Source organism: Tamandua tetradactyla, chromosome 8 (genome assembly GCF_023851605.1).
Source record: "Tamandua tetradactyla isolate mTamTet1 chromosome 8, mTamTet1.pri, whole genome shotgun sequence".
NCBI lineage: Eukaryota > Metazoa > Chordata > Mammalia > Pilosa > Myrmecophagidae > Tamandua > Tamandua tetradactyla.
Window position 1 is genome coordinate 112,053,438 of NC_135334.1, and position 288,358 is coordinate 112,341,795.

The window sequence follows — 288,358 nt, forward strand, 5'->3', positions numbered from 1 at the left end:
ATAAGCACACATCACCCATGGAGACAATTACATTAAACTTTTTTTTTTAATTCCCCAACCGCTGTTTTTTTTGTGTGGAAATCATCTGGTTATCTTAGCTCAAAATAATCTAAAGGTATCAATGGGTTCCTCAATCCATCATCCTCCATTCTTCTTAACCATACCTAGCTTCTTCCCTGACTAGATCAAAACGTCCTTTATCTTCTCCAGAATATGAAAACAAAACAAAACAACAACCCTCTATGAATGGAGGGGCATAGGTATGGGGTGGGATTTGTCGACACCGCCAATAGCCAGCCAAAAATGCCCTATGAGTTAAGAATATGTGAAAAACCTCCTTCTTAAGGGTCATTGTTAGCATTAAATATAATTTGTGCCAACAAAAATAACAGCTAAAATTTAGTGTCTACCTTTATAGGGCAGACACCTTTATTTCTAATCTGCAAAACAATCCCACGAGGTAGTATTAATTATCATTACCTCCACTTCACAGATGAAAAAATAAAGTGGAAAACAAAGTGATGAATTAATTTATCCATGGCCACAAAGCTAATAAGTACTGGCATCAGTGACTTTTCCATAGCCGGTTTTTGAATAGCCATATAAAACCCTAGGCCGATTCTTGGCACTTTAGAATTGTTCACTAAGTAACAGTCCCCTTTCTTTCTCTTGGAGCCAATCTGAACCCAGAGGAGTTCCTCACATAAAGGAAATGACATGCAAAATTGAACTCTTACTCGACATACACTGTGTCTTTCCCACTTGACTTCACCTAACATCTCAGAGTAAGTAACTTCAGGGCAGGTTCTCAGAAAAAAAAACCGCAAAGGTTACCACCCTAAAGTCCCTAGGAGACAGGAATGCAAACAGGCTTTACAAACAGACAAAGCATGCGTTGCTGTGGACCCGGGAGTGTTTGTTTGCTCAGCCTGACTGTGACATTCCCTGGGCCTAGAAGAACAAACCCAGCCCTTGCCGGAGCCCCCGCTTCGGTGTGGTAACACTGCGCCCTGGATCTCCGTAGGACATGCAGCAGCGGAGACTCTGACGGGTGGCGACAGATTAGAATGAGAGATACTGAAATACACCTGGACAGGGGTCTTAAAAAATCAGGCTGACACCTCCGGGGAGGCGGCGGGGGAGGCGGGGCCCAATTCCCGCCGCGGGAGGGAGTGGGGGCGTCATCCCTTCTCCTCCTTCTTCCCGGGTTGCTGAGTCCCGAGGGAAAAGCAGAAATGGGCCATTGCCACTTTAAATGACTCAGGAAGTGAAAGGAGCCCGCCTGCCCGTGAAAGGGAAAGTGGAACCGGGGCGGCGCGCGGGCCCGCGGCCACCACGATCTTGCTCCACCGGCGGGAAGCGGAGCAGGCCGCACAGCGCGGGCGCCTGGGCGCGCGGGGGCCGACGGAGGCGCGGAGCGCGCGCAGGGCCGCCGGGCGCCGCGCCGGAAGTACCGGGGACAGCAGAGGAAGCGCCGCGGTTGCGCGGACCGGGCGGGGCCCGAGCGGAGGCCGTTTGCTCCTGGTCCCGGCGGGGGTTGCCGGGTGTCGGCGGCCGAGGCCGCAGGCCCTACTGCGAGACACGGGCGGCGAGTCCCCGGGAAGGGACCGCAGAGGGAGGGAGGACGGGAAGGGGCCGCGCGAAGGCGGCGAGCTCGCAGGCTTTGAGGCCTTGGCCGCGTCACTGCATCCACATGGCCTCCGGAAAGGGCGCGGCCTTCGAGGAGCTGCCTCATGATGGCACGTGTGACGAGTGTGAGCCCGACGAGGCTCCGGGAGCGGAGGAAATGTGCCAAGAATGCGGATTCTGCTACTGCCGCCGCCACGCAGAGGTGCACAGGCAGAAGTTCCTCAGTCACCACCTGGCAGAATACATCCATGGAATTGAGGCCTGGAAATCGGGAGCCAAGGGGAAGGGGAACGAAGAAGTTGAGGCCAAGGTGGAGAATGAGACGGAGATAGAAAGCGAGGTGGGAGAAGAGAGCGAGTCCGAGGAAGAGAGCGGGTCAGAAGAAGGGAGCGAGACAGAGGAAGAGAGTGAGGATGATAGCGATGAAGAAAGTGAAGAAGACAGTGAGGAAGAAATGGAGGATGAACAAGAAAGTGAGGCTGACGATGACAACCAGGAAGAAGGAGAATCTGAGGCTGAGGGAGAAACTGAGGCAGAGAGCGAATTTGACCCAGAAATAGAAATGGAAGCAGAGAGAGTGGCCAAGAGGAAGTGTCCCGACCATGGGCTAGATCTGAGCACCTATTGCCAGGAAGACAGGCAGCTCATCTGTGTCTTGTGCCCTGTCATTGGGGCTCACCAGGGCCACCAACTCTCCACCCTAGATGAAGCGTTCGAAGAACTAAGAGTAAGTATCGGGTATTCAGAGCAAAGCCTAGGGGTCACGCCACCTGGACTTCAGCCTAGGTGGACTGGCTGTGGCCAGATTCACTTTTAGAGTGTCCCTAAAAAGCTAGCCTGTTCAACTTGTTGGGGAGCAGTGCTTATTCACCCTTTGTGGTTGAACCCCTTTGAGAATCAGGTGGAAGTTCTGTATTTTCACCCAAGAAAACTACAAGCACACGCAAAATCCAGTGATCTCTAGATCCCAGGTAAAGCATCCTTTGGGAGCTTTGGCCCCACTTAAACCAATTCCTACAGCTTCGCCATTGTTGAGACTAGTGCCTTTACATAGGGCTTCTTGGTGAGGCAATCTCTGCCTACTTGAAAGCATGGGAAACCACTGTTCTGCCAAATGAATCCGAGGAGGTTGCTCTTCTGTAGTAAAAAGGCTCCCTAAGATAGTGGTTTTGCTAATAACTTCTTGTGTACTTTGAGCTCCTTTTAGGTTCTTTGTATTTGGAAGTTGGTAGGAAAGGAAGCTGAGAAAGTGGAGGCCAAATTGAGGTGGGAATGGCAGTTCCAACATCCTTCATGCTTTGCAAGAGGGTAGAAACCTTTGTCTCTCTTCCAAAACAATGTTTCGCAAGTAGTACACAGTAAATATTTGTTGAATGAATGTGCAAATGACTTACCTTTTATTTAGAGTGTAGGTGTTTATAATCGGCGAGACAAGCTGCTGGAGTTAATCAGGGAGAAAAGTTTAAGTGGGGTGATCATTTCATTAAGTAATCAGTTCATTGGTGAATGTTGTCATATTGTGATGACTTTTGCTTCCGTAAGTGACCTTACCATTATTGGGATTACAAATACTTTGATAAGTATTTGTAAAATCCCCTGTATTAAAAATTTTCCTTTTTTAGCCTTAGTTTTTTACTGTAAAATACACATTCAGAAAGTGTGTTCAAACGTATGCACAATCCAACAAATAAATATAAATAAAATATTCATGTAGCCTCTACCCAGATAAAGAAATAGAGGATTATTGGAAATATTGAAGCCCCACAGCCCATGCCCCTCTTCAGTTATAACTATTTTCCTTTCTCATATTTTGACTTTTGTGGTGATAATTTCCTTGTTTATTTTTATACATTTGCCATATAGATACACATTCCTAAACTTTTCTGAAGTTTTCATGATTGATGTCATATCGTATGCAATATTTGTATCACTCCAGAAAAAGAAATAAAAAGAAAAATGAAAAAACTCATATGCTGTACCCCTTACCCCTCCCCCTCATTGACCGCTAGTACCACCATCAACCCAATTTATTTTAATCTTTGTCCCCCCTATTATTTGTTTATTGTCTAGTTGTTCTGGCTAGAACTTCCAGGACAATTTTGAGTAACAATGGTGACAGTAGGTATCCTTGTCTCGTTCCTGTTCTAAGAGGTTCCCCACTGAGGAAGATGTTAGCTGTGGGTTTTTCATATATTCCCGTTATCATGTTGAGGAAGTTCCCTTCTATTCCTATCCTTTGAAGTGTTTTCATCAAGAAAGGATGTTTTAATTTTATCAAATGCCTTTTCTGCATCAATTGAGATGATCATTTGTTTTTTCTGTCTTGATTTGTTGTTATAGTGTATTACATTAATCGATTTGCTTGTGTAGAACCATCCTGCATACCTGGAATAAATCTCACTTGGTCATGGTGTATAATTCTTTTAATGTGTTGCTGGATTCGATTTGCAAGTATTTTGTTGAGCATATTTGCATATGTAGTCTTTGAGGAGATTGGTCTGTAGTTTTCTTTTCTCGTATCTTTATCTGGCTTTGGTATTAGGATGATGTTGGCATCATAGAATGAGTTAAGTCGCTTTCCCTCCTCTTCAATTTTTTCTTTTTTTTTTGAAGCTTTTGAGCAAGATTGGCACTAATTCTTTCTTGACTGCTTAGTAGAATTCACATATGAAGCCATCTGGTCCTGGACTTTTCTTTTTTTGGGAGCTCTTGATTGATTAACAATCTCTACTTGTGATTGGTTTGTTGAAGTTGTATATTTCTTCTCAAGTCAGTGTTGGTTGTTCATACCTTTCTAGGAAGTTGTCCATTTCATCTACATTGTTTAGTTTATTAGCGTATAGTTGCTATAGTGTCCTCTCAGTACCTCCTTCATTTCTACATGGTCAGTGGTTATGTCTTCTCTTCCATTTCTGATTTTGTTTATTTGCATCCTCTCTCTCTCTCTCTTTTTTTTGTCAACCTAGGCTAAGGGTCCATCGATTTTATTAATGTTCTCAGAGAACCAATGTCTGGTTTTGTTGATTTTCTCAATTGTTTTCATGTTCTCAGTTTCATTTACTTCTGCTCTAATCTTTGTTATTTATTTCCTTTTGTTTGCTTTGGGATTAATTTGCTCTTCCTTCTCTAGTTCTTCCAAGTGAACAGTTAATTCCTTGATTTTTGCTCTTTCTTTTTTAATATAGGCATTTAAGGCAATACATTTCATTCTTAACACTGCCTTTGCTGCTTCCCGTAAATTTTGATGTGTTTTCATTTTCACTTGCCTCTATTTATTTACTGATTTCTCTTGTAATTTTCTTCCTTGGCCCACTGGTTGTTTAAGAGTATGTAGTTTAGCTTCTACACATTTGTGAATTTTCTTGCCCTCTCTGCCTGTTAATTGATTTTCAACTTCATTCCATCATGATCTGAGAAAGTGTCTTGTATGATTACAATCTCTTTAAATTTATTGAAACTTGTCTGTGAACTAGCATATGGTCTATTCTTGAGAATGATCCATGAGCACTTGAGAAAAATGTGTATCTAATGTTGTGGGATGTAATGTTCTGTAAATGTCTATTAAGTCTAGTTCATTTATCGTATTCAGATTCTCTGTATCTTTATTGATCCTCTGTCTAGGTGTTCTCTCCGTTGATGACAGCGGGGACTTGAAGTCTCCGACTATTATGTAGAAGTGTCTATTTCTCCCTTCAGTGTTGTTAGTGGTTGCCTTATGTACTTTGGAGCACTCTGGCTTGGGATATAAAAATTGTGATTGTTATATCTTCTTGCTGAATTGTTCCTTTTATTAATACATAGTGTCTTTCTTTGCCACTTTTAATTGTTTTACATTTGAAGTCTTATTTGTTGGATATTAATATAGCTTTTTTCTGATTATTGTTTGCATGAAATATCTTTTCCTAACCTTTTGCTTTCAGCCTATTTTTGTCCTTGGGTCTAAAATGAGTCTCCTCTGGAAGCATATAAATGGGTCCTGTTTTGTAATCCAATCTGCCAGTCTATATCTTTTGATTAAGTAGTTTAATCCATTAAAATTTAATGTTGTTACTGTAAAGGCAGTATCTTCTACCATTTTGTCTTTTGGATTTTTATATCGTATCTAATTTTTTTTTCTCCTTTTACCTTTACTGATAGTCTTCATTTCTACACTCTTCTCCAGACCTCTTTCTCCTGCCTTTTCCTTTCTGCCTTCAGTGCTCCCTTTAGTATTTCTTGAAGAGCTAGTCTTAGTCACCAATTCTCTTAGTGATTGTTCACCTGAAAATATTTTATTCCCCCCCTCCATTTCTGAAGGGTAACTTTGCCAGATATAGAATTCTTGGTTGGCATTTTTTTTCTCTTTTAGAACCTTAAATATGTGTACCACTGCCTTCTCACCCTCATCGTTTCTGCTGAGAAATCCACATATAGTCTTATTGGGCTTCCCTTGTATGTGATGGATTGCTTTTCTCTTACTGCTTTCAGTATTCTCTCTTTCTCTTTGACATTTGACATTCTGATTGGTAAGTGTCTTGAACTATGTCTGTTTAGATCTATTCTGTTTGGGGTATGCTGCAGTTCTTTGATCTGTAATTTCATGTCTTTCGTAAGAGATGGGAAATTTTCAGTGATTATTTCTTTCATTAGACTTTCTCCTCATTTTTCCTTCTCTTCTCTTTCTGGGACATGCACAACATGTATATTCATGCGCTTCATCTTGTAATTCAATTCCCTGAGACTCTGCTTATATTTTTCCATTCTTTTCCTTATATTTTCTTATGCGTTTTGGATTTCATATGTCCAGTCCTCTAGTTCACTAGGCCTTTCTTTTGCCTCTTCAAATCTGTTGTAGGTTTCCATTGTTTTTTTTTTTAATCTCTTTTATTGCATCTTTCATTCCCATAAATTCTGTGATTTGTTTTTTCAACTTTTCAAATTCATTTTGTTTACTCAGTCTCTTCTTTATACCCTCAATCAACTTGTTGAGTTGATTTTTGATGAGATTTTTTCATGTCTGTTCAAACATCCTGAATTAGCTGTTTCAAATCCTGTATCTCTTTTGAAGTGTTGGTTTATGCCTTTGACTGGGCCAAATCTTCAGTTTTCCTAGTATGAGTCATTATTTTTTACTGGCATCTAGGCATTTGATTTCCTTAATTAGTTTATTCTCGAGGTTGTTTTCACTCTTTGGCCTAAGATTTTCTTGCTGGATGGCTTTGTTGATTTTCTTGCTGAATGGCTTTGCTTTCTCTTTGTTCTTTGATATTCAGTTCAACTTATTCTAGACCTTTAGTATAGGTTCTGTTTAACTGATCAGAATTTTTTAGTCCTTGTTTTTCTGTTTCTTACCCTGCATATATGCAGCCTTTTTTTGAGCAGGATCTCCTCAGATATATAGACCCTAGCCAGATTTTCCCAGACCAGACAGGCTCATGTCTCGGGAAGAAAGAGTAGCCAGCATCAGTTTTCCCTTAGGGTGAGAATCAGCAGGTTGTGAGATTTTCCTATGAAGCCTCTAGGCTCTGTGCTTTTCCTGTCCTGCCCAGCATGTATTGCTTTTCTGCCCCTGGCTTCCCACCAGTTTAAAGTGATGTGGTGCTTTTAATTTTAACAGACTCTCCCTGCCAGGGAGTGGTTGAGATAGAGGCGAGATTTTAGGATGGCTTTAATTGCTTCAGTTTTCCAATCCCTGGGAACTGAATTCCTTGAAGGAGGAATTCCACTTAAGCTGGGCCCCACCTTTCTCTTGGGGAAGATACATCCTTTAGGGAATTAACTCCTTTCACCTGACTAATTACTTCTTCTGATAGGCAAGTTTAATTCTGCCCTCGCCTGGTGCAGTGCTGGAGTCTGAGAGTGCTTCCAGTTCTATCTAATGAGCGTTAAGGAGTAGAAAAGTTTCTCTTTTTTAAAAAAAAATTCTCTCCCTTAAGACTCTCATATTGTTCATTCACTGTCTTCCTGATATCCCTTAGTTCTCTCTTGTATTTTTCCTTTGTCTCTTTAAGTACTTTTAAGAAACCTTAAAGTGGAACCAGACAGAACCACTGGGGTTGAGGACACTGTGTTGGTCAGAGTTCTCTAGGCAAACAGAACCCACAGGTGAGATCTGTAAACACTGTGAGATTTCATCAAAGTGTATCACACAACTGGAAATGCATAAGTCTAAATTCCATGGGGCAGGTTGCAAGCTGAGAATGCTGATGAAGGTTTTCAGCAAATTCCCCAGGAGAGGCTGGCTAGCTGAAGCAGAGATGAAATTTCTCTCCTCTCACTGAAGTCATCAATTCTCCTTTTAAAGCCTTTAACTGAATGGATGAAACATCTCTCATTGCTGATGATGCTCTCCTTAGTTGATTGTAGAGGTAATCAATCATAGATGCAGTCAACTTACTGATGATTTAAGTCCATGAAATGTCCTCACAGTAGCAGGCCAGTGCTTGCTTGACCAGACAATTGGGTGCCATTACCTGGCCAGGTTGACACATGAACCCAACCATCACAAGCACAATAACTAAAATGAAAAATGCCCAGGAGGATTGGAGTTGACAGATGACAAGACAACTTGAGTCAGGCTGAGGAGCAGAAAGAAAAAAGAAAAGAGCCTAAGACAACTATGGGAGACCATCAAGTGCACCAATTAGAAAAAAAAAATCAGTAGAAAAGAAACAAAAAAAGCCTTTTCAGAGTGGAACCTGCTGCTTGAGTTTGTCAATCCAGAGCTTAAGTTGGTACTTGACTCTGTATATCTCCAGGCTCTATGTGTCCCCCTTTCTTGGGGTCCAGCCCTTTTCCATTATTTTGTGCTGTCCAACTCAAAGTCTCTTTTTTTTCCCCCATCAACCCTGCCCCCTCTCTGCTGGGGCAAAAACTCCTAGTACCTTTAGTGCTTATTACAGATTTATCTGTGCTGGGGCCTATTTTCAGTAGTCAGAATTTGTTAATTAATTGCAGAATTGGAGCTCCATTGAGCCAAGCCCTTGGTGCTAGTAAAGTCTGTTTCTTTTCTGGTGGTGGAACCAGCCTGCTGTGCCTGTTATGGAAGGGTGCTGGCCTCCAGGGCTTGGGGGACTTACAGTTCTGTGTGGGGTCTCAACCATTTCATCTGGTCCAGGTTGGTGTACACTGTGTTCCCTGATCAATTGATTTGTACTGTTGTTGGCTATTTACTAGCTGCTGTGGAGGACAAACTAAATTCCACACCTCACTATGCTGCCATCTTGCCCTGCTGCTTTAAGTGCAGTTAACAAGATGAAATTTAGCATTGATATATAGTTTACATCTGTTTTCACATTTTTTTCATATGTCTCAACAATGTCCCTTTGAACCTTTTATCTGCCTTTGTGGGAACTTATATACAACATAAACTGTCCCATCTCAACCACTACCAAGCATATCATTCAATGGAATGAATCACATTCATAATATTTTGGAACACTTAACACCCCTTCATTACTAAAATTTTTCCATCTCCCCAAACAGTAATGCTATACACATTATGCATTAAAACCCCATTCCCCTCAGCTCTCTAACTCATTCAGCCTGTATTCTAATTTCTGTCTCTATGAACTTGCAAATTCTCTGCTATTTTCTTGGTAGTTATTATGGGGCTTAAATGTAACATTCTAAACTATAATAATCTCATTTGCTTTGATACCAACTTACCTTCAATATTATGTGCAAACTGTGTTCCTATATCCTGCTGAACCCCAACCTTTATGTAGTTCTTGTAAAAAAATATATGTTTATATGTTTTGAGTCCAGTGCTACTGACTAATATCATTACATTATATGCATTTGTTTTTTAGATCATGAAGAATGTAAAAAGTGGAATTACAAATGAAAAATACAGTGCTACTGGCATTTGTATTTACCCATGTTGTTATTCTCGCTGGAGATCTTTATTTCTTTATGTGACTTTGATCTATTATCTGTTGTCCTGTCCTTTCAACCTGCAGAATTCTCTTTAGTATAGTCTGTAGGGACCGTCTAGTGATGATGAACTCCTTCAGCTTTTGTTTATCTAGAAATATCTTACTCTCTCCCTCAGTTTTTGAAAGATAATTTTGCTGGATATAGAGTTCTTGGTTGGCAGTTTTTTGCTTTCAGAACTTTAAATATGTCATTTCACTGCCTTCCTGCCTCCATGATTTCTGGTGAGATATTGACATACATCTTCCCATACATCTTATTGAGGCTCCCTCATACATGACACATTGTTTCTCATTACTGCTTTCAGAATTCTTGTTTATCCTTGGCGTTTGGCAGTTTAACTACAATATGCCACAGTGTTGTTCTATTTGGATTCACCCCATTTGGAGTTTTTGTAATGTCTTGGTTGTGTATATTCATGTCTTTTGTTAAATTTGGGAAGTTTTCAGCCATTATTTCTTTGAACATTCTCTCCTCGTCCCCCACCTTTCTCTCTTCTGCCTCCAGGACTTTCACGATATGTATATTTGTATGCTCGATCATTTCCCAGAAGTTTCTCATGCTGCATTTACTTTTCTTCATTCTTTCTTCTTTCTGCTTCTCAGATGGAATGATTTCAATGGTCTTATCTTCAAGTTTTCTGATTGTTTATTCTGCCAGGTCCAATTTACTGTTGAACTCCTCTAGCAAATTTTTAATTGCTGTTACCATAGTCTTTAGCTCTGGTTCCTTTTCATAATTTCCATTTCTCTATTAATATTTTTTTTGTTCATCTATTGTTTTCCTGATTTCCTTTAGTTCTTTGTCCATGCTCTCCTTTAGTAGAAAGTAAGATGGGGTATTCAATTATTTTATAGAATACTTTTCAAGTTGGGCTTTTCTTTTGTTTTCTTAAGATTGACATGGGGTTATACATTTTTTTTGGCAGGAATACTAGAGAAACAATGATGCCTTTCTTAGTGCTTCCTGTCAAATGATCTTATGTTGTTAATGTGTCTTATGAATGATGATGTTTACCTTGATCATTTGGTGAAGTTATTATCTGCTGAGGTTCTCCACTGTAAAGTTACTCTCTTTTTTGTTAATTAGTATCTAGGGGAAGATACTATAAGACTGTGCCAAGTCTCATAGTTTCTTTTTTATCAGACTTTGCCCACTAATTTTAGAATTTCATAGGGTATCTTGTCTACAGCAAGTTTTACTGGCAATTCTATATTTCGTGCTTTCCTTCTCTTATTTATTATTTGGAATTATATTGTAAGAAACAGCTACCTTTTCTCTGTAATTTATGTATTTATTTTATTATTTATCCCTATCATATGGATTCATGGGTATTTATTTTATTCTTTGGGTTAAAGTCCAGTACTGTATTTATTTTGTTGCTCAAATTATCATAGCTTTGGCCATTAGGAATTAATTCAGTTTGGTTCCTACGTTCTCACAACAAATACATATCTTTTTTTTTTTTTGATTAAAAAAATGTTTATAGAGAAGTTTTGGGTTTACAGAACAATCATGCATAAAATACAGGCTTCCCATACACCACCCCACCACCAACACTTTGCGTTGGTGTGGAATATTTGTTACAATTCATGATAGCACTTTTTAATAATTGTACTTTTTTTTTAGTAGTTGCCTTTGTTACAGTTGATGAATGATCACTAAAATAGCGTTATGAACTATCATCCACAGTTTACATTAGGTAAGTTTTTCCTCATATACTATCCTATAATTAAAACCTCATTTTATTATCATACATTTATTATAATTCATGAAAGAACATTCTCATGCTATTAGTATTTATTATAGTCCATTGTCTATAATAGGTTCACTGTGTTATACAGTCCTATCTTTTATCTTTTAATTATTATTCTAGTAACATACACGGCCTGAACTTCCCCTCTCAACCACATTCACCTATATAATTCTGTGCTGTTAATTACACTCACAATAATGTGTTACCATTACCACCATCCATTTCCAAACCTTTACCAACAACCTAAATAGAAATTCTGTACAAATTAAGCATCAACTCCGCATTTTCTAAACCCACTCTACCCCCTGGCAACAATAATCTAGATTCTAGCTCTAAGAATTTGCTTATTATAATAAGTTCATATCAGTGAGATCATATAATATTTGTTCTTTTGTATCTCTCTTATTTCACACAGCATAACATCCATAAGGTCCATGCATGTTGCATGTATTAGAACTTCATTCCTTTTTACAGATGAATAATATTCCATTGTATGTATGTACCAAATTTTGTTTATGCATTCATCAATTGATGAACACATAGGTTGCTTCCATCTTCTGGCAGTTGTGAATAATGCCACTACAAACATCGTTGTGCAAATATATGTTCAAGTCCCTACTTTAAATTCTTCTGGATATTCATCAGTAGTGGGATTGCTGGGTCATATGGTACCTCTAAACTTAGCTTTCTGAGGAGCTGTCAAACTATCTTCCACAGTGGCTGCACCATTCTACATTCCCGCCAACAAAGATGAGTGTTCCTGTTTCTCTACATCCTCTCCAACACTTGTAGTTTTCTGCTTTTTTTTTTTAAATAGTAGCCATTTTAGTAGATGTGAAATGATCTCTTGTTGTGGTTTCGATTTGCATTTCTCCAATAGCCAGTGATGTTGAGCATCTTTTTTGTGCTTTTAAGCCATTAGTGTATCTTCTTTGGAGAGATGCCTATTCAAGTCTTTTGCCCATTTTTAAATTGGGGTTTTTGCCTTTTTATTGTTGAATTGTAGGATTTCTTTATGTATCCTGACTATTAAACCCTAATAAGATAGGTGGTTTCCAAATATTTTCCCCTTTGAATAGGCTGTCTTTTCATTTGTGACAAAGTCCTGTATGCACAGAAGTTTTTAGTTCTGAGGAGATCCCATTTATGCATTTTTTTTCTTTTGTCCTTGTGCTTTGGGTGTAAAGTCTAAGAAACCATTACCAGCACCACAGATCCTGAAAATGTCTCCCTACCTTTTCCTCTAGGAGCTTTATGCTGGTTCCTATATTTAGGTCTTTGATCCATTTTGAGTTAATTTATATATATACAGTGTGAAATAGGGGTCCTCTTTCATTATTTTGGATTTGGATATCCAGTTCTCCCAGAAACATTGATTGAAAAGTCTATTTTTAACCTGTTAAGTGAACTTGGCAGCCTTATCAAATATCAATTGGCCATAGATATGAAGATCTATTTCTGAACTCTCGGTTCCATTCCATTGGTCAATAAATGTATCCTTGTGCCAGTACCATGTTGTTTTGACTACTGTAGCTTTGTGATATGCTTTAAAGACAGTAAGTGTGAGTCCTCTGACTTAGTTCTTTTTCAAGATGCTTTTGGCTATTTGGGGCCCTTTACCTTTCCAAATACTTTGGATAATTGGCTTTTGCATTATTTGGAAAGTAGGCTGTTGGAATTTTGATTCAGATTGCTTTGAATCTTTAAATCATCTTGAATTGGCTAATATATTAGTCATATCATACAGAATTGACATCTATATTAGTCAGGGTTCTCTAGAGAAACAGAACCAACAGGAGACATCTGTTAATATGAAATTCATAAAGGAGTCTTATGCAACCGTAGGAATGGAGGAGTCCAAAATTCCTAGGTCAGGCTGTGAAGCTGCCAGCTTCAATGAAAGGTCTCAGCAAATTCTGCAGGAGAAACTTGCTGACTGAAGAAAAAAGTGAAAAGTCTCTGTACCCATCTGTTTTGAAATTTCTTTACTTCTTGGCACCACAAGACTTTCCTTATCTTAGGTTTTCCTTGTCCCAGTTCTGGGAGAAACCACTTCTCCAAAGGATCTCTAGTTCCTTTTATAACAGGAAGGTATTTAGAAACCAAGATCTTGGCAGTAGGTATGTGGTTGCTACTGGCTGTCATTATTACTCTTAGTAGACAGAGTTAGGAAATACATGTATACATACTAAATCATGCATATATACAGTTTGTATTTCTGTATCTATCTGTCTTTGTGTGTATGTTTATACATACACACATATATACATATAAATATGTGTTAAAAACCATGATACCTCTTGATTCCAATCCAGAACCACAGGGTTCATTTTAGACTTCTTCCTTCATTTATAACTCATTTCTGTAACAGTGAGGCACCTGACTCTTACTATTCACAATATATTTACTTATTTAATTCCACTTATCTAAAATATATTTACTTATTCAGTTCCGGAATACACATAAAATACTTCCAGAATTGCTAGCCTGTGCCTATTCCTATAAGAAACACATTTATTAACTGGAGTACAGTATTTATGAGCAAATCTTTTAAAATTTAGTCTTAAACTATTCAGTGAATATATTTTCACTCTAACTTTGGTTTCCTTTTTTATTCCCCACTCTCTTAGTTACTATTATTCATTTATAATACACTTAGATTCAGTTGTTAATGTTTATATCCCATTTTGGATTTTTGAAGCATATGTGAACCTTACTGTGGTTCTGAGTTAGAGGTGAACAAGAAGATATACTCAGGGAGGTGTCACTCCCTCCTCATTTCCCTCTTCTTTCCAACTTTTCCGCATCCTTTTCCTGTAGACAGTCTTTTAAGTTTCTCATTTATCCATTTAATATTTGTTTTGCACTAATGAGCAGATACCTAAGTGTTTTCTTATATCCCCTTCTTTTTTACAAGAAGGGTAGCATACTATAGGTACTCATTTTGGGGGCCTTTTTATTAATAAGCTTTTGTGTGTATTTATGTTTGTATTTTTAAGTAAAGTTTGTAATCCAGTGGACACACAAAACAAAACTGCACTGAGAAAAATAGTTTCATAAATTAATGAGTGTTAGGAAGTTGGGGGGAGGTCCAGGTACCAGGAGAAGGGGCTTAGCCATACTTTTGTACAGGTGCTGTGTGACACTTGCACGTCACAGGGGCAGGACCCATGCTGTAATGAAGTACATGTATACAAATGAGTGACGATACAAAGTCTGAGCATGAAAATAATATTTTCTCTGAAAACGTGCTTTTGGCACAGATTAGAAAAAATGTATGTTGGAGGACTTTGATTTACGTCAGTATTATATATATATTTTCATATATTTAATTTTAGATTTACAGAAAAGTTGGGGAAGTTGTATGGAGAATTCCTGTCCTTCACCCAGTTTCCCCTGTTGTTAATTTCTTACATTACTATGAAACATTTGTCATAATTAAGGAATCAACTGGTATATTGTTATTTAACTAAACTTCATAACTTGTTCGAATTTTACTATTTTTTCTCCCTTTTCCCTTTTTCTTTTCCAGAGTCCTGTCTAAGATACCACTTACCAGTTAGTTTGCCATGTCTCCTTGGCCTCCTGTCATTGTGACAGTTTCTTAGACTTTACTTGTTTTTGATGACCTTGACATTTCGAAGAGTGCTGGTCAGGATTTTGTATGTCTTTTAGTTTGGATTTGTCTGATGTTTTTCTCATGGTGAAACTGGAGTTATTTTTTGGGGAGATACACTTTGTTATGCTTTGTTTTTTTCCCCCATAACTGTATGTCCTGAAAGTCACTCCATAGATCTATTTCTTTTTTTTTCCTTTTTTTTTTAATTTAAGAAAACAAACAATATACTTAGAACCACCAAAAATGGATATCAGCTAGCTTAACCATAGGTATATTTAAATAAAGCATCCACAGAATAATTTAAAGCTTGTGTTTGCACAGTAAGTTTTATAAACCAATTTAAAATTAAGGCAACAAGGAAAAATTCTACAAATTCAGATAGCAGAGTTCTTAAATTCTAAGTATTAAACACTTGGATACCATTTGATCAGCTGTCAAAACTGTGAATGTTCTTAAAATATCAATTAGGAAGTTCTTACAAATATCTGCATTGCTATATTAGTAACCTATGTTACTAAATAGTTTCCTGATTTCGGGAAAATATGAAGATAGAAATATTTTTACAATTAATGTATGGAAATATTAACCACCTAAAATAGATATCTTATTTAGCTTATCCATTGGCATATCAAAAAAACAAAGCAAAGCTGAGTAATCATCGTAAAGTGTGTTTGTACAATATGTTTCATAAACTGATTTAAAATTAAAGCAAGGATGGAAAAAAATCTATAGATACTTAAATTCTAAATATTAAACACTATCTTAAACACCTCATTCTTTTTTATTACATTTTTTAACATCTGCATTACCCCATTGCATGTCGTTTGTTAAATTCTTAGTTTATTATATTATCATTTTCAACTTTAGAATATCTACTGAATTATTTTTCAGAGATCCATTTTTCCAAGTTCTTTTGGGGTCTAATTCTATCTTGATTATATGTCACTTTTTCATGATTATTCTCATGTCTCATAATTTTCATTCAATGCCAAATAATAACCGTAGAGATTGGAGAAGTATTATCTTTTTTTCCTCAGAAAGGACATCCCATGTACTCTGTTAGGCAGCTAGGATTATGGCTGATCATTTTGATCCAGTGAAGATTTGAGCTTGATCAGAGCTTGGTTGCAGCTATAATTAATGTCAGTTCACCTCTAGTTCAAATGTTTTGAGGGCAGTGCACATTTGCTTATTTCAAAGAGAGTAAAACTCTTGGAATAGCAAAAGTAGATGAATGATGATGGGTCAGACAAGAGGGTCTTGGTTATGCTGCATTCGTTCATTCAGCAAGTATCTATTGAGAATTGGCTAGTTATGGGTACTTTCTAAGGATTGGAAATAGAGCAGTAAACAAAATTTGTAAAGTAGTATTGGATTATAATCCAAAGTATACAATAAATATTTTACTGGAGATTACATTGTATTAGAAGAAAATAGAGAAGAAACAAATAAATATGCAATAAGGATTATAAAGAAAAAAAACAATATGATATGGGATTAAGGAGTGACAGAAAGTATCCAGGCTCTGCCACTTAATTTTTGACCTTGGCAAGTTATATAGCAACTTGGTCTTGTTTCAATATCTGTAAAATGGGTTTAATAAAAGACGTAAAATAAAAGAGTGTTTTTGTGAGAATTAAATGACTTTGTATGTGATAAATGCTTTAATAATGCTTAACAGGTTATAAGTGCTCAATAAATTTTAGCTGTTTTTTTTTCATTATTATTAATATGAGGAGACTAGTTAAACATACAAGTTTAAACTTGAGAGAAGCTTGTACAATTTATGTTTTGGTACCTCAGTGCCAAACCAAGCTATGAGTGGCTGGTATTGGTGGTAGAAGGTCGAATTGTTGCCATGAGCTGCTGACACTTAGAGCAAAGCGAACATCACAGTAGGCCTGGGTGGGTAGAAAACCAGGGTGACAGTATAACAGGAGGAAAATGACAGAGTATTCTGAAGGCTAGGCCAAATGGACTGAGGCAGGTGAATTCTGTGAAGGGATAAGGTTAACACTTAGTCACTGAAACAGTGTTCCACCTTTTCTTCTGGTCTTTGCTGTAGTTCCAGTTTACTTTCAGGAGATTTGGTCTCCACAGAATTTTGTGCCAATTGAAGGTCCAGATTAGAACTGAGCTTGCACTCCAGCTTTGTCATAGAAACATATTTACATAGTTCAAATTATGACTTCTTATCCAGATTATAACCTCTCTTCTCAAATATGCGGTTCATTTTACTGTGACCATAATTTTTGGCACGGAAAATGAGTCATTGGGTCTGACAAAAAAGTTTGGTCTGGCTAATAAATTTATTCATATGAAAATTCTTATGTTGCTCAGTGAATCTGGATGCAGAGCTACATTTAATGAGGTATTTTTGTCAAACAATAAAAGTGCAATTATATATATATTCAGAAGTCTAGATGAGCAACTTTCATTCAAATTATTTTATATTGTGACTACACACATGCAGATATACCTTGAAATAACTCAACACTATGTATACTTTTCACCTCACTGCAATGATGTGTTCTGTTTCTATTTTATTCTGTTCCAAAAAAAAAAAAAAAAATTCAGGATAGTACCAGTAAATTAATTGTATGGAAAACTAAGGGGTCTGGAAAACCTTGTGGTTCAAACTCTGTGGTCTGAAAAACAGTTGCCTGAGAAATCTGGGTGGCAGATCACCCTAAGATCACTGAAGAAGAGGTGGAATCTTATATTGTAGCAAAGGGAGAAGTGATTGGCGGGATTCAGCAAGTAGTTACTGACCATCTTTTGAGTTCTTAACATGGCTTTGCTATGGACAGATCCAACCTCTCTACCCCTCACCACCACCACCACCACCACCACCCCCCAAAAAAAGAAAACCATGCTCCTTGACCCTCAGTTTGCCTTTAAGGATTGGTATTTGGGGAGACGAATGGTTAAGTGACATTGGAAACAGCTGCAGAGGTGATCCAGTAAGGGGATGCAGATAGCAGAGTTGTTGGAAGGGTATAAGCATATGCTCAGAACAGCTGTGACTCCAGAAGGACTGGAAGCACCCCATGCTGTAAAATGGCTCTGGTTCTCTCATAAGGAGACACTTTGGTGGAAAGGCAGACTGTTGAAGGTCTGTTGTAATGTATCTATTTATATTTTTTGTTTCTTATTCTTGCCTAAATAGGATTTAGGCAAGAATAAGAAAATCTAAAGAATAAAAAAATCTAAAAGGATTCACAACACCTTCTGATAAAAGCATGAAGTACTCTCTACACAGTGGTCCAACAGTGTCTTATTTGTTTTTACAGAATGAGATAGAAATTAAGATTAAGGTTAAGTGGTGGTTTGGTGTCATTAGTTAGAGCCATCCCTAACTGGTTTGAGGGAATGTTTATGTGAAGGTTGCGGTTCTGGGATTCTTCATCTCAGTCTACTTTCCAAAAAGTACTTTCCCAGCCTGTAATAAGTGCTGGAAGTATGCAATAAGACAGGGCTTTAGCAGGACAGCAAGATACAGTAATTTTGGATGGTGATATGTGAAGACACCAAATTATGGTAATGTAACAGTGAATGGTTTGGTAAGACAGGGGTACTTTCTGATAAAATCATTGTAGAAAGCATTTCTGAGCATATGATATTTGGGTGGAGACTGAATTATGAGCTCTTGCAAAGATCTACCGAAACCCTTTGTATAGCATTTAGTGCGGTCTGTGCAAAGTCCTGTGATTTTATTAATAGTAGAGACATTTGGTTTGACTCATAATTCTTTGTAGAATAGTGATTGTTTCAAAGTGAGAGAATGACATTGTTCCTGCATTTTTAGTATGCACAGGTGAACATACTCTTTGAAGGAAGTATGAACTTATCATTTTCACTTACACAATAGTTACATTTCTTAGGAGATTCAACATTCAGGGTAATGGTGCTTTATGAAGGAGAGTCTAGAAACCTTCTGAAGGTAAGTAGAGGGGGAAAGCCATTTAATCATGTCCTGATTAGGGTGTGGACTATTCTCACAATTTTCATTATAAATGTTACACTTCATTATCTAAGAATTTTAAAAAATATCTAGGAGAAGAATGCTTAAGGTAGAAAGAATGGTGAGTACAAAGGCTCTATGGTAGAGGTGAACTTAGGATATTGGAGGAAACAGCAGAAAGGCCATTATGGAGTGAAAGGGGAATGAAAAGTGAGGTCAGTAAAGAGACCTTGTTTTTTCTCAACCTTGGCTGCACATTTGAATCATCTGTGGAGAAGTGTTTGAAAACTACCTCTAATCAGCCCCATTTCCAAATCAAATAAAATCTCTGGGGATGGGGCCCAGGCATGCATATATATATATGTGTGTGTGTTTATATATATATGTGTATATATATATAGTGTTTGTGTGTTATATAAAAATAAATTTTTAATTGTAGAATTTTAAATTTATGGAAAAATTGTGAAAATTGTAGAGTTCCCATGTACTCACACCCTGTTTTCCTTATTATTAACATATCGTTATATATTTGTCACAATTAATCAACTAATATTGGTACATTTTTGATGAACTGAGATCCATAGTTTATTCAGATTTTCTTAGTTTTTTCTGATATATTTTTTCTGTTCCAGGATTTCTGCCAGGGATACAACCTTATGTTTGGTTGCCATTTCTCCTTAGGCTCCACTTGGCTTTCATTTTTTCTCAGACTTTCCTTATTTTGATGACCTTGACAGTTTTGAAAAGTACTGGTCAGGTATTTTATAGAATGCCCATCTATTGGGATTTTGATCTTATGTTTACCTCATGATTAGATTGGGGTTATGAATTTTTGGGAGAAAGACCACAGATGTAAGGTGCCATTTTCAATCATATGTCAAAGGTACATGCTGTCAACATGACTTATTGCTGTTAATGTTGACTTGATCAACTGTGGGGTTTTTCCACTGTAAAGTTACTCATTTTCCCCCAATTCCGTAGTAAACTCTTTGAAAGTATATCATTATACTTTAAAAATACATATATTTATTGGGTACTCTTCACACGCATGCAGTTCACCCACAATGTACAATCAGTGGCTCACAATATCATCACATGGTTGTGTATTCATTGCCATGATCATTTTTAGAAATTTACATCACTCCAGGAAAAGAAATAATAAGAAAAAAAGAAAAAACCCATACATCCCATAGCCCTTACTCCTCTCTCTAATTGACCACTAGTACTTCAGTCTACCCAATTTTTTTTTAAATCTCTTATCCCCCCCTATTTTTTATCTGTTTATTTTTCCTTACTTTTTGACTTGTCTGCTCACACCCTGGATAAAAGGAGCATCAGACACAAGATTTTCGCAATCACACAGTCATACCTTGAAAGTATATACTTATACAGTGTTCAAGGATCAAGACTACTGGAACACTGTACAACAGTTTCAGGTCCTTCCCTCTAGCCACTCCAGTGCACCATAAACTAAAAAGGGATATATGTATAATGCATAAGAATAACCTCTAAGATAACCTCTCAACTGGTTTGAATCTCTCAGCCACTGAAACTTTATTTTGACTCAATTCTCTCTTCTCCTTTTGGGTCAAGAAGGCTTTCTCAATCCCATGATACTGGGTTCTGTCTCATCCCAGAAGTCCTGTCCATGTTGTCAGGGAAATTTATACCCCTGGGAGTCATGTCCCATGGGGATGGGGCAGTGAGTCCATCTGCTGAATTGACTTAGAGAGAGAGGCCACATTAGAGCAACAAAAGAGGGTCTCTGGGGTGACTCTTAGGCATCATTGTAAGTAGGCTCAGCTCCTTTTGCAGGAAGAAGCTTCATAGGGGGTAAACCCCAAGATCGAGGGCTCAGCCTATTGAATTGGTTGTCCCCACTACTTGCGAGAATTCCCCAGATGGGGAATTTCTTTCTCCTCAGTCCCCCAAGGGGACTTTGTAAATACTTTTTTATTCTCTGCCCAAATTACTCTATAATATGTTGGGGCATTGCACTAACCTGTACAAACCAACAAGATCTCATGCTCCATTCAAGATTCCATACAATTATAGTGTTCAGATAAACTGACCATATAAGTTAAATTAGATGATGTGCTACCCAGAATATAAATTTTGCACCAAATAAATATCTCTGCCTTTGGTCTCACGTGGAAGTTGAAGTTTTAAAATATGAACCATATCACCCTTTACCCTGTATTCTGATATACCTTAGTCTTGTCCAGATCAGCTTCATTCATATCTCTATTCGAAGTCTAATCACTTTTTCAGAATTTTTAACAGTTGCTATATAGGGTGATGCTGACTTTCATAGCTTCAGAGCTCTAACTCTTGAGTCTCAGGTGTCACATAAATCCCCAAAGTTTCAAGGAACGACCAGATTATACACAAATAGCTCAGTACCTCAAAATGTAGAAATAACAGTTACAACTCCAGAATAGATGTGACTGCTATAAGAGCTTACAAGCTATGACCCTTTACAATAGGCCCCAACCTGATAACCCATGCTCTTGACTTCAGTTCTCTGAGGTTTTTTTTTTTTTAATATTTAGTGACTTTATGTACGCAAATGAAGAAAGCATAAATGATACAGAATTTAAAATATCAGAAATCTATATTTTTATGTTCATAAAAAATGAACATAAATTAGCCAACTTCATGGATATTTCTGGTTAAATATTCATACAAATATGTATTCACCTTTTAAAATTGTTTTAGGCATAGCACATACATACATGCCATGATGATTCTGGCAAAAAAGCTCAGAGATACTAAAAATATTCTTACGTTTTAAAAATGGTATGGAATAGATTTCACATATCAACATTCTGCATGGATGTAAGCCCCTGATTTAATTCCATGATTTTAGTGTGCCAGAATCATGGTTGGTTTTACAATTTTTAACAGATATTGGTATTACAACACATTGGTTTTTTAATAATGAAGGCATTTTGCAAACATAGTAAATCTCAGTGTGGACAAATAATGTTTAACACTGATTATTTGCTATGTTTTAATCTTGCAGTCTTTTCAGCATAAAATAGCTGCACACATTAAATGTTTTCTGATAAAATGCAATCTTACAGAATTAATGATGATTAGTCTTTGTGGTTCCGAGCAATAAGTCCTGTCTTATTTTTTTCACATAGTATAAATTATATTCATATGCAATATGCAGGATTGCATTAAGACCCAGTAGTTCTTAAACAATGTCAACAAATAATAATATAAATCCCAAATGCAGCAAAAGTGAACAATCTTCTTAGAGCACTTTCACCTCATTGAAGTTGGAGCTGCTCCTTTTGCATGTTTTCCACTTCAAATGTGGAGTAGATTGTTAAGAGTTTCATTAGTGGTTTCATTATGTGGCTTTTTAAAAGGAAAAAATGGTTTTGATTTCTTTTACAGTTCACAGTTCTCAGATGAGACTTTTTTTTTTTTGAAATTGTATAGTCCAGGGAAATCTTGAATAACCAAGCACTCTTTAGTAGATGAAACCTCTCAATGCAATTGTAATAAATAAGCTTCTAAATCCTTAAATGCAGAAGCCAGTAAATCCTGGAACCAAAGTAAGATGGTTTTCCTGTTCCCACAATCCACTTAATTGTTGTTTTAAAATCTGGTTATTTCTATCATTTATAATTTCTGTTTTGGATGCTAGTTCTGACCACCATCTTTTTATGACTGCTTGAAGCCAATTTAAACCAACTGTTACAGTCTTCAAATTTGCTTTCTAAGTGGTGACTTTACTAGAGGTACAAATCTCAGCAGCTAAGTGAGATGTATTGTTTTCCTTCTTGTAACTCCAATATCTTCTGTCCTCACTAAGTAGGCCACAAGTTCACTTATCCTTCTCTTCCTCCAGAAAGTTAAAGCTACATTCAATCTCAAATTCTGGCTGAACAGAACTTGTGCCATTGTTTCATGGTCCTGAGAAACCTCAGTAAAAAACCCACTGTATTTGGACGATGGGCTTTCTGTCTGTGGAGAACCAGAATCACTGGAGTTAACCAAATATGTTCTACCATCAAGGCATAATTTTTCAGGCACATGGCCGGTACAAGTCACTTCGTTTTCTTTATTTGCCGTGTCACAGCCCTAGCTTCTAGGGGACTGCTTTTTTTCTGTAACAAGGACTTGGAAAAGGATGATGAACTTTCTTTCTGCAATAAATCACCTTAGGTAGTTTGTCTGGGCTTTTCCAGCCTGTCCAACTGTTCGCTTTTTATAAGCAGCCAACTGTTTTGGAGATTTCTTTACCTCCTTCATGTTCTTATTAGTGAAATTAGAGATTCTTTTTCTAGGAAGATCAGTGGAATGATCCTGAATATTATTACAAAAGTTCCCTTTTTTAACATTGTGAATTTCAAATGCCATAATCTCTTAAATACTGGCGCCTCATGGTACCATGGCGCCTCAGTTCCGCTGATGGTGAACCATTCCCGGTGACCTAAAGTGTCCCTCTCTGAGTTTTTATATTATAGTTAGTCCAAATGAGTGAGGCATGATACTATTTATCATTATACTTTTTGATATACCTTCTCTGAGAGTAGAATATATACATAAATTATTTGTAATTCTTCTGCATGAGTGATTTGGTTATCTGTTTACTTACTCAATTGTTTGTTTATACCAATATGGACTTATAGACAGTAACTGTATACTTTGAGTTATAATACAGTACTGTTTTATTAATTTTGTTGCTCACATTGTTCCAGCTTGTGGTACTGGGAACTCTTTTATTTGGCTTTGGTGCCCTTTGATATAGTGCCATCATTGTGGGCTTTTTTTTTTTAGCTGTTAATTAAAGTACATGGTTTAATGGGGTCCACTGTGTAGTCTAGTTCCATGGATTCTTTTTTTTTTTATTTTTATTCTGTTACCATATAGACAATCTAGCATTTCCCCTTTTAATCATATTCATATATATATTTCAGGGTTGATAATTGTGTTCACAATGTTGTCTTACCATCACCACCATCTATTACCAAAACATTTCCATCATTCTAAATGGGAATGCTGTGTGTGTGTGTGTGTGTGTGTGTGTGTGTGTGTGTGTGTATAATTTTATTTTATTGTATTTTATTTTTTGCATGGGCAGGCACTGGGAATCGAACCCAGGTCTCTGGCATGGCAGGTGAGAGCTCTGCTTGCTGAGCCACCGTGGCCCGCCCAGAACACTATGTTGTAAGACTTTATTTCCATTCCCTATCCCTACCCCATCCTCTGATAACCTATAGTGTAGGTTCTGTGGCTGTGGTTATTCTCATGCTTTCAAATTGTGAGATCATACAGTATTTGTCCTTTTGTGTCTGCTTATTTCACTCAACATGATGTGTTCAAGTTTCGTCCATGTTGATTCATCTATCAGGACTTCATTCCTTTTTATGCCTGAATAATATTCCCTTGTGTGTGTGTGTGTGTGTGTGTGTGTGTGTGTGTGTGTGTGTGTGTGTGTATGCCACATTTTTTATCTATTCATCAGTTGATGGACACATGGGTTGCTTCCATCTTTTGGCAATTGTGAATAATGCTGCTATGATAATTAGTGTGCAAATATCTGTTCAAGGCCCTTCATTCAATTATTTTTTATATATACACAGTAGTGAGATTTCCAGGTCATATGGTAGGTTAATACTTAGCTTTTTGAGGAATTGTCCAACTGTCATCCACAGTGGCTGCACCATTTTACATTACCACTAGCAATGAATGAATGTTTCTCTTTCTGCACACACTCTCCAATACTTGTTATTTTCCATTTTTTTTGTATGCTGTGTGGTGGGGCACATTTCATTGTTTTCCATGTGACTACCCCATTATTGTAGCACCATTTGTTGAATTTTTGTTTGGTTGTTTTTTTGTTTATTTCCTTGTTTGTTTGTTTGGAAAGTGCATGGGACAGGAATTGAACCCAGGTCCTGCATGGCAGAAAATTCTACCACTGAACTATCCTTTCACCCCCGCACCAATGGGTTTGAAATGGTGTCTTATTGTGGTTGTGATTTGCTCTTCCCTAGTGGCTAATGATGTTGAGCACCTTTTCATGTGCTTTAGCGCCATTTGTACATCTTCTATGGAGAGATGTCTTTTTTTTTTGCATGGGCAGACACTGGAAAACGAACCTGGGTCTTCAGTGTGGCAGGCAAGAATTCTGCTACTGAGCCACCATTGCACCACCCCGGAGAGATGTCTTTTTAAGTCTTTGCCCATTTTAAAATTGATTGGTTTGTCCTTTTTGTTGTTAAATTGAAGGGCTTACATCTGCTGGATACTAAATCCTTTATCAGATATGTGGTTTCTAAATATTTTCTCCTATTGTGTAGGTTGTTTTTTTTTTTTTTGAGGGAAAATGTTTTTTTTCTTTATTCAAAAAGTTGTGCGTTTACAGGACCATCATGCATAAAATGCAGGATTCCCTTATATTATCCCACCACCAATATCTTGCTTTGCTGTGGAACATTTGTTATAATTGCTGATGGCACATTTTTATAATGGTCCTATTAACTAAAGTCTGTAGTTTAACTTAGGGTTAACTGTTTGTGTTGTGTAGTTCTATGGTTTTTTTTTTTTTTATTAATTAACGGAAAAAAAAGAAAAAAAGAATTAACCCAACATTTAGAAATCATACCATTCTACATATGCAATCAATAATTCTTAACATCATCACATAGATGCATGATCATTGTTTCTTAGTACATTTGCATCAGTTTAGAAGAACTAGCAACACAACAGAAAAAAATATAGAATGTTAATATAGAGAAAAAATAAAAGTAATAACAATAGTAAAAAAAAAAGACAAACTAATAACCAGAGAAAAACAAAAAAAACAAAAACAAACATACAAAAAAACCCAAAAACCTATAGCTCAGATGCAGGTTCATTCAGTGTTTTAACATGATTACTTTACAATTAGGTATTATTGTGCTGTCCATTTTTGAGTTTTTGTATCTAGTCCTGTTGCACAGTCTGTATCCCTTCAGCTCCAATTACCCATGATCTTACCCTGTTTCTAACTCCTGCTGAACTCTGTTACCATTGACATATTCCAAGTTTATTCTCGAATGTCGGTTCACATCAGTGGGACCATACAGTATTTGTCCTTTAGTTTTTGGCTAGACTCACTCAGCATAATGTTCTCTAGGTCCATCCATGTTATTGCATGCTTCATAAGTTTATCCTGTCTTAAAGCTGCATAATATTCCATCGTATGTATATACCACAGTTTGTTTAGCCACTCTTCTGTTGATGAACATTTTGGCTGTTTCCATCTCTTTGCAATTGTAAATAACGCTGCTATAAACATTGGTGTGCAAATGTCCGTTTGAGTTTTTGCCCTTAATTCCTTTGAGTAGATTCGCAGCAATGGTATTGCTGGGTCGTATGGCAATCCTATATTCAGCTTTTTGAGGAACCGCCAAACTGCCTTCCACAGTGGTTGCACCATTTGACTTTCCCACCAACAGTGGATAAGTGTGCCTCTTTCACCACATCCACTCCAGCACTTGTCATTTTCTGTTTTGTTGATAATGGCCATTCTGGTGGGTGTGAGACGGTATCTCATTGTGATTTTGATTTGCATTTCTCTAATGGCCAGGGACATTGAGCATCTCTTCATGTGCCTTTTGGCCATTTGTATTTCCTCTTCTGATAGGTGTCTGTTCAAGTCTTTTTCCCATTTTGTAACTGGGTTGGCTGTCTTTTTGTTGTTGAGTTGAACAATCTCTTTATAAATTCTGGATACTAGACCTTTATCTGATATGTCATTGCCAAATATTGTCTCCCATTGTGTAGGCTGTCTTTCTACTTTCTTGATGAAGTTCTTTGATGCACAAAAGTGTTTAATTTTGAGGAGCTCCCATTTATTTATTTCCTTCTTCAGTGCTCTTGCTTTAGGTTTAAGGTCCATAAAACCGCCTCCAATTGTAAGTTTCATAAGATATCTCCCAACATTTTCTTCTAACTGACACACAGCGTTCCCCAGTCTGGACTGGCTAGTCTGACTGCGAGACTCTGCTGCGGTGAGATCCACAAGCGGCGCGTGATTCCCCGAGCAGCGGCAGGGGTGGCGGCCGGAACTCCTCCCTCTCTCCTTCCCGGGCCAGCTGAGAGTCTCGGAGAGGCAAGTTTCCCAAGCTGTGGTGGCCGGTACCCTTCTTTTGCGGGCGGCTTCCTGGACCGGCCACGAGTCTCGGATTAGAGGGCTACCCAAGCCGCGGTGGCCCTCCACCGCGGGCGGCTTCCTGGTCCGGTGGTGCATTCCCCAGGCCGCGGCGGCCGGCGACCGACACCCCTTCCCCGCGGGCGGCTTCCTGGTCCGGTGGCGAATTCCCCAGGCCACAGTGGCCGGCGACCGACGCCCCTCCCCCGCGGGCGGCTTCCTGGTCTGGTGACGAATTCCCTGGGCCGCTGCGGCCAGCGACCAACGCCCCTCCCCTGTGGTCGGCTTCCTGGTCCGGTGGCGAGTTCCCCAGGCTGCGGAGGCCGGCGACCGACGCCTCTCCCCCGCAGGCGGCTTCCTGGTCCGGTGGCGAATTCCCCGGGCCGCTGCGGCCGGCAACCGATACCCCTCCAGGGAGAGGAGGGAATTTCCGACAGTGGCAGGGACTGGGTCCAACCAAACACCAATAGAAGAATTAATAAAGGAACCACAGGGTCCCCTCAAGCCGCGGCGGCTGTCGCCCCGGCCACGCGCTCCCCCCCGGACCAACTGAGAGAATTGGATCGGAAATCCCCAGGCCACGGAGAACGGTGACCGGGGGGAATCCCTTCCAATCACGTGAGACAAACGTGTGCCACGAGCGCCACCTACTGGGCAGGATAAGAAAAACAGAACCCAGAGATTTCACAGAAAAATCTTACAACCTTGTTGGGTCCGACACCCAGGGAAATCTGACTGAATGCCCAGACACCAGCAGAAGATAATGGTCCACGCTCAGAAGATTGAGAATATGGCCCAGTCAAAGGAACAAACCAATAGTTCAAATGAGATACAGGAGCTGAGACAACTAGTGCTGAATATACGAACAGAAATGGAAAACCTCTTCAAAAAAGAAATCGATAAATTGAGGGAGGACATGAAGAAGACATGGGCTGAACAAAAAGAAGAAATAGAAAAACTAAAAAAACAAATCACAGAACTTATGGAAGTGAAGGATAAAGTAGAAAAGATGGAAAAAACAATGGATACCTACAATGATAGATTTAAAGAGACAGAAGATAGAATTAGTGATTTGGAGGATGGAACATCTGAATTCCAAAAAGAAACAGAAACTATCGGGAAAAGAATGGAAAATTTTGAACAGGGTATCAGGGAACTCAAGGACAATATGAACCGCACAAATATACGTGTTGTGGGTGTCCCAGAAGGAGAAGAGAAGGGAAAAGGAGAAGAAAAACTAATGGAAGAAATTATCACTGAAAATTTCGCAACTCTTATGAAAGACCTAAAATTACAGATCCAAGAAGTGCAGCGCACCCCAAAGAGATTAGACCCAAATAGGCGTTCTCCAAGACACTTACTAGTTAGAATGTCAGAGGTCAAAGAGAAAGAGAGGATCTTGAAAGCAGCAAGAGAAAAACAATCTTTCACATACAAGGGAAACCCAATAAGACTATGTGTAGATTTCTCAGCAGAAACCATGGAAGCTAGAAGACAGTGGGATGATATATTTAAATTACTAAAAGAGAAAAACTGCCAACCAAGACTCCTATATCCAGCAAAATTGTCCTTCAAAAATGAAGGAGAAATTAAAACATTTATAGACAAAAAGTCACTGAGAGAATTTGTGACCAAGAGACCAGCTCTGCAAGAAATACTAAAGGGAGCACTAGAGTCAGATACAAAAAGACAGAAGAGAGAGGTATGGAGAAGAGTATAGAAAGAAGGAAAGTCAGATATGATATATATAATACAAAAGGCAAAATGTTAGAGGAAAATATTATCCAAACAGTAATAACACTAAATGTTAATGGACTGAATTCCCCAATCAAAAGACATAGATTGGCAGAATGGATTTAAAAACAGGATCCTTCTATATGCTGTCTACAGGAAACACATCTTAGACCCAAAGATAAACATAGGTTGAAAGTGAAAGGTTGGGAAAAGATATTTCATGCAAATAACAACCAGAAAAGAGCAGGAGTGGCTATACTAATATCCAACAAGTTAGACTTCAAATGTAAAACAGTTAAAAGAGACAAAAAAGGACACTATATACTAATAAAAGGAACAATTAAACAAGAAGACATAACAATCATAAATATTTATGCACCGAATCAGAATGCCCCAAAATACGTGAGGAATACACTGCAAACACTGAAAAGGGAAATATACTCATATACCATAATAGTTGGAGACTTCAATTCACCACTCTCATCAATGGACAGACCATCTAGACAGAGGATCAATAAAGAAATAGAGAATCTAAATATTGCTATAAATGAGCTAGACTTAACAGACATTTATAGGACATTACATCCCACAACAGCAGGATACACCTTTTTCTCAAGTGCTCATGTATCATTCTCAAAGATAGACCATATGCTGGGTCACAAAGCAAGTCTTAACAAATTTAAAATGATTGAAATTATACACAACACTTTCTCGGGTCATAAAAGAATGAAGTTGGAAATCAACAATAGGAGGAGTGCCAGAAAATTCACAAATACGTGGAGGCTCAACAGCACACTCTTAAACAACGAGTGGGTCAAAGAAAAAATTGCAAGAGAAATTAGCAAATACCTGGAGGCGAATGAAAATGAGAACACAACATATCAAAACTTATGGGACGCAGCAAAGGCAGTGCTTAGAGGGAAATTTATTGCCCTAAATGCCTATATCAGAAAAGAAGAAAAGGCAAAAATTGAGGAATTAACTGTCCACTTGGAAGAACTGGAGAAAGAACAGCAAACTAATCCCAAAGCAAGCAAAAGGAAAGAAATAACAAAGATTAGAGGAGAAATAAATGAAATTGAAAACATGAAAACAATAAAGAAAATCAGTAAGACCAGAAGTTGGTTCTATGAGAAAATCAATAAGATTGATGGGCCCTTAGCAAGATTGACAAAAAGAAGAAGAGAAAGGATGCCAATAAATAAGATCAGAAATGGAAGAGGAGACATAACTACTGACCTCACAGAAATAAAGGAGGTAATAACAGGATACTATGAACAACTTTACGCTAATAAATACAACAATTTAGATGAAATGGACGGGTTCCTGGAAAGACATGAACAACCAACTTTGACTCAAGAAGAAATAGATGACTTCAACAAACCAATCACAAGTAAAGAAATTGAATTAGTCATTCAAAGCTTCCTAAAAAGAAAAGTCCAGGACCAGACGGCTTCACATGTGAATTCTATCAAACATTCCAGAAAGAATTAGTACCAACCCTCCTCAAACTCCTCAAAAAAATTGAAGCAGAGGGAAAACTACCTAATTCATTCTATGAAGCCAACATCACCTTCAAACCAAAACCAGGCAAAGATATTACAAAAAAAGAAAACTACAGACCAATCTCTCTAATGAATATGGATGCAAAAATCCTCAATAAAATTCTAGCAAATCGTATCCAACAACACATTAAAAGAATTATACATCATGACCAAGTAGGATTCATCCCAGGTATGCAAGGATGGTTCAACATAAGAAAATCAATTAATGTAATACACCATATCAACAAATCAAAGCAGAAAAATCACATGATCATCTCAATTGATGCAGAGAAGGCATTTGACAAGATTCAACATCCTTTCCTGTTGAAAACACTTCAAAAGATAGGAATCCAAGGGAACTTCCTTAAAATGATAGAAGGAATATATGAAAAACCCACAGCTAATATCATCCTCAATGGGGAAAAATTGAAAACTTTCCCTCTAAGATCAGGAACAAGACAAGGATGTCCACTATCACCACTGTTATTCAACATTGTGTTGGAGGTTCTAGCCAGAGCAATTAGACAAGAAAAAGAAATACAAGGCATCAAAATTGGAAAGGAAGAAGTAAAACTATCACTGTTTGCAGACGATATGATACTATACGTCGAAAACCCGGGAAAATCCACAACAAAACTACTAGAGCTAATAAATGAGTACAGCAAAGTAGCAGGTTACAAGATCAACATTCAAAAATCTGTAGCATTTCTATACACTAGTAATGAACAAGCTGAGGGGGAAATCAAGAAACGAATCCCATTTACAATTGCAACTAAAAGAATAAAATACCTAGGAATAAATTTAACTAAAGAGACAAAAAACCTATATAAAGGAAACTGCAAAAACTGTTAAAAGAAATCACAGAAGACCTAAATAGATGGAAGGGCATACCGTGTTCATGGATTGGAAGACTAAATGTAGTTAAGATGTCAATCCTACCTAAATTGATTTACAGATTCAATGCAATACCAATCAAAATCCCAACAACTTATTTTTCAGAAATAGAAAAACCAATAAGCAAATTTATCTGGAAGGGCAGGGTGCCCCGAAGTGCTAACAACATCTTGAGGAAAAAAAACGAAGCTGGAGGTCTCGCACTGCCTGACTTTAAGGCATATTATGAAGCCACAGTGGTCAAAACAGCATGGTATTGGCATAAAGATAGATATATACACCAATGGAATCGAATAGAGTGCTCAGATATAGACCCTCTCATCTGTGGACATCTGATCTTTGATAAGGCAGTCAAGCCAAGTCACCTGCGACAGAACAGTCTCTTCAATAAATGGTGCCTAGAGAACTGGTTATCCATATGCAAAAGAATGAAAGAAGACCCGTGTCTCACACCCTATACAAAAGTTAACTCAAAATGGATCAAAGATCTAAACATTAGGTCTAAAACCATAAAACAGTTAGAGGAAAATGTAGGGAGATATCTTATGAAACTTACAATTGGAGGCGGTTTTATGGACCTTAAACCTAAAGCAAGAGCACTGAAGAAGGAAATAAATAAATGGGAGCTCCTCAAAATTAAACACTTTTGTGCATCAAAGAACTTCATCAAGAAAGTAGAAAGACAGCCTACACAATGGGAGACAATATTTGGCAATGACATATCAGATAAAGGTCTAGTATCCAGAATTTATAAAGAGATTGTTCATCTCAACAACAAAAAGACAGCCAACCCAGTTACAAAATGGGAAAAAGACTTGAACAGACACCTATCAGAAGAGGAAATACAAATGGCCAAAAGGCACATGAAGAGATGCTTAATGTCCCTGGCCATTAGAGAAATGCAAATCAAAACCACAATGAGATATCATCTCACACCCACCAGAATGGCCATTATCAACAAAACAGAAAATGACAAGTGCTGGAGAGGATGCGGAGAAAGAGGCACACTTATCCACTGTTGGTGGGAATGTCAAATGGTGCAACCACTGTGGAAGGCAGTTTGGCGGTTCCTCAAAAAGCTAAATATAGGATTGCCATACGACCCAGCAATACCATTGCTGGGAATCTACTCAAAGGACTTAAGGGCAAAGACAGAAACGGACATTTGCACACCAATGTTTATAGCAGCGTTATTTACAATTGCGAAGAGATGGAAACAGCCAAAATGTCCATCAACATCAAGTGGCTAAACAAACTGTGGTATATACATACGATGGAATATTATGCAGCTTTAAGACAGGATAAACTTATGAAGCATGCAATAACATGGATGGACCTAGAGAACATTATACTGAGTGAGTCTAGCCAAAAACTAAAAGACAAATACTGTATGGTCCCAATGATGTGAATCGACATTCGAGAATAAACTTGGAATATGTCATTGATAACAGTCCAGCAGGAATTAGAAACAGGGTAAGATAATGGGTAATTGGAGCCGAAGGGATACAGACTGTGCAACAGGACTAGATACAAAAACTCAAAAATGGACAGCACAATAATGCCTAATTGTAAATTAATCATGTTAAAACACTGAATTAAGCTGCATCCGAGCTATAGGTTTTTGTTTTGTTTTGTGTTTGCTATTATTACTTTTATTTTTTTCTCTATATTAACATTCTATATCTTTTTTGGTTGTGTTGCTAGTTCTTCTAAACCGATGCAAATGTACTAAGAAACGATGATCATGCATCTATGTGATGATGTTAAGAATTACTGATTGCATATGTAGAATGATATGATTTCTAAATGTTGGGTTAATTTCTTTTTTTCTGTTAATTAAAAAGAAAAAAAAAAGTTACCACCCACAACTGAGTGGGTCACATATCTATGGTAAGAATCAAAATGCTCCCAGCCAGCAATATTGAATGAGGATTAAAGGACATGGCTTTTGAGTTAGAAATAGGGTAAGATAATGGGTAATTGAAGCTGAAGGGATACAGACTGTGCAACAGGACTGGATACAAAAACTTAAAAATGGACAGCACCATACTACCTAATTGTAATGTAATTATGTTAAAACACTGAATGAAGCTGCATCTGAGCTATAGTTTTTTTTTTGTTTTTTTAGTGTATTTTTTGTATTTTTTATTTTTATTTTTTCTCTATATTATCATTTTATTTCTTTTTCTGTTGTCTTGCTATTTCTTTTTCTAAATCGATGCAAATGTACTAAGAAATGATGATCATACATCTATGTGATGATATTAAGAATTACTGATTGCATATGTAGAATGGAATGATTTCTAAATGTTGTGTTAGTTAATTTTTTTTTAATTAATAAAAAAAAAAGGACTTCTCAGTTAAGAAAAGCCTAGAAGTATCATATAGATGGGGTTGTGTTTTAGTTTGCTAGCTGCTGAAACACAAACCAGAAACAGAACAGCTTTCAAAACGGGGGATTTATTAAGTTGTAAGTTTATCGTTCTAGGGCCATGAAAAGGTCCCAATTAAGGCACCAACAAGAGGTTACCTTTACTCAGGAAAAGCTGATGAAGTTCAGGGTTTCTCTCTCAACTAGAAAAGCACATGGCAAACATGGCAGTGTCTTCTAGCTTTCTCTCCAGTCTTCTTGTTTCAGGAAGCTCCCCTAGGGGTGCATGCCTCTTCATCTCCAAGAGTCTCTGGCTGTGTGGGCTCTCGTGGTTTCATGGCTCTCTGGTGGTTCTATTTAAAAGAATCCTCTTTTAAAGGATTCCAGTAAAATAATCAAGACCTACCTGGAATGGATGGAGTCACATTTCCCTCTAACCAGAGGTTATTACTCATAATTGGGCAAGTCACATCTCTGTGGAGATAATCTAATCAAAATATTCCAACCTACATTATTGAATAGGGATTAAAAGAAAAGGTTGATCCCACAAGATTGGGTCAGGATTAAAATATGGCTTTTCCAGGACACATAATCCTTTCAGACCAGCACAGGGTGGCTTCCTAGACCATGCTCAGAGTATGAGCAGTGAAAAAAGAAATAGGTAAATGGGACATCCTCAAAATTAAACTTTTGTGCATCAGAGGATTTTGTTAGGAAAATAAAAAGGCAGTCTACACAATGGGAAACAATATTTGGAAACCACATATCAGATAAGGGTTTACTATCCAGAATATACAGAGAGATTATACAACACAACAACAAAAGTAATAACCCCATTAAAAAATAGCTAAAAAGCATATGAAAAGATGCTCAGCCTCACTGGCTATTAGGGAAATGCAAATGAAAACCACAATGAGATGTCACACCTACAAGAATCGCCATTATAAAAAAACAAGCTACAAGTGCTGGAGTGGATGTGGAGAAGGTGACATACTCATTCACTGTTGGTGGGAATGTTGAATAGTGTAACTGCTCTGGAAAATAGTTGGTGGTTCCTTAATGTGCTGGCTTGAAAGGAAGTATGCCCCCTAGAAAAGCCATGTTTTAATCAAAATATCATTTCGTAAAGGTAGAACAATCTCTATTCAATACTGTATGTTTGAAACTGTAGTCAGATCATCTCCCTGGCTGATGGGATTTAGTCAAGAGTGGTTGTTAAACTGGATTAGGAGATGACATGTCTCCACCCATTTGTGTGGATCTTGATTGGCTTATTGGAGTCCTATAAAAGAGGAAATATTTTGGAGAATGAGGGATTCAGAGAGAGCAGCACCACGAAGCAGAGTCCACAAGCCAGTGACCTTTGGAGATGAAAAAGGAAAACACCTCCCGGGGAGCTTCATGAAACAGGAAGCCAGGAGAAGAAGCTGGCAGATGATGCCATGTTCGCTACGTGCCCTTCCAGCCGAAAGAGAAGCCCTGACTGTGTTCGCCACGTGCCTTCTCACTTGAGAGAGAAACCCTGAACTTCATCGGCCTTCTTGAACCAAGGTATCTTTCCCTGGTTGGATGCCTTAAATTGGACATTTCTATAGACTTGTCTAATTGGGACGTCTCCTCAGCCTTGGAACTAAAAACTAGCAACTCATTAAATTACCCCTTTTAAAAGCCATTCTGGGTGGGCCACAGTGGCTCAGCACGTAAGAATGCTTGCCTGCCATGCCCAAGGACCCGGGTTCGATTCCCGGTACCTGCCCATGTTAAAAAAAAAAAAAAAGAAGGCCATTCCGTTTCTGGTATATTGCATTCCGGCAGCTAGCAAACTAGAATACTTAGGAAGCTAAGTATAGAATTGCCATATGATCCAGGAATCCCATAACTACGTATATACTTGGAGGAACTGAAGGCAAGGGCATGAATGGACATTTGCACACTGATGTTTATAGTGGCATTATTCATGATTGCCAAGAGATGGCAACAGCCAAAATGTCCATCATGCATGAGTGGCTAAACAAACTGTGGAATATACATACAATGGAATATTACATAGCTGTAAGACACAATAAAGTCATGACACATGCAGCAACATGGATGAATCTTGAAACATTAAGCTGAGTGAAATTAGCCACAAACAAAAGGACATGTATAGTCTTACTAATGTGAACTAACATTAATGAGCAAATTTTGACAGCTAAAGTTGAGAATGCAGGTTATCAGGAGATAGAAAGAGGGCAGAGATTGAGCATTTGATGCTGAGGAAGTACAGAGTAGTCAACAGGATTGATTGTAAAGATCCAGAAATGAACAGCGCAATACTGTCTGATGGTAGCACAATATTGTAAGTACACTGAACAAAGCTGAGTGTGAGTGGTTGAGGGAGGAGGGTTGGTCCTATGTGAAACCAGAAGGAAAGATAGAGGATGAAGACTGGGACAGTATAACTTAGCAAAACCTAGAGTGGACAATGATGATTAAATGTACAAATATAAGAATGTATTTGCATGAGGGAGAAAAAATGAATGTCAACATTTCAAGGCATTGAAAATGGGATGGTATACAATCAGTGCAAACTAGGATCTACAGTTCACAGAACATTGTAATATGCATCCTTTGAATGTAACAAAGGCAGTATGCCAAGGCTAAATGTCAGTAAGTGGGATATATGGGGGAGAGATATGGGATTCTTTGCAGAAGAAATGGAAATGTCCTCATATAAATTATAGTGTTGAAGGCATGGCTGTGTGATTATACTGGGAACCATAGTTTTTTACTTAGGTTGGATTTTGTGGTATCTGAATAATACTGTTTAAAAATGAAAAGAGAGATACAAGTGCTGGAGAAAATGTGAAGAGGGAGATCTGTCTATTCACAGTTGGTAGGGAAGTGGAGTGGTACAGCCTCTCTGGAGGGCAGTGTGGTGGCTCCACAGGAGTGTAGGCTTGGGTCTCTATCATTCTGCTACCCTGTAACTTGGTATTATTAGAGGAACTGAGAGCAGGGGCATGAATGGACATTTGTGCACTGTGTTTATGGCAGCAGTGTTTGCGATTTGAAATCAATGGAGGTGGCCTAAGGGCATTGAGGAATAGAAAGCGAACTGTGATGTATACATACACTGGAATATTGAGCAGCAGCAAGAAGGAATGAAGTTGTGAGGTGTACAGTAGGTGAATGAATCTTGAAGATGGTATATTGAGTGAAATAAGCCAGAAATGAAAAGACACATGACACCTCACTTGTATAGACTAACTATAATGTGAAAACTCTGAGAATTGAATTTGATAGTATAGGGTATTAGGAAAATGCCTATTGTAAAGGTTCCTAGATTGTAGGTTCTTACAGCAGTCACATCTATTCTGGATTGGTAACTATTATTTCTAAATTCTGAGATGCTGAGCTCATTTTGTAGAGGTCTGCAGCATTGAAAGTCAGATTACCCCATATAGCAATTGTTAAAAAATACTGAAAAAGTGATCAGACTTCACTTAGAGATGTGAATGAAGTTGATCTGGTTAGGACTTAAGTAAGCCAGACTAAAGGGTAAAGGATGATATTGACTGTATAATAAAAATTTCAACTTCTGTTTGAGACCAAGGAAAGAAATATTTGGTGCAAAATTTATATTTTTAGTGGCATACTGTCTAATTTAATTTGTATGGTCAGCTTATTCGAACACCATAATTACATGGAATCTTGAATAGGAAGTGAAGTCTTGTTGGTTTGTCCTGGTTAGTGTGATGCCCCAGTACATCCCAGAGTAATCTGAGCAGAAGACTGAAAAATATTTGTAAAATCCCCCTGAGGGACTGGGGGAAAAGGCAGAAATATTAAACTTCCCCATCTGGAGAAGACCTCATATTCTCAAGAATTTTTGGGGTCTGCCAGTTTGATGGGCTGGGCCTTGAATCTTCAGGCTTGCCATTTTGAAACTTACTCCTGCAAAGGAGAAGCTAAGGGAACATGTGATTATGCCTAAAAGTCATCCCAGAGAACTTCTTCTGTGGCTCAGTTGTGGCCTCTCTCTTTAAACCAACTCCACAGGTGAACTCACTGCCCTCTCCCATATGTGGGACATGACTCCAAGAGTTGTAAATCTCCCTGGCACCCTGCATCCTGATTCCTGGGAATGAGCCCAGCCATGGCATCATGGGCTTGAGAAAGCCTTCTGTGCAAGTTTGAAAATGTTTATGTACCCTAGAAAAGCCATATTTTAATCCTAATCCCATTTTGCAAAGGCAGCCATTTCTTCTAATCCCTGTTTAGTAATGTATGTTGGAAATTTTAATTAGATTATCTCCATGGAGATGTGACTCACTCAAGAGTGGATGTTAAATTGGATTAGATGGAATGTGGCTCCATCCGTTACAGGTGGGTCTTGATTACTGGAGTCCTATAAAAGAGGAAACATTTTGGAGAAAGCTGGAGATTCAGAGAGAGCAGAGAAAAACGACATAGCCACAAGAAGCAGAGAGTCTACCAGCCAGCGACCTTTGGAAATGAAGAAGGAAAATGCCTCCCAGGGAGCTTCATGAAACAGGAATCCAAGAGAGAAAGCTAACAGATGACCCTGTGTTCACCACATGTCTTTCCAGATGAGAGAGAAATCCTTACTGTGTTTGCCATGTACCTTCTCACTTGAGAGAGAAACCCTGAACTTCATCAGCCTTCTTGAATCAAGGTATCTTTCCCAATGCCTTAGATTGGACATTTCTATAGACTTGTTTTAATTGGGACATTTTCTCTGCCTTAGAATGTAAACTAGCAATGTAATAAATTCCCCTTTTTAAAAGCCATTCTGTTCCTGGTATATTGCATTCTGGCAGCTAGCAAACTAGAATACCTTCTTGCCCAAAAGGGGAAACAGAAATGAAACAAAGTTTCAGTAGCTGAGAGATTTCAGATAGTGTCAAGAGGTCCTTTTGGAGGTTATTCTTATGCACTATATGGATAACCTTTTTCAGCTTTTGGTATTATTGGAGTAGTTATAAGGAAATACCCGAAGCTGAACTGTAATCCAGTAACCTTGATTCTTGAAGAAAATTGTATAACTATATAGCTTTCAAAGTGTGACTGTGTGATTGTGAAAACCTTGTGATTGACATTCCCTTTATCCAATGTATGAACTGATGAGTAAGAAAATAAAGACAAAAAATAAATAAATAATAGAAGGGAATGTGGGGATGGGATGTTTTGGGTGTTCTTTTCATTTATTTTTATTTTTGAAGTAATGAAAATGTTCAAAAATCTATTGTTTTATTGAATGTACAACTATATGATGATACTGTTGACCATTGGTTTTACAGTTTGAATCATTATATGGTATGTGAGTATATGCATGTATCAATAAGATTGCATTTTTTAAAAAAAAGGAAAGGAAAAAAAAAGCCCAGGACCAAATGGCTTCACAGGTGAATTCTACTAATCATTCTAAGAAGAATTAATACCAGTCATGCTCAGACTCTTCCAAAATATTGAACAGGAGGGAGCATTACCTAACTTATTCTATGAATTCAACATTACTCTAATACCAAAGCCAGGTAAAGAATCTACAAGAAAAGAAATTACAGACCAGTCTTTCTTATGAATATAGGTGCCAAAGTCTTCTATATTCAGTATTTGTGTATTGAATCTAACAATACATCAAAAGAATTACATGCCATGATTAATAAGTGTCTTTTATCCCAGGCATGCTAGGGTAGTTCAGCACAAGACATATTGTAACACACCACATTAACAAACTGAAGGGAACATCACATGATCATCTTGATTGATGCAGAAAAGGCATTTGGCAAGATTTAGCATCGTTTCTTGAGAAAAACGTTTAGAAAGATAGGAATCGAAAGAAACTTCTTTAACATGATGAAGGCCGTATATGAAAAATCCATAACTAACATTGTACTCAATGGTGTAAGACTTAAAGCTTTTCCCCTAAGATCTGAATAAGAGATGGATGTTCACTATCACCATTGTTATTCAACATTATGATAGGAGTTTTAGCTAGAGCAGTTATGGAAGAAAAAGAAATAAAAGACATGCACATCAGAAAAGAAGAAGTAAAACCTTCAGTATTTGCAGATGACATGATCCTATAAATAGAAATTCCCAAGAAATCTATAATATACTGGAACAAATAAACAAGTTCAGCAAACTGATGGGATTAACATGAAAAAATCAGTAATGTTTCTATATTCTAGTAATGAACAATCTGAGGCAGAAATCAAGAATACAATTCCATGTACAGTAGCTACTCAAAGAATCAAATATCTAGGAATAAATTTATCCAAGTATATGAAGCTCCTGTACACAGGAAACTATAGAACATTGTTTGAAGAAATCAGTGAAGAACTAAATAAATGGAAGGACAATCTCTGTTCATGGGTTAGAATACTAAATATCATTAAGACGTCAATTCTACCAAAATTGATTTACATATTCAATACAATCCCAATCAAAATACAACAGCTTAGTTTGCAATTGGAAAAGGTAGTTTTCAAATTTATTTGAAACTAAATGGCCCTGAATAGCTAAAAACATCTTGAAAAAGAAGAATAAGATTGGAGGACTCACATTTCCTTACTTTAAAGAATATTACAAAGCTACAGTGGTCAAAATAGCATCGTACTGGTGTAAAGATAAATACACTGACCAATGAAATCGAATTGAGAGTGCAGAAATAGATCCATGCCTCTATGGCCAATTGATATTAAGAATATGTTTGTGAATTTTCCAGTTTTCTGCCTTGTTACTGATTTCCACTTTCATTCCAGTATGGGTAGAGAAAGTGGTTTGTATAATTTAAATCTTTTTAAATTTATTGAGCCCTATTTTGTGACCCAGTATGTGCTCTATCCTGGAGAGTGGTCCATGAGCCCTTGAGAAAAATGTATGGCCTACTGATTTGGGGCACAATGTTTTGTATTTGTCTATTAAATCTAGTTCATTTGTCATGTTATTCAGTGTTTCCATTCCTAAAACATCCTCTGTCTAGATGTTCTATCTAATGATTAGAGTGGTGTATTGAAGTCTCAAACTAATATTGTAGAGACATCTATTTCTTCCTTCAGGTCCGCCAGTTTTGCTTCAAGTATTTTGGGGCACCTTGATTAGATACAAAAATATTCATGATTGTTATTTCTTCTTGGTGGAGTACCCCTTTTGTTGATATATAGTGACCTTCTTGGTCCCTTATAGTAGTTTTACATTTAACGTCTATTTTGTCTGATACTAATTGTGCCAGTTTGGAAGGGTGTGTGTACCCTAGAAAAACCATGTTTTAATCCTAATCCCATTTTGTAAAGGCAACCATTTCTTCTATTCTCTATTCAGTACTGTATGTTTGAAACTTTAATTAGATTATATCCCTGAAGATGTGACTTAATCAAGAATGGTTGTTAAACTGGATTAGGTGGAGACTTGTCTCCCTCCATTCCAGGTGGGTCTTGATTACTTTACTGGAATCCTATAAAAGAAGAAACATTTTGGAGAAAGAGGAGATTCTTAAAGAGCATAGAATGACATAGCTACAAGAAGCAGAGAGTCCACCAGCCAGTGACCTTTGGAAATGAAGAAGGAAAATGCCTCCCAGGGAGCTTCATGAAACAGGAATCCAAGAGAGAAAGCTAACAGATGACCCTGTTTTTGCTATGTGCCTTTCCATATGAGAGAGAAACCCTGACTTTGTTTGCCATGTGCTTTCTCACTTGAGAGAGAAACCCTGAACTTCATCAGCTTTCTTGAACCAAGCTATCTTTCCCTGGATGCCTTAGATTGGACAGTTCTATAGACTTGTTGTAATTGGGACATTTTCTCCGCCTTAGAACTGTAAACTAGCAGCTTATTAAATTCCCCTTTTTAAAAGCCATTCTGTTTCTGGTATATTGCATTCTGGCAGCTAGCAAACTAAAACACTAATATAGCTACCCCAGCTCTTTTTTGGTTACTAGTTGCATGGAATGCCTTTTTCCCATCTTTCACTTTTAATCTATTTGTGTCTTTTGGTCTACGATGAGTCCTTTGTAGACACCACATAGATAGGTCATATTTTTAAATCCATTTTGCGAATCTGTGTCTTTTGATTGGGGAGTTTAATCCTTAACCTTCAGTATTACTGTAAAGACTGTCCTTACTTCAGCCATTTTATCTTTTGGCTTTTGTATGTCATATCATATTCTCATTTGTCTTTTTATGTTTTAGTTATCTGTTCTAGTTTGCAAGCTGCTGGGTTGCGATGCAACAGAAACAGAGTGGCTTTTAAAAAGGGGGAATTTGTTAAGTTGCAAATTTATGATTCTAAGCCCATGAAAATGTCCAAATTAAGGCACCAACAAGGGATGCCTCAACTCAAGAAAGGCCGATGAAGTTCAGGGTTTCTCTCTCAACTGTAAAGGTACATGGTGAACATGGCGATGTCTGCTAGACTTCTCTCCAGGCTTCTTGTTTCATGAAGCTCCCCTAGGGGTGTTTTCTTCTTCATCTTTAAAGGTCACTGGCTGTGTGGGTTCTGGTGGCTCTTTTCAAAATAGTTCCCTCTTGAAGGGCTCCACTAGCAACCCCACCTTGAATGGGTGGAGACACATCTCCATGCAAACCATCTAATCAGAAATTACCGCCCACAGTCAGATGGGTCATATCTTCATGGGAACGATCAAAAAGCTCCCACCCAGCAATAGTGAATGAGAATTAAAGAACTTGGCTTTTCTGGGGTTCACAACAAATTCCAACTGACACATTACCTTTACTGATAATCTGCATTTCTACAGTCTTCTTCAAGCCTCTCTCTCCTGTCTTCTCGTTTCAACCTGCAGAACTCCCTTTAGTTTTGTTGTAGGGAAGATCTCTTGTTCACAGACTTTCTCAGTTTCTGTTTAACTTGAATATTTTAAACTCTCCCTCATTTTGAAGGAGTGTTTTGCCAGAGAAAGAGTTCTTGGCTGGGAGTTTTTCTCTTTCAGAACTTTAGATATATCACCTACCTTTTCACCTCCATGGTTTCTGATGAGAAATTGTTGACTTAATTTTATGGAGCATCCTTTTTATGTGGTGAATCACTTTTCTTGCTGCTTTCAGTATTCTGTCTTTAACTTTGACATTTAACATTTTGATTAGTCTTGGAGTAGTCTATTAGGACTTATTCTATTTGAAGTGCATTGTGCTTCTTGACATGTATATTTAAGTCCTTCTTAAGAGTTGAAATTTTCAGCCATTGTTTCCTCAAAAAAATTTTTTGTCTTTTCCCTTCTCTTTTCCTTTGGGGATACCCATGATGTGTATGTTTGTTTGTTTTGTGCTGTTATTAAATTTCCTGAGACTCTGATAAATTTTTTTCATTCTTTTTCTTTGTTCTGCCTGTTCAATTTCAGATGTCCTATCTTCTGCTTTACTGATCCTTTCTCCTGCTTGTTCAGATCTGCTGTTTTATGCCTCCAGCGTTTAATCTCTTCTGTTGTGCCCTTCATTCCCTTAAGTTCTGTTATTTTTCTTTGCATGTTTTCAAATTCTTCTCCATGTTCACCTAGTGTCTTCTTAATATCCCTTATCTCTAGTCATGTTTTCCTTCGTTTCCTTGAATTGATTTAGATTTATTCAACGTCTTTGAGTAGTTGTTGCAAATTCTGTGTCTCTTCTGACTTTTTTATTTGTTCCTTTGACTGGGCCACATTTTCCTGTTTCTTAGTATGATTTGTAATTTGCTGAGCGTCTGATTATATTGATGAGTTTGCTCTGATAGTCATTTTCTCTTTCTTATCTGGGGTTTTAATACTGATTGTTTTTATGTTAGTTGTCTTTTTTGACACCAGGTTTAACTTATTCTAGATCTTTAGAAATGCCTGTATTTAAATTATCAAAACTGGGCCATGGGCCCACCAGGGGGATGCAGACCAGTTCAAAGGGCACTGAGGCGAGACTCAGGAAAGATGCCCTGCCTGTGCATTTTTCATATCCGTTATTATGGTCTTCAACTCCAGTAGTTCTGTTTGGTTCCTTTTTAAAAATTTTTCTCTTTGTTTAGACTCTGATATTGTTCATTCATTGTTTTCCTGATAGCCTGTAGTTCTTTCTCTGTTCTTTTCTTCATCTCTTTAATGATTTTTAAGATAATTTTTTAAAGGTTTTGTGTCATATGTCCACATTCCCATCTTCCTCATTGTTGTTTTCTGTATTTTTATCTTCTTTCTTTAGGTGGACCATCATTTCCTATTTCTAGTTTTGTACTTTTTTTGCATTTTAATATCTCAAAATATTAACTCTGGGAATTACTCCCTGAAATGTCTGTTTCTTGCTTTTGTAAGCAGCTGATGATAAGACAGATTTTCTTGACCTTCAGCCTCCTGTCAGGGAGGTGTGCCTAAGACGAATACAATGTGTAAGGTTCTCCCTCTCTTACTGGGCCTCTGTTGTGTCCTGAGTTTTAGCTTGTTAGTTGTTTTGGAGTTCCCCTGTTTTTCAGGAATTTGTCTCCTCTGTTTCCTAGGGGACAAACCTCCCTCTCCTGGGTTTCTGAGGCCCTCGGGCAGGGCTACCAGACCATCTGCTTCTGTAGTTTTTATGCTTCTTTCATTGTCTCATGTTCCTTTTGCTTGGAGGGCAAATTCTGGGAGGAGGTTTACCCCTTTGCCAATTCAGTCTTTCTCAGTAAAAACAGGTCCTGCAATCCACAAAGAAGGTGCTGAATAGCTCCAAGGTACCTGTGGAAGAGGTCAGGAAGGGTGACAAAACTTCTCCAATGGATTCCCAAAGCTGAGCTTTTCTGGCCTGCCAGGAAAATACAAACCTTCAGGTAACCATTCCCTATAGCTTTCAGGAAGTGCTTCATCTTATTTTTCTACCATCTCCACCCCTGTCTCAGAATGGTTGAAATAATGACTGCTGTCATCTTTGTCTGGGTTGGATTGAAACAGTAGCTGCCTTCAGAGCCAAGACCTAGTAATCTGAATTCCCTAAGCAAAGCTGCGGTCAGAGTTTGGCCGTGAACACCACTGTTCTTGGGGAGGAGGATTTTTATGTCCCTCTCTCTCACCAGCGACTAGCCAGGTACTGGACCCCATGGCAGCCTGCCTTGAGAGTGGCAGGTGGGTACTGGTAGCTGCTGTGCAGACAGCAGTTTACAGTTTTTTACTACAGTATATTAGCCTCTTCTGCTCTTCACTGGATGCTGTATAGCGCTCTTCTGGCCTCTTGAATTTCAAGATAGTTGTTTCAGACAGTTCCTTCCTGGTTGTGTAGTTGCTTTGCTGGATGAACTGAATTCTGGAGCAGCCTACTCCACCATCTTCCCCAGAATTACTGGCTTCTAAGAGCATTTCTGTACTTTCTGGCAGTGTGAGATACTCCAGGCTCACTTGGTGTATTTCCTTCCCCAGTCCTAGAATTCACCATTTCTCCAAGGAACGCTGTTCTTTCTGTTATTGGAGAAGATATTAGAAACCAAGATCATGGTGCTAGGTGTACTCATTGCTACTAGGATATAACTATCTTGTATCTCTCTTAAGCTAAACATAAATTCATAGTGATGCCTTAAATTCTAATCCATTACCACATTGGGTCATTCTAGCCTCCTCCCTTTGCTTATTGGTAACCTCCCACTCCAACAGTGAGAAACCTGACTCCCTCCATCTGCTGTCCATTTTCTTAATTGTTCAGTATACGTGTATGGTGACGTCAGAATTGTTAACCCTTAGCCTCGAGAGAAGCAGCTTTATCTTGCCTTTAATTTTATAGACTACAATCATTTCCAGAGTTACTTAAGTCAGCATCCTCACCACCCTTATCCGCTTCCATGAACTTGTTTCATACATTTGTAGTATAGTTAGATTTTTTTGTCACATTCTGCCTTCCATCCTGGGATTCCCTCACTTTCTAAATTACTTTTAAAATTTGCATACATTAAGGTCCACTCCTTTTTTTTTTAAATTTATTTATTAAATAAAAAAATTAACAAAAAACATTAACATATGATCATTCCATTCCACATATATAATCAGTAATTCTCAATATATCACATAGTTGCATATTCATCATTTCTTAGAACATTTGCATCAATTCAGAAAAAGAAATAAAAAGACAACAGAAAAAGAAATAAAACGAAAACAGAAAAAAAAAGATTATACATACCATACCCCTTACCCCTCGCTTTCATTGATCACTAGCATTTCAAACTAAATTTATTTTAACATTTGTTCCCCCTATTATTTATTTTTATTCCATGTGTTCTACTTGTCTGTTGCAAGGTAGATAAAAGGAGCATCAGGCACAAGGTTTTCACAATCACACAGTCACATTTGTTTCATTTCTTTTGGGTAAACATCTAGGAGTGAATTGCTGGGGCATAGGTAAGTGTAATTGTATATTGAATTTTATAAGAAACAGTGAAACTAATTTCTAAATTGGTTGTACCATAAGAAATATATGAGTGTTTCATTTGCTCTACGTCCTTGCCAACATTTGCTATTCTTAGTTTTTTTTGTTTTTATTTTAGCCATTCTAATGTATATGTAATGGCATCCCATTGTGGTTTAAATTTTGCCTTTCCCTGAGGTTGAGCAGCTTTTCATGTGTTTTAGGAAGTATCAGTTTAAATTTTTTGTCTGTTTTATTGGTTGCTTATCTTTTTATTATTGAGCTGTAGGACTTCTTTATATTCCGGATATGAGTCCTTTGTCAGATATATGTATTGTAAATATTTTCTCCCAGTTTGTGGCTTTTTATTTTACTTTTTGTATTTGTTTATTTTTCTTTTAGTATTTCTTTATCAGTGTGTGGCTTTTTACATTCAGTCCTGTTGCACAATCTGTATCCCTTCAGCTCCAATTACCCAATATCTTATCCTATTTCTATCTCCTGATGGTCTCTGTTACCAATGAAATTCTCCAAGTTTATTCACTAATGTCAGTTCATATCAGTGAGACCATACAGTATTTATCCTTTTGTTTCTGGCTAATCTCACTCAGCATAATGTCCTTAAGGTCCATCCATGTTGTTACATACTTCATAACTGGATTCTGTCTTACAGCTGCATAATATTCCATCGAATGTATATACCACAGTTTGTTTAGCCACCCATCTGTTGATGGACATTTGGCTGTTTCCATCTCTTGGTAATCGTAAATAATGCTGCTATAAACACTGGTGTGCAAATGTCCATTTGTGTCCTTGCCCTCATGTCCTTTGAGTAGAGACGGCATATAGATGGTCCCGTTTCCTAATCCGTTCTGCCAGTCCATGTCCCCCGATTGGAAAGCTTAATCCATCAACATCAGTGTTCTTACTGCCTGGGCTTTTTGCCTTTTGGCTTTTAATGTCCTTCTAATTTTCCTTCTTTTTACCTTTACTCATGGTCTTCCTTTCTACACTCTTCTCCACACCTCTCTCTTCTGCCTTCATATCTGTCTCTAGTGCTCTCTTTAGTATTTCTTGCAGAGCTGGTCTCTTGGTCACGAATTCTCTCAGTGATTTTTTGTCTGAAAATGTTTTAATTTCTCCCTCATTTTTGAAGGGCAATTTCACTGGATATAGAATTCTTGGTTGGCAGTTTTTCTCTTTTAATAATTTAAATATATCATCCCAGTGTCTTCTTGCCTCCATGGTTTCTGTTGAGAAATCTACAGATAGTCTTATTGGGCTTCCCTTATTGATGGATTGCTTTTCTCTTGCTGCTTTCAAGATTCTCTCTTTCTCTTTGACCTCTGACATTCTGATTAGTAAGTGTCTTGGAGTACATCTGTTTGGATCTATTCTCTTTGGGGTACGCTGCACTTCTTGGATCTGAAATTTTAAGTCCTTCATAAGAGTTGGGAAATTTTCAGTGATAATTTCCTCCATTAGTTTTTCTCCTCCTTTTCCCTTCTCTTCTCCTTCTGGGACACCCACAACATGTATATTCATGTGCTTCATATTGGCCTTCAATTCCCTGAGTCCCTGCTCATATTTTTCCATTTTTTCCCCTATATTTTCTTTTTCTTGCCAGATTTCAGATGTTCCATCCTCCAGTTCAGAAATCCTATGTTCTGTCTCTCGAAATCTACCATTGTAGGTTTCCATTGTTTTTTTCATCTCTTCTACCGTATCTTTCATTCCCATAAGTTCTGTGATTTGTTTTTTCAGACTTTCAATTTCTTCTTTTTGTTCATTCCTTGCCTTCTTTATATCCTCCTCCCTCAATTCATTGATTTGGTTTTTGATGAGGTTTTCCATGTCTGTTCGTATATTCTGAATTAATTGTTTCACCTCCTGTATCTCATTTGAGTTGCTGGTTTGTTCCTTTGACTGGGCCATATCTTCAATTTTCCTGGTGTGATTTGTTATTTTTTGCTGGCATCTAGGCACTTAATTACCTTAATTAGTTTATTCTGGAGATTGCTTTCACTTCTTTTACCTAGGGTTTTCTTGCTGGATGAATTTGTTCTATTTGTTCTTTGACATTCAGTTCAGGTTTTTCTGGACCTCTAGCTTAGGTTTTGTTTAACATAGCAGAATTTTTCAGTTCTTGTTTTCTTGTTTCTTGCCCTGCTTGTATGGTGCCTTTTCCCCCCCATGCTAAGGAGGGTCTACATAGGTATTATACACCCCAGCTGGATTTTCCCAGACCAAACTGGCCTCCTATGAGGAAGAAAGATTCACCTGCGTCGGTTTTCCCCGAGGGTGAGACCCAGCAGGTTGACAGACTTTCCTGTGAAGTCTCTGGGCTCTGTTTTTCTTATCCTGCCCAGTATGTGGTGCTAGTCTGTCCCACTAGCATAAGATGATGCGGTGCCTTTAACTTTGGCTGGGGGCGTGGTGGAGACAGAGGAGAGGTTCTAGGCTGGTTTTAGTGGCTTCAAATTACCAAGCCCTGGTGTCTGAATTCCTTGATGGAGGGATTCCACCTGGGTGGGGCTTCACCCCTCCCCTGGGGAAGGCACAAGCTCCAGATAAGCCCCCAAAAGAGCTCACTTCTGCCTATGCCTAGGGCAGTTGCAGCCTGAAAAGTCCTGCCGCTGTATCCAGAGGCAGTCAAGCCTTCGTAGATACACAGCCACAAAAACCTCTGTTTCCTTCTTTTTTTTCCCCCCTTTTTCTGTCAGTCCTGCCGCCTTGGCACCAGGGCAAAAATGAGCAACGTCTGCTTTGATCAGGTTCACCTAAGCTGGGGGCCTATTTTTAGTAGTCAGAATTTGTTAATTAGTTCCACAATTGGCGTTTGATTGTGCCCAGTCCCTGCTGCTGGTAAAGTCCTTTCCTTTCCCCTCTGGGAAGCGGCCTGTGGCAGAGGGGTGCTGGCTGCCACAGCTTTGGGAACTCACGATTCTGGGGGGTGATCACAGCTGGTCCAGCTGGTCCAGACTGGGGTACGCTGTGTGTGTGGTCACTATAGTGGCTCCAGGAGCTGTTCTGTATTGTTTCTGGTTATTTAGATATTGTTCTGGAGCACAAACTAAAATGTGCACGTTGTTAAGCCGCCATCTTGACCCAGAGGTCAAGGTCCACTCTTTGTGCTGAAATATTCTGTGAATTTTGACAAACGTATAATTTCATATCTGCCGTTACAGTATCATATAGTTTCCCCACACAGAAAATTTCCCCTGTTCTTCACTTCTTCAACCCTCAGTCTTTCCTCATGAGCCCCTGGCAACCACTGATACTTTAACTATTTCTAAAGTTTTAGCTCTCCAGAATGTCATATAATTGGAATCATGTAGAATGCAGACTTTTCAGACTGGCCTCTTTTACTTAGCCATTTGCATTTAAGGTTCATCTATGTATTTTCATGATTTGAAACTCATTTCTTTTTAGTACTGAATAATGCATTTTATAAATGTACTACAGTTTCTTATCCATTTATTTATTGAAGGACGTCTTGGGTACTTCCAGTTTTTGGTGGTATGAAGTTTAAAGCTGCTGCAAACATTCTCATGCTGGTTTTTGTGTACAAAAGTTTTTATTTTTTCATTTTTTATTGTGGAATATATATACAAAGAAGCAATAAATTTCAAAGTGTTTGTTAACAAGTTGTTTTAGAACAGATTTCGGAGTTTTATATGGGTTACAATTCCACAATTTTAGGTTTTTCCTTCTAGCTTCTCCAAGACACTGGAGCTTATAAGAAATATCAATATATGATTCAGCAATTATACACATTTGTTAAATCCTGTTTTCTCTGTTATAATTTCTCCTTGCCCTTTGATCTTTCTCCCAATCTTTAGAGGTATTTGGGCTATGCTCATTCTAACTTTTTCATGTTGGAAAGGGTTGTTGATAATATGGAATAAGGGGATGGAACTAGTTGATGTTCTGGAGAGGCTGGCCTCTCTGGATTTCAGGACTTACCTGGCTTGGGAACCTATCTGGAGGTTGTAGGTTTCTGGAAAGTAATCGTAATGCATGGAAGTTTTGTAGAATCTCAGATAGGGCCGAAGGTGTTCTTTAGGGCTGACAGAAATGGTTTTGGTTTGGCAAACCATGGAAGTAGCAATATCTAGATAAAGCTTGCACAAGAATAGCCTCCAGAATAGCCTCTTGACTCTATGTCAGCCACTGACACCTTATTTGTTACAATTCTTTTCCCCGATTTGGTCAGGCAGTCATTGTTGATTCCATGATGTTAGGGCCAGGCTCATCCCTGGGAGTCATATGCCACATTGCCAGGGTGATTTTCATCCCTAGATGTCATGTCCCATGCAGGGGGAAGATTAATAGTTGAACTTAGAGAGAGAGAGAAGTCACATATGAGCAACAAAAGAGGTCCTCTGGAAATAACTCTTAGGCATAACTATAGGTAGGCGTAGTTTTCTGCTACTTAAGTAAGCTTCACAAGAGCAAGCCTCAAGATCTAGGGCTTGGACTATTGACTTAGGAGTCCCTAATATTTGAGACAGTATCAGGGGTTTCCCTGGTGGTAAAACTTTATAGTTCCAGATTTTTTTTCCCATCCCACATGGAACTTTGCAAATACTTTTTAATTATCTGCTCAGTATACTCTGGAATATATCCTGGCATTACTTTAAGCTATACAGAATTACAAGCCCTCATTCCCATTCTGGGTTCCATGTGTTTGGGTTGTTTAAATTATCTATCCAAATAGGTTGAGTTAGATTATGTGTTACAGAAAATTTAGGTTTGGACAAAATAAACCTCTCTTCCTTTATTCTCATTGGGTAGGTGAAGTCCTAAAATACAGACAGTGTCCACCTAACCCCTGCATTCTCATTTACCTTAATCCTGACCTGATTGACTTTGTTATCTCTAATTGAAGGCTGATCTGTTTCTCATTTTCTTTAACTGTTGTTATATGTGGCAGAGCTCTTTCAGACCTGTGACATATGTTTTAAAATCAGTTGAGTAGACAACTAGGAGCACAGTTGCTGAGTTGTAAGACTGTTTGCCAAGCTGTCTTCCAAAGTGGCTGTATTATTTTGTATTTCCACCAGCAGTGAGTTCCTGCTCCATGTCCTGGCCACCAGTTGGTATTGTTAGCGTTTTGGATTTTAGCTCTTTTAATAGGTATGCAGATATATCTCCTTTTTTTAAATTTTCATTTCCTGAATCACACATTATGTTGGGCATCTTTTCATATGCTTATTTTTCATCTTTATATCTTCTTTAATGAAATGTCTGCATCCTTTGCATATGGGGTGTGTGTGTCTATGAGAGAGAGAGAAGAGGTGAGGAGAAAGGGAGAAATATCCACGTGCATCACTGTGAAAGGGATAAAGCCAACATGGTGTTGGAGAAGAAAGAGTATATTGATGCCCTTTTTAGAAATCAGAATACTAACCAGAAATGCAAACAAACAAGAACAAACAATAAACCCCCAATTTACTAAAGGTTCAGTCTATAATTTATGGCAAATAACCATATAGGCAGTGATTTTGAAGTATATTATAATGTGCTAGATTGTTCTCATTGTTTAGCTAGATTTTGATCAAGTAGCAGAGTAATCTTTCAACTTCAATAGAGTATTAGAGAAAACATTGGTTATAATATGTACAAACTATGATGTATAGTTAGCTTCAGTTTCAGAGACTAGCTTTTTATTTTATGATTATTTTATCTGAACAGTTCTTGTGCACTTATGATGAGCTAGATGGTGTATACTGAAAAGAATGAGGAAGGATTCCTGATATCAGGAAGCTTATGGTCTAATAACTTCCTGATGTCAGAATAGTCTTTTTACATGCTTATTTGTGTGTAAGTACTAAAGTAGAAGTCAAACAGTATGATATGGGGAACCAGAGAAAAGAAGAATTAATTTCAACTGGACCTACGGAACCAGGAAAATTTTCTTGGAGAAAGTGATATTTGGGGATGGATAGGATTCTAGTACGCAGAGAAATGGGCTATTAGATACCCCTCCCCTGTGTTCCCATAGCAACAACCTGTGCATATTTGCTATAGCACAAATGTAAGGTACTCTATTGATGTTAGCTCATTCCATGTGCAACCCCATGATTATAAATTCTTCAAGGGCTAGGACTTTCCTTGCTCAGTATCTAGCACATTACTTGCTGGATAGTAGATGTACATGAAATATTTCATAGATAAGTAAGATGAAGTGTCACAATCTCATCTAGTATAGGGTTTTTTTGAAGAATTGAAAGAGGCAGTATTGCTTAATGATTTAGTATATCAGTGTTTACATTAGGATTAAATTCTCCTGCATCTAAAATAATGTGACAATTTGGGAAAACCCAATATAACAATAACTCAAACATGACAGCTATTTCTCTCTCATGTTAAAGAAGTCTAAATTTGGGTATAGGCAATCTAAGTCTGCTATGGAGGAACCATGAACTTACAGGAATCCAGGTTCTTTCCAGCTCAACTCTGATATCCTTAGGGTGGAGTCCTTGTCATGGACCAAGATGACTACTATAGGTTTAGGTAGTACATCTGAGTTCCAAAGCATATGTAGGAAAGTGAAGAAGGACACATTCCTCCATTTTAATGAAACTCTCTAGAATTGCATACATTGCTATTTATGTTTCATTGGCCACAACTTAGTCTCATGGCCTTATATAACTGCAAGGGAAGTTGGGAAATAGTCTCCTGGCTACAGTGCATCTAGCTAAAAGCTGAGGTTCCTTTACTAAGGAAAAGTCGAAGGATGTACATTAAGGATCAAGTGGTCTTTGTCCCAATTGGCCTTGAAATCTATGGCTTTGAGTCCTGATTCTGCTACCTACTAGCTGGATAAAACAGAAGGTTTAGACAGATAGATGAGATGGATGAGATAGATGAGATGGATGAGATAGATGGATGGATGGATGGAGGGAGGGAGGGATGGATGATTGATAGATTGATTCTCTTTACCAGGTTATGCTATGGAACAAACAAGATCATAGAGATAAAGGGCTTAAAACAGCTCTTTTTTTTCTTTTATATCTGGAATGTAATTAGGCCTCAGTAATTGAAGACCCCTACTATTATTGCCATTAAAGAGCCATCTAAGGTTCTGTTCTGAGTTCAATTCCAGACTTGTTGGTCTGGCAGCAGTAAAGGTTCTAGACACCAAGTTTCTTCGGGTGAAAACTGTTCAGCCTCCCCTCCTGCTCCTTCTGCCTGCTCTATTCTGGTGGGTATTTAGTCTGGTGAAAAATTTGTTTTCAGGTATGAGGCGCCTATATATTTCAGCTTCCTGCTGGTTCCATATGCACTAGCTAACCAAAACACAGCTGGTAGGTCTAATTTTAGGTTCACAAGTCGCTGGTTGGCCCCTTTGATTCTGTTTTACATTCTGAGCTGTGCAAAATTTTTATAGATGCAGAGGGGAGGCAGGAGCAATGTGCACATTACTTTTTGCGTAGAAAATAGCTTCCAGTTTTCTTTCCAGTAGGCAATCATGGGCAGTGGTGTAGACTTAAGTTATATATAGGCACCCCCACTGCTCTTCTTTCTCCACTTTTTTGGGTATGTACAGACCTTGGCAGGGTGTAACCTGTGTTTTTAATCCTTTGACTTTGTGTGTGTGTGAAAAATGAACATTGTAATCTTTGGCTGAAGTTATAAAACTAATAGAGTCTAGAAGCTCTTATCTTCTGTTGACCATTGAGGCCCTTCCCAGAGATGAGGATAATAATAGCCATCATTTATTGATTGGTGCTTTTTATAGATTATTTCATTTGATTCTCAGTATAGCTCCACAATAAGCTGTGCTATTGTGATCCCTATTTTACACATGAGGAAACTGATACTCAAAGTGGTTGAGTTTTGGCAAAGGTCACCCAGCTAGTGAGTGGGAGAACTTGGATTTTAATCCAAATCTGACATCAGAGTCCATGCCCTTTCCATCATCCCACCTTTCCTTTCATTTAATTATTCCCATTCACATTTAAGCTTTCTAAGGTATATTTACATATTCCCATGATGTTTGCTGTCTGTGTCAAGGCATTTAATAAATACTTTCCAAATACTCTAAAACTATTCTTTCCCATCTCTCTGAAGTATTTGGATTAGTAGCAGATTTTTTTCTACTGAGCACTCCTCTAGCACAGTGTCTTCTACTTAATAGTCACTCAGTGTATTGGTTATTTAAATAATAATAGTAACGGCAATAATTACAAATTTATTCAGCACTTAAAATGTGCCAGGTTCTTTAGTATAAACTTACTACAGATCTCATTTAATTTTTACCACAATTCTTTGAGGTAGTGTATTAAGATATATTTATAATATTGTTTGAAGTTAGTGGCATAATTTTTTTCCTTTGATCTGTTCATTCACTCACCATGTATTTACTGATAGATTAAAATTTGCCAGGTAGAATATTTTAGGCAGGAAGATACCTGCAATGAACATTCTGAGTCTCTGGCCTCAGAAGCTTATACTTTATGGGCAAAATAGATAGTAAGGAAGTAAAACAATAAGTAATATTTCAGATAATGATAAGTGCTATGAAGCTATGAATAAAAAGAAATAAAGGAAGGAGATAGTGACTAGAATGGAGAAATGAGAGAAAGCCTCTTTTAAGAACTAAGAAGGACTTTTTTTAGATTAGAGCTAGTTATGAAAAATTTGGGGGCATAGTGGAGGGAACAATGAGTATAAAGATTCTGAGGTGGGAACAAGCTTGCTCAGGCATAAAAAGAATGGCTGAAGAGTGAGTAAAGGGATAGGAGGAGTAGTAGATGAGGTCAGGTTACCAAGTAGGCCATAATAAGATTTTGGATTTTATTCTTAATATAATGGGAAGCTATAAACTGTTTAAGCAAGGGAATGAGTGATCTGGTATATGTTCTTACAAGTGCCCTCTGTTTCTTGTGTGAGGAATGAACTCATGGTGGCAAGAGTTAGAATGGTGTTGGTGCTTGAACTAGGCTAGGAGTGTGGAGATGGTGAATTAGACTTAGATTTTTAAAAGACTTGTTGATGATCTTTTCCCATTGTTTCTTCCAAACAAGGCCTTTTTATTAAATAATGGAAAGTTGAACTGATAGTTTTTAAAAAGAAAAAAACATGGTTCCAACACAAGACTAGTGGGATAGGGGTTGGAAAAAAGAAACAGGCAGACAATATTTTTTCCTGAACTTAGCATGTTCTGATTCTTTGTAATATAGAATTGAATATTTAGGCACCAGATTAGGGTATTTATGTGATTTATATTTATATTTCTGCTGACATATGACTTTTCTTTTGATTCACAGCTGTTATTAAACTTAAACTGGACTGACTCCCATAGAAATACAGACTGATAGTCAAGAAATATTTCTTCCTGTTCTGATGTTGCTTTTACTTACCATATTCCACCCTTTTTTTTCTGCCCCTGGCCCATTTTCAAAGTATATTTACATTAAAGTGAGCTGTATTATTTGCATGTTTTGTTATGGATGGATGGATGGGCATATAGATATGTATATGAGGTATTCTGAGCCCCTTTGAAGAAAAGCATCCCGACTTTCTTGGCATCCCAAAACAAGGAGCTTTAGAGGTAGAAAAGTTTCATAGAGAGTTGCTTCCCTGGGTAACAATTTCAGATGTCCACAGAGGCGAGTAGGGTAATATAAATGAGAGTTTATAATATAAACTATGGCTAAGCTTGCCTTGCTTAATTGAGTACCTGCTTCACAGCTTCAGCTAGTTGCTGCAATTTAGGAGAGCCCAGTGCAGTCATACCCTTCAGATTTTCAAAGGAAGCTAAACATCTTTATTTTTATGTCATATTTTTTATTTTTAAATGCTGGCAACTACTTTAAATTTCCCAGTACACAATATTGGACAATACTATAAAAGCCAAGAAAATAATTTTGTAGTACGTATCCTTTGAATTTGGAGCTTCTGATTTGGTTCATCTTCCTCATTTACGGGTTGAGAAACAAACTCAGTTGTAAAATGACCTTCCCAAGCTTACACAGCAATTAGTGGCAGAGCTAGGAATAGAATCTGGTTATCTGTTCTCTTTCTGCAAAGTGCTCTTTACACTAGGGGCTGTTAAAACTTTTTTGGGAATCTGAGGAAACCTGATTTCCCTTTCCCCATAAAGTTCATATACATCCCCCAACTTCTTTTTTTTTGCATATTTTTTATTAAATTCAACAGTGTGTCTTGCCATGTATCCAGGTACATACGAATCTACTGCATTCTTTTTAGTTGTCATATTCCATAGTTTAATTCCATAATTAAAATGAAATTTAAAAAATTCAGTATTAAAAATGGATGCTGCAGAATATTCTGAGAGGTGATCATGGTGATGAATATACAACTATGTGATAATATTGTGAGTTATTGATTGTATACCAAGAATGGAATGATCATATGGTAAGAATGTTTGTGTTTGTATGTTGTTATGTTTAAAAAAAATTTTTTTTAATTAAAAAAAAAAGAGCCTGAAAAAAAAAATGAATCTGCAATAAGTATTTCTGTGCATGCCTCCTTGATACATGTACTGGTGTATCAAGGGGAGAAAAAAGTGAACTTTTTAGGCATGTGATTTCAAAGTGACTGTATCATTTTAAATTTCCGTCGTTTCTGTCGGCAATGTGAAAGTCCTCAGTTCCCCAAAGCATCTTTTTCATGTTTATTAGCCGTTTCACATTTCTATTATATTCATATCCTTTCTTGGGATTTCTTTGAGGCTTATTTGGCTCTCTCATTGATTTTTAGGAATTCCTTATGCATTTTTCCATATTCTTTTTTTTAATCTTTCAGTGCAATTTTATTGATATATATTCACATACCATATAATCCATCCAGTGCATACAGTTGGTGGCCCATGGCATCATCATATAGCTATGCAGTCATCACCACAATCAACCCTAGAATATTTTTATTACTCCAATAAAAAGGGAACTAAAAAGAAAAAAGAAAACCCAAAACAACCCATGCCCCTCATTCCCACCCATTATTATTATATTTTTGTTTTTATTTTATTACTCATCCACCCACCTATACCCTGGACAAAGGGATTGCCAGTCGCAGGATCTTACAAGAAAAAAGCTATATAGTCATACAGTCACTATCAAAGATCAGGGCCACTGGACCACAGTTCAGCCGCTTCAGGTATTTCCTTCTAGCCATTCTGATACACTAGAAACCAGAAAGAAACATCTATTTAATGAGTCAGTATTCATAATCATTTGTTGAGTCCTAATTTCTCAGTTACACCTCCTCCCTCTCATCTGATCATTTTCTCAGTCCTCAGGGACACCTGGACAGTGACCATTTTAACTTCTTAGTGCTTGAAAGGGTTCTAACCTCATGTGTTAGAGGAATGAAATGGACTGATGTTCCTGGAGAGAGATTGGCACCTCTGGGTCTCAGGGCTCAGCCGGCAGAGAAATAATCTGGAGGCCTTAAGTTTCTGAAAAAATAAACTTACCAAGAAAGACCCTTATGGAGTCCTAGACAAAGCCCAGAGTATTCTTCAGGGTCCTCGGGAGCGCTCTTGGTTTGGGCTTGGCACACTGTGGCGATTTTGCAGTATCTAACTGAAGCTTGCATGAGTGCAACTTCAGAATAACCCCTCAACTCTATTTGAAATATCTTAGCCACTGAAGCTTTATTTTGCTTCATTTCTTTTCCCCCTTTTGGTCAGAAAGGCATTCTCAATCCCTGGGAGTCATGTCCCATGTAGAAAGTGTATATTCTTGATTCCAATTCTCTTCTGTTGTATATGTTGCAATTTTTTTTTTCCATTTAGATCTTTCTGATCATGGGTTTGCCATTGACGTGTTCTGTGATTTTAGGTACATCATTTGACTTCCACAAATCTATTTTTCTTTATTGTAAAGTGAGAATATACTATCTTTTAGAGTTATTGTGAAATGCCAAAGAGTGTATGAGCGCTGTGATTTGGGGGTTCATTTGCTTTCCACTAGCCATTTTTCTCAGCTCTGAAGTGAGAATATTCTACTTTTTAGAGTTATTGTGAAATGCCAATGAAAGCATATGAAACATGTTTTGGAAAGTAAAGAATGCCTTTAAATGTAAGACATTTTGTCTTTTCTTTGGTTTTATTTGACTCATTCTGAGGAGCTAGCTTTTATGAAGCAACCCACTCCTTCATAGATTGATCAAATTCTGAGGGGTGGGTGTCACAACATAGCACTTCTCTTTTTATTCTGCGCTATTTTGGGGGAGGGATGAGGTACATACATAAGATATGTTCACGTTGAACCCTGTGTTGTTGGAATACATTAAATAGGATTGAGGTGGGGAAGTGCTGGTATCAGGCCAGTCTTACTTCTCAGTCTCATGCTTGCCCCAAGGACTGACGTAATAGATGCTGGCCATTTATGGAACCACGTGTCTTCAAGATCAGAACTAGGCAAAGAGTTTGTTTTGATAGGTGGTTATTTTCCTTTTATGTTGGGTGCTTCTTGGCATACTTGCTAATATGTATCCTGCCTTTTGTTATTACTGTTGTCCACTTCTGAATTAGAACACAGGTTTCAGAGGCAGCTGTTCTTTAGGGGAACTATGAAAGTACAATTGTCTGTTCTGGTTACCTTTTTTTTTTTAGTTGCTTTTCAATATTAAGAGCTCAAAGCTTATTTAAACATAATATATATAAAAATATTTTTTAGAGACGTTGTAGTTTACAGAACAATCATGCAAGCAAATAATTAACTAAAATATAATAGCACCCTATGACTTTGTAATACCATGCTCAGAGACCATCCTTCGACCCAGACTACCTTGTACCTCTACCTTAAGGTCTTTGCTTTAGAGGCCTTCTCCTCTAGCCTTCCCCTGGCCGTCCCTGTCCCTTATACACCATTCTCCAAATACCTGGTACCCAAGAATTACCTGGGCAAATATCATGCACCTACTTCAAGAGCCTGCAGAGCCTCTTCTTGAGTCCATCCTCCCAAGTCATCGGACCGCACCCCTGACATCCCTAGGTCCCAGGTGTGGCCAAGAGATGACTGTTTGTGAGGGGTATTTACAGTACTTAAACCCTGTGCTCAAAGCCCTTTGGGGTACAAAATGGGACTGGAGTGTGGGAAACGAAAAAGGGTGGGTTTGGGGCTCAGTTCCTCCATTTGTTCTCTGATCCCTGGCCTGCAACTCTCAGGGTCAGGTCTTCCCAGATGAGCTTCTCCCTTCTGACCATCTACTTATTTTATGGGGGAATAAAACATTTGGGAATGCTTTTCTTCAACCATTTACAGGCTGTGTATAGCAGGCTCAACGTAGAGTCCAAATGATCTTTGAGAATAATTCTGAAAAAGAGTGGGTTGGGGAGATAGAATGGGCAAATTTCCTGATGGAAGACTGTGCTTCTCATGTTTCTCCCTTGGGTAGGCAGTGCTGCTAATGCTTTATGAAAAGGAGGGAGGATTCTCCTGACACACTGCCTTTTAATGAAAGAAGGCTGCGGGTTCCCTTATCTCTCCGCACAAGGCACATCTGCCTGCAAACAGACTGACAGCTTTTTAGGGATTTCTTCATCATTCTGTTTCTTTTCTGAAGGATTTAAGGCACAGTTTGGTGCATCCTTTCTGTCTCTAGAGCCACTGGGAAAGTTATAAAACACCAGGGTTCTTGCTGAAGAGCTTAAAATGGGTGCTGTCAGGTGGGATGTTGAGAAAGAGCTTTCCAGGGACAAGTGTCCTGCTTGTTCAGCCAACAAGAAGCAGGTTAGAGGAATGATGTCATCAGACAGACTTTGTTGTCTGATGATCTCATAAAAGCAAGATTATGTCTGGCAGCTTAACCCTTTTTTATGTACTTTGGGTTTTACCCACTCCCTAGTATGTGATCTCTAGATTATTTTCCCTAGCTATATAGTTAGTGGGAGACCACTCATTAAGACTCGAAATTGGTGAAATTAGGGGAATTGTAAATAATAATTTTAAGAAATAGAAATTATTAAAATTTAGAACTGCAGTTAGAATAGAAATGTGATCTAAGCTGTGTTTAGAGAGCAAATCTAAAGCAGATATCAGCCTTAGTCATACTACATCAGATTTAAAAACTATCAATTTGGGAGGGAAGTGAAGTTATAGAGGAAAAGGATTTAACCTTTAGTATATTTTGATTAATGTAGTGGGTTCATAACTAGTATTTCTTGTTTTGAATGAAATGAAATTGATTCTGAAAATTTGAAAAATATCTTACTACTAGTTGTTAAGCCAGTTTCGAGTAAGAAATATTTGTAGTATTTGTTTATACTTTTGCTTCCCTTGTTGTTCCTTTTCCTGTAAATATGGGAGTCATTTAACCTCTTCATATTTCATTTTCCCTCACTGAGAAATTGAAGGCGTTGAGCCTGCCCTATCCTACAGAGCTGTTGAAATAAGAAAATAAACTAATTTATGTGATTCTAGATTGTGCTACATACATGTATTATTATTAGGACATTCATAACTTAAGGTTGTATGGTCATTCATTCATTCATTGAGCACACTTAAAAATATATTTTATTGATAAATCTTAGCATAAAAATGTTCCAGCTCTCCCCTCTTTGTCCGCCGGCCCGGCGCGCAGCACCCACGCCCCGCAGCAGCCGGCCTGCCTGCCCTCCTCTCCCCTCTTTGTCCGCCGGACCGGCGCGCGGCGCCCATGCCCTGCAACAGCCGGCCTGCCCGCCCTCCTCTCCCCTCTTCCCCCTCCTGCTCCGGCGGCTCTCCAACCACCACCGTGCCCTCTTCCGCCTTCAACGGCTCCTCCGCCACTGGCCTCGACAGCCTTGCCACCCTCACCTTTCCTCCTCCAGAACAGCTACTGGGGGAGTGGAGACAATACAGAGCAGCTCCCGGAGCCACGACGGAGATCAAAGGGACGGCGTACCCAATCCTGGAATGGCTGACTGTCTGGGAGAAACAGCTCCGGTGAGATCACCGAGGGGCGCAGGCTTTCCCGGGCGGGATGGCAAGCGGCCGGAGTCCCTCCCTTCCTCCTTCCCAGGCCAGTTGGCAGAATTGGGGAGGCGGTCCCCTTGGGCCGCGGCGGTTGGCGCACCCACCATGCGAGGCCCCCCGGACCAACTGAGAGAGTTGGGTCGGAAATCCCCAGACTGCGGAGAACGGTAACCGGGGGGTCCCTTCCAAACACGTGAATCCCAGGTCTGACTGGGAACAGTGCACTCTCCCGGGCTGCGGCGGCTGGCGCCCTCCCGCCATGCTTGGCGCCCCGGGCCGAATAGGAAATTTGGTCGGGCGCTCTCCCATGCTGCGGCGGCCGGCGACCCTCCCCGCGTTCAGACCCCCGGGCTGGCTGGCACTCTTCCAAGACGCTTCAGCTGCCGAACCTCCCCTACGGTGAGAGTTATCCAGAGTTAAAGGACCCACAGAACTTTCACTGGTGGAACCCGTAGACAAACGTGTGCCACGAGCGCCACCTACTGGGCAGGATAAGAAAAACAGAACCCAGAGATTTCACAGAAAAATCTTTCAACTTGTGGGGTCCAACACCCAGGGAAATCTGACTAAATGCCCAGATTACGCCAGCAGCAGATAACGGATCACGCTCAGAAAATTGAAAATATGGCCCAGTCAAAGGAACAAACCAATAGTTCAAATGAGATACAGGAGCTGAAACAACTAATGCTGAATATACGAACAGAAATGGAAAAACTCTTCAAAAACGAAATCGATAAATTGAGGGAGGACATGAAGAAGACATGGGCTGATCAAAAAAAAGAAATAGAAAAACTGAAAAAAACAAATCACAGAGCTTATGTAAGTGAAGGATAAAGTAGAAAAGATGGAAAAACAATGGATACCTACAATGATAGATTTAAAGAGACAGAAGATAGAATTAGTGATTTGGAGGATGGAACATCTGAATTCCAAAAACAAACAGAAACTATCTGGAAAAGAATGGAAAAATTAGAACGGGGTATCAGGGAACTCAAGGACAATGTGAATCGCACAAATATACGTGCTGTGGGTGTCCCAGAAGGAGAAGAGAAAGGAAAAGGAGGAGAAAAACTAATGGAAGAAATTATCACTGAAAATTTCCCAACTCTTATGAAAGACCTAAAATTACAGATCCAAGAAGTGCAGCGCACCCCAAAGAGATTAGACCCAAATAGGCGTTCCCCAAGACACTTACTAGTTAGAATGTCAGAGGTCAAAGAGAAAGAGAGGATCTTGAAAGCAGCGAGAGAGAAGCAATCCATCACATACAAGGGAAACCCAATAAGACTATGTGTAGATTTCTCAGCAGAAACCATGGAAGCTAGAAGACAGTGGGATGATATATTTAAGTTACTAAAAGAGAAAAACTGCCAACCAAGACTCCTATATACAGCAAAATTGTCCTTCATAAATGAGGGAGAAATTAAAACATTCTCAGACAAAAAGTCACTGAGAGAATTTGTGACCAAGAGACCAGCACTGGGGAGAAGATGGCAGCTTAGTAAGACGCGCGGATCTTAGTTTCTTCTCCAGGACAGCTACTAGGGGAGTAGAAACGATACAGAACAGCTCCCAAAGCCACAACAGAGATAAAAAAAGACAGCGTACCCCATCCTGGAATGGCTGGCTGGCTGAGAGAAGCCGCTCGGGTGAGATCGCCGAGGGGCGCGGGCTTCACTGGGCAGGGCGGCAAGCGGCCGGAGTCACTCCCTTCCCCCTTCCCGGGCCGGCTGGGAGAATTGGACAGGCGGTCCCCTCAAACCGCGGCGGCTGGCGCCCACACCACGCGCGGCCCCCCGGACCAACTGAGAGAATTGGATCGGAAATCCCCAGGCCGCGGAGAACGGTGATGGGTGGGGGAGGCCCCTTCCAAACCTGTGACTCCCCGGGAACGTGCACTCTTCCGGGTGGGCCGCTGCCGCTGGCACCCTCCCGCCACGCTTGTCGCCCAGGGCCGACTAGGAAATTCGGACGGGCGCTTTCCTGGGCTGCGGCGGCCAGCGACCCTCCCCGCGTTCGGACCCCAGGCCGGCACGCACTCTTCCAAGCCGCTTCGGCTAGCGAACCTCCCAGACGGCGAGAGTTTTCCAAAGTTAAAGGTTCCACAGCACCTTTTACTGGTGGGACCCGCAGACAAACGTGTACCACGAGCGCCACCTACAGGGCAGGATAAGAAAAACAGAACCCAGAGATTTCACAGAAAAATCTTCCAAACTTTTGGATCCAATACCCAGGGAAATCTGTCTAAATGCGCAGACGCCAACAGAAGATAACGGATCATGCTCAAATAATTGAAAATATGGCCCAGTCAAAGGAACAAACCAATAGTTGAAATGAGATACAGGAGCTGAGACAACTAATGCTGAATATACAAACAGAAATGGAAAACCTCTTCAAAAACGAAATCAATAAATTGAGGGAGGACATGAAGAAGACATGGGCTGAACATAAAGAAGAAATAGAAAAACTAAAAAAACAAATCACAGAACTTATGGAAGTGAAGGACAAAGTAGAAAAGATAGAAAAAACAATGGATACCTACAATGATAGATTCAAAAAGACAGAAGATAGAATTAGTGATTTGGAGGATGGAACATCTGAATTCCAAAAACAGAAACTATCGGGAAAAGAATGGAAAAATTTGAACAGGGTATCAGGGAACTCAAGGACAATATGAAGCACACAAATATACGTGTTGTGGGTGTCCAAGAAGGAAAAGAGAAGGGAAAAGGAGGAGAAAAACTAATGGAAGAAATTTTCACAGAAAATTTCCCAACTCTTATGAAAGACCTAAAATTACAGATCCAAGAAGTGCAGCGCACCCCAAAGAGATTAGACCCAAATAGGCGTTCTCCAAGACACTTACTAGTTAGAATGTCAGAGGTCAAAGAGAAAGAGAGGATCTTGAAAGCAGCAAGAGAAAAACAATCCATCACATACAAGGGAAACCCAATAAGATTATGTGTAGATTTCTCAGCAGAAACTATGGAAGCTAGAAGACAGTGGAATGATATATTTAAAATACTAAAAGAGAAAAACTGCCAACAAAGATTCCTATATCCAGCAAAATTGTCCTTCAAAAATGAGGGAGAAATTAAAACATTCTCAGACAAAAAGTCACTGAGAGAATTTGTGACCAAGAGACCAGCTCTGCAAGAAATACTAAAGGGAGCACTAGAGTCAGAACCGAAAAGACAGAGGAGAGAGGTATGGAGAAGAGTGTAGAAAGAAGGAAAGTCAGATATGATATATATAATACAAAAGGCAAAATGTTAGAGGAAAATATTATCCAAACAGTAATAACACTAAATGTTAATGGACTGAATTCCCCAATCAAAAGACATAGAATGGCAGAATGGATTAAAAAACAGGATCCTTCTATATGCTGTCTACAGGAAACACATCTTAGACCCAAAGAAAAACATAGGTTGAAAGTGAAAGGTTTGGAAAAGATATTTCATGCAAATAACAACCAGAAAATAGCAGGAGTGGCTATACTAATATCCAACAAGTTAGACTTCAAATGTAACACAGTTAAAAGAGACAAAGAAGGACACTATATACTAATAAAAGGAACAATTAAACAAGAAGACATAACAATCATAAATATTTACGCACCGAACCAGAATGCCCCAAAATACGTGAGGAATACACTGCAAACACTGAAAAGGGAAATAGACACAAATACCGTAATAGGTGGGGACTTCAATTCCCCACTCTCATCAATGGACAGAACATCTAGACAGAGAATCAATAAAGAAATAGAGAATCTGAATATTACTATAAAGGAGCTAGACTTAACAGACATTTATAGGACATTACATCCCACAACAGCAGGATACACCTTTTTCTCAAGTGCTCATGGTTCATTCTCAAAGATAGACCATATGCTGGGTGACAAAGCAAGTCTTAACAAATTTAAAAAGATTGAAATCATACACAACACTTTCTCGGCTCATAAAGGAATGAAGTTGGAAATCAATAATAGGCGGAATGCCAGAAAATTCACAAATACCTGGAGGCTCAACAACACACTCTTAAACAACGAGTGGGTCAAAGAAGAAATTGCAGGAGAAATTAGTAAATACCTCGAGGCAAATGAAAATGAAAACACAACATATCAAAACTTATGGGATGCAGCAAAGGCAGTGCTAAGAGGGAAATTTATTGCCCTAAATGCCTATATCAGAAAAGAAGAAAAGGCAAAAATGCAGGAATTAACTGTTCACTTGGAAGAACTGGAGAAAGAACAGCAAACTAATCCCAAAGCAAGCAAAAGGAAAGAAATAACAAAGATCAGAGCAGAAATAAATGAAATTGAAAACATGAAAACAAGAGAGAAAATCAATAAGACCAGAAGTTGGTTCTATGAGAAAATCAATAAGATTGATGGGCCCTTAGCAAGATTGACAAAAAGAAGAAGAGAGAGGATGCAAATAAATAAGATCAGAAATGGAAGAGGGGACATAACTACTGACCTCACAGAAATAAAGGAGGTAATAACAGGATACTGTGAACAACTTTACGCTAATAAATACAACAATTTAGATGAAATGGACGGGTTCCTGGAAAGTCATGAACAACCAACTTTGACTCAAGAAGACATAGATGACCTCAACAAACCAATCACAAGTAAAGAAATTGAATTAGTCATTCAAAATCTTCCTAAAAAGAAAAGTCCAGGACCAGATGGCTTCACATGTGAATTCTACCAAGCGTTCCAGAAAGAATTAGTACCAATTCTCCTCAAACTCTTCAAAAAAATCGAAGTGGAGGGAAAACTACCTAATTCATTCTATGAAGCCAACATCACCCTCATACCAAAACCAGGCAAAGATATTACAAAAAAAGAAAACTACAGACCAATCTCTCTAATGAATATAGATGCAAAAATCCTCAATAAAATTCTAGCAAATCGTATCCAACAACACATTAAAAGAATTATACATCATGACCAAGTAGGATTCATCCCAGGTATGCAAGGATGGTTCAACATAAGAAAATCAATTAATGTAATACACCATATCAACAAATCAAAGCAGAAAATCACATGATCGTCTCAATTGATGCAGAGAAGGCATTTGACAAGATTCAACATCCTTTCCTGTTGAAAACACTTCAAAAGATAGGAATACAAGGGAGCTTCCTTAAAATGATAGAGGGAATATATGAAAAACCCACAACTAATATCATCCTCAATGGGGAAAAATTGAAAACTTTCCCCCTAAGATCAGGAACAAGACAAGGATGTCCACTATCACCACTATTATTCAACATTGTGTTGGAGGTTCTAGCCAGAGCAATTAGACAAGAAAAAGAAATACAAGCCATCAAAGTTGGAAAGGAAGAAGTAAAACTATCACTGTGTGCAGACGATATGATACTATACGTTGAAAACCCGGAAAAATCCACAACAAAATTACTAGAACTAATAAATGAGTACAGCAAAGTAACAGGCTAGAAGATCAACATTCAAAAATCTGTAGCATTTCTATACACTAGTAATGAACAAGCTGAGGGGGAAATCAAGAAATGAATCCCATTTACAATTGCAACTAAAAGAATAAAATACGTAGGATTAAATTTAACTAAAGAGACAAAAAACCTATATAAAGAAAACTACAAAAAACTGTTAAAAGAAATCACAGAAGACCTAAATAGATGGAAGGGCATACCGTGTTCATGGATTGGAAGACTAAATATAGTTAAGATGTCAATCCTACCTAAATTGATTTACAGATTCAATGCAATACCCATCAAAATCCCAACAACTTATTTTTCAGAAATAGAAAAACCAATAAGCAAATTTATCTGGAAGGGCAGGGTGCCCCGAAGTGCTAAAAACATCTTGAGGGAAAAAATGAAGCTGGAAGTCTCGTGCTGCCGGACTTTAAGGCATATTATGAAGCCACAGTGGTCAAAACAGCATGGTATTGGCATAAAGATAGATATATCGACCGATGGAATCGAATAGAGTGCTCAGATATAGACCCTCTCATCTATGGACATTTGATCTTTGATAAGGCAGTCAAGCCAACTCACCTGGGACAGAACAGTGTCTTCAATAAATGGTGCCTAGAGAACTGGATATCCATATGCAAAAGAATGAAAGAAGACCCATCTCTCACACCCTATACAAAAGTTAACTCAAAATGGATCAAAGATCTAAACATAGGTCTAAGACCATAAAACAGTTAGAGGAAAATTTAGGGAGATACCTTATGAAACTTACAATTGGAGGCGGTTTTATGGACCTTAAACCTAAAGCAAGGGCACTGAAGAAGGAAATAAATAAATGGGAGCTCCTCAAAATTAAACACTTTTGTGCATCAAAGAACTTCATCAAGAAAGTAGAAAGACAGCCTACACAATGGGAGACAATATTTGGAAATGACATATCAGATAAAGGTCTAGTATCCAGAATTTATAAAGAGATTGTTCAACCTAACAACAAAAAGACAGCTAACCCAATTACAAAATGGGAAAAAGACTTGAACAGACACCTATCAGAAGAGGAAATACAAATGGCCAAAAGGCACATGAAGAGATGCTCAATGTCCCTGGCCATTAGAGAAATGCAAATCAAAACCACAATGAGATACCGTCTCACACCCACCAGAATGGCCATTATCAACAAAACAGAAAATGACAAGTGCTGGAGAGGATGCGGAGAAAGAGGCACACTTATCCACTGTTGGTGGGAATGTCAATTGGTGCAACCACTGTGGAAGGCAGTTTGGCGGTTCCTCAAAAAGCTGAATATAGAATTGCCATATGACCCAGCAATACCATTGCTAGGTATCTACTCAAAGGACTTAAGGACAAAGACACAAACGGACATTTGCACATCAATGTTTATAGCAGCGTTATTTACAATTGCAAAGAGATGGAAACAGCCAAAATGTCCATCAACAGAAGAATGGCTAAACAAACTGTGGTATATACATACGATGGAATATTATGCAGCTTTAAGACAAGATAAACTTATGAAGCATGTAATAACATGGATGTACCTAGAGAATATTATGCCAAGTGAGTCCAGCCAAAAACTAAAGGACAAATACTGTATGGTCCCACTGATGTGAACGGACATTCGAGAATAAACTTGAAATATTTCATTGGTAACAGAGTCCAGCAGTAGTTAGAAACAGGGTAAGATAATGGGTAATTGAAGCTGAAGGGATACAGACTGTGTAACAGGACTAGATACAAAAACTCAAAAATGGACAGCACAATAAAACCTAAGTGTAAAGCAATCATGTTAAAACACTGAATGAAGCTGCATCTGAGCTATAGAGTTTTTTTTTTTACTATTATTACTATTTTTATTTCTTTCCTCTATATTAACATTTTATATCTTTTTCTGTTGTGTTGCTAGTTCCTCTAAACCGATGCAAATGTACTAAGAAACGATCATGCATCTATGTGATGATGTTAAGAATTACTGAGTGCATACGTAGAATGGTATGATTTCTAAATGTTGTGTTAATTTTTTTTTCTTTCTGTTAATTAAAAAAAAAAATGTTCCATACATGGTTTACAATCAGTGGCTCACAGTATCACCACATAGTTGTGCATTCATCAGTATGATCATTTTTCAGAACATTTGTATCGTTCTGGAAAAAGAAATAAGAAAAAAGAAAAATCTTACATATATCACACCCTCCACCCCCCTCCCATTGACCACCAACATTTCCATCTACCCAATTTATTTTAACCTTTGTCCCCCTATTATTTGTTCATTCTCCATCCATAATTTTTACTCATCTGACATACCCTAGATAAAAGGAGCATCAGACACAAGATTTTCACAGTCACGCAGTCAAACTGTAAAAGCCATATTGTTATACAATTATCTTCAAGAATTAAGGCTACTGGAACACAGCTCAATGGTTTCAGGTGGTACTTCCCTCTAGCTACTCTAATACACCATAAACCAAAAAGGTATCTATACAAAGCATAAGAATAGCCTCCACGATAACCTCACAATTCTGTTTGAAATCTCTCAGCCACTGAAACTTTATTTTGTCTCATTTCTCTCTTTCCCCTATTGGTCAAGAAGGCTCTCTCAATCCCTTGATGCCAAGTCCCGTGGGATTTCTATCCCACGTTGAGCACACTTTTTTAAAACTTCTTATATATATTATATATATATATATATAATATATATATATAAGATTTTTCTTTAGAAATATCCACACATATACAGTCCAACCATATTATACAATCAGTAGCTCACAATATCATCACATAGTTGTGTATTCTCCACCATAATCATTTTTGGAACATTTTCATCACTCCAGAAGAAGAAATAAAAAGAAAAAAGAACTCATACATCCCATACCCCTTACCCGTCCTCCTCATTGACCCACAGTATTTCAGTCTACCCAATTTTTACCGTTTTTCTCCGTTTATTGTTTATTTACTTTTTTAATCCTTATTTTATTCTATTTTTTTACTTATCTGTCCATACCCTGGATAAAAGGAGCATCAGGCACCAGGTAAAACATCCTGATGATTGGTACAGAAATGAAAGAGATACAGAGACGAAAGATGTATTCTTTCCCTTAAGGAACTGACAGCATCATGAGTGAGACAGACAACAAGATAAAAATATCTTATAGTTATGTTGTATTTATCATGTACCAGGCCCTATTCTAAGCACCTGGCATGTATTAAATCATTTAATCTTACAACAAACCTCTAAAATAGGTACTGTTCTTAGCCCCAAGCACAGAAAGGCTAAGTGTCTTGCCTAATATCACACAGTGATTAGTAGAGTTGGGATTTGAATCTGAACATTGTCTTTGCTTTAAATCTGTGCTGACCAATACAGTAGCCACTAGCCACATGTGGCTATGGAGTACTTGAAATGTGACTAGTACAGATTGAATTGTGTATTAAATACATATTGGGTTTCAAAGACTTAGTGCAGGAATAAAAAGCATAATAAAAAAATCGCATGTTGAAATTATACATTGCAATGATAACATTTTGGTTATGTTAAGTCAATAAGTAAAATATATTATTGAAATTAATTCTATGTGTTTTTACTTTTTTTTGTTGTGGGTACTACAAAATTTAAAATTACGTATGTGGCTTGCATTTGGGAATTCCATTACATTTTTATTGAACTGTGCTGCTCTAAATTATTATATTGCAATAACAATAATAATAGCAAGTGACATTTATCAAGCATTTACAATGTGTCACATAATGTACTACTAGCTTTACAAACACTATTTCAGTTAAGTCTAAAAATAGCCCATTACTTATCCCATTTTATAGTAGGGGGAGAAGGTTCTGAAAAATTTAATAATTTACCTGAGGTTAGTCAGGTAAATTAACAGTCCCCCAATTTGAAATCTTATTTGTCTGACTCAAAAACTTGTGCTCTCAGTTTTAAAGAGAAAGATAGACTAAGGAGGCAGTGACAATTAAATATAATATATGATCCTGGACTGGAACTAATAATGGAGAAGAAAAATGCCCAAAACAATTTTATTGGGACAACTGAAGAAACTGAAATATGGATTATATACTTTATTTTATTATAAAATTTCTTGAACTTGATAGCTTTTCTTCTTATGGTTATATAAGTAAATGTCCTTGTTCTCAGGAAGTATACATGGAAGCAGTATATTAGAGGACCATGATGCATGCCACTTACTTTCAAAGGTTTAAAGGATAAATGATACATAAGCTATATAGATGGATGGATAGATAGATAAAATAATATAAAAAATGTGGCAAATTGCTAGTCATTGGGTATCTCACTGGGGATATGGATGGGGGTATATTGGAGTTCTGTGTGTTTTCTTTTCTATTATGTTTTCAACTTTTCTGTAAGTTTGAATTTATTTCAAAATAAATGAATTTTTAAGAAGTAAACAAAACAAAGCAAAAAAAACTTGTGCTCTTAACCAGTATATTATAATACACTTCTAATTAAAGCCCAGGATTTGGTCTTTGTTTTTATTTTTATGAAAATGTTGCACACTTCTGTGTTTGACATATAGAGGTTCAAAATAAAAATTACTAGTTATAAAATAGACATCCTGGATGGAAATCTCTTTTATAGCGCCTTGGCCTTCAGTGAACACTGGCACAGTGGAGCCCTATGATGAAGCAGTGAGTCAGACTATACAAATTATGTTTAATTTTCATTCAAAAAATTCTCTCATAGATTGACTGGTCAATTTATGTCCCAACCCTCTTTGTCCGTAGAGAAGGGGAGGAAGGGCAATCCAGCTCTCCTTAATAGTTCAGTACTCTTGGATGATAAGAAAAAGCTGCTTCCTGCTTTCCTTTGTATTGTCCTTGGAAATGCTGTTCGTGTTTGAGAGAGCAGCAAAATGCTGCCTACTGACCCCTGACTTTTCTTTCTTCTAGAGCAAGGACTCAGGCGGACTGAAGGCAGCTATGATTGAGTTGGTGGAAAGGTTAAAATTCAAGAGCTCAGATCCTAAAGTAAGTATTGTTTGGAGATTGGGTGTTGGTACCCCAAGCATTTTACTCTCTTGGAGCTAAGTTGGAAAGATGTTAATGATCATCTGTGTGAAAATTGCATTAAGATTTAGTTATATCTGCCCTTCAAAAACAAGGTACAGTTCTAATATGCCTAGAAATGTCATCTATTTTTCCCTTTTTTTATTTGATGACTTATAACACATAATCATTTTCCCTGAATGCAGACAAGTACATTTTTAGTCTTCCTTTACCAAGCCTTTGAGGCTTCTGTCCTGTGTGTCCATTATATCTAGCCAGAATCATCTGAGATGCTGATCAGTGTAATGCTGGAGTCTGGAACAGGATTGAGACCCATCCAATTGGTGTTCAGCACTAGTATCTCATCTCTCCTGCACTTACAGGAGCCAGCTGCCACTGAGAATGCCTTTGTCCTCATGAGTTGGAGTCTGGTCTCAGAAAGGGTTTAAGCCTGTCAGATTTTTCTGCAAGATGTAGGAGGCTGGAGGGTTGATATTCTGGGAGACACCATACCAGGGTGGGGGTGGACTGGAAACTGAACATGCTGGAGGGATTATGACTAACTCAGACTCCCTTCTCCTGCCGAGACACTTACTTTTGTACTAGCTGCTGCCAGCTGGCTTTCCCTGACTGTCAAAGCCTCTCAGAATTAAGTAGGGAAAGGAGTATGATTTTATTTTTCTATCTTTCTTTATTTTTTTCATTCTTTTTTTTAAAATTTTTTTTTATTAATCAAAAAAAAGAAAAGAAATTAACATAACATTTAGAAATCATTCCATTCTACATATGCACTCAGTAATTCTTAGTATCATCACATAGATGTATGATCATCATTTCTTAGTACATTTGCATCGATTTAGGAAAAGAACTAGAAAAACAGCAGAAAAAGATATAGAATGTTAATATAGAGAAGAGAATTAAAATAATAATAATAAAAAAATATATATATGTAAAAAGGAAAAAGAAAAAAACAAAAACAAAAGATACAAACAAACAAACAAAAAACTATATTTCAGGTGCAGCTTCATTCAGGGTTTTAACATAGTTACATTACAATTAGGTATTATTGTGCTGTCCATTTTTGAGTTTTTGTATCTAGTCCTGTTGCACAATCTGTATCCCTTCAGCTCCAGTTACCCATTATCTTACCCTGTTTCTAACTCCAGCTGGACTCTGTTACCAATGATATATTCCAAGTTGATTCTCGAATGTCGGTTCACATCAGTGGGACCATACAGTATTTGTCCTTTAGTTTTTGTCTAGACTCACTCAGCATAATGTTCTCTAGGTCCATCCATGTTATTACATGCTTCATAAGTTTATCCTGTCTTAAAGCTGCATAATATTCCATCGTATGTATATACCACAGTTTGTTTAGCCACTCGTCTGTTGATGGACATTTTGGCTGTTTCCATCCCTTTGCAATTGTAGATAATGCTGCTATAAATACTGGTGTGCAAATGTCCATCTGTGTCTTTGCCCTTAAGTCCTTTGAGTAGATACCTAACAGTGGTATTGCTGGGTCGTAATCCATTCTGCCAGTCTATGTCTTTTGATTGGGGAATTCAGTCCATTAACTTTTAGTGTTATTACTGTTTGGATAACATTTTCCTCTACCATTTTGGCTTTTGTATTATATATATCATACCTGATTTTCCTTCTTTCTACACTTTACTCCATACCTCTCTCTTCTGTCTTTTCGTATCTGACTCTAGTGCTCCCTTTAGTATTTCTTGCAGAGCTGGTCTCTTGGTCACAAATTCTCTCAGTGACTTTTTGTCTATAAATGTTTTAATTTCTCCTTCATTTTTGAAGGACAATTTTGCTGGATATAGAAGTCTTGGTTGGCAATTTTTCTCTTTTAATAATTTAAATATATCATCCCACTGTCTTCTAGCTTCCATGGTTTCTGCTGAGAAATGTACACATAGTCTTATTGGGTTTCCCTTGTATGTGACAGATTGTTTTTCTCTTGCTGCTTTCAAGATCCTCTCTTTCTCTTTGACCTCTGACATTCTAACTAGTAAGTGTCTTGGAGAATGCCTGTTTGCGTCTATTCTCTTTGGGGTGCGCTGCACTTCTTGGATCTGTAAATTTAGGTCTTTCATAAGAGTTGGGAAATTTTCAGTGATAATTTCTTCCATTAGTTTTTCTCCTCCTTTTCCCTTCTCTTCTCCTTCTGGGACACCCACAACACGTATATTTGTGCGATTCACATTGTCCTTGAGTTCCCTGATACCCTGTTCAAATTTTTCCATTCTTTTCCGGATAGTTTCTGTTTCTTTTTGGAATTCAGATATTCCATCCTCCAGTTCACTAATTGTAGCTTCTGTTTCTTTAAATCTACCATTGTAGGTATCCATTGTTTTTTCCATCTTTTCTACCTTGTCCTTCACTCCCATAAGTTCTGTGATTTGTTTTTTCAGATTTTCTATTTCTTCTTTTTGTTCAGCCCATGTCTTCTTCATGTCCTCTCTCAATTTATTGATTTGGTTTTTGAAGAGTTTTTCCATTTCTGTTCGTATATTCAGCATTAGTTGTCTCAGCTCCTGTATCTCATTTGAACTATTGGTTTGTTCCTTTGACTGGGCCATATCTTCAATTTTCCGAGCATCATCCATTATTTTCTGCTGGTGTCTGGGCATTTGATCAGCTTTCCCTGGGTGTGGGACCCAGCTGGTTGAAAGGTTTTTCTGTGAAATCTCTGGGCTCTGTTTTTCTTTTCCTGCCCAGTAGGTGGCGCTCGTGGCGCTCGTCTGTCTGCGGGTCCCACCAGTAAAAGATGCTGTGGCTCCTTTAACTTGCCAATCCGAATCTCGTAGTCGGCCTGGGAAACCGCGTGTGGAGGGGAGTCGCCGGCCACTGCGGCTTGGGGGAGTGCCGGTCCAAATTGCCCAGCTGGCCCGAGATGCCAAGCGTGGCGGGAGGGCCCCACTATCCAATGTTCCCAGTCAGACCAGGGACCCACGTGCGTGGAGGGGACCCCAGTCGCCAGCTGCCCCAGCCGGGAAAGCACGCACCCCTCGGGTATCTCACCGCAGCGGATTCTCCCTGCCCGTTCAGCCGTTCCAGAATGGGGTACGCTGTCTTTTTGGTCTCTGTCGTGGCTCTGGGAGCTGTTTCGTATTGTTTCTGTTTCTTTAGTTGCTGTTCTGGAGGAGGAACTAAGACCCGCGCATCTTACTAAGCCGCCATCTTCTCCAGAAGTCTCTTTCTTTATTTTTTAAAGATCTTTATAAGGGAACTGAAACTAGCATCTCTTGAGAGCCAGGTACTGTTCTAGGATCCCAATATACTTTTGATCCTGCAGTAATCTGTAAACTAGAGTTTTTTTTATTATGATTTTATTGATAAGGACATTGAGGTTTAAAGAAGAGGAGTCATTGGCTCCAAATCTGGTATATATTAGAGGTGGGATTCAAACTCTGATTACAGGGTCTGTGCTCTTGTTGAAGTCTAAGCACTGGGTTTGGTTTCCTTTCTACCATTTAACAACATTGTGAATCAGTTTTTTAAGCTGAAACACCATATGAAGTAGAACTACAGAAAGTGACGTGCTTTTCAAAACAGCCACCAATCTACAAAATAATTTTCTCTTCGTACAGCATTGAAAGTATTGGGGTGTGGTAGTTAGATTCAGGTGTCAACTTGGCCAGGTGAAGGTGCCTAGTTCTGTTGCTGTGGACTTGAGCCAATGGCATGTGAACCTCATCTGTTGCTGATTACATTGGCAGTCGGCTAGGAGATGTGCCTGCTGCAATGAATGATGTTTGATTTAATTGGCTGGTGCTTAAATGAGAGAGCTCAACAGAGCACTGGGCAAGGTGCACTTGCAGCTCAGCCCATGCCTTTGGAGATGCAGAAAGCATCTCCAAGTTGTTGGAACCCAGAGGCCTGGAAAAAAGGCCAGCAGAGATTGCCCTGTGCCTTCCCATGTAAGAAAGAACCTCAGTTGAAAGTTAGCTGCCTTTCCTCTGAAGAAATATATGTTAACTAAAAAATCCCCTTTTATTGAAAGCCAGTCTGTCTCTGGTGTATTGCATTCCAGCAGCTAGTAAACTAGAACATGGGGGCATTGGTGATTTCTTGTCTTCTGGTGTAGTTAAGTTTCCAAAGATAGAGAGTATCCTGATAGAAAAAAATGTATAACTTTTCACAATGTAGCTCAAAGTAGGAGGGCCACTAGCGCAAGTAGTTTTTCCTTTAGTGAAGATTAACCACTTAATTATTAAAGGTTACTGAAAGCTTTTCTTACCAAATGTCCCTAGCTTCTGGGGCAACATCCATGCTAAGGGAGACAACTTATATTTTCTTTTTCTGTCAAATCCACATGATTGTAACCATCAGCAGGGCAGTGAAGAGTGTGATGATTTGTGCAAATCGTGCTGAGTAGCCTCTGTGAATGATGATAATATAGGTAGAACACTTTGGAGTCCTTTATGAATGCATTTAATGCATCTAATACAAAGAATTGAGTGATTTCCTGAGGGAAACTCATGGAAGCCTCAGTATTTCCCAGGATGCATCATAAGCTAAAGCATGTTTATTAGGAACTGATTTGATGTTGGACAATGTGTACACACTCACCTCTAGTCTACCTTCTCTTTATCTTGCCCTGGATCATTTACCTCCAATCTATTTTACTTTCCTAGTTTGCTCTATGTATTTGCTGTGCATACATGGAATCAAATTGATGAAGGGTGAAGGTAATTGTGGAACGACTGCCAGGTCAGGAAGGGGAATGAAAAAATGGACCACTTAAGCACACAATTTCTACAACAAAGAAAAGTTTCCCAGAAATAATTTGATGTCTTCCAAGAGAACTCTTAAGTTTCTAATTAAAACCCCAGCATCCCCTTATTTTTAAGTTGGCTTATTTAAGAAAGCCAGAATCTCTCAGGCTGTATGAACTGTCATTTCCCGGAACAGTACTTTACATAGAAGTACTGATTGAGTCATGGAGCACTGAGCACTATCTCTGCCTCACTTCCTCTACAATTCCCTAAAGCATCATAAAGTTTGATTAGTCCAGACACTGAAGTCTACTGAATACTGAGTTAATTCTCCCCTTGGAGTTTTGCCAGAGAGTAGTGAAAGATATCTCGATTAACCATTAAAAAAAATTATAAAATAATATTATATATTATTAAAATTGCATATATTCATAAAGGAAGAGAAAATTGTATTTACCCTGAGGTAACCACTGCTAACAGTTTGGTGTGTAATTTTCTGGGAATTTTTCATATGGAAATGTACTAATTTTTTTTTACAGAAATTATACTATATCTGTGATTTTGCGATTGCTTTTATCATTACACAGAATATCCTGTCAGTAATATATACTTAATTCTTCTTAATGAGATGCCTCATTTTGTTAAAAACATTTTTTAGGCATCCTCTTTTCCTTTAGACTAGTGTGTATAACAATTACCTGGAGGGTTTGTTAAAACACAGAGCTTCCCATCAGAGTTTCTGATTTGGTAGGTCTGGGGTGACTAGAGACTTTTCATTTCTAACAAGTTCCCAGCTATGCTTACACTGTTGGGCCAGGTATCAAACTTTGAGAACCACATTTGGATCTTAGCTCTTGTTTGTGTTTTGTTTTTTTTTAATTTCTTTCAGAGAATAGCCAGAAGAGCCCCTGAAAATCAAGTGATTTCAACTCCAAAAAAAGTGAAATATATGAAAATCCAGGTATACAGAACAGATAAATGGAGCACAGATAGCAGTTGTTTAGGGAAAGAAAGAGGAGGTAGACTGGGGAATCAACTCATGCTAAGAGGACAGCTTCAGTTTTAACTGTTATTTTTAACAGAAATAGCAAAACAAAAAGTGAGAAAGAGGTCCTGGTCAGGATTTAGGAGCATAATCAAAACCCATACCAAGATTCAGCCATAGGCTGAGTTTTAAAACCAGAAGAACAACGGGAGACTTCAAATCCCAGCCATCCCAGGGGAGCCTGAGGACAGGAATTAGAGCCAGTGATGGTTGGTAAATAAGGCACATGACCAGACAAAATTGTGTACATGCATGTTTCTATGGTGAGCCGTGTTTTACACAGTGCATATCTCCAGGGACCCAGAATGAGCTATATAGTAGAAAAAGATTATTCGTAAGAATAAACAATCTAGTCCCCTTTGGGGAATAGTGAGAAAGGGGGAAAATCAACTTCCTTAAGTTGAATTCTTGATATTCTCACAAGCAGTGTGGACAACCTACGCTATAGGCTGAGCCCCCAGTCTTGGGGTTTGTTCATATGAAACTTAACCCCAGAAAGGATAGGCCAAGCCTACTTAAAATTAGGCCTAAGAGTCACCCCCAGGACAACCTCTTTTGTTGCTCAAATGTGGCCTCTCTCTCCAGCCATCACAACAAGCAAACTCACCACCCTCCCCCTGTCTACGTGGGACATGACTCCCAGGAGTGTGGACCTTCCTGGCAACGTGGGACAGAAATCCTGGAATGAGCTGAGACTCAGCGTCAAGGGATTGAGAAAACCCCTAGAATGAGCTGAGACTCAGCATCAGGGTATTGAGAAAATCTTCTCAAACAAAAGGGGGAAGAGTGAAATGAGAGAAAATAAAGTATCAATGGCTGAGAGATTCCAAACAGAGTTGAGAGGTTATCCTGGAGGTTATTCTTATGCATTAAATAGATATCACCTTGTTAGTCAAGATGTAATGGAGAGGCTGGAGGGAACTGCCTGAAAGTGTAGAGCTGTGTTCCAGTAGCCGTGTTTTTGAAGATGATTGTATAATGATATAGCTTTCACTGTGTGACTGTGTGATTGTGAAAACCTTGTGTCTGATGCTCCTTTTATCTACCTTATCAACAGACAAGTAAAACATATGGAATAAAAATGAATAATAGGGGGAATAAATGTTAAAATAAATTTAGAGTAAAATGCTGGTGATCGGTGAGGGTGGGGTGGGGGTTATGGTATGTATGAACTTTTTTGTTTTCTTTTTATTTCTTTTTCTGAATAGATGCAAATGTTCCAAATGATCATGATGATGAATATGCAACTATGTGATGATATTGTGAATTACAGATTATATATGTAGAATGAAATGATCAAAAGTTAAGAATGTTTGGTTTGTTTGGTGTTTTTTGGTATTAAAAAAATTTTTTTTAAATAAACAATCTTTAATTTGCAAAAAGGATTAATAGGAAGTCGTCTTTTAAATAATGAGCCATCTGAATCTGTTTGAAATTATTCATTCGCAAAATTTTCAGCCAAACTTTTACAAACAGCAGGACTTTTGTCTCTCGATTTCTTATATTTGTTCTAGGTTTCAGGAAAATTATAAGATGTAGTGAATCAGGGATGTGTCTTTGTGAGTGTATGCATACATGTATAGCTGGAATTTTAGGAAGTCTAAAGCACTCTGAGGTTTTTATCTTCACATCTTTCCTTTGTAGTGACTGTAGTTACCTTCCACAGTTAACTCAGAGAAAACTGAGGCTTAGAAAACACATTGATTCTCTCTTCTCTACCCCACGCCCTCCAGTCTCTCATAAACATTGAACCAAAAGCATAATATGCTAAGCTCAACCAAAATAACCTTTTATTATGTGATTAATAACAGCCACTTTCTCTATTATGTGTTGATTGTTTTTCTATCCCTCTAATGTTCAGTGTTTCCTGTAACAGCTGTGTTTGAAGCAAGCAGTTAAAATAACGGTTTTGTATCTCAAATTCATACTAATCTTATAAGAAGTTACTCCCATAAAAGAAACTCTTTAAAACTAGAGCCAGGTGGCTGACATTCATTCTGACTAAAGTGGGGTTAAATATGAGATCTGGTCATAACCACACTGCTTAAAACATTCCAAGTTTTTTTCCTTTCTTGTTTTTTCCAATCTCTAGAGGTTATTCTTGCTGAAGTATGAAACCAAAGAGTTGTCAAGCTAATCATAAATCTGTGGATGAGTAGACATATATACATATAGCCTGTCATCCCTAGCAACTTTAAATAGATCTGAAAGTGGTTTTATTATTTTCTTATTTTTATTTGTCATTTATATAGCATTTTATCATTGCAAAAGAGCTTTATAATCATTTTTAATAGTTGATATCACTGACATGGAACACAGCCCAGTCTTTCATTCTCCTGTGCTAATCAGACTTTTGCCAAAATTATATGTTTTGCATGCACAAATGGGTAATTAGTATAAGCAAAATCTTATTTTAATTCTTGTTTTCAGTGCTCCTGTTATTTACAAGGGGTAAGCCAGACCTCACAGTGGTCTATGCCAGTCCCGAGGCAGTGTTTTGGAGCAGTATTTATTAAACCAATTGAAGTGTTCCTTTGGATGAGTGAATATTAGGATTATTGACCTATTTCTGCATTGTTCATTAAAAAAGAAGCTTTCCATAGGAAATTTTAGAGGTATGAACTGTGTTTATTTTTATCTCTGTGTTCTTAGCTCTCTAGTATGGCACGTGGTACATGGTAATAGATATGCATTATCTTTTTCAACAACCCTTTGAAAATAAGTATGATTATTTGCTCTGCTTTGTGGATGAGAAAACTGAGACTTAGAGGAGTTAGGAAACTTACTTATAAGTGATGGTATCTTAACTTCATATTGGGTCTTTCTCCAAAAACCCGTGTTCTATCACACCCACACTGTTGTTGAATCTGTAGATAAGTTGGTATATATACATACAGCCTGTCATCCCTAGCAACATGATTCTTCACTGACTATTTTCCCCTCACACTCTTTCAACTCCCTTTTCTGGGATTCTGCAGTCACAGTTCCTTACAATTCCAGAGCCCCATCAGTGGACAATGACCTTTTGTAACAGAAGATGTCAGGATATGACAGAGGAGCCATGACAGCTTCAAACAGGGGATGGATGCTGTATTAGTTAGGGTTCTCTAGAGAAACAGAATCAACAGGGAACACTTGCAAATATAAAATTTATGAAAGTGTCTCACGTGACCGTAGGAACGCAGAGTCCAAGATCCACAGGGCAGGCTGCAAAGCCGATGACTCCAATGGATGGCCTGGATGAACTCCACAGGAGAGGCTCACCAGCCAAAGCAGGAATGCAACCTGTCTCCTCTGAGTCCTCCTTAAAAGGCTTCCCATGATTGCATTTAGCATCACTAATTGCAGAAGACACTCCCCTTTGGCTGATTACAAATGGAATCAGCTGTGGATGTAGCTAACGTGATCATAACCTAATCCTATGAAATGTCCTCATTGCAACAGACAGGCCAGCACTTGCCCAATCAGATGAACAGGTACCACAACTTGGCCAAGTTGACACCTGTCCCTAACCATGACAGATGCTTTTCCTGGCTAGGAACTAGATTTGGAGTACTGTCCTTGAGGCCCAGCCCTTGCTAAATGAAGAACTGAGGCAAGTGCTTCAACAGTTTGAAATCTTGATGGAGGACATCAAATGAAAATAATAGCATATTTTCTCAGGCTCAACCTAGGCTCTGAGGCATGGAAACCACTCAGAAGTAAATGTGGACCCTTTTTCATCCTTCCTAGACATGTGGGCAGCAGAAAGAGAAATAAACTCTTTTCCCTCCTTCATCTTCCTCTTTGTCTCCATCAAAATAATTCATCCTCCTGCCTCAAACCCAGTTATAAAAGTAATGCGTATTTTCTGTAGAAAAATGTGGAGAATGCAGGCAGGTATAAAAAGAGAGGAAAATAATTACTCATTCTTCTGTTAACTGAAGTGGCTTTGGGTAATTTTTTTTAACTGCAGGTTCTTTTTTTTTAATGCTTACTTTTTTTATTGTGAAAAATAACATAAATACAAAAAAGTGGTAAATTTCAAAGCACACCACAACAATTAGTTATAGAACAGATTTCAGAGTTTGGTATGGGTTACAACTCCACAATTTTAGGTTTTTACTTCTAGCTACTCCAACACACTGGAGACTAAGAGAAATATCAATATAATGATTCAGTAATCACACATTTGTTAAGCCCTATCTTCTCTGTTTGTTCACAGAGGAAACTGACTTAATCTAAAATGAGGTGTGTAGTGCCACAGCCAGCACAGGCTATCAAGTTCATAGCATCTACTTTCCCATTGATCAGGGAGTCTTACATAATAGGACTGTGTATATAAGGCTAAATGGGAAATCTGATGCCATATGCTTCATTTCCCCACTTTACAGATGAGGATACTGAGGTGCCAAGATGTTAAGGGTGCTTGCCTGAGGCTACCAAGCCTAGTTATAGCAGAGCCAGAACAGGTTGACAGCTCTCAGGGATACAGCTGTACAGTTTTCTCAGTAAAGAGAAATTTACTGGGTGTGGATGTGGAGAAATTCCATATCTCATATAGTGCTGGTGGTAATGTAAAATTGTGAGCTGCTTTGGAACACAGTCTGACAGTTCCTCAAAGGTTAAACATAGTTACCATATGACTGAGCAGTTCTACTGTTGAGTATATACCCAAGAGAAATGAAAACATATGTCCACACAAAATCTTGCACATTACTGTTCAAGGCAGCATTATTCATGCTATCCAGAAAGTGGAAACAACCCAAATATCAATCAGCTGATGATTGAATAAATAAAATATGGTATAGTCATGCAATGAAATATATTTGGCAAAAAAGTGAAGTGAAGTACTGATGATATGCTGCAACATGGATGGACCTTGAAAACGTTATATTAAGTGAAAGAAACCAATCAAAAAAGACCAAATAATGTGTAAAAATGAAATGTCTAGAATTGGAAAATTTATGGAGAAAGCAAGTGGCTTAGTGGTTACTTGGAGCTGAGGCGGATAGGGCGTCAAGGATGTCTGCTAAAAAATATGGGGTTTTGGAGGTTTAGTAGGAGAGTGATGAAAATGTTCTTAAAATTAATTGTGGTGATCGTTGCACAACTCTTACGAATATATCAAATATTACTGAATTCTATTCTTTAAAGGGGCGAGTTGTATGGTGTGTGAAGTATCTCTCAATAAGGCTGTTGAGAGAGGGAAGAGAGGAAGAGAGAGAGAGATTTTGCTGCCTGAGTCACCTTTTTTTTGGTCCTTCACTTGAGCTGTCTGCTGTTAATAGTCTTTTTCTTTCTTCTTTCCTCATGTAGACTGGAATGAAGGGTCAGAAACCTGATGTTAGCCTCTGGCGGAGGGAACAATATACTATAGTTATTAAAAGCTCAGACTCTGAGTTCAGACTGCACCAGGACAGATCAGCAACAGCATGGATAAACTATGTGACCGTTTACAAATTATGTGATTAACCTGTTTCTTAGTTGGTTTCGTTTTGTTTTGTTTTCCCAGCTGCAAAATAGAAGATAAATTTATATACTTTCTACAGTTGTAAGGAAGATTAAATGAGATAATCCCTTTAAAAAGCTTCAGTGCCTGGCACATGGTTAGCATCAGCATCCTGTAAATGGTGGCTGCTGCATTGCTGCTCCCAAGAACCATCACCACTTCCAGCAAAACATAAGGGTACAACTCTCAGGCCTGTGAGGGAACCCTCACCCCCCATCCCCACCCCCACATACAGTTCAGGAGACCTTCCACATCTTACCAAAATATAAGCCACCTGTTTATAAATAAATTCTATACCTGGATCAAAGAACTCTTTCTAGGATTAGTGACACAGATTGTAGGTTTTAAAGGGCTGTTGATATCTCTTTGAGTGGAATGACATGCAGAATAATTGACTTAAAGTTTCACAGTGGGGATCCCTTGCTGTTGCTGCCTGGTTGGTTGACTGATTCTGTGAACCTTGCCTGACTGTAGAATCACCCGAGTCAGTTCACTGTGGCTTTAATGCCCATTCAAGTAAAGGACAATATATTTGCGTTAGGACTGTACAGCTTTGTGTCCATATATTCCTAATGGAAAGAAGAAATCAATGTATAGAAGTAATTATGTTTATTATTATAGAGCAAACTCTTGTGTTAGAACTGCCTGGTGTCAAATTAAAGGAAAAATAAAGAAATTAAGAGTCACATTTAAGAGATACATTAGGGGATACGTCCCTATTTTAAAGCAAACACCACTGAGATTCTTCTCTCCCTTCCTACCTCATCTTGCCCCTACAGCTCTACCCTTTTGCTATTCTCTTTCTTATTGGGTCCCAGAGCTCCTAAGTGAGCCACCCTACAAAATGACAGTAGGTATTTTAAGACTAGGATAGACTGGAGAATTGTTAGAAAGCAAAGCAATTAAGCTTTAAATGGCTTAATAAAATTAACACATTTTGATGTCCTTCTCCCCCTCCTTCAGTTCCTCTCTACACTGACAGAGGAAACTTGACAATATACTGTCTGCCAAGAGCTTGAAGGGCTGATTATGCAGCCAAGGCAGAGAAGGGAATGGAGCTGTCAGGACTCCCCCATAGGCAGCCATGCTTCAAGTTTCCAGTGCAGGATTGTATTTGACATTTAATTTAGGAGCCTGTATATCTAGATATAAAACTTTACTGTGATAATAGTGATAAAACTATCCAGACAGTTGCTTGAGGATTTCCTCCTCTCATGACCCCTCTCCCCTTTTCTTGTTAGTTCAGACTCTCAGTTAGGCAATGGAATTTAGGTTTGCTCGAGGAAAATGGTCTGTAGATTACAATTCTATCTCCGGTCTCTATATAAATGCTTGTATATTATATATAAGCTTATCCCTTGATTGACTCTTCATTTAGCCAAAGGGCAAAATTCATCCTGTCTCTACAACTGCTGAGAGAAATTGCATTCAACCCAGTGATCCAGGTGGTCACCATCCCCTTGTTGAATGGCTTGCTTTACTTGAGCAACACCTAAAATAGATTCTAGGATATCTCATTAATTCCTAACTCAGCCTGATTGGCTAGATATTATTATAACCCCATTTTACAAATGAAGAAATGAGATTTAGTACTTACATGACTTGTCCAAGGTCACAGGGCTAATGATGCTAATAAATTACCTTCCTATGACTGCTATATAGAATTATTAGTAGTTGTAGGAAGTTATTGACTCTTTACATATAAAAGAGGTGTTGGGAATGGTATATCAGTATGAAGTTCATCCAGATTTTTAGGAGAAAAAATTTATGTTGAGTTTGACATGCTTTCCTTTTATTATAATGAAGAGAGCACAGACGTTGCAGTCAGATGATTTAAGTTTTGCATGTATTTCCTCTATCGCTTAATGTGTCTGAGCCTTTAGTTTCATCTATAAAGTTGGACTAAGCATGTTTTTATTAATGAGTATCCTGAAAATGGAAACTTTTCAGGAGGAGCTGAGAAATGATAGAGGATTATTGGTATCAGGGCCGTTAGGGACCCAAGAAGCATTAACAGCTGTAGTTAATTAATGAGCCCTACGATTAATAGATATGTAGGTTGTTAGCTGCCCAAGGGGGTGGAATGAAGTTTCAGTCTGCAAGGGAGAAAAAATAGGATTTAGAGGCAAGTTCCATGGTTGAACAGCTGACTATACTCACGGGCTGTAGATGCTAAGGAGCAAAATATGTCCTGTCCTTCCTTGCAGTCTCTGCTTTGTTCCTGCATCATGAAGTAGACTGTATCTGAGTTGAAGCCCATTCAGATCTTATCAAACTCAAAAAAGCAGTCATTGCTCATTGTCAACCTGTAACCATTTACTGAAACTAACACAGGGAGCCACAGTACTGACATCCGCCCTCTTCAGGATGTATAAAAAAGTTCTTCCTGTGTTCCCTTGGGAGATTAGAATCTGAACTCCCTAGGATGCACGTTCTCTCTTTTCTTCTAAGATTGTTGGGGGCTCTTCATTTGTGAGTGCGTAGTGGGTACTGTATGGGCAGCCTATAATAAATGCTCATGCTTAATATAAACGCAGACCAGCAGAACAGTGCCACTGGTATGCTTATGTGCCTAGAGAGTACTGAGTTCTTTCCATGTAATATTTTTTTGTAAATCTCACAAAAATATCTAGTAGGTTGATATTGTTACACCCTTTTTACAAATGAAACTTCTACCTTTCTCAGCTTCAGAAGCATTCAGTTAGCAGGACCAATGCTCAAGCCCTTTTTTCTATAACAAACCATGTGTGCTTCACCATTATGACCCTCTCTAGCAAAGAAGGCTCAGAAAACTTGAGACCTAATTTCATTGCTCTTTTTTGGTATTCCTGCTGCTATGTGGTTATTTTGATTGTGTGGTTTCTGTGGTATACAAATAACTGTGGCTTTGTAGGGGAGGTGTTTGATAGGGAACTGTAATGGAAGTTGAGGAGTAAGTCTTGTTTTATAATTGCTTTAATCTTCAACAGATAAAATAGGCTTACTTCATATATTCAAGTCCAAAGATATAACAGTAGTACAATTTCTGAAAATAGGGATCCCCTAAAACTTGGTGTCATTTTTTACCTCTCACTTCCTACACAGTAACTCCTGAAGCAGAAACTGTCTTTCTAGTTTATGCACAGGTTAAGGTGGAAAGAAGGCTGGAAACAAGATGAAATAGAAGCTATCATTCTTATTCTTGGACATTACGGGTCCTGGGTGTCTCTGGGAACTCATTCGTCTACTTTTACATTCCGGGGGGGGGGGGGGCACGGGGTGGTCAACCAGAATGGTTTTCTCTTTGCTCAAGAAAAGTGGTGCTCAGAAGTTTGTGATTGATCTCTGTTGCCACGCTGGGGTCAGGCAAAGAGAGAGGCATCTTAAGAGCAAGCAGTAATATTGATTCAGTGTGAGTCCAGCATCCCTGGTGAACTGCTGTCTGGTGCTTCCATATCAGTGCTGTGTCACTGGGTTACACTTCTGGTTGTCATGGCAATGAAGTCATAGCAACTGATAGCATGAACCAGGAACCTTGGGAGGGAGATACTTGGCAGTGATGCTACAACCATAGTGGTTAGATCTACTATTCTTGCTAAGGGTTGCTTTGATTATGTCTCTGTCAGATGACTGGGGGTGCACAGTTTTTATCCACTTCATAGCTGATTAGCAGATTCAATTCAAGTGTTTATTAGGTGCTTTCAAACATAACGCCATTAGGAAATATGGTTCTGGGCCTCTAATGCTTTAGTAGTTAGATATGGGGTGTGTGCACGTGTGTGTACATGAACGTGTGTATTTGTGTTTGTATGTGGGGGCAGGAGAACTACAAAAGGAGGAGATTCACAAGAAGCAGATTACAAGATCATGTGCACAAAGCCAGTGAAGAGCAATATAGTACTTAGGCTCAAGTACCAAAACGCATAGTCTCAGGAAGAGGTACCCTGGATAGAAATAGAGAAGAGCTAGAGTATGGGATCCCTATCCGAAAGTGTGTAATTCTGGGAGTCAAAGCTACAAGCCAAGCCAAAGGCTATATGAGACAAAGCCACAGAGGAGGGGATGAGGGGTGCATTTAGTCACAAAGTCTGAAGGGGCTGTAGGTGTTAAGGTCAGGTTTAGAAAGCCAAGAATTCAAAACCAAGTGGAGATGAGAAGGGAAAGAAAGTTTGCTAAGAACAAGTTGGAGGTAGGGTGAGGATCCTAAGCAGTTTCCCCATATCACCCAGAAGCTGTTTGTGACTTAGAGTTTTGTATCAGTTAGTTAGCGGTGTGGGTGAGGAGTGTAGGTTAAAGGGTCTGGGTAAGGTAGAGAGATGGTACTAAAATGGAGCTTTGAAGAATGGGTCTACCTGTTTAGTTGATAGAGGTGGGAAGGGAGTACAAGGAAGGAGTTTTATTTAAGTATAGGGAAATGTCTCTTCAGCCAGATTGATCGAGGGGCAGATTTGAGATGGCTTCTGGCATTTAGTCAGTACAACATATATGTATTTCCCACCAATATGTGTGAGGCCCTAAAATAAGATGCCATGATTACCCCCACCCCCAACCAGATATCAAGTCAAGAGACTTATTATCTGGCAGAGAAAATAAAATTTGACTCCGGAGTTTGGAATCTGGATAATTGCCTAAACCCTGGTATCTTTAAGGCAAACAGGGGCAAGAAATCAAGGTTTGAAGAGAAGATGAGGGAGAATAATATTGTGGTTAGAAGGAAAATTATGTAGTCAAACTCTGTGGGCTTTAACTTCCAACTTTGTACTTACTATGTATGTGACTTTGGGCAGATTTTAACTCCTCTGTACTTTGGTTTATTTATCTGTAAAATGGGTATAACAATAATAGTCGCCTTGTGGTATCATTGTGATGGTTAATTGAAGTAATACTTATAAAATACTTATACTAGTAACTAATATGTGGAGTTCTCAGAAAAGCAAGATAGTGATAAGGAGGATTCAGCTTGAAGCTTAATGGATTGGGTAATGAAAAGTATCTCACATTAGCCACGAGAAATTGTGAGACTAGAGACCTAGAGGGAATATCCAGGCTTAGGAGCCATCTCTTTGGAGGTAATGGTTGAATTCCAAAGATGGGATGAAATTGCTCAGAAAGAGGTTATAGAGTAGTGCTTCTATTTGCATTGGGGAGCGATTTTACTCCCTGAGGACATTTGGCAGTGTCTGGAGACATTTTGGGCTGTTACAACCTGGAAATTGCTACGAACATCTAGTGTATAGAAGCCAGGGATGCTGAAAAATATCTTGCGAAGCACAGTACAGCACTCCTTCCACCCCTAACAAAGAATTATCCAGCCTAAAATGTCAATAGTACCGAAGTTGAGAAACTTTGGTGTAGAGGGTGTTTCTCCAATCATCTGGAGAGAGAGACTGTAAAATTGCAGGGATGAAGCCATCAATCAGAGAGCTAGAAAAGTGCAGTTACAGAAACCATGCAAAAGAGAATTTAAAGACTAGGGAGGATTAATAGTGCTAAATGCTATAGACAGGTCTGTAGTAATGCCAAATGGATTTGATGAATAGAACAATCCTTAACGATGGAGGAAATAGGGCGGCAAATGTTTTGTGTCTTTGAAAAAAACTTTGTGGCTAAAGGTCGAAGAGAGGGTAATTGCTTGATAGAGCAGTAGTGTCAAAGGAATAGGGTTGTTCTGCACTTTTCATGTGTTATTTTGGCTCTGTCACCCTAACAACTACTAAGTTAGATTTCTATTTCCCTAGGTCTCCCCTCTTATTTTGGCAACAACCGTGATTAGAGACAAATATGGACTGCTAGTTTATTGTTGCAAGAGTCTAAAATTTATACAAGTATGTCATTTTAGAGATAAGAGGAAACTTGAGTTTGGGGCCCTGAAAAATGAAGTGGCTCGACCAAAGTCACACAGCTAGTTAGTTCCAAAAGACAGGCTGACTAGCTGACTAGCATTCAGGGCCCCTTCTGACTCCCCCTTCTGATTGTATTCCTCTGTACTGAGTAGCTTCTAATGGTCTAATGTTGGATTTCAGAGGCTCATTTTTCTTTTTAGTGCCTGGATGCGATAAGGAGTGGTTGTCAGAGTACTGTCTTTGGAACAGGGCCGACATGGGAGTGAATCTTCACTCCACCACTTAGGAACTGCATAATATGGGGCAACACTTCTCTGAGCTTCAGTTTCCTCAAATATAAATTGGAAATATTATCACTTACTTGAGGATTAAATGAGAAAAACAGATATGATGGCAAGTTGAAACAGTATCTGGCACATATTAGCTCTTAATATTGTTTTCATTGTTATTATCATAAGGCCCTGTCTGTGTTATGGATTAAAAGAAAAGAGAATGTCCAATGACCAAAATGAAGCTAAAGTTGGGCATGCCTTCTGTTTCCCCCATCATTGCTCCTAAGTCCACTTCCAGTTTTATAACATCAGCAGGACCTTGGAGTTAGTGCCAAACAGTGTCCTGAATCAGGTTTTTCTGATCTGTTGTGATGATGTCCATTTCTCACTGATGAGCCTGATATTTCTCAAATGTAGGTGATTTTATATTTCAGGTCACTCACTGGATCAGCTAGTTAAACTGTTTTCGGAATTTTTCAGACACTGAAATCTTTCTGAAGGACACTAGGATGATCACTTAGGCTCCCATAAAGAATCTTCAAAAGGAAGCCACATGTGCTGAGTGCTCAGATGTTTTGGAAGTCAGTATTAATATTGTTATTATTATTATTATTTTGTTTGTTAAATTGAAAAAGGCTTTAAACATTTGATTTGTTGTAGAAAAGGGGAAGTCAGGTTGGGAAGGAGGGGTCTAGTAGTAACTGGGAAGGCAGAGAATGAAAATGTTGACATGTCTCAGACTAAGTTCAAGTAGAAGAATTATCCTGTCTGGCTTTTTGGATGCCCCCAGACCATGTCTAGATTCCATTTCAGTGGCTACTTAGTTTTCTGTATAGTTGTATTAAATTTTTCTTTGAGTCACATTTTTAAAAACTCATTACTAAAGAAATAAGTTTTATACATTTATAGAATATTTGGACTGAAAAGTAACAGAGAAAAAGTACTTGTAAATGCTACTATTCAGATGTAAATGTTCTGAGAAGTGGTCATGGTGATGAATGTACAAGTATGTATATTGTATGATGATATTGTGAGCCATTGACTGCGCACCAAGTATGGAATGTTCATACATTAAGAATGTTTGTGTTTGTATGTTGGTTTTTATTTTAAAAGATGCTACAACTCAGAGACAGCCACTTTTGTTGTACTTATTATAGTCCTTTATAATAGAAATAATAACAATACCTACCGCAGCAATAAATATACTAGTCCATTGAGTGGATAGTTGAAGAAACTAAGTGGATAGCTAAGGTAGAAATCCCATAGTGCTCTGATAACACAAGTGGGGGTGATGAAAGGAGATGAAGAGAATACAAAGGACAGCCTTTGTCTGGTGGCTTCTGATGAAGATGAGAAAGGTTTTTTAAAGAAGAGACTAAATGTTTAATAACCATTTCCTCTACCCTTCTCAACTTCAGTTGTAAAACCCCAGCAGGTCAGGCCTCTAACCAAATTGTCAGGAATATCTTTGACATCCAGAGTATTAGTAATAGAATAAAGCTCATAGTTCATGTCTGCTGTGTTTCTAGGCTGCTGGATAATTTTCCAACCTTGAGGAGTGGGCAGTTGTTTTATTCATAGTAGCTGTTCCACGCATACACAAAAAACATAGGAAATGGGAGATCTAGCTATCCAAAGAAAAAAGCCTCTGTCCAACTTGTTGATGAAGTTTTTCCCTCAACTGTTCTCACTGGATTCTGGCAGAAGTTTGGAAGAAGCACCCTTGAAGTACAATGCCAGAATAAATACTGGAGACTCTACAGAAGCTTTAACTTTGATTTTCCCAACTTAAAAGTTTCCATGGATGCTGGCAGGGTCAGAGACACTGTGTTGTGGTCCTGGGGACAGTATACAGCATATGAAAAATTACCATTTCCTGTTTTTTCATTTTTCTGTTGAAAAATACTGGCCATTCAAATGAGGAAGAGTATTTATAATAGACTTTTTGACCTTTTGGGGAGACGATATACAGATTCATTTTGAAAAATATTTTCATTGATAAATCATCACACACATACATTCCATACATGATGTTCAATCAGTGGCTTACAGTATCATCACACAGTTATGTATTCATCACCATGATAATTTTTTAGAACATTTGCATCACTTCAAAAAAAGAAATAAAATGAAAAAAGAAAAAATTCATGTGTATCATAACCTTACCTCTCCCTCTCATTGACCACTAGCATTTCCATCTACCCAATTTATTTTACCCTTTTCCCCCTATTACTTATTTATTCTGTATCCATATTTTTTTTACTCATCTGTCCATTCCCTGGACAAAAGGAGCATCAGGCACAAGGTTTTCACAATCACCCAGTCACATTATAGAAATAATGTCCTTGTACAATCATCTTCAAGAATCAAGGCCACTGGAACACAGCTTGACAGTTTCAGGTACTTCCCTCCAGCACTCCAATACACCATAAACTAAAAAGGGATATCTATATAATGCATAAGAATAACCTCCAGGATAACCTTTTTACTCTCTTTTGAAATCTCTCAGCCACTGACACTTTATTTTGTCTCATTTCTCTCTTTCCCCTTTTGGTCGAGAAGGTTTTCTCAACGCCTTGATGCTGGGTCCCAGCTCATCACAGGATTACTGCCTTACATTGCCAGGGAGATATACACCCTGGGAGTCATGTCTCACGTGGGGGTGGGAGGCAGGGAGGGCAGTGAGTTTACTTGCTGTATCTGCTTAGAGAGAGAGAGAGAGAGGCCACATCTGAGCCACAAGAGTTTCTCTTTGCAGGGATAAGTTTCATAGGGAGGAACCCCAAGATCAAGGGTTCAGCCTATTGATTTGGTTGTCCCCAATGCTTGTGAGAATATCAGAAATCTCCAAATGGGGAAGTTGAGTATGTCCTCTTTCCCCCCCCATTACCCAAGGGGACTTTTTAAATACATCTTTATTAACTGTCCAGATCACTCTGGGATTTATCAGGGCATCACACTAACCTGGACAAACCAACAAAATCTCATGCTCTATTCAAGATTCCATGTACTTATGACTGTACAAGTTAAAATTAGGAAATGCGCTAGCCAAAATACACATTTTGAACCAAATAGGCATCTCTCTCTCTTTAGTCTCACACAAAAGTTGAAGTTTTAAAATAGCAATGCTATTATCCTTTACCCAGTCTTCTGATATACCTTAGACCTAATCAGATCAGCTTCAGTCATATCTCTTCTCGATGTCTGATCACTTTTTCAACTTTTTAAACAGTCCTTGTATGGGGTACCGCTGATTTTCATAGCTTCAGAGCTCTAACTCTAAGTCTCAGGTGTCACTTAAATACCCAAAGTTTCTGGGAAAGACCATGTTATATACAAACATCTCAGTGTCTGAAAATTTAGAATTAAGTTACACCTCCTGAATATATATGACTGCTGTAGGGGCTTACAATCTAGGACCCTTTACAGTATGCCCCAATCTGATATCCCATGCTCTCAACTTTAATTCATTGAATTATTATATTATATTTTGTCCATATGGTTGAGGCATGATAATATTTGTCTTTTTGTTCCTGTCATGTGATTCAACATACAGTTCTTAAGGTTCATTCATCTAGTTGCATGCTTCACAACTTCATTTCTTCTTGTGGCTGCCCAGTAGTTCACTGTATTATACACCATAATTCCCCCTTCCATTCCTCATTCATTCTGCACTTAGGCCACATCCATTCATTTTGGGTCACAAACACTGCTGTCAGAGACACTAGTATGCAAATGTCCATTCGTGTCCCCACACTCAGCTCCTCCAGGTATATACTGAGCAGCGGGAATTCAGGATCATGTAACAAATCCACCCCTAGCCTCTTGTGGAACCGCACACTGCCCTCCAAGAGGCTGCACCTCTCATTTCCTTATCGACAGTAAATAGGTTCGTCTCTTTCTCTACTTTATCTCTAGCACTGGTTTCTTTCTGTTTTTAAAAAGTTTTCATCACACATCATCCAATCCAACCTAAGTGTATAGACATGTCTTCACCACCATAATCTATATGGAGACATTTCCTTTTCTTCCACAAAGAATCCAGACCCCATGCCCCCTCTGTTGACATTTAGTCTTGGCTTAATGCCTTTGTTACATTCAGTGGCAGCATATTACGTGATTGTTGTGTATAGACACTAGTTTGCACTGATTGTGCTTTTTCCCATATACCATCCTTTTCAGCACCCTACAATCTTGACATTCATCTGCTCTCCTTGCAAAAACGTTTTTTAATTTCTGCATTTAATCATCATCATTGTCGACTCTAAGCATTCCTATATTATACCTTCTCAGTCTTTATCCTCTTTCTTTTGGTTTCATATGTGCCCTCAGCCCTTCTATTCATATTCAGCTTCCTTCACTGTAGTTATATTATTGTGCTACAATCAGTAGTATTGTGCTATCCATTTCTAAGTTTTTACAATCAGTCTTGTTGCACAGTCTGTATTCCTTCATCACCAGTTGCCTAATTTCTTCCCTATTTCTATCTACTGATTATCCTATGTTCTTAACTTCAATTCCCAAAGTTGACTCATCAATATTAGTTCATATCAGTGAGACGTATTCTTTTGTTTTGGCTAATTTCACTCAGCATAATGTCCTCAAGGTTCATCTATGTTATTATGTGCTTCATGACTTTATTCTATGTTACAGCCCTGTAATATTCTCTTGAATGTATATACCATAGCTTGTTTAGCCCCTCAGCCATTGATGGACATTTGTGCTGTTTCCATCTCTTGGCAATTATAAATAATGCTGATATTTGATATGCAAATGTCCGTTTGTGTCCTTGCCCTCAGGTCCTCTGAATATATACCTAGTAATGGGATTGTTGGCTCATATGGTAATTCTATATTTAGCTTCCTGAGGAACTGCCAAACTGCTTTACAGAGTGATTGTACCATTTTACATTCCCACCAATAGTGGATAAGTGTTACGTTTTCTCCTCATCCTCTCCAGCATGCGTTGTTTTCAGTTTTGTTTTGTTTTTTATCATAGCCATTCTAGTGGGTATCAGTTGATATGTAATTGTGGTTTTGATTTGCTCCCTAATAAACAGTGAAGTTGAGCATCTTTTCATGTGCCTTTTAGCCATTTGTATTTCCTCTTCTGAGAAATGTCTGTTCATGTCTTTTGCCTAATTTTTGATTGGGTTGTTTGTCTTTATGTTGTTGAATTGAAGAATCTCTTTATTATTCTGGGTACTAAACCCTTATCTGATATGTGGTTTCCAAATATTGTCTCCTATCGTGTAGGCTGCCTTTTTACTTTCTTGACAGTGTTCTTTGATGTGCAGAAGTGTTTAATTTTGAGAAGTTTCCATTTTTCTATTTCTTTTTTCAGTGCTCATGCTTTAGGTGTAAGGTCTAGGAAACCACCTTGTATCACAAGTTTTAGGCAAATTTCCGTACCTTTTCTTCTAAAAGTTTTATGGTCTTAACTCTGATGTTTAGGTTTTCGATCCATTTTGAGTTAATTTTTGTATAGACTGTGAGATATGGATCCTCTTTTGGATATAGATATCCAGTTCTGCAAGCACCATTTATTGAAGAGTCTGCTCTGTCCCTGCCTTATCAAAGATCAGTTGTCCATAAATGAGAGGGTCTATTTCTGAATATTCTATTTTATTCTGTTGGTCAGTATATTTAGCTTTATGCCATGCTGTTTTGACCAGTGTATCTTCATAATATGCCTTAAAGTCAGGTAGTATGAGACCTCCCACTTCATTTTAGTTAGTCCCCGTTAGTGGGTATGAGACCTCCCACTTCATTTTTCTTTCTCAAAATATTTTTAGCTAGTCAGGGCACCCTTCCCTTCCAAATAAGTTTGGTTGGTATTTCTATTTGTGCAGAGTAAGTTGTTGGTACTTTAAATGGTCTTGCATTGAATCTATAGATCAATTTGGGTAGAATTGATATCTTAACTATATTTAGTCTCCCAGTCCATGAACACAGTATACCCTTCCATTTATTTAGGTCTTCCATGATTTCTTTTAGCAATTTCTTATAGTTCTCTGTGTACAGGGGTCTTTTGTATCCATAGTAAATTTATTCCTAAATATTTTATTCTTTTTGCTGTGATTGTAAATAGGATTCTTATCTTGATTTCCTTCTCAGAGTGCTCATTACTAGTGTATAAAACATTACTGATTTTTGAGTGTTGATCTTGAACCTTGCCATTTTTCTGAACTCATTTATTAGCTCTAGTAGCTCTGCTGTAGATTTTTTTTGGATTTTTGACATATAGTATGTCATCTGCAAACAGTGAGAGTTTTGTTTCTTTCCAATTTGGATGCCTTTTATTTTTTTTTCTTGTCTCATTACTCTGGCTAGAACTTCCAGCACAATGTTGAATAACACTGGTGTCAGTGTGCATCCTTGTCTTGTTCCTAATTATAAGGGGGAACACTTTCAGTCTTTCCTATTGAGGATGATGTTGGCTGTGGGTTTTTCATATGTTCCCTTTATCATATTGAGGAAGTTCCTTTCTACTCCTGTCCTTTGAAGTGTTTTCATGAATAAAGGATGTTGAATTTTGTCACATGCCTTTTCTGCATCAATCAAGATGATCATATAGTTTTTCTTCTTTGTTTTGCTCATATGGTGTATATCACATTAATTGATTTTCTTACATTGAACCATCCTTGCAGAACTGCAGTTAGTCCCAATTGGTCATGTTGTATAATTCTTGTAATGTGCTGCTGGATTCAATTTCCAAGTATTTTGTTGAAGAATTTTTCATCTATATCCTTTAGAGAGATTCATCTGTAATTTTCTTTTCATGTAGTATCTTAGTCTGGCATTAGTATTAGGGTGGCCTCATAGAGTGAGTTAGCTGACTTTCCTAACTTCAGTTTTTTTTGAATTGTTTGAGCAGTATTGATATTAATTCTTTCTTGAATGCTTGGTAGAATTCACATGTGAAGCCATCTGGTCCTGGACTTTTCTATTTGGTGAGCTTCTTGGTGACTGATTCAATCTCTTTACTTGTGACTGATTTGTTGAGGTCATCTATTTCTTCTCAAATCAGTGTTGGTTGTATCAGTGTATGCCTTTGTAGGAAGTTATCCATTTCATCTATGTTGTCTGGGTTTTTTTTAGCATACACTTGGTTGTAGTATCCTCTCTTTACCTCTTTTATTTCTGTAGGGTTGGTAGTCATGCCTCCTCTTCCATTTCTGGTTTTATTTGCATCCTCTCTCTCTCTCTCTCTCTCTCTCTCTCTTTCTCTCTCTCTCTCTCTCTCTCTCTCTCTCTCTCTCTCTCTCTCTCTCTCTCTCTCTCTCTTTTTTTGTCAATCTAGCTAAGCATCCATCAATTTTATTTATGTTCTCAGAGAACCAATATCTGTTTTTGTTGATTTTCTTGATTGTTTTCATGTTCTCAGTTTCATTTATTTCTGCACTGATCTTCATTGTTTCTTTCCTTTTGTATGCTTCGAGGTTAGTTTGCTGTTCTTTCTCTGGTTCTTCCAAGTGAACAGTTAATTCCTCTATTTTTGCTTTCATTTTTAATATAGGCATTTAAGGCAATAAATTTCTCTCCTAACAGTGACTTTGCTGCATCTGATAAGTTTTGATATGTTGTGTTTTCATTTTTATTTTCATTGAGATATTTCCTGATTTCTCTTGTAATTTCTTCCTCGACCCACTGGTTGTTAAAAGTGTGTTGTTTACCCTTCATATGTTTGTGAATATTCTGGTACTCTGCCTATCATTGATTTCCAACTTAATTTCATTATGATCCGAGAAAGTGTTTTAGTATGATTTCAGTCTTTTTAAATTTATTGAGACTTGTTTAAATTTATTGAGTCTTTTTAAATTTATTGAGACCATTTAGCATATGGTCTATCCTTGAGAATGATCCATGAGCACTTGAGAAAAATGTGTATCGTGCTGTTGTGGGATGTAATGTTCTGTAAATGTCTGTTAAGTCTAGTTCATTTATCGTATTCAGATTCTCTGTTTCTTTATTGATCCTCTGTCTAGATGTTCTCTCCATTGATGAAAGTGGGGGATTGAATTCCCCAACTATTAATGGTAGAAGTGTCTCTTTCTTCCTTTAATGTCGTCAATGTTTGCCTCGTGCTTTGGAAAGTTCTGACTCAGTGCATAAATATTTATATTTCTTCTTGTTGAATTGTTCCTTTTATTAATACATAGTATCCTTCTTTGTCTCTGAATTGTTTTACATTTAAAGTCTAATTTGTCAGATATTAGTATAGCTACTCCTATTCTTTTCTGATTGTTGTTTGCATGAAATATCTGTTTCCAACCTTTTACTTTCAACCTTTTTTGTCCTTGGGTCTAAAATGAGTCTCCTGTAGGCAGCATATAAATGGGTCCTGATTTTTTAATCCATTCTTGCCAGTCTTTGTCTTTTGATTGGGAAATGTAATCCATTAACATTTAATGTTAGTACTGTAAAGGCAGTTCTTTCTTCTACCACTTTGTCTTTTGGATTTTATGTGTCATAATCTAATTGTTTTTCTCTTTTTATATTTACTGATAGTCTTCATTTCTGCACTGTTCTCCAGACCGCTCTCTTGCCTTTTCCTGTCTGCCTGTAGTGCTCCTTTTAGTATTTCTTTCAGAGGTGGTCTCTTATTCACAAATTCTCTTAGTGATTGTTTGTCTGAAAATATTTTAATCTTCCCCTTATTTTTTTTAACATGGGCAGGCACTGGGAATCAAACCCAGGTCTCCAGCATAGCAGGTGAGAACTTTGCCAGTGAGCCACTATGGCCCACCCTCTCCTTCATTTTTGAAGAACTGTTTGCTGGATATAGAGTTCTTAGTTGGCATTTCTTCTCTTTTAGAATTTTAAATAAATCAGTTTTCCAGACCCTGGGGCCTGAATTCCTTGAAGAAGGAATTCCACTTGAGCTGGGCCCCTTTCTCTTGGGGAAGATATACCCTTTAAGGAATTAACTCTTTTCACCGGACTAGTTTCTTTGTCTGTCAGACAAGCTTAATTGTGCTCTTGCCTGGGGCAGTTCTAGAACCTGAGAGTGCTTCCATTTCTATCTAATGAGCTGTTAAGGAGTAGAAAAAAAACCTTTCAGATTTATACCCCTGCTCCTTGGGTTTGTCAGTCAAGAACTTAAGTTGGTACTTGGCTCTATGTATCGCCAGGCTCTGTGTGCCCCGCTTTTTGGGGGTCCAGCTTTTTTCCAGTATTTTGTCCTGTCTGACTCAAAAAGTCTCTAGTTTGTTTTTTTTCCCCATCAGCTATTAGAAAGAAAGCCGTACCTGAAAGAGAACAAATGCTAATCCAATTGTGGAGAAGAAAAGGATTTATTCATGATCTTGCAAGAACAGGTGCTCAACCAACAAAAACGATGGCTTGTACTCCAAGGAATAGAATTCCACAGGTTTTATACCCTAAATTTAGCATGCAGGCCCCTCCCCTGTTTCTCCACTGATTGGATATTCCAGAAGTTACAACCTATCTGAATAATCTAACTAATCCAAATTTGCCACCAAAAGTTCCTGCTTTTGATTACGCTTTACCTTTCAGTGATCCTGGCCGTTACATATTTAAACTTGTTTCTACCTCTATAAGGATTTGGTGCTAATTCTAGGCTTGCATCAGAGGCTCTCTCCTTTCCCTACTTGCAAGACCGGTTTGAGCTGTCCTGCAGCCCTTTGTTAATTAAGTTCTGGTTCTCCCATCCTGCACCATCTTGTGTGAAAACTTAATTTTATTCTTGCATCAGCCCTGCTCCCTCTCTGCCAGGGTAAAACTTGTACGTTTAGTAATTATTCCAGGTTTATCTGTGCTGGTGCCTATTTGAGTAGTCAGAATTGTTAATTAATTGCAGAATTGGAGCTTTATTAAGCTAAGCCCTTGCTGCTAGTAAAGTCTGTTTCCTTTCCCGTGGTGGAACCAGCCTGCTGTGCCCATGGGGAAGAGGCACGGCCTCTGCAGCTTGGGGGACTTACAGTTCTGTGTGGGGTCTCAGCTGGTCCACCTGGTCCAGGCTGGTATATACTTTGTATCCAGTCACTGATGTTCCCCAGGCAGTTGTTGTGTACCTTTCTTGGCAATTTACTAGCTACTATGGAGGATGAAGTAAATTCCATACCTCACTAAGCCCCCATCTTGCCCTGCCTCTCTTGGAAGAAGTTTAATAAAATCTACTTTATTTTCTCTGGGTTCCTTATTGGTTATTTATCAAATTTACTTCATCCCCAATCTTTGTTCTTTGGAAAGGCAGAAAAAGGGAGGGATGGGTGGGCCTGATATGTAGATTATTTACATTCTAACTTCATGTGGTCCTCAAGTTTTTAAAGTCATTTTTGGAACAAGCTCCTTTAAACCTAGTGGGAAAGTTGACTAATAGAGTAAGTATTTCTGATGTCTGATCAACGTAGACTTGGACATTTTTCTCTTGTGTAACTTCCTGCTCTTGACCCTATTCTATCTTTTTCAGTTCATCTCAGTAACACTCTTCTGGAACAAAATATTTTTTAAGCTGTAATGTTTTCTAGCTAGCATGTTGTTGTTTTTACAAGATGTCAATAATAGAGAAATGAATAAAACCTTGATTTCCTTCAAGCCAGATAGCTAGGAGTTAATGGCTTCCAGTCTACATCAAGCACAGTGAGGAGTGTTATTTTTAAGTGCAAGCTCTTAATTTAAGGTTTTATGTATTTAATTATGTATTTTTAAAGTGGGTCTGGCCTGGCTTGGAAATAGAAATGACAAGAGCCCATAGAAAATGTTGTGGGATGAGACAACTCTCAGATCTAATACCTTTATCCCAAGATTCACTTGCAGAGTAAAGTGTAACTTGGATAACAGCTGAAGCAGTCTGTTGACCAAGGAAGCATCTCAGTTAAGAAGAAGTGAATTTGAAGAATATGAAGAAGAAAGAAAGAGATCATTAGAGGCATTTGCTGTAGTAGAAAAGACTGGACTAGACCATAGGAGAGCTGGTTTCTACATCTAATTTTATCTGGGCAATTTTCTTTTCATTATAAAATGAGGTGTTTGACCTCTGCTCTACTGAGAACAACCAGATGTTCACTAGTGCTGACCATTCACAAATAAACCATTAATTCTTTCCAATTGCATCACTGAACACTAGTTATAATCTTACTACTTAAATATAGCATTTCACGTTAACACTACTATAACAAAGATATATCATCTTGCTTATGACCCAGGGTCTGAAGGTTTCAACAACTTAGGGGCTAGCCAGTTGACCAAATGGCAAAAATTCTTTGTTAGTTTACATTTGCATGAAGGATACAGGTCCCTCAGGCACAGTTTTCCTGGGTGTCATGGTTAGGGACAGGTGTCACCTTGGCCAAGTTGTGGTACCTGTTCATCTGATTGGGCAAGTGCTGGCCTGTCTGTTGCAATGAGGACATTTCATAGGATTAGGTCATGATCACGTTAGCTACATCCACAGCTGATTCCATTTGTAATCAGCCAAAGGGGAGTGTCTTCTGCAATTAATGATGCTAAATGTAATCATGGGAAGCCTTTTAAGGAGGACTCAGAGGAGACAGGTTCCATTCCTGCTTTGGCTGGTGAGCCTCTCCTGTGGAGTTCATCCAGGCCATCCATTGGAGTCATCGGCTTCTCAGCCTGCCCTGTGGATTTTGGACTCTGCGTTCCTACGGTCACGTGAGACACTTTCATAAATTTTATATTTGCAAGTGTTCCCTGTTGATTCTGTTTCTCTAGAGAACCCTAGCTAATACACTGGGGATCACTAATAATACCCTAGAAAGTATTTTAGGAAGTGGGGGGAGATATTTTTATTTTAACCAGAGTAGTGCCATCTTCAGTTCTATCATGTTTTGAGATTCCCCATTAGTATTTTATTTGGGGCATTGTGAGTTCTGCAGTTTTAGAAAGGTTTGAAAACTACAAGTAGATGCCATATGAAAAGAGCCTTTTACATCACCAATTTGATCATTCTGTGACATGCCCAACCTCTTTGTTCTTTGAGCATATAGGATTTTCTCTTTCTGTGTGAAGTCACTTGTAGTAGTAGTCAAAGAGTATAAGGCTATTCTCATACATTTGGGAAGCAAGAGGAAGAGACTAAAGAATTTAAAGGATCCCATGACTGCAGACAAATTAGAATTTTAAATAAGTGTAAAATTGAAATATAATCACTGAAATAGTAATCTTAGCAATATCATTCAGGGTTAGTGTGTGTTAATATCCTAAAACATAGATAATAAATCATGTTGTTTCCCTGCTCAAAATCCTTTCATGGGTGCTTGTAGCCTATAGGACTAGAGTCTAAATGCCTTAGCAGGACTTACGACATCTTTCAAATCTGCCTCTCTATGTCCTTTCTAGTCTAGTTCCTAACTACATTGTCAATGTACCCTATGCTCCATTGCTTTCTAACTTTTAATGGCAAGAAGTCCTATACTCCCTGAGGTGTCACAATGCACGGATGGAAAACTAGTGCTCCATTCATATCAAAGCTTCTTAGCTATCCCCATGCATATAACCCTGCTTATTTCTTTGCTTTTACTCATTCTCTTCCTTCTGACTGTAATGCAATTTCTTTATTTTCTGCTTAATGAATTTATTCTTGTCTTTTAAGACCTAGATTATGTCTTTTTTTCTGTGAAACCTTCCTTCTATGTGTAGACCAAGTCACTCTGCTTTTTGTTCTCATAAAACTTTCCAAACTAATTCACCACACTGACAATTTATGTATTTATGGGGACTAAACAAACAAAAAAGGGGGGTATTTTCATTTTCATCAAAGCATCAGCATATTAAGGGGAAATATGGAAGACAAAAAAGTCACAAATCCAACATCTGGATGTGGAAAAATACAGAATCTGAGGTGAAAAATAAACTGAATGGGAACAAAAGCAGATTAAGACACTCTGTGTATTTACTAGTGTCCTGCAACCTCCCTAAACTTGCTTATTATGTAGATTAGACACCACAGAAGAAAAAATTAGTGAACCTGAAGACATAGCAATAGAAATTATCGAAAATGAAACATAAAGGAAAAATGAGTTGTAAGAATACTTCAGACTTTCTAATTCATGTGTAATAGTAGTCCCTGAAAGAAAGGGGAGGGGGCGTGTAGAGGGCAGGAAAAAAATGTTGTAAGAAATAATGGCTGATTATTTTCTAAATATGATGAAAACTATAAACTCAGATTTTAAGAAGTTCAACAAACCCAAATAGAAGAAAACTGCGTGAAATAATACCATAATCAAATTTCTTAACACCTATAATAAAGACAAAAATCTTAAGACTAACCAGAGGGGAAACAAAGTATATGGAGGAACAAAGATAAAATGATACCAGATGTCTCTTCAGAAACATTGCAAGCCAAGAGATGATGGACCAAACCCTTTAAAATACTAAAAGGATGCAAATTCTCAACTAGGATACTTTCCCCAGTCACATAATCTTTCAAAAAACAAATGTAAAAATAAAGAATTTTTCAGACATACAAAAACTGAGACAATTCAATATCTGACATTTCTAACTAGTTAGAAAATAAATATATGTCTAAATAACACATGGGTGAAAGAAGAAACAAAAGGGAACATTCCATTATTTTAAATGGAATGATAATAAAAACACCACTATAACCATTTATGGGATGCAGCTAATGCAGTGCTTGGAGTGAGATTTACAGCACAAAATGACTATATTGGAAAAGAAGAAGGATCTCAAATCAATTACTTAAGCTTCCACTATAAGAACTAGAAATAGACAAGCAAATGAAACCCTATATAAGCAGGAAAAAAAGAAATGATAAAAATAAGAGCAGAAATAAATGAAATGGAAAGAGTGGAGTAAATCAGTGAATTCATAAGCTAGTGCTTTGAGAAGATCCATAAATCTATACCCAAACTAATCAGGAAAAATAGTGAGAAACGTAAATTCCAATATTACAAATTGAAAAGAGGACACCACTGCAAATCCTATGGCTATTAAAAAGATAAGAAGATACATGGCATCTAATTTATTAATTTATAGTTTGTTATTTTTTGCTATGGCAATAAATTGGACAACTTTAGGTGAAATGGACAATTTCCTAGAAGGACATTTAAGAAGAGATTGGTGCTATGCAGATCCCAATGTCTGTTAAAGAAATTGAAATTATAGTTAAAAACTTTTCTATTAAGTAAATTCTATGCACAGGTGGCTTTGCTGGTGAACTCTACCAAACGTTTAAGGAAGAAATAATACTGCTTCTTCACAAATTCTTCCAGAAAATTAGAGATGGGAGGGAACTCTTCCCAAATCATTCTATGAAGTGAGCATTACCCTGATATGAAAACCAGAAAAATGCATCACAGGCAAAGAAACTACAAACCCATATTATTCATGAACATGGACACATAAACTTTTAACGAAACTTTAACGAATTGAATCCAGTAATATATAAAAATGATGATTCAACATGCCTAAGTAGATTTATCCTAGGAATGGTTTAGCATTTAAAAATCAGTGTAATTCACTAAATTAATAGTCAAGTAAAGAAAAACCATACAGTGATCTCAGAAGGTGCTAAGAAAACATTTCACAAAATCCAACATTTATTCTTTATTCTTGATAAAAATTCTCAGCAAACTAGGAATAAAAGGGAACTTCTCAACCTGATAAAAGAAATCTATGAAAAATTAACAGGCAACCTTATTCTTGATGGTGAAAAAGTTAATGCTTTCACCCTCCCAGATTGGAAACAAAGTGTGTGTTCTCGTTACTTTTGTTCAGCACTACACTGGATGTTCTAGCCAGTGCAGTAAGGCAAAATAAATAAATAAATAAAGCCATATGGATTGGCAGGGAAGAAGAGAAAAGCTCTTAGGATAAAAAGTTGGTTTATTGAGCTTACAGGATACAAGTAAGTATACAAAGTTCAATTTTTTTCTATATAATGGCAACAAAGAATAAAATCAATTTACCATTTATAATAGCAACAAAAATATGAAACATATAGGGATGATTAAATAAAAGATGTGCGAGACTTATACACTGAAAACTACATACCATTTCTGAAAAAATTTTAACAAGACCTAACCAGAGAGAAATACCATGTTCATGGATCAGAAGACCCAGTATTTTTAATTTGATCGGTGATTCAACACAATTCCAGAAATATTTCCAATATCTTCTTTAAATACACTGAGTTTTATATTTTGACTCTTAACCCCTTTGTTACTAATAAATTTTCCTTTTGTATAGTATGAGGTAGGATATTTTCCAAATGAATAACCACTTTTCCGAATACCATTTGTTGTGCCAATTTTATACTAAAAACCCCATGTGCACATGGTTTTGCTTCTAGACTTGCTACTATATTCCTCTACTAATACCGCACTCTTTTAATTACTAAATTTTAGTTTGTTTTTTAATATGTAGTGGGACAGGCCCACACTCAATTTTCTTTTTTACAAATTTCTCTGATATTATAAATTTTTCTTCTTTCTGAGTGAATTTGGGACAATGTTGATTAAGTATTAAATATTCTCATATTTAAGGTACAATCCAGAAGCTATAAATGAAATAATTGACATTTTCAACTATGTAAGATATTTGTACAAAAATAGGTATTATAAACAGATTGAAAAGGTAATTACCAACTAGGAGTAGAAGCTTTGTAGCACTTAACATATAGAACATGGCATACAGAGTAGGATGAATGAAACTCATACAGCTCAATAAATAAAATAAAATAATTTGAGAAATGACAGAAGCCTCAGAAATAACAGAGCTGATGAAAACAACAGAAACTTCAGGGCCAACAGAAAGAGCAGAGTAACGTATGTTTGGAGATGCTCGGAGTCCAGCAGACATTGCCATGTGACTTCCCATGAGATGTTAAGCAAGCCAGAACCTGGAGCAAGCCAAGGAAAGCCAAGAGATGAAAGCCAGCCCCAGAGAAGCAAAGTGAGGGACCCACACACAGACAGAGACTGAAAGCAATGGAGCCCAGGACAATTGAGGGACCAGCAGATGCCAGCCACATGACTTCTCAGATGACCAAGGTGTTCCAGACAGCATCAGCCTTTCTTGAGTGCATGTAGCCTCTTGTTGCTGCCTTAATTTGGGCGCTTTCAACTTCCTTAGAACTGTAAACTTATAACTTATTAAATTCCCCTTATTAAAAGCCAAAATAAATAATAAATAAATAAATAAATAATAAATAAATAAATCGATCCCAACTAGATATTGCCAAGGGCTTCGAGAAAGTAATTCACAGAAAAAAATAAATAAGAAAAGAACATGTCAGACTCTACCATCCCTTACCATGAAGGAAATGCAAAATAAAACAATCATATATTTTTATCTACCAGGTGGTAAAAACAAATATGTAAAGTGCTTGATATTAGTTTAGTATTTGTGAGGGTGCAGGGAAATGTTTACTTTGACAAATGGGTGAATAATTGGTACATCTATTTTGGAGGGCAGTTTGTCAGTATCAACCAATATTTTTAGAGTATATGTAAATTGACTCAATGATTCCAGCTATTAAGAGCCATATTCAAAGACGTTCATTTAAGTCTGTATTTCCATCAAGAGAGGAATAGTTAAATAGGTTATACACACACACACACACACACACACACACACGTATATTTATATTGAAACAAATATTTTTAACAAATACAGAGAACAAAGTTGCTGTATGTTTCCTGCATTTTAAATAGAAAATCAAGATATAAAACCATTTTGTTCAATATAATCTATGCATATAAAAATTATGTAATTGTTTCTCTCTGTATATATGTATGTAATTATATAGAGAAATGGATGGAAGGGTATATACCAAACTGTTAACAGTAATTAACTGCAATTACCCTCTGATGAGGTTAGTGGTATTAGGATGGGGAGAGAAGAGGAATATCACTTTTTATTTGTACATTCATCAGTTTAAAAATTTTTAAGGTAATTATGTATTATTGGTATAAAAATGAACAAAAGCAAAAAGGAAAGTATGCTAATTTAATTTCCCAGCTGCTGTAACAAATACCTTATAATGGATTAGCTTAAACGACAGGATTTTATCAGCTCATAGTTTTTTTGAGGCTAGGAGGTGTCCAAAATCAAGGCAACAGCAAGGCAGTATTTTTTTCCTTGAAGACTGATTTTCTGGGGCAGGCTGCCAGTGATCCTTGGTCTGTAGTTTTTCTGTCACGTGAAAGTGTGTATGGCATGGCCGTGTTTTTCCCTTTTTCCTCCAGGTTCTGTTGACTTCCTGCATCTCCTTTTGGCTTTCTCTCTCTCTATGTCTGAGTTTCATTCCGTTTATAAAGGACTCCAGTTATCTGGATTAAAGCCCAAGACTCAGCTAAATGAGAATTAACTGAAGTAACGTTTTCAAGTGATCCTATTTACAATGGATCCACATTTACCAGAATGAGGACCAAGACCAAGAACTTGTCCAAACTGGGTTATACAATATAATCCACCACAGAAGGATAAGGAATTACTTCCTGAAAAATGAAAGATACAAAAATATTACGAGGAAATTATCAAAGCTATTAGGGGAACATTGTTTAGGGAATATCCCCAAACTTTCAGGATCAGATAAAAGCCATGGTTTATATTTTGACTAGGGCTTTCTAGCACTGATAGTAATCTCTACACTTCCATTTCTTAATATGTCCAACTTATTCTTTTTGTGTGTGTATTCTCAGGTAACTCGGGACCAGATGAAGATGTTCATACAGCAGGAATTTAAGAAAGTTCAGAAAGTGATTGCTGAAGAGGAGCAGAAGGCCCTTCATCTAGTGGATATCCAGGAAGCAATGGCTACGGCTCATGTAACTGAGATACTGGCAGACATCCAATCTCACATGGATAGGTTGATGACTCAGATGGCCCAAGCCAAGGAACAACTTGATACCTCTAATGAAGTAGCTGAGCCAAAGGCAGAGGTAAAAATGCCTGTTATTTTTAGTAGCAGGAAAAATAGGAGTAAACAGACTGCCATATTTGTTAGATTAGAAATACCACCTTGTGGTCCCTAAACATGAATTGAAAAGTTAGTTATGGTATAAGTGTTTAGTCTGGTACATAGACTAGTACAAAAGTATTGGCCACTAGGACCTGTACCCATTAGCTGGCCTAGCAAGGTATTAAGCCCCATAATTTAAAGTAATACTGTCAGTGGGATGGGAAAACCAGACATCAAAATCAGAGAAAAGGGCAATTGACAGGTCCAGAGAAGTGAAATGGGTCACAGAGATTAGAACTGGGCTGAATTAGAACTGGTCAAGAAGTGGCACATAAAGCAGGCCATAACTGAAAAGTTTTGAACTGATTCTGTGAATAGTGAAAAAGTGCTTTAGGCTGGTTTTTATATGGAGCCAACTGCATTAAATTGGGGCATAATTGCTAGGTTAAGAGAGGCATGTGTGATAGGGCATTGTGAAGATCAAAAACAGTGTGAATGAAACAAGCAAGATAGATGTTAAATGCTTTATAAATAATAGTCACTATATTCATTATTACTTTGTATTAGGAATAAGAAGGCTTTGATATTTTACAAGAAACATATTCAGGCATTTAGGATCTATTTCTAAAAATGAATTTAGGGCAACCATTTAAAAAAGATACAAATGTAATAACGTATTTCAACTACTAGGGATAAGACTGCTTTTTGTTAGATTTTACAGCATTATGTTGAAAATTCTAGTCAAGCCTATGCCAGATAGGCTTAGGCTGGGCCCTTCTAAAAGAAAACCTACAAGAGTTCTATGGACTTTCCAGGACTTCTGCTGACTCAGTGAACTCAGCCTTAACTGGCAGTCTTGCCTTGGCTGAGGAAAGAAGAGCCAAGGTATAATCCAGGAGGCGGGTATTGCCCAAGCCATCTTGACAGGAAGTATAAGAGACCATTGTACAGATTATCTGTTGTTTCCATCCAGGTTTCTTGATTACTTTCTGTGTGAAAAAAAGTGCTCTTGTTCTTTTCATTTCATCCTTCCCAGAATTAAGAAAATATGTTCCTAGCCAACTTTCTACATAGGTAAGAGTGTACTTTATTTTCATCATTTCATTTAGTCCTTACATCAGCATTCAATAGCTCCATTTTAAAGATGGGACATTGAACTGTAGAGATGTAGAGACATTGTTCTGATGCCGTTTAGTTAGGAGATAATAGAACCTGAATTCAAATTTGAATCTGTCCTATTCTAGTGCCTGTGCTTTTCCTATATTAGATACCATATGCCAAGCATCTGATTTGTATCTGTGTAAGAATTATGAGATGTGTCCTAGACAATGTTGCGTTCTTAAGGCCTTTTGCAGTGTAAAGATGGTCACTTTGAGTCTTAATAAACAAAAAGATCAACCAGAGTTAACTCAGGGGCTCAGTGGCATAATTCTGCCTCCAGTTCCCTTCTAGTTAGACCTTTCCATTTATTAATCTTCTTGATTAGGCTGCTGTTTTAGTTTGTTAATGCTGCTGTAAATACAGTGTACCAGAAATGGGTTGGCTTTTATAAAGGGAATTTTTTAAGTTTACAGTTCTAAGGCCATAAAAAATATCCGAACTAAAGTATCCAGATAAAGATACCATGACTCAAGAAAGGCTGATCTGGGAAGGCGTGTGGCTGATGTCTGCTGGTTCTTTGGCTTCTGGTTTCAGATAGTTTCCCTGGGGGGTGCTTTTTTCTGCCCCCAAATATCTCTGTTTCAGCTCTGAATTTTCCAAAATGGTCCCTCTTAAAGGACTTTAGTAAGGAGATTAAGAATCCTTGAATGGGCAGAGATGCATCTCCATTAAATCAACCTAATCAAAAGGTCTGCCCCACAAGATTGGATTAGGAAAAAGAACATGACTTTTCTGGAGTATGTAACAGCCTCAAACCAACAGTTGGTCTTCCAAAAGTAAATATTTAATCTTGAGACAAATCCTCCACTTTTTATTTCATTTCAAATAATGGATTTATTCTGTCCCCAACATTAAAAATCCTTTAAGCACCTCAGTTGTCCTATGCTTGTTAATTCTGATAGAATTCTGTTTTTGTTTCCTAAAATGACAAATGCAATATAGCAGAAATGGGTTGGCTTTTACAATAGAGATTTATTAACTTACAAGCTTACAGTTCTTAGGCCATGAAAATGTCCAACTCAAGGCATCAGCAGATGATACTTTCTCCCTGAAGACCGGCTGCCAGCGATCCTCAGCTCCTCTCGTTTGGTCAGGCATGTGGTGATGTGTGTTGGTCTCTCCCTTCTCTCCTGAGTTTCGCTGCTTCCAGCTTAGGCTGCTTCTCTCTCAGCTTCTCTGGGAATTTTTTCAGTATTAGCTTTTCTCTGTCTCTCATCTCCTATAAAAGACTCTAAAAAGAGTATTAAGACCCACCCTGCATGAAGTGAGTCATACCTCAAGTTAAGATCCTACTCACCAAAAGACCTTATTTATAGTGGGTCCACACACACACGAATGGATGACTTTAAGAGCATGTTCTTTTCTGGAGTACATACTACTTCAAACCATCACAGGATGCTAGAGGTGACAGGGCCTAAGGGCCAGGCTATAGACAAAATAAGCGATTACAAGCAAGAACTAGCATTCAGTTGGTGAGAGCTGTTACCATTTAATAGCCCGTCATTCCAGCTAACCTGATAACTTATTGGTCAGAGTAAATTTTCAGTACATTTGTTGTATTACACAGAATTCAGTAAAGATGGTTAATTTTGTGGTTATTAATTCCGTTCTTCTAGCAGGGTCTTTCTGTGATTCTTTTTCTTCCCTTTGCATGATACAGAAGTTTTAAAAACTCACTTGCATTTTATTCTATGGCCAATTGTTAACAGGAAGACATCACCAATACCATATCACTATTAAGGTCAGCTAATGGAGGGGGGTATGATGGGGGAGATGATAAGCGGTGGTTTTAATTTGATAGTTGGTAATGCTCTGTTTGTCAGATTCTTTGTCATTATGGACCAATGAAAATGGTCTAAAATTGAGAGTGCTGCTGATTGTACAACCAAGTGAGGATACTGTAAAACACGATTTGTTTACTTTGGAAATTATACTTGAGGGAGAAGAAGGATAAAATGACTGAGAAGTAAAATGACCAGCTATGATACATTTATATGGTGAAATACGGTGTGGCTACAAAAATGAAGAATGTCGAGAGGCACACAACAAACTGAATAAACCTTGGAGACAATGTTTTGTGCAAAATAAGCCAGAAACAAAGGAACAACTATGCTAAGATCACTTTCAGAAAATACTTATAAGAAAATTGGAGCCTAGATTGTAAGTCCATATAGTAGCCACACTTAGTCTGAGGTTGTAAATGTATTTCTGGATGCTGAGACACTGAGCTATATGTGTATCAGCTGGTATTTCCCTGGTACTTTGAGTAACTCTGTGACACCTGGGATCCAGAATGTGCTGGTTTGAAGGGATGTATGTCCCCTAGAAAAGCCATGTTTTAATCTAAATCCCATTTTGTAAAGGCAGAATAATCCCTATTCAATACTGTATGTTTGAATCTGTAATTAGATCATCTCCCTGTAGATGTAACCTAATGAAGAGTAGTTGTTAAACTGGATTAGGTGATGACATGTCTCCACCCATGTGGATGGGTCTTGATTAGTTTCTGGAGTCCTATAAAAGAGGAAACATTTTGGAGAAAGAAAGAGATTCAGAGGGAGCAAAGAATGTGGCAGTACCATGAAGCAGAGTGTCCATGAGCCAGCAACCTTTGGAGATGAAGAAGGAAAACACCTCCCAGGGAGCTTCATGAAACTGGATGCCAGGAGAGAAAGCTAGCAGATGATGCCATGTTTGCCACGTGCCCTTTCAGCTGAGAGAGAAGTCCTGACTATGTTCACCACGTGCCTTCTCACTAGAGAGAGAAAGCTTGAACTTCATCGGCCTTCTTAAACCAAGGTATCTTTCTCTAGATGCCTTTGATTGGACATTTCTATAGACTTGTTTTAATTGGGACATTTTCTCAGCCTTGAAACTGTAAACTAGCAGCTTACTAAATTCCCCTTTTTAAAGCCATTCTGTTTCTGGTATATTGCATTCTGGCAGCTAGCAGACTAGAACACAGAGATAGTGTGCTGCAGCCCTGAAGGTTAGCATAGCTATATATAATAACAGTTAAAGTAACCAAGGGGAGATCAGGCCTCAATTAGAGTTAAAGACAAAGCCCATCTGGCTGGGTTTAAGGTAAATCAGAATACAGGGTAAAAAGTGATAATGCTAATGTATATACTCTAGAAATTCACCTACTGTATGGGACCAAATTCAGAGAGGTTTGTTATGTCTAGAACCTAGATTTTCTGTAATACATAATCTAAATCAAATTGTCTGATAGCTCATTTGAACAACCTTGTACCCTCTTAACCATTGGGGATTCCTAGCAACATGGGCCAGGCCCTTGATTTTGAGGCTTGCCCGTATAGAACTTATTTCTGTGGGGGAGAAGCTAAGACTGCCCATGGCGGGCCTGGGAGTTGCTTCCAGGAAACCTCTTTGTTTCTCTCTCTCTCTCTCTCTCTCTCTCTGTCCCTCCCTGCCAGGAAAGGCATTGTCCATCCCCCCTGCATAGGACATAACATTCAGGACTGAAGGTCTCCCTGGCGGTGTGGGGATATGCCTGGTCCTGGCGCCCTGGGATCAACAGCACATTCCAGACCAAGGGGTGGAGGGGAAAGAGATATAAGAAAATAAGGCATCAGTGCCCAAGAGAGATCAAATGAAGTCTGGAAACCAACCGACATCATTCCTTTTGACTCTTGAGAACACATAGGGCTCAAACTGAGACTCTGTAAAGGTTTCATGCACTAAGTTTGCTTTCCTGGAACATATAATTCCTGGAGAGTTCCTAGGTCAGAGAAATCTTGAAACCCAGAGGGACTAGCCTCTCCAAGACTATCAATTAATTACTATCCTTTAGTGTTGACACCACTTCTCAACGCGAGAAAGTCAGAATGGGCACTGCCCAAAGATCCCTATAGATTGGGAGAAGGATCAAAGGAGAAGGAGGAGGTATAATAGAGAGAATAGGATTTAACAAATAAGTTTGACTGTTGAATCACTGTATTAATAATCCTTCTAGCCTCCAGTGTTTAGGAGCAGCTAGAAGGAAAAATCTAATTTGGTGGAAAAATAACCCATGATAAACTCTTGGGTCTGTTCTGTAGCTGCTTGTTGAAGTGTACTTTGAAAATTATTGCTTTTTTCTTTCTTTGCTTTCTTATATATGTTATTTTGCACAATAAAAAAACATTAAAGAAAAAAGCAGACTCACCTGCATTTTGAACTCAATCAAAAGATTTTCCTCCCAGCATTTTATGATGAAAAATTTCAGGCATACAACAAAGTTTAAAGAATTTTACTGATTACACTCATATACCTACCACCAAGATACAACCATTAGCATCTTATATATTTGCTTCATTACGTAGCCGGCCATCTTTCTAACTTTCTATTCCTCAATCCGTCTTATTTTTATTTATTTATTTTTTGGGGTGCAGGATCTGGGAATCGAACCCAGGTCTCCTGCATGGAAGGCCAGCATTATACCACTGAATCACCTGTGCACCCTCAATCCATCTGTTTTTTGATACATTTAAAAGCAAGTTGCGGCTGATGCGATAGTGGCTTACTGACAGAATTCTCTCTGCCATGCCAGAGACCCAGGTTCGTTTCCCTGTGCCTCCCTCTGCAAAAAAAGCAAATTGCATGCCAAGTCCAATCAAGAGGTAAAGAATAGTCTCTTCAACAAATGGTGCTGGTACAACTGGAAATCCACATACAAAAGAATGAGTTCAGACTCCTACCTCTTACCATACATAAAAATTAATTTAAAATGTATCAACAACTGAACTATAAGATTTAATACTGTAACACTCTTTGAAGAAAACATAGGGAAATATCTTCATGACCTTGTAGTAGGAAATATGTTCGATTTTATGCCAAAAACATGAACAACAAAAGAAGAAATGAATTGGAGTTCATCAAAATTTAAAACATTTGTACCTCAAATGGTAAAAGGTGAAAAGACAACTACAGAATAGGAGAATAAATTTGAAATCATGTATCTGATAAGGGTTTAATATGCAGAATACATAAAAAACTTCAGGAAATCTCTTTGGTTTTTCTGCAGATTGCTTGGGATTTGAGCAGTTAGTTTCATGTAAGTTTTTTTTTTTTTTTTTTAACACTTCCTATATATCCTGGCCTGGGTGCTAGAGAAGCCTGCAAATGGAAAACACTAATGACCACAGACAAAATAAAAGCCCCTAAAAAAACATAAAAAGGCATCCTAGCAGGGGAGAAACTTTTGACCATATCTCTCTGTTCTGTAGTTGAGTACCATGAAAACAGCTGCTCTTCTCCTTACCTCAGTAGGCACTGCAGCAGTGGGACCAGTGGAGTAGAAGCTTGTTTTACACCCTTACCTGCAGTAATAAGGAATCATTTTCCTTCAATGGCACCTATAGGTGAAACTCTCTGACTTTCACCCTCATATACCTCTTCCTCTTCAGAGTAATGAGTGGTGTCCCTCTCCATTGAAGCCCGAGGACAAAACTATGACTTAGATCCCTGTCCTGTAGTAATGGTAAGGAAATACTTTCCCTTAATTTTGCATATTAGTTTTGTAGGTTGTTACCTTGCTGAATTCACTTATTGGTTATAATAGTGGTTTTATAAAATTCTTTTAAGACTTTCTATAATAATCATTCTGTCTGCAAATATAGACAGTTTGACTTCTGTCTTAACGTCTTATTTCTTTTTTTTTCTGTGTCTAGGACTTCCATTACAATGCCTAATCTAATTGGTGAAAGTGGACATTCTTGTCTTATTCCCAGTCTTAAGGGGAAAACATTCAGTATGTCACCATCAACTATGATGTTAGTTGTAGGTTTTTTGTGGTTGCCCTTTATCAGTTTGAGGAAGCTCCTTTCCATAATGTGCTGTGTTGTTTTCTTTAATCATAAATTGAGGTTAAATATTCTCAGATGTCTCTTCTATATCTATTGAAATATTCTTGTGGGTTTTCTCCTTTACTCTATCGTAATGATTAATTATGTTGATTAATTTTACAATGTTAAATCAATATTGCATTCCTAAGATATACTTGGTCATGATGTATTATCTGTATTCAATTTGCTCATATTTTATTAAGAATTTTTGTATCTATTCATGAGGAATATTGGTCTATTATTTTATGTTTTCATAATGTCTATCAGGTTTTAGTATAGAGGTTATTCTGGCATAATATATAAAAGTTTAAATGAACTCACTTTTTATCTGCTAGTTTTATTCTTTTGCTTTTTTTCTATTTTGTTTTGATTTGCTCTTGATTTCCTTTTTTCTACTTATTTTGGATTTACCTTCCTTTTCTTTTTCTACCTTCATGGGGCATTGATTTTCTTATTTTCTTTTTCTCATGTGAGATTTTAAAGTGGTGCGTTTCCCTCTAAGCTTTAGTTGAATCCCTCAAATTTTGATAATTTGTATTTTAATTATCATTCAGTTTGAAATATTTTCTCATTTACCATGTGAATTTTTTTTCTTTTACTCATTAATTATTTAAAAGTGTGTTGTTGGGTGGGCCGCGGTGGCTCAGCGGGCAAAGTGCTTGCCTGCCATGCCGGAGGACCTCGGTTCGATTCCCGGCCCCAGCCCATGTAAAAAACAAACAAACAAACAAAATACAATAAAACAAGAAAATGTTTAAAGATGTTTCCCTTTCTTCCTCCCTTCCTTCCTTCTCTCTGTCTTTCCTTCCCTTCCTCCCTCTCTCTAAAAAAAAAAAAAAAAGTGTGTTGTTTAATTTCCAAATATTAGAGGTTTTCCTGGATATCTTTTTGTTATTAATATCCAATTTAGTTCTGTTGTGATCAGAGAACATATTTTGAGTTTCAGTCTTTTAAGATTTATTAAAATTCATGTGGTCTAGCATGTGGTCTATCTCAGTGAATGTGTAATATGCACTTGTAAAGAATTCTGTAGTTTAGGATGAAGTGTCCATATTAATTATCACTTAGGTATTGTTTAGATCATTTATGCTTTTACTGATTTTTTGACTAATATTTCTATCAGCTGCTGAAAGGGGTGTTAAAATTTTCAGGTATGGTTGTACAGTTATCTATCTCTCCCTTTAATTCTGTCAAACTTTTCTTCATATTTTTTGAATCTCTTATTACTAGGAAAATATATATTGTGATTGTTATGTCTTTCTGATGAATTGACCCTTTTGTCATTATGAATTTACCCTCTTTTTCTCTGATAGTACTGTTTGTCTTTGTGTCTCTTTCATCTAATGTTAGAGTCAATTCATTCTTCTATGCTTACTATTTGCATGGTATATCTCTTTCCATTCATTTGCTTTCACTCTGTGTTGTTAAAATGCGATTTTTAGCTAGATATAGCTGGGTGTTATTCTTTTACTCATTCTGAAAATCCCTGTCTTTGAATTGAAATTTATAGTGCATTAATATTTAATGTAACTTAGTGTATGTTTGAACTTAGGCTTACCATTATATGATTTGTTTTCTGTTTGTCCTTCTGGTTTTTGTTTTTCTCTGTCTTTTCCTTCTTTTTTTTTGAATTTTGAAACTTTAATTTCATTTTAATTTACCTATTGGCCTTTTAACTCTATTTATTTGCTTTTTTTTTTACCATTCTCTATGGAGATTACAATATATATATAGCCTTACATTTTCTGTCTGCTTAGCATTAATACCATACCACTTCATGTAAAATGTAGAAATTTTGAAAGTGTGTAGGTCAACGTTTCCTTTTTTTTTTAATTTCAGTGTAATTTTTGGCCATCTTACTGCATGTAGGGTTGAAGAGTAGTTTCACTACCATTCCCATAGGTCTAATAAGATGTGGTAGTTCCCTTCATCAATAACTAAATAAGTAAAGTTTCTTATAGAATGCTTAAGAGTTATAGACGTAACAGAAAGGAATTATGCACATACACTAAATTGATAGTTAGCATTGGGTATTTCATTTGTTCCACTTTTTTTTCACATAATATTTAAAATTTTCCTTTTATTAGTGGAAGTCTTCATAACATGATGTTTGAATACTGAATCAAAGATACAAGTTTGACTTCTACTTCATTGTTGCATTTTAAGTTATTTTCAACTCTTATTCTTGTTATGATAATATAGTAAATGACTGTGAAGAAATCAAATTTGTGAATATTTTTAGCCTTATAAAGAGATATGGGGGTAGGCCACAGTGGCTGAGCAGGCAGAGTTCTCGCCTGCCATGCTGGAGACCCAGATTCAATTCCTGGAGCCTATACATGCCAGAGAAAAAAAAGAAGAGGCTTGGAAATTTTTCTTATCCAGAGCTTGCCCATGTAAATATATTTAAAAAAAAAAAAAAAAGATGTGGACCTCTTTAAAGATGTAGGTTAAAGTTGTGGAGGTTTTTTAGACTTCAGTACATATTTGCATACTATCCACAAAATTATTTTATTCTTATCATTGGTTTTGAAAATGACTATATCATTTAACTTTGCCAGAATTGAGTTAAAGCATTTTAAGAAACTCTGTGGCAAAGTCATATATTTTAAAAATGGTATGTCTTTATTTTTATTTGCATGCCATGAGCATTTCTACCTTGTGTCCCATTTGAGGGAGGAATACTAAGTTGCAGTGAAATAATACTAGAAAAACCTGGCTCAAATTGGGAAATCATTAAAAATGGTACATGCATGTTTTAAACATTCATTTCAAATATATATATATACAGTCTTTTGACCCAGCATCAAGGACATTCATTCATTCATTTATTTATTTGTAAGATTATGAGTTTGCTGTTTGCAGTTCAAAATCATATTTCTGTTCCATTTATGATGTCTAATTTAAGTCTCCTTAAGTGTCGGGTGGGAACTCATCAGAAGCAAGTTGATTGCAGAATCCTAGGTTTCTATAACTAATTTTTCCAAATATTTTGCACATATCTTACCTATAACAAAACTGACAGTAGTTCATTTTTATTGAATGCTTACAAAACATTTGACTTAGTTTTCATGTCAGAAACAACTCATGGAAGCACCAAAAAATCCTCTCTCACATACATTTTTTGTTATTAAATTGAACGTGTCATTATAAAGAGTTCAACTGGCATAAACAAGCTTAGGAACAAATATATTTGATTCTTGGTGACCACATATTTCTACTGATAGAAGTGGAAATGGGAGGCAAAATTAGTTTGTAACCTTTCAGCTGAGGGCATTCTAGGTGTGGCAAGCACTAGTATGTTTTGCAGATTTTGGGAGTGTTGTTTAAGAGGTTGTTTAAATGAAATTGGTGTTTAAAGACTTTCAGCTCTAAAATTCTGATTCTCTGAGATCAGAAATTCATTCATAAAAATGATAGAAATTAATCTCCTTAAATCCTTCTTATGTCTTGCTCTCCTTTTCTGTTCTTGAATAATTATTTGCTCTGTGCCTATAGTGAATACAGAGGTGAACAAAGCAGTTTCTCTTCTCAAGAAATTGAAATCCAAGGAAGGAGATACTATACAGAGCTGTCATGCGTTATTAGCCTAGAAGTATGCATCATTCAGATGTGAAAGACAGGGAAGGATTACCTTACTTGAATTGTGAGTGAGGAATAGTTTCTGAGTGAGGCTTGATTCCAAAGGATGGATAGAATTAACCAGGCTTTCAGAATAAGAGATGTGCATTTCGAGTAGTGGGAATAGCATGTGCATATCTTTTGTTGGCAAAGTTAGTAATCTTCTGAAAGTCTCCTGGCCTTTTCAAAATGGCCTTATAAATCGTGTGTGTGTGTGTGTGTGTGTGTGTGTGTGTGTGTGTTTTCTTTCATTCATTTATTCATTCTTTCAACAGTGAAACTCTCATCCTGGCCCCTCCATTCATTATAATGGTGATTGTCTCTGAAAAGAACCATGGTTCTTTTAGCAGCAAAAATAGGTGAACATAAAGCAGAACCTTGTGTTCATCTTCTATGTCTTTCTCGACTCTCCCTTAGAAATGTTATTAACAATTCAGAAGAAGTACAATATGACCACCATTTGTTGAAAACTTATAATGTACCAGATATTTGCTTAATGTCTACATAAATTTTCTCATTTATTTTAATCAACATAGTTACCCTGTGAGGTAAGAATTATGATCTTCATTTGCACATGAGGAAGCTGAACCTCAGAAGAGCTAAGTAAATTGCCAGGAGTCCCATAGTTGGAATTGATGAGCCAGAATTTGAAGCCATGTTTCTCTAACTCAGAATCTCTGTCTTTTAATCATTGTATCAGGATGTGTGATTATGAGAAAAACTTGCTTTAAATCATGGAAGGAAGTTCAGATACTTTTTTCCATATGGTTCTCCTATGTAATTATGCTTAAACATCTGAAGATAATTGAAAATTTGTATTAAGGTTTAATTGTGTCATTGATAGTTATGTAACTCATGTTAAATTTAAATTTTATGACTTTTTTTTACTAGATTATAGTTCCCATAAGACAAATCAATCAATCAAAATGCAAAGAAAGCTTCTGCCATTCCTGTATCCTCCCTATACCACTCACTCCACTTCTTTCTCAGAGTATGGATAAGTGCCTTCAGCACTATTTGATTTCTTAAGAGTCTGCTAAAAATGCCCTCCTTATTCACCCTCCAGTGTGTAATCTGACTTAAATAACCTTTCTGGCTACAGCCATCCTTTACAGTCTTATACCCTGGCAATCCTTTATCCCAGTCACATTCCTACCTCCCTGACCCCTCACCATCAGCATCCCCTTCCCATACCCTGCCCAAGACACACATATATACAACCTCATTCTCTAATTTCACAAATCTCAAAGTTCTTTGAACAAACAGTACATTTTTTTTCTTTTAAATCTCTGCCTTTGCTTTTGCCAGTACGATGCCCTTCCACTTTTCTCTGTACCTGGCCTGGGAAAAATCCTACTTATCCCTCAAGTACTAATATAAATGTCACCTTCTGTGTTAAGCCTTCCCTACCCTCTCTATGTAGCATCCATTGCTTCATTTTTGATTCTTAAAGCATTCTGTTCATGTCTTTGATAGCGCCCTTAACACATTTATCATAGTTAATTTTCTATCTGCCCATCTCCAGGCTCCTAATAGGGAAATCCTAGAAGGTTAGGTCATTGAGAGTTATTTAATGTTTTGCCCTCAGCACGCACATATAGTAGATTCTCAACAAATCATACTGATTTGCTACCAACATTGTTAAATAACTTTTATTAAGTGTTTCCTGTGTCTCAGGCACTGTGTTATCATTTAGATACATTATTTCATTTAATCTTCATATTCAGTTATCCCCAAATAACAAATTAAGAAATTGAAATTAGGAGAGTCAGAGTAGCTTAACCAAGGAAACACAGCAAGAAAGCAACAAAGCCAAAATATGAACCTATTCTCATCTGACTCCAGAGTTCATCCTCCTTTATACCAATAAGAACTGAAAAATAATTCATTAATTCTCTGGGGATTAATCAGCAGCTGAGAGATTCATTCTCTATAAGACCAATCCTGAGTGGTTAAAAAGGAGGATGTAAAAGAGATTCTGTCAAAAAAAATATGAGGTTCCCTTGGAAAGTCGAGTCTTTTGAATCTCATTGCAAAGGAATCTGCTGTGATCACTGACAATATCAGGTTGAAAGTGCACTACCTGGAAAAATAACACCTATACCTTCTTTTTGCAAAGAGTGAATGGGAGAAAGAAAAAAAGCCATTGTTTAGCCAAAGGGATGCTCTGGATCATCAAATGCTAAAACTACCCTTTTAAAGAGATCAGTTTCCAGATTAATTCATTAGTTTACACAAGGGCGTACAGCTAATAAGTAGCAGAACTTGGACTACAATCTCAATTTCCTCAGTCCCAGTTCAGTTCCCCTTCCAATAGTGTACTATATATTAGAGTTGCTGTGTTCATGTTTGGGGAAAAAAAAATGCTAGACCAAAGTAGAATGTCTTTGAAAGAAACAGCTTGATGCTTTTGGAGCTGGTCAGCTTCTTCCTAAGGCCTGTTACTATTTTGGGCTCTCAATAAATTCTGCCAGCTGTACATATAAAAAGGCAGGACTATTATTTAAGCTTCCTAACTCTCTGCATTTACTTCTCTACTTGCAAGGGCAAATTATCAGTTCATCTCTGCTGGACATTTTGAATATAGAGATTATATTAGTCCTTGACTTAGCCTTTAGATGTCCATTGATTTGTCTCTGGTACAATAAATGCACAAACCTACTTTCAGGTTAGGAGAAGAGAAAAGAAAGAAATCTAAACTGGTCTTTACATGATCTTGATTCTAATGCTGTTTCTTTCTATTGTTTTTCAGGGTGACGAGGAAGGACCTAGGTAAGATCATATTACTGCTGCTTTTTTGTTCTCTGAATTGAAGTAGAATGACATTTGTGGCCTTTTAATGCCCCATGAAATATGGACAGCCAAGGAACGGCACAGAAAAGGAATCTCCATCTTAAGCCAGGGCTTTGAAGATCTTATGTTGTGAGACTCTCATCTTCCTCCCCATCTCAGTTACTCCATTTCCAGTCTGTAACTTTCAGATAAAGGCTGACTTTAAAGTATCCAATGACAGTACTTTTCTTTATCCTTTAGCACATTCAGAATACCTGGCTAAGAAGAACAGATATTACACTAGAATGTTAATTAGGCTATCTTGCCGACTGACTAGATAAACTTTTGCATTGTTCTTTCTCATTGGAATTGGATTGCTTTTTTTTAATGGGGTCTGGATCCAATATTCTTTATTTCTGACCTATAGCATCTTTGTGTCTGGCTTATGATCTTGATCATAAGTATACAGAACTTTGTTTAGGGGGGAAAAAGAAGCTCCTTAGTGCTTCTGTATCACCATAGTTTGATGGAATTTAAAAGTGCATTTACTGTGGCTTCAATCTTGCAATGGTCCTGGATTTTGGTTTGCTTATCATTCTGTCATTCACTTCTAACAGTGACAGGTTCTAGAAATTGCTGCAGCTGGGCAATTTCACAATGAGGGACATTTGTACGATGTAAAATACAACATCCAAACAGGTCCCATCTGTCACATGGGCTCAAGCACTGTTGAGGCTACAAGATATCAGGCCACTGCTCTTCAATCTTAATTTTTAGCAAAAGCACCCTTTATCAAATGGATTTTAAGTAGAGCTCCAATGTGTAAAAATTTTTCTCTGGTTAAAATTAGGAACCACATTTCCTAATGAATCTTTTCTCTTCCTCAGATTAGACCCTGACTGGCTTTTGCAGAAGACTAGGGTTCCTCAGAACTCAGTTTGAAAATCACTATCTAGTTAAAGCCCTTCATTGAAAGAGGCTAAGTGAATTGTCCGAAGTACCCCTTCTTAGAAATCAAACAAATTCATTTCCTTCTATCTTCCCACTTCTTGACCCACTTTCTTAGTGCCTTTTGTAATTCCACATCTGCATTTTTGTGTGCTTCCCTCCCTTGGGACTGTGGTTTTCTGCCTCCACTCCAGAAGTGTATGAACCGACCTAGCTCCTTGTCTGCTGTGGCTAAAGCTACAGGCACCCTGCTTGAAACCTACCCAGCCTCACAGCCTCAAGAATCCCTTCAAACTCCATCCTCAGGAATAGGTCCCCTTATACTGTGGCTCAGTTTCTTCCTTACTTCCTTTTCCCCTTCATCCCTTCCTCCCTTTTATCCATTTAAAGTTTATTTGTTGTGACTGTACTGTGTGTCAAGCACTGTAACTAGGTGTACAATACATAGACGTGGTGTTTGCTTTCATGGATCTAGTGGGAGAAAAGAGTTAAACTGGGCAATGATACTGTGGGGGATGTGCTATAATAAAGGGAGTTTAGATTGCTTTGGAAAGGACTCCTAAGTCAGTTTTGAAGAATGAGGGGAGCTTATCAGAAAAGGTTGTATATAAACAGAACTCTGAAAGATGAGAAGGCAGGTAAAGGGGAAGCAAGGGTATGGATATTCCAGACATAGGGAGCAACTTGTATAAAAGCTCTAGACTGGCAAGGGAGGAGTAGAGGAAAGAAAGCAGATCCTTGTAAGCAGCCTTAAGGTATTTGAGCTCTATCCTGAAGGCAGTGGGAAGCCATTAAAGAATTTTAAACAGGAATTAACCTCAGTAGATTTGTATGTTTAAAGTCTTTCCTGCCAACAGAATGGAAACTGAATAGTAGGTTTATCAAAACAGTTGCCTCCTATAGTATAGGAGACTATTTAGACTAAGCTAGTGATGCTAGGAGCCTAAATCATCTTCTCTACTTATTGATCAAGTTTTCACCATTTTGCACAGACCTTAGGTTTAGACATACTCTTCAAATATCTTCTTGGCATTCCACCTCTTCTACTCTGAAGACTAGCTCTAGCTTCCTAAAATCCAGACCAAACAGCACACCGGACCTCCTTCTTCTCCAAAAAGAGAGTTCAAAGAAGACCATGATAAAGGATATATCTTAGTAGGTATATTGTATAGGCTCCACAGGAGAGAAGTGGCATTTCTGTTTTAAGGGAGTCTGATTATGAGGAACACATTTGTCTTTATGGCCACATGCCAGAGTCAGGTTGATTAGAAGAATACAAGAACTTTATGAAGAAAATAACTCCCTTCAGAGATACTATTCAATGTGAGATGCTGGCTTTAGAGTTTAATTACAGGTTAACTTCATGTCATTTTGACAAGACAGAGGTGAAGCATAGAATTTCTTTATTTGCAACCAAGATGTCAAGCTATCTTCCTGGAGCAAGGTTGCTATAGATGTCAGCAAAGATTCTTTTGGACTGGGATTTAAGAAAATCCTTTTTGGTACAATCTACACTTGAAAAACAGTTTCTAGTTTGGCAGAAAGAGGGAAGAGGAGTCATTTTCTTTTCAATGTCTAAATTCATACTTGTTGGTTCCACTCAGTTTGTTTATATGGAACTACCATTTGGCTCAGTTTATTCTAATTAGGATTTCAGGGTAGATTGCCTTTGATCTGAAATTTCTCTCACTTATGATATGCACTTTACCATTTCAACAAGCTGAACAGAATTTTGTTCCAAAGTCTTCTTTTTTTTTTTTTTTTTCTATGTACAATTTTTTTTTTATTAATTAAAGAAAGAATTAACAAAACAATTAGAAATCATTTCAATCTACATGTACAATCAGTAATTCTTAATAACATCACATAGTTGCATATTCATCATTTCTTAGTACATTTGCATCGATTTAGAAAAAGAAATAAAAAGACAACAGAATAAGAATTAAAACAATAATAGAAAGAAAAAAAACAAAAAAAACAAAAACAAAAAACCTATACCTCACATGCAGCTTCATTCAGTGTTTTAACATAATTGCATTACAATTGGGTAGTATTGTGCTGTCCATTTCTGAGTTTTTATATCCAGTCCCGTTGTACAGTCTGTATCCCTTCATCTCCAATTATCCCTTCTCTTTTTTTTTTTTTTTTTAATTAACGGAAAAAAAGAAATTAACCCAACATTTAGAGATCATACCATTCTACACATGCAATCATTAATTCTTAACATCATCACATAGATGCATGATCATCATTTCTTAGTACATTTGCATTGGTTTAGAAGAACTAGCAACATAACCGAAAAAGATATAGAATGTTCAAAGTCTTCTTTATTGCTAACAGTATTAAATGGGGGTTTGATATAAAAGGGAGATGGAAAGGAAGTCTCCCTGCACAGAAGGTAAAAGAGAAGTGAACCTGGAGGCCCTGAGTTCCAGGTCTGCCTGGATCGTTCGGATTCTTGTCCCCTTTGCCAGTATTCTTACCACATAACCATTTTCCCACTGTCTGCACAGAAGTCTACAAGAAAATTAGATACCAACCAGTCTCCACAATGATAGGAACATAGGAAATTTTGTCCTCTTGAAAAGTATTTGTGATAGACTGTTTTTTTTTGTATGCTGTATGGTGGTGGTCACATTTCATTCTTTTTCTATGTGACTATCCTGCTATTGCAACACCATTTGTTGAATTTTTTTTAATTTTTTGTCGGGGTGGGGGAGGCGTGTATGGGCCAGTAATCGAACTCAGGTCTCCTACATGGCAGGTGAGAATTCTACCACTGAACTACCCTTGCATCCCCATAATGGACTTTTTATTTCTTCCCTTCTTACCAGCTGGAATCTCACTGCCTTCTTTCCTGTTTTCATAACTTCCCTAGCTCTTTGTGCTGGTTTGAAAGGGTGTATGTACCCTAGAAAAGCCATGTTTTAATCTTTTTTTTTTTATTATTAATTAAAAAAAATTAACTAACACAACATTTAGAAATCATTCCATTCTACATATGCAATCAGTAATTCTTAATATCATCACATAGATGTATGATCATCATTTCTTAGTACATTTGCATAGATTTAGAAAAAGAAATAGCAAGACAACAGAAAAAGAAATAAAATGATAATATAGAGAAAAAAATAAAAATAAAAAATATATATAAAAAACAAACAAACAAAAAAAACTATAGCTCAGATGCAGCTTCATTCAGTGTTTTAACATAATTACATTACAATTAGGTATATTGTGCTGTCCATTTTTGAGTTTTTGTATCTAGTCCTGTTGCACAGTCTGTATCCCTTCAGCTCCAATTACCCATTATCTTACCCTGTTTCTAACTCCTGCTGGTCTCTGTTACCAATGACATATTCCAAGTTTATTCTCGAATGTCCGTTCACATCAGTGGGACCATACAGTATTTGTCCTTTAGTTTTTGGCTAGTCTTACTCAGCATAATATTCTCTAGGTCCATCCATGTTATTACATGCTTCATAAGTTTATTCTGTCTTAAAGCTGCATAATATTCCATCATATGTATATACCACAGTTTGTTTAGCCACTCGTCTGTTGATGGACATTTTGGCTGTTTCCATCTCTTTGCAATTGTAAATAATGCTGCTATAAACATTGGTGTGCAAATGTCCGTTTGTGTCTTTGCCCTTAAGTCCTTTGAGTAGATACCTAGCAATGGTATTGCTGGGTCGTATGGCAATTCTATATTCAGTTTTTTGAGGAACCGCCAAACTGCCTTCCACAGTGGTTGCACAATTTGACATTTCCACCAACAGTGGATAAGTGTGCCTCTTTCTCCGCATCCTCTCCAGCACTTGTCATTTTCTGTTTTGTTGATAATGGCCATTCTGGTGGGTGTGAGATGATATCTCATTGTGGTTTTGATTTGCATTTCTCTAATGACCAGGGACATTGAGCATCTCTTCATGTGCCTTTTGGCCATTTGTATTTCCTCTTCTGAGAGGTGTCTGTTCAAGTCTTTTTCCCGTTTTGTAATTGGGTTGGCTGTCTTTTTGTTGTTGAGATGAACAATCTCTTTATAAATTCTGGATACTAGACCTTTATCTGATATGTTGTTTCCAAATATTGTCTCCCATTGTGTAGGCTGTCTTTCTACTTTCTTGATTAAGTTCTTTGGTGCGCAAAAGTGTTTAATTTTGAGGAGCTCCCATTTATTTCTTTCTTTTTTCAGTGCTCTTGCTTTAGGTTTAATGTCCATAAAACCGCCCCCAATTGTAAGTTTCATAAGATATCTCCCTACCTTTTCTTCTAACTGTTTTATGGTCTTAGGCCTAATGTTTAGATCTTTGATCCATTTTGAGTTAACTTTTGTATAGGGTGTGAGATACGGGTCCTCTTTCATTCTTTTACATATGGATATCCAGTTCTCTAGGCACCATTTATTGAAGAGACTGTTCTGTCCCAGGTGAATTGGCCATGTTTTAATCTTAATCCCACTTTGTAAAGGTAGCCATTTCTTCTAATCCCTATTCAGTACTGTAATGTTTGAAACTTTAATTAGATTATCTCCCTGAATATGTGACTCAATCAAGAGTGGTTGTTAAACAGGATTAGGTGGAGACATGTCTCCACCCATTCTAGGTGGGTCTTGATTACTTTACTGGAATCCTGTAAAAAAGGAAACATTTTGGTGAAAGCTTGAGAATCTGAGAGAGCAGAGAACGCCACAGCACCACAAAGCAAAGAGTCTACCAGCCAGAGACTTTTGGAGATAAAAGAGAGAAAATGCCTCCTGGATAGCTGAAGAGGAAGCTAGCAAATGACGCAGTGTTGGCCATGTGCTCTTCCAGCCAAGGGAGAAACCCTGACTGTGTTCACCATGTGCCTTTCCACTTGAGAGAGAAACCCTGAACTTCATCAGCCTTCTTGAACCAAGATATCTTTCCCTGGATGCCTTAGATTGAACATTTCTATAGACTTGTTTTAATTGGGATATTTTTTTGGCCTTAGAACTGTAAACTAGCAATTTATTAAATTCTGCTTTTTAAAAGCCATCCCGTCTAAGCCCAGCTCTGCAAGTGAAATCATTGCCCTCCCCTCTATGTGGGACATGGCATCCAGGGGTGAAAATCTCCCTGGAGATGTGGGAGATGACTCCCAGGGATGAATCCAGACCTGGCACTGTGGGATCAACATAACATCCTGACCAAAAAGGAGAAAAGAAGTATAATTAATAAAGTATCAGTGGCAGAGAAAATTTAAATAGAGTCTAGAGGCTACTATGCAGGTTACTCTTATGCAAGCTTCAAGTAGACCTTACTACCTACCATAACCTGCCAGCCCCCAACCAGGACCATTCCAGCCAATCTTAAAAGACACCTAGGGCAATATATAAGATTCCACAAGGGTTCCATGCACTAGAGTAACTTTCCAGAAACCTACAACCTCCAGATGGGTCCCTGGTTCAAAAAAGTCCTGAAACCTAGCTCAGCCTCTCTAGAACATCAGATAGTCCCACTTCCCTACCCCACATTAGTGATAGACTCTTCCAATACCAAAAATTTAGAATTGCCATCCAAATAACGCCAAAGAGAGGTATGGAGAGATCAAAGTTGATGGTGGAATTATACACAGAAGATAGTACTTAACAAATAAATATGAATGCTGAATCATTAAGTTGATATCTCTGTTAGTCTCCAGTATTTTAGAGCAGCTAGAAGTAAAAACCTAAACTTGTGACATTGTAACCCATGTCAAAGTGTGAAATATGTTCTACAACTAATTGTGGTGCTGTGTTTTGAAATTTATAGCTTTTTTGTATATATGTTATTTTTCACAAAAAAAGGAAAAAAAAGTCAATTGTGATGATAAAGAAGTATTTAAGCCCTCTAGCCTCCTATATTCTGGGGCAGCTAAAAAATATGAAAGGATTGTATGGTAGCCCATGAGAAACTCTGAGATCTGTCCTGAAACCACTTGTTGAAGAGTGCTTTGAAAACTATTGCTTTTTTATTTCTTTGCCTTGTATATATGTTATACTATACAATAAAAAAAGTTAAAAAAAATATTTTAAAAAAGCCATTCCGTTGCTGGTATATTGCATTCCGGCAGCTAGCAAACTAGAACACTCTTTGACATGCAGTAGCCAAATATTATGCTTTAGGTCATGTCTATTCCTTGCCCTGAGTTTTATTGTGTAGTTGACTACTAATCAACAGCAATTGTAATCATAGCTACCATTTATTGAAAGTTTACTATGTACATAGTGTGTTATGTATGTTGTCATTTAATCCTCATACAAACCTTATGATGTACTTATTAGCCCATTTGTCAAGTGAGTAAATTAATGCTCAGAGAGATTAACTTGCCCTTGACCACAGCTAGCAAGTGGCAGAGCTAGAACTTGAATCTATGCCAGATTCAGGGCTCATGCCCTCAACCACCATTCATACAACCTCCAGGCCAGTACAGTTCTCTCTGTAATTCTTTATGAAAATCAGGAGTATTTGTGCCCTTAGAGGGTCATTTTGTTCTCATTCTTTTAACCTGGGAGTTCTTACTTGCTTTGACATTGAATTGTTTTAGCCTCTTGTTTTCTGCGACTGCTTTTCCTCTCCTTAGCCTCTGTCATAAAGAGATATTTCATCATACCTCATCCTCACACTGTGCCCTTGAGGGTCAGTAGCAAAAAAGAGGTGCTTTTGGACTCCCTGGGGGACAGCCAATGAAGTCTTCCTTTGACCCCACAGAAGGGCAGCCTGTTGCTTCTCTATCTGACAGTTTCCTCATATCCAGTTTACACAGTCATGTAGATGGCAGGCATTCTTGGAGGAACAAAGTTCTAATATGTAGAACATGGCTGCTAACCACTGTGGAATCATTTTTAAGAGGGTGTCTATGAAGCCAGGAATGATTTTTTTCCCAAGCAAAAAAAAAAAGCAATTTATACTACTTTTGGCAGCAATTTTCTGTCTTCTCTGTGCTATTATGGGAGATTTTGTGTTTGCTTCCTCATAGATTGGCTCCTTCTCTACTCCTTCTGGAGCCTGCTGAGAATTAATATATATTTGAGGAAAGGGGTAGCAGTAGGATCTGCTGTCTTGAAAACTAGTGGATGGTGGGAGGAAGTCAGAAAGAGAAAGACCCTTAAACTCTTGTCCTCATAGGAGAATGAGCAAGATCAATATTAAATTTTGATTTGCTGTTGAGATTTTCTTGATTTTTTTTAAGAGGAAAATGACTTTTTAATAGGGACAGCCATACTTGAAACTTTTGTAGACTTTTTCATTTTCAAAGCTGGCTCCTTTTGACTAAACACCCCTGCTGAAATCAGTGTAAATCTAACCCATGCTGTTTTCTATGATCAAACAGGAAGCATGTTCTGTAGGAATAGATGCTGAAGGAGAGTAAGCAGACCTAGCTTCTATTCTTGGTTCTGCCTGTGACTGACTCACTCTGTGACCTTGGGCAAGTCATTTAATTTCTCTATAATCTGTCAGTTTTTTCCCTGTAAATACTAGCTTTACCCTCCCTAACCTGGTTTGTGGATTTGTTGTGTGGAGGAATACAAGTCTTGCATCGAATATGGGGTAGAAATAATCTGCTTATAGATTCTCTAATTTGATAGATTTTTTTTTAATCTTTTCAATTTTGTTTCTTGAAACATTATCTTGGAGCTAGGTACTGTTTTTTCCCCATCTCAAATAACAACCATATATTCTTAGGCAAGATATTTCTCTTTCTATCTATTTGTAGAGATGAAAAGACTAAATCAGTGATACTCTTTGGTTTCTTTTGTCCTCTGATTACAGATTAATGGTTTGACTGTTAAATTTTCATTTCAGGAGGCCTAGCTGGAAGCCAAAAAAAAGGGCTCTGATAGTTGTGACATGAAATGGAACCATCATGGCTCCTTACTGTGCAGAGTAGAATTCTAACATCTAAGTTGAACTTCAGCTTAGAGTCTCCTTTTGTTTGTTTGTTTGTTTGGGGGTGCATGGGCTGGGAATCAAACCCGGTTTTCCCTCATGGCAGGTTAGCATTCTGCCACTGAACCACCCATCCACCCCCTAAAGAGTCTCTTAACAGTCACATTTCCCCTGTTAAGAAGTCTGTACTTTGTTTCTCCATGCCAGTGTGGATTATTTATCCATTATTTCTGCCAGATGAAGGATATAAGCCATGCTAATCATAATGCTGCATGTTTGTAATAAATGCAAGCCTCCTTGCTCAGTAATTGATTTTCAGATATTTGCCTGTGTGAGCCGCAGCTTATCTTGTACATGTTGTTGTAGAGCCAGAGAATCCATTTGTGATTAGAAAATTCACCTGAAGTTCCTCTTGCTTATCTGCCTAACCCTAGAAATGCTAGCTCGAAGTAGCCTCTACTCTAACGTGTATTTCCCTACCTCTTCTGACTTTAGAGTACTAAGAAAAAGGAGAAAGGAGCCTGGATGTCACTTTGCCTACTATTCTGATCAACTTTTGTTTTCCATCTAATATATCCAATATAGTAGTTATGATGCTTGGCAGGCCGCTTTATTTATATTCACTTCAAAGATTATCAGTATAGCATTTGCCACTAGTAGCTCTGTTCACTGATCTATCAGATGGGAAACACAGCAGAGGAATTCTTACGTTCATTTTTTACAACAAACATTTTAGAATGATTACCATGTTCTAGACCCTATGCTAGGCCTCAGGGATATAAGACTTTGTTCCTGTTTTTAAAGATGTTATAGTCTAGATTGAAAGAGAAAACTTAATAAATATAATTTCATACTTAATTGCACTATAATAATTATTATGATAATATATATTGTAAATAAGCATTTATTGAGTGCCAAGCATGTATCAGTACAATAATTACTTCCAGCATTTACATGTATTATCTCATTTGTTCCTCACAGCAGTTCTAAAAAGGGATTGATCTGAGATGAGAAAACTGAGTCACTCAGAAACAGACTATTTCACCAGCTCTACCAGTTTTCAGTTATGTTACCTCATGTGTGTATAACCTTTATGTAACTTTCCTTTTTCAAAGTCCAGCACAAATGTTTTTCTGATTATCTGTTCTGAGTTATTTGTACCCTATTCTATATCCAATGTATTTATTATAGAATGTCAGTGTAGTGCAGTGTTTAAAACTTTTAAGGGTAGGTAGAAGTAGATTTTTCCGGATGAAAAGGGTAGGAAGGCAATCCAAGCAAAGAGATCAGGAAGTAGAAAAGTTTAGAGGAATGAAAGCACATGTGCTGTGTGGGGACTCGTGAGAAACTCCGTGACTGGGCTGTGGCAGGAGATGAGGTTGAATCTACCTTGTAAAGGGTCTTTTATGCCATGTTGAGAATTAAAGAGTTTACACTGTGTTCTGTTGGACTTTACCCCTTGACTACATTTCCTTATCTGTATAAGAAATGGACAGGCTTCTGAATTTTAACGGTTTTTCCTCTAGTTACATCTCATGATTTGTTGTGGGTAAATTGTTTGCTTTCTTTATGCCTCAATTTACCTATCAAAATAGCACATCCTATTATACTTAAGGGACAAATATGCTGTGAAATATTGAAAGTATTCTCCTTTTGGGGTTTCCTCTTTTACATGGAAAGTGAGGAACTGAGATACAGTAGTTGGAAATTTGACCGCTCCTGCCTTCGTCTAGCTTAAAATCAAGTTTAGAAAGTAATTACCTAGTTCCTTCTAAATTAGTGGGAAAAAGAAATACTAAAGCACCAACCTTTCCTGAATATATTTAAGGCTATAGATGTTCTGCTTAAAATCTAGCCAAAGAATGAAGTTGATGTGAAAGAATGCCAGATTTGTCCCTGAGTTAAATCTAGTCCAAAAGCATTTAACTGGTGCCTACTTCTCTTCTCCCTTGTTTGTCTTCATAGCCATTTTGGACTGGTGTGTTCATTTGTTAATGCTGCTGGAATGTAGTATACTAGAAATAGGTTGGCTTTTATAAAGGGAATGTATTACATTACACATTTACAATTCTCAGTCCATAAAACTGTCCAACCTAAGGCATTTAGGGAAAAATATTTTGACTCAAGAAAGACAGATGGGTCCAGAATACCTCTGTCAACTGAGAAGGCATGTGGCTGGGGTCTGCTGATCCTTTTGCTTTTGGTTTCAAACAGCTTCCCTGGGGGTGTTTTCTTTCTGCATCTCCAAATGTCTGTCTGCATTAGCTCTTTAGCAGCTCTTCTGTAGGTGTCTACATCTCTGTTTCTCCAAAATGTTTTCCCTTTTAAAGGACTCCAGTTAAGACCCACTTGAATGGGCAGAGTCACATCTCCATCTAATCAAAAGGCCAGAAACACAATTTAGTGGGTTAGTTTCTATGGAAATAATGTAATCAAAGGTTTCCAACCTACAGAATAGGTCTGACCCCAGAAGATTGGATCAAGATTAAAACATGGCTTTTCTGGGGTACGTAATAGTTTAAAACTGGCACAACTGGCGTTAAGCATAATAGATTTTAGGAAATGACAGAACCCCATCTGTATTTTCCTTTAACTAAATTTGATGTCTTTGATCATGCACCCCTTCCCTGTAGGCAGTCACAGCAAAATTATTTTTAGTCCTATCTTTTTCATTTTAGGACAAACTTACTGAGCTCACGTATCTACTTGTTTCTTCCCAGTGAAAAGCAGGCAAGAAGTCAACAGTTCTATTTTCCTAACAACAGCTTCCAAAGGTCCTTCCTTTTCTTTGTACACTCTCTGGTTGAACTGCATTCATCTCTTTATCCAGAGACCCACAGCAAGCATCTGTAACAGATGCTGAGAGCACAAGATGGTGTTTTTGTTTCTTTTTTCTTTCAAAAGATAGTGTATATATATAGTTTAGAGTCAAGGAGTGCAGGTTTCCTTAAAATTAGAGCTGCAAGAAGGTAGCTTCACAACTTTCAAAAAGGTAGACAAAGACTGAGATAAAACTGAGTTACCCTAAATGGTGGGGGCCAAGAGCCTTGTGCTTGTTTATACTCAGCACATGAACATGAGTGGTTACAGGTTCATAAAAGAAATAAGCAGGAGTTTCAGGGAAGAAAAACACTTTCTTATATAAATGCCTAATTCCCCTCACTCCTTAGTTCCACTACCAAATTGTTCCTGGTAGATTGCAGTGCGTTTGTAAAATGGAAAAGCATTTTGTTTCCTCAGTGAGTACGTCTCCTTACCCTCTGATTCTATCAATTCTATTTAAAGGAAAGTGCGATTTACCATGAGAAAAATAGTACAGAGAGAGAGTAGCTGACAGAATTGCAGCAAAGGCAGGAAGAAAAGCATTTGTCAGCTGCCTCTACTTGCTGCTCTTGTCCTAGGTACTGTTGGGCAGTTTATCCCACCTACACAGGCATTGTCACTCAGACTAGGACCAGTAAAAATGAACTGAGCTGCCAACTTTGCTATGACTTTCAAGGCTGTCCAGAATTAACAGCTAAACAGCAATAAGAGTGATATCTTTATACTGAACATTAATTATGAGCCAGACCTACATATATTGTCTCAAAACTTTAAAACCACTCTGCGGGATAGTTATTCTAACATCCTTTTTGCAGATGAACAAATTGATGTTATAAGAGGTCAGGTGACTAAGTTGCACACAGTTAAAAAGTGACTCAATCAGGGTTAAAACCCCAGTCTATCAGGCTTAAAATTCTATGATTTCAACCACTATACTATAATGCCTTTATCAGTAGTTGGAAGATTCATATATGTCTTCGGTGGGAGCAAATGAAGCTAATGGATGGGACAGTGACAAACCAACAGGGGTTTGGCATTTTATCGAAAAATTTTTTTCATTTTCTTTTCTCAATGCTGACAAGCAGTTTGAGAAGAAAGTTGAGGTGGGAATTACCAGGAAAGTGCCTGAAATGGAATTAACAGGAACTTCTCTCCCTAGACAGGTAAACATTGGTTTACTCCCTAGCTTTTATGGAGCCAGTAACTGCCATTACCTCTTCTGAAAGAGTCACTGTTCACCCAGTGGCAGGTGCAGGCCAATTGTCGTCATGGCAACGGCAGGAGAAGCAAGCAGTTTAATTGCAGAACTGATAATTAACTGGGTGGTGGGATGGGGGTGGGGTGGGAGATACGGGGGGATAATTGTTGCAGGAGGAAAACTTTGCAATTACCAACAAGCTGCATAGATGAAAAGGCCAGGTACAGATGCTTCAGCCCAGCATGCCCCTGGCATTCGGCACTCATTCCCCCGGTTAGGAATTTTTGACAAACTTAAAATGAAGAGTTGAGTCCCCAGCCAGCCAAGCCTCTTTAAGGAACCACATGAGGAAAGAGGATTGTTGCATAGGCTGTGAAAAGAAATGCAGGGGGCCGGATGAATGATTCCCCTTAAATGACACCAGCCTGCCAGAAACATTCCAGAAATGCCAGCTAAACTCTGCTGGAAGAATTCATGCCTGGAAATAAAACAGGACTCAAAAAGCAAATCTGTCATGAAGTTTCTACTTCTGTGAATGGAATGCGGGAAAATGGTTTATCAGAAAGAAAATCAAAGGTTATGAACTGTTCTTTAGATATTTGAGCATTACAGCTATAGTTTGTCAGCCCCTCAGAGATTATAATGATGATAGTAGCTAAATACTCCACATAGATTCTCTATTTTATTTAATCCTCACAACAACCTAGGAGGAAGGAGCTACTGTTCCCCTCATAAAGATGTTCAGTACCTTTAAGATCACTGAAGCTAGGAAATCAGTATATTAAATACTGTTATTCTACTGATTGATTTTTATAAAATACAATCTATACTATTTTATGGGGATATCATGGTTCTAATCTAGAACAAAATCAGACTTAAGTATATATATAAACAATTTACAATAAAAAGGAAAACAGTATTTTTTTTCCTAGTAAAATAAGGTAAGCTACGAGATAAAAATTACCAAATGAACAATATTGTAGAATGTCCTATAGTGCTTTCAGATCTGTCAGGCTTATAATTTAAGATTAACCCTATATCCCAGTCCCAGATCAGGTGAATAAGTGTGAGTCATGGTTCCTTCATAACTTGTTTCTGTGGCTCAGAGTAGGTTAAAAGCTTGGAAAAGGAAGTGATTTGGTGATATTACATAATGCAAAGAGTGTGTCCTCTCTAATGATCTATTTTAACTGAACTTCCATGATATATTTATCGTGGGAAAAAAAAGTTAAATAGCAAAAATTCTTCTCTATTACAGAGGTATGTTTGTGTGTGAGAGATTGATTTTACTTTAATATAGTGTTTCTCAGTGGGATGGGAGACATAGCATTCATTCAGCAGCATTTGCAGACCACCTGTTTTCTTCCAGGCATTGACTTGGTGTAGGGGATATGTAGGTGAACAGAACTTTCAGGGTCCCAGCCCTCAAAGAGCTTACATTCTAGAATCTCAAGTAGGGGTGGCAGAATGTAGGTAATACGGCATTTTAAAACATTTTAAAGTGGTCCTTCCCTTAATACCTATTAAGGAAAATAAAATTTGCCCAGTCTTTTCAGCTGATGAGGAAATATGCAGATGATAGCATAAGAGAGCAGTGTAGGTTGACAAATCACTACTTAAAACTATGAGCTTCTCCTCGATTTTCCAGAGGTTGGACAAATTAATATCAAAATCTGGGAGCTCTACTGACACAATAATTATACTAAAAATGTAATTTTGCCTACAGAATAGAGATGGGTTTATTTCAAGGAGATCTCATTAATGTGCTGTTAATCAAAGAATAGTATACGCTCTGTCTTAATAGATTAGTACAGGGTCATGATGCAAAGGATTGTTGGCGTAATTTTAGTCTTTTGTTCTAAGAAAATAAACACTATCTAGAGGTCTAAATATGGAAATTGAAATTACTGGAGACAGAAAAGTAGTGTGGCCATGTTTTTTGAACTCTCCATGAGCCTCCTGTCATTTCTGCAAGATTCACTTCCTTATCCATTTGTTTAACAAATTTTATTGAATGTCTACTGTGTACCAGGCACTGCTAGCTGTTGGAGCGCCCCAGTAGGAAGCAAACCAGGTAAAGTCCTTGCATTCATGGTGCTTACTATACACAGTAAATACTCTCTCCTCATTTCAGGTATGTGCATCTGTGCTGTCTGCTCCACTCTTTTTTTTTTGTTAAACATGGACAAGCACCAGAAATCGAACCCGGGTCTCTGGCATGGCAGTCAAGAATTCTGCCACTGAGCCACTGTCATACTGCCCTGTCTGCCCCAGGTTTTGCAAGCTTAAAGAATTGGCAGTCCTCTTTCTAAGCCCAATTCTGCAAGGAAAATCATTACTGTTCCCCCCTATGTGGGACATGACATCCAGGGGTGAAAGTCTCCCTGGCGACATGGGACATGACCCCCAGGGATGAGCCTGGCCCTAGCACCATGGAATCAACAATATCTTCCTGGCCAAAAGGGGAAGAAGAAATGTAATAAAATGAGATATCAGTGGCTAAGAGTCCACACAGAGTTGAGAGGCTATTCTGGAAACTACTCTTTTTTTTTTTTCTTTTTCCTTTTTATCATCACAATCGACTTTTTTTTTTTGGTGAAAAATAACATGTATACAAAAAACAACAGTTTTCAAAGCATATGGCAACAGTTGGTTGTAGAACAAATTTCAGAGTTTGGTATGGGTTACAATTCCATATTTTTAGGTTTTTACTTCTAACTGCTGTTCCAAGATACTGGAGACTGAAAGAAATATCAATATAATGATTCAGCAGTCATACTCATGTGTTAAACCCAACCTTCTTGGTATAACTCCACCATCACCTTTAATCTTTCTATCATTATTTAGGGGTATTTGAGTTATGCCCATTCTAACTTTTTCATGTTAGAAGGGTTGTCGATAATATGGGATAGGGGAAAGAACTAGTTGATGTTCTGGAGAGGCTGTCCTCTTTGCATTTCAGGACTTAGCTCATCCAGAGACCCATCTAGAGGTTGTAGGTTTCTGAAAAGTTACCCTAATGCATGGAACCTTTGTAGAATCTTATATTATACCCTCAGTGTTTTTTAGGATTGTTGGGAATGGTTTTGGTTAGGGTTTGGCAAGTTATGGTAGAGACCGGTGTCTAACTGAAGCTTGCATAAGAGTGACCCCCAGAGTTTCCTCTCGACTCTATTTGAACTCTCTCAGCCACTGATACATTATTAGTTACTCTTCCTTTCCCTCTTTTGGTCAGGATGACATTGTTGATCCCATCGTGCCAGGGTTGGGGCTACTCTTATGCAAGCTTCAGCCAGATACTGCTAATTACCATCGTTTGCCAAACCCCAACCAGTATCATTCCTGTTAATCCTAAAGAGCACCTAGGGCTGTGTCTGAGATTTTACAAAAGTTTCACACCGTAAGATTACTTTCCAGAAACCCACAACCTCCAGATAGTTTCTAGGCCAGTTAAGTCCTGAAATCCAGAGGGGCCAATCTCTCCAAGAAAATCAACTAGTTCCATTCCCCTACTCCATATTGTCAACACCCCTTTCCCATGAAAAAGTTAGATTGGGCATAGTCCAAATACCCCTAAAGATAGGAGAAGGATCAGAGGAGAAAGAGGAGTTGTAACAGAGAAGATAAGATTTAACAAACGAGTATGATTGCTAAATCATTATATTGATATTTCTTTTAGTCTCCAGTGTCTTGGAACGGCTAGAAGGAAAACCTGAAATCATGGAACTGTAACCCATACCAAACTCTGAAATTTGTTCTCTAACTATTTGTTTACAATATAATTCAAAATTTATTGCTTTTTATGTATATACATTTCACAATAAAAAAATTTTTATAAGAATTGGCAACCACTGAAATCGATGTATGTAATGTGCAGTTATAAATGAGAATCTCCCAATGCATAGTTTCCCAGGTATATTAGGCTTAAACACTAGCTATTTAATTGTTTACTTGCTTTTGTAGGGTTTTATGGTCCCATAAGTTTGGCAAATGTTGCACATTTTACTTACTTTTGGAGTTCTGCAAGTACCACAGTATAACAAAGACTCTGAGCAGCCCTGTGATAATGAAACCTGTCTAACCCAGAATTCCTGAAGTTATTGACCAAAAAACTCTTCTAACTCATAATGCATACATATCCTTTAGAAACAGCCTTCTTCAAAATATACATTGGGGAATGTTGCACGTTATACCCTAGATATTGGGACCCATTGCTGATGATTTGTCATTCAGAAAGAAGGTATAAAAAATGTAAGATAATAAAGAATCCACATCTTCTTAGTTTGAAATCTCCTCCTTATTTTAATTTACTTAAAATAACAGAACTTCCAAACCATTTCTCTATTATATTGATATAATTTATTCCCAATGCAATTTGAAGTGTGGTTATCAAGGGTGTAGATAATGAAGCTGATACGCATTATTTGGAAAACGAGGCTTAGAAAGGGCCCCTTGGAGAATTTTTTTAATTGACATGAGAAAAATCAAACTTGGATGTTCATCATTCCATTAAAAAAATAAGATATCTATCACAAATTTTGCATTCTTTTCATCTTTGTAATATATTTTCTTTTGTTTCTTAACAATGACATCATTTGCTGTGACCCAGCACCCACCACATTGCCTAGCATAGACTAGGCAGTGCTAAGAGATCTTGAATGAATGAATGAGTCAAACACTGCTTGAATGAATGAATGAGTCAATGACTAGGCAAAATTCTAAATGCAAAATAGTGCAGAACAATGGCATTTTTTAAGCATAAGTCAGTATTATGGTGAATTATCCTTTTGTCTATGAAAGTGTCTCTGCACATCTAGTAGTTATCAAATGCTTATCAAATGTTGGGAGGGGCCAAGAAAATTATATATATATGTGGTAAATGAAGTACTGTTTCTAAAAATAGCATTATTTTTGTACTGATGATCATGGAAGGGCTCAGCATTTTGTGTGTCAGAAATTTCACTGATGGGATTAGGTCATAATGCCAAATGGATTATGTACCAGTTTTACAGTATTCTGACTTAAAGGCCAAGGCAGGGCAACTAGACCAAAACACCCTCTCTTCTGCAAATTTCTCATCAGTCATCTAGGGACAATAGCATCTACTCTGTCAGTATTAAGGTATTAATGATCAAGTGAGACAATATATGTTCATATTCATATGTAAGAAATGCAAATAAAAGATATTCTATACTTTTCAAAAATATAATGCACTAAGGTAAAATAGGACTGGATGATATAATTAAGACTGGTATTTTTAGTGATATTTTGCAATGATACCTGTGTTTTATGAGACATAATGATATTTGTTAAACAATAGTATTTCTAAACTGAGGTTCAAATATGAGTCATTTAAACAAGCATTTACCAGAAATAACAAAAGAAAGAAGAAAATTAAAACACCCTTACAATTTACACGGGTATCTCATTCATTATTCTAACAATTCTGAAATGTAGTTTTTCTTTTCCTTATATTTGTAGATGAAGAAATAGAATGAAGGCAAGAGATTTTTCCAAGGGCCACCCAGCTAGAACTATAAGTGGCAAGAGTAAGGATGTTAAGTAAGGCCTTCCCTATTCTACATTCCATGCTTATACTCTTATAGCTACTTTTGTTTCAAAACATGTGTCTTGTTTTCTCCTTTCTAGCCAACATGTTTCTACCGCTGACTTCTCAGTAAATGCCATCTTGTCTCAGGCCAGTAACCTAGGAGTCATCCTCAGTATCTCTTTCTTCACATCCCTTATCCAGTTAATAAGCAAATCCTGTCAGATTTACCCTCAAGTATATCTCAAATTCAGGGACCACCTCACCCCATCATCCTGGTCTAAGCCACATAATTTCCCTCTAAGAATCCTACTACCTTCTCCTTGCTGCTACTCTTACTCATTTTAGCTCTATCCCATTCCATTTTTCACTTATGAGCCAGAGTGATTTTTTAGGTTATAGAAAAGATCATGTACTTCTCTACTCAAAACATTTCAGTATGAGTTATATGATTCTGTAATCTGTGTCAGAATAATCTGGAGGTAGGAGAGTCTGTAAAGTCATATAAGATTCTGCTGCCACCTATCCATCTATTCTTATGCCTGTCAGTCACTCCATTGGTCACTTCTGCCACACATGAAGTTCCTTCCTACCTCAGGGCCTTGGTGCTTGTGTTTCCTTCTGCTGAGAAGCTTATTCCCAGATCGTTACATGTTCGCTCACTCACTTCATTCAGGCCTTTGTTGAAATATTACCTCTTTAGACCTTAATTCCTTACCCTATTTAAATTTTTTGCATAGTACTTATCACTACACAAAAGTGTACAGTGTGTTTGTTAATTTATTTTCTTCCCTACCAGATAATAAGTGTCACAAGGGTAAAAACTTTGTCTCGTTCACACCAGTATATTCTCTGTGCCTAGAACATAGTAGGCACTCAGTTGGTTTTTGAATCAATAAATAACTATGCAAACCCCATTGTCCCCATAGTGGAGAGAACCCTGTTTGGAATAGAAAAACCTTAGGTTCAGTTTATCACATTCTCAATCTGTCACCTTGTACAAGTCCATTGCCTTCAATAGTTATTTGTGACCCCGCTGTTCTCCACAAAATGAGGATAATAAAATGATGGAATTTTGGAGGGATTAAATGAGCAAATGTATATGAGTCCTTTAAAAATAGTGAGGTGTTATTTATACACATGAAAGAGAAAGTCTGCATATGATCTTCAGAGCCTGTTTCCCCTCAAAGACAGCACTGACAGACTTCATACAAATCCATTTCTTTCATTTTCTCTGTAGCTCTGTAACCTAAAAAACTTGGCAGAGACTACTTGGAAATGTTAGAATCTATGCCTAGACCCTTTCAGTCATCTTCAAATCCAGGCCCAAAGAACAACTTGACTGAGCTTTATGGCTCCCAGATGACAATATGAAATAGTCCTAAGCATAGTAATTTTTGCTAAGAACCAAGTAATGTTAAATCTATAGTTCTAGGGGCAGTTCACTTAGGCAGGGCTACCTCAGTAATAGAAATGTCTTCTCTTGGTTTTTCTGTCTTGTTTCTTTTCTTTTCCTCAGAACATATCAACTTTAGTTTAAATAAATGAGTAGCACTGTTTGTCATTACTCAAACCAGATCTCCTCTAGTGGTGTTTGGAATGAGAAAGCTTCATCCCATGAAATTACCAAACTGAGTTAGAGGAACTGGCCATCTTGTCTTGAGCCTTTTATATGGATGTGACTCCTTTCAGAGATTCTTACTTTTTGTTCTCTTCTGCTCCTGACCACTTAGCCTCTGTGGAGTTCTAAGTAATCCCAAGCCCCTTCTCCCTATACCTCATCTAAGGAGTCATTTTGCTTACCCTCTGACCAGTGTAGCCATCTGTTTTTCTGAAACACTTCTTAATAGAAGCTGACAGGTAATGCAGTGAAAGTTCTAGTTGCTGTAAGTTATGTCGACATTTGTAGCATAGAGCTTGCAGCAATGAAGTTCCTTACCAAGTAAGTAAAATCTACCTGTGAATGTGCTGTTGTTCACACTGAAGGAGAACATGAATCTGGTTCCTTCGTGCTGCTGCCTCCACTCTCATGCTGGGAGGAGAGGAGAGAGGTTGGCAGTGTGTTGGAGGCAGAGACTGTTACCTGCTTCTGGAGACAACTTGATGACTGAGACAGATTATAATACCAAGAAGAGTTGATAATCATGCCTTCCTGCCTCCTTTTTGGTCTTTAGGTTCTTTCTGAACTGAGTCAGATGACAAATGCTGATTCTATGTCACAATAATGAATGGGAAAATAAAAGAACTGGTTTTCTGTAATAATAATAAATAAAAGTATACTAGAATCTACTTATCAAATACTAGGTGCTATAAGTACTCCAAAATTATGATAGAATTCACTTACTGAATATTAAGACTTTTGCTGGACCAGGACTTCAGGCTTTTGTGTTAGAAGTAAAATCTTTTAGTTGCATGAGAAAGGCATGCTAGTAAGTAAAGGACAGGGAACTGTGTCAGCCCCCTTTTAGGCCTCTTAGAAACAGCATTCAGAATACAGTGGAACACTGATGGTCAGTGTCCGTGCTGCCCCTTCAGCAGCAGTTTCTGTTGCTATCCGCTCTAGTGCTCTGCTGTTATGGAAGCTCACCTAGCTACTTCCTTTTTACCTGTTTAAGTTCTGCCTTTCTTTCAAAGTTCAACTTAGTTGCCTTTTCTTCCATGAATCCTTCTCTGATCTTCCAGTTTTTATAGTTCATTTTTGGTCTTACCACTTTCTTTTCTGTTTTAAAATTATGTACATGCTGTATCATACCAACAGCCTGTGAACTTCTGAGTGGCAGCATCTGTACTTGATTTTTCTTTGCTCCATAACATATAGCAGGATTGTCATACTGTTTGCTGTATACATACATAAGCAATATTTCTTCCATGTTTTGGTCTTAGAAAATGACTGGCTAGAACTCATGAACCCTTGGTCATTCCTTAAATAGTAAGGATCCTGGCCATAATAACTAAAACTGACTGAGGGCTTACAGTGTGCCAGACACTGTTAGAAGAGTGTTGTGTGCCATAATTCCATTTAATCCTTATAATAACCCCATAGGGCTAGATACTATTATCACTCCCATTTTTCAGATATGGGAAATTAAACATAGAACCATTAAATACTTTTCCCAAGGTCACACAGCTAGTAAATGATAGAGCCAGGGTTTGACCAAAGCTGTCTAGCTGCAGAGTTTGTGTTCTTAGCCACCTCTCTCTGCTCCCTTCTTAGATCACCCTGGTAGGCTTGCACTGAAATAAAATTCTCCCATGCACATCTGTTCTAAAGATTTGTTTTAATCTAATTATTCAAGGCTGCTCTCTTTGATTTAAAACAGACTCACTGGTCCTGTGTGATCTGTTTGAGCCTTCCATGAAGAAAAAGAATGCAACAGGAAGAGCTTTGGAGAGAGTAAACTGTGCTATCAGGACTGCGACAGAAGAACCCCTGGAGAGATTTGACTAGGCAAGTGACAGGCTGTAGAAGTGCTTTTTGACAGCGGCCCTCTTTTCAGCTTCAGACTTGTGTGCTATGTACATGATGAGATAGGAGAATGCCTTCGAATGCTGCTATCTGGAAAAGCAGTGTGTGGGCTCAAATGTATTGTCTTGATACATTCCTCAAAATAAACAGACTTTTTGTGGTAAATCCTGCTTTACTAACTAGGGTCTTTTCCACTTTCTTTTAAAACAAGCTTTATAGACAGTTTTTTCTCTCCCTGCCAGCCCCCCACCCCCACCCCCCATCCCTCACTTTGAGTGATAGGGCTGACATCTAGGAAGAAGGAAGTAATCTCCTTCAAAGTTGTATCTCCATCTGACCTGAAAGTTGTTTACTACAGTAAGGTGATTGATAACAAGGTGTAAAGTTATTCACAACAGTAAGGTGATTGGTAACATATTGGAGAATGGACATCATAATTATAAGCTTATATAATGAAGTTTATATGATTATAAACTTAATTATAAGTTTTAGTTATTATGGCCAGGATCCTTACTATTTAAGGAATGACCAAGGGTTCATGAGTTCTAGCCAGTCATTTTCTAAGACCAAAACATGGAAAAAATATCGCTCATGTATGTATACAGCAAACAGTATGACAATCCTGCTATATGTTATGGAGCAAATGTTACTTACAAGGGAATTTTGAACCATAGTTCACAAGATGGGAAGTGCTTACTAAATCACTCATAAGTCCTTTTCCAGCATTGTACCTTATTTTGTAAGAAGAGGGTTTCCCCAACATTTATCCGTTGGTTCTAAAAAGAGCATGAATATGATGAAAGTAGATGGTGTATTTTAAGGCAATCATAATTTGGGACCTTTTCAGTTTTGAATTTGTACTCATTCATTCATTCATACTCCCCTCTTTTGGTGCAGTCTGAAAGGCATTTAGTTTCTTTATAACTATCTCCTGCTCTTTCAATTGTTCTCTATTATAACATGTCTCCTGTTTCTTATTGTGTTAGAACCTGATTGTAAGAAATAGAAATCCACTCAGACTAATTGATATAACACAGGCAGGTATAGAAAGGATATGAGTGCATTTCACAGGCCCTAATCGAAGGAAGTATCTTTGTGCCTGGATGAGATTAGAGTGGGAATTGGGGTTAGGACTAGAGCTGTTCTGTCAATCTCCTTTGTTCTTTGTCTCTTTCTCCTTTCTGCTTCATTTTCCTCCCTGCAGAGTAGCTCCTTTGTTTACTTGTATTCTCTCCTTACCCCTTGTCATTTCTGCTGGCCCTAACATCAGCTCTGGCCACAGACCTAGAGGATTTTCTGCTCTAGGGTTCACTGTTGCCTTACTGCAGTATTAAGAGAAAACCCAACCTACTTCGTCTGACTGTTAATTAGTTATCCTTAAGTTAAATGGTCATTTCTCTTCCAGTTTAGCTGTGCTGAGGCAGGGAGGGGGTGGACAGTCATGTAGTTTTTATAGGGCTTTTTCTTCTGAAGATGGGGGCAGGGCAGAAGGACAAATTGGGAAAAGCAGGCAAAATGAATGATACATTGCTGTACTACCCTACAGGCAAACTAATATATAGTCAAAAAATGACAATTTAGTTTTACTACCCACAATTCTTCTTCGGGGGGCATGAGCAGGCTCTGGGAATTGAAGCTGGGTCTCTGGCATCTGGTCAAGAATTCTGCCACTGAGCCAGTACTACACCACCCTACCCACAATTTTTACAATTAGTCAATAAAGTGCCCCTTAATGCCCACATTTAGTGTCCATCCCAACAAAAGTTCCATTTCTTTAACACTTAGCATTTTGTAGATATAGAGTAACAGTTATACAGCCTACTTATGGGTCTTAGCAGCACCCCTGTTTCTCATTTGCTGTGGTCTCTTTTTTATTTTTTATTTTTATTGACCAGTCTTCATGCATATGCATTCCATACATGGTTTACAATCCATAGTTCACAGTAGTGTATTTATCACCATGTTCATTTTTTGAACATTTGCATCACTCCAGAAGAAGGAAAAAGAGAAAAGAAAAAACTCTTACATCCCATACTCCTTACCCCTCCCTCTTATTGACCACTAGTGTTTCCATCTACCCAATTTATTTTACCCCTTATCCCCCCTATACTTTAATTATATTTTGTCACTCATCTATCCATACCCTGGATTAAAGGAGTACCAGATACAAGGTTTTCACAATCATCTAGTCACATTGTAAAAGTTATATCTTTATACAGTTGTCTTCAAGAATCAAGCCTACTAGAATACAGCTCACCAGTTTTAGGTACTTCCTCCAGCCACTCCAATACACCGTAAGCTAAAAAGGGATATCTACGTAAGAATAACCTCCAGGATAACCTCTCTAATCTGTTTGAAATCTCTTGGCCACTGAAACTTTGTTTGGTCTCATTTCTCTCTTCTCCCTTTGGGTCAAGAAGGCTTTCGCAATCCCTTCTGTCTCATCCTGGAAGTTCTGTCCCATGTTGCCAGGGTGATTTACATCCCTAGGAGTCATGTTCCATGTACGGGGAGGAGGGCAGTGAGTTCACCTGCCAAGTTGACTTAGAGAGAGAAGCCACATCTGAGCAACAAAAGCAGTTTTCTGCGGGTGACTCTTGGGCCTAGTTTTAAGTAGGCTTAGCCTACCCTTTGAAGAAATAAGTTTCATAGTAGCAAATCCCAAGATTGAGGATCAGCCTGTTGATTTGGTTGTCTCCACTACTTGTGAGATTGCTGTGGCCTTTTGCAAGCCAGGGTATATTAAAAAAACATGAATTTAGGGTCCCTGGACTTACTTCCATCTCTTACTAATTCAGGGATTATGAATTAGTTCCAACTTTTAGAGCTTCTGTTCCATGAACTAAAACATGAGGTTAATTTGTGCCTCACCAGCCTCCTTAATGTGCTGTGAGGAGCATATGATAAATGTATGATGGATGATTTTGTGAATAGTAAAACATTATACAGGTCAATTAAAGTAGAGGTGGGAGCAAAGAGATTATTATTATTTTGTTTGTTTGTCTAGCATTTAGCATGTGCTTCTAAGGAAAGGACCCTCTGGCATTGCTCACCTGTTAGTGCATGAATTTATTCAAAACTCATAACCATACAGAGTTTCAGTTCTCCAGCTCTAAAATTCAGAATTTGGAGTTCCTTGACTGAACAGTGCTATGGAAGGTAACACAGACATGCTCTGCTTCAGCATGCATATCATCATGGCTCCTATGTATGATATAGAACCTTTTGTTTTTTTTATTTTTTTTAACTTTTTTTATTTGATGATAGCATATATACAAAGCATAAAAAGAAAAAAGCAATAGTTTTCAAAGCACTGTTCAACAAGTAGTTACAGGACAGATTGCAAAGTTTGTCATGGGTTACCATATGATCCTCTCAGATTTTTCCATCTAGCTGCTCCAGAATACAGGAGGCTAGAAGGAATAAATGTTTTTTTATCATCACAATTGCCTTTTTTTTTCTTTTTTGTGAAAAATAACAATATATATAAAAAAGCAATAAATTTCAAAGCACAGTGCCACAGTTTGTTATAGAACAGATTTCAGAGTTTGGCATGGGTTACAATTTCATAATTTTCGATTTACTTCTAGCTGCTCTAAAATACTGGAGACTAAAAAAAAATATCAGTATAATGATTCAGCAGTCATACTCATTTGTTAAATAAACCCTACCTCTCTGTATAACTCCATCATCATCTTTGGTTATTTCCCACTCTTTAGGGGTACTTGGGCTATGCCCTTTCTATTTTTTTCATGTTAGAAGGTCTTTCAGTAATAAGGTGTCAAGATAAGGAACTAGCTGATGTTCTGGAAAGGCTGGCCCCTCTAGGTTTTAGGACTTACCTCGTCCAGGGACCCTTCTGGAGGTTGTAGGTTTTTGAAAAGTTACCCTAGTGCATGGAACCTTTGTGGACTCTAATGTATTGCCTAGGGTGCTCTTTAGGATTAAGGGGAATGGTTTTGGTTGGGGTTTGGCAAGTTATGATAGGTCTAACTGAAGTTTGCGTAAGAGTGACCTCCAGAGTAGCCTCTTGACTCTATTTGAACTCTCTCAGCCACTGATACCTTATTTGTTACACTTCTTTTCCCCCTTTTGGGCAGAATGGCATTATTGATCCCATGGTGTCAGAGCCAGCCTTATCCCTTGGAGTCATCTCCCATGCCACTAGGGAGACGTTGACACCTGGATGTCATGTCCCACCTAGGGGGTAGGGCAATTATTTCACTTGCAAAACTGGACTGAAAGAGAGTGTGCTGGTTTGAAATGATGTATGGACCCTAGAAAAGCCATGTTTTAATCAAAATCCCATTTCATAAAGTGGTAGAATAATCCCTATTCAATACTGTATGTTTGAATCTGTAATTAAATCATCTCCCTGGAGATGTCTCCCAATCAGGAGTGGTTGTTAAGCAGTATTAGGGGAGATGTGTCTCCACCCATTGGGGTGGATCTTGATTGGTTTACTGGAGTCCTGTAAAAGAGGAAACATTTTGGAGAATGAGAGATTTGGAGAGAGTAGAGAAGAAGGACATAGCCACGAGAAGCAGAGAGTCCATTAGCCAGCAACCTTTGGTGATGAAGAAGGAAAACGCCTCCTAGGGAGCTTCATGAAACAGGAAGTCAGGAGAGAAAGCTAGCAGATGACACCATGTTCGCCATTGCCCTTCCAGATGAGAGAGAACCCTGAACTTCAGGCCTTCTTGAGCCAAGGTATCTTTCCCTGGATGGATGCTTTTGATTGGACATTTCTATAGACTTGTTTTAATTGGGACATTTTCTCAGCCTTAGAACTGTAAACTAGCAACTTATTAAATACCCCTTTTTAAAAGCCATTCTATTCCTGGTATATTGCATTCTGGCAGCTAGCCAACTGGAACAGAGTAACAGAAAAGGTCCTCTGGAGGTGAACAATGAAAGAGGTCCTCTGGAGGTGACTCTTAGGTACATCTGTAAGTACGCTAAGCTTCTCTGCTACATACATATGCTTCATGAGAGCAAGTCTCAAGATCAAGGGCTTGGCCTATTGATTTGGGTGTTTCTAATGTTTGACACATTATTAGGGTATGGTATGGTTCTTATATTTAGGTGTTTGATCCACTCTGAGCTAATTTTTGTATAGGGTGTAAGGTCAGGGTCCTCTTTCACTTCTTTGGCTATTGATATCCAGTTATTTTATGCCCATTTATTGAAAAGACTGTTTTGTCTCAAGTTCAGTGGATTCAGGGGGCCTTGTCTAAGATTAGTTGACTATAGATTTGGCGGTCTGTTTCTGTGCTCTCGATTCGATTCCATTGGTCAATACTTCTGTCTTTGTGCCAGCACCAGTGGTTTTGACCACTGTGACTTTATAAGTTCTCAGATCAGCAAGTGTTAATCCTCCCACTTTGTTCTTTTTTTTTTAGGATGCTTTGAGCTATTCAGGGTCTCTTTCTCTTCCAGATGAATTTGGTAACTAGTTTTTCCAAGTCTTCAAAGTAGGTTGTTGGGATTTTGATTGGCAGTGTGTTGAATCTGTAGATAAATTTGGGTAAAATTCACATCTTAACCATATTCAACCTTCCTATCCATGAGCAGGGAGTGTCTTTCTACCTATTTTAAATCTCCTTTGATTTTTTTTTTGGCAATATTATGTAGTTTTCTGTGTGCAGGTCCTTTACATCCCTAGTTAGGTTCCTTCCTAGATACTTGATTCTTTTAGTCACCGTTTTAAATTAAATCTTTTCTTTAATTGATTCCTCATTTAGGTCATTGCTCATGTATAGAAACATTACTGATTTTTGCACATTAATTTTATATCCCACCACCTTGCTGAATTTGTTTACTAGCTCAAGTAATTTTGTTGTGTATTTCTAAGAATTTTCCAAGTGTAGTATCATGTCATCTGCAAGTAATGAAAGTTTTACTTCTTCCTTTCCAATTTGGATGCCTTTTATTTCTTTGTTCTGCCTGATTACTCTAGCTCAAACTTCTAGTACAATGTTGAATAATAGTGCTGACAGAGGACATCCTTGTCTAGTTCCTGATCTTAGGGGGAAAGTTTCATCTCTCTCCATTGGGTACAATGTTGGCTATGGGTTTATGCCCTTTATCATATTGAGGATTCCTTTGATTCCTATGTTTTGAAGTATTTTTATCAGAAAAGAATGTTGAATTTTGTGAAATGTTTTTTCAGCATCATCAAGGTGATCATGTGATTTTTTCCATTTTGTTTTGTTAATGGGCTGTATTACATTAATTGATTTTCTTGTGTTGAACCATCCTTGCATTCCTGATATAAACACTACTTGGTTGTGGTGCATAATTCTCTTTGTTATTGGATTCGATTTGCTAGTTTTTGTTGAGAGTTTTTGCATCTGTGTTCTTTAGGGAGATTGGCCTGTAGTGTTCCTTTCTTGTAGCATCTTTACCTAGTTTTGGTATTAAAGTAATTTGACTTCATACAATGAGTTAGGTAGTGTTCGTTTTTCTTCAGTTTTTTGGAAAAGTTTGAGCAGGATTGGTGTTCTTTTTTTTTTTTTTTTCGTTTGAATATTTGATGAAATTCACCTGTGAAGCCGTCTGGCCCTGGACTTTTCTTTGTAGGAAATTTTTGATGACTGGTTGAATCTGTTTACTTGTGATTGGTTTCTTGAAATCTTCTGTTTGTTCTTGAGTCACTGTAACTTGTTCTGTGTTTCCAGGAATTTGTCCATTTCATCTAAGTTGTCTAGTTTGTTGGCATATAGTTGTTCCTAGTATCCTCTTATGATTTTTTTTTTATTTCTTCAGAGTTTGTGGTAACATCCCCTTTCTCATTTCTGATTTTGTTTATTTGCATCCTCTCTCATTTTTAATTTGTCGGCCTTGCTAGTGGTCCATTGATTTTACTGAACCAGCTTTTGGTTTTATTGATTCTTTTTATTGTTCTTTTGTTCTTGCAATCCATTTAACTTAGTTCTGCTTTAATCTTTGTTATTTCTCTTCTTCTGTTTGCTTTGGGGTTTGTTGCTGTTCTTTCTCAAGTTCCTCCAGATGAGCACTTAGGTCCTTGATTTTTGCTCTTTCTCCCTCTTCTTCTTTTTTTTCTTCTAAATGCTCCATCTGGCATTTAGGGCAATAAATTTCCCTCTCAGAACAGCCTTTGCTGTATCCCCTAAATCCTGATATGTTGTGTTCTCATTTTCATTAGTCTCCAGATAGCTACCAATTTCTGTAGCAATTTCTTCTTTGACCCACTGGTTCTTTAAGAGTGTGTTATTTAATGTTCATCTGTTTGTGAAAGTTATTGTTCTTTGATGGTTATTGATTTCTAGCTTCATTCCATTGTGATCAGAGAAAGTGCTTTGAATAATTTCAGTATTTTTAAATTTATACAGACATGTTTTTTGCCCCAGCATGTGATCTATCCTGGAGAATGTTCCAAGAGCAGTAGAGAATGTATATCCTGGTGTTTGGGGGTATAATGATCTATATATGTCTGTTAGGTCTAATTCATTTATCAGTTTATTTAGGTTCTCTGTTATCTTGTTGATCCTCTTTCCAGTTGTTCTATCTATGGAGGAAATCTCCTACAGTTATTGTTGAAACATCTGTCACTTCCTTCAGTTTTGCCAATGTTTCTCTCATGTGTTTTGGAGCTCCTTGATTGGGAGCATAAGCATTTATGATTGTTATTTCTTCGGGAATTGTCCCTCTTATTAATGCATATTGTCCTTCTTTGTCTCTTATGATTTCTTTACATTTAAATTATATTTTGTCTGATAATAGTATAGCTACTCCTGCTTTCTTCTGGTACAGCTTGCATGGAACATCTTTTTCCATCCTTTCACTTTCAGCCTTTTTGTGTCCTTGTTTCTAAGATGTGTCTCTTGTAAGCAGCATACAGCTGGATTATATTTCTTAATCCATTGTGTCAATCTGTATCTTTTAATTGGTAAATTTAGTCCATTAACATTCAAAGTTATTACTGGAAAAATGTCTCTTGAATCCTCTTATGTTTTGGATTTTATTTATCAGATCTATTTATTCTTTTCCCTCTTTCTCTTTTTATCCTTTAAATTACTCTCACTGGTAGTCTTCAATTCTTTGCCCTCCTCCAGACCTTCATCTCCAATCTTTTTATTTTGGCCAGCAGAACTCCCCCTTTAGTATTTCTTGTAGGGCCAGTCTTTTGTTGACAAATTATTTCAGCCTTTTTTGTCTGTGAAAATTTAATCTCTCCCTCAGTTTTGAAGGGCAGTTTGGCTGGGTACAGAATTCTTGGCTGGAAGTCTTTCTCTTTCAGGATCCTAAATATATCATACCACTGTCTTCCTGCCTCCATAGTGCCAGTTGAGTACTCCTAACTCAGTCTTATGTGGTTTCCCTTGTATGTAGTAGATTTTTTTTTCTTACTGCTTTCAGAATTTTCTGCTTCTCTTCAACATTTAACAGACTGATTAGTATGTGTCTTGCGGAAGGCCTGTTTGAATTAATTCCATTTGGGGTTTGTTAGACTTCTTTGATTTGCATATTTACAGCCTTTATGAGGAAGGGTTGGAAAGTTTTTCCCCATTATATCCTCGACTAATCTTCTAGCCCTTTATTCTTATCTTCTTCTTCTGGGACACCAGTGTTTCTTATATTTGTGTGCTTTGTTTTGTCCATCATTTCCCTGAGATACAATTCATATTTTTCCATCTGTTTTGCCATTTGCTCTTTGTGTGCTTGCAATCAATTGCCCTGTCCTCTAGTTCATTTATTCTTTCTTCTGCTTCTTCAAATCTGCTGTTGTGTGTCTCTAGTATATCTTTTATTTGATCTACTGTATCTTTAATCTCTGTGATAGCTACTGTTTTTCTATTTATTCTTTCAAATTCCTCTTTATGCTCTTCTAGTGTCTTTTTTATCTCATTTATGTCATTAGCCATCCCATTGATTTTATTTAGCATAATTATATCAGCATCTTTGATGAGTTGTTCCAAAGTCTGTTTCTCCTCCAGTGTTTTAATTTAGTCATAAGTCTGGGCTATATCTGTCTGCATCATGATATGCTGAGTGAGCTTCTGTTGCCTTCAAGGCATGTAAATATCTTGACAGGGTTACTTTGGAAGTTGATTTCCTTCAGTACACTAACGCTTGTATTTGCGGGTTGGATGTGGAGCAGGATGCAGGGCACAACAGTGCAGTGACAGGTTACAGCACTTTATAGGAATGGGTTGGGCATGCTGCACTGGCACCTGTGAGCCTGATGTGCTGAGTGTGGGGTTGTGGAGATGTGGTGCGGAGACTGTGGGGGCGGAGTGCAGCTCAGGCAGGCCTGGTAGCACAGGAGCAGGATGTAGTGTGGGGGATACAGCGGTTGAGTGCAGCAGGAGGCAGATGGGGGAACTGAGTGGATGCACGGGGGCTGGTGCACAAGCAGGATGTGGGTGGGCACTTGGTATCAGTGTAGGGGGTAGGTGGCACAGAGGTTGGGCACAGGAGGGCAGGGTGCAGTGTCCTTGCATAGGTGAAAGAGTACAGGGGGCCCAGAATGTGGATGTACGAGTAGGTAGGGGTAGGGCACAGGTCGCGTGAGTTTTGGGATGTTGGTCAGGTTTGGGTGATGTCTGGTGGGTGGGGCCCTGGCACAGGTGCGCTGATGCAGGTGGGCGTGGCTGTTAGGGCAGGGGTGCACGTGTGTGCAGGGGAGGCCTGTGTAGCACAGATGCCCCACATGAGCATCTGCCAGGTGTTGAAGCAGGGCACATGTGCCCAGGCCCGGAGAGGGGAGGTGGTTCAAGAGTGTGCACGTGTGGAGCAGGGGATTAGGGTACAGGGGTCAGGAGGTCAATGTATGGATGCATGGACACCCAGAGCGAAGGATGTGGCTGTGAGCATGCATGGGTCTGTGGGCAGGGCCCTGATGTGCAGGGCTGGTAGGGACAGAGTCCTGGTGTGAATATCCAGAGTTCAGGGGCAGCCAGCTCAGGTTGGGCCTACTTGTGCTATTGGTGGCTATGGCTTATATGTGCTGATTAGGGCTTTACCAGAGCTAGGGGTTATGGCTGGGTGCATGTATGCACAGATCTGAGAGGTCTTTACCCTGATGTACACATGCACAGACCTGGGGGAGAGCAGGATAGGGTTGCATGATTATATGGGCTGGGGACAGGTGTGGCCCGGGTATGAAGGTGAGTGGCCGTGGCCTGGGTATGCAGGTGACAGCCTGCAGGGAACAGGCAGGGAGAGGTGGGGGTTGGGCTGAGCGCAGGTGCATAGGTCTCTGGAAAGACAGAGTGAGACTGCGCTTGTGTGGAAAAGGTGGATCAGACTGGGGCAGGTGTGTTCGGGATGGCAGAATGGGATGGGATTGCACATGGCATGTGGGGTTGGGGCCAGAGCTGTTGGAGCATGGTATGGGGGTGGGTGACGGGCTTCAGGTACATGGGATGTGGGGGGAGTGTCAGGGCATGTGAGGAGTAGCATGTGAGGGTACTGCATTTAAGTAATGCAGCTTGGCTTACTTCCTAGTACCCATCTCTATGTCCATGCACTCTGAGGGCTCGGGGCTTGTTTGAAAATGGGCGTGCTAGGCTGTTTGTACTAGCCAGATGGTTTCTAGTTCTCTGTGTCTCAGTTCTTCAGCTTTTACAGCTAGGGCTTCCCTAAGTGGTATAGAAGATCCTCCTAGTTCACTTACAGCCTGGAATCGCCGTCCCATTTGCCTTCCTGTCCCTTCTCTAGCTGTTTCTTGAAGCAGGGGTGAACTCAGCCTATCCTGTTTGCCACATTTCCAGAATTCCCTTAATTGTTTCTTACATTGCTTTCCAGGCAAAACTGCTTTTGCCTGGAGGGCAAATTCTTGGCGGTGGGGAGGATGGAACAACAGAGAGTAGTTTTCCAAGTCAGTCTTTCCCAGCCAGAACAAGATCAAGGACCCACAAAATGAGCACCAGCTGACTGTAAACTGCTCTGGGGAGGGAATGAAGGACGGTCTGGGCAGGGCCTCAGGAGCTTCCTCCACAGATTCCCAAGGCTGTGTTCTCTTGATTCAGCCCCTGCCAGGTAAATGCGGCCTTTCAGCTTTCTGCTGCAGCTCTGAGAAAGTGTGCCATCTCTGAGTTTCCTCCACCACCTTTGTCCAGGGCAGGTTAGAGCAATGGCTGCCCTCAGTGATCCTAGCTAATCAATAATAGGGTCAACAATTTGACTGCATCTTCCCCCTCCTGCTGGTTCTTGGGGAACTAGAGCTTTATGTCCCTCTTTGGCACAAACAAGCTATGCCAGGGGCTGGACCACGCTGCTGCCTGCTATGAGCGTGGCATCTTCCCATAATTCTGATGGTGACTTAGTACTAGAGCTAGACATGCAATTGGCGCACAAGTGATGCTTATGAATGAACAGATGTGAAATAGGTAGAAATGAATTGAATATAAAGGAAGTTCATTGTATCCAAAAGGGCAAATAGCTGTCAAGGATTCCACCTAAAGTTCTCTGGAAGGCCTGGGGACTACAGACTTGATGACTTTGAATGCTGTGGTTTTGATGAGACTAGAGAAAGCACATGTTATAGTTTGATCAGTGCTTAAAATTCTTTAGAACAGATTGTAAGTTTCTCTCTGTAGGATAACAGCACCAGTTTAATGTAAGTTGATCTAAGGTTGTAAAGAAAGGAATAAATCTCTAATAATCTTGGAGGGTGGATCTGTGCTCACGATTTTGAGAATGTACTCAAGACTTCAAAATTATACTATGAAACAGACTCCCTGATTAAGCAAATTGAGATTATCTCCCTGAAGAATCAGTTGCTAAGGTGACTTCTAGAATGGGAAAAGGCATTAGATCACTGCTTTCTCTTTTTATAGCCTTAAGGGACAGGCAGAGAGGAACTGACTTATTTACTAGGAACCATGACTATACTATGTATACCCTTTATATACAGTACTATCTCATTGTTACATTGATCCTGTGAGATAATTCAGTATGTAGGTGAAAAAACTGAAGATCAGAGAGGTTAAGAGACATGTTTAAATTCTTATAAGTGGCAGACCAGGATCTGGCTTTTTCCATGACTCCACATGGCCTACCAGTGCCAACCTCACCACCACTAAATATACATAGAGCCCATCAACTCCATCCCCATCCTATCTCCCAAAAGGAAACTCAAGCAAAGGCTAGCAAAATGGATTTACTGAGTTAATACATACTTCCTCTTCCCTCTTATTCATTTTCAACATATATTTATTAAGTACCCACATTATGCCAGAAGCAGCTCTGGCTGCTAAGGGTGTAGGCTGACTAAGACAGGTGACTTTCCTTCTCTGGTGGAATTTAATTCTAGTTCAGGGAAATAGATTTTTAAAACTAGCAAACCACTAATGAACAAAATAATTTCAGATAGTGATGTTAGGAAGGAAATGAAACAGGGTGATTTGATAGAGAGGGACTGGGGAGAACAAGCCACTATAGATAATATTTTCCAAGTACAGCTAAGGAGGTCACCTTTGAGCTGAAACTGAACTAAAAGAATGAGCCAGCCAAGCGAAAATGGGAATGTGCCGGTTTGAAGCTACTATGTACTCCAGAATAGCCATGTCCTTTAATCCTCATTCAGTATTGCTGGCTGGGTCCTTTCTGATTGTTTCCATGGAGATGTGTGTGACACACCCACTTGTGCTTGTAACTTTTTATTAGATGGTTTCCATGAAGATGTGTATTCACCCATTCAAGGTAGGGTTGCTTACCTGAGCCCTTTAAGAGGGAAAACCATTTTGGAAAAAGCTTTAGACCCAACAGAGCCTAGAGAAATGACAGAAGCCCCAAGCCAACAGAAACTTCACAGCAGAATAGACACAGATGTGGACAAATGGAGAGCAGAGACACGGGTGTTTGGAGATGCCTGGAGACAAGCAGACTTTGCCATGAGATGTTTAGCAAGCCAGAACCTGGAGAGTGCCAAGGAAAGCCAAGAGATGAAAGCCAGTCCTGGAGAAGTAAAATGAGGAACCCCCACAGAAACAGAGGCTGATTTGTTTTTTGAGACTTTCGATTTCTTCTTTTTGTTCATTCCTTCCCTTCTTTATATCCTCCCTCAATTCATTGATTTGATTTTTGATGGGGTTTTCCATGTCTGTTCGTATATTCTGAATTAATTGTTTCAACTCCTGTATCTCATTTGAATTGTTGGTTTGTTCCTTTGACTGGGCCATATCTTCAATTTTCCTAGTGTGATTTGTTATTTTTTGCTGGATCTAGGCATTTAATTATCTTTATTAATTTATTCTGGAGATTGCTTTCACTCCAGAATAAACTAATTAAGGTAAGGGGCCTTAAGGCGATGCCAGCCATACGGCTACCCAGCAACAGAGGTGTTCCTGACCCATTGGCCTTTCTTGAATGAAGGTAACCTCTTTTTGGTGCCATAATTGGGCACCAAATTATGAGCAAGGGGCCAGCCAATGCCAGCCACATGGCTACCCAGCAACAGAGGTATTCCTGACCCATTGGCCTTTCTTGAATGAAGGTAACCTCTTTTTGGTGCCATAATTGGGGCACTTTCACTTCCTTAGATCTGTAAACTTGTAACTTATTAAATTCCCCTTTTTAAAAGCCATTTTGGGGGGGTGCCACGATGGGGGCTTAGCAAGGTGTGTGATTTAGTTCGTCCTCCAGAACAGCTACTAAATAACCAGGAACAGTACAGAACAGCTCCTGGGGCCACATCAGTGACCAGACACACAGTGTACCCCAGTCTGGACCAGCTGGACCGGCTGCATGCCCCCCTAAAACCATGAGTTCGACAAACCGTGGCAGCCGGCGCCCCATCCCCACAGGCTGCTTCCCAGAGACTTTACCAGCAGCAGGGACTGAGCACAACCAAATGCCAATTGTGGAATTAATTAACAAATTCTGACAACTAAAAATAGGCCACCAGCTCAGGTGAACCTGGTCAAAGCAGAGGTCCCTCATTTTTGCCCCAGTGCCAAGGGGGCAGGGCTGACAGAAAAAGAAACAGAGGTTTTTGTGGCTGTGTTTCTACAAAGGATTGACTGCCTTTGGATACAGCAGCAGGACTTCTCAGGTTGCAACTGCCCCAGGCATAGGCAGAAACAAGCTTGTTTGAGGGCTTGTCTGGAACTTGTGCCTTCCCCATGGGAGGGCTGAAGCCCAGCTCAGGTGGAATCCCTCCCTTAAGGAATTCAGACACCAGGGCTTGGTAATTTGAAGCTGTTAAAACCAGCGTACAACCTCTCCTCTGTCTCTACCATGCCCCCAGCAGGGAGAGTCTGCCAAAGTTAAAGGTACCACATCATCTTATGCTGGTGGGACCTGCAGGCATACAAGCGCCACATACTAGTCAGGCTAAGAAAAACAGAGTCCAAAGACTTCACAGGAAAGTCTTTCAACCTGCTGGGTCTCACCCTCAGGGAAAACTGACGGAGATGACTCTTTCCTCCTGACAGGAGGCCAGTTTGGTCTTGGAATATCTGGCTGGGGTCTATAATACCTAAGTAGACCCTCTTCAGGGTGGGGGGTGAGGGGGAGGCACCATACAGGTAGGGAAAGAAACAAGAAAACAAAACTGAAAATTTCTCCTCTGTTAAATAAAACCTAAGCTAGAGGTCCAGAAAAAACTGAACTGAATGTCAAAGAACAGATAGACAACAAATTCATCCAGCAAGAAAACCCGAGGTAAAAGAAGTGAAAGCAATCTCCAGAATAAACTAACTAATTAAGGTAATTAAATGCCTAGATGCCAGCAAAAAATAACAAATCACACTAGGAAAATTGAAGATATGGCCCAGTCAAAGGAACAAACCAACAATTCAAATGAGATACAGGAGTTGAAACAATTAATTCAGAATATACGAACAGACATGGAAAACCTCATCAAAAATCAAATCAATGAATTGAGGGAGGATATAAAGAAGGGAAGGAATGAACAAAAAGAAGAAATCTAAAGTCTCAAAAACAAATCACAGAACTTATGGGAATAAAGGGCACAGTAGAAGAGATTAAAACAACAATGGAACCTACAATGTTAGATTTTGAGAGGCGAAGATAGGATTAGTGAACTGGAAGATAGAGTATCTGAAATCCAGTAAGCAAAAGAAAATATAGGGAAAAAATGGAAAAATATGAGCAGGGACTGAAGGAATTGAATGACAATATGAAGCACACGAATATAGGTGTTGTGGGTGTCCCAGAAGGAGAAGAGAAGGGAAAAGGAGGAGAAAAACTAATAGAGGAAATTATCACTGAAAATTTCCCAATTCTTATGAAAGACTTAAAATTACAGATCCAAGAAGTGCAGCGTACCCCAAAAAGAATAGATCCAAGTAGATATACTCCAAGACACTTACTAATCAGAATGTCAGAGGTCAAAGAGAAAGAGAGAATCTTGAAAGCAGCGAGAGAAAAGCAATCCATCACATACAAGGGAAGCCCAGTAAGACTATACATAGATTTCTCAGCAGAAACCATGGAGGTGAGAAGACAGTGGGATGATATATTTGAATTACTAAAAGAGAAAAACTGTCAACCGAGAATTCTATATCCAGCAAAACTGTCCTTCAAAGACAGGGAGAAATTAAAACATTTTCAGACAAAAAAACACTGAGAGAATTTGTGACAAGAGACCAGCTCTGCAAGAAATACTAAAGGGACCACTAGAGACAGATACAAAAAGACAGAAGAGAGAGGTGGAGAAGTAGAAAGAAAGACTATGAGTAAAGGTAAAAAGAAGGAAAATTAGATATGACATATAAAATCCAAAAGGCAAATGCTAGAAGAAAATACTACTCATACAGTAATAACACTAAACGTCAATGGATATAACTCCCCAATCAAAAGACATAGTCTGGCAGAAAGGATTAAAAAACAGGACCCATCTATATGCTGTCTACAGAAAACACATCTTAGACCCAAGGATAAACACAGGTTGAAAGTGAAAGGTTGGGAAAAGATATTTCATGCAAATAATAATCAGAAAAGAGCATGAGTAACTATACTAATATCCAACAAACTAGACTTCAAATGTAAAACAGTTAAAAGGGACAAAGAAGGATACTATGTATTAATAAAAGAAACAATTCAGCAAGAAGATGTAATAATCATAAATGTTTATGCACTGAGCCAGAATGCTCCAAAATACATGCGGCAAACACTGAAAAGAGAAATAAACACATCTACCATAATAGTTGGAGACTTTAATTCACCGCTCTCATCAATGGACAACATCTAGACAGGACCAATAAAGAAACAGAGAATTTGAATAATACAATAAATGAGCTAGACTTAACAGACATTTATAGAACATTACACCCCACAACAGCAGGATACACCTTTTTCTCAAGTGCTCATATATCATTGTCAAGAATAGTCCATATGCTGGGTCCCAAAGCAAGTCTCAACAAATTTTAAAAGATTGAAATCATACATAACACTTTCTCAGATCATAAGGGAATGAAGTTGGAAATCAATAATAGGCAGAGTGCTAGAAAATTCACAAATATGTGGAGGCTCAACAACACAGTCTTAAATCACCAGTGGGTCAAGGAAGAAATTACAAGAGAAATCAGTAAATATCTCCCGACAAATGAAAACACAACATATCAAAATTTATGGGATGCAACAAAGGCAGTGCTAAGAGGGAAATTTATTGCCCTAAATGCCTATATCAAAAAAAGAAGAAAGAGCAAAAATCAAGGAATTAACTGTCCACTTGGAAGAAGTAGAGAAAGAACAGAAAACTAACCCCAAAGCAAGCAAAAGGAAAGAAATAATGAAGATTAGAACAGAAATAAATGAAAATTGAGAACATGAAAACAATTGAGAAACTCAACAAAACCAGAAGCTGGTTCTATGAGAAAATCATTAAGATTGATAGACCCTTAGCAAGACTGACAAACAGAAGAAGAAAGAGGATGCAAATAAGATCAGAAGTGGAAGAGGAGACATAACTACTGACCCCACAGAAATAAAGGAAGTAATGACAGGATACTGTGAACAACTTTATGCTAATGAGTACAGCAATGTAGATGACATGAACAACTTTGTAGGAAGGCATGAACAACCAACTTTGACTTGAGAAGAAATGGATGACCTCAACAAACCAATCACAAGTAAAGAAATAGAATTAGTTATTAAGAAGCTCCCCAAAAGAAAAGTCCAGGATCAGATGGCTTCACATGTGAATTCTACCAAACATTCCAGAAAGAATTAGTACCAATCCTGTTCAAACTCTTCAAAAAAATTGAAGAGACATTTCCTGGCCTGGTTGTGTGTCTGTGTAGCTACATCCACGAGGACAGGGTGTTTTTATTCCAGTTCACACAAAGATGCTATGTAAACTAGTGTTGGTCATAATACAAAGTCCTTTCATGAGGTTATTATTTTCCTGCATTTATGCATTATTTTTTTCCTGTTCTGTTTCCCCATACCATGAATATTGATTTGCTATCTGTGCTCTTAAATAAAAAACCTAATTCACAGTAAACTTTAAATGGAGAACATGCAATAGAACATGGAAGAGGAGTAAATCTGAGACTTTCTCACCGAAAGCAATGCAAGAAGTTATGAAAATGCATGAGAAATTTTTTGTGTAGAGGAAATGTGATTTCATTATTACTGATTGCTCATAATTTGAATATTCTATAAATGAAGATACATTTACTTTTCCTACAAGTTACTTCTTTAAAATGTAATAAAATATACTCTCTCCATATATGCAATTTTCAGCATGGAAGGAAAGCGTGTAAAGATTCAAAGCATAATATACAATACAAAGAAAGTTGATAATATGAACACAACTGATTTGCTAACTATCATACATAAAAAAAAAAAATTGAAGAGGAGGGAAAGCTACCTAACTCATTCTATGAAGCCAACATCACCCTCATACCAAAGCCAGACAAAGATATTACAGAAAAAGAAAACTACAGACCAATCTCTCTAATGATAGATGCAAAAATCCTCAACAAAATTCTAGCAAATCAAATCCAGCAGCGCATTAAAAGAGTTATACATCATGACCAAGTAGGATTCATCCCAGGTATGCAAGGATGGTTCAACATAAGAAAATCAATTAATGTAATACACAGTATCAACAAATCAAAGCAGAAAAATCACATGATCATCTCAATTGTTGCAGAAAAGGCATTTGACAAAATTCAACATCCTTTCCTGTTGAAAACACTTCAAAAGATAGGAATACAAGGGAACGTCCTCAAAACAATAAAGGGAATATATGAAAAACCCACAGCTAACATCATCCTCAATGGGGAAAAACTGAAAACTTTCCCTCTAAGATCAGGAACAAAACAAGGATGTCCACTATCACGACTGTTATTCAACATTGTGTTGGAGGTTCTAGCCAGAGCAATTAGACAAGGAAAAGAAATACAAGGCATCAAAATTGGAAAGGAAGAAGTAAAACTATCACTGTTTGCAAATGATATGATTCTGTATGTCGGAAACCCTGAAAAATTCACAGCAAAACTGCTAGAGCTAATAAATGAGTACAGCAAAGTGGCAGGTTACAAGATCAACACTCAAAAACCTGTAGTGTTTCTATACACTAGTAATGAATAATCTGAGGGGGAAATCAAGAAAAGAATTCCATTTACAAATGCAACCAAAAAAATAACTAAAGAGACAAAGACCTATACAAAGAAAACTACAAGAAATTGTTAAAAGAAATCACAGAATACCTAAATAAATGGAAAGGCATACTGTGTTCACGGATTGGAAGACTAAATATAGTTAAGATGTCAGTTCTACCTAAATTGATTTACAGATGCAATGCAATACCAGTTAAAATACCAAAGACTTACTTTTCAGAAATAGAAAAACCAATAACTAAATTTATCTGGAAGGGCAAGGTGCCCTCAATAGCTAAAAGTATCCTGAGAAAAAAAAATGAAGTCAGAGGTCTCGGGCTACCTGACTTTAAGGCGTATTATGAAGCTACAGTGATCAAAACAGCATGGTACTGGCATAAAGATAGATATCTTGACCAATGGAATCCAATAGAGTGCTCAGATATAGACCCTCTCATCTATGGACAATTGATCTTTGATAAAGCAGTCAAGCCAACTCACCTGGGACAGGACAGTCTCTTCAATAAATTGTGCCTAGAGAACTGGATATCCATATGCAAAAGAATGAAAGAGGACCCATATCTCACACCCTATACAAAAGTTAACTCAAAATAGATGAAAGACCTAAACATTAGCTCTAAGACCATAAAACTGTTAGAAGAAAATGTAGGGAAATATCTTATAAATCTTATACTTGGAGTCGGTTTTCTAGACCTTGCACCCAAAGCAAGAGCATTGAAGAAAGAAAGAAAGAAAGAAATGGGAACTCCTCAAAATTAAACACTTTTGCACATCAAAGAACTTCATCAAGAAAGTAAAAAGACAGCCTACACAATGGGAGACAATATTTGGAAATGACATATCAGAAAAAGGTCCAGTGTCCAGAATTTATAGAGATTGTTCAACTCAACAATAAAAAGACAGACAAGCCAATTACAAAATGGGTGAAAGACTTGAACAGACACTTCTCAGAAGAGGAAATACAAATGGCCAAAAGGCACATGAAGAGATGCTCAATTTCTCTGGCTATTAGAGAAATGCAAATCAAAGCCACAATTAGATTTCATCTCATACCCACCAGAATAGCCATTATCAATAAAACAGAAAATGACAAGTGCTGGAGAGGATGTGGAGAAAGAGGCACACTTATCCACTGTTGGTGGGAATGTCAAATGGTACAACTGCTGTGGAAGGCAGTTTGGCAGTTCCTCAAAAAGCTAAATATAGAATTGCCATATGACCCAGCAATACCATTGCTAAGTATCTACTCAGAGGACATGAGGGCAAGGACACAAATGGACATTTGCATACCAGTGTTTATAGCAGCATTATTTACGATTGCGAAGAGATGGAAACAGCCAAAATGTCCATCAGCAGACGAGTGGCTAAGCAAACTGTGGTAAATACATAGAATGGAATATTGTGCTGTAAGACAGAATAAAGTTGTGAAGTATGTAACAACATGAATGGTACTTAAGGACATTATGCTGAGTGTGATTAGCCAGAAACAAAAGGACAAATACTTTATGGTCTCACTGATATGAACTGACATTAGTGAATAAACTTGGAGAATTTCATTGGTAACAGAGACCATCAGGAGATAGAAATAGGGTAAGATATGGGTAATTGGGGCTGAAGGGATACAGATTGTGCAACAGGACTGAATGTAAAAACTCAGAAATGGACAGCACAATACTCCCTAACTGTAATACAATTATGTTAAAACACTGAATGAACCTGAATGTGAGAATGATAGAGGGAGGAGGGCTGAGGGCACAAATGAAATCGGAAAGAAAGACGATAAAGATTGAGATGGTATAATCTAGAAATGCCTAGAGTGTATAATGATAGTAACTAAATGTACAAATTTTAAAAATGTTTTTGCATGATGAAGAACAAAGGAATGTCATTATTGCAGGGTGCTGAAAATATATGGTAAATTAATATTTTAAAATTTCAACTTATGTGTGAGACTAAAGCAAAAAATGTTTATTTGGTACAAGATTTATATTTTGACTAGTGCATTTCCTAATATAACTTATGTAGACTACTTAACTGAACACCATAAGTACATGGAACCTTGAGTAGGACATGAGATTTTGTTCGTTTGTCCAGAGTGATGCCCTGGTAAATCCCAGAGTGATTTGAACAGTGAATAAAAAAGTGTTTGCAAAGTCCCCTTTGGGGAATGGTGAGAATGGGGGAAAATTCAGCTTCCTCAAGTTGAACTGTTGATAGTCTCACAAGCAGTGTGGACAACCAAAGCTATAGGCTGAGCCCCCGGTCTTGGGGTTTGTTCATATGAACCTTAACCCCACAAAGTATGGGTCAAGCCTACTTAAAATTAGGCCTAAGAGTCACCCCCAAGAGAACCTCTTTTGTTGCTCAGATGCCCTCTCTCTCTCCAGCCAACACAACAAGCAAACTCACCCCCCGCCCCCATCTACGTGGGACATGACTCCCAGGGGTGTGGACCTTCCTGGCAATGTGGGACAGAAATCCTAGATTCAGCATCAAGGGATTGAGAAAACCTTCTTGACCTAAAGGGGGAAGAGTGAAATGAGACAAAGTGTCAATGGCTGAGAGATTCCAAACAGAGTCAAGAGGTTATCCTGGAGGTTATTCTTATGCATTAAGTAGCTATCACCTTGTCTTTCAGATGTAATGGAGAGGCTGGAGGAATTGCCTGAAAATATAGAGCTGTGTTCCAGTAGCCATGTTTCTTGAAGATGATTGAATAATGATATAGCATTCACAGTGTGACTGTGTGATTGTGAAAACCTTGTGTCTGATGCTCCTTTTATCTACCTTGTCACCAGACGAGTAGAACATATGGAATAAAAATAATTAATAGGGGGAACAAATGTTAAAATAAATTTAGTTTGAAACACTAGTGATCAGTGAAAGGGATGGGTGAGGGGTATGGTAGGTATAAATTTTTTTTCTGTTTTCATTTTATTTCCTTTTCCTCATAGATGCAAATGTTCCAAGAAATGATCATGATGATGAATATGCAACTATGTGATGATATTGTGAATTACTGATTATATATGTAAAAACGGAATGATCAAAACGGAATGTTTGCATTTGTTTGGTGTTTTTGGTATTTAAAAAAATAAAATTTAAAAATTAAAAAAAAAAAGCCATTCCAGGTCTGGTACATCACATTCCAGCAGCTTGCAAACTAACACAGAAGCAAACTAATTCTATGTAATGAAACAGGGGGTTCAGACCTAGGTCTGGCCACTTCTTTGGAAGACCAGCCACTTCATCTTTTATATATGAGGTCTGTGTGGTGTGTTTAACAGGAGAGCATGTTTCTGATTTATAATCTGAATATTTTTATTACATTTGGCATTATTCTTTTTCTGGGCATTTGTCAGTGGGGCTGATGATCTTGCTTCAAGAAGGCTGTAATCTATACAAGTCATGGAAATAACCTGGTTTTATAGGAGGAGAGCGAGCATAAGAGTTATCTGTTTCCTGGCAGAACCACATTTTAGGCCCAGCCAGAGAAGCTGCACGCTATATTCAGGGATGATAAAACCCAGCTATACCAGAGTCAGCAGGGAGTACAGATCCTCTGTTACACAGTATGCTGGTTTGATAATATTATGTACCCTAGAAAAGCCGTGTTTTAATCCTGATCCAATCTTAAGAGAGCAACTGTTTCTTTTAATCCTGATTCAATACTGTATGCTGGAAACTTTTGATTAGCTTTTCTCCATAGAGATGTGATATGCCCAATTGTGGGTGTGAACTTTTGATTACATGGAGATGTGACTCCACCCATTCCTGGTGGGTCTTGATTAGTTTACTGGAATCCTTTAAAAGTGGAAATATTTTAGAGAGAGTCAGAAATGACAGAAGCCTCAGAGTTGACAAAACTTCACAGTAGAACTAACACAGATATGGATACGTGGAGAACAGAGACAGATGTTTGGAGATGCTTGTAGCCCAGCTAATGTTGCCATGCGATGTTAAGCAAGCCAGAACCTGGAGAGAGCCAAGGAAAGCCAAGAGATGAAAGCCAGCCCTGAAGAAGCAAAGTGAGGAACCCCCACAGGAACAGAGGCTGAAAGCAATGGAGCCCAGGAGCAAGGGGCCAGCAGATGCCAGCTACATGACTACCCAGATTACAGAGGTGTTTGTTCCTCACCCATCACTGTTCTTGAATGAAAGTTGCCTCTTGTTAGTGCCATAATTTGAATACTTTCACTTATTAAATTGTGAACTTGTACTTATTAAATTCCCATTTTTAAAAGCCATTCCAGTTCTGGTATATTGCATTCCGGCAGCTTACTAACTAAAACACACAGAACTCAGAACCCAGGAAGGGAACCACTTGACAATGTGAACATTTATTTTGATGCCAGATGGGATTATTCCCAGGATATTTTTGGTTATCACAAAGGATAAATTCTGAAATGGTGAAGAGTGAAATAAAATAGGTAAATATATTTTTGCATAGGTAAATATGGACTAAAATATGTGGCATAAAATAAGTTTGGGAGTAGGTTTGGAGAATGTCATGAATTAAAAAAGGATCAAGGAGTATATAACTTTTAAAAAGATAAAAACCACTGCTTAGACCTTTGCTTCTTACCCTAGAGTCCATGAATGTAGAAAAAGGAATTAGAGACCTATTTGTAGTGTTTCAAAAATATGGATGGATACTAAGGCTGCTCAGGTTATCATTTAATTCATTCCATTTCTGATCATTCTTTCATTGGATTACTCAATATTTCAACAAATTTTTAATGAATTACCTACCGTGTACCAGGTTTTATGATAAGTGTTAGGGCATTCTTCAGATGGCTAAACTAAGAATTCTTACTTATGAAACATTTTAGCCATTTAGTTGGGACTCAGAGACAAGTAAGGATAATTACAGAACAATATTACATGTACCATGATAAAGATATTTACAGAGAGGTCTGAGAATCCAAAGGGGGAGGAGAATGGGGTCTTGGAGTGCTTCCTTGAAGAGATATTACTAAATCTAAGTCTTAAAAAGGCATATATAAATTAGCCAGATGGATACAAGGAAAGGAAATTTATGGCAGAGGAGAAATCATGTTCTATGTGTATAAGGCTTTTAATTCTCCATAGCACTTATACATTTTATCAGAATCATGTTCAGCTTTGAGTAACAGAAAAACTTGGTATCAATAACTTAAACAAATAAAAGTTTGTTTTATATATAAGTTTGGAGGGAGGTAACTTCTGGCTTTGGTTTACTGACTGATGATTTCAGTGCTGCCCTGTGTCTCATATTCCCTAGGATTTTCTTTTTCATGCTTGTTGTCTTATGATTGAAAAAGAGTTTTAGCTTTGGATATCATCTCCATGTTCAAGCGTGAGAAAGGAGACCAGAAGAAAGGGCATACCTCTGTTAATCAGAAAGTAAACACTTTGCCAAGAACACGTACTCTCCCAAAGCAAAAAACGTTATCCTTCTGTGCCATGGGCCTGAACTGGGAAATATGGCCACCCCTCACTGCAATGCAGGCTGGGAAACAAATATTTAACCCTTCCACCCTCAAAAACAGAAGTTAACAAGGAGAACAAGTTGGGAATGACTACTAGGTCAGCTTATATATAATATCTGCCAAACATATAATTTCATTTTGTCTCATAATAAGCTTGTGAGGTAGAAAGAGCAGGTATTATTTAGCTCCAGCTTACAGAAGAGAAAACAGGTTTAGAAGGTGAGGTAATGCCTATAGTCCCAGAGTTAAACATTGATTTAGTGATAAAAACAATAAAATAAATGCTGATGTTGCTTGTATGCTTATGATGCATCTTATTTTACGTATGTTCTCAATTCCTTCTCATGCATTCCTGTGAGTTAAGTTCTCCTTGTTTTAGATGTGAACAATCTGAGGTATAAGGCCGTAATGACAAAACTTGCCCAGGATCACAACACTAGCATGTTTCAGTTCTCCAGAATGCCAGCCTGATATTCTTCTTCTTCCTTCTTCTACTTTTAAAAGGTCAAAGCTTTCTCCTGTGGCTGCAGGGAATGTGCCATCTCACTGACTGCCCAGAGCCCTTAAAGTCGCTCGTGCCTCTGTCACTCCTTTTAATTTATGTAACCCACTCCTGTTTCTTCATTATTCCTTTTATGCTCACAGAATCCAGCAACACATTATTTCAAACATCCTACCATTAGGAGTGCATTTCCTTTTATTATAATAGCACCAACAATAATGAATACATTTTGTATCCATGCAGATGTCACTGGTGTTTTCGATGTTCCTATCTAATTTATGTTGAGAAATGGATGCATGAAGTATTGCCCAGGCTCCCATTACTCCAGAGGAAATGAGGGATGCCCGTGTATATGCATATCTTTTTTGCATTCATGCAGCAGATACAATGTTTGGGTCAGAATGAGTCGTATGCCTAAAATGGTAGTTTGGCCCTTTGCAGGAAGGGAGCTTTGGAGGTAATTTGCTATGCGTATTAGAAGCAGGTTTCTTTGTAAACGGATGTTTGGGCCTATGTAATAAGCACAAATTGTAGTCATACTTCTTTGGAAGGGAACCAGGGAAAACTGCTGATTAAGGACTCCATGTTTTGGTGTTCCCCATGATTTTCTTATCTTCATGTGCATAGCCAGCAAGCATTGCTGATGATCTTGATGCCAGGAATCACCCTGTCAGTCAACCACACTCTGGCACAACCTTCTTGTGTTGAGGGTAAATAGTGAGACGGAGGCCCCCTGGGCAACACAATGTGCCTAGCTTTGGATCAGTTATGTGAGTTGATCTTTATCTTGAGAGTTGGGCCATAAGATAAGAAGATGATAATAGCCTATGGGTCTGACCTGCCAGGTAATGGTAGGAGGTGGCTCCTTTGGGGAAAGAAAATACAGTAGTCTTCTATCTAGGAAATGGTCTCCCCTATTTCTGAAATAATATGTGGGTCAGAATGCTATAGACATTCAGCCTTGTCTATACAGGAATTTTGGGGGTAATGATTTTTTTTAGATACACTTTATAGGAAACCCATCCTTTCCAAGACTTGAGATCTCAGCAGTTGGAGAGTACCTGTAAGACCCAATATTTTGAATCCTCATTTAGGGGTTCTGGTAATTAAAAGCAAGGTTTACAGAATATAAGAATATCGTAGGTTTCCATAAAAGACTGCATATTTATATATACCAATTCCAGCTAAATCTTGTAACTATGCAAAAGTTGCCCCTCAATAAAAATTGACTGCCCAAGTTTATGATTACGATTTATTTAGTAACCTCATGGCAAAGTAAAGAAGGAACAGATACTGGAAACCAAAGTCAGAATGAAGCATGTCTGAGTGTTTCTGTGGAAATGTTTGTTTTGCCTTTAAACAACCACCACACACACAAAAAAAAGCCAAGAACTTTCCTTAAAACTTGGCCTGAGCAAAAGCAAAATTTCTATATCTCTAAGTGATCTTTAATCTCACCAGCTTTTTATTACTGGAAATATACTATCAAAAACCATGGCTGTAGAATTTCAGTATCTCTTTGTTTTGCAGAGAGCTCCCTGTTTTGACTTTTTTCAGTTTTAACTTTCATACAATGCATCACCTGACTCTTATATCAATACCTAAAAGGCATACTTATGAGAACTAGTTTTCCCAAATCTACAGAGAAATATAAGCACAGATAAGACCACTGCAGTAACCTTAAAGAGATTATTCTTCTTTGCCATCTTCAGAAAGCTACCAACACTTTTCAATACTGAAAAGTCTACAATTATATAGGAAATTCTGTAGAACTAAGTGTACTGTTTGGGGAAATTCATTAAAACTCAAATAATTCTAGCTCTAAGTTGAATCTCTGAAATCATATCTTCTCTAGTCTGACGAATTCTAACAAAAGTACCTGCTATATTTAATAGCCGAAGGTGAGAACTAAAAGGAAATGGCAAGAAGCAGAAACTTGCAAAGTTCTGCATGTCTGGGTAGTTCACCATTTCCTCAAGGACAGGATTCTAAGCATATTTTATTTAGCCTTTCTTGGTGTGCAGAAATGAGATGTTGACTTCAGGTTTCCATGGACAGAGAGAAGATTATGGATGCAGTTTATCCAGAGCATCTTTGGGTCAGAATTGCCAGAGACTAAAATCCAGACAGAACCTCTGGATCTTGGCAGCCATGTTGGGGTCAGAGCTTAGCCTCCATAGTGAGGAGGAAGGAGCCTGATTTTCCTTCAGTTCATTGCTGTAGGCTGAATTAAACTGATAAGCAAACCTGAGAACCAGCCTGAACTGCCTTCCCAAGAAGCTACCCATCTTTAAGGGAGTTCTGTAGCAAATGTGCCTTCAGGGGATGATATAACTAGAAGCAAAGCCATCTGCATTAATTTATCATGCACATGTCTTTTGCCTCCTAAAATGCTCAAGGTTCCCCACCATGTATATAGTAGAGGTTTCTAGTTTCTAAGTCATTGTGTTTAAAATCTGTTCTATGATTGAGCTTGAGAGAGTACTAGCCGCAGCAAATATGGCACGCTATTTGCTGAACTCTAGTTGTCTGTGCTTCAACTCACAATCTTTTGTGGTGGTTGTTCTTAACCATGAAACAAATTCAAGATGTTTAAAATATTTTCAACAATAAATAGCACTTACTAAATCAGAGCAGGTTGGTGCCAAACTTATGTATTTTCTGAAACTGTTAATCTGAAATAAAACAAAAATTACAATAATAGCAATCATTTCTAAAGTATTTAGCTTGTGCCAGATACAATATTAAGAACTTTACATGAGGTGTTCCTCTTTTGTGTCCACGACTATTCTTTTCCATAGTGGATCTATTTTACAGATGAGGACGTGAAAACTCAGAAAATTAAGTGAATTTCCCACGGTTACATTATCTATCTCAATTCCCAATATTCCTTTTTGTGGTTGTTAGCAACCAGAAAGTTGAACAGACACCGTCAGCCTTCTGAAGGCAGTTGGCTCTTCCTTTTATCAGAGTGTGCAGGAAAAGCCACTGTGCTCTGAAGACCACCCACACTAGTACATTTTTGCCCCAGTTGTAACAGCTGCTGACACTTAAGTCAAAGTGATGCTAACGTGGAAGGTATTCACAATCCATCCCAACATGGTGGGAAGAACTTGAGCTTTGCAGTCAGACAAACCTGGGCTCCAAATGTGGTCAGTCTTCTTCTAAGCCTGAACCTTTTTTTTTTTTTTTTTTACATCTTTCACAGAAATGGAGTCAAAATTGGATGAAATGTTACATATAAGTACCTATTATAGTGCATGGTACTTAGTACTCACTGAATACATTTTTTATGATGCATAGTTGCTTAAAATGTCAGTTTGCTCTGTTCATGTTAGCAAAAGGTTCCTCAACACCCGAAGGGTTTTGGCACTAGCAGGAGAGTGATTAGAAAATAAAATGCTCCTCTGTTTCCCAAAGGCAGGAATTCTTTAGAAACGATTTTGCTTTTTATATTCTGTTTTCCCCACCTAGGTAGGAGATGGGCTGGTGTTTTCCTTTCTGCCCTCCGTGTCCTGTAGCTTTCCCCAAAGTTTTCTCTCATCTCTCCTTTGTGATTTCCTTAAGTGCTTTTAATGGCTGCTTGACACTAGAAAGATATTCCCAGCAGGGATCCAATTTGTAATCACTGCTTCTTGCTTGATGTGAACTAGTGGGTGACCTCTGGGAAAGGACTAAGATGGGGGAAGCAAACCTCTTCTCCAGCAAAGCAGAATAATATGTTCCCGAGCAGCTCACAGGCAAGGAGTGGCTCCAAAGACTGTGCTCACACCTTCTTCCACTTCTCTTAGGCATGTCTGGACATGTAATTGGTAGAAGATTATAGTATGGGTACATTCCCATATTCTTAAACACTACCATCAGCAACAATCCCATCATCACTCTGAGAAAGGGTGGAATAGCCTTAGGAGCAGGCTACATACAGGTAGAACCAACCAGCCATTATGCCAGGGCCTGCCATTTGGGAGCCTGTACTACCCTGCATGTTCTTTGCCTTCTAGTTGTGACTATTATCACAGAAGGGAACCTAATCAAGGTACAGGGAAATTGAGGAAAAATGCAAATCCCTGTGTGCTCATTCCACGAATACTAGACCCACAGCCACTAATCAGGACTGTAAGTGATGAATCAGGATACTTGCCCTCAAGCAGCAGCTCTCTGTCTAGAAGAAGAAAAGCCAAGGATCTGTGTTTGATAATACTATCCAAAGAGACACAACGCCAGGGAAATGGATTACACATTAAGTGCCTCATGCCCAATTTTGTATGACCCTCTTGAACCTTGTGGGCTTAGCTCCAAACCATACAGCCACCCTTTCATGGAGAGTCTCCAGTGTCCACCACTATTCAAGCCCTCGTCCTGAATTCTTGTCCTTTTCACCTCGAACTCCACTTCTTAGCCCTCCCAGACCTTCCAGAGTTAAGAGTTTGTAAGGAATTATCATGTTTTCGGTTAAGACTTACTGCTCAGAGCTGCGTCTCTGCCCTACTCTAAGTTCAGCCTTGCCTCTATGGCATCTGTTGATACACATCCCTCATTTGCATTGCTTCCAGTTCGCCCAGTCTGACTGGCCCTTGGAATCCTACATTCTACTGTTCTTTCATGAGCAGTATATTTGCTGGATTCCCCTTGGACCTACTAGCAGGACCTTGTCTTTATGAGTCTGAGAAGTGAGTGATGAGTGGTCACTAGGCTGGAGTGGTCAACTGTCTTCTTGGAAGATGTAGGTCTTAAAGGCTATTTATGATTTAAGTAGGGAAGAAGAAAGGATATGGATATTCCAGGTTGGGGCAAGGGAGGTTTTTGCTATGACTTAACAGCTGTTAAAGTCATCAGTGTGAAGGAGGAGTTTGGAATAGAGCTGCCACAGAGATTTAAGGATTATCTGTGTATTTTAATACCATACTGTTACGACAAGGGAGCAGGTGACAGGAAGAAAATCAAGACTTTAATATGGAGTTATGTCAGATTCATGGATTTATTTTGCTCTCCTTCTCCAAACAATTTTTACATTCCCTATGTTAGGCCTAATTTGAGAGTCCAGGGTTTGTCCTGTGCCATTCACGTCAATTTAAATGAGTAAGAGTTAAGTGGGTGATCATCTTATCTTTCACATAGATTAGTGGTTTCCAGCCTTGGGTTCCAGACCCCTACCAGATAATCTAATCCCATTTCCAAAGCGTGGTCTTCCCTTCCTCTTCAGTGGGGAAGAAGGGGCATAGTTAGAAACATATTTAGCCATCATAGTCCTTGAGTTCCACAATGGCTCCTCCCATTGCCAGAAATTAGAATAGGAAACTTAAAAAAAGTAATTCTGTTGGCTTTTCTTAAATTCCAATACGCAAAATTATTACTTTTTTTTTTTAACTTCTTTTTTTCTTTCTTGCATATACTTCAGCCAAGGGCCCTAAAACTACTTTTTTAGAGAGGAGTAGCTTTATTGTTTTACAGCAAATGTTTTTTTAAATTTACAAACAACCTCCAAAAGAATTCTCTTGTGTTTTTCCCTAAGTGGTTGGCTGATATATTTATTTTGTTGTCATTCCATTTCCCCCACCCCTCTGTGCTGGGCTGAGTAAAGATTGCACAGGGATGTTTTAAGTAGTGAGTGGGTGAATGGGTGGAGAAAGCAGAAGATGTACATACTTTTTGTTAACTTCTCCTACTGGAATAGAAAACCCATCAGATATATTTATTGTCCTGTATAATACGCGAATCTGATTGGGACTCATAGACTGAGAGAGCCTTAGAGAGCATCTATTCCCAGAAGAAAGGAAGGGAGCAGAGCATTTTGCAGTGAAAACCTACTCTGTGCAGGGCACTATCTCTCACACAATTGCTTATTAAGCCTTTACCATGTTCCAGACACTTTTACATTCATAAAAAACCTAGGAATCATTGACCTTATTTTATAGATGAGGAAAACAGAGGTTCAGAGGAGTATGTTTTATCCAGGGAAACTCAGTAAGTGGAAGGACTAGATTCAAATTGCAGAACCTGTGCTCTTTTTGCTCCTCTCAGTCTGAAAGCGAAGCTTGAGAGTTCTGATAGCAGGGAACTCTGCCATCCAGATTGCCAATAGATGCCACTCAGGTATCTTTAAAGGGTATCTGGGCCTTAAACTTGATTCTAGGAAGCGCATTTCCCTTTGGGGTGCCTTTATGGTATAGGTATTGTACCCTTCTGGCAGCTATTGGGCCTTTAATTGGCCTGATGGAGAGTAATTACTTTCCAGGTATCATAAATAAATCTTATAATGCCTGATGTATATTGAGACGGAGCCATAAAGAGATTCTTCTGCATATGAGAGGAAACGGTTCTAAAGTGGTAAGATTATGCCATTTAGATGTCACAGCAGAGCTGGCTTCAGGAAAAACTAGGAAGAAGGCAGAGTATGTCTTTAAGAATCATTATATGCTTCTTTGGGCACCCTGTATATCTATATTCTAGTTCTGGCTCTTTAAAGATTATCATTTCTCTTTCCCCAGCAAAATTACTACTGCCTCATCCCATCAGCTTCTAAAATGACAGTTGGTTCTCCCAAAAAGTCATCTATGCTCAAGTGGTTTATGGTGGTCTTTTCTTGTAACATATACTGATTTTTAAGTCCAGCTAGCAGCTTGGCCAGAAGGGACTGAATGTAGTACCTTAAGTCAAAGGAATGCCTTTAATAGGAACTTTATGCTTAATGGCCTGTGGGGAGATCTTTTGAATTGACAAGGCCTTGTCTATTTCTCACATATCATGTTGGATGTCTGTCACTTCCTCCAGTGCACAGGGCACCCCTTTGAATTCAGAATGATGGCTCTTTTAAATCGTAAGAATGGGTGATGATATGCAAAGGATGGGAACTTGCAGTGTCAGGTTCCTCCTTTCTCTGTTTGCTTTGTCTCTCCTGTTTGGTGTTTTCGTGTGTTTGGGGACATCTTCCTCTCTTCTGGCCAGACTAGTGCTCCCTCTCATCTGACAGCACTGAACTAGAATCCAGGGAGAGCCTCTGGTAGGATTGGCTGAAGGTAAATTGGGTGTTACGTTCATCTCCATGTTGTCTATATCAAGCACGGGGTAATTCCTACAGTCCAGATCTGATAGCTGTATCACAAATATTAGAATATTGAGCATGGAGAGTGTAACTTTCTCACCTTCTCCATTTCCTAGAGAAACTTACAACTAGAGCTTTTACTGCAAGGGCAGGGATAAGATTGAATAATTAAAAAAATGAGGAACAGGCAAGGGAACCTCTGAAATGGTTCCGTTTTACAAACATCTCCCTACTTATGCTCATCTGAGAGATGTGATGGCAAAGGTGACTGAGTTTTTCCCCACAGTGATTATTAACTAGGCTGAAGAAACATCCTCAGAATTTCCTGCTTCCCCATTCCAGAGTCCTCTCACTGCTGCTCGCTCGTATGGGCTTGGACTCTTAGATAATTGAGTCTGACATTGTCAAAAAGAAAGCCCTGAACTTTGCTTGGGAACAAGTTGCCATTCACTGCAGACCACCACATCATCAGTTTGGCACCTGCATTTTCCTTCCAAGCTGAGTCTCAGACCTATGCTGAGGATATAATTACATTTGAGCAGCCCAGTGCCTATCTACCCCTCCCCACACACACATGCAGGTTTTATATTGAGTTACCATTGGGTGTTTTTTATTATTTTCTTTTCTCCCTGAAACACATGTATGTGCTGCCTTGGGGAGTGCTGCACAAAACAGAGCCTGAGTATTTTAAACATAACCTTTGTTCACAGTTTGAAGTGTGGTAGACACCAGATGGAGCCCTGGCACTCCTCTCATCTTCTGTTCTTTCCCCTCCATTTCCTCCTGTCTTCTTAGAGAATGCTTCAAGCATGACCTTTGAAGATAAGCATTAGGAACTGCTGTTAAGATATTTTTTCTCTCAACGTACCCTCTCTACTTTATCTCTAGACCTTCTGAACTCTTCACAGCTCCCTGAACACAATGAGCTGTTTCACATCTCCAAGACTTTGTTCAAGCTGCTCTCTGCACCTGGCATGCCCTCCTCCTGGCCCTGTTGTCTTCCTGGAAAATGCCAATCCATCTGTCAACACCAAGTAATGAAGTCTTTTCTGGCTCTGTAGGTGGAGTTTTCCACTTCCTTCTCTCATAGCACCTAGTCTACATTCTTTGCCAGACTGTGAGCTCCTTAATGGTAGGGAGTCTATCTGATTCATTCTGTATTCCTGACACCCAGCCCAGTCACTGACATGTAGCATGGACTCATTTGGCGAGAGATGAAAGAGAAATGACCGACTTCAGGTTGGGAATAATATAAAACTGTTGACTTTGGTCGAGTGTTCATTACTATTTAGTCAGTATACTAAATACGTTCATTATCTCATTTAATACTAAATCAACTCTTAAGAGATAGATATTGATATTTCTCCCTTCTTGAGTTGCATCCAATACATACTTATGCACCCATCATTTTCTATCCCAATATTCTGTTTTATTTCCTTCATAGTGCTTTCCACAATCTGAAATTATTTATTATTTGTCTCCACTAGAAATGAAACTCAATGAGAACAGGGATCTTGTCAGTTTTGTTCACTACTACATTCTCAGAGGTAATTACAGTGCCTAATTTACTGTGTGTGTTCAATAAATACTTGTTCAGTGAAAGAGTGACTGACTTGCCATTTCACAGATAAGAAAACTAAGGCTTAGAGACATTAAAGAGCTTTGCCAAAGTCACTCAACTCAGAAGCTGAAGAGTTCGGATGGGAAGTTCTTTCTTACTCCATAATGGAAGACCCTCACATAGTCTGTTCTATAGGTTTTCCTCAAGCAGACAGAGCTTAGTGCTCTTGGGAGAAAGATGTGCTTTTCTGTTGGATAGAGCCTCTGCCTTGAAGGTCAGCCTTCCCTCCCTTTCACTTCAATAGCTAAATGTCACCTTCTGAGCCAAGGCATCTTGTGAGAGATAGCATGTGTTGCCACCAAGGGTATTCTAGTTCCAGGCATGTTGTTTAAGATGGGATAAAAGGATGAAGGAGACACAGATTCAGGTCACAAGGAGCTCAAATTGGCAGATACATGTATAGTACAATCCAGCTATGCTAAGATGCACAGAATCCCTGAACACCTGGAGTCTGCAAGGACAAAGCAGGAATCTGTCAAATCATACTTATCCTGGTTCCCTGAAGGTAGACAAGGGGATATCATCTCAACTTAATTCAGACTTCATCCTCTAGTGGGGTGGGTAAACATCAGCTGAAGTCTTCAAAGGTATTTACTATACAACCTGAATAAAAGGGTGAGATGTTGGTTCCTCTTCCCTCAGGACAGATGGAATTGAAATTGAAATTGATGCCTCCCCCAGAGAAACTCTGTCTTAAGTCAGAGGATGGTATCTAGATGATAGGCCCTAGATTTGTATAACTGTGATTGGCAGAGTGTTCAGGAACCAGGGGGAAAATCTAAAGAAAATGACCACCTTGTAGCATGAAAGTCACAGACTAGCTGCAGTTGTAAAACTGAGAAATCTTTCTTGTCTTTTTTTTTTTTAGGAATTATCAGGATCCCCTGTAGCAAGAAAGATGTTTTCTTATAAGTGGTGCCTAAACTGTAGTTTGAGGCTGCCAAAGCCTCAGAAAATCTTCTGCAGAGATTGCTAGCATGAGACATTAACAGTAATCTGGCTGGATACATACAGCCAAGCTAATTTCACCAGCTCCCTTGTATGCTTCCTCCCATCATCATTGAATCTCCCTATTCAGTACAGAAAACAGAGGCCAGGCCTCAGTTGTAATTCCAGCTCTGCCTATCTGTGGGATTATGGGAAAGTCACTTCATCTCTCTGTTCCTCATTGTCTTCATTTGTAAAATAAGCATGTTAATACAATTTCACAGAATTTTGATGAAAACTGGTGAGTGATTAGCACATTGCCTAGCAAGTAATACTAGCATTCACTTATTGAGTACTAATAGTGTATTGTTTTCACTTTACAGATGTAGAAGCTAATTTAAAGAGGCATCTTGCCCAAAGTCATACTGCTTATGTGTGCTAGAATGGGGTCTTGAAACCATGTCTGTGATTCTAGGGTTGTGTAGTCTTTCTACCACCTGTTACAGCCATTACTATAACTAACCAATTCTCCTTTTTCTGAATCCATGCCTCAGCTAACATTTTATCTAATGGAAAGAGGAAAGCAATGAGTTAGCATTTCTTTATACCCACCTTAGCCTGGAAGTCTTACTACAACTCTCACTTCTCTCCCTCTATAGACCATTAGAGTCGAGTTTGGATGGTTAAACTCTTGGAAACCAGGCCTACCTTGAGCATGGCTTATGGCTGGATTGTGGAGGGCTGGAAGTTGCCAAGCCTGCAGCTGTTTTATGGGGGAAACCAGGGGGAGAATATTTCCTTGGGGGTGAATTTATTCCTCAAGTTTCCTTGCTTGGAGAATGCAAGGCATAAATTTCCTTTTCTTTCACCATCATTGATGTCTCATACCGTGCTTCCAGTCCACTGGCCACACCCATTCTTTACCAGTAAAGGTTATTTGTTTGTAAGAGAAATCATTTTATATTAGACAGCATTTTAATCCGCACCTAGTACCCCTAGTGGTTATATGTACCTGATCATTGTGGTGACAATTGGAAAACAAACGTAGCCTGGGTTCAGTCACAGAAGGAGGCTGCTATCTGTGAGATTCCTGGGTGGATCTCCAAGACCAGCAAGCTGCCCACAGTTTTCCTGGGAAGGTGGTAGCCTCAAGAACAATAATACTTTGTAAGATTATTTTGATAATTCACTTATTCATTTAAAAAATACTTGTGGAAGTTTTTCTGGTGCTAGGCATATTACTAGGTGCCAGTAATATAGCTGGGAATAAATTAGTTAAAATCCTCCTCACCTCAAAAAAACTTCATGTAGTGATCACTGTGCTATAAACACAATACAATAGTGTATTGTAATAGTGTAGGAGTTGGGGGGCGGGGGCTACTCTAGATTGCTTGGTCAGGGAAAGCCTCTGAGAAGGTGACATTGGAGTGTAAAATGAATGTTAAAGAACCAGTCATTCTACAGTGTGTGGAGAAGAGCTTTTGAGAGAGAGAGCATGGCACATGCAAAAGCTTTAAGGCAAGAATAAGCTTAGCTTATTTGAGAAATAAAAAGAAAGCCAGTGTGTGGCGTGGAACCAGGTTAGAGAGGTAAGCAGGGGCCAAATCATGTAGGGATGTAGGGCCACAGGTTTTATTCTAAGGGTTATAGGAGGTCAGTGAATGATTTTTAAGTGGGGCAGTGACATAATCTGTTACACATTTTAAATTATTACTCTGAATGAAGCTCGAAAAATAGACAAAAGTGAGGTAAGAGTAGAAGCAGGAAGACAAGTCCAGGGACAACTTCAGTAAGTAGTTCAAGCAAGAGGTGGTGGTGGCAATGGAAAACAGTAGTAAACAGACATGGAATAGGTTGTGCTGTGTACATTGACAAGACTTACTGTTGGATTCAGTGGGATAGGAAGATGATGGGCTCCTGTTTAGCACAACATTTGGCACATAGAAAGTACTCAGTAAATGATAGCTGCTGTTATTATTAATAAAAAGCCTATTAGCAAAAACCAAGAAAACAGGCTTGAGAAGGAATCTTGAACCCACTCACGTGACAACATGGTACCTACAGTGCCTGTGTGACAACAGTGTTGGTACTTCTCTTTTGTTAATGACATTCTTAGAGACAAAGCGGATGAGTGGGTTGCAGGTATGGTGTTATTACTCAGGCGCCAGAACCTCTGACTTACAGTCAGTTTCCACTCTCATCAATTCACCATATGATTTTTAGCCTCTCTTAGCTTTTGTCTGATGTCACTAAATAACTACAAGATGTTTTAAACACTTACTGTGTGTAGGTACATATTTTATATACATACTCTATGTATATTAATCTCACTTAACCCTCCCCACAACTCTTCCGGATACATACTAAACTGTCCTCCATTTCCAGGTAGGAACATAGAACTCATAGTAAGTGGCAGCTCTGACTCAAACCCAGGTGTTTCTGGCTTCTAAATTCAGTTAAAACCTTCTGCAATATGAGGAAGTAGCATTAGTCTCCAGGGTTAGTATGCATCCAACTTCCAGCCACTTCTAGACCTCAGTCAAGGTCATCATGGAAAGCAAAGGCACTGAAAACCATTCTGTGACACTAATTATAAGCCTGTTCAAACAAATGAGATTAGTGTTGAGAGTGTATTAATTAATTAACTCTTTCTTCCTCTCCCTTTAAAAACTTTTAAGATACAGCAGCTGATGCAACAGGAAATTTGAAGTCCAGCATTTTATTAAATCTTCTGTTGAAGATTTCTGTGGAAGGACACTTCTTGAGAGAGATTTGGTTTCCATCATTCATATGCCAAATGAGGATGAGGAAATCGGGTCGATATATTTTCTGAAGGTGTGGGAAGCAGGGAAGGTAAACCCTTGGGCTATGTTCTGCTTCTAACCACCCCCCTGCCACCTCCTAGAGTTGCCTGGGCCCTAAAAGAGGGTACAGGAAAAGGCTCCTTTCAGACCTTACTACAGGAGATCTTCTGTTATGTGAAATCCGGCAGTGCTGAGGGAGGGCAGAGATTACAGAAAGCCAACATAAAGGCAAAGAAAAGGAAATGCTTTCTGCCCCCATGGCATTTTCCTTTTGAAGTTAAACAGGAAACTGAATTATAACATGGAAGTTATTTTGGAGAGGAGGAACAGACACACATGCATGCCGTGTTGCCAAAGTCCTCAGACTTCGAAACTGCCCCAGTGTTGGCCAGAGTGTGGGGAAAATAGGCATTCTCATACCTATATGAGTAATGATTGGAAATCAGTAAAAGATGATTTCTGGAGGGCAGTTTAACAGTAATGTATCAAAAACCTTTAAAAATACATGCCCTTTGAGCCTTAAAGAAATGGCTGATTTCTTAGAGAATTTCTCAGAGAAATGAGTGGCAGGAAATAAACAAAATATGCCTATAGCACCTTGAAGGGCCAGAAAGTAGGAAATACTCAAAACAAAACAAAACAGAACTCTTACGTCAAAGGGACATAAGAGCCAGTTAAAACAGCCTCCAGTGGCCAAAGCTGAAACAAAATAAATAAAGTTGTTTATTAGTTTCCTGGCTGCTAAAACAAATACCATACAGCTGGGTTGGCTTAAACAACGGGGAATTTACTGGCTTACAGCTTTGAGGCTACAAGTCCAAAATTGAGCCATCAACAAGGTATTGCTTTCTCCCTGAGGACTGAGGCATTCTGTGGCTGGCTGGCAGTGATCCTTGGTCCCAGGCTTTTCCATCTTAGGGCAATGCTCGTGGCAGCATCTTTTCCATTCTCTTCTGAGTTCCCTTGACTTCCTAGTTGTTCATCAGGCTTCTACTCCTTATGTCCAATTTCCTTTCCTTATAAGGTCTTCAGCGCTGTTGGATTAAGGCTCACCCTCATTCAGTTTGGACACACTTTTTAATAACATCTTCAAAAGTCCTATCACAAATAGTTTTTGTAAGTATGGATTTAGGAGTCAAACCCACAGAACCCATGGCTGGGACCTACACATGCCTTTTGTGTGGAACATGATTCAATTCCCAACAAGTAGCATTGGATTATAGCCTAAAGGCTAAAAGGAATATCCATGAATCCATACTGATATAAATAAATAATTGAATAAATAAATAAATAAGGGCAAATAGACAAATCTTTAATGCAGAAAAATCCCAGATAATTTATGTAGATTTTCCACCTACAAGGAAGAGGAGATTAAATCCCAATTCCTTAACTGTGGGCTGCACATAATGAGAAAGAATACAATATGAAAAGGGAAAAAAGGAGTAACTTTACAGTGGAGAATCTCAGCTAGGTGATCCAGGTCAACAACCATAGTGGTAAGTCATTTTGATAGTACATACCTTTAGTATGATGTAATGAAAATGGCACCTTAACTCTGTGGTCTTCCTCTCAATTACACATAACTCCAATTTTATCATGAGTAAAAACATCAGACAAGTCCTAGTAGAGACACTGTACAAAATATCTAGCCAGTACGCCTCAAAACTATCAAGGTTACCAAAATAAGGAAAGTCTAAGAAACTGTCATATCCAAGAGAAGCGTAAGGAGAAATGACAGCTAAATTTAATATTGTATCCTGGATGAGATCAAGGAATGAAAAAAGGCATTAGGTAAAAAAAACTAAGGAAATTAAAATAAAATATGAATTTAGTTAATAATAAATATACCAAACTAATGTAAGATCTTAATAATAGTGAAAATGGTATGGGAGCACCCTTTCCTATTGTTGAAATTTTTCTGTAAGAGTAAAATGAGACAAAGTGTCAATGGCTAAGAGATTCCAAACAGAGTCAGAGGTGATCCTGGACGTTATTCTTACGCATTAAGTAGATATCACCTTGTTGTTCAAGATGTAGTGGAGAGGCTGGAGGGAATTGCCTGAAAATGTAGTGCTGTGTTCCAGTACCCATGTTTCTTGATGATGATTGAACAATGATATAACTTTCACAATGAAACTCTGTGAATGTGAAAACCTTATGTCTGATGCTCCTTTTAGCTACTATATCAACAGAAGAGTAGAACATATGGAATAAAAGTAAATAATAGGGGGAACAGATGTTAAAATAAATTCAGTTTGAAATAGTGGTAAATGAAAGCGAGGGGTAAGGGGTATGGTATGTATAGTCTTTTTCTCTATTATCATTTTATTTCTTTTTCTGTTGTCTTTTTATTTCTTTTTTCTAAATCGATGCAAATGTACTAAGCAATGATGAATATGCAACTATGTGATGATATTAAGAATTACTGATTGTATATGTAGAATGGAATGATATCTAAATGTTTTTTTTGTTAATTTTTTTAATTAATAAAAAAGGTTTAAAAAAAAAAAAAGAAAAGAATGAGTATAATAACTATGAACCCAAAGATTAATCTACAAGGATGTATGTCACAGAGGTGCGGCTAATAGTGAAAAGAGGGAAAAAACTTAAATGCTCAATATTAGGTATGCTAAGTCCATACAATTCAATCATGAACAATAATCTTATAGAAATATATTTCTTTTTTTTTTAGAAATCATACCATTCTACATATGCAATCAGTAATTCTGAACATCATCACATAGATGCATGATCATCATTTCTTAGTACATTTGCATCGGTTTAGAAGAACTAGCAACACAACAGAAAAAGATATAGAATGTTAATATAGAGAAAAGAAATAAAAGTAATGATAATAGTAAAAAAAAAAAAAACCTGTAGCTCAGATGCAGCTTCATTCAGTGTTTTAACATGATTACTTTACAATTAGGTATTATTGTGCTGTCCATTTTTGAGTTTTTGTATCTAGTCCTGTTGCACAGTCTGTATCCCTTCAGCTCCAATTACCCATTATCTTACCCTGTTTCTAACTCCTGTTGGACTCTGTTACCAATGACATATTCCAAGTTTATTCTCGAATTTCCGTTCACATTAGTGGGACCATAGAGTATTTGTCCTTTAGTTTTTGGCTAGACTCACTCAGCATAATGTTCTCTAGGTCCATCCATGTTATTACATGCTTCATAAGTTTAGCCTGTCTTAAAGCTGCATAATATTCCATCGTATGTATATACCACAGTTTGTTTAGCCACTCTTCTGTTGATGGACATTTTGGCTGTTTCCATCTCTTTGCAATTGTAAATAATGCTGCTATAAACATTAGTGTGCAAATGTCCGTTTGTGTCTTTGCCCTTAAGTCCTTTGAGTAGATACCCAGCAATGGTATTGCTGGGTCGTATGGCAATTCTATATTCAGCTTTTTGAGGAACCGCCAAACTGCCTTCCACAGTGGTTGCACCATTTGACATTCCCACCAACAGTGGATAAGTGTGCCTCTTTCTCCGCATCCTCCCCAGCACCTGTCACCTTCTGTTTTGTTGATAATGGCCATTCTGGTGGGTGTGAAATGATATATCACTGTGGTTTTGATTTGCATCTCTCCAATGGCCAGGGACATTGAGCATCCCTTCATGTGCCTCCTGGCCATCTATACCTCCTCCTCTGGTAGGTGTCTGTTCAAGTCTTTCTCCCATTCTGTAACTGGGTTGGCCGTCTCTCCGTTGCCGAGCCGAACAATCTCTTTACAAATTCTGGATACTAGACCTCCATCCGATATGTCATTTCCAAATATTATCTCCCATTGTGTAGGCTGTCTTTCTACTTTCTTGATGAAGTTCTTTGATGCACAAAAGTGTTTAATTTTGAGGAGCTCCCATTTATTTATTTCCTTCTTCAGTGCTCTTGCTTTAGGTTTAAGGTCCATAAAACCGCCTCCAATTATAAGTTTCATAAGATATCTCCCTACATTTTCCTCTAACTGTTTTATGGTCTTAGACCTAATGTTTAGTTCTTTGATCCATTTTTAGTTAACTTTTGTATAGGGTGTGAGATATGGGTCTTCTTTCATTCTTTTGCATATGTATATCCAGTTCTCTAGGCACCATTTATTCAAGAGACTGTTCTGTCCCAGGTGAGTTGGCTTGACTGCCTTATCAAAGATCAAATGTCCATAGATGAGAGGGTCTATATCTGAGCACTCTATTCGATTCCATTGGTGTATATATCTATCTTTATGCCAATACCATGCTGTTTTGACCACTGTGGCTTCATAATATGCCTTAAAGTCAGGCAGCACGAGACCTCCAGCTTCGTTTTTTTTCCTCAAGGTGTTTTTAGCAATTCGGGGCAACCTGCCCTTCCAGATAAATTTGCTTATTGGTTTTTCTATTTCTGAAAAGTAAGTTGTTGGGATTTTGATTGGTATTGCATTGAATCTGCAAATCAATTTAGGTAGGATTGATATCTTAACTATATTTAGTCTTCCAATCCATGAACACGGTATGCCCTTCCATCTATTTAGGTCTTCTGTGATTTCTTTTAACAGTTATTTGTAGTTTTCTTTATATAGGTTTTTTGTCTCTTTGGTTAAATTTATTCCTAGGTATTTTATTCTTTTAGTTGCAATTGTAAATGGGATTCGTTTCTTGATTTCCCCCTCAGCTTGTTCATTACTAGTGTATAGAAATGCTACAGATTTTTGAATGTTGATCTTGTAACCTGCTACTTTGCTGTACTCATTTATTAGCTCTAGTAGTTTTGTTGTGGATTTTTCCAGGTTTTCGACGTATAGTATCATGTCGTCTGCAAACAGTGATAGTTTTACTTCTTCCTTTCCAACTTTGATGCCTTGTATTTCTTTTTCTTGTCTAATTGCTCTGGCTAGAACCTCCAACACAATGTTGAATAATAGTGGTGATAGGGGACATCCTTGTCTTGTTCCTGATCTTAGGGGGAAAGTTTTCAATTTTTCCCCATTGAGGATGATATTAGCTGTGGGTTTTTCATATATTCCCTCTATCATTTTAAGGAAGTTCCCTTGTATTCCTATCTTTTGAAGTGTTTTCAACAGGAAAGGATGTTGAATCTTGTCAAATGCCTTCTCTGCATCAATTGAGATGATCATGTGATTTTTCTGCTTTGATTTGTTGATATGGTGTATTACATTAATTGATTTTCTTATGTTGAACCATCCTTGCATACCTGGGATGAATCCTACTTGGTCATGATGTATAATTCTTTTAATGTGTTGTTGAATTTGATTTGCTAGAATGTTGTTGAGGATTTTTGCATCTATATTCATTAGAGAGATTGGTCTGTAGTTTTCTTTTTTTGTAATATCTTTGCCTGGTTTTGGTATGAGGGTGATGTTGGCTTCATAGAATGAATTAGGTAGTTTTCCCTCCACTTCGATTTTTTTGAAGAGTTTGAGGAGAGTTGGTACTAATTCTTTCTGGAATGCTTGATAGAATTCACATGTGAAGCCGTCTGGTCCTAGACTTTTCTTTTTAGGGAGCTTTTGAATGACTAACTCAATTTCTTTACTTGTGATTGGTTTGTTGAGGTCATCTATTTCTTCTTGAGTCAAAGTTGGTTGTTCATGTCTTTCCAGGAACCCGTCCATTTCATCTAAATTGTTGTATTTATTAGCGTAAAGTTGTTCATAGTATCCTGTTATTACCTCCTTTATTTCTGTGAGGTCAGTAGTTATGTCCCCTCTTCCATTTCTGATCTTATTTATTTGCATCCTCTCTCTTCTTCTTTTTGTCAATCTTGCTAAGGGCCCATCAATCTTATTGATTTTCTCATAGAACCAACTTCTGGTCTTATTGATTTTCTCTATTGTTTTCATGTTTTCAATTTCATTTATTTCTGCTCTAATCTTTGTTATTTCTTTCCTTTTGCTTGCTTTGGGATTAGTTTGCTGTTCTTTCTCCAGTTCTTCCAAGTGAACAGTTAATTCCTGCATTTTTGCCTTTTCTTCTTTTCTGATATAGGCATTTAGGGCAATAAATTTCCCTCTTAGCACTGCCTTTACTGCGTCCCATAAATTTTGATATGTTGTGTTTTCATTTTCATTCGCCTCGAGGTATTTGCTAATTTCTCTTGCAATTTCTTCTTTGACCCACTTGTTGTTTAAGAGTATGTTGTTGAGCCTCCACGTATTTGTGAATTCTGGCACTCCGCCTATTATTGATTTCCAACTTCATTCCTTTATGATCCGAGAAAGTGTTGTGTATGATTTCAATCTTTTTAAATTTGTTACGACTTGCTTTGTGACCCAGCATATGGTCTGTCTTTGAGAATGATCCATGAGCACTTGAGAAAAAGGTGTATCCTGCTGTTGTGGGATGTAATGTCCTATAAATGTCTGTTAAGTCTAGCTCATTTATAGTAATATTCAGATTCTCTATTTCTTTATTGATCCTCTATCTAGATGTTCTGTCCATTGATGAGAGTGGTGAATTGAAGTCTCCAACTCTTATGGTATATGTGTGTATTTCCCTTTTCAGGGTTTGCAGTGTATTCCTCACGTATTTTGGGGCATTCTGGTTCGGTGCGTAAATATTTATGATTGTTATGTCTTCTTGTTTAATTGTTCCTTTTATTAGTATATAGTGTCCTTCTTTGTCTGTTTTAACTGTTTTACGTTTGAAGTCTAATTTGTTGGATATTAGTATAGCCACTCCTGCTCTTTTCTGGTTGTTATTTGCATGAAATATCTTTTCCCAACCTTTCACTTTCAACCTATGTTTATCTTTGGGTCTAAGATGTGTTTCCTGTCAACAGCATATAGAAGGATCCTGTTTTTTAATCCATTCTGCCAGTCTATGTCTTTTGATTGGGGAATTCATTCCATTAACATTTAGTGTTATTACTGTTTGGATAATATTTTCCTCTACCATTTTGCCTTTTGTATTATATATATCATATCTGACTTTCCTTCTTTCTACACTCTTCTCCATACCTCTCTCTTCTGTCTTTTTGTATCTGACTCTAGTGCTCCCTTTAGTATTTCTTGCAGAGCTGGTCTCCTGGTCACAAATTCTCTCAGTGACTTTTTGTCTGAGGATGTTTTAATTTCTCCCTCATTTTTGAAGGACAATTTTGCTGCATATAGGAGTTTTGGTTGGCAGTTTTTCTCTTTTAGTAATTTAAATGTATCATCCCACTGTCTTCTAGCTTCCATGGTTTCTGCTGAGAAATCTACACATAATCTTATTGGGTTTCCCTTGTATGTGATGGATTGTTTTTCTCTTGCTGCTTTCAAGATCCTCTCTTTCTCTTTGACCTCTGACATTCTAACTAGTAAGTGTCTTGGAGAACACCTATTTGTGTCTAATCTCTTTGGGGTGTGCTGCACTTCTTGGATCTGTAATTTTAGGTCTTTTATAAGAGTTGGGAAATTTTCAGTGATAATTTTTTCCATTAGTTTTTCTCCTCCTTTTCCCTTTTCTTCTCCTTCTGGGACACCCACAACACGTATATTTGTGCGGTTCATATTGTCCTTGAGTTCCCTGATACCCTGTTCAAATTTTTCCATTCTTTTCCGGATAGTTTCTGTTTCTTTTTGGAATTCAGATGTTCCATCCTCCAAATCACTAATTCTATCTTCTGTCTCTTTAAATCTATCATTATAGGTATCCATTGTTTTTTCCATCTTTTCTACTTTATCCTTCACTTCCATAAGCTCTGTGATTTGTTTTTTCAGTTTTTATATTTCTTCTTTTTGTTCAGCCCATTTCTTCTTCATGTCCTCCCTCAATTTATCGATTTCATTTTTGAAGAGGTTTTCCATTTCTGTTCGTATATTCAGCATTAGTTGTCTCAGCTCCTGTATCTCATTTGAACTATTGGTTTGTTCCTATGACTGGGCCATATTTTCAATTTTCTGAGTGTGATCCATTATCTTCTGCTGGCGTCTGGGCATTCAGTCAGATTTCCCTGGGTGTTGGACCCAACAGGTTGAAAGATTTTTCTGTGAAATCTCTGGGTTCTGTTTTTCTTATCCTGCCCAGTAGGTGGCGCTCGTGGCACACGTTTGTCTGTGGGTCCCACCAGTAAAAGGTGCTGTGGGTCCTTTAACTTTGGAAAACTCTCGCCGTGGGGGAGGTTCGCCAGCCGAAGCGGCTTGGAAGAGTGCCAACCGGCCCGGGGGTCCGAACGTGGGGAGGGTCGCCGGCCGCCGCAGCCCGGGAGAGCTCCTGTCTGAATTTACTAGTCGGCCCTGGGCACCAAGCGTGGTGGGAGGGCGCCAGCCGCCGCAGCCCGGGAGAGTGCACCGTTTCCAGCCGGACCGGGGAGTCACGTGTTTGGAAGGGACCTCCCCGGTCACCGTTCTGCGTGGTCTGGGGATTTCCGATCCAATTCTCTCAGTTGGTCCGGGGGGCCTCGTGTTCTGTGGGCGCCAGCCGCCGCGGCTTGAGGGGACCGCCTGCCCAATTCTGCCAGCTGTCCCGGGAAGGAGGAAGGGAGGGACTCTGGCCGCTTGCCGCCCCGCCCAGGAAAGCCCGCGCCCCTCGGCGATCTCACCGGAGTTGGTTCTCCCAGACAGTCAGCCGTTCCAGGATGGGGTACGCTGTCTTTTTGATCTCTGTCGTGGCTCTCGGAGCTGTTCTGTATCGTTTCTACGCCCCTAGTAGCTGTTCTGGAGGAGGAAAGATGAGGGTGGCAAGGCTGTCGAGGACGGTGGCGGAGGAGCCGGTGAAGGCGGAAGAGGGCACGGTGGTGGTTGGAGAGCCGCTGGAGTAGGAGGAGAAAGGGAAGGATAAGATGGCGGATGGAGCGCTGCCGGAGCAGAAGGGGAAAGAGAAGGGCAAGATGGCGGCGGGAGCGCCGGCGGAGAAAGAGGAAGAGGAGGGCTGAATGGCGGCGGGAGTGCCGCCGGCGGAGAAAGAGTAAGAGGAGGGCTAGATGGCGGCGGGAGCGCCGGCGGAGAAGGGGGAAGAGGAGGGCTAGATGGCGGCAGGAGCGCTGGCGGAGAAAGAGGAAGAGGAGGGCTGGAGGCGGCGGGAGCGCCGCCGGCCAGAAATATATTTCTTAATCAGAAAAGATTCATCATTATAGTTGAATGAAAAAAGCAAATTATGGAAGAATCTGTGAAGTATGAGCCAATTTTATAAAAGTGTGTATTTTTACATAGGCATAGAAGGGTTAAGGATGGATATGTTTTAATGTGTTAATGGTGATTATCCCTGGTGGAAACACTAATTTTTTTTTCTTTTTATTGAAGCAATATCTGTTTGTTACAGAAAGTGCAAACCAGGGATAAAGAAAAAGTTACTTTGTAAGTTAAAAGAAAAAAAAAGGCTGGAAATAATTTCATTCTAAATCCAGCAGCAGAGCAGCAAAGGGCTCAGTCCTATAGAAGGGAATCTGAGAGCAGAAGGGTCATTGGCAGGCTGACAAGCCCACCTGAAACCTCTGTTCAAATTCTGTTCAAGTAGAAGCAAGCATTTGAACATGGGCAGTAACTGCTTTTGGAGGAGCCCATGGTTTGGGCTCCCATCTGTTTACAGACCTTTTTTTTCCTCCTTCGACTTTAAAATTAAAACAAATTTTGAAAGGAATTAAAATGAAAAAAGAAGACTTCTGTTGTAAAGAAACCTATTGTCAGACTGCAGAAACACGACTTCAGAGCTCTGGAATTGAACAGTGTTGCTGTGTTCCCTCCTTTGGTCATCGCCGTGGACTTCTTCACAGTCTCTCCCCCTTCTCATCAGAGTGGCAGGATATGGTGGCCACTGTTGTGCACATGCCGGCACGCTCAGAAAAGCCAGGATTCCCAAGGGACAACCCCACACCATTTCAAGTATTTCTAAGCCCAGCTCCTAGCACTGAAGATGTTATGGGGAAAAAACAAACAAACAAAAAGGGAAAATAAAAAAAATAATAAGAAGACAAATACCTAGTCTCTAATTTGTAGCAGTTACATATTTACCAAATAATCAACTTAAAAGAAATAGATATTTTAAGAGTGCTTTATATAAAAATTACTTTATGTTTAAAAAAAATCCATTCAAGTGCCCTGTAGCAGAGCACTGCTGGCTTCTTTCAATTTTCTGTACGATAGAAGCAGGCCACATATCCACACGGTCCCTGTGGAATGCATGAATGATAACCACCTATAAAAATTATAGATGGCCACAATGAGATATCATCTCACATCCACCAGAATGGCCATTATCAACAAAACAGAAAATGACAAGTGCTGGAGAGGATGCGGAGAAAGAGGCACACTTATCCACTGTTGGTGGGAATGTCAAATGGTGCAACCACTGTGGAAGGCAGTTTGGCGGTTCCTCAAAAAGCTGAATATAGAATTGCCATACGACCCAGCAATACCACTGCTGGGTATCTACTCAAAGGACTTAAGGGCAAAGACACAAACGGACATTTGCACACCAATGTTTATAGCAGCGTTATTTACAATTGCAAAGAGATGGAAACAGCCAAAATGTCCATCAACAGAAGAGTGGCTAAACAAACTGTGGTATATACATACGATGGAATATTATGCAGCTTTAAGACAGGCTAAACTTATGAAGCATGTAATAACATGGATGGACCTAGAGAACATTATGCTGAGTGAGTCTAGCCAAAAACTAAAGGACGAATATTGTATGGTCCCACTGATGTGAACGGACATTCGAGAATAAACTTGGAATACGTCATTGGTAACAGAGACCAGCAGGAGTTAGAAACAGGGTAAGATAATGGGTAATTGGAGCTGAAGGGATACAGACTGTGCAACAGGACTAGATACAAAAACTCAAAAATGGACAGCACAATAATACCTAATTGTAAAGTAATCATGTTAAAACACTGAATGAAGCTGCATCTGAGCTATAGGGTTTTTTTGTTTGTTTGTCTGTTTGTTTGTTTGTGTCTTTTTTTTTCTTTTTCCTTTTCTTTTTTTTTTACTATTATTATTATTTTTATTTTTTCCTCTATATTAACATTCTATATCTTTTTCTGTTGTTTTGCTAGTTCTTTTCCTAAATCGATGCAAATGTACTAAGAAATGATGATCATGCATCTATGTGATGATGTTAAGAATTACTGATTGCATATGTAGAATGGAATGATTTCTAAATGTTGTGTTAATTTCTTTTTTTTCTTTAATTAAAAAAAAAAAAATTATAGATGGGCTTTCCTGACCAAAAGGGGGATAAGTAGTATAACTAATAAAGTATCAGTGGCTGAGAGTGTTCAAATAGAGTCAAGAGGCTACTCTGGAGGTCACTCTTATGCAAGCTTCAGTTACACATTGCTATCTACTATAACTGCCAAACCCCAAACAAAACCATTCCAGCCAATCCTAAAGAGCACCTAGGGCAATATATAAGATTCTACAAGAGTTCCATGTAATAGGATAACTTTCCAGAAACCTACAACCTCCAGATGGGTCCCTGGACCAGATAAATCCTGAAATGCAGAGGGGCCAGCCTCTCCAGAACATCAGTTCCATCTCCCTACTGCATATTATTGACAGCCCCTTCCAACATGAAAAAATTAGAATGGCCACAGCCCAAATACTCCTAAAGAATGGAATAGAAAGATCAAAGGTGATGGGGAAGTTATAGAGAGATTGGGTTTAACAAACAAATGTGATTATTAAATTGATGTTTCTTTTAGTCTCTAGTATCTTAGAGCTGCTAGAAGTAAAAGCCTAAAATTGTGGAACTGTAACCCATACCAAACACTGAAATCTGTTCTACAACTAATTTGTTGTGCTATGCTTTGAAGTTTATTGGGTTTTTTGTATATATGTTATTTTTCACAAAAAGGAAAAAAATTGTGATGATAAAAAACATATTAATTCCTTCTAGCCTTCTATATTCTGGAACAACTAGAAGGAAAAATGTGAGAGAATCGTATGGTAGCCCATGACAAACTTTGGGATCTGTCCTGTAACAACTTGTTGAAGAGTCCTTTGAAAACCATTGCTTTTTTCTTTCTTTGCTTTGTATATATGTTATGGTATACAATTTAAAAAGTTAAAAAAAAAAAAAAACCAATTGAATTGTTAAGTCAAACTTCACTGCCCCTATCCTCCCTTTCACTTTCCATTCCCATAGAATCTCCCTTAACTCAGATCAAGGAAACTGATTTGAGCCTTGCCTCTTGTCTCCTTGGTGGTATGCATTGCAACAAAACTCTTTCTTTTCTCAAAAAAAAAAAAAAGATTTATATAGATGGCCTGCAAGGTGATTGAAGATCAAACTTGGCACTGTGATGAGGATATGGACAGACTTGAAGCCTAGTTAAAGACTCAAGTCTCTCTCAGATGACCTTACATAGGTTTGTAGGAGACAGGGTGAGCTGTGAGGACAGAGACACACCCAGTGTCTGTATTTCCCTCTCCTTTTATAGTATTCCCATAGAATCCCTTATATGACTTTTTTTTTTCACCATAAAAATGCACTTGCATGTACCTTGCACCTCACTGGAACTCTTAGAGGTAGGTATTATTATCCCACTTTTCAGGTGAAGAAATTGGGCCTCAGAGGGTTTACATTTAAATGTCTGCCACTTATGAGCTGGATAACTGGGAATCAGAAGATAGAAGTTCATATCTCTTACCCAAGTCCAGTTATATTTCTGAGGGTTCTGGATTGTGATTGCTCAACTTAGAGCTACCATTTTCAAGCTTTGTACCTTGGGCCCATCATTTAACCTCTCTGGGCCTCAGTTTTCTCATTTGTAGAATAAAAATGGTAGTATGTCCCATAATTGTTATGTTTCAGTGAGATTATGCATATAAAGTGCCTAGCATAGTGAGTAGAACGTATAGTAAGCCATCTGTGACTAGTGGCTATTATTGAAGGAGAAAAGACTTATAGAAAGGTAGAATGTGACCTAGAGAGAGAATAGCCCTGCTCCTTGTCAAGAAACTAGAGCCATGTGAGACTTTTTAAGAACCATGATGGAAAAAGTCAATTGTGATGATAAATGCACAGCTATATGCTGTTGTGAATCATTAAAAAAAATAGTAATTTAAAAATTGTAAAGAAAAAAAATCATGATGGAACAAGGAATCACAGGGCTCCTAGTCATAGTAGAGCTTATTCTTGGGTCTATGCTAAATACAAATCAAGCCATACCACTCATCTACCTGGTGTTTGGGCTCTACCAGAAAAAAAGAGACATTTAGGCCAGCCTTCAGATTCAAGTGGTGAGAAATGGGGATAGGCAGAGGAAGGGCACAGGAAACAAGAGAGAAACCACTATAGATGAGAGCAAATTTATTAGCTCACAAGTGTGTAATTTGGACAGGAGCTTAGCTTTGTCTGATCGGAATTTTCCTAAATTTCACTTATGATACAAGGCATCCCAATTTCCTAGTTTAGGAAACTGGATCCCAGAGGCACACAGCAGAGCCAGGACTAGAACTCTTAAGATATTTAATCATGTTTCTCTCAGTTAACCTAGGGTAAACAGAAGTCATTTTATTTTATTTTGTATTTATACCTCACTTAATTCTGTACGTGGTGGGTAAATACAGAAGTTCTGATCCCTTACAGCACAATAACCCCTTTTACAGTCCAGGCTATTGGGGTGGGTAAGTGAGGCAAACAGAGGCCAAAAGTGACAACTCTGCCCTGTCTAGTGGGAGACTATCTGTGAATCTGAGTGTTTGGCTTATCCTCTCCAACAGGCTAATTTCATACTTAGTAGCAGTAGGCAATCACAGCCTGAGATGCTGAAAGCTCAAGAGTTCTCCAGTTAGTTCCTTGCGCAGAACCCGTGTGGCTTACATCTATCTTTTGAATCTCAACAGAGTCTAATCTTCTTCCCTTGCCAATAGCTCTTAATTTTTCTATTCTCCAGAGTTCCATAATCCTTTTACAGAAATAATTAATAAATTGCCAAGAACTCAGAAGAAATGAGTGATGCCAAATCAAATTAAGTTGTATTGTGTACTTAGGAAAAAGAAACTGTTAAGCTTGTTGAGGTCAGAATGTCTGCCTCTTATTAAGACTTAATAAGCCTCTATCTTTGCGGAAAGAAGCGGAAAAGGTGAGATGCTTATCTACATGGGCTATCTAAAAAAATGGTCAGGAGTTGAAACACTCCTCAATCAAAATCACTTAATCAGCAGTTATTTGAGGGCTGAATGTGGCTAAGACTTATAGCACACCTCTGACAACTCCTTCAATTTCACAGATACCACAGCAAGACAAAAAGGATTCCTCATCAGGCTATAGGCTCATCAGAGAGAGAGGGCATAGTATCCTGCTGGCTGGTGCTCCATTCCATCAACCCATCCCGTACCAGAAAGAGTTAAATCTCATGACACGCGTACCTTACACACACACACACACACACACACACACACACACACACCCATCAGGATTCAGGATTTCAGTGCTCCCAGTTCCTTTAGCTATTTTTTTGTTCTTAAATTCCCTAAAGGAATTTAGAAAAAAGTTACATTCCTCCTTGCCCGTTTTTAAATTTAACTCCTAAAATTATAATTTAGCTGGTTGCAAAGGATGTGAATTCTGACATGTAGTTTATATGAGTTTTATATATGTTTTTTTGTCAAAACTTTGACTTTACAGATTTAGCTTCTTAAATTTACAGGCAAAATTCACTATATAACACAATGGGCAAAGCTGGTTCTTTTGATCAAACTATCTGGCCAAATCAGACTTGCTTTCTGTCAGATCAAATCTTGTGTCATTCTTTTTTCAATTGAAATAAACATGACAGCTGTCTCACTTTTAAATTTTAATTCATAGATCGTGGATAGATGGATAAGGGACAAACCTGCCAAGAGTTTATTGCCTGGATGAAATAAGGAATTGTCTCCTTTACTATTTCTTGTTCTCCTCTTATAGGACTCTCTCTTAGAAGCAAGGCATTCTAAAATTGTTTCATAATAAAATTCAAGAGGGAGAGAAGTATGCATTTATTTTCTCAAGTGGGAGTAAGATGATAATGAAACTGGCTGAAAAGAGAACCTATAGGCCACAGGCATGTTTTGGGACGGGTCAGTTTTAGGAAAGAGAACATATGAAGTTAAGGATCTGGAAATTTATTTCCTTTAAATTACCCATGCCCAAATACCTGCTGGGCATTATCCCTAAGGGTATGTGCACACCAAGGGCATGTATACTCTAGTTCTAAGACCCCCACCTAAATACACCATCACTCTCAAACTAAATTAGCCAGTTAACTGGGCTTCTCTCAATATTTGTCCTTACCAGAGTTTGCCAGGGACTAACTTTTCTAGAGACTTGACAAATAAGAGGGTCAGAACCATGGAACTCAGCCTTTCTATTCAAAACCTATTATTTCATTAGCCTGAAGTTATCACAGGAAACTCCAAACTCTCCAAGCAAGCAAAAAAAGACATTGTCACTTTCCAAAGATATTTGAAGGGCATTTGGGGATCAGATGACTTTTGTTTTATAATGTTTCAGAGCATTGAGAGAAAGGAGTAGGCAGGTTTTTACTCAGGATAATAAGGAAGGTGATTCTTGACCAAAAGGGGGGAAAATAAATGAAAGAAAATAAGGTTTCAATGACTAAGAGATTTCAAATGGAGCTGAGAGGTCATTCTGGTGGTTACTCTTATGCAATCATCTCCCAGATGTTGCAAACTGCCACAGTATGCCAAGCCCCAACCAATAGTATTCCTGAAAACACTAAGGAATATCCTGACTCTAAGACTCTATAAAAGTTTTACTTAATAAGTTTATTTTTTCAGAAACCTAAGGCCTCCAGGTTGTACCAATGCCAGATAAGCCCTGAAACCCAGAGGTATCTACAAGAACATCAACTACTTTCATTTCTCTAACCCACAAAGGCAATACCCCTTTCCAGAACAAAGAAGTTAAAATGATCATTGCCCAGAAATTCATGAAGATTGAGAGGAGTTGCAACTGAGAAGTTAAAACATGGAAATGTATAACACAGTGGATTGTGTGGTGGGCAATGACTGTAGTAACTGTACAAATATAAATAAGTTCTTTAATGAACTAAACAAATGTGCATCATTGTCACAAGGAGTTAATGATAGAGGGATATTTGGGGAGAAATGTACCTGCTGCAAACTATGGTCTAGCGTGAACAGTAATATATTAATGTTTTTTCATCAACAATAACATGTACCACACCAATACTAGGGGTCAGTAATGGGGGAAAAGGGTAAGGGACTTGTATGTTTTGGGTTTTCTTTTTAATTTTTATTTCTTTTTCTGGAGTAATGAAAATGTTCTAAAATTGATCATGGTAATGAAAACACAAGTATGTGATGATATTTTGAGCCATTTCAGATGGATTGTATAATGTTGACTATATCTCAGTAAAATTTTACTTAAAAAATTAAATATGAACAGAAGGAAAGTGAGTTGAGAAAGCAGCAAATTTATGTTATATAAAATACATAAGCCTTCACAATAGCCTTGTGAGTTAGTTGTTATTACCACAAGAAAACTGAGACTCAGAGAGGTTTAGTATCTTACTCAAGATCCCACAAGTCGTGAATGCCAAGCAGGAATTTTAGTCTAGTTCTGTCTGGTGACTCCAAAGCCAGTATATAAAGTTGCCTCTCTCATTGGCAAGGGCCTACTGTAGAATGGACTGTCTGCCTAGCACCCTTCTTTGATTCTTAAAATTAAAAAACATTAAAAAATTTGAACAGCCTCTGAGTCCCAATCCAGTTATAGATCTAAGCATGACTTGTAGATGTTTCAGAGAAGTGGTTGAGGTCAAAGGCTGTGCTGCTTCACTTGGAGAAAGTAGGGACTTTTATAGACTATTTAAAGGGAAAAATCTTATGAGCATAGACTAGCTGCTTATATCCAAGGTGAAGAAGGGACATTCAGGATATGATACCTCACACTAATTATATTGCTGAATAACCCTCCAGGAAAGACCACATGCTAGGAATACAAAGCACTGTGTTATATATTCAGTTAATGTCCTATTTCTTCATTATTATGAAAAGTAGTTTACTAATTAATTTTAAAATTAGTATGCTTTTTTTGAACATCCTATTCCGAAAAAGAAATGCACTTTCTTCCTTACCTACCAGACTATAAAGTACAAGATGGCAACTGCTTGGTTCCGTTTATTCATTATTGTGCCTAACATCATGCCCAACATATAGTAGACAGTCAATAAATATTTAGCAAATGAAGAAATCAATAGATGACATGTTAGAATCCCAGGGTCTCATGCTTTTAAACTATGAGATGAACTATATCTTTCATCTCCAAGAAAAAATCTCTTTGGGGTACTGAGAAAAGATTTTGTCATTAGGGACTTCTGACCTTTCCCCCAGACCAACTCTGCAAATCTTATAGTAAAGAACCTGGCAATTGGAGAGGAATTGTTTTGATAATTTGATGATTCTCAGGTTTTTAGGGGTTGATGGCATCTTTGAGAATGTGATGAAAATTAGGGCTACTCTCAGATAAAGGAATACACAGCCAAAATATTATATTTTATTTTAGTAGGTTCAGGAACACTGTAAACCAGGGATCCCAAGTTAAGAATGCATGAAAGTAAACTACAGCTTAGTCACCATGTTAGACCTCTCATATTTGAAAGTGACAAGAGAACAATAAGGATTCACTTTAGATATACTATCAAGGGCGAGAATATGGCACCAGTTCCAACTCGGTCTTGATTCTGGTAATAAGCTTTCATAAAAGACCCTTTGTTCCCTTTGAGACAGATGCCACCAACACTGCCCCTTAATGATGGTCTGTTTCTGACTCTTCCCAACATGTGATTGGACCACAGTCAGGAAAATGGAATGGAAATAAGGCAGAGTTCTGAATGGCGAGGATTGCTGAGATGGTTTTTTTGGCTTCTTGAGTACACTTGTCTTTATTTTACAGGCATTGTGTCTTGAAATGTTTTTGCCCTTAGCAGAGTACCAGAATTTTACTGCCTAGAATGTTTTCCCTTAAAGTCTTTTCCAAATGGGTATAAAAGAAGATATATTTCATATAGACACAGATAACCTCTTGTAAGATAAAAGTTGTCTAGGTTATAGCTGGGAGCAGATGCATCCCAGTTCTTCTCCTTCCTAGTGCCAGTCTCCACTAGAGGAAGGAAAATTTACCTCCCTTCCAAGCACCGCTGCTGTACTATTTCAAAGACTATCCAGCCAAAATGAATCCACTTGACCTTTAGGGACCGATACCTTACTTTTTGACTTTAGGATTTTACGTCTCCCATAGCTTCACTTTCTTCAGTTAGAAAATGCAGATAATAATAGTCCCTCTGTCCTAGGATTGGTGTGATGATTAATAGAAAGAATGGGTGAGGATTGCTTACTTAATACTTCTCATACACAGTGAGCATTGAATCAAGTTAGCTCTTATTATCATTTTAAGGACAATGATTTCTGGAAGTGGATAAGGAGAAACTAGGTAAGTTTGCCCTTCTAACTGTGCTTGCCTAGCCCCCTTTCTTTTTCTGTTCCTGCCTTCTCTTCGCCTCAGGTACCCTGTATCAACAGTGTTCTCTCCCAGGACCAAGTCATAAAGGCTTTAACTCTGAGCAGGTGAAGCAAGAGTCATGCTCCCAGGGGTCTACACCTAATTTTTTGACCACTGGAGCATCACTGACATCTGGGATACCTTGTCCAAGGCAACAATAACCGACCATTCCTTCCAACTGCTTCCCTCCCTCCTTCTTTTTCTTCCTTCCTTTCTTTCTTCCTCTCTCCATCTCTTCCTTGTTCCTCTCTCCCTCTTTTCTTTCCTTCTTTCCTTTTTTTCTTCTTTTTCTAAAAAAACTTTGCTGAACTATGTGCCTAACCCAGTCTTAGTCCTAGATATACAGTAGTTAATAAAATAGTCAGGATACTGGTCTTTTATGTTTTAGTGTGGGGGTGGAGGAGAGAGTAAATAACAAACAAACAATTATAGATGATAAGGACTATGGATGAAATAAAAAGGGTACTGAGATAGAGAATAATCAAGGAGTCCCACTTAGAGTAGCTTCTCTGAAAAGGTGACATTTAAACCCAGTGACTGTCCCCATGGCATGAGTTGAAATCCTGGTTTATTCCAAGTGAGAGGTACCATTGGGAGTGCAAGATGTTGGCTTTTCCTTGTTTTTCTCTCCTAACAATAGATGACTACTTCTTTAAATAGCTACTCACTCACTGTCTACGGGACACTCACTGTGTACCAGGCACTATGTATTTTACATGTATTATCTTCCTGAATACTCCAATAACCCAAGAAAATATGTTTTATTATTACCATTATCCTTGTAGTCAGACAAAGAAATAAACTTAGAGAGGCTAAGTAGCTTTCTCAAGGCTACACTGCTCAAAAGTGGTAAAGTTAAGACTTGAATCCAGGTATATCTGACAGCAGAGCCTTTGCCTTCAACTAGTATATTATGCTCCCTCCCTTCTCATAATGTCGTAACTCATCTCCTTCTCCTTTTCCTTTGTAGTGGTGCCAGTGAAGAAGAGGACACATGAAGGCTTGCCATCCTCAGTGGAACATCATCCCTTTCCCTTGTGTGTATATGACAGCATGTATGTACAGCTTCTGATTTTTGTGAAAGCTGCCTAGCAACAAACATACTTCCACCAGATATGTCCCCAGATCCACAACAGGCACATCTCTCTCCAAAGGATGACCACTTCTTATGCTTAAGACTGTGTATAGCCTTTCTTTCTCTTGTGGTGGTAGGTTAGGGAAAATCCCTCCATTGATCAACTAGGAACAATTCGGATGGGTCCTTCAGGTATTTCAGTGGCTGCTTTGAACTTACTCAGGAAAGACAGCCCCTGTAATAGTGTATAACCAAATGGTATCTCTTCATTAAGAAGGATCTGGATGATCTTGAAAAGCAATCAAAAATTTTTTCCCTACCTGTTAACAAAAACCCCACTTTGTTCATATTGAAACATGAAATAAATGAGGGCAAAGTGGAGCCAAATTGACTCATGAAGATAGTCTTGTAAAGTCCATTTCTGAATTTGTAAAAATGTTGTGGCATGAATTAGGATGGATGGCTTGAAAACAGAGTAGGGGAATGAGTTTAAGAATTAGGAAGATGGAAATATTTTTAATACATGAGGTTATCCAGGACTCCATATTCATAATTCAGTGCTGTGGAAACAAAAAAGGTCACTGATGAGATAGAAAGGAAGTGCCCTTTTGAAAAAAAATGGGACCAAAGAGATCTGATTAAAAGTTGAATTGAGTATTTCTCAACTGACATTGCCTCAGTTTCCAAAATAGTCACTAAAGGATCTAATATATTTGAGTTATTTGGGTGAATTCTGCAGGCTTTATGGATCTTATCCCAACATGAAGTGCTGTAATGTGTATTAGCAGATGGGAATTTTCACTGTTAAGTTTTTGGATCCCCTTCTTAACCTAATTTGGCTTAAATACAGTATGGGGAGAATCCTTGTCACTCCATGGTATGCTGAGCCGAGCTTCATCTCCCAGCAGATGGCCAGCAGATACACTCTTCTTTTACTCTGAACTGGAACCCTTCTTCCCCTGGCACTGCCTACCCAGACTTTTGGGTCATCTCCTATACTCTGGCTGTCTGCTTTATAAGTGACAAGAGCAGAGACAGTTCTGAGGTTGGACTTTCTCACTCTTCCTATTCCTAAATCACATTTCCTTACAACTAAGCTTCTTACCCCAAGTAAACAGTGATGTGCTAGGGGAATACAAGCTAAAGCACTTGCATCTTCCTGAAACATCAGTTTTATTCAACAAATGATTTAGAGTGAGGGAATGACATTATTTTTAATAAAACAAACACAGTTGTATTATGAAATAGAATATGTATAAACATGAACTGTTACGATAGAAAGGTAGACTTCAAAGGTAATTTGTTTACAAATGAGGGTATATATATATGTTCACTTTCTTCTGCCTTTAGTCGTATTTTGCTGTTCACTTCTGAGAAGGACCATTGGAACCATTTTTGGTCTTGGGGTTGCTGCTGACCCAGAGCCTAGCCTTTTAGTGCCTCTAAGGCAGAACCAAAAGAGCCTGCATGGGGTTATCCCCTCTTCCTGCCTGCCTGTCTGTGATCTATACATCTATACATACCTTTAGGGCTGGCTGATTAGTGTGTGTTCAGGATGGTTTTCAGAAAAACCAGTACTTGCTTTATAGTAGAAGTACCGTTTACATCATTGTCTAATCCTGTGCATGCTATGAAATAATTTATCCCTTTGAGGCCAAGAAGCAGCCAGGCATAGATGCTTTTTTTATTAGGATTACCCAAACTCAGTAAATATGCTGGGGAGTTGGGGCTGAGAGGAGTTTGGGATATTAAAAAAAAAGAAAAAGTTTTTCTCTCAAACTGTGGTCAGCAAGTGGCTAAAGCAATTTCATTGTTTTACGTATCTATCTATAAAGACTGGAAAAATTGGCATACCACTAATTACATCCCCCAACCAGATCCAACATAACTACCCTTAATGGACCTAAGACCACTCTTTTTTTTTAATGCGATTTTGTTGAGATATTTTTACATACCATATAAAGGCCACTGTTGACAGAGTTAAAAATATCAGAAGATTAAGAAGACTTTAGAATTTGAAAGCTTGTGTTGTCCTTCCCCAGTAATTATTTTTACTCTCCAAATAGTAGCCTTGTCTTGGCAAGAGACCGATTATTGGTGCCTAGAAACCTAATCATATGTTATTACTTTAAATCAGTATTTGGGAAGTGGATATGAATGGAAATATAAAAATATGTGCCAACCTGTCTCCATAAATTATATCTGTTTAATCCTCTAGGAAAGCACTTTTGCTTTTACTTAGAAACTATTTCAGGTTTGCTATATGAGCACCTGTTGTCTTCAGCACCTGATAAAACTTTAACCAGGGAAGCATTAAACATAGCACAGCAGTTTCTGCACAGGCTCCTAAGTTCCTGCTGGCAACATTTATCAATATAAGAACTAAGATGCTTCCTGCAGTGGCACAAGCTTTCAGCAGAGCCAGAGCATGCTATGCTGCTTTGTCTTAAGCCCCAGCATGGTGAAGCTTCCCTCCCATCAGGTCAGTAAAAAGTTTGAGTGCTCAGTATGATGCCTGAATGGTTATAAGCTACAGGGTTTTCTGAAATCCCCAAGGAGAAGTCATCAAGGGAGGCCAGCTATGAATGTCTTCAGAACGAATAGGTACCCACAGCAGTCCCTGGTTGCCTTCCATATGTTGGGTGTCTTGAGGCTGGGAGGGAGTTTTTCCTTTGCATTAATATTGAATCAGGGATATTCCCAGGAGGTGCTTGGAGTCTCAGCTCTGACTGCCCAGGGAGGGAAATATCCTGTATTGAGATCTTGCTATGAGGCAGGCCTTGTACTATGCTCCCATTCCTCAGAAGATAAAAACATATGCAGAGTACAGGAGTCACTTGTCTCGAGTGACATAGCTGTGAAGTATTGGAGTCAGATTTTGAACCCAGCTCTCTTTAACTCTATAGTCAGACCGTTTGTAACATACCCTGCATCCTTTTTCCTGATTCTTTTAAAACTGAGGGAGAAAAAGGCTTTCAATTTCTCATTGCAATGTGACCGTCTCATTCTATGAATTCTTTTTCAAAATGATGTTTGATGTGTAGTTTGGGCTCAGAAATGGCATTGGGGTAGCCTTATTCCTTCACTTTTGCAGATGTTTTAAGTACATATTACTAACTTGAGCTACCCTTCAGGTATTGAAGGAGCCTTTCCTTTTTGGTACCAACCCCCCATAAATAAAATGTTTCTAGGCTTTCAAGAGCATAGTACTTTTCAAAAATTTTAAAAATGAAAGCTGTTATAATGTCCACTTTCACTTTATTTGAAAATGTCAGCTGCTGCACTGCTGCAGAAAAGGAAATCTTATTTGAACCTGCCCAGTTCAGTGCACTGTGAAGATATTTAGTCCAAGTCCAGTGAATCAGGACTCTCCTGCAGATAACTGATTTTATATATATATATATATATATATATATATACACACACACACGTGCATACACACATGCACATACATATATGCACGTGTGTATATACATGTACACATACATTCACACACACATACCATTTAAGAACTGAGGGAAATTCAAAGCATCACCCTTATTTTCTTGCGTAGCATTGCAGAGGTTCTGCCAGCCTTGATTACAAGTATCACTAGATAATTGGAGCTTAGGTGCTTGCTTACAAAATGCTTACAAGAGGAGTAGTTTCCTAGCAAAGGTTATCAGTTCCAAAATTAAGTCAAGGTGACAACCCTGAAAGAATATGCACTCCAGCCACAGCTCCAAGATGTTTGATAAAACGGGAAATTTGGAAGCCCAGTTATTTTGGTAACCTGAAAGTCTGACTGCTCAGACCTGCCTGAAGCCACAGCTCCAGAATTCACTACCTTGTAGTAGGGACAGGGCCTAGGAAGAGTCCTCTCTCCCACCTAGAAAATATTCTCCTGTCAGTACCTGAAGTTTCACTCCTAGTGCTCTATACCTTTGGGTGAAACCAGACAAAAGCTTTGATTTCTCAATCTCCCCACCCCCCAATGCCAGTACCCTGGGAAAGCTCCCTGTTCGGCACCGATGAAGCCCTGGGTTTTAGTGCTGACACATTTGACAAATAATCTGGCCTCTCTGGGCCTCAGTTTCCTAAACTGTAAAATGTGGAAAGAAGAATAAACTGGGTGATCCCTAAAGTCCTTTGATTCTTCAAACTTAATTCTGCAACATCAATATTCACATTCAAGTTTTTGAGCATGTGGACATGGAGGATTTGATGGGTAGTTATGCTAGTATAAGAGGGCAAGGGTGGGGCTATGGGTGTCAGCTTTACCTGTTAGGTAAAGGATACATCCCTCTATTTATTCAGTCTTAGTCCATGAAAGCACTTACCCCGTGTGTAGCACATAGAGGCTATTCAGTACATGATTTTCAATAAGAAAGTCAGCTGCATGTTTACTGTGGGCTAAGTACATCCTGATTTCTGTTTTTAAAAAAATCTTATTATGAATTGTCTCCAGCCTAGCCCTAAGAGAAAAAGAAGGCCCGTAGGGGATTGGATCCCATTAATATTGCCTTCACCCAGTAGTATTTCCAAAGCCTCTCACCTCAGCCCATTCTAAGATCTATAACACCAAGCAGTTCCTACCCTCTGGGGGCCTAACCCATAAGATAGTATTATTTAGGACTGAGGACACACCAGAAACAGCAGAACCAAAAACCAAAGCCACAACAAGGGCCAGAGCAGGAAAATGAAAATAAAGACACTTGTGGGTACATTGGTACAAAAAAGCCACCGAGCCCTTAGCTAGTTTTGATATGCTTTTGATGGGATGGTAGATTTACACTTGACAGGAGTTAAACTTGACTGTTTACAGTCTGTCTACAGTGATAGGCCACACTGCAAGGGTGGGGAAAAGCTTTGAATCCATTGTCCTCTGTTTTCCTGTGCACAGACACATTCCCTCCTTGATCAACTTCCCCTTCTACCCTTTAGGTGAAACATGGGAACACTCAGTCTTTCAGGGGAATTATACATTTGGTTAATGTTTTAATATATCATTTTCATGCTGTAAATTATTTTGTAAGAGAGATTTACCACTATCCCAGGATGTTCAGACTTGGCGTCCCTGTGCATTTGGAAATCAATAAACTATTACTGGAAATACTATTTGTCTCTCAAAGTTGTGCAAAAAGAGCCCTGCTAGGTGTAAATATTCATGATGATCCATATGCCTAACTGTGGTAATGCTGGAGATGATGTTGTTTGGGTTATTAGATGTGGAAGTCTAATTTACTCCTCATGACTTCCTTGGAGTATCTTGGAAAGAGATTTCAGGAAAGTGGCAAAGGGACAGAAATAAAATTATTATTATTTAAATGTATGTTTTCCCCTCAAAATAAAATGATCCATTACTAAGTTAAATTTTCTGAGGAGAGTATAATCTAAAGAGTACTTGGTCCTGAATAATATTTTCAAGTAACATTAAAGCTTTACAGTTTGGCTTAACCAAGTGGAGGTCAAATTATAATTTTTACCATATTTTCTAAAATATAATATATTTTTATAAGGCAGTTTTCTTTCAAGGACATACAGTTAGGCCAGCAAAATCATCTTTGAGGAACTTTAGAAGTATATATTTGCATATAATTGATGAAGGGATAAAGGTAACTTGAAAAGGAAACAATTCCAATCTGGTTTGTAATATTAAGAGATTGCATTGAAGCGAAACCAGGGGTCATAAACTCAGAGATCTTCAGGAACCAAATGTACAGAACCATGATAGTAGAGACTGTGTAAATTAGAAAATGCAAGCCATAAAGGCATTAAAATTCAAATTTTAAAACTTGGGCTCAAACCCATCAGCAGGTATATCAGGAGGGTTTGCCTATTTGTGAATGGTTCCTTTTAACACATTTATCTTCCTCAGACTCCCTTTCCTTAGTTCTGGACTGTGTTAACTTTGGGGAAATTGTCCAGTTTAGAAGATGAGTCACTCAAGGACACCCACCGAGCCAGACCACAGTAAAGCCCGGGACAGCAGACTCTCTGTCTCCTGTAATAATCATTAGACACTATTTTCTCCTTCCCAGTTTCTAAGGACACTACTTAAGCCTATTGAGGTGGCATTGCCAAGCATTCTGGCACTTGGGAGACTCCGTGTTATAAAAACCACAATGAGTCTGGAGGTTCTCCTCCCCACTTCCTGGTGCCTATATCCACATACACATCCCATTACCCCAGACCTTTCTCATTATCTTTCCTTGTGAAAGGCTACAACTCTTTATTTTGTTATTATGATCTTCACTTGGTCCAACTTGTAGGTAGTCCTATTTCCTTTACACTTACAGAAGGGTGAAATGACAGCTTTTCTGGAATATCTCCTGGCCTTAATAAGACACCAGAATTAGACAGGTATACTCAGTCTTGATAAGAAAAGATGTCTCAGGAAAGAACAAAAACAAATGACTACTGGAAGACAATAAGCTGGCTGCCCTGAGTGTCTGCATTTGTTAAAAATTACAATCTCCAGGTTTAAAGCTTTCATTTTTGTTAATAATAGCTACCATTTGGTGAGCTCTTACTCTTGGCCAGCCACTATGCAAGTTTCTTTTTGCATTATCTTATTTAACTCTCTTAGTTCTAACATATCCCATTTATTGCTCTGGAAGATTTAGATATGTTAAGTATTATGTCAAAGGTCACACTTAAGTGAGAAGGCAGGATTTAAGCCCAACCCAACTGACTTCCAAACCCCTGTTCTTATTTGCCCCTCTCCTAGCCACAGTGCTTCTACCTTGCATTGTTAAATAACCTAACCTCCAAGAACATGGTCCTAGGACAAAAGAATTTGTCCTTTGCAAGACCTGCCTTTGTACAGTGTGGAAAGTACAGTATACAGTGAAAGAAAGGGGATAAGAGTAGCAGTGATCACCTCTTTCAGTCTTAAACTGCACTGTTGGAAGGAGGGGACTATTAGATTGCCTTTATCTCCTTTATTACGAGGCCGTAAATAATGAAATTGTCAGGAGAGGCAAAATCATGGCTTCTTTGGCTCTGGTCTTAGAATTCAGAAAGTTAGTCAACATCAACACCAAGTCTGTAATTAAACATCTTGAAAGCACCTCTAACAGCTTGACATTAGGCCAGCTTCATATTCTTGGAAACCAATTGTAAAAGGAGCTTCTCTAAAGTTTATTTACTGAGTTCAGCCATCATATCTACAGGATAACATTTTCTTTATAAAAAGGATCCACAGTCAGATAATTTAGAAATTCAGATGGCTATAGAGGTCAGCCATCTGACTTCTTCACCTGTCTCCATTTCCTGAACCTGAAATCCAAACATGGTTTGACAGTGAGTAATTGAGATAGAACTGAAAAAATCTGGAACCTCACTCAACCTGTTCAAAAGTAACTGGGGACTGGAAGTCAGCAAACAATACTTCTGACCAGTTTAAATAAATACTACCAATGAAACATGTAAGAGAAAAGCCATACATTTTACCCAGCACACACCTCTCAGAACCCATTCATTCTTACTTCTTGCACAATTCAAAATGTTTTGTGGTCTGGTTTCCAGGCCTACAGTAGATTAATTTTAAAGAAGAAACAGACATCTGGAGGAAACAGATCAAGAAGGAAAAAGAACTTACAGCAAGGGAGAAGACAAAAATTTTAAGGAGACTGAGGAGCCCAAAAATCACTATTTTAGGGTGACATTTAATAATCAAAACAGGTGTAAACACACCTTAATCAACCCTAAGAGCCTCACTATATCCTAGAACAATATAATTATTTTCAAAATGATGACCAAGCATCACACACAAACTAAATTATGGTCAGAAGAAGTCAAGAATGTGTTTATAAAACACTGTAGAAATATTTATATCACAAAGTAAAAATATAAACTCTTAGTACCTAAAAGGCATTATAAACCTTTCACTCTTTTAGAACATTTAGGTAAACAAAATGATACATCCCTCTAGTTGAGGTTTTATTCTTCTAGAATTTTTTTCACAACATTGTAAGTGACTTTCATGCTACAGTGCTTTGCATAAATGTCATGAACAATGGAATTGCCAAGTTGCTGATGTGATGAATAAAACTAATAACCAGAATACAGGTCAAGTTCTGTTACAACAAATACTAGTACTATAAAAATCACTTTAAGCATCTTTGTTATCTCTAAGCCCCTGTCAATTGCCCATTTATTTCAGGCAATAGTCATTACATCAGAATTGGAATATAGTAGAAAGAAACAGTACCCTCACCACAAGTTTGGGTGTAACACAATTTAGCCTTTAATAATAGATTCTTACTTGTATTTCTCCAGCTCTTTGCTGCAAGAATAAACTTTATGTAGACATAATACCACCCTGGAAAGCTGTTATTAGGTTGTTGTTGCTAAGAGAAGAAAGAATTCAGAGGCAAAGGACACATGGAGTTCTGTGGCAGTCACTCACTGGGGAATTTGGTCTCCCGGGCCACTTTTGACCTTAATCCATACTGGAGCCATCAACCAAAGAGTCACTTGCTTCTAATAGTGATGTAATGCATATAATAAGCCCTAGAATGAAGACATGATTCATTTCCCAAGGATCACTGAGCACTTTGTGGTAACCCAACCCTGATCTGATGACCCTGAGATAAAAATCCAGAAGCATGTGACGGGAGCTATCTTTTCTCCCATGATACTCCCATGATGCTGTGCTTTCAACACTGCATGATTGTAAAAGCACATGCTACACTGATTATATATAGGAATGATCTAAGCTAATCAGCTGCATTCCATTTGGTATACTGACCATATTCTTTCCACAGCAAGGATTTTTCCATGCCTCCCCATCTTTTTCTGGTAGTAATGATGAATTTCATCATTTGCTACAGCATTATTTATCTTTCTTTCTTTAACTTACATATTTTTATGGCTGCACTGTGACCAACAGCAGAAAGGATTAAATCACAATTCACTTCTGAACAGTACAATCAGCAATAGGAAGGAGAGGGAAATTGCCCACCTTTTCCCTCTGATAATGCCTGGCTTAGACCCAGGATTCATGTTATACATGGAAGCAGTTCATAAATTCTGGGTCTGCTCAGCTTGAGGGGGTAGGCACTGTCCCTTCATACCTTACCTGAGTGGTCTATTGAAGCTAGACCATTACAAAATGTGTTCACCTCCGCTGGGTTTCTTTCCCAGGCCTGAGTGTATTTAAACATTGACCTGTCTCAGGCCAGGAAGTTGAATGCTTTTACTTGGCTCTTGAAAACATTGAGTCCAAGTACCGTTCTCACTCTTGAGGTTGGCATTTGCTGCCTCAGCATTTTTATTAGGACATCTAGATATTGGAGGTGTTAATTGGAAGTAAATTTTCTGTATTTGGTTTCTCTTCACTCACTCAGGCTTATGGGACCTTTTGGACCCAGCTGAAGGGATGTGTCATAGTATCAAATTCAACCTATTCCAAGTGGAAAGAACCATGAAAGAGGAACAGGATTGCCCTTTGGCTTGGTGGAGGTGGGAGAAGGGGGCATCAGTGGGGTAATTGTGAATGGGGATAACTATAAAGAAATCCCTGATAATAAAAATGGGTGTTTTCAGCACTTAAACCAATTTCCCAATCTCATATTTTCCCTAGAAGATACTGGCCTGTCTGATCAAACAAGGGCATTCCTTCTAGACCATTCCTAGACCACATGTGACCAAACTAAACTTGCTTATTATTCATTCAAAGCAAGGTTGCTTGGTAAGATCCTTTCCCATTCCTGGCAGAAGGACAAGACGTGTGGAAGAAGAATTAGGTCACCTGAGGGTCCATAGTTGCACATGGTTAGTGGTATAGAGAAGCCAAGATTTCTAGAAGCGTCTAATGTTTTGTCATTTCTTATATGGTGAGACAATCCATCTGGAGTGTTTATGCTCCTCTTAGTAGCTAAGCCATAGGCTTTCTTTTATATTGTACCACTGAGGTTAGTCACTGCCCTAAGAAGAACAACTTTACAATGAATTACTTCCTAATAATCACTGGGACTGTCTCATGAAGACACCCATAACTGCTGAATGTCTTCAGACCGGGCACATTGCCAAATGGAAGACTTGCATAGCGACTAAGAGACCTGGCCTACTCCAGAAAGCAATGAGATGTGATCCAAAGTTCACCCTTCTCCCCTTATCTTTTATCTTCCCAACCTTCTTTTGCCACTCCTCGTCCTCATCCCATCTCTCCATCTGGAAACCATGTAGCCACTGGATTCCAGGCACTAATTGTCAGATTTCATGTTTGGGAAATTTCTTTGCTTGGGTCATTCTTCAAGAGTAAGAAAATTAAGTTAGGACAAAAACATCTAAGACCCTTCCATAGAAGAGAAAATAAATAAGGTGTGGTGTGTTTCCCCTGCCAACTCGGCTCCAAAAACCACACACAATGTTTAACTTCAGAAAAAGTACTCTGATATCCCCTGGGAGGGAATAGAAAACAGAAAAACAAAATTTCCACTCATAAAAACATACTTTTCCCCCTTCTGATGTATAAACACTATTGACATCAGATAATACAATGCAATTTATTTTGTGTGTTATTGAGGAAGGGGAGGGTTTCTGGAGGCTAGACCTAAGAGTAATGGAATGAAGTGAAAAACAAAATTTAGACTAAATTTTTAGGGGAAAACTGTTAATATCATGAACCACTTAACCCCACCATACATCTCCAGGAAAAATAAAAAGCAATGTGGCTTCTTCTATCTATGGAAAATGGAATGAGCTTATTCCTGATGCCGGGTTTTAGAAGCAGACAAACCTGGTTCTAGTACTGTCTCTGACTTTTACTAACCTTGGGGAATTAAATGAGCAGATGGCGCTAAATAGCTTAGTATAGTGCCTGACACACACAAGCCCATAGTAAATAATTGCTTATTATGACTTGTGGTGACACCAGCAAAACAGAGTCCTGTTAGGACTTAAGGGATCCCACAACAAGCTTCTTTGCTCACCCTCTAGAGCCTCTCCAAAGCTGCATCATAGCTTTCTACCACATCGCTCAATTTCACTTTTTCATGTCAATTACAAGTACTTCAAATTATCTGTATTTATTTGTTCATGTGGTTAAATGTCAGTGATTCTTTGAAGATTGTATTCTTTGTTTTCTGCTGTATTGCCAGTAATGACAAAATTGCCTGACACAGAATGCTTTTCAGAAAATACCTGTGGACTTCCTTTCTTCATAACATTTATATCCACAGTCATTCCAGATGTTACAATTTGAGGCAGAAAACTAAAAGACACCTTTAGCTACATCTACCCCTGCATGGGTGTTGAGAGCAGATGGTGCTGCCAAAAGGCCCTTGCTCTTCCCAGAAGAGGGAAACAACGAGGTGTGCCGGAAAGGTATACCAGCAGGAAAGTCTGAAAACCCAGCTCCCATCCCTGCTCTGCCACTTAGAAGCTCTGCAGCAATTGGCAGGTTACCTTCCCTCTCTAGATACTCCTAAAACGAGGGGTACATTCAGTTAGATGGGACAATCTCTCTATTCTCTTCCAGTCCTAACATTTTAAGGCATTAGAAAAGTAAGAACTAATGGCAGGAATGTAAAGATGCTTCCTCTATGAGTCCCAACTTTCTCTTTACTCTCTATGTGTGTGCATATGTACAAGTGTATTTGCGTGTGAGACGTGTGAGCAGGTGCATGTGTGTATCCATGGGTGAATATGTCTGTGGGGGAGAATGTGTGAGTTATATGTGCATGTTGAGGACATACCAGGAGAACTGGACTCTTAGACTTTATGGACAGCAGCATTTCCCAAGTGAAAAAACTGCTGTAGTCAAGTCAGTCAGGGAGTCAACAGTGGGTTAAACAAAATTAAACAAAATACAGGACATCTCGAATATTTTAATATGCTAATATGAATTGTGGTGCTTTAAGAAGAGAATAGGATATGGTTCTCTGATGTTCTGTGTAATAGTATTAGGAAACACTAATTTAGAGATGAGTCCAATTCACACCATTTAACTGGTGAGAAAACTGAGTCCCAAAGAGATTTAATGATTTGCCTAAAGTCACAAGGCTTGTTCAGAAACCCAAGTTCTTCTCCAGGTTTGGCCACCCCTCCCAGAAGAGAAGGTTGTTTACTGACTCAAGAGCCCAGATTTGAACGCTCTGGGAGATGCCCCTAAAGTTCCTCCTTTGATACTAGATGGCAGCACCCCATAGGCTGTACAGACATTAGCAGTCAGCATAAATGCAAGGAGGGCTGCTTGCCAGATGTTTCCCTGTCACGGTGTAATTGGAACGTGGAGTTGTACTTGGGCGCCTGTAGTCACTGCAAAGGAGAAGCAAAAGGGAGGGAGAACAGTCCCAGTTCACTCAGTTGGGCACTTGCTATGGCAAGCTGTCATTCTCCCCCCACCTCCCATCTCTCTTTTAGCTTTGTTGAGCTACATTCTGGGATTGCTATATTTGTAGCAAGTAGAGACACTGACCTGCTTCACTAAAAGCTCTGCCACACTGAAATAAGAAGCACCAGGGTGAAGGTGCTCAGTTAGTCTTGTGCACTGGCAGACCTCTCTACCCCAGCTTAATGGTTGCATCCATTTTCTGTACCAAGAAACTGAGGTGTCAGGTCATCAAAGAAGCGAGCTTGTGGTCTGGCCCCTTTAACGGAGTTGACCAAGGATGATGTTCAAATGCCTTCCCTGGCACTTTAGCCTTGAGAGCTCAGAAGAAGTGTCCAGAGTACTGTTCAAGTGCTGTGACAGGCAGCAGTGCAGCGGGGGTGGGGGGGGGAGGGTGCCAATGAGAGAGAGAGAGAAGCGGGGAGGGGGCGGAGCACACAACACCAGAGGAAATGTGAGTACATCAAGAAGAGTAACTTGGCAGCCCTCCAAACTGATATTCTTTAAATATTAGATCAGCATTTATTTAGAGGAGAGGATGGGGGGCAGGTGTGGGGGCGGGCTGTGGGTAACTGTGCCCCTCCCTGCATACCACACTCAGAAACAAAACCCATGACCTTAATTGACCTGATCCCCTCTTTAGAAGACCATTCTGTTACCATCTGTTGTAATTCCAATTTACCCTTTGGGGGTCTCGCCTCACCCACTTCCAAATGGTTTTCAGAGTATTTCTTTCAACACCACACAATTATATCCCTGAAAGGGGACCTTGAAAGTACAGTTTTCTCCATCTCATTACAATTGTAGTAAAGTTTTAGCACCCCTACCTTACAGATTGGCACTCCATCCCTAGATCAGCTATGTTCATGTGTGTGTGTGTGTGTGTGTATTTATGTGTGTGTCTTTAGGCTGGTGATTTAGCCACAAGCCAGTTCCTTATATAGAAACTATGCTGACACCCAGATCACAACACACACACACACACACACAACACACACATACACATAAATGGCCATAGGCTGTCTGGTACGGGGAGAGGAGGAATTCATGCCCTTTCAAGCCAGAAGAGACAGAACCCTGGTATTTTCTTAGGAGACTGCTAGACCCGCTGAAATGTAACGAGAGCATTTAGTAATGATGAGGAATAAATATCCCCACTTGCTGGAACATCTTTCTTTCTTCATCTTCTCCCTCCTCACCCCCTTCTTCAACTCCTCTTACCCTTTATCTCCCAAGGGCAAAGGAGCATCAGCCAGAGGAGCCCAGGGACAATGTTCTAGTTTCCTAGGGCTGCAAAACAAAGTACCACAGACTGGGTGGCTTAAAATGACAGAAATGTGTTGTCTCACAGCTCTGGAAACTGGGAACCTAAATTAAGGTGTCAGCAGGGTTCTTCTTAAACCTATAGGAAAGAATCTGTCCCCTGCCTCTCTTCTGGTTTCTGGCAGTGGCTTGCCAGCGATCCCTGGTGTTCTCTATCTCTGTTGTTACACGGCATTCTCCCCTCTGCCAAATGTCCTCTTTTTATAACGAAACCAGTTGTATTGAATTACATGCCAACCCTACTCCAGTATGGCCTCATTTTAACTTTCCTAATTCCATCTGGAATGCCCCTATTTCCAAATAGGTCACTTTCTGTGGTACTAGGAATTAGGATTTCGATTTATCTTTTGGGGGAGGGGATGTAATTCAATCCATGACAACAAGCATTCCTGGAAAAGGCTATTGCTTGGGTGGTCCCCAGCCCTCAATGATGTTTCACACCTATAGAGCAACTCCGTTTTTAGGAATGCAAAGCACTAAATATGACCTTGAATTGAATCAACTATCATCCCACTTCATAATACTCTTAGTCTGGTATGACAGAACACCAAGATAGCTAGTTAATGTAATTAAAAAAAAGATAACTAACCAGTTGTTTGGCAGAGGTTAAAGAGAACAACTCCTGGGCTGACTGAATTATGCACTGAAGTTGCACAGGCAAAGCTGGAGTGAAATCCTCTTGTGACCTTGAACTTGGGTCCTCAATCAATACCAAAACCAAAGATTTGTTAACATGATTCCGAAGATGGCGGTGCTTCCAAAAGTAAGCTTCCAGCTGGCTCCCTTTCCTGGGTAGCAGTGGCCAAACTCACCAGGCCCAGTAGCAACCTCCTATCTCTCTTCTTGAAATAGAGGTGTGTTCTCTTTTGAGTGAAATAATGGGAGTGTGGACTCTGGAGTCAGATTTCCTGTGGTCCTAAATTTACCAAGTTACTTTAAGCAGGAAACTTAAGCTCTTCATGCTTCCATTTCCTCATCTCTAAAATGGGGATAATAATAGAAATTTTAAGACTGGATTGATGAGAGGATCAAATGAAATAAAGCATACAGTGAGTGGTGCATAAATCTTCAGTCAAAATTTTTTCAATATTAGAATTATTATAATAAATTATGGTTGATATATGAGAACAGATTTTTGAAGGGAAATTTGGAGGTATCCATTCTCTTTAACTGAAATAAATATCACTCATCTACAAAACTTTTTGCATATGAATGCTCATTGTAGCATTGTTTCTAATGGCAAAAATATGATAATGACCTAAATGTCCATCAACAGGGGACTGGCTAAGTACCTTAGGGTATGTCCATGTAGAGGAACACTGCAAATTATCCATAAGGGGTTCTTCCTGCCTGCCTGACCCAGCCAACAATGATTCTGCAAGTCACTGAAGCCTCATTGTTTAGCTTAACAATCATGGCTTTTCTCCCTGCAATCACTGAACATTCTCTGGGATGCTGAGATGATGATTTTGTTTTACTGGGAAGAGTGGGTTTCCGTCATGCAAACCAAATCCTGAAGAGTGACAAAGGGGCTTGGCTGAAAGAAAACTTGATTCCTGGTACAACCCCACCTTCCTGCTGCGACTTTCAAGTCATGGGACCAGGAGGGTAGACCGAATGAGTTAAAGCCCTGACTTTTGGGCCATTGGTAATCTTCCTTAAAGCTTTCTACCATGAGAGAAAGAAGAGAAGGTAAACCTCTAGGCTAGGCCATGTTCAAGCAAAGAGTGGAATGATTTTCCCCATCCCTTGTGGCTCCCCCACCCCTGCCTTGTGCTTTGTGAACAGGGGCTTACCTGTTAACTGTAACGGGGAGTGAAGCCCAGACCCCTTAGCCCTGTTGCCACTCTCTAATAACTGGTCCTCCAAAATGAATTCCTCATTCTGCTGTGTCTGATTTCTACCAACTAGAAGGGCTAATCAAGATACATTCCTCAAAAACAAGAATTCTCTTCTTGTTTTGTTATGTACTCCCTTTTCTCTGGATCCTATTTTGCCTTATAGGGGAAGATCCCACTTTATTTTGGTTTCATGACAGAAGAGGATAGCAAAGAGAGAGACAAGAAGGAAAAGAATTTTAAATCTGGGTACTCCTTATACTCCCAACTCCACCCCCTTTTACAGTTGAGAGATAGATAGCTAGATAGATGGTAGATAGATAATAGATAGAGAGATGGTAGATAGATGATAGATTAGATAGATAGATAGATAGATAGATAGACAGATAGATAGATAGATAGATAGATATAGATAGATGATAGATAGATGATAGATAGATGATAGATAGATAGATAGATATAGATAGATAGATATAGATAGATAGATAGATAGATTAGATAGATAGATGATAGATAGATAGATAGATTAGATAGATAGATGATAGATAGATAGATAGATAGATAGATAGATAGATAGATAGATAGATAGATAGATAGATGATAGATATAGATAGATAGCTAGATAGATGGTAGATAGATGATAGATTAGATAGATAGATAGATGGATAGATAGATAGATAGATAGATAGATAGATAGATAGATAGATAGATAGATAGATAGATAGATAGATGATAGATAGATGGATGGATTCTTTAGCCTCCATTTGTCCTTGATCCTCCTCCTTGCCTTTGAGAAGAATGGAAAAGCTGTGCAGAAAGCCTCTGCACCCCCTAGAGGTAAGAGTTCACAACCAACAATGAGTATGAGCACATAATGAAAAGCTGTTAAGTGCTAAACTATATGCTGTCACCATGGAAGAGTGAACGGTGGGACAGGAAGATCCAAGCCCCAAACTGCCCTGTTACGAAAAATCATGATCCCTGGTCCCCCTTCAGGAACTTTTGTTCTCCGTTGTAACGAAGAAACTACCTTTAGCTCCCAATTCTGCAGACCTTTTAATGAATATTGGTACCTAGGAAAAAAAACGGAGCAAGAGGGAATCCTTGAATTTTCAGGCTACCCATCTCTACAGCCAGTTTCCCCTTTGATAAGAACTGGAGCTTGTGTTCCTCTGTGCAGTGCCAGACTAGGCCAGCAGGGGTCTGACATTAGTTGCTTTTAACCTATATGACTGGCTTTCCATCTTGATGGCTGAGTTGAAGTGAGGACCTAATAGATGGCTTGAGACAACAGAACTCCTAGGTATAAATACTGCCTCCACTTTTCTAGTAAGACTATAAACAGCCCAGCCTGTACTACATCAATTTTCCTTATCCACAGTGAAGTGCTTGGTTTGATCCAGTTTTTATCTTTATCCAGAAAATACATTCATAAAGAGACTTACCCTAATCCAGAAGCTCGGAGCATCTAGATTTTCTGTTTGAAGTAATTTACCAATCGCTATTCGGTCTCTAGAAAAGATGCCATACGGACCAAAAAGTAAGAGGGTCCTCAATGAGGATCAAATGTTTAAAAGACACTGTCTCAAAAAGCAAATTAAGTAAATAAATAAATAAATAAAGCAAATTAAACCTCTCCAATTTATAGCCTCTATTGTAAAAAAAAGCATGAGTTCAGTATTTCTGGATTATTCTTCAAGCTGGTATTTCAAACTGTGTAAACTCAAGTTTTTATGGTTTCCTTGAATATATATTTTATTGTGTATAATTATTAAATACTTAAGAAAAATATTGTGCTTTCCTGTTTTCAAAGCCCCTTCATATACATTAACTCATCCAATCCTTTATTACAAGAAAGAAATTATTACTCTCATTTTGTACCAATGAAATTGAGGCTCAGAGAGGTGAAGAGAGTTGCCTGAGATCACACAGCTCGTAGTGGCAGAGCTAGCAATTTTCCACTTAATCCAACAATTAAATTTCATGTTGAATACTTTTACATGTGCAAACATTTTCATAATGCAATCCTATTATGAACTGTACTGTTCAGCAATAACATGACTTTACTTATTAGTATTTACATCTTGTTGCTATGCTAGAAAGTAACAATAATTTATTTAAATTATGGAATGCTTGCTTTTCATTAAGCTGCACATTCCTTCCCTTCACATAGTCCTATTCTATATTCTGCTGTTTGATGAAATGACAAAGTGACAAGAATCCATTTTCCCAATCTTAACAGGCTACCTCTGCCAAGCAGCTTTTTAATCATCATAGCAGCCTGAAGAGCTAGATACTATTATTTTTCCAGGGTAGAAAACTAGCTTGCTCAAGTTCAGTTTTGGAGCTGAGATTTGAACCCAGCCAGCCTGGCCCTCACCTGCTTCACAATTACCACGAGCACCCACTGCAGATGAGGTGACAAGAAGGACTCTAACTCCCCCTGCCCCCCGCTGCCAAGAATCTGGGTGGCCAAGGTCGAAATGAACAAGTAAGTTACAATTTGGAGACTAGGGAAGAAATGTTGCAGATTTTAAAAAGTCAAATGAGATATGAATTTAAAAGAACTTTTATAACTTTATGGACAGCGTTATGATTTCGATACCAACCACTCTGAGCTGCTCGGGTTCTCTTAGAATCTCCCTTCATTTTCTCCCCGCTCTTTTATCCCTAAGTTTAATGACCCAGGCACAATTAAGGAAAGGCACCTTGGGCCTGGCTGTGGCCATTAGAGTGGTACTGAAACTGGCTGTGGCAAGCTGCCAAAGCCCCACAACGTTAGTTCCCGCAGACTGGGAACCTACGGTGCACATTACAAAGGATCTCTGAAAAGGCCACTTCAGGATGTCCACCCCACCTGCTCCCTCTTCTTGCTTCTAGGATTGGTGCAGCTTTCCTCCCAGCCAGGGTAAGTGACCCCGCCCCTCGTGCCACGGGTGGACCTGATTGGTCTAAGGGAAGTCCCGCCCCCTTCATCGGTGACCTGAAGGGATATCTGGGAAGTGTCCTCACACATCCTCAAAACATGCACGACTCAGTTCAGCCTCTATTTTTACCCGGATGTTACCCTGCCCTGGGCCAGGAAGGGTGATGGCCACTGAGGAGGATGCGAACCTGGTGGTGCAAAGCAGAAGTGATTTGTAGCATGAAGCATTCTAACTCACGTAGGACTCTGATTCTCACGGTAGCGCGGCTCCGGAAGCCCTGTTTAAAGCCTGACTCATTCGTGAAAAATGAGGCCCAGGAAGGTACAAACTGTGTCCAAGGTCTTAAAGTGAGTAAATGGCAGAGCTGGAATTCAACCCAACCGAGATCTTTCAACTTCTAAAGCCTGGGCACCATTCTTCATCCAATATGACCAGTTGTCCAAAAGAGGGAAAAGTTAGAAAAAGACCGTTTTGCTTGGTCAAACCAGTAGATTGCCCCACCCCAGGCTTACTTCCTACTTCCCTCCTCTCTACCTTTCTACAGGCAGTTTCCCCTGCTGGGAATGCTCTTAGCTGTCCTCTCCAACAAGGAAATTCTTTTCATCCTTCAAAGTCCACCTCTAAATTGGATTCCAGTTCTGTCTTTGAACTGCACTACATCTCCTCCAGCCTGGTATCAAGCTCTCCCTCAGCTGAACCCCTGACGTCATCTGTAGATTGGCAGTTCTCCAAGTTGTCATTATGTTGGGTTTTGACTTATCAACATAAACTCTTGTCATAGACCGTTAGACCTTTTTTCCTTAATATTTTTATTGAGAAATCTTCACACACATACAGTCCATACATGGTGTACAATCAGTGGCTCACAATATCATAATTGTGTATTCATCTCCATGATCATTTTTAGAACATTGCATCGCTCCAGAAAAAGAAATAAAAAGAAAAAACTTATACATCACATACCCCTTACCCCTCCCTCTCATTGACCACTAGTATTTCAATCTATTTGATTTATTTTAACCTTTGTAACCCCTATTATTTGTTTATTTTTTATCCATTTTTTTTGCTTATTGGTCCATACCGTAGATAAAAGAATCATCAGACCCAAGGTTTACACAGTCACACAGTCACATTGTAAAAGCTATATCATTATACAATCAACTTCAAGAAACACAGCTACTGGAACACAGCTCAACAGTTTTCAGGAACTTCCCTCCAGCCTCTCCAATACACCATAAACTAAAAAGAGATATCTATATAATGTGTAAGAATAACCTCCAGGACAACTTCTCAACTCTGTTTGAAATCTGTCAGCCACTGAAACTTTATTTTGTCTCATTTCTTTCTTCCCCTTTTGGTCAAGAAGTCTTTTTTCAATCTCATGATGGCAGGGTCCCAGCTCATCCCAGGAGTCCTGTCCCATGTTGCCAGGGAGATTTACACCCCTGGAAGGCATGTCCCATGTAGGGGGGAGGGCAGTGATTTCACCTGCCAAGTTGGCTTAGAAAGAGGGATGCCACATCTAAGCAACAGAAGTGGTTCTCGAGGCATGCCATTAGATCTTCCTGGGGACTGTTTTTAGGTCATATCTCTCTGTGTCTCTGGGCTTAAGGAATATCTGACATCAAAGGATACTTCTCGAGCAGCATTCCAGATTCCTTTGTTCTCTAGGTGCTATGTGAGACAAACTAGGCTCTCCCACCCCCACCTCTCACCCCAGTCCCAAGTATACTGGTTTTCCATCTCTAGATCTTTGCTAAGGCCAACCTCTCTAACTAGAATGCTTTGTCTTTCTTTGTATCTATCCAGTAGCACGTTAATGTTTGTACATATCTCCTTAATGGCCTAGAGATTCCATGAGCAAAGATCCTATTCAGTCTCCTCTTCATATCCTCAGAGCACCTAGCACAGTGCCTGACCTATAGGAAACATTCAATAAATAACAGAGAAAAACATAGAGAACTTGCTTCTACCTTTGGAGCTCATCCTTTCTTCTCCAGGCACTCACTGCCTGTCACATTGCACATCCCCCAAAGGTACTTGCCATCTTCACCCAGGGTACTGGACAGTAGTAGTTTAGCATGAGGCTCTGGAGGCAGATTGTAGGAGTTTGAATTCCAGCTCTATATAGGGTGGCCAACCATCCTGAACTGTGCTGAAATGTTCCATTTTTAGAATTGAAAATCCCAGGGAACCCTCAGGCCCGGACAGCCCCTTCATAGACTGTGAGCCTAGGCTAATCTGACCTCTCTGTCCCTTGGAGATTCAAGCAATTCTAAAATCCCCAATATTCTATTATTCCCAATAATTGAAACGAAAGGAAGTGAGTACTTGGGGCATCTGTTCCAGAGACTCAGTCAACATTCAGGGTCTCCCATCAAGGGTCCCCCTCTCAGGAAGCCTGAAGTCCCCCGTCTCAACTGACCTGCTTAGGAGAAGTGATCAGTTGTCTGGTCTTGGGTTCATCTCTTCCCTTGGGGTGGGTGGAAACCTAATCATGACCATTACCTCTCTAGGTCTCCCATTAAATCTCTCCTCAAGCCAGAATGAACCTGAGGATGAAGGAGGAAGCCGAAGGGGTTGAAGGAACTGGGAAATGCTCTCCCTAGGATACCAGGTGTAGCGTGGAGGTGAGGGAAAGGTGAACAGAAATGGGACAGCCACTTCTCTTTAATGAGAGCTGGGCTCAACAGGACTAATGAACCTGAAAATCAATCTTTGTTGCCATGCAGGGGGCCAGGCCAAGTCAGCCGCAGCCCTGACTTTGAGTTGACACCCTACAGGGAGCCTTCTAATCACCTTCCAGATCTACATTAACCTGAGAACCTGAGAGGAGCCACCAGCTCTACCCAGTGACTTCTCCCTGGGTGGTTTTCCACTTTTATTGCTCATCACTGTACAGTTTGCTGAGAGAAATGGGATTTTTGAAACAACCCTTCAAGGTAGGCAGTATCAATATCTCCATTTTCCAGATGAAAAGAATCTAGGTCCAGAAAGTCAAACAGATTTTCATGATATCTCACAGCTAATATGAAGGCAGTGATTGAGACCAGTGATCTGTAATCTTTTCTGATCTCAGAGTCCTATCAGAAAGAAAAAAAAAGTCCCAATATGTATGAATAATTTATTTATAAATTATAGCCATGGCTATTGTATTAATATATTGTGTGTATTATAAAATATGAAAATAAACATTAAAAAGGAATGAGATCATACATGTAAATAGAAAGCCCAATATTTGCATCTCTCCCTCAAATAAAGTCTATTACCCATTAATGTGACCAAATGCAAATGCCTTCTGGAGCCAAGCAGCCAATATAAATAAGTGGAGTGGACTGAGTATAACAGAACCAACTGTCCTGGCAGGATGAGAAACAGCCATTGATTCTCAGGCTCAGTGTTGGAGACAATAGGGAGTGGTGGGGACTGTGGCAAAATCAAGAACAATTTCCCCATACAAAGGAGGCAGCTATTACTCAGCCTCAGGCAATCATTGCCATATGAGAATGTGGGCCAGGGTTTCTGACACCAATTTTTCAATAGAAGTCAGAAATCCAGATTTATGATTTTGTACAATGTCAAGTTGTTGGCCACTGGTTTAATTTTTTAACAAAATTCTGGGGGCCGGGGGTGTGGCAGGGGAGGTGGCGGGGACAAGTGGGTCAAAATCAGCTTTGCAGGCAACCTCTGAAGTAAAGGAAAGAGATTGGCCTTTGCAATTAGTCCTGAATTTGAATTATTTTTCTATCTTTAACAAGTAATTTAACCTCTCTGTGCTTCAGTTTTCAGATAAATAAAATAGAAAGGAGAATAGGTTTCCTTGGAGGATTAGCAATGATGAATATAAGGCATTTAACACAGTGCCTGGCACATAATAAATAATACCAGTTGTTAGTGTTGCACACATAGAACTCAGCTCTGCTGATGGCCAACCTGCTTCTCCTGCCATTCAAACTAGGCTTAAACAGAAAATGCCCACCCCCAGTGTCCAACTTCCAGTCATGCATTTTGCAGAATTCTCTGTGGTGCCCAGAAAGGCGGGTTCTTTCCCACACTGGTCTAATCATTTCCAAGAAAAATGCAATGGCCAAAAGGGTGAGTAGGGTCTCTCCCTGGGATTCTAGTGTGGATGGTAGCATGCTCTAATGCAACAAGCACTAGGGTGAGACACAGACAGTATCTGAGCTCTAGTCCTGGCTCTGGCTCTAACTCATTTTGTGAACTTGAACACATGACTGACCTATTCTGAACCTCTATTTAACCATTTATAAAGTGGGCATGATAATGTCCACTTCAAAGAGTTATCCTGAGAATGTAAAATTACACATTGTGCCAGCTGTTCCCCGTATGCCAGCATCCTCCACACACCAGACCCTCTCAATACTCCTCTCCCCACTCCTATGTGCCCAGGGCTTTGGTCTCCGTGGACTACATCAGCAGGACCCTTGCCTTCTGCCTTCCAGTAGGGCTCAGCAGGTGATCAGAGGATAGAAGGAAAGAGAGGTGGGAGAATTTATTCCCCAGGCTCCCTCCATGCTGGGGCCTCAGTTCATAGCTGTGGTTGTTCCTCTGTGGAAGGTCACCCCCCCATCAGGCAGCCCAGGTCCAGATGCAGATACAGCTCTAGCTCTCTTCTGGCTTTGGGAGCTACTGCCTCCCCTTTCTCTTGCAGTCCAGGGCTAGTAACATCTTCCCACTGTTGCTAGCCCTGGGGGACGTCTTCACCCCTTACTGGTTTTGCTTAACCCTGCCTCACCTTTGATTATAATCCTTTATTAAAATCTCCTCAATTGATTGAGTATGCCATCCATTTCTGGCCAGGACGCTGACCGGTATGCACATGTCACACATGTTTTATTACCTTGGAGCCTTGGACATGGAAGGTACTAGATCAATGTTGCTGGAATTAATTTGAAATCATAAGCTTTTCTGCTTTACCCTCAGGCTGCCAGAAAATCCAATTAACCAGAACCCTCAGTCCCTTAGTGCCTCAGTCCATTGAGAGCCAACAACGTTGATGGGAGATTAATTCATTCACCAACACTTTTCAAGCACCTCTGATGTACCAGGCACTGAACTAGGTCTTGAAGGTGTAGGTGAGAAAAAACAACAATGTCTCTGTCTTCACGGAATTTAGAGTCTCATGGGATCAGGTATGAAGTCTAATTAGGTAGGGACAACCTCTTTGAAGCCAGCTAACTGGCCAGAGCTCCCCATGAGTACCAGGGCCCAAGGTGCTCCCTCAGAACTATACAAAATTGTCATTTGCAGCAGACACTAAGGGTTGACTGACCCAATCCCTATCCAGAAAGCTTTTCTCTCTGCCTTCCAGTTAGATGGTCATGCAGCACAGTTCTGGCAAATGATGCAAAAGCACAGTCCTCATGGTAGGGCTGTCAGGGACAATCTCAGCTGGTGTAAACTTTCTCTTTCTTCCTTTCTTTTCCCTTGCCTAGTCCAAAGATGTGATTCTTAGAGGTGCAGTGACCATTAGAGACAAGCCAATGCTCTAAAGGTGTCAACATTCTTCAAAAGACAGAAAGGGCTTGCATCTTATGACATCACTGAGCTGCCACTGTCAGCCCTGGACTGCCTGACTCTAGCTTTGTATAAGAGACAGGAACCTCTATTTGTTTAAGCCACATAGTTAGGTAGTCTGTTACATGTACTCAAGAGAGAAACCCTATCTGAAGGAGACCCTTGAGATTGCCTGAGGCACAGAGAGGAGAAGGAACTTGCCCAAGATCACAGAACCCAACTAGAACTCATGTCTCCTAACCAATACTAGTCCATGCTTATAAGCTACTACAGCCTGTGCAAAGATTGTAAATTCTGTGTATGTGTGTGTTTTGCAGCTCTTTGCCTAGTTTACACCCCCTTTGGAAACAGAACTCATCTCTTTCAGTCTTGCTGGGTTCCCTAAAAAGGCAAGTTGGGTGCTTAAGCACTAACTCTTTTAGAGCCTTTAGTGGGTCCAGCCAGGTTTGCTCTGCCCTTGGAGATTTCAAAGCTCTGAAGAAATGCCATGTGCCCACACAAAGACATTTGTGAGAACAAATTGCTCCTTGCCTTTCTTTTTTTGTCTCTTGGCATGGGATTTCTTGGATTGTCATAACCCATCTCTGAGGCCTTTATGTGAAGACACAACTTTAAAAGCATCCAGATAAGAGATAGGAATCTGGCTGTGTCTCCTGCCCTATATGATCCCTTCTCCCCTGCTCCACCCCTCTCCACCACCCATTGTGTGCATGAATATGCACACACACACAAACAGAGAGATGCCAGAGATTCTGCTGTTAGTGATTCACTACTTTGGGGAGGAAGTAATTACTCTCTTCCTGAGCCTCCTGAAAGAGTAGGAAAGGCCAGAGAAAGAGAGTCTCTGGAATCCTAAGAAGAAGATCATCAACTTTACTTCCTACATGGTAGGAGCAGCACATGTTGCAACCACATGCTTCTTAGGCTTTGTACGTTCCCCAGACACTCTGCCCAAGAGCTGGGAAGTCTGTACTCACTGCTGTAGGAGGAACCCAGAACTCTCAGCAGCGAACAAAGCCCACCTGCCAGCATTTTTCCAGGGCCCTTCTCCTGCCCTGAGGTCTGAAGAGGTCTGCTGAGGAAGATTCTACAACCTACCACTCTGCTGGTTCACGGTTTGCGGAAAGAGTCTGCTCACTCTGACGGCTGGAAATAGCTTAAGAGATGAAAATCTCCATCTTCCTGCTTCTCCAGCCACCCCTAGAGACTAGCTCTCAGAGATGGTAGAATTTCCCAGGAGCCCCAAGACATGGCTTTTTCTTAGGGAAAACTTCATGGAATAAACTGGCACTACCCTTACCACTTCCACTACTAGAAATGCTGCTACTCCTGATGATGACGGATGATGGTGCCTAGCACGTGGTGAATTGATTACAAAAATCGCCCCGATTTACCTTCCCTCCTTCTATCAACACCATTTGTGATATGTCTTTGCAGCTCTTCCCACCTAATAGTTGAATATTTCCTTACACCTTGAATCTGGGTTGGCTCATGACTTGTTTCGGCCTTTAAAATATATCAGAAGTTTTGCACTGTGCCAATTCCAAGCCTGTGTTTCAAGAGGCCACACTGTCTCTTGGAACCCCATCAGCAACATGTGAACAAGCCCATTTTAGCCTGCTGTATGATGAGAAACACATGGCCCAGTTATTCCCATGGTTCCAGCCTTCCAACCCCCAAACACGTAAGCAAGGCCATCCTAGACCAGCAAGCCTCCAGTCAACTTGCCTGCTGACAAGAGACACAGAATCAGCCAAGCCTGGCCCAGAACAGCAGAACTTCCAAGCTAATCTGGAGACAATAATACAAGCTTCTTATTTTAAGGCACTGATTTGGAGGAGTGGGTTGTTCCGCAGCAGCTAAATAATACATAACATTTATTAACATTTACTATAGGCCAAGCTCTGTACTGAGAGCTTTATGTAGAATAGTCACTTAATTCTCACAATAGTCCATGACGTAGATTTAGGAAATTTAAATAGTTTGCTTCCAGTGATATAGTTAAAAATAGATACAGGATTTAAATTCAAGTGTTCTGTCTCTAGAATCGTATCAGGATCATCTTTCAGTAATCTTTGCCTTTTGCTCTTCCAAAGACTAGTCTGACTCCAGAATCTTAGAATTTTTTACTTTTTAGATTCCTGCCATGGTCCTCAGAGCGTTTTGGGAGTCACGCTGTGAATGGCCTTGATCTGGTACTCGTGTGGACATTCTGAACAAGGCTGACCTTGGCATCTCTAACTCCACACTTTCCCACATACAATCCACCCACAGATCCTGTTGGTTCTGCCTGAAAAATCTATCTGGACTCCGGCTGCTTCTCACGCCCTCCTGCTACGGAACCAGCCCAAGTTGCCATCCACTCACCTGGACCATGGCCACAGCCTCCTAACTGGTCTCCCTGACCCCACTTTTCCCCACTGAGATCTTCAGCCCATATCAGCCAGAATCATCATTTGAAAATAAAAGTCAGATCACGGCAGTCTGTTCTTCAATACTTTTAATGATTTCCCAACGCACCTAGAAAAAACTCCCACATCACTACTGCGTCCTATAAGGTTTCCATTGATCAGGACCCTGGCCACATCTCTGACTTTGTCTCCTGCCCCTTTCCCCCTTGGTCTCTCTGTTCTGGTCACACTGGCCTCCTAGCTCCTCAGAGGTCTAACCCATGTTCCTGTCTTTCGGCATTTGGACTTTCCCTTTCTTCTACCTAGTGCATTTCTCCATATCCAAAATATCTGTAAAGGCTTGCTATCTTTCTGTGTTTGGCCAAATATTACATCCGTTATGCTCTGTATCTTTACCTTGTGTTTCAATTTGTTAAAACTGCCGGAATTCAATATACCTGAAATGGAATGGTTTTTAAAAAGGAAATTTATTAAGTTGTAAGGTTACAGTTCTAAGGCTGTGAAAATGCCCAAATTAAGGCACCAACAAGAGGATACCTTCACTCAGGAAAGGCAGATGCCATCTGGAACAACACTGTGAGCCAGGAAGGCACAGGGCAACATCTGCTAGCTTTCTCTCCCAGCTGCTTGTTTCATGAGGCTCCCCCAGGGGCATTTTCCTTCTTCATCTCCAAAGATTTCTGGTTGCATGAGCTCTGTTGGCTCTGAAGCTTTTTCCAAAATGATTCCCTTTTAAAGGGTTCTAGTAAGCAACTCCACATTGAATGGGTGGGGACACATCTCCATGGAAACCCCAATCAAAAGGTACCACGCACAGTTGAATGGGTCACATCTCCATGGAAACAATCAAAAAGATCCCACCCAGCAATATTGAATGAGGATTAAAGAACATGACTTTTCTGGGGTACACAGCAGTTTCAAACCAGCGCACATTGCTTAATTTTTTTTTTGAAACACTTACTACCTGTCATTATCTTATATTTGTTGTTCAGTTGTCTTTCTTCCTTACTAGAGTTTCAACTCCATGAGACAAAGACTTTGCTTTGTTCCCATATATATCCCCAGAACCCAACTATAGTAGTGCTTCACATAAAATAGCTCCCAATAAATGTTTGAAAGAAAGAAAATGAACAGAATGAGTGAATGAACGATATGAAATGAATGAAAGAAAATGAAAAATTAAAGAAAGCCCATGCAAGAAAGAAAAAAAATCCTTTTTCATCATGCCACTATGACCTTTGCTCTTAATTCAAATGTCTGACTCTAAAAGTTAACCACTTACACCTAAAGCAAGAGAACTGAAGAAGGAAATAAATAAATGGGAACTCCTCAAAATTAAACACTTTTGTGCATCAAAGAACTTCATCAAGAAAGTAGAAAGACAGCCTACACAATGGGAATCAATATTTGGAAACGACATATCAGATAAAGGCCTAGTATCCAGAATTTATAATGAGATTGTTCAACTCAACAACAAAAAGATAGCCAACCCAATTACAAAATGGGAAAAAGACTTGAATAGACACCTCTCAGAGGAGGAAATACAAATGGCCAAAAGACACATGAAGAGATGCTCAATGTCCCTGGCCATTAGAGAAATGCAAATCAAAACCACAATGAGATATCATCTCACACCCACCAGAATGGCCATTATCAACAAAACAGAAAATGACAAGTGCTGGAGAGGATGCGGTGAAAGAGGCACACTTATCCACTGTTGGTGGGAATGTCAAATGGTGCAACCACTGTGGAAGGCAGTTTGGCAGTTCCTCAAAAAGCTGAATATAGAATTGCCATACGACCCAGCAATACCATTGCTGGGAATATACTCAAAGGACTTAAAGGCAAAGACACAAACGGACATTTGCACACCAATGTTTATAGCAGCATTATTTACAATTGCAAAGAGATGGAAACAGCCGAAATCTCCATCAACAGAAGAGTGGCTAAACAAACTGTGGTATATACATACGATGGAATACTATGCAGCTTTAAGACAGGATAAACTTATGAAGCATGTAATAACATGGATGGACCTAGAGAACATTATGCTGAGTGAGTCTAGCCAAAAACTAAAGGACAAATACTGTATGGTCCCACTGATGTGAACAGACATTCGAGAATAAACTTGGAATATGTCCTTGATAACAGAGTCCAGCAGGAGGTAGAAACAGGGTAAGATAATGGCCAATTGGAGTTGAAGGGATACAGACGGTGTAACAGGACTAGATACAAAAACTCAAAAATGGACAGTACAATAATACCTAATTGTAAAGTAATCATGTTAAAATACTGAACGAAGCTGCATCCGAGCTATAGGTTTTTGTTTTGTTTTGTTTTGTTTGTTTTGTTCTTATTATTATTACTTTTATTTTTTTCTCTATATTAACATTCTATATCTTTTTCTGTTATACTGCTAGTTCTTCTAAACCGATGCAAATGTACTAAGAAACGATGATCATGCATCTATGTGATGATGTTAAGAATTACTGATTGCATATGTAGAATGGTATGATGTCTAAAAAAAAAAAAAAAATGGTCAGCACAATACTGCCTAATTGTAATGTAATTATCTTGGAACGCTGAATGAAGCTGCATCTGATCTATAGTTTTTTTTGTTTGTTTTGTTTTTTTTTTCTCTTATATATTTTTGTACTTTTTATTTTTATTTGTGTTTTCTCTCTGTGTTATCAGTTTATTTCTTTTTCTGTTGTAGTACTATTTCTTTCTCTAAATCGATGCATATGTACTGAGAAATGATGACCATACACCTATGTGATGGTATTAAGAATTACTGATTGCATATGTAGAATGGATTGATTTCTATTGTTGTGTTAGTTAATTTTTTAATTAATAAAAAAAATTAAAAAAAAAAAAGTTAACCACTTATCTTCTGGAAGCTTAGTCAACATCTCAGAGCATTTAGCAGGATGACTTTCCCAAACTGTCTTCAACTGTTCCCACTTTCAAGAACCCAGAAACTTGCAAAGAGGTTCCCCTATTTATACTCTCACTTGGAACTTACATTTACAAGCAAAGATACCTCTATGACTTCAACAGAAAGACAACAGAGAAAGTGGTATGTAAACAGACCATTTTATTGTGGGTAAAGAATTTTCAGAGCATTTGAACACAGGGAGGGAATATATCTATAAACACTGCACCCTTCAAAGACAGCACCCGCTATGGTTCAGGGAAATTCAGAGTTGACCCACCTCTTTAGCACTCATGGTAGCTGCTGAGATGGCAGGCAAGGAAGTGGAAGGAAGTAAAAGGAGCCAACATTTTTGTCATTAACAGATATTTTATTGGACTAAAGGCATAGCTGCTTCCCCTTCAGGAAATCAAACTCCAATCTCTAGTGAGGCAGGAGCTAAAAGGTACAGCTCTCCAAAGATGATGTCGACACCTTCTTTGTCTGGTCCTGTAGAATGCACTTGATTAATAGCATCTACTTGAATCATCACAAGGAACATGTAGGAGGAAAGTCTATCCTGTTATTCCAAGGAAGCCAAGACTCAGAGACGTGAAGGAGTCTCAGAGCTAAAAGAAGGCAGGATTTGAACATAGCTCAAATGATTCTAAACCCTGCCATCTTCCCCTACTGACCAAGGTGATAAACCTTGCATATTCTCATTTCATACCACATCAAATTTCTTAAGTCTCTAAAATTGGAACTTCCCTGCCAGTTACAATCTCATTAATTTAAAAACCTCTGTTGATTACCTCCTAGGTGCCAAGAACTGTGCTTTGCCCAGTAGTTCTCAGAGAATGATGAGTGAACGATGATAATGACATAATTTAAGTGGTGAGAAAGCAACTCCAAAGGAGTGTCAGAGCTCTTTCTCAAATTGAGTTACTTTTTCACTATTGAATAAATTCTAATTTGAAAAGCTGGTTAAAGTGCCTTCTTTTCGTGAGCCAAGCCAATCAATAGGGTCCATTTAAAATTCTCCTTTCTGCTTTTCTCTATTCAGGGAGATTGGAGAAAAAGCAAGCGTCTGAGGGATGAGATTACTGGGCTGGATTTCTTAATGGAGTGGTTTTGTGTGGGTGTGTGATTTATTTCTGAAGAATAGATGGCCTCGGGCAGGCTAAGTGGATTGCTTTCCTGAGGAGAGGGGAAGGCCCCTGCTGGGCCTGCCTTCTGCCTGCCCACACGTCATGAGGTAGGGGAGAGTAGAGAGTAGCCCTGTGGGAATCTGCTTGGAGAGTCATCCACTCCACTGTCCCTCTGCCCCATCCCTGACAGCTGTGATTGGTATTGATCAGCAACAAAAGTAGATTCTACAACAGTGGTACCTGCTATAGGAAATACACAATCACGTGCAAAACCCGGGAACATGGGCTCCAGTGCCTTAAAAGGGATTATTTCTGCCTGGTGGAATTATGGGTGACTTTTTCCTCCTTTTGCTTCTCTGCGGTCCCCCATTTTTCTTCTATCAATTTGTGTCTCGTATAATCAATAAACAAATGGGTGTCATTGGGCTACTACATAGACCTTTTTTTACTCTCTCTCCACATTCACTCTCCTCTTTTGCCTTCCCTTTCCCTTCCCTTTTCAAAGTGATGACCTAAAAAAAAGGATAAAAGGCTTTTTTCTCAGTGTCTGTCTTTGTCTCTGTCTCCATGTTTCTTTCTTTCTCTCTCTCTCTCTCTCTCCCTCCTCTTACAGGGGTGAGAAAAATCCTCTCTCTTCTCTTCACTCCCCTTCTTTCTGTTGACAGCCTCACTAAGAATGCTGGATGTCCAGGGATGTGGAAGGAATTTCCCCTGTCCCCAGCCATATTCCTGTCACTCAGATTCCCCTAGATGTTCGACTAGGGAAGGAACTGCCTTTGGGCCAAGTGAGGGGAGATGACGGAACAAGAGTGGCACATAAATCTGTCCTGCACAATTTCCTTTTCCTGAGCTCCAGGAAGGCTGGGGCCGAGTCCAGTGGCCCGGGCTGCGGATCCAGACTGTGACGTTTGAGGCAGAGATATCCAGGGATTTCCCAGGGACTTGCCAGTTTCCTCATTTGTCAAATGGAGAGAATAATGTCTTCTGCCTCACAGGTATGTAATGAGGGTCAGATGAAATAACGGATACGAAAGTGTTCCGAAAGGTCGAAAGTCCTACAGAATGAATCAACAGGGCCTTACTGTAGGTGACCACCCTCCCTTCTCTCTTCTGGTAGTTTCCCTGTCATCACTCTTTCCTCCTCTCAGTCTTATCTATGCTCTAATGCCCAATCATCTTTGAAAACCCCCCATTCAGCAAGTGCATCCCTTTTCAAAACCCTCAGTGGTTTCCTTTTACCAAGACAAAACCCCAGATTCATTGCCTTGTGTGGCAGGCAGAATTCTAAGAATGACGCAGTTATTTAATTCCCTCCCCTTTGAGTGTCTGTGGACGCGGTTAATATAAGCCCTCACTCCCATAATTATGTTGTTATACGAGGTGATTCGGTGATTCTAATCTAATCAGATGGTCACGTTAAAAGCACAGAGTTGTCCTTGGCTGATAGCAGAAAAGAAAGTCAGAGAGATTAGAAGTATGAGGAAGATTCAAAGACAAGGAGACAGGAACCTCAATCCTACATCCACAAGGAACTGAATTCGGAGAACCCAGATGAGCCTGCTGGCACTTCTGACCTACAGAGCCATGATATGATAAATAGGTGTTTTTTTAAGCTACTGAGTTTGTGATAATTGGTTATGCATAATAGAAAGCTAATATAGCTGATATTTCAAGGCCTTATGAATTCTTATCCAGCCTACTTCTCCAGTCTGCCTCTCAGACAGAAAACCTTGACCAAGGTTGCAGCATTCAGATAAGGATTCTGCCACTTGTGAGCCAATTACATGCCATTTATATCTTCCCTCTCCTCATCTATGTATTTAGTATAATAATAGAACCTTCCTCGTGAGACTGTTGGGAGGATTAAATGAGATAATGTAGCAAAGCAGAGTTGGGTATCCAGCACGAAGTTAAAGTGTTGGGTAAGTTTTTTTTCTTTGTGGTATTATAATCTCTGCAGATGCTCCCTTTAAGTCATACGGGTTAACGTAGAAAACGTACTATTTTTCTTGGCTCATATCATCCCCCCTGCCAGGCATGCTTTCCCTACACTACTGAAACTTTTCAAGTCCTACTATCTCTCCAGCCCCTTGCTCAGATTCTTACCTCCTCCATGAAATCTTCCCTGAACCCTCTAGCTCATGTGGTCTATCCTTTGTCCATCTTCTAGAATGCCCTAGAATGACACAGAAACTTAGACTATTTCATACCTAAGCACTTAAAATTATGTTTGTTTTTTTAATAAAAGAATTGCCTGTTCATTAGAGATAATTTGGAAAAGCAAAAAAAGTTCAAAGCAGGAAACAAGTCATCCATCACCATTGTTTATATTTTGATGTATTTCCTTCCAGTCCCCTTGTTTTGGTTGTTTGCATATAGAGATAAACATATGTGTGTATATAAATAGTTGCCTTTCTGACCATAAATCTTTGCCCCAGTCTGCCCAAGGCATCCATCTGCCAGAGAAGAGATTAGGACGTGTTCATAGAAGGCATTCAAAAAGAAAAACAACATGATATTCTGTTTTAGTCATGCAAAGTAGGATTATGCAGTACTCCAGGCTATGAAGAGATGTTTTAGCTAAAGTTCTGTATGGGAGTTTCCTATAGATTCTGTAACAAACTACCACAAACATAGTGACTTAAAACAGTCAATGTCTTCTCATTCAGCTCTGGAGGTCAGAGGTCAGAATTGAGTCTTACAAGGCTAAAATCAAGGCGTTGGCAGGGCTGGTTCCTACTGGAGCCTCCAGAGGAGAACCTGTTCCTTGCTTCTTCTACCCTCTAAAGGCTGTTCACGTTCCTTGGCCACATCATTCCATTCTTTTCTTCCACGGTCACTTTGCCTTCTTCCAACTTTGACCTTCCTGCCTCCCTCTCATGAGGACCCTTGCCATTGCATTGGGTCCACCCAGGTAATCAGGATAATCTCCCCATCTCAAGCTCCTTAAGTAAATCACATCTCCCCAGTCCCTTTTACATGTTACACATTGACAGGTTCCAGGAATTAGTACGCAGACATCTTTGGAGGGCTGTTATTCCACCTACCATATTGCCCTAGAACATAGTGCTGCAGGCAAGGATTGTGTGCTGATAATTTTTGTGTGACTTATAAATGTAAGGCAGTAAGAAAGAGGAAAGGGAAGTAAAGCAGGCGAGAATGCAAAGCAATGCAAGACAATGCATTACTGCACTGCTTACTGCTTCAGCATGAGCTGAGAAAAGAAACAGTCACAGTTACACAGCAGGTGCATTCATTCATCCACATGAGGGTCTCCAGGAGGTTATGTGGAGAAACTATCTCTTGGAACAGTTGGTTGAGGAAGAATAAGAGGAAATTTATCTGCCAAGCTTCTTTCCATCTCTTATTTCCTTCCTATTGATCAAAGTTTGCCCTATACATAGTTAACTCCTGTGCACTTCTAGGTTGCATTGCTTAGGCCCCTTTGACAATCACCCTGGAAATCAAGATCCTAGGCCCTTTGGTGTAAACTGAGCTGTATCTGAGTCTGGAAGCAGTGGGAGGATGCAGAGACTTTGGGTATGCATTTGTTCAGCCTCAAGGGGCCCACCAGGAAAGGATGGCTGGGACAGAGCAATCACCTGAGGGTCCAGGGTGCAGGTGAAGCTGAGAGATGCTGAGAAGGCAGGTGAAGCTAAAGAATCTGAGGAAGAAATGAAGATGGGTCCAAACCTCACACCCTTCCATTACATGCTCTTCCCGTATTATAATATGAATGTTATATTTGCATATTATTAATTATATATTTGCATTAATATATTTTCATATTATATATGCAGTTATTTTGTGAAAACAAGGTGCCCTCACTCTCCCCTCCCAGAAAGGGAGGTACAAACCTAGTCAGAGTTCCTTCATAGTAGTGGCCAGTCTCACTTTCCAATAAGACTCGAGGCAAGGGCAGGCAGCAGTGGCTCAGTGGCAGAGTTCTCGCCTGCCATGCCAGAGACCGGGTTTGATTCCCGGAGCCTGCCCATGCAAAAACAAACAAGAAAACATTTGGGTGGTGCACTGGTGACTCAGTGGCAGAATTCTCACCCACTGTGCCAAAGACCCAGGTTTGATCTCCGGAGCCTCCCCAGGTGTGGTAGTTAGATTCAGTTGTCAACTTGGCCAGGTGAAAGCACCTAGTTCTGTTGCTGTGGGCATGAGCCAATGGTAGGTGAATCTCATCTGTTGCTAATTACATCCGCAGTCGGCTAGGAGGCGTGTCTGCTGCAATGAGTGACGTTTAACTTAATTGGCTTGTGCTTAAATGAGAGAACACAATGTAGCACAGTCTAGCAGCTTGGTATTCCTCATCTCAGCACTTGCAGCTCAGCCCGGGCCCTTGGAGATGGAGAAAGAAATCACCCCGGGGAAAGTTGTTGGAACCCAGGGGCCTGGAGAGAAGACCAGCAGAGACCATCCTGTGCCTTCCACGTAAGAAAAGAGCCTCAGTGGAAAGTTAGCTGCCTTTCCTCTGAAGAACCAACAAAATAAATCCCCTTTTATTAAAAGCCAATCCATCTCTGGTGTGTTGCATTCCGGCAGCTAGCAAACTAGAACACCAGGTAAAAGAAAAAAAAGACTTGAGGCAACAAGATTAATAAAATAAGCCACATGGTCCCCTGTGCATCTGGTCCAAGCCATGACTGATACTCGTCCCCTCCTCCCCTTCTAGGTTCCTTCCCCCGTCCCCCGCAGCCTGCACTTGCTTGTCGAGGCGAATAGAACTTGGTATAGGATATTAAGTTAAACAGCAGAAGGCGATTGGACACCGACAGTGTCCCACAGTGACTCCCCTGGGGAGGGAGCTCCAATTGGGAAAATCGGTTCCGTGTTATGTCAAACACTAAGTTAGGGTCTCCCTTTCATGTCCATGGAGTGAGATGAGGTTGCTTGCCTCACCCAGGGACACTGTGTTGCAGCTTAGTCGCTAATGACAATTTTAATCACAGTTCCCTTGCTCTTTGTGCCGAAGGACTAAAGCAACTCTGCCAGCAGCTACGCAGAGAGGAGGAGTTCCTTAAGGGTTGCTGTGAGGAGCCAGGGGTGGTTTTGGAGGGAGCCCAAGGACAGGAAGCTGCTAGGGAAGCAGTTCTCAAAATAAAATTATTGTGGCAATAACTACCATTTACTGAGCACCAATGTGCCAGGAGCTATATGAGGCCCCTTTAAAAATTAGTTAATAGCAAAAACAACATTGAACTAACCACAAAATCTAAGAAAAAATTGCTTACATTCCAGTCACCTCATTAAATCAAAATTTTAATTTTTTCATACGCATAGTTAGCTTTTCTATATTCATCACAATATTTTAAAATGTTAATTTCCACACTTTCATTTTATTTTTTTGCTGTAATATTTCCATGTTGCAAGAATCAATGTTTATCTCCCTCTCTTCTTCTTTTTGTCTTTCTCTACTCCTACATTATAAACATTATTCCTTTACAGCTTAGAGCATCCCATAACATATTTCTCAGTGTCCATTTATAATAATAATAATAATAACAAAAACAACAATAATAATAACAGCAGACATTACTTATGCTTATTATAGGTCAGGCATTGTTTTCACCACATCACCTACTATAGCTTGCTTAACCCTCACAGCAATCTTATGACATAGGTGTTATTATCCTCATTTTATACTCGAAGAAGGTGAGACACAACTTATACAAAATATTCAAAAGTATAAACAATATGTAAATCTGAACACTATACAACACAAATAAAGGAAGCTCTTTGTCATTGTATACACATATAAAGAGGAACACACAATACACAGCTCACTGCAGCAGCTTTTCCAGTATAGTACATCACTGCCATCTCCCCAGGTGAGTTCATCCAGCTCTAGCTCATTTTTTAGGAACGACACATGCCCTATTGTACGAATGTACCAGCACTTATCATATCAATTAATAGGCATTTATTATTTCCATTTTTTGACACTACAAGCGATAGTAGTAAAAAATATCCTAGAATATAAATCCTTAGGTATGGGTGCCTTTACTTCTTTAGGATAGAGTCTGTAGACATTAGTGCTGAATTTGGAATCTTCCATATGAAGTAATGAGCATCATGGGTGAAGCTGACTAAAGCATCAGACTCTTCACATGTGTGGGCCCCTTCTCGGCCAGGGAGAGAGGACATCCTATTTACGTGGCCGGGGTTGGGGGGTCAGCTAAAGACACAGCCAAGCAGCCCTGAGCTGGCACCAGGAAGCACCTGGGCAGGCTCAGCCTCTGTACATGTTCCAGTAAAGCCCACAACTGCCTTGGGCATTTCTAGAACAGAAAGAGCTCTAGAAGCCCTGCTGGCTCCAATGCAGAGATATTTGCCTTCTACTTGAGGGGGTGTCATTCCAAAGAAAGGAAAAAGGAACAAAGAAATCAGTCTTCTCTGCTTCCCAGTTATCCGGAGAATTCTGTTGTGCAATGGAGAACCCATTTCCTCCACTTTTTAATAGTTGCATCACTGGATAAAGGTAACATTATGGTGAAAAAATGGAAGAAAATATAAGAGACAAATGAGGATGAGAGATGTGGTAAGGTAAACATCGGAAAGAAAGAAAGGATAGGTGCTCTTGACCTGTCCAGTGAAAGAGAATAACATTTAAGTAAGTGTTCATAGTACAGTTTGATAAGTAGAATAACAGATTTATATACACAAGTAGAAAAGCATCTTCAAGTAACAAACAAAAACTGACTTTCAATAACTTAAGCTATTGTGCTAACTCTTCTCACATAATAAGTCCAGAGGCAGAGAGCTGCTGCTGGTGGTTCAGCCTCTCAGCAGTGCCGGGCCCAGAGTTCCTGTGGGGTTGCTGGGTCAAAGGGATGAAGCATTAGTCATTTTGCTAACTGTCCCCAGATTCCCCTGCCTAGGGTTATGGCATTTTTGTTGTTGTTGTTCTTTATGGTCAACAAACACATGTTTAGAATTTGCCAGCCGGGCTCAGTTTAGATGATTCCAATTTTGTCGGCAACATCCAAAGTGTCAGTCGAACATAGGCCTTCTTCTCCCCGCCAGGCCTGATCAGAGTGTTGACCTTGGCCACATCAGTTCATAAAGCGTCTTCACAGCCTGTTTGATCTGATCCTGTTGGCCTTGACGTCCACAATGAACACCAGAGTGTCGTCTTCAGTCTTCTTCATGGCCAAGTCAGTGATCAGGGGAGCCTGATGATGGCACAGTGGTCAAGCTGGTTTCTCCTGGCTCTTCCGAGGGCACTTGGGTTGTCTGCTGAGATGCAGCATCTTGGGCTGGCGGAATGTTGGTCAAGTGCGGATCTTCTTTTCTTTGCGGCTGTGAACACCTCCCAGAACTGCCTTCTTGGCTTTCAAAGGCTTTGCTTTGGCTTCAGTTTTGGGATGGGCAGGGGCTTCCTTCTTTGCTATGGGCGCCATCTTTGTGAAAAGGGGTTATAGCATTGTGCAGAGACAAAATAATAATCCCTTATAGACAAAGGATTACTATTCTTAATGGATAAAGAGCTTCTAAAAACTGAGAAGAAAAACACCAACAACCCTACATGAAAAAAATGGACAAAAGATATGAACAGTCTGCAGGGGAAATCTGCAAATGGTTATTAAATACATGCTGAGGCTCAACTCCTCAGAAAATAAAAAAAAAATCCAAATGAAAACGGCACTGAGTAATCATTTCTCAGCCATCATATTGGCAAAACTCCAAAAGTCTGACAACAGATTCTGTTGATAAGACTATGGGAAAACAGGCCTTCACATTAGTTTCTTGTAGAAATGTGAAAGGATCCAATCCCTATGGAGGGAAATTTGGTGACATCTAGAAAAATTACAAATTCATCTAACTTTTGACACAGCAATCCCAAGGCTAGAAATTTATCTCAAAAAGTAAACTTGCATAAAGACAAATGACATATGTTCAAGAGTAGCCACTGCTAGGATTATAATAGTAAAAATATATAAATAATCCAAATGTCCATTGATAGGGAACCGAATGAATAAATTATGATATGCCCATACAATGGCGCATTTTACAACTATAAAAGTGAACATGAAAGATTTCCATATATTTCTGTGAAGTAATTTCCAGGATAGATTGTTAAGTTAGAAAATCAAGGTACAGGGCAGTGTTTATACTCTACTATCCTTTGTTTAAGAAAGGGAGTCATAAATATATAGATATATTGGCTTATATTTTCAAAAGGTAATAGCAGAAAGATAAACCAAAAACTGGTAAAAATGGAGCCTTTTTTTGGGAGGGATGGACTCTAGACTTTACTGAACGTACTTTGTTGTATCGTTTTACTTTGGAACCATGTAAATGTCTTTAATAAAAACCAAATTAAAAATATAAATGAAGTGTATAAAAATTGGAAAAAATGGAACCAAATAATAATTAGCTTGGCCGTCTAGCCACAAACAGAAGAGGCACTGCAAATGACTCCAGCAGTATTTTGTCAGCATATCCCTAATGGGATAAGTCCTAAGGACTATAAAGAATCATGAAGAAAGTTTAAACTCCACTCAGTAGTTATTAGTCAGGTTAAACAAGATTACGTTATGCCACAGTCACAAATAAACCTAAATCACAGTGTGTCCAGCAACAAAACGTTATTTTTCTTACATGCCACATGTTTATTACATGTTGGCTACAGCTCCAACCCATGTTGTTTTCCTTCTGTGACACAGGCTGGGGGAAAAAAAACATATACCTGGAATATTTCATCAGTCATTGAGGCAAAATGAAAAGATCCTCAGGCTCTGAACGCTTCTTCCTGGGTATGACCAGCGTTATGCTCTCTCTCTCTCTCTCTCTCTCTCTCTCTCTCTATGCTGTATGGCAGGGGTCACATTTCATTATTTTTCGATATAAGTATCCCATCACTGCAGCACCATTTGATGAATTTTTGTTTGTTCTGCTTGTTTGTTTGTTTTTTGGGAAGTACATGGGTTGGGAATCAAACCCGGGTCTCCTGCCTGGCAGGCAAGAATTCTACCACTGCGCTACCTTACGGCCCCTCCATCCAAGCTACATGGCCTGGACTGAGGTCAACAAGGCAGGGATGTACAATCTTCCTTTGGCAAGGGGTACCCCAGAGATTGGCACCAAATATGGGTGCTCAGTAGTGCAGTATAACACAGATAATAACACTATTGATATTGTTATTCTGAAACTATCAGAAATATATTGTAGAATCATCAAATAAGTACTTTTAGTAACATCCTTAGGAACCAAGATTTTCGGCAAATGTAAAGACCCTATATTTTTATATTTTATTGGGAAATACCAATATAAACTCTATTTTTTTCTCTTTCTAAAACAGGAGAAAAAGAACCCTAACTCTCAGTCCACCTAAAAGGCTTGGAAGCAAAGATGGTCCTGTAGCAATGAAGACTCCTAATGCCTAAATTGTGATCTAAATACCATTTCCTACTAAAAGTAGCTGGGAGTTACCGCCTCGTCTCTGCGCTAGCCCCAAACCTACTCGATCCCGCTCACCCCACTCCTCCAGGAATCAGTCCCTTGCCTTGCTTCCTGGCCAGAGCATTCCTGTCATTGTCAAGCTCTGGTCACTCTTGCTGCTACTCCAGCCACCTCAGAGTGAGGCGACCCCTTTGGCATGCTAACGGCTGAAGAGCAATGCTGTGTCTGTGCGCTGGCTGCACCGAACCCGTGCGGGCTAAGCCTTCCCCATCAGCTGTGTGATGGGGCCAGGTATTGCCTCACAGAAGCGTTGGGGAATCAACACTATTTAGTACAAATATCAAACAAAGTTAAGAGATGTGAAGGAACCAACAGATAAATTGCTTCCCTTCCTTCCTCCTGATGGATTGTCCAGAATTGCAGTAGTTTCTGATGATATCTCACGAGACCCAGCAAGCAGTAGTGCTTTTTGCAAAACTCTCACCAGCTCAGCAATGCACTCCTTTGTGATTGCTCTCTTTCCCTGCCTCTCTTCCATTTTCCCATCTCTCTTGCTTCCCTGGGGTTGCTCACCTCAGTAAATCGTTAGAACATGAACTTTTGCACCACTCTCTGTTTTCTAGAAAATCCAAGCTAAGACAGTTATTACTGGAAATGGCCCTATAAAGCTGACCCTCAGGAAGAGGTTTTGGCGTGGGGTTTCCTACCTGGCTAAAGGCATTAGCCCTCCCCTTGTTGTGGGCAAGCACACTGCCTGACAAGCAGTGATATCACCATTACTAAAGTCTCCTGTGGATTGTAATGTGGGGAAGTTTTGTTATTATCAGGTGGCCACTGCACTTGATCAATATGGAGGTGATAATAATTGTAAAGACTGCTATCAGTGGCTGCTATTGAGAGTTTAGGAAACTTTGGAGAAAAGAAATGTGCAGCTTTATCAGATTATTTTACGCCAAAGTCAGAGCCCTGATAGGAAAAGGGAGGGGTGCTGAGAAAAGGATGGGGTTATGGGGAGGGGGGAATCCACTTGAGAATCCTGAACTGCCATGTTCTTCAGAAATACCAGGACTGAAAGGCAGTCCTTTCCCCTTTATCATAGGAGAGCAGCCTCCCCTCTCCTGAATACCTCATCTGAAGTAGGTGTTCCATGGGATGAAGTTTGTTCTTCTGAAGATCCTCTTCTACTTTCTCATGTCTCCCAGGCTGATAGCCAGGGTAAGGTCTCAGCCCTTCCAATCCCTGCTCCAGGAGGAAATGGCCTACACATGAAGAGGAGCTTCAGGACCTGACGGCTGTACCAGCTGAGCAAGATCAGGGACCAGGGTGCATGGATACTTTGGTGGTTAGAATGCCCACCTTCCATATGGAAGATCTGGGTTCGATTCTGGGACTATGCACCAAAAAAATAAAAGAAACAGGGACCATATATGGGAATGGATCTTGAGAGTCTTAGGCTGAGAGAAGGGGGTAGAATACAGGGCTCTGGGTATGGAGACACATACCCGTGACTTAGGACCCAGTATTTTGATAAGGACATCTAGAGCCAGACCTAATAGTTTTCTAGATGGCCCCTTGAAACTTGGACATAACAATGGCTTTAAGTAAGTTAGGTAGTAAGGCTGGAAATGCTTTGATGAAGTATTGAAGACATTCAAAAAAGAAAACCTGCAAACAATAGTAATGCTACAATAAACTTACTACATACGAACTGAGAACCTGCCACCTGACTATGTTCTCCTGAAGGACATAGATAATGGTTCATTTATTAAGGCAATAAGGATTGCATCAGTGATCTTTTCAGGTCAGGTTGACAATGAGAGATATTACCATGGAATGAGGCTCCCGACATCAATAGGAGTGATGGGATTCTGGAATGGCAGAGTCAATACAGCAGCACTTAACCTCCCTCTGGTGATCATAGACCCGTGATTGGCAGGAAACTCAAAGTGGCATTCAGGTGCCTTGACTGTAGGGATTTCTGGCAGGGGCTAATAGACCGTTGTGTTCCTACTACTGAGGAAGGTGGATGGTTAACTAGGGCATTGCTTGATTTGTGTAATGAAAAAATACTGAGAGCTGGAGAGCAGAAGGCTGACTTCAGTGGTCACGGTGGAAATATCTGTCACTCATTGTCTCAGTTTGCCAGGGCTTCCCTGACAAACTGGTTGACAACAGCAATTTATTATCTCACAATTTTGCAGGCTACAGGTCCAACGTGAAGGTATTGCCAGGCCAGGCCTTATCCTGGAGTCTGTCACTTTCTGGCTCTGGCTTGGTACAGTCCTTGGTGCTCCATGACTGGTACTTGCATCTCTGCCTCCATCCTATGACAACCTTCCTCTCCCTCTCTGGTTTCTACTGATCTCTCCTCCTGCGCAGTTGTCTCCCTGAAGGACTCCAGCCATATTGGATTAAGGCCCACCCTCATTCAGTTTGGCCACGCCTTAACTAATAGCACCCTCAAAGAACCTGTCTACAAAACCAGGAGGGTCCCACCCACACCCTGACTCACGTTAACTAATAGCATATACAAAACCCAGGGGTTAGGAACTGGACATGACTTTGTGTAGGGGACATGATTCAAGCCATCCCACTCACACATTTTCTAAATCTAAGTAAGTTCACAAACCCACATCCCACTGAAGGAAGGATGGGCCCCCTTGAGTAAGGAATCCCTAATGCCATTTTAAGTATATCAGTAAATAGTTCTCCAATCTTTCCCCAAAGAGCCCTGTTGCCTTTTGCCAAGATCACTGTACACAGTGGAAAGGAAAATATTCAGAATTTTAGAGGATAGTCGATGTCATATCTGAGTCAACATTGAAAATATCATCAAGGTCCTTTGGTTAAAATGTACATTTATGGAAGCCAGGCAAATAGAGTCCTAGCCTAATTCCAAAAATGTCCATGTAGCCACCCTTCGTTTATTTCTCTGGCTTCTTATAATAACTCTGGAAATAATAATAATTAGAATTCTGGGAAGGAATATACTTAACAGATAACCAAATCCTCACACTGGTTTAGTGGCTTATAGAGTCAGTCATTTCAAAACCCAGGGCCAAGTGGAAAGTTGCCGTTGGTCCTGGCAGAGACGTTAAAGGCACTGAATAAGCTCAGGAACAGGGAGGTCTAGGGAAGGAGTACCGAATGAACTTATGGGAGTGGGCACGACGCAGAGAGTGGATATCAACGAGCCTCTCTCCTTGGCCTCCGCCATGTTTGCAGAATGGGCCCGTGAGCAAATTGTCCTCCCCCAGCTAAAGTCTTAGCACATACGTTTTCGCCTAGGGCACTGTTTTCTAGTTACCCTGAACCAAGACCTAGGGTTTCTTGGGTCAATGGCTGATTTCGGATCTAGGGAAAGACATGCACAAGATGAACTTGGGAAATTTTGTTGTCCAGAAAGCAAGGAAATTATCAAAAACTAATGACATCATGTCAAAAGAACACAGGAGCCAATTTGAAGGGGCTCCCACTGCCCATGGATGGGGCAATTTAGACGCGAAAAGAAAGACTGCAAAGGACTTACATGCATTACAATATTTTTTGAATCATGTTTTTTCTTCTTCTTTTTATCCAAATCAATTCAAAATTTTATATACCAGGAAATATTAAAAACTTGTATTATGGGTATGAGGAAAACAACTTTTTTGTCATTGCTTTTTGTCTTTTTTATTATTATTTATTTTTTATTGATACATATTATATATTCACATACCATGTAATCAGCTGAAGTATATAATCAATGGTTCACAATATCATCATATAGCTGTGCATTTATCAGCACAATTGACTTTTTTTTCTTTTTTGTGAAAAATAACATATATGCAAGAAAGCAATAAATTTCAAAGCACATCACAACAATTAATTGTAGAACAGATTTCAGAGTTTGGTAAGGGTTACAATTCCACAATTTCAGATTTTTACTTCTGGTTGCTCTAAGATACCATCACCTTTGATCTTTCTCCCACTCTTTATAAATCATAAGTTCTTAATGATACTAAAATTATCATTGGCAGCTAATTCACCAACTCAGTATTCTGAAAATTGACGAAGATAAAGAATTATGTATCTATTCTGCCTTTACTGTCCAAATTGTATCTCAGGATAACTAAATATTTAATGAGAGAAAGTTCTTATTATGGAAGAATTCCACCTAACAAATGTAGAAGGAACAATATACATTTGGGAAAATCACCATTTTGCCAACTGTAATTGGATAAGGCGTTTGATAATGATCATCAATAAACACTAGTATTGCTTAGCGAAAGTGTAATAGGGAATTTGATAATGGAGAGACCAGGCTGATAAGCATAAACCCACTAATGTGAGAAAAACAGCCATTCTGTGCCTGTAATATAATGCAGCAGAAAGCACCACCCATGAATATTAAGCATGAACTTAATCAAATCTTTGAATCTAACTACCAGATTACAGGAAATTCAGGGGACAAAGGAACCAGTTAAACAAGACACAATGACGCAATCAGCTATGTGGGAAATTCTATAGAACAAATGATGTAGCTTTTTAAGCAAATAATGGGATGTATGGACTTTGGCTCCTAATTAGAACCATCAAGCTGTTAAAAGACCTTTTTGAGACAAAAAGGAAAATCTGAACTGGAATAAGATGAGGTGATATTAAGGAGTTTTTGTTAATGTTTTTGTAATGTTGTTAGGTGTATAGATGCATGCTGAATGATTCTCACAATATGGTTTCTAGAAATACACTAAAATACTCAAAAAAAAAAGGGGGTGGGAGAGACAGATAAAACAAGAATGGAAAGACCTGGGAAATGGGTGCGTGGGGGTTGTATCATTGTGCCAGTTATCCTACTTTTTGTCTCTAGATCCATTCTCTGTTCTTCTCCACCCAGCTCTGTGCCCTGGGAGGCCAACCTGTGCTGATGGGACCACCCGGGCCCCTTTGTTGGCTGGTGTCTGGTGGGGTCGGCCAGTGGGGGGCCCCAGAGGAGGCTCAGAAGCAGACAGGGGTTTATCCTGCGTGCCCACTCTCCGCCTTGCTGCTGTTCTGGCAGAGCTTAGTTCCACTGGGCACTGCTCATCACTTTTTGGTGAGGGCCAGGTAGCGACTATGTTAGACTTTGCAAGCCATACAGTCTCTGTCCCTGCTTCTCAACACTGCCAAAGCTGTAGACATGAGAGAGCAGGGCTGTGTCCCAATAAAACTTTACCCAGCAGGCTGGATGTGGCCTTCAGGCCCCACTTTACCAAGCCCTGGGCCCTGGCAAGAGCTCCTGTTGGGCAGCCCCTTCTTCACACCTCCACTTCTCCATGGTCGCTGTCCCTCACAGCTTCCCACCACTACTGATCCCTCCATTTAGGCATCGCAGTGCTAGATACGCTTAAGAAGATGTGCCCAGAACAGCCACGCTCATCCAGAACAATGTCCACGTGTGCTGAGGGTGCTGTCCTCACTGGGTGGTCAGAGAGCTACAGAAGAAACTGTTCTATAACCAACATTAGCTACTTCATTCATTCACTCAATCTGCACTTCTTGAGTGCAGGTCAGTGTTTTAGCCACTGGGAAAGTGAGATGAAAAAGATGCCAAGGGTGGGAACGAAACAAAAAACTAATACATATATGCAAGTATATATGCACTCACGCAAATGCACAGTCAACAAACATATGCATATAGTGAAAATGTCCTAATTAAGGCACCAACAAGAGGTTACCTTCACTCAAGAAAGGCTGGTGCCGCCCAGAACAGCTGTCAGCTGGAAGACACAGGGCGACGTCTGCTAGCTTCCTCTCCCAGCTTCTTCAATGGCTCTCCTGGGGACATTTTCTTTATGCACCTCCAAAGGTCTCTGGTTGTGTGGGCTCTATCGGTTCTGGTGACTCTGTGGCTCTTTCCAAAATGGTTCCTTCTTAAGGGCTCCAGTGAGCAATCCCACCTTGAATGGGTGGGATCTCCATGGAAATCTCCATGGAAACCATCTAATCAAAAGTTACCACCCACAACTGGGTGGGGCACATCTCCATGGAAACGATCAAAAAACTCCCACCCAGCAATACTGAATGAGGATTAAAGGTCTTGGCTTTTCTGGGGTACACAGCAAATTCAAACCCACATAGGGAGTCAGGATTTGAATCTTTACCTCTGAGCTCTTCTGACTTACAAACCATGAAGTTCTCAGGCTTTTAGAAGCTCCCTGCCTCATTGGGAAGCCCTCATCCAGGGGGGCAATGTCACAAGGCAGTGGGGGGCACAGCTGCGAGAGCCGGACCTTCTGGGTTCCAGGGTTGTCAGTGGGAGGCCCGGCTGAGGGCCAGCAGGGGCGGGATGGGAGTCCCGCGGTTATCGGCTCCCCCCTCTCCGCCTTGCTGCTCTCCTAGTGGTACTGCCCCGACACTCTCTGGGTGAAGTGCCCGGTGGTGAATATTTCAGGTTTTGCAGGTCAGAAGATATCTGTCACTAGTACTCTGTCCTGGCTACCCCACTCGCTGGGGCTTTGGGTAAATTCCTTCTCCACTGTGTGCCTCCATTTCCTCAGTTGTACAATGGGAATCGAAAGAGTCCCTACTTCAGGGGGTTGTAGGAAGTATGAAATGATACCGTATCTGTAAAGTGGTTGGCACAAAATAAATAGTGAGGGTGCTGCAGTGATTACACTTATCACTCCCATTGCGTGTCTGCAGATTTGATTAAGGGCACACGGGTCACCTGTTCTGCCCTCACACCTGGCCCCAGCTGTAAGCCCTTTCTTCCTCTCTCCCTCTCTTTCTTCCTGCCAGTCTTGGCATCAGGAGAGGCCCAACCCCAGACTGGCTGAGCTCAATCTGAAGCAGCCCCTTGAGGAGAAGGCAGGCCCACACAGGCATTCACTTAATTTATCTTATTTAATTCCTCACAGCAGTGCTGAGAGACGGGTCTATTCCATAGAAAGGGAGACTGAGGGTCTGGATGACCAGAAGGGCCCAGTCTGTCCCTGTGACACCATTGTACTTTGATGCTCTAAGGTGCCTCATGGTGGGGGAGGTGTCCCACTGGAAGAAGTAGCATACAAAATGGTCAGAGTATGGGAGAGAAAGGATCTCTTCTCCTTCTCTTCCCCAGCCAGCATTACACTGCCCCTTGGCTTTCCCAGGATCCCCAAGTACCCTCCTCCCCAACCCCTCCTCTGCAGTTCCATGCTGGTCTCCCCCTGACTCCATCACTGTCCAGCAGGCCTGCCACTCACCCTGGGTCCCATAGCCTCATGGGCCTCCCAACCTGAGAAATAAATTTGAATTAATAATAAAAGCTGATTTGATGGTGGGAAGAGCTTCATTTTCCCTTTTACAAAGTTTTCATTCCTTTGAGGGCAGACTAATAATGGTGGTGCTGTCAGGCACCTTGGCTGACCCTTTGAAGATATTTTCATTTAGGTTAGGGGAGGGAATAGGGAAGTTTTGCCCCATTTTGACCAAAAATGAAACTGAGCCTCAAAGAGTCTGCGCATCTAGGAAAGCACTCCTATTAGATCATCCCAGAGCACACGCCTCAAAAATCAGGACTGTAAATGCTATCACAAACGTCAAGTACTTAGCATCATACATATTGGGTGTCTACCCCTTACCCTTTCCAATCCATTACCTTGAAGCTGGGGGAGATATTTTGGTAAAGCAAGGAAGAACAATTGAGCAGGGTATTAAGGAGGAGGAGTCCCAGTTGGCTATGGAGAAGGAAAAAGTAAAGACAAGAGGGAATATTTGCACAGATATAGTAATACATTCACTCAATCACAATTGAAAAATTTCCTAACCTCACCCATTTTCCATAAATTCCTTTACTGAAACTGAGAAATCTATTTCTGATCTCCTTTTGAAGACATTTAATTCCCAGGGAGCATGCCCCTGTGGCAAGATATTTCCAAGAAAAGGGAGGGGAATCTAATTCTCAATTTGTTTTGGAACACTTATGAAGGCTAAAATCCAAGGGGATAAAAATACCCTCTTACTTCAGATAATACTGAAAGTACATACAGAGGAAGCAAAAATTTCCCTGTCAAAGGAAGCAGGAACCAGCTTGCTCATATTTACACCAATTTAGAAGGTTATAATTTGCCTGAATTTAGAATGGAGTAGGGCCAAAGGCAGGTGAAGAAAATGAACAAAAACGAATGTTTAGTTCTGTAGAGGTTTAAGATGGAACATACTTTAGCAGTGGAATGGAGATTGACGGATGGGTGCATGGGTGGGTGGGTAGAAATAGGAGCTAGGTGGCTAGCTGAATCTTGCTCAAGTTTGAATTTTGTTTGGTCTGCAAGATTTTGCTTTTTTTAAATTTCTGGCATAGTATTTCGAAAACATTTGAATTAATTGCTCTCATTTAAATAACAGAAAAAATTTACTAAAAATCTGGATTTCTAGCTTCTCCTGAAAACACAGCCCAGAAGCTCTGACAAAACTGGGTCCACATTCCTTCATGACAACCACTGATTAAGCTGAGTGATGGCAGCCCCTTTTAGAATGGGCACGTATGCTGCAAACTACTGGGTTCCCCACCACGCCCCGTTGTCTCCAGCTGCCCTCTTTTCATATTACCTCTCCCCAGCAGGCATTTGGCTAAGAGCTTTAAAGGGCCTAGTAAATATAGGCCCATTAGCAAGTAGGCACATGGTAAGTATATTAATCAGTGACTCAGCCCTCAGGCCCCTAAAAAGAGGCCCTCCATTTCTCTTCTCATTACTTTCACTGCCATAGTTTAAATCTTAGAGGAAAGAGATAGGGGTTCATTATGTGTTATGTTAGACCAAGGTACTTGCTTCCCCATACACTTTTTCAGTTATCAGTATGGACATCTAACCTCTCGCAAGATACTGGGGTGTCTTCAGGAGCTGAATTCACACATACCTATTCAACCACCTACATAATCCCTACATTACATCCCACTGCAAACTAGAATATCTAAACTAGCTTTTCCCTTAGGGAAAGGGCATGGGCCAGCTGTTCTTTGCTTTCGTATGAACTATGTATGCCCTCTGCCAGGAATGGGCTGTCTCAGTACTCCTGGTGTGTCTAGTGAATTCTCCATCCTTTAAATATCAGTTCAAGTGTCACTCCTTCTTGAAGCCACCTCTGACCACCCTCTCTAGACACTACAGGATGAGATGTATCCTTCTTTCTCTTCCTACCACCTGGACAGTTACACAAACACAATTCCATGAGATTGTCTCTCCCAGGAACCATGCCATCTTAACTGTCTCCTCAGGGTCCTGCTGAGTTCCTGGAACACTGTGTGTCTCTATACACATTTGTCCTTGAGGAAATCATTAGCTATGCCCCACCCAGTTGGTCCTTGAAGTATGGCAGAACTTCTTTCCTGCTATGGCTGCTCAGCAGGTGTCCTGCATAATTGCATGGAGCCCCATTGATGTAGATTAAAATAAGAATGGAGGATCCTGGGTTGGGAAGTGCACAGCAGTACAGATGAATCTGCTCACAGACCATCCTGGGGATGCTGGTTAGCCCTGGGAGTTCTCAGAGAAATCAAGACCTCAACCAAGGGCTGGCATCGTGAGGGTTCTTGACTCAGTTGCGGGAAAGAATTCAAGGACTAATCAGTGCGTACAGTCAAGTAGTTTAATAAGCTCGATGCTGGAGAGCCTCAGGAATTCTCAGAGAAGTCAAGACCTTGACTGAGGACTGATGACACAAAGGTTCTTGACTCAACCACAGGAAAGAATTCGAGGACTAATCAGTGTGGACAGCTAAAGAATCCAAGGATTAGTCAGTATGTATAGCCCCAAACTTTAATACTTACCAAAAGTATATGCTCAAAGGGGGTAAGTGCAAGCATTCTCCAAAGGAGGAAAAGCCCTCTGAGGCTGGGATTCCTGCATTATAAGGACCCTTTCTCCTCTGGTTATGCTAATATGGGTTTAATGAGCTGCATTTTCCATTAGTTCTTTTTGGGTGCCAACCTGAGTGAGGAACTTTGTTATGCGTCTTAGGGTCACTTCCCCCTCCCTCCTTCCCTATCTAACCTGCCTCACTGGCAGGCAAATCACAAGAACAGAGTTCTCCCTTACAAGATCAATCAGGATGGACTTTGCCTGATTTACTAGATATGTGGTATTGCCAAATTGCCTAACCTCTGTGCCTCCATACCTTCATCTATAAAAGAGGTATAAGGACTCCTGTATTAGTTTTGTAGGGCTGTGTAACAAATTACCACAAACTCAGTGACTCAAAACAACACACCTCTGGAGGCTAGAAGTCTGAAATCAAGATGTCAGTAGGGCCATCCTCCCTTCAAAGTTTCTAAGGGAAGAATTCCTCCTTGCCTCTTCCTAGTTTCCAGCGGCTCCAGGCATTCCTTGGCTTGTGAAAACATAACCCCAACCTCTGCCTCCGTTATCACAGGGCCACCTTTTCCCTGTGCAGGTCTGTCTTTACATGGAATTCTCCTCTTTGTGCCTGTCTCTTTCTCTTCTCTTCTTATAAGTACCCCAGTCGTTGGATTAGGGCCTTCCCTAACCTACTGTGACCTCATCTTAGTTTGAGTTCATCTGCAAAGACCCGATTCCAAATAAGGTCCCAGTCACAGGTACCAGGGTTTAGGACTTCAAAATATCTTTTTGAGGGATGCAGTTCAACCCACAGCAGTCTACGCTCTGGTGTCCAAAAATTCATATCCTTCCCACATGCAACATACATTCATCCCATCTCAACATTCCCAAAAGTCTTAACCTATTTCAGCATCAACTCTATCTCATCTAAATATCAACTGGGGCAAAATTCCTCTCTGCCCACTGACCAGTGAAACTAGAAAGCAAGTTATCCTCTTTCAAAATGCAATAAAGGGTCAGGCATAGGATAGGCATTCCCCTTACAAAGGGGAGGAATTGGAAATTTTCACTTTATACCTTTCTGCAGTGTTTGAATTATTTGGCTTTGAGAATGTGCTATTAGCATATTGTTGGGGTTAGGATCATGTACCCCACAAAAGGCATGTTTAAGTCTTAATCCCTCTTCCTATGGGTGTGAACCCATTTGTAAATAGTATCTTGACTACGTTAGGGTGAGTCAGGATGTGGACTCATTTGTGAAGAGGATCTTTGAAGAGTCTATTTAGCTGTGGCCAAACCAAATAAGGGCAGGCCTTAATTACTATGACTGGAGGTTTATTAGAGAGGAAATTCTAATGCAGTCAGCAGAAACCAAAAGCAAATCAGCGAAAGAGGGACAGAGAGAGAACACAACTGGCTCCAGGAGAAAGCATGGCCTTTACGAAAGCTTGATTTTGGATGCTTGTTATTTAAGCCAAATTTTTGTGTGGTTTTGTCATAGCAGCCTGGCAAACTAAGACACATATATATTCATTTGCAGATGACAGAACCCCGACTTAAAACACTTCAGAAAGAAAAAGGAAATTTATTGATGCTCACATCTGGCTTCCAATTCTTCCACCTCTGACTGGCCCCTCCATTCCAGCCTGGCCCTGAGTAATATGGTGCTTCCTCCTAATTAAATGTGGGTACAGTTTATCTTCTATCAGTTGGGTGTCACTCAAGCCAGAAGCCCTCCCTTGAGTCAAAAGGACATCTGTTATTCTCCTGTTAATGTAGGCAGTACAAAGCTCCATTTTCTTCCTCAGAATCGTGCTTTTCCTCCTATCTTTTGGTTCTAGTCTTAGTTCCTGAGAGCCTGTAAGTTGGTATCTATGAACTCTTTTCAACTCTGATTCCAAGGTTGGAGCTTACCGAATTATTCTCTGTACCACCACCACAATCAGCACCCCCACACTGCCATTCTGCTCTCCTTACCCTCTCCTAAAGCTGAAGGTCATGCCACTCCCAAGCCCAGTTCAAACTTTTTTCTTAGGAGTCGGGTCCAAAGTCAATGGTTTGCTTTAATGAAGTTGTTCAAGCTAGGGAACCCCCATTTCACTGTTCCTTGCATGAGATCCTGGTTTGTTTGCCCCTAAGACTGTGTTCTTTAAAGCATTTCCTCATACCTTATCCCCAAATCAGGTAAGGCTGCCATGGCAGGCAGATAGTCTGTCATTAGCCCAGAGTCCCCCAGGTCTCCAGACCTTTCCTGACTGTCTTTAGGTGAGGACGGTAACAGCTTTACACTCTTTTCCTTCTACACAGCCCACCTCCTTTCCTCTAGTTGTCAAATAACCAACGGGCTGAGAACTTGCCCAGGGGCTCTAGGGAAGTGGTCTCATCCTGTCTTCCATAAGCTCTCCACCCAGCACCTAGTGAGTCCCTTATAAATCAGAGGAGCGGGGCCCATGGAGCTAAGTGAGTGAGTAGACAATTCTATTGACCTACAGGAATCCCAGCTTTCCCATGGAGACCTGTTGTTTGGTAAACACTGATAGTTGTCTCTATTAAGTTTGCCATATTTCAACACAGGAGAGTGTCTGTGCCTGTACTTTCTTCCCACGGCTGTCTAGAACAGGGTGGATTAAAATGTGGACAGCTGATGTGTAGGTTAGAAGTATATACATGCTCCATTTCATGTGATTCATGGGAGGAGCTGCCTGGACACTGGTGTAGGCATGTGACCTAAGCCAGACTGATCAAATACCCCATTAGCCTGGCCTTAGTGATTTGCAAGATGGGGGGCATCATCATCAGGCCAATCAAGCTTTCCCCAGGATTTTATATATGGGCTCTAGGAGAGGAAAGCTCATTTTGTCAGCTGGAGTTTACAACCAGAGGGATGCAAACCCAGAAGTTATGTCAATTGAGATTAGACCTCCCTCCTCCTCCTCTGTTTGCCACTGGAATTTATTAGGTCACAAATTAAGAGAAGCAAAGCTTGGAGAGAGGGAGAGAAAAGTATGGCAAAAAGGAGGGGAAATGAGGGAGAAAAGGAGAGAGAGAGGACAAGGGAGGGCAGAGAGAGGCCCTCCAGGATCTAGCACTTCTTATAACCAGCTACCTTTTTATCTCTACTTATCAAGCTTCAGCTACTCTCTCCTTCATTCCCTCTCTCTTTGTGCCTTTAGCATTAGCTCCTGCCACCCACTGCATAAGCCTCCAGGTTCTGAGATTCCAATGAGGGAATCTGGCCCAGAATCATCACCCTCGTCCCCACTGGACCAAACTTTTGCTGGAGACCACCTCACAGGTGAATGGCCAGTCTGTGGACTGTTTATCCTCAGGCCAGGGGAGTGGTCCCCTATGGCCAACAAGATGGGAGTCATATGGTGCCATTAGGCCAGTTTAGGGGAAGGAACCTTAGAAAGGAGGCTGAGACATAACAGGCTTGTAATGGTGCCCATCCAGGCCATCAGCTATCCAAAAATTGGATTCTATAATATTTAATACTAGTGATCAATGGGTAGAAAACACAGAATTGTTTGTCTGTAACTAACTCATACAGAATCCCAAAAATTAAATAGAAGGGAACTAGACATGAGAGGCAAAAGGCAATTTCCTCCAAAAATTGAATTTGTTTTGTTCTCTGTGTCTGATTTCCCTTGGGTTAGCCCTGATTTCCTTAAGCTCTCCAACCCCCACTCCCCCAGACTTGCTTGCATCTGGAACCAAGACAAGACGTGTGCCATTTCCCAGCCCAGGCCCTGCCAAGACTGGGGCAGCTGGTCCAGTAGCGAGGGCTCCCTGGGATGCATTAACCACTGTCAGCCTGTGAAAGATGACCAGCCATTATATTAATTTCTCATAAAATACCACTTAGGCCAGAACAGGTTAGCTAAATATGTGGTCCTAAGAATTAGACAGAGCTTCCCTTTTGGCTCCAACAAGGAGAATAAAGGCAGGCCTCTAGGTAATTCTTAGGGGCATAATGGTGCAGGACCTTCACAGCTGCCCTGGGGCTGGCTGCCAAGTTACTTGAGGGCAACATCATTACACGGAAAGGGTTGAGGATTTCTGGCCTCTCGTTGGACCATCCCTCCATCCACTAGGCCAGGAGGCTGCCGCCAGGGCAGGAGCTGGAGAACAACGGCAGGTGTCCTTGCAGAGCTTCCACCCACCACTCCCTGCCCTCCCTATCACAATGAAAACGGTTTCTTGGGAAGAGCACTGGCTTTAGAATCAGGCAGTTTGGGCACTGGCATTTCAGTTTGTGCTGTTTTGAAAAGATGTATGCCCCCTAGAAAAGCCATGTTTTAATCAAAATCCCATTTCATAAAGGTAGACTAATATGTTTGAAACTATAATCAGATCATCACCCTGCATGATGTGATTTAGTCAAGAGTGATTGTTAAACTGGATTAGGTGACAACATGTCTCCACCTATTTGGGTGGGTCTTGATTGGTTTACTGGAGTCCTATAAAAGAGGAAACATTTTGGAAAATGAGAGATTCAGAGAGAGCAGAGAATGCTTCAGCACCAAGAAGCAGAGTCCACCAGCCAGCGACCTTTGGAGATGAAGAAGGAAATCCCCTCCTGCGGAGCTTCGTGAAATCGGAAGCCAGGAGAGGAAGCTAGCAGATGACACCGTGTTGGCCATGTGCCCTTCCAGCTGAGAGAGAAGCCCTGACCGTGTTCGCCAAGTGCCTTTTCACTTGAGAAACCCTGAACTTCATCGGTCTTCTTGAACCAAGGTATCTTTCCATGGATGCCTTAGATTGGACATTTCTATAGACTTATTTTAATTGGGACATTTTCTCAGCCTTAGAACAGTAAACTAGCAACTCATTAAATCCCCCCTTTTAAAAGCCATTCCATTTCTGGCATATTGCATTCTGGCAGCTAGCAAACTGGAACACAGTTCCAACATTTGCTGCTATGGGAACTTTTGCAAATTACTTAGCCTCTCTGAATGATGGTTCACCATGTAGTGCCTTTGTAGAACTGTTGGGAGGATGCAATTCTGAGCCACCATGTACTGTTGCTCAGGTTGTACACTGCACAATTCCAGGGCTACCATGTCAGTGACAGCCCCTAGATTGTACAGGGCACAGCCTACACCCACTTACTGCTAAACTAAATCCAAAATAATGTACTGGTAGCATGTGGCACAAGACCTGGCATCTAGTTGGTACTGGATAAATGGTGGCCAAAAAACAGGTTTGTTAATCATGTCTTTAATTCACAGTTGGGGGCTCCCCATGAAGCAGCCAGCCCCTGCCCCCAGCTCTGCTTACAAAGAGCTTCCCAGCAACACTTTAGAGCCTCTCCCTGTCGTCCCTCAGATATTAAGGGGGAGATTTCAACATGAAAGATGGGGACTAAACACAACAATCCTAAAAATAACCCTAGGAAGGACAAAAACAATTAATACAAAACAGTGTCAAAATAATGCTACCCCCAAAAAATGTAATTAATAACCATAATAAGAGAAGATACCTCAACCACTAAACGAGAATGAGAGGACATAAAAAGAGAGCAAAAATGAGGAAGTCTGCTTTTCCCCCTCTGGTGAATAAAAGAAGCCTTCATTGTATCACCTTATATGCAGAAGCTATTTACATGTTTTAATTTATTATGTATCATTTATTAAACTTGCTTTTACTGCTCAATTAATGTATTTTTCTATCTGTGAAAATAGTTTGTTGAAGACATCAGTATTCTCCCATTAAAGTTAATGGAACTTTTTTTTCCCCATTTAACAGCTTTTCACCTAGTGGCAGGGTTTTCAGAAACAAATTAAAGTCCCTAAATGAGAAATAAGTATTTAGAAAAGGAAATTGTAAATATGCTCCTTGGCTCAGCGGTGACTAATATTGACATGGACATAATCAGGAAAACAAAAAATTGGAGCCCAGGAAGTGTGTAATAGACGTGTTGTAACAGAGTTGAATATTCATTCTTGCTTATAAGGAAGGCAAGACGTAATATCTGTATTAGTTTCCGAAGGTTGCCATAAAAAAATTACGAGGAACTTGGTGCCTTAAAAAAACCCAGAAATTTATTTTCTCGCAATGCTAGGGGCTAGAAGTCCAAACTCATGGGGGTCAGCAGGGCCAGCTTCTTCTGAAGCCTCTAGGCAAGAAACTTCTCTTGGTTCTTCCAGCGCCTTCTGGCTCCAGGAGCTCTTGTCTCATCATAGCCTCCACCCCTGCCTCCACCCCACCTCTCTCCATGTTCACACGGCCTGCGCTGTGGGGGCCTGTCTCTTCCTCTCCTAAGGATGTGAGCCCCTGGGGCCGGGTCCACCCTACCCAGGATGAGGACTTTTACCACTGCTCAGACCCGATTTCCAAATCCATTATGAAGTTCTCGGTTCACATGGTTTTGGGGGGGACACGATTCAACCCACTCCAATCTCTGAATCTGGAATTCCAGGAAGAGCAACATAAGCTCATTAATTAGAAAAAAACGGATGTAACTATTAGAAGAAACATCCAAAAAGGTTGAAAGCGGAAGTGAGGAATGGAGTGATGAGACAGTTTCTTGATACTGTCTGACTTTTTAAACTAGGTACGTGTGTAACTGATAAAAATTAAAGTTATATTTTAAAAGTTAATAAATATTCATTGGAGAAAATTTGGAAAATACAAATGTGGAAAAAAAGAAGCTAAAATTCATTCACAACACCTCAACCCAGAAAAGTCACTGATGAAAACACTAGTGCCTCCAGTGCCTTAGAGTAGGTGGGAGTAAAAACCTTTAACAGCGGAATCGAACCCGATACCAAACTCTGAAATCTGTTCTACAACTAATTGTGATGCTGTACTTTGAAATTTATTGCTTTTTTGTATATATGTTATTTTTCACAAAAAAAGAAAGAAAAAAGTCAATTGTGATGCTAAAAAAATATTTATTTCTTCTAGCCTCCTATATTCTGGAGCAGCTAGAAGGAAAAATCTGAGAGGATGGTATGGTAGCCCATGACAAACTCTGGAATCTGTCCTGTAACTACCTGTTGAAGAGCGCTTTGAAAACTATTACTTTTTTATTTCTTTGCTTTGTATATATGTCATATTATACAATAAAAAAAAGTTAAAAAAAAAACACCAGTGCATTTCTTCTGAGCCTTGTTACAATACACATATTTTAAAAATAAAAGCAAGACTGTATTGTAAATATTGCCTTGCAAACTGCAATTTTTTTCCTAAAAATAATTGTGGGACAATTTTCCATATCAATCTTCCTCTACTACATCATTTCAAAGGCTGTCTGTTATCCCTTTTATGGATGTACTACAATTTATCTAATTCAACCCAACATTTACCATTAATTATTCAATCAGCCTAATTTTCCCAGCAAACAAATATATATTTAGGTACTTTTGAAAAGATAGCAAAAGGAATATTTTTTTGTTGTTGTCATCAATATTTTCTGTTTTGCTTGACTGGGAAGAGTAATTACTTTTTGACCTGTTCTGAGATTTCCCTTCAGCAGTCAACAGTGTTTCTTTTTAAATTCTCTCACTCAATTTTATTGGTTTGTCTACATTACTGTGATACCCCCATATATCCCAGAGACTTTTGGACAGAATTTTGGACAGAAATAAAAAAGCATTTGCAAAGTCTCCTCGGGGGACTGGGGAGAAAGGAGGAAATATTCAACTTCCCCATTTGATTATTTCAGATATTCTCACAAGCAGTGGGGAAATGAAAGTGAGAGGCCAAGCCCTTGATCTTTGGGTTTGCCCCTGTGAAACTTATTCCCACGAAGGATTGACTAAGTCTACTTAAAATTAGGCCCAAGGGTCACTCCCAGAGAACCTCTTTTGTTGCTCAGATGTGGCCTCTCTTTCTAAGACAACCTGGCGGGTGAACTCACTGCCCTCCCCCAACGACGTGGGATTCCCAGGGGTGTAAATCTCTCTGCAACATGGAACAGAAATCCCGGGGTGAGCCAGGACCTGCCATCAAGGGATTGAGAAAGCCTTGCTGACCCAAAGGGGGAGAAGAAAATGAGACAAAATAATGTTTCAGTGGCTAAGAGATTTCAAACGGTCAAGAGGTTACCCTGGAGGTTTCTTATGCATTATATAGATATCCCTTTTTAGTTTATGGTATATTGGAATGGTTGAAGGGAAGTGCCTAAAACTGTTGAGCTGTGTTCCAGTAGCCATATTTCTTGAAGATGATTGTATAATGACACAGTTTTTGCAATGTGACCTTGTAATTGTGAAAACCTTGTGTCTGATGCCCCTCTTATCCAGGGTATGGATAAATGAGTAAAAAAATTATGAATGAAAAATAAATAAATAATAAGGGGGGGACAAAGGGTAAAATAAATTGGGTCGATGGAAATGCCAGTGGTCAATGAGAGGGAGGGGTAAGGGCTATGGGATGTATGAGGTTTTTCTTTTTTCTCTTTATTTCTTTTTCTGGAGTGATGCAAGTGTTCTAAAAAAATGATCAAGGTGATGAATACACAACTATGTGATGATATTGTGAGCCCTGATTGTGCACCATGCATGGACTGCAGGTGTGTGAAGATTTGTCTATAAAAATTAAAAAATAAAAAAAGTTAAAAGTTATAAATGGGTGGTGCATATGTGGTAGAAGGCTGGTGTAGGCTGCCAGTGACAATTTCCTCATCTTCAGGTAACAGCACATTGATTTTCCTTGGGGAAGTTGCCCCACGACGCCTCCCTCCCCATGATACTGAGCCCGTGTGACTTGGTCTGGTCCAAGGTGACCATGTGCTTTTGCCTGGTCAATCCGCTGAGTTCATGTTTGTGGGTGAGTGAATGGTTCAGAGACAAACATGCTCGTATTGATCCAGCAAGAGTCAACCCCAGGACTTTTGCTGAAACCTTACTTAGGAAAGAGGAGTTCTCTTTTCATTGGGATTGCTGAGCTGATGAATTATAAATCTGGAGTTGCTGGGGACAGGGAGGAAAGATGAGCTAAGGGTGATGAAGCCAACAGGGAGGAAAGTCAAGCCAAGAGTTGTAAGAAGGCAGATTCCTGCTGGCATCTTTTGCACACCTGCACGCAGCCCTACCTGTTGTGACTGGCCAAAATAGTGTGTGATTCAATACATTTTCTTGTTAATGTGCTTTGAGTTGAGTCTCTTGTCATCTGCAAATGAATATATATACTAATGACATGTACTCAAACAACTCAAACTAAAAAAAAATGTATAAAGTAAAATTTAAAATCTTCCTTCTCACTTCCTGAATCCTCAGTCCAAATTCCCCAGAGATAATCATTTCTTACAGCTTCTTGCATACCCTTCCAAAACGTGTCTGTGCATTTACAAATGTATCAAGTCCTTAAATACACAACAGGAATATGCAATCTGTATTATCTTTCAACTTGTGCTTTCATTTCCCTTTCATCATATATGTTGAATACCTTTCCTTAACACATTTAGACATTTGCCTCATTTTTCCTAAGTCCTGTGAAGGAGTTTAATGGATGGATGTCCCGTAGTCTGCCCACTCCAATACTTATGACCGCTTAGGTTTACCCCGTATCTTACTGCTAGAAACAAGCTGGGTTGGGCACATTCTTACATAGCTGTTGGGCTTTTTTTGCATAGGTACCGGGAAACGAACCCGGGTCTCTAGCACGGCAGGCAAGAACTCTGCCTGCTGAGCCACCGTGGCCTGCCCCTTACATAGTTTTGTGAGATAAATCCACAAAGCTAAAGAAGCCTATGATTCAGGGCCTCTCGTTGTCCAGGCTCCTTCCAAGGGACTAAATTTAAGCTTGGTTCAGTATGATAAGGGTAAGGAATTGGCAGCTGTACAGTAGAATGGTTTCCAGGAATGACCCTGCTACCCTCTGTGCCAACTCACAGGGGTCAAGACAAAAAGGGGGGCAGGGCGATAACTCACATCTCGATACAAATATGTCTTAGGGCAACAGGTACAGAGTTATGTGGGCAGTGGGAGAGAAGGGGTTTGAAATACACTGAGTCAGAAGCTAAACTAGAAATTCTTCCAGTCGTCAGAGTTATAAAAAGCACTTTGATTCTCACCAAAGTCTGCCAGAAACATACTTGATAATGCAGCCTACACAGCTATAAATGCATGATACAGTTTTCCTTCATTTAAAATGGAAATCATGGAGCATAGAATTTATCAGAATTTCTGTTTATAGGGCACAGATCTGTAGCAGGCCCAAAGCAGCTAGAATCTGCCTGTGAAAAGTCACGTGTCATGCATTAGCTACTAATAATTAAAAACCAAATTTCGATTTACCGTGTTATAGGAAAGACTGAGTTATTTATATTCTCCTTATAAAATTATATTTCAAAATTGTTGTGATCCTAGAGTATGAATCTCATGAAGATGCATTGACTGAGAAGTCAATTGGCGAACAATGGTATGTTGTGCTGCTACAAAAAGGAATGCTGCTGTAAGGCATACGAGGCTGTGAATGAACCTGTGGGACATTTGGTGAGGCAAAATAAGCCAGAAACAAAAGAGCAAATATTGTATGGTCTCATTTAGAAAATACTTATAAGAAAACTGGGGCCTAGATTGCAAGCTCTTATAGCAGTCACATTTAGTTCAGAGCAGTAATTGTTATTTCTATATTTCGAGAGGCTGTTTTATATATGTATAATCTGGTATTTAGAGATAAGAATGAAGCCAATCAGGTAGGAATTAAGGCAATTCAGAATACAGGGGTAAGGAAGGCATTGTCTATATTTTAGATTCTCATCTACTCTTTGAGAACAAAAGAAGAAAGGTTTATTTTGTCTAGAACTTAAATTTTCTGCAGCACATAATCTAATTCAACCTGTCTGGATAGATCATTTAAAGAACCCAAACACAGGGAGCCCAGGACAAGAATGAGGGCCTTTAATCCTGTATAGTTTAATGTGATGCCTGGACACATCCTAGAGTATATTAAGCAGATAATCAAATGTATTGACAAGGTCCCTTGAGAGAAGGGAGAAACAATATGGAAAAATTAAACTTTACCACCAGGGAAACCCCTGATACTGTGTCAAACATTAGGGACACCCAAATCAATAGGCCAAGTCCTTGATCTGGAGGTTGGCTCTTGCAAAGTTTTTGTATGCAGTGGAGAAGTTTAGCCTGCCTATAGCTAAACCTAAGAGTTACCTCCACAGGACCTCTTTTGTTGCTCAGATGTGGCCTCTCTCTCTCTAAGTACAGCACTCCAAGTGAAATCATTGCCCTCCCTTCTACTTGGGACATGACATCCAGGAGGGAAAGTCTCCCTGGCTGCATGGGAGATGACTCCCAGAGATGAGCCTGGCCCTGGTACCGTGGCATCAACAATGCCATCCTGACCGAAAGGGGAAAAGAAGTGTAACAATTAAGGTATCATGGCTGAGAGAGTTCAAATAGAATTGAGAGGCTACTCTAGAAGTCACTCTTACACATGCTTCAATTAGACATTGCTACCTATCATAGCTTGCCAACCCCCAACTAAAACCATTCCTTTTGCAAATCCTAAAGAACACTTAGGGTGTTAGATAAAATTCTACAAAGGTTTCATGCACTAGGGTAACTTTCCAGAAACATACAATCTCCAGATGGGTTCCTGGACCAGATAAGTCCTGAAATGTGGAGGGCCCAGCCTCTCCAGCACATTAACTAGTTCCATCCCCCTACCCCATATTATCAACAGCCCCTTCCAACATGAAAAAGTTAGAAAGCCCATAGCCCAAATACCCTTAAAAAGTGGGAGAAAGATCAAAGGTGATGGTGGAGTTATACAGAGAAGGTAGGGTTTAACAAATGAATATGATTGCTGAATCATTACATTGATATTTCTTTTAGTCTCCAGGGTCTTGGAGCAGCTGGAAGTAAAAACCCAAAATTGTGGAATTGTAACCTATACCAAACTCTGAAACCTGTTTTATAACTACTTGTTACAATGTACTTAAAATTTATTGCTTTCTTGTATTTATGTTATAGTTCACAATAAAAAATGTTAAAATTTTTAAAAATCTTTACATCAAAATGAAACATACTCTTTAAAATGAAATAGATTCACAATGAAAAAATATATTCTTTCCACCAGTTAGCTGTGAAGAGCAGACATTAAGGCTGTATTATATACTAAGAGAGCACTTCTTAGAAAAATACATTTAATTGCAGCCTCTTGATTCAAATCAAACCCACTCCATTTTAAACTTTCAATTATGGTGAGATATAGCCATAGAGAATGTGCTTTCCATCCTAATTTGAGACCTCAGATGGCAGCTCCTTTTGTGCTTCCTCTTTAAAAACACTGCCTCTTCCACCCCCCCTATCTTGTTATCATCTCTTTGACTTGCCAAACAAATCTAGTCCAAAAAATAGAACTGATTAAATGCCTAAGGGAAGGAAGTGAAGAGCTTACAATCGGTAGCATCTGTTTCCACATGTTCAGGCTAATTTAACTTTCTCACATGACAAATTAAAATGGGAAAGAAAAATTTGCATAGAAGGACAATTAATAAATTCGAGGTGTCATTTGTCTCAAATGAGGACAAGATTCCATAATTTATTTTTACATGGAGGGTGCACATCTCTGGCAGTGGGAACTAATGAGTGGTTTTTGTTCTCCAGTGTCACCCAGCGAATGCGGGCTTCAGCACTCACATCAGCCAGTGAGCCACGCCGGGTGCCTTCTCTTCAGCAAGCCAGACTAACCACAATGTCAGTGGCTCCAGTTAAATGATCTGTAGCTTGTATGAAATGCTTCGGGCTTGCGGAAGTGCAATCAAGCTTGGTTTACAAACTATCAGGAGGCTCCTTGGCAACATGGCGGCTCTCAGGCTGCCTTCAGTCCACCAGCCCTGGTCATTTCCACTGAGTTCCTCCTTCCTCATAGCTCCAAGAATGTTCAAAAGACCTACTCTCCAAGTAAAATGATGGATGTAACTCCATACACAATAGCCACTTGTTATTTCAACAGCCTCTCCTCTTTGGCAAGGAAAAGATGCATACCAGTAGAGATTCCCAGTCAATGACAGCCTTGAATGTACTGGGATTTGCCTCTTAAAATGAGTTCTACAGGAGATGAAAGGCCAATTAACCCTAAACAAGAGCTGGCAAACTCCCTACCCCCCCCCGGTGGATCAGTAGAAGAGACATGACATAGAAAGGTCTAAAGTTATTGGGCATTTGGTTGTGGGATCATCTATAATTTATTCAACAATAGAAACGGACTCTGGTTAAGTTAATTTTTAAAAAAAATGGGGCGATATATTGAAAGGATATATGACAACACAGAAAATCCTAGGAAAAGCTTAACCTAAAAACTTCATCAAGGGTAGGGAACCCTGACAGCTCTGGCAACCTGGGTAGCAGCACCTCATCACGGGCTGTTACATCAAAGAACTGCCTTCTAGGAAAATCTGTTCAAGCTATTTTCCCACCAGAAAACATCTTATTAGCTCAACCTTGGCTAAAGAAGGGGATACAGGATATAGACACACAAACTGCATATGTTGGGGCGGCAGTGATTCCCCCAAAAGACTAATTGCTATTATAAAAAGAAGGTATAAAGAGATGTGGGCAAGCAAGGGCAACAGATGTCCACTACAATGTATTTCCTGCCTGAAACCCAAAGAAGGGGGTTCCCTTCCCACTTGAAGTGGGGCCCTTCCAGAAGTTTCAGACCCACTGCATAAAGCACCTGGTACTCTGTTTCCACGGCCTACAGATTGTCCTCCAGGCACAAATTCTCTCCATCCCTACTGCACACACTCAAGCATGCACTCACCCAAAGCTTCAGCGGAGACAAGGGGAAGGCTGTGGACAGGTGAACAGCCAATCACAAAGCAATGCAGTAAGAGCCACGGTAGGGGAGTACACGGCACTGTGCGAGATCACAGCAGAGGGGGCCTCACCCCGCCTTGACTCGGGGAGAGACTCACTGAGATTGGGACTTGCGTGCAATGGAGCATTTCTGGGGCAAGAGCTAACAGGTGCAGAGGCAAACAGTGAAGAAGCTACAGAAGGGAGTAGATAGATTAGTAGAGGCATAATCATACAAGACCTTGTAAGCCTGTTAAGTCGAAGTTTGCCCTAAGGGCAGTGGACTTATTGAAATATTTCAAGTAGGGAAGTGACAAAATCACATTTGCTTTTCATAAAATTCAATCTGAGTTATCTGTAAACGGGGGCTGGGATGAGGTAAGAGTGGGGAAGACAGATTCTTTAAGTTTCCAACCTTACTTTGTTATTGTTGCTTTGCTTACAAACATGTTTAATGACATGAGATCATCCTTTCATCATTTAACAGAAGAGGAATTGGCATAGTATATTTATGAACTCAAGTATATGCATAGGAAAAATATGGAACATATATGCTTAGAAAAAATTATGATAGAAGATTTACAGTGATTTTTTATTTTCTCTGGATGGGATTATGGTGTATCATTATTTTCCCTCTTTATAATTGTTTGATTTTCTATAATGGATATGTTATTTTTTTAATCTTTCCTTTTTATTTTTTTCGACAAGACAAAACAACATACAGGACAGGCCACGGTGGTTCAGCAGGCAGAGTTCTCACCTGCCAGAGACCTGGATTCGATTCCTGGTGCCTGCCATGCAAAAACAACAACAACATACAAACATGAACATTTTTAACATATGAACATTCCATACTTGGCGTGCAATCAGTGGCTCACAATATCATCACATAGTTGTATATTCATCACCATGATCATTTCTTAGAACATTTGCATCATTCCAGAAAAATAAATGAAAAGAAAAAAGAAAAAACTCATACACACCATACCCCTTACCCCTTCCTCTCAGGGACCACTAGTATTTCCATGTACCCATTTTATTTTAACATTTGACATATGTTCTTTTCATCATTAAAATTAATGCCTACAGGAATGACATCATCAACATGGTGATGCAAGACAACTCCTGAAAAAAACTCCCCAAAGATTCAGGAATATAAAGACAAATTCCACTTACTTAGAACTCTGGAGAATGATAGAGACTGGAGAAGGACGCCACAAACTATGAATTGAAGAAAGAGGCAAATGTCAGTTAGGAAACTTCCCTTCAGGTCCAGCCATCCTCTCCCTGCCCCCTCATTCAGACCCACACAGCTTGGAGTTCTCCAGAGGCAGCAGCCCAGGTCCCTCCTACAGGGGACACAGATTATAGAGTAATTCACAGCAGCAAGTTAGAACCCCATGCATATCCAGGCACAAAGATCCAAGGCCACAGAGACCCAGGTGGACCCCTAGCCTCTGAAGAGAGCTGCATACAAAAGATTCCCTCTGGGTGGGAGGTGGGCGGTGAGGTGGTTAAGGAGAGGAAAAACCAAGGCAGAACTGCTGCCAAGTGCTGCACTCCCTCAGCCAGTTACTGTCAGTGGGACTCCCTAAATACAAAAGGGACTTTTCTGGAGTGAAAGATCCACCTGGCTCCTGAGGGCAGGATTCCCTCATGGGGAAGAAACTGGAGGCAGAAAATCCTCACAGAAAAGATAAAGGGAGGGTGTGGAGTGTGTGGAGGTTAAACTGAACTTCAGTGAAACTGGAGGACCCAGAACTGAAAAGTGTAAGGAAAATGAGGCACTGAGTGAGGGAGAGAATTTAAACAAATCATGGGAGCTGGGAGACAATGTCTGCACCAAAACAAACAGAACAGATCAAGATTCCTGGAGACGGAACGGAAGAAAGGATGTTTCTTCCTGGAGGTGAAACAATTGCACAAAAAGTACAATCTTAAAAATTGTACCACATATACAGGGCAAGAATCAAATGAAGAGCTGAGAGAATCTGATCACTTAAACTCGGGTTATTCTAAAGGTCCAGAGTACGTTGGACCAAACATCAAAGAACCTTAATACAAAGTCAATCAAAAATAAAACCCTAGACAAGAGGGAGAAGCTGACCTTCAGCGTTAACTCATCAAGATAATCCAGTGTGGAGATATCAGCAAAACATTACAAGCCATATGAGAAATAGGAACATCTGGCTCAGTCAAGGAATCCGATCGAAAATTAAGAGGAGACACAGAATTTGAAACAACTAAGTAAAGATGTTCAAACAAATCTTGTAAATCAATTCAAGGAAAATATGCATAAAGAGATAATGGATATTAAGAAGACAATGTGTGAGCATAAAAAAGAATTGACAAGATAAGAGGAAACATAGCAGAAATTATGGGGATGAAAGTCACAATAGTAGAGATTAAAAATACACTAGAGGCATACAACTACATATTTGAATAGGCAGAAGAATCAGTGAACTAGAAGACAGGACAATCAAAACCATACAGCCAGAAGAGCAGATGTAGAAAAAAATGAGCAATGCCTCAGGGATTTGAGTGAGAGTATAAAGGGCACAAATACATGTGTAATGGGTGTTCTAGAAGAAGAAGAGAAGGGAAATGAGGGGAAAGAATATTTGAGGAAATAATGCTAGAAGATTTCTCAACTCCTTTGAAAGAAGCTGAACACACTCCAAACAGAATAAATCCTGAACGACCTACTCCAAAACATATTAATCAGAATGTCAAATGCCAAAGATAAAGAGAGAATTGTGGAAGCAGTAAGAGAAAAGTGATTCATCACATACAAGGGATCCTCAGTAAGACTAAATGCCTATTTCTTATCAGAAACCATGGTAAGTCATATGACATATTGATGGCACTGAAAGATAAAAACTGCCAGCCAAAAATTCTTTATTTGGAAAAACTGTCCTTCAAAAACGAGGGAGAGGCTTGGGACAGAGGAGGATGGGGATGCCATTAAGCTCTCAGCATCTGCTGTGAAGCTGTTTCAGTTCTTTGAAGTTGCCAGGTCCACCCCCACCCACCCCCTACCCCTCGTCTCCATGGATAAGAAAAGAAGAACTTGAAAAAGTTGGATGAAAAAGATTACATGTATTCATTCATTCCCCAAACCAGGAGATCAATAAAATAGAAAATGCACATTTTTGAGGATCATTTAGCATGTATCGTTTGTTAAAATATTTTTGAAGATTCTTGGGTACTACCATGCTCCCACACACTTTATAGAGATTGTTTGGAAAACATTCTTCAGGCCTCTGGTAACTATGATCTATGGAGACCTTTATTAATTCCACTGAATGCCCAAATTGCAGCGGTATTATCGAAATTGCTACAAATAGAATCAAATCTTTACCTGTTAGTTTTGTATTGAGGGCTATTATTGAAAAGTATCAGCAAGAAGACCATTCAGATGTTGTCACCTGCCCTGAAAATGACAGGCAACCATTAAATTGTCTTCTAGATTAAAAAATTAGTTTGTGGCCAATGCCTTACCTTAGGTCAATATAATGGTCATCCTTTAGATGACCTTGAAAGTGCCTATCTGACAGAAAAGAGCCTGCCTCAACAATGGCCTGAACAGCTAACTAACACACACTAGTCATCTTACTGGAACACTGGAAGAACAAAAATCTCAGACTGAGAAAATGGTCCAAGGTGATAAGGAAGTTGTTCTCCATTATTTTAAGGAGATTTGAACAGAAGAAAAACATTTTCTTAACTGACCTCTGTAATGTCGGAAAACTGATTAAACAAGAATATGCTCCACAAATTGAAAGAATGAAAGAAAGAAGAGAGTAGCAGTTTAAATTAGTGACACCGAGCTAGTGACACTGAGCACATCTTTGCAAAAACAGCCTCTGCTTAAATTTCTTGAAAAAGCTGATGATGCCCATCAATGTCTGCCAATCTTGAGGTCCAACCCATTAACACTGAACCTCCTGTAAGCTAAATATTTAGAGGATGGTGCAGAGCAGAAATTGGACAAATTAAGAAATTTCTTACTCCTGAAACTGAAAATTTTCTCAAAAAGAATGCCATGTTCCTGGCCTGGTAAAGATGAAAAAGAAGTTAAATTTTTAAAAATTGTAAACACTTTTATAATTACACTAATGTCAGTGATATTGGTAATCTTTTTTAACGAACACATAACCTTTCTAAATGAAATCAATATGTTTTTCTGAAGTATGTCTATCTGTTTACCAAAGTTTATCTAACACTTTGCATAATTTAAAGGTATGCTATGTCACTCTATATTTGTTGAAATAACTCATGTGGAAAATAGTTTCTCATTGAAAGTTGGCATCTCAGTGGCTTAAATAGGTCAGTAGAGACTGACCTTCAGCAAATGAAGACTAGGGGTAACATGGATAAATAAAACAAATAGCAAATTAAACTTCACTAGCTGCCAGAAATATATAGCCATATTTCTTATACCTTTCATGCTTCTGTCGGATAAAAATGATGTGTCAAAGTTAGAAATGAGACATAGAATGTCTGAAACATGATTCAAATCAAGTCATTGTCAAGAAAAAATAGAATAAAATCTAGTAATTCCATGATTTGAATATTTATTAAAAATATGTTATCCCATTTCAATTGACTTGATAGAAGTTGACTTACCATACTGAGACATTTAAACATTCCTTTACCAATATTGTTATTTACCAAAATTATACACTGCGGTGCTTGGCTTTGCAATATATATATATATATAACTTCTAAATTAAAAGAGGGCAGAATTCAGAAAGTGCATATGCCCTTATTTTGACAGGGCTTGAATCTTCTGAATGGGTGAATAATGGTGGTACAAAAAGGTTTCACAAAGTATAACTGATAAGGGATTGCTTACATTAAGAATCTATTTGATCATACAGTCCTGATGCAAACATTTAATGGGTTTTACCTTTAAGAGCACTAAAATTGTTTATTCCAGATAACTGTTCATTACCTGTGTGACTTGGAATCATTCATTCCAAATAAAGCTATTGCTTTTGGATAATCTAAGTATTAGGGACCAGTGGTATTTTCTATGATTTGGTCATCTTTTATGATTTATGTAAGTTTATTTTGAGATTGTTTATTTGATTTTGTGTAGCGTTTTATTCAGTCTTTGTCAGTAGTTAAATCAGTTCTTAGATAATTTGGAAACACATTATTTGGAAAGAATCATATTGGTGACATGTTCCATTCTCACCAGGTTTTGATGACATCACAGACTATATTTGTTTGAAAGACAGCCTACCTCGCTGTTAAGTCAAATTCCTTTGGTTTAGTCCCCTTAACAGTGGCTGGATTATGATTCTTGTGGTAGGATTTTGGATTATTTATTGTCCATGCATCTGGTAAGTGCAAGCTCAGTTGCTTTTGGAAATCACAGATGGGCTGTTACTCTGGGATCATATTTCTAAATTTTAAAAAAGATTTTCCATATCAAATTAGTGGTTCTGGCCCTACAGATTACATACAAATAAGTTATCATAAATATGGCTGTATTCAGGGGATTATTTCTAAAAACACCACTATGGCTTATCTGCTGAGAATAAATCTTTCAGAAGTTTGGATTCAGAAGGTTGTATTAACTCCATTTGGGACCCAAATCAAACTACATCCAGCACAATTTATTATGGGGTCAAATAGCCTTTGAAGTATATAATGAGTATGTGGAGAAATGTGTTCAAATATTAAGATATATAAAGATAAGAAAAATGCATATAACCCTGAAAAAAATGAAGTAGAGTTTAAAATATTCACAGGTAAAGATAAACTGAGAGAGTTGTTAGCAGGCCTGCCCTGTAAGAATTACTAAAGGGAGTTCTGCAGGTTGAAAGAAAAAGGCAAGATATAGTGACAGAGTAAAGTGAAGAAATGCAGATTCAGAGAATAAGTAGGCTATTGAAACGAAGTTACTTCTAAAATCAATAGGTTATAAAAATAGGTTGTGCAGTATAAACCCCAGGGTAGCCACAAAGAAACTGTTTTTAAAATATACAGAAACAGAAATACAAAAGGGACCAGTCAGGTACATTGCAAAAAAAAAAAATCCATCATACAGAAAAGGAGTTTGCAATAAAAAAAAAGACAGACAAAGAGATATGACACATAAAAACAAAAGGACAAAATGACTGAAGTAACACAGCATTTACAGTAATAATATTGAATGTTAATGAATTAAACTCCCCAATCAAAAGACACAGATTGGCAGAACTGATTTTAAAAAAAGTATGTTCCGACTCTATGTTGTTTATAAGAGTCTCACTTTAGACACAAAGACATAAATAGGTCACAAGTGAAAGGCTGGAAAAAGATATGCCATGCAAATAGTAACAAAAGAGAGCTGTAGTAGATATATTAATATTCAACAAAATAGACTTAGCATCAAAAGCTGCTATAAAAGGCAAAGAAGGGCACTATATATTAATAAAAGGGCTATCCATCAAGAAGAAATAAGAATCATAAATATTTATGCAACTAACCACAGTCCCCCAAAATACACAAGCCAAACACTGGCAAAACCAAAGAGAGAAAAAGATACCTCTATGATAGTAGTTGTAGACTTCAATACACCAGTGTTATCCATAGATACAACACCTAGACAAAAGATCAATAAGAAAACAGAGAACTTGAATACTAGGATAAATAAACTTATACTTAACAGACATATGCAGAACATTGTACCCCAAAACAGCAGGATATACATTCTTCTAAAATTCACATGAATCATTCTCCAGGACAGCCCACATGTTGGGTCACAAAACAAATCTCAATAAATTAAAAAAGATTTGAAATCATACAATGCATCTTTTCTGACCATAGTGAAATGAAGCTGGAAATCAACAACAGATGGAGAACTGGAAAATCCACAAATACATGAAAGTTAAATAACACACTCTCAATCAGTGGGTCAAAGAAGAAATTATGAGGGAAATCAGTAAATATCTTGACATGAATGAAAGCAAGTGTACAACATATCAAACCTTATGAGATGCAATGAAGGAAGTCCTGAGGGAAATGTTATAGCCCTAAATGCTTATAAAGAAGAACAGAGTGAAAAACAAAACTCTCGTTCTGGAAGAACTAGAAAAAACATCAAACTAATACCAAAGCAAGCAGAAGGAAAGAAAATTAACAAGGATTAGAGCAGAAGTACATGGAATTGAGAATAAAATACAATAGAGAGAATTAACAAAACCAAAAGTTTGCCCTTTACAAAGATTAAACAAATTTGCAAACCCTTAGCTAGAATGAGAAGAAAGAAAAAAAAAAGAGAGAGAAGATGCAAATAAATAAAATCAGAAATAAGGCAGAGGGCATTACTACAGACACTACAGAAATAAAAAGGATCATAACAGGATATTATGAACAACTGCATGCTAATAAATTAGACAGCCTAGGTGAAATGCACAAATTCCTAGAAAACATGAATAACCTATGCTGACTCCAGAAGAAATAAAAGACCTCAACAGACTAATCACAAGTAAAGAGATTGAATCAGTCTTCAAAAACATACCCCAAAAGAAACTTCCAGGACCAGATGGGCTTCACAAGTGAAATCTTCCAATCATTCCAGGAAGAGTTAATACCAGACCCAAATAAATGGAATGTTATTCCATGTTCATGAATTGGAAGACTAAATATCATTAAGATGTTAATTCTATCGAAAATGACTTGCAGTTTCACTTTACATTCTTACCAGTGATGCCCACTTGTTCCACAATTTCACCCACACTTTTAAAAAAATTCAGTCATTCTGTGGGTATGTAACGATCTCTCCTTATGGTTTTAATTTACTTTTTCTTGATGACCAATGATATTGAGACCTTTTTCAGTTGCTTAGTAACTATTTCCATATCTTTGTTTGAGAAGGGTCTGTTCAAAGCTTTTTGGCATTATTGTCTTATTCAGTTGTAGGACTTCTCTATATATCCTGGATTATTTGTCAGATTGCGTATGCAAATATATTCTTTCAGTGTATGGATCACCTGTTGACTTTCTTAATGGTATCTTTAATGAGCAAAAGTTTTAATTTTTATAAGATTCAATTTTACCAAATGTTTTTCTTATATGATTAGTGCTTTCTGAATCCTTTCTAAGCTATCTCTGCCTATCTCATATTAGGGATTACATTTTCCTGCTTTCTTCTAGAAGCTTCATAGTTTAAACTTTTACATTTAGGTTTATAATCCATATTAAATTAATTTTGTGATATGGTGTAAGATGAAGTATGATGGTTCTGGTGTCAGTTTGGCCAAGTCATGATGCCCAGTTTTCTGGTCAGGCTAGCACTGCCCTGACCGTTGCTGCAAGGATATTTCATGGCTGATTTATTGCATCTGTGACTGATTACATCTGCAATCAACTAAGGACACATCATCCGCAAATGAGATACTCCAATCAGTTGGATTTGATCTGATCAGTTGAAGACTTTTAAGGGAGAAAAGATATTTTTTCACTTCTTCAGCCAGGGAGACTCTCCTGTGGAGTGCATCAAGATTGTTCATCAGAGTTGCCAGTCTCACAGCCTGCCTTTCAGATTTGGGATTCTTTCACTCCCACAGCTGCATGAGACACTTTTATAAATTTTATATTTACAGATATCTCCTGTTGGTCTGTTTTTCTAGAGAACCCTGACTAATACAGTTTGGAACGAGCAGTGGTTTTTGAAAGACGGAATCTTAAAAATGGGCTTTTATGTTTGGTTTTCCACTCTGATTAGCCTCAAAGGCACTAATGACTCTGTTTCCAATAATCAAGATGGCAGGCACTGACAGTCCTTGGTGTGAGTTAGCAAGAGAGATACACAAAATATCAGGATTAGATTCTGCTAATTATACATTTATACAAGGCCAGGCTCTGGGTGAGAGTGTTTTGACACCTTTACAGAGTTTCGTGGAGTTAAGAGGTATAGTGATGTTGGCCGGTGGGCCTTAGATACTCTGGATACAGCTACGAGGGAAAGGGATGAGCTCAAATTTGCAACTTAAATGCCATATGAAATAAGTAAACATTTCAATGTGTGCCTTGAAATGAAACCTTATTTCCCATGGTAGCAGACTTGAGATTTCTGAAAACCAAACCCAGTGTCTTATTGTGCAAGTAGCAGATTTGCAACGTAAACTGAATTTCCAAACTTGCAGTGTGTGCTACTAAAGGGCTTTGGTTAGAAAAGAATGGGATCCTGAAACTTGAGATGGGGCCATTTGGGTTGATAATAATGACAGTGGGGACAAGGAAACCCTGGATTCTACTGATCTTTGCTAGATAAACCAGTAATGATCTGAAGAAACAGCTGCCCCACCTCTAACCTGCCCTGAGGAGGTGGCCATCCAACCTCCAGCAAAGAGATTACCCCTTCATTGCCTGCTAAACCTGTAATCACCTTCACTGGGGAAACATTCCTCACTCCTCTGTCTGGAGTGATTAATCCTGTTTCACAAAATGAAACTGCAACAGAATGCCCTGAGGTATTTAGCCTGAAGGACATTTCTAATTATTTTCATGACCCACCCCCATCACCCCTCTTTCTTTCAAGACCTATAACTAGATTAAAGTCCCAACATGCCCCAAAAGGTGAGGTACAGAGTGTGACCCATGAGGAGGTATGCTATACTCCAAAAAACTACATGCGTTTTCCAATTTATATAGACAAAAATCAGGGGAATATGTGTGAGAATGGATATTAAGGGTGTGAGATAATGGTGGGAGGAATATAAAGTTCAAGCTGAATTTATTAATATGGACCTACTAACAGAGATTCTGCATTCAATGCTATAGCTCAAGGGGTTAGAAAAGGCATTAACAGTTTGTTTGGATGGTTGGCTGAAACATGGATCCAAAGGTGGCTGACATTACCTGAGGTCAAAATGCCAGAACTGCCCTGGTATAATGTAGATGAGGGGATCCAGAGGCTTAGAGAGATGGGAATGTTAGAGTGGATTTATCATGGAAGACCTGCTCACACACCCCAAGAGTATCCAGAGCACACACCTTTTACTAGAGCTTTGAGGAATAAATTTCTGAGACTAGCTCCATTGTCCCTGAAGAACTCTGTAATCACCCTCCTCTGTAGGTCAAATATTACTGTGGGAACTGCTGTCACTGAGCTGGAATCCTTAAATACAATGGGGATGATCAGATCCCGAGTTGGCAGAAGCCAGGTGGCAAAAGTTAATCACCATAGACAAATGGGCATGGCCATCATAATGGACAGCAGACTCAAAGCAGCAGTCAAAATAATCTGACTGCAGAGACTCATGGCATTGGCTAGTAGACACAGGGTACTTAGAAGTAAAATAGATGGGCAGTTGTGCTCATTTGAAAGTATTATGGGCGGCCCACGGTGGCTCAGCAGGCAGAGTTCTCACCTGCCATGCCAGAGACCCAGGTTTGATTCCCGGTGCCTGCCCATGAAAAAAAAAAAAAGTATTATGTACCCAGAAAAGCCATGTTTTTATCATGATTCAGTCTTGTGGAGGAAGCCATTTTTTTTCATTCTGATCCAATATTGTAAGTGGACACTTTGATTAGATTATCTCCATGGCGATGAGGCACACCAAATTGTGGGTGTGACCTTTTGATTACGTGGAGATGTGACTCCACCCATACCAGCTGGGTCTTGATTTTGTTTACTGGAATCCTTTAAAAGAGGAAACATTTTAGAGAGAGTCAGAAATGACAGAAGCCTCAGAGCCAACAGAGAGAGCTGACACAGATGCAGTCATGTGGGAACAGAGACGTGGATGTCTGGAGATATGTGGAGCCCAACAGACATTGCCATGCGATGTTAAGCAAGCCAGAACCTGGAGAGTGCCAAGGGAAGCCAAGAGATGAAAGCCAGCCCTGGAGAAGCAAAGTGAGGAACCCCCACAGGAACAGAGGCTGAAAGCAACGGAGCCCAGGAGCAAGAGACCAGCAGATGCCAGCCACATGACTATCCAGCTTACAGAGGTTTTCCTGACCTATCAGCCTCTCTTCAGTGAAGGTAACCTCTTGCTGGTGCCTTAATTTGGACACTTTCACTTCCTTAGAATCATAAACTTGCAATTTATAATTCATTAAATTCCCGTTTTTAAAAGCCATTCCAGGGCAGGCCATGGTGACTCAGCAGGCAGAATTCTCGCCTGCTATGTCAAAGACCTGGGTTCAATTCCCAGTGCCTGCCCATGCAAAAAAAAAAAGCCATTCCAACTTTGGTATATTGCATTCTGGCAGCTGGCAGACTAACAAGCAGTGTACTTAGTTCTTATCTGAGCCGTTTAAGCAGAAGAGCTCTAGGTCAAGTGAATGAAGTCTAACTTGAATTACAAAAACAGAGAGTCATGGCCCATTAAACAGTTCCCAGACTTGAGACAGTTCACAGACCTAGAGACCCTAGGGCCCAGTATCCCTGGGGGAGGGCCCTGTTACACTGCCCAAAATTTACTCTGTTAACCTTCCTCCCAGCCTTCTCCAAACAGACCTACGGCCTTTTACCAGGATGACTGTGTGTTGGGGAAAAGGAAATGATTAGTTATTTCAGGGATCATTAGACACTGGCTCAGAAGTGACACTAATTCCAGGAGACCCAAAACATCACTTTGCTCCACCAGTCAGAGTAGGGGCTTATGGAAGTCAAGTGATTATGAAGTTTTAGCTCAGGCGCATCTCCCCAGTGGGCCCAGTGGGTCCCTGGACCCCTTCTGTGGTCACTTCTCCAGTTCCAGAATGCATCATTGGAATCAACATACTCAGCAACTGGCAGAATCCCCGCACTGATTCTCTGACTAGTGGAGTGAGAGCTGTATGGTAAGGAAGGCCGAGTGGAAGCCACTGCAACTGCCCCTACATAGCAAAATAGTGAATCAGAAGCAATACCGTATTCCTAGAGGGATTGCAGAGAATTGTGCCATTCTTAAGGACTTGAAGGATGAGGGGTGGTGATTCCCACCACATCCCCATTCAGTTCTCCTTTTTGGCCTGTGTAGAAGACAGATAGATCTACAGTGGATTACCATAAACTTAACCAGGTGGTGACTCCACCTGCAGTTTCTGTTCCAAATGTGGTATCATTGCTTGAACAAATCGACACATCCCCTGATACCTGTTATACAGATGTTGATCTAGCAAATGCCTTTTTCTCCATAGCTGTCAGTAAGGACCACCAGAAATAAGTTGTGTTCAGCTGGCAAGATCAGAAGTAAACCTTCACTGCTTACCTCAAGAATATATCAACTCTCCAGCTCCATGTCATAATCTTGTCTGAAAGGACCTTGATCATTTGTCCTTCCCACAAGATATCACACTGGTCCTTATATTGATAATATCATGTTGATTGGACCTAGTGAACAAGAAGTAGCAACTACTCTAGACTTATTGGTAAGACATTGGCATGTCAGGGGATGAGAGATAATCCAACAAAAATAGAGGGGCTTTCCCCTCAGTGAAATGTCTAGGTGTCCAGTGGTGTGGGGCATGTCAAGATATCCCTTCTAAGGTGAAGGATAATCTGCTGCATCTGCCCCCTCCTATGACCAAAAAAGAGGCCCAAGGCTTGTTGACCTCTTTGGATTTTGGAGAAACATATTCCTAATTTGGGTATTCTTCTCCAGCTCATTTACCAAGTGACCAGAAAAGCTGCTAGTTTTGAGTGGGGACCAGAACAAGAGGAGGCTCTGCAACAAGTCTAGGCTGCTGTGCAAGCTGCTCTGCTGCTTGGTCCTTATGATCCAGCAGATGCCATGGTGCTAGAAGTGTCAGTGGCAAATAGAGATGCTGTCTGGAGCCTTTGGCAGGTCCCTACAGGACAATCACAACACAGACCCTTAGGATTATGGAGTAAAGTCTTACTATCCACTGTAGATAACTACTCTGCTTTTGAGAAAGAGCTTTTGGCCTGCTAGTAGGCCTTAGTAGAGACTGAATGTTTAACCATGGGCCACCAAGTTACCATGAAACCTGAGCTGCCTATCATGAGCTGGGTATTGTCTGACCCACCAAGCCAGAAAGTTGGGCAGCACTCCATCATGAAATGGAAATGGTATATACGAGATAGGGCGAGAGCAGGTCCTGAAGGCACAAGTAAGTTGCATGAGGAAGTGGTTCAATGCCCATGGACCCCATTCCTGCTATATTCTTTTCTCTTTCCCAGACCAGAGCTATGGCCTCTTGGGGAGTTCCTTACAGTCAGTTGACTAAGGAAGGGACAATTCAAGCCTGGTTTACAAATGGCTCTTCATGATATGCAGGAACCCCCTGGAAGTAGACAACTGCAGTGCTACTACCCCTTTCTGGGGTGTCCTTCTGGGGACAGTGGTGAGGGGAAATCTTTTCATGGGCAGAATTTTAAGCAGTGCACCTGGTTGTTCATTTTGCTTGGAAGGAGAACTGGGAGAGGTGTGTTTGTATACTGACTCATGGGCTGTTGCTAATGGTTTGACTGGATGGTCAGGGACTTGGAAGGAGTATGATTGGAAAACTGGTGACAAAGAGGTCTGGGGAAGAGGTATGTGGATAGACCTTTCTGACTGGGCAAAAAACATGAAGATATTTGTGCCTGATGTGAATGCTGACCAGAGAGTGACTAGAGCAGAGGAAGGTTTTAATAATCAAGTGGATAAGATGAGCCGTTCTATGGATACCAGTAATCCTCTTTCCCCAGAAACTCCTTTCATTGCCAATGGGCTCATGAACAAAGTGGACATGGTGGTAGGAATGGAGGTTATGCAAGGGCTCAGCAACATGGACTTCCATTCACCAAGGCAGACCTGGCTCCAGCCACTGCTGTGTGTCCAATCTGCCAGGAGCAGAGACCCACACTCAGTCCCCAATATGGCACCATCCCCCACGGTGATCAACCTGCTACCTGGTGGCAGGTTGATTACATTGAAGTGCTTCCATCATGAAAGGGGTAGCAATTTGTTCTAACTGGAATAAAAGATATCCCGGATATGGATTTGCCTTCCCTGCATGCAATACTTCTGCCAAAACTACCATCTGTGGACTTATAGAATGCCTCATCCATCATTATGGTATTCCACACAGCATTGCTTCTGATCAAGGAACACACTTCACAGCAAATGAAGTGTGAGAATGGGTACATGTTCATGGAATTTTCTGATCTTTCCATGTTCCCCATCATCCAGAGGTAGCTGGGTTGATAGAACAGTGGGATGGCCTTTGGAGACCCAATTACAGTGGCAACTATGTGGCAATACCTTGCAGGGATGGGGCAATTTTCTCCAGGAGGCTGTGTATGTTCTGAATCAGTGTCCATTCTATGGTACTGTTACTCCTACAGCCAGGATTCACGGGTCCAGAAATCAGGGAGTGGAAATGGGAGTGGCACCACCTGCTATCAACCCTAGCGATTAATTAGAATTTTTTTTTTTTTTTTTTTTTTTGCATGGGCAGGCACCAGGAAATGAACCCGGGTCTCCAGCATGGCAGGTGAGACCTCTGCCACTGAGCCACTGGTGCCCACCCTAGAAAAACCTTTGCTTCCTGTCCCTGCAGCCTTAAGCTCTGCTGGTCTACAGCTCTTAGTTCCAAAAGGAAGAGTGCTCCTACTAGGAGGCACAACAATGATTCCATTGAACTGAAATTTAAGACTGCCACCTGGCCACTTTGGGCTTCTCATGCCTCTGAATCAACAGGGAAGGAAGGGGATTACTCTACCGAGTGGGGTGATTGAGTCTGACTATCAAGGTGAAATAGGACTGCAACTACAGAATGAAAGTAAAAAAGAGTTTTCCTGGAATATGGGCGATCGCTTAGAGCATCTCTTAGTGCTACCATGTCCTGTGATTAAAATAAATTGAAAACTGCAACAACCCAGAAACTTCAGGAATGAAGGTTTGGGTCACTCCACCTGGCAAAGTACCACAGCCATCTGAAGTGCTTGCTGAGGCTAAAGGCAACATAGAATGGGTAGTAGAAGAAGGTAGTGATAAAATGAACTATGACCATGTGATCAGTTAGAGAAATAAGGACTGTGATTGTGTTTACATTTCTCTTTGTTTTGTTATGAGTATGTTTGTACTTGTACATAATGCAAATATCTTAATTTCTTCTTTCATATGACATAAGTTGTACTATTCATGTTATAGTTTTTAAGTGATAGGCTATCAAGTTTAAGAGTGAATGTTACCTAAAGACTTGCACCCTCTTCTGAAGAGTTTTAGTGCATTTCTGGTTCTATGCAGGACAGCTAAGTAATGTTAGGTGAAACGTGTCTGTTATTGTATTCTATTTAGAGATTAAGTATGGTTTAAGGTGATGTGTGTAGCTGTCAAGTTGACAAGGGGTGGACTGTGATGGTCAGGTTCTGGTGTCAACTTGGTCAGGTGATGGTGCCCAGTTGTCTGGTCAGGCAAGCACTGATCTAACTGTTACTACAAGGACATTTTGTGACTGGTTGATAAACCAGAATGCTGGTTTATTAAATCGTCAATCATTTGATTGCATCTGTGGCTGATTACATCTATGATCAAATAAGGCCACATTTCCTGCAGATAAGATAATCCAATCAGTTGAATTTGATTCAGTCTGTGGAAGAATTTTAAGGGAGAAGAGAGAATTTTCACTTCATCCAGTGAGCCTCTCCTGTGGAGTTCGTGGAGACCTTTCATCGGTTTCGCCAGTGTTGCCACCTGCCCTATGGATTTGGGACTTGCATTCCCACAGTTGCATGAGACACTTTTATAAGTCTTACATTTACAGATATCTCCTGTTGGTTCTGTTTTTCTAGAGAACCTTGACTAATACAGTGGTGTCACTATTCTTTTTTTCTCACATATATATATATCCAGTTATTCTGGCACCTTTTAAAAAAGAAAGTCCTTCCTTTACCCAATGAATTGCTTTAGATCTGCTATTAAAAAAATCAATTGACCATATATGATTATATCTATTTCTGGATCTTTAATGTGTCCTATTATTTTAATGCCAATACAGATTGTCTTGATTACTGTTGCTTTGTAATAAGATTTGAAATCAGGTAATACAAGTCATCCAATTATCACTTGTGCAAGATTAGTTGACTATTGTAAGCCCTTTGCATTTCCACGTAATCTGTAGAATCAGCTTGTGAATCTCTAACAGCAATAACAACAAAAGACCTGCTGGGACTGTGATTGTGATATATCTATAGATCAATTTGGGGAGTAATACTATCTAAACAACACTGAATCTTCCCATTCTTGAACATGAAATAGCTCTCTATTTCTTTAGATCTTTAATATTTCTCTTTCATATTAGGGAACTAATATTTCTCAGTTTTCAATATGGGAATCTTAAATGGCTTTTATTAACTTTGTCCCTAAGCATTTAATTTTTGGATTATGGTAAGTGGTATTGAGTTTTTCATTTCATTTTCCAACTGTTTGTTGTTCTTTTATATAAATGCAATTGGTTTTTGTGTTATTGACCTTGTATATTGCAAGCTTTCTAACGTTAAACCTTACATAACTGGAATAAACTCTACTTGGTAATCGTAATAGTTTGAAATATTTCTGCATTCAATTTGTTTAATATTTTATTAAGAAATTTTGCATCTAGGGACAGGAAGGATATTGGCCTATAATTTCTTTTCTTGTAATGTCCGTGGCTTTAGGGTACACAGGCCTCATAAAATGACTTGGAAAGTGAATCCTTCTCCACTGTTTTAAAAGAATTTGTGTACTATTACTATTATTTCTTCCTTACATGCTTGATAGAATTAACCACCGAAGCCACGTGTGGCAAGGTGATGTTTTGAATTTTAAAATAATTTCAAACATACAGAACAGTTGCAAGAACAATACAGCACCCATTCAGAGAACGCCAACATACTCCTTCCCAGATACTCGCATCTGCAATTTTAACACCGCCATATTTGCTGTATCATTCTATCAATCTCTCTGCCTATCTGTTTTCTGAGCATTTGAGAATAAGTCATATACTTCCTCCTCCTTGGACACATAACACTCCCATTACATTTCCTAAGAACAAGGACAGTCACTTATGTAACCATCTTTATCAAGTTCAAGAAACTTGGCATTGATTTAGATTTAAATTTAAATTTAACATTGATTTAGCATTGATGTAAAGCTTATTATTGTGGATTGTCTGTTTCTCCTTTCAATTCTTTCAGGTTTTGGTTCATGTATTTCTTTCTTTCTTTTTTTTCTTTGTATGCTCTATGGTGGGGGTCACGCTTCATTCTTTTTCTGTGTGAGTATCCTGTTATTGCAGCACCATTTGTTGAGTTTTTGTCCGGTTGTTTTTTTGTTTGTTTGCTTGCTTGCTTGTTTTTTTAGGGGGGAAGTACATGGACTGGGAATTGGACCCAGGTCCCTGGCATGGCAGGCAAGAATTCTATCACTGAACTACCCCCAGTTCATGTATTTCTAGGCTTGTTACTGGGTACATACACAAGCAGAAATTGTATGACTTCTGATAAATCAATCCACTTGTCAATATGTGACTCCCTCTTTGTCCCAGATAATTCTCTTTGCTTAATATTAATATAGCCACTCCGTTGTTTTTAGGATTAGTTGTTACATGGTTGTGCTTTGATTTTTTTTTTTTTGTATACTGTATAGTGGGGGTCACATTTCATTATTTTTCCACATGAGTATCCCATTATTGCAGCATCATTTGTTGAATTTTTGTTTGTTTTTTGTTTTGCTTGTTTGTTTGTTTTGGGGGAAGTACATGGACTGGACCTTTGATTTTTTTTACTTCTAACTTGTATATGCCTTCATATTTAAAATATATCTCTTGTAAACATATATAGCTTGGTCTCATTTTAAAAAAAAATTCAGTCTGGCAGTATTGATCTTTTTATTAGAGTATTTTATCTAATTAGACATAAAATAAAAGAATGATTTGGGTGAGTGTAATTCTATCACGTTGCTATTTGTTCTGCTTGTCCCATTTGTCCATCGTTTCTTTCTCCTTTTAAACTGAGTGTTTTCCAGTACTCCATTCTATCTTCTCTAGTCACGACGGTTTAGCTATGCTCTTTGTTTTAATTCCTAATGGTTGCTCTGGGAATTAAAATAAGCATACTTTACTTATCATTGAATTAATTTTATACCATTTCACATATAATGTAAGAACCTTACAACAAAATGCTCTCTTTTACCCCCTCCCATCTTTAGTATTATTATTGTGAGACATTTTACTTTTATGTAGAACACACATCCCATAACACTTTGCTCCTATTTTTGGCTTTAACAGTCTGACATCTTTTAAAGAAATTGAGATACAAGAAGAAATATCTTAAAGTCTTTGGGGAGAAAACAATGTCTTGCGGATGCCTTGATTTTGGACTTTTAGACTCTAACCTGAACCAATAAATTCCTGTAGTTTCAGCGAGCCCATTTTTTGGTATTTGTGAGTATATCTGGGAAACTAAGACAGGGACCCATATGCAGATTTCTGAAATGCCTTTCTCTGTTAATTTTTCCTCTTTGGTACCTTGCCCCACAAATTTCAGCCACCTGAACTCTGAGCTTTGTTTACTCTACCCAGCAAGACCACTGCTGTCTTTTCTGATCTCGGCCTTCAGCCTACCATTTGGAAAGTGTCCCCTGGCAGAAGGCTGGATTGAATGTCAAGGTTACTTCATGTGTTTCCTTTGTGCAAGTTAATGGCCCGTGTTTTGTACATCGCTACAAGCAGTTGAGCACGGCTCCGGCACATGTTAGGTGCCTAGTAAGGTGTTTTTTAAGGAGGGGATGCTTGATTTGACTCACTTAGGTTCTATTTCTGGAAATATCCACAAGGCTATTCAAATGGCCTGTCCTGAGACTCATTCCCAACTCTTCCGCCCACTCCCAATCGCCCCTCAGGGGAACCAATGTTCTCTTCAGAAGCTGGTGAGCCATTTTTAGTGCATTCTGATTACTCAGTTTCTAAAGCTTTGGGATTGAGAGAATTATCAAAATTACATTTATTCACAGTTAAGATGCATACTGTTCTCTGGGGGATTAGATATGCTTTTTCCCAAATCAGCTAAATGCTCTCTGGAAAATTCTTGGTGGGGAAGGGATGCTGTGAAAAGCCAGCATAAATCCTCAGCTTGTGACCTCGAAACCCGCATATGATTTCCCACATCGCCCAGGAAAGAAATTGAGAGGCTTTGCGAAGAGGGACGCTGAGGAAGGAAGAGGGCAGCTCCCGCGGGCCTCCTGAAAGGGAAGCCTCGGACTGAAGAAGCTTCTGGGCAAAGGAAATTTCCAGCAAACGCTCTGCCTCTTGCATTCCCCTCCAACATCCAGCTTGGCCTCCGGTTCCTAGGGCCCATTTCCTGGACCAGTGAACTAAATGAAAGACAAGCCATTTTCCTTTGTTTCCATCTTGACTGGAAAGATCAGGTCCCTAACGGAAGGATTATTTCAGGCCTGCTTTGGAGATTATGTTTGAATTTTACACACTTCACCATTATGCACCTCCCCCTTCCCCCAACACACGCACCCTGTAATCAATGCTGCCAACTCTTCTGTGCAAGATGTGCCATTTGGCTTCATGGCCCAGTGACCCCGTTCTCATCTCAGAGACACTGAATGGACGATTTGAGTTTGGAATTCAATAGCTTGGCCGCTGTAACTACCCCTGCAATGAGGATTTCCTTCAGCAGCGAATGCGACTCTCCCAGGGCTTGCATTTTTTGTTCAAAAGCACAAGACAAACAAAGAACCAAAAAGACTAAATGTGTGAGTGTTTTAATTTTCCTCTTGAGAAAACAAAACAACAACTTATGATTTTTCTCCAAGCAAACAAACTGTTTTCCATATGTCTCCAAGTGAAAACCGCTTTTCTGTTATTCTGCCTGCTTCACAGATAATGCCAGTGGAGGGGGGAGGGGGTGAGGGTCCCTAGGAAGCAGCACGTTTTCTTAGGTTGTGGGGAAAATGTGTTTTTCAACTCTGTCTCTGAGCTGGAGTGATTGAGTTGGGGGCATGCCCTCTAACTCTGCTTCTGAAAGGGACCCCAAGGATGAGGAGCTGGGCTTCCTATGAGCCACTGAGCCTGAGCTTGTGACCCCCACTCCTGCCCTCCCACCAACACGGGGACCCATCCCTTCCATGGGATGGGGAGGGAATGATATACTCTGCAAGAAAGAACCAAAATAGCTTTTTGTGTTCTGGATTCTGGTTCCCGGGGCACCTGTAGCCCCCAGTCTCAAACCTTCCAGGAGGATCCTGGGGTGGCCCTGCCTGTGCTTATTATAATAGCAAAGATTTTGGCTCCTGACCTTGTCATGCCCATCCTTCAATAACATCAGTAGCTCCCCACTGCTGTTAGGATTAAGTCCGAATTCTTCAGACTCTGTCACAAGGTAAGTTCTGAATGAGCGGGTTCTGCGGCATCTTTACCCTCACATGGCATTACCCTCTGCCCTCTGCCCTCTGCTCTCTGCCCTCTGCTCCCCACCTCCCCGCCCCTCCAAGGCTGGAACCACCTCCCTACCTGCCGTGTGATTCTCCGGGCTTCCCTTATCACAGCTGCTCATTTACAAGCACTGGATGAGCACTTTTTCCAAGCAGCCGCTGACTCGGCACTGGGCAGACAGTGGGAGAATGAAGCAGCAATAACCAAGAAAAACTAGGAAATAAATGAGGACATGCTATTTGTAGTAAGTACTGGGAAAGAAAAGGATAAAAGAGATGGAAAATAGGGGGCAAGGTAAAGACCGTCTTTTCCTATTTTATTCTGCCTTGCTCTCTCTTCACCTGTCTTCCCAGGAGATAGCAAACTCCACAAAGCAGAGATGTGTATTAGCCTCCCGCTTATCTCCAATGCCCAGTGTGGGGCATGGCATGGTGAAGTGTTTGGTAAGAGTTGACGGTATGAACCATAGCCCGGTTTCCATTTCTGGATGGATCTATTTCCAATGAGGATGCAAACTGGGAATTTTCACATCTTTTTTCCAGGAGGCGTCAACATTTATTTTGAATGAAAGGTGCCCAGAAAAAGAACCCTGGCTCATTTGGGAATCAACCTTCAAATTCTCCCCCCATGCATCCATCACTATTGGTATTATGGCTTTAAAATACCATAGTAGGTTAAATTATGAAGACCCCCCCCCCAAAAAAAAAGACATATTCTTAATCTACATTCTTGTGGATTGAACCCATTGTGAATAGGATCCTTCGACGATATTATTAGTTAAGATGTGGCCAACTTAACCAGAATGGTCTCCATTCACAATCCTGGAGGCCTCATAAAGAGAGAAAACCAGAAGTCAAAAGTCAAAGAAAGCCACAGGGAAGAACAAGAAGCCACGAGTCAGTGGCACCTGGAAGAGCAGACACAACGAGACAGTTCTCGCCATGAGATGGGAGGCAGAGACGTAACCCAGGAGCCCCATGGGGAGCAGCCAGCCAGAACCACAAAACTACCAACGCCAGAAGAACACGTAGCCTGATGAGACCTTGATTAGGTACTTCCGGCCTGCTATGAAACTGTGGGCCAATAAATTCTTGTTTAGGCCAACCCACTGAGTGGTATTTTTCATAGCAACCTGGCAAACTAAGACACAGAAGTCTTCAAATTCTTTGACAATTCTCCCTAATTCCCCTCCCCTAGAGTGTGGGCTGAACTCAATGACTGGCTCCTAAAGTATAGAAAATTGCAGAAATGGCATGTGACTTTCAAGCCTGGGGCTAAAACACAACATTATTACAGATTCCATCTCCCTCTCTTTTCCATACTGCTCCTGGGGGAGCCAGCTATCACACTGTAAGGACATTCAAGCAGCCAATGGGGAGGGCCACGTGGAGAGAAACTGAGGCCTCCTGCCAACAGCCAAGTGAGTGAGCCATCACAGAAGCAGATCTGTTACCCCCCGTCAAACCTTCAGGGGACTTTAGCCCTGGCCAAAACCTGAGCTGCAATCTCAGGAGAGATCTTGAACCACAACTACTCAACTCAGCTGCTCCCAGATTCCTGAGCCACAGATGTCTACAGGTAATAAATGCTTACTCTAAACCACTAAATTTTAGAATAATTTGTTATACAGCAATAGATTATTAATATAATTTGTATGCACAATTGAATTTGTATAGAAAGAGAGGGGTATTAGCTGGACCACCTCTGCAAGAAAGGGTTCTGCCACTCTGCAGAGGACAGGAGGGTATGTCTGCAAACTTAGAAGGGCATTTATCTTTTTATGCTTAGGGAGACTGGGCCTGTCTTTGGGGTACTTGGTTTCCAGACATGTCTGTACCCATGTCTTTGGACTCTGAGTTGTAAGTGAAATGGGTGTGTATTCTATCATCCATGCACCTTGAGTACTTTCTATATGCCATGCACTCTTCTAAGAGCTTTGCATATCATCACTCATTTAATCCTCATGACAACCCTGTGAGGCACTAGTATGATGTCAACTTTACTAATGAGGAAACTGAGGCATCCAGCAGATAAGTAACTTGCAAATAAGATTTTAAATATGGGATGAAAGACTCCAACATAAATCAAAATCTACTATATGACAAGCACTTTAGCAGACATTTTAACGTATTTCTCAAAATCCACAAAACAAACCTAAAAGGAATAGATCAAAGATCTGCCTTTTGAAAATATGAAAAATGTGGCCCATGGAGGTTCAGTAAGTTGTTGACAGTCACCCCGGAAGCGGCAGCCATGGATTCAAAGTCTAGGCCTGGCTCCCTCCAAACCCCTTTTCCCGCACCCACCCGCCTCCCTGTTGCCACCAGCTTCTCCCTGCTCTCAGCTTCAGATTTGTGTTTGCATATCTAACAAAATTGGTCCGCTGCCTACCCAAGCAAAGAGTGGCAGTCCTGATTTAACATGTCCCCAGGCACCTCCAGGCAGCTGTTACCTGTGTCCGAGTCAGCAGATGTGCTTTACACAGACCCTGGGTAGGAGATGAGTGAGCAAAGCAGGCAGAAGGGAAACGGGATGAATGAGAAGCCATAAAGCCCATCCGGTTTGGTTACAAGGCAGGAATTCAGTAACTCCAGAGGCACCTGTGCCTGTGACATCCCTGAGGCTGAAGCTACCACTGGGCTTGGCTCTGCTTCCTGAGCTGTGGCAGGAATTGAGAGGAGAGTTTCTCCTGATCTCTTCCTGATTGCTGGGAGAGGGAAGGATCCCATCTGTAAAGTCAGAATGGCAGCCTCAGGATATCTGTGGAATGTGAGAAATGCATGCTTATCCACCTAGTCCTGCCCCTCTCTGTCTGTGTAGGTAGAGAACCTGCTTCCCTGCATACAGCAGACACTTACTCTGAAGGTTAATTTCATATGTCAACTTGGCTAGGTTATGGTGTTCGGTAGTTTGGTCAAGCCACCACTGGCCTGATTGTTACTGTGAGGGTATTCCATGGATGGGTTTACACTGTTAGTCAGTTGATTGCATCTATGGCTCATTGCATCTACAATCAACTAAGGAGATTTCCCTCAGCAACGGGGGAGTCTCCCCATCCAATCAGTTGGAGGTCTGCTGCTGTCAGAACCATGGGAGGCTTGGAGGAAGGAGAGGGAGAGAATAAATATTCCTGCCAGTTCCGCCCAGTGGCCACACAAAGGCCACTTTGATGATGCAGTAACAGAGGACAGTCTTCTGGCTACAGAGAAAGGAGAGAAGGAGCCAGGAGAGGGAGGGCAAAGGAGACAATCCACACACAGCCTTGCTGTCCTCACTACCTGCAATGACCACTTACCCTTTTTGCTGATAAACTAGTAGTTTATCTCCATGGGTGTCTTTCAAAACCCACTTGGGTGTATGGGGTAAATGGGGTTAAAGTATTCTAATGTCCTTGCATTGTAAGGGAGTAGTAAAAGTACTGATTTATATTTTATATAATTTATATTCTTGTCGTAGGTCAAGAATACATGATGTAGTCTCTAAGGCAATCAAACACTAAAAAAGGGTGTGTGTGTGTAAAATAATGTACATCTAAAAGCTAATAGTAGGGGGAAATGAAATGATAAAAATGCTCGAACAATCCAAAAGAAGCATCAGAGGAAAGGATAAGGAACATAGAAGAAAGAGAAAACAAATAAAAAGGTTCAAACCAAATATACCATTATTTCAGTATATCCCTCTGAATTAAATCCTCCAATTAAAATGTAAAGATTGTCAGACTGGATTTAAAAAAAACAACCAACAACTTGGATACATGGTGATTCTGTGATAGAATGCTCGCTTATCATGCAGTAGACCTGGTTCACTCTTCAGAATTGCTAACCCATACTCTCTATGAGAAATAAATTTACTTAACTAGAACACAACATTTGTGTACAGTTCTTTCTGCCTTTAGCTTTCTAGTATACAACCATAATTCTGTTTCCCAAACTAATTTAGGTTAGTTTTCTTCCCCATCCCCCTTTAGAGAGGTTAAATTATTTAAGAACTTACTAACTTCAATGTAATCATCTTTATATTTGTCAATTCACCAGGAGTTTATTTTTTGTGGTATAATTTTTCTTTTATTGCAGTATAATAGACATAGAGAAAGGTAAACAAATCATAGGTGTACGACTTGGTGTATTTTCACAAATTGACACTTTGTGTGGACTAGCATGACCATATGTTTTGGGGCAGTATTCTTACCCCAAGATGCATAACCACAATCTAATCATGAGAAAAACTGACTGTAACTGGTGTGGTGAGGCTGTGGGACAACTGGCACTCTCATCCATGGTGGTGGGAATGCAGAATGATGCGGCCACTTTGGAAAACTGTTTGGCAGTTACTTATACATAGAATTAAACATGTACTCACACAGGATCTAGCACTATAGATCCCAAAGAAATTTATCCAAGAGAAATGGAAAGCTTGTGTCCACACAAAGGCTTGCAGAGTAATTTTATAACAGCTTTATTTGTAATAGCCCAAAACTGGAATCAACCCAAATGTCCATCAGTTGCTGAATAGATAAAACAAATCGTGGCACATTGGTATAAAGGAATAGTCCTCAGCAATAAAAAAGGAACAAGCTACTGATATGAAAATAAAAATGTATCTTGGATGCATTATGCTAAATGAAAGAAACCAGAATCAAAAGGCTCTTACTGTATGAGTCTGTTTATATGGCATTCTGAAAAAGACAAACTTATAGAGATTAAAAACAGAGAGGTAGTTGCCAGGGACTGGAGTTGGGAAAGAGATGATCACAAAGAGACGTGAAGGAATTTGGGGGTAATGGATCTGTTCCACATATTGATTGTGGTAGTAGTTACATACCTGTAAATATTTGTCAAAATTCAAAACTATCTTCTAAACGGTGTGAACTATACTGTATGTAAATTATAAATTATACATCAAAAACCTGTCTTAAAGAGAAAGAGACCCAATAAACCAAAAGGTATCTTACAGATATCCTATTTAGAGTTTACTGGGTAGAATAGTGTTGACAATCATGAAGAAATATGAGACAAACCAGAACAGAGGGACATCCTACCACATAACTGTTCAAACCTGTCGAGGTCATAAAAGACAAAGAAAGATTGAGAAACTGTCACATATTGGAAGAGACTAAGGAAACATGACAGTTAAGGTGATGTGGGAATACTAGATTGGATCCCGGACTGTAAAATGAACATTACTGGGACAAATAGCAAATTGGGATTAAGGTCGATAGATGAGTTAGTAGCACTGTGATATGAATTTTCTGGCTTTGATAATTGTACTATAGTTATATAATATGTTACTGTTAGGGAAAACCAGGTGAAGAGTACACAAGAAACTCTATTATTTTTGCAAGTCTACTTTTTTGTACATCTGAAATTGTTCTTAAGATACAAGCTTTCCATTTCTCTTTTTAAAAGTTTAAAGACATTAACACCTTCAATTTATTCACAGATTCCACAGGAATATGAAAAGGCAATCCATTGAATGGGAGAAGTTACTTATAATGTTTATATACAATAAATAACTCATATCCACAATATATAAAGAACTCTAGCAGATGAACAAAATGTATCTACACAAGGTAGATTCTACCCCCAGCAACTCTACACTAGGTATTTCTATCTAAGAAAAAATGTCTGTATATATTCACCAAAAGACATGTACAAAAATATGATGGCTATACTATTTGTAATAGCCCAAGACAGATATTTTATATTAGTGTACATTTGGGCTTTAAAATGTCCAGCGATATAAAATAAGGTATATTCATACACTGGGATATTATATAGCAGTAAAAATGGAAGAAACTTGCACTATTTGTCACAAATGATGGGATCACTCAAACATAATGTTGACCAAAAGAAACCAGAAATAAAAGAGGATGACTATTGTATCAGTTTAGGGTTCTCTAGAGAAACACATGAACCTGACCATGACAACTATCAATTTCAAAAAGAGGCAAAATCCACCTATAATGATCGAAGTCAGCACAATGGCTGGCTTTAGGAAGGGACAAATCATGCCAGGAAAGTGGAGGCAGTGATGAGAGGGGCCTGAGAGTGTGGTGGCTGCACAGGTTTGCTCACCTTGTGAAAATTCATCGAGCCACACTCTTATCTGAATATACGTTATACTTCCAGAAACCGTTCATCAAAAAAAAATCTTTCGGAAGGTGAAGAACAAAGAAAAAGTAGAAATGCTTTCATGAAAGTACTTAAATTTTCCCTTTGTTTTGAAGAAAACATAATTGCTGTATG

General features: G+C 39.2%; 1 protein-coding gene and 2 pseudogenes across 7 annotated transcripts; 2 read left to right on the forward strand and 1 right to left on the reverse strand.

The window, feature by feature from the left end:
• Positions 1-1,452: 1,452 nt before the first annotated feature.
• On the forward strand, positions 1,453-198,752 carry TRIM44 (tripartite motif containing 44). 7 transcript variants are annotated; one of them, XM_077114420.1, is made up of 6 exons: positions 1,454-2,356; positions 71,248-71,325; positions 106,357-106,596; positions 113,186-113,259; positions 119,997-120,016; positions 198,253-198,752. In XM_077114420.1, the coding sequence occupies exons 1-4, from the start codon at positions 1,694-1,696 to the stop codon at positions 113,237-113,239; spliced, it is 1,035 nt and encodes a 344-aa protein (XP_076970535.1). In that variant the 5' UTR covers positions 1,454-1,693; the 3' UTR covers positions 113,240-113,259; positions 119,997-120,016; positions 198,253-198,752. The 7 variants fall into 7 exon arrangements, with proteins under 7 accessions (XP_076970541.1, XP_076970535.1, XP_076970536.1 ...); XM_077114421.1 differs by lacking the exon at positions 198,253-198,752 and adding an exon at positions 163,093-181,341; XM_077114426.1 differs by lacking the exon at positions 71,248-71,325 and having other exon boundaries at positions 1,453-2,356.
• Positions 22,384-23,303, reverse strand: LOC143644870 (KATNB1-like protein 1 pseudogene; annotated as a pseudogene).
• A 66,142-nt stretch (positions 198,753-264,894) lies between the features above and the next one.
• Positions 264,895-266,054, forward strand: LOC143643742 (tripartite motif-containing protein 59-like; annotated as a pseudogene).
• The last annotated feature ends 22,304 nt before the right edge of the window (positions 266,055-288,358 follow it).

What these genes read in the sequence shown, in the direction of transcription:
- TRIM44 (XM_077114420.1), top strand. Translation starts at nt 1,694, where the DNA reads ATGGCCTCCGGAAAGGGCGCGGCCTTCGAGGAGCTGCCTCATGATGGC. An exon ending in AAGCGTTCGAAGAACTAAGA is followed by an intron (nt 2,357 to 71,247) that starts GTAAGTATCGGG and finishes TCTTTCTTCTAG; the next exon opens with AGCAAGGACTCAGGCGGACT. An exon ending in TAGCTGAGCCAAAGGCAGAG is followed by an intron (nt 106,597 to 113,185) that starts GTAAAAATGCCT and finishes CTTCCTCTTCAG; the next exon opens with AGTAATGAGTGGTGTCCCTC.